Here is a 279,266-nt window from a genome sequence, read left to right on the forward strand (position 1 = left end):
ATATCTCTCTAATAAGGACAGGAATATGTGTGTGTGTGTGTGTGTGTGTGTGTGTGTGTGTGTGTGTGTGTGTGTGTGTGTGCAAATTAGAATGGGTTTAGTTTCCCACGATCATAGAAAGAACGGCCACTCTGCAAAGTTCATATGTTGCAGATGTCTTAATCCGACGGAGTAGGCTACAGTAGTGAAATCGGTTGTAAAAGCGAATTCGCTTCTAATTAACGAAACAGAATTTTCCTTACTAACCTACGCTTAGTTTCATTTAATTGCGAATGATTTGTTAATCGCATTAGTTCAATCGCGGTAGGCTAGGCAGTTTTGGTATCAGGAAACATTCATTTATGTACAACAATTTACTGATCTATATGGCCTACTGGAAGTATATCCACTATCCACACATTTTCGTTCTGTTAATGCTCTTTTGAAAGGGCATTACATTTAGTCATTACTAGCTCAACCATTGTGCATGTAATGACTTCTGTTATGAACTAGCCTACATTTTTAGATGTGGTTGTAAGACAATTTAACAGAAAACCAAAGTACATTTTGATCAACATAACATAAGCCATTTATAACGTAGGAAACAGCAGACAAATGAAGGCTACCACAGCATTGGCAATTTGACTAGAATAGATGTGGAGGTTGAACAAGTACTTCAGAGATAACAGAGAATTTCTATTGTGATCTGAGAAATAGGTACCAAAACCACTGAGAAGAACTGTCATTACCAGTTGCATCACGGGCACTGCACTAGGCGATCTATAATTCCAGAAATCTGTGTCTCCAACATCATCTCAGGCACTGTACCCTATCCATTGTTCAAGGAATCTGTATTTGTGTCACTGACATCACCGACTGCATCACGGGCACTGTGCCCCAGTAGAACAAAAAGAACGTCTGGTATCAAACAAACACATTTGCATGGATTCTTGTTGGTATGCAGTTTTTGCAGTTATCTTTATCTTTATAGATCACTGCCAAACATTTCAACTGTAGTCTGCACAGACAATTGTTCTACACACAGAACCAGGAAGAAAATTGAATTCCTGGCAGTCATCATCAGAGCTCTCTTTGAAGTTTTACTGTTTGCTTACTTCGGAGGTGTTGAACCAGGCCAGGGTCACAAGACAAATGTGAAGTTTTCTGATTATACATTTGTTAAGGCACTCCTTTGTTCAACAGGTAAACAGAAATATTATATCATCACTGTCAAGTTAAACTACATGTGCACCCTGAAATACATGTTTAGCATGTTTATATTTTTGCACTTCTGCTAATATACACCTACTGATTTAGTGAAGATTGCTATATATTATGAGCAAGTTTGTCTTTGGTCTCTAATATCACACACACACATACACTCGCAAACACATGCACACAGACAGACACAAATATTTTATTTTCTATCCCTCAAACTTCAATGTCTGTGATGGTAGAGACAGTTATTTGTTGTTCAGCTCATGTATCACCGTTGCTGTTTGAGGTGATCTTTCTCTCTCTCTCAAGCTGCCTGACAGAGGGAAGCTCTCTCTCAGATCACTCTCTGGGCCTGACAGGATGAGCAGACATTTGCATAGCTCATTGATGGCTGTTCTCTTTGATCTTAGTAGCAGTGCCTAATTATCACTGTTCCTCTATGCATGTCTCTTTTTAAGCTTCCTCTCTGCTCTCTTCTCCATCTCTTCTCTCCAGCTCGTACCTCCCTCATAGCTGGCTGTTTCAATGAATGACAAACATATGGGAAATGAAACCAACGTACTGAACAGCACAATCAACAACTGTTTGAAAAATAATGAATGAAAACAGAAGTAGCTTTAGCGTGGCAGTTGTCTCCACACCTCATCTCTCAGGTTTCTCTTAGGGGAGACACTGAGAATTATTATCAAAGCCTGTCACATGGATGAAAGGGAGTGAGGATGAAACAGCTGTTCTGACACTGTTAACGTTGGTTTATGCATTGCTGTGAAAGATTCTCACAGAGGATGGCATCATTATTGGGGTTGTTTCAAATTGTTAGCTAGTGCCCTCTGAACTCAGGTAGTCCATTAGTGAAACATGATACATAGGAATATAGGTCCAGTGGCTTCAAAGGAAATAACTATGTCATACAAAAACGACACCCCTGTCAAATGGACAGATAATTAAAAACACCGCAGGCGGCAATGATAGAGATAGAAAATGATTACTGTGCTATTAGGCATGTAAACAACGTAGCTTTGGGAATATCGGCCCCCCAAAAACAAAAACTATATGACAAACAAATGTGCCACTTAATGTATAGCTGGAGTGTGACAAAAGGGGTTGCTCACTTAATGGAACTGACGACCACTTTTTCTTAAACATGTTGTGTATGTTAAGTCTATCCCCTCCCTTTGTAATCATAATTGGCACCTGCCCCCTGATCTTCCATAGATTTCAACCATGTTGGGTAGAGAACAGTGGTTGTGAGGATAAACATCAGTCTATTTGTTTTGTCAGGAGTTTTCTGGCAGTTTCTAAAGACTAAGAGCAACAAAAAAGCCTTGCAACAATAAGCCCTTTGACTTTTTTTCTTGAGTCTTGATTGCATTTAGACAGCTTTCTAGATGTTTTGGACAAGTAGTAGTCAAGAGAACAGAGCCTCCAGACAAAGCAATTATGGTTTTGTTTATCATGCCTGATTCTGCCCGAACTTCTTCTCTCTGCCTCCAACAACTTTTTAATCGTTAGTCAAATGACAGGAAAGGAGAAGTGGCACACCAGTGGTTATCAGGTTTTATTTGCAACTAAATTATAAATCTGACATCAAGGAATGCGGTGACAAATGAGGCCAATGAATTATAATTATCCGAGCTTTGGAGTTAAACAAAACAAGCAAGCATAAGACAGGTGCAAGAAGAAAAACTGTCAAAGCGAATGACGACCTTTTGCCAAACACCGTCTTAGTCATCATGAGCTGGTGAAACGGCAAAATATGATATTCTCAGAGCAGTGTGCTGTCACCTGCGGTTGGTGCCTCAAGGTATATCATTGTAATAATTTGACATCTGAAAGAAAGCAAAACAGATGAGAGGCTTTTACAAAAGCAAGTTACCTGTAACCACTTACACTGTTCCAGAATCCATCTTTAAAGTAAGTTTGACTGTTGGCCAATAACAAACAAAGCCCTCATTGTTACAGCTCTGCAGCTGTAACATGCAAAACAGCATTCGCAGAATGCAAAACATGCAGAGGAAATGGGACTAAACATGGACCTGACTCTTAAAATGTGACTGTCTAGACTGTATTTGGTAGTTTGTCCCCAATATATAAGATATTGTTTATATCAACTAGGTTGTTGATGTCAAAGTAAATGTTTCAATGTAAATCATCGAGACATTGATCAACAGCAGGCTGATTGCCAATTCAGTTGGAGCTTCTATATATAATCTAGGCTACTGATTGAAAATGCACTTATACTTCTAATACTGTCACTGATATACATCAGTTGAAATGTTTGTGATAGTATTTAATCTATATACTGTACCTGAACACAGAACAAAAGGACTTTTGCTTGCATCAATGCACCACCATGTGGTCATACACCAAAGGGCACCTTTTAACAGGTGCTCTCAAAGCACTCAGAGTCCAAGGGAGTTTAATCAAGTACATTTATAAACATGTATAAAACCGTAATGAAGATGAATCATGAACATGAGTGCCAAGATCATATGATGGGCTTTATTCTACAGATAATGGCACATTATTGAGAATATAAAAACAAAACAAGTTCACTTAAATCAGAACATATCTCTATGCCATTTAGAACATAGCGATAATTCAAAATCCTAGAAGCATTTACCCCTTGTTATCAACCAAACACAAAGAAAACAGCATACTCAAGTTTAATTAACAGAAACTTACTCTCTCATCAATAGATCCATGAGATCCTAAAAAATCTTGACACAGGTTCTGATGGACATTAAATAACAGATATTATAAGACACCACTACACAAAGACAAAAGTAAACTGATATATGACTGTGTGGGTTGTAAACATATAATTATGATTATTTAACAATACAGCACACAGCATGTAAAAATACTGCAATCTTATGTATATTTTATTAAACTTTGAAGTTAGAGAAATAAAAGCGTTCCTAGAGGTACAAACATATTGTAGCTTTATTATATTTTCACATAGTCTTTAAGCACCACATCCATTCAACCAATGAGCAGTGGAAGACCTGAGTAGCTCATTCCAAATCACACACAATTCACCATATCTTTCTTCTCCTCCATCTGTTTATCTACTGCTTGGTCCATGGCCTCCAGGAAACTCTCCAGAGTCACTATAGGGGTCTACAGGCAGAGAGGACAGTTAGGTAAGAGACTGGTACCTCAAGGAGAAAGACAGTTTATTTTGATTATCTTTGTATTCTGTGTGTAGAACTATTTACCTTTACAAAAAGTGCATGGGCCAAAAACGGCAGTTTCCGCAGAACTCGTCCACTCAAGCCTTTGCTCTTCCTGTGAGTCATCAGAACAACAAAGCACCATGAGCAGACGTTCTACTCTGCGTTATCTTTCCACTATTTGGTGTTGGCTCTCCATGGGTGTGGCATAAGCCAAGTAGGAGTATTGAAGTATATACTGCTTATTTTATATTCAATTAGTATTCAGTATTTTATTGCTTCCTATGCTACTGTTGTATAGGAACAAGGTAATAATTTCCAATTTCACCCATGAGAAAAATACAATTCTAGTGTCTACTACTAGACTACAAGTAAAGAGAGCAGGGTACTCACAGTGCAAGTCTCCAAAGAACCAGACTGTGCACAGACACCTCACTCTCTGCGAAACCCATGGTCTCCAGCTCAAATACGGTGAACAGTTGTTGCCGGGGGTACACAATCTGACACTGCACACAAGAATCAGGGTCAAACAAAACAACTGCTATTAACAAGCAGACTCCTCAAAAATCTCAATAGGAAATTGCAAGATAATGCTTTGTAATGTACAATGTGGATCCAGCTATCCCTGATCCTATTCACCAACTGCATCTATTAACTACAGTGCACAGTACAGGTTTGCTCCAAGTTAGCGATGCAAAACATCCAAACTCAACCCACGAGTACACCATGCAGGTCCAAACCATCTCAGGTTCAGTCTGACCTTCATGAGCTCCTCCAGGCAGGAGAGATAGATGTTGTAGATGCCCTGCTCAGACGGGGGGCCGATGTACTGCTTGATGTCTGCTCGGTCCACAAACGCCAGGTCTATCTTCTCAGTCACATTAGAGGTGGTTAGGATCACAACATTTGGATGTCTGAAAGATAAAAGTAAAATATACAAGTGAAAAATAAATGTAGGAAAAATATAGTACGGCCCAAAAAACAGAATCAAATAACTTGAGTACAGATTAAGATTCGTTACTACACCTTTTGTAATTGATGGGGTTTAAAGTAGTAGTATAAATGACATAGAAACAGTGTAAGCCTTGGGTTACTGTTAAGTGTTCCAGATGTGAGCATCTCTGACCGTTTTATCTGGTCCAGTTGTGTGAGGACAGAGTTGACCACTCGGATGGCATCTGAGGGTTCAGTTCCTGCTTGGGAGGCTGTCCTTGCTGCCGTCAAACTTTCCACCTGGAGACACCAAACACCAGCCTATCAAAACAGCTATGCTACCAAACTCCATTTGAACTACCAAATCACAGGAAAGATAGGTGAAGGACATTGGGGCACACTTGTTCACCTCATCAATCAGGACAAACACAAGAGCTTCTTTGTCATCAATCAGCTGCTGAATCTTCTGGAACATCTTAGTCACCAGTTTCCCACTCTGCAATGACAAGACCTTCCTGTTAAGAGCCAACTAATCAAAAACACAGCCAGATCATACAAGAATCTACAGCCTCTACAAAGGTAGTGTTAAAACCAGCCATCTGTACCTCTGAGAACCACTTGGAGAACAAACTGTGACTGTTTATCTCCACAAACTGCCCATAGGAATACCTGGCGGGGGATAGGAGATGGTGAGATACTACAGAATGTGAACGGTAGGGTGTGAAGGGTAAGGTTACTGCCAAAGTTTCAGACTGCCAATTTCCTTTGTGAAGGTTGCCTTACCTGTTTGATAGTCTGATTGACAGTTTCTGGGAAAGGGCTTTACATAGAGATGTCTTTCCTGTGCCTGGGGGTCCTAGATGTGGGCATAAATACAGCAAGATATTCATCTCTGTCAAGTGTCAAAATACATAAGACTTCCAGAGGTGTCATTCATCATATAGAACATACGTGCACTGAGGTGCGAATATTAAATTTACAATCAAATTAATTGGATTTGTATAGCCCTTTTTACAAGCAAAGTCACAGAGGGCTTTACATACGCCCATAGAACTGCACTTAAACCCTGTAGGAAGACAAGGAAAAACTGCTAGAAAAACTAGGATGGAACAATGTGAGTTCTCAAGATTCTTGGATTATTTACCATGAAGCAGCACGACACGGTTCCATGCTATTAAGTTGCTGTCTACATTTTTGTCTGAGAAGAAGAGTGTTGTTGAGACATAGTCCAAGAGCTGGGGAGAGGTAGCAAAACAGCAATGTTTGAGTATTAGTTCTGTAAAAAGATGCTTGACTTCTCACTTCTATAAATGGAGTCAGAGCAGTGTTTTCTACCTGTTTTTTTACACCATTTTCATAGACCAGACTCTCCCAAATTCCATGAAATTCAGCTGCAAAACACAAACAGGTCAAGTGAACATTTGCCCATGCATTGGCCCAAACTCCTGAAAGTTCTGGATAGAGTTCCAGTTCTGGTGGATTCAACTCACCTGCTGGAAGGAGCCAGTGATTGGCTGCGGATAGTTCCTCCTCCTCCTCCAAGCTGAGCATGCTTGGTCCGTCATCATTAAGAGTGAAGATGTAGATGGACAGACTGCAGTTCTTTAGGTCCATAGGCTGAATGTGGGTTCCAAATAATGCAAGACGAGTTCAGAATCAGTAAAATAATGATTAGAAGACTATGCTAGACTATCTACTGTTACAGAAGCATCTAAAACTTTACCTGTCTCTCTGAATCCACTATGGCCACCGATGCCACATGTTTGCTGAGGAAGTCTTCATCAAACTCTGACCATTTGTAATTACCAAAAACCATGGAATGGCGGTTCAGCAAAGCCATAACGTGTGTCCTAACGTCAGATTGCTTTGCAGTGCTGAAATCAGTGAGTAAGGAAAACTATTCAGTCAAGGCAATCAGTGAAAAGCTCAACATTAAGTTAAGGTAGAAAAAAGGATGGTCACCCCAGTTATAGATTGGTGGACTGATAGTATGATAAAGCTGTAGTAAAACGTGCAAATATTTGCTCTCAGACACCTGTGAGGGTCTTTGTTTGTCACTTGTTAAATAGGTGCTTCATGCTTACAATCAAACTGTAAGTTACAGTATAACAGTACCCTACATCTGTTTGTGACCACCAGCGATAGTTCTTAATTTTTGTTGTGAGTTGAAGTTCAATATAGCAACAGTAAACGACGGTAAAATACCTTTGAGATTTGACATGAACTTCTACATGGACGTTGACAAGGTTGTTGGGGTTTTGCTTGAGGTTGCCAACCTCCATCCTGTCACCCTCCATTTCTTTCAAAACATTGAAACGCATGAATTTTATGAATATTCAAGTTAGTAACATATTACATACATATTATGTACATATTACATGTAACATTCAAATAACTTAGTTAGACTCGCTAGCTAATTTACTAGTTATCCAAACTACATAATTTCACTTTCTCGCTTTACTTACGACGCTATTGCTAGCTAGCACACTAAAATGAAACTGCAATATTCAAATCAGAAGAAATCTTACGTCCTTACAGTACCAATGACAGAAATGGTTTGCTAGTTATGCGTCGGTTGACTTGCTATTTGCTTATTAATATTTCCTTTTGTGAAGTTGTAACAATCTAACAAGCTGTCTCATTGAATACCTTGCATGAATGCGGTTTAGGTAGCTCTAGCTGTCAACAAAATCCAAATCTAGCGGGCAGTGTGGCTCACGCGGATGTGATTGAATGTTCTGACGACGCGGCTGATATAGTACTTCCGGTGCTTGCTAGCTTTTGAAATGATTATTGTTTGCTAGCTAGCTTCAACATCTTGGATTGTATAACTGCATTATCTATCAATTAATCAAATTTCAATTCAAACGCTAGAAAATGGGGAAGAAACACAAAAAACACAAGCCGGAATGGAGAACAGTTGACGGTAAGATTGCATAAAAATGAACGGGTAGTCTTTGATTAATTGTTCGCACAGATAAGATTAAGAAGGTATATAGCTTATAGCTATCTTAGCTAACCGCTAATCAGCTCTCACAGCTGATGATGGTGGGTTGGATCAACCAGCAGCATCATCAAAACCATTACTACAGCAGCCTACACGACACATATAACAAATGGTGTAAGTACAGTAACTTAATGAAGTTCTAAACTAGAATATTGACATAGGTTCATACAGCCCATGATCAGACATGGCACAACGCCTCAACGACAAATTACGGCATTCCAGTGATGCTCATCCTTGTATTCATCATCCGTTATTACTTTCAACACACAACACTGTCCTGTACAATATAGATTTTTTTATTTATTATCGAAGGCACATCATCTTTACTAAGCATACTAATACATAGGCTACATATGGACGTGCTACTACTGTTGGCTATGTTACTGAATGTTGGTGGTTTTAAGTGTGGTTTCTGGTTTCAGACTACGAAGACAAACCTCTGGAGAAACCTCTGAAGCTTGTACTGAAAGTTGGTGGAAGTGAAGTCACAGAACTGTCAGGCTCCGGCCATGACTCCAGTTTCTACGATGACAGGTCAGACCACGAGCGAGAACGCCACAAAGACAAAAAGAAGAAGAAGAAGAAAAAGTCTGAAAAGGACAAAGACAAGCATGTGGATGATGAGGAGAGAAGACGCCGGAAGGTGAGTATGAGGAAAGTGAGGGTTGCAAAAAAAAGTGTGTGTGCCGGACGCAATATAATTCTAACATCTCTGTTCATTCTGGTTCAGGAGGAGAAGAGGAAGAAGCGAGAGAGGGAGCAGAATGAATTAGACGCAGCTGCCACCGCTGCTGTCTCCACTGCCCCTGCCTCTGGCACTGGTGTGGCGGTCGAGCCCTTCATGCTGCCAATTGTGCCAAAGAGCATCAGTATCAGTATTGGTATGGAGGTAAGACATTGAATTAATCTGAACAGATCAAACAGATCATGTGTGCGTAACAGTTACACTATGACCATTTCAACAGGACCGCTTCCAAGTCATTCTGCGTATGTGTTTTTTTACAGCTGGAGGAAAAGAAGAGGAAGAGAGAGAGGTTTGAGATGGACCCTGAGATGGATGAGTTTCACCCCAGCATAAAGGTGGAGGTGGAGCAGCAAGGAGACAGACCTGTGCGGTCGTGCAGAACACAGCAGGGTAGGAGAACACCTCAACTCTGCCACAATCGGGTTTATAAATCTCGAGTCGGCTGTGTGAACTTGGGGGGGGGGGGGGGGGGGAAACGCAGTTTATCACACCATAATGTGTTAGTTTAAGATGGTAAAATGTACCATGTCCTCCTGGTTGTGTGTTTACAGAGCTATTCTGTCTCTCTTTGTCTCTTTCCTCAGAGAGCGAGTGCACTCCTCGTCAGCAGTTGCTCGAACACTTCCTACGACAGCTTCAGAGGTGCAGACTAAGGAGAACCGAAACACTCTGAATAGTTCTTGTTATGGTAGACGCTAGCCAAAATCCATATCTGTTGAGAATCCTGTCCTTAATGTTGATGTTGTGCTTGTCCTCGCAGGAAAGACCCCCACGGGTTCTTCTCCTTCCCCGTGACAGATGCCATTGCTCCTGGGTACTCCATGATCATCAAACACCCCATGGACTTCAGCACCATGAAGGACAAGATCACAACCAACGAGTACAAAACCATCACAGAATTTAAGGTGAGGGGGCGATGTTGAGTAGGTTGTTCTTGACCGAGAACACCCAGATTTCTGTGAGTTGATTACGTAATGGGAATATGTATTTACTTTTATACCTGATTGTGAGGGTTGAATCAATTCACAGATTTTAAAGCTTATTTTCTATTTTGGGTTTTCAGGCTGATTTCAAACTGATGTGTGATAACGCCATGATCTATAACCGCCCGGAGACTGTGTACTACAAAGCTGCCAAGAAACTTCTCCACACGGGCTTCAAGATGATGAGCAAAGTAATGTGTGCCTCATGGAGGGACTGGTTTCACGTGTAGCCTGCATGCTGACTTTAATCTGTCCTGTTTAATTTGACCATTTTTACAGATGCTTCTGCTCTTGCAGTACCAGCTTGGCTTCCTATTTAATATTTTGCTGTACCTATCTTTATCAGCAATGGTGTAATTCCATCTGCTCACTGGTTTAGTGCATCGATTTGGCAATTTAGATTTTCTATTTAAGTCACGGACATGGGTAAAGTGGGTAGGAGAAATGTAGATTTGGTATTCAGGGTGGATCTGTGCTTCAGGAAAAGTTTGCCTTGTACTAACCCCCTTTCCCCTCCAAAATTCGCCTCATTATCATCATCGTCGTCACCGACTCACCACCATCCCATCCCATCTATCTTACCACTCTTTCGCGAGTTCTGCAGATGTAGTAAAGCCCTGCCCCCTGGCTCTCTTATCTGTGCTCTGTTTGCAGGAGCGGCTCTTAGCTCTGAAGCGCAGCATGTCTTTCATGCAGGACATGGATTTCTCTCAGCAGGCAGCCATTTTGGGGGACGAGGACATAACAACAGAGATACCGGTCCCTGAGGTCGTTCCTCTTCCTTTGGAGTCGGCCAAGAAGTCCAAAAAGCAGCCTGTCAAAGACATGAAGGAAGTGATCAGGTAAAACAGATGCAGCATATCCCAAATCTGTCTTACCTCCGAGTGTCCCTGGCTGTGATCACTGCGCTCAAGTGAGATCCAGCGGAGATCTGATCACCTCAGTGGGGGTCTCTCACAGGACACCTGTGTGTAAGTGTGGAGTAACCGTGTAACTGTGTGGCCCCAGCTACCTGTTTGAGCCGGAGGGGAACGCCTGTAGCCTGACGGACAGCACGGCCGAGGAGCATGTCCTGGCCTTGGTGGAGCACGCCGCGGACGAGGCCCGGGACCGCATCAACCGCTACATGCCCAGCTCCAAGGTTCCACAGCTCATTCCAGTCACTACAATAACATGATTTTGTTTCAAACATATAACAAAAATCAATATATAAGGAAACAAAACAAGAATAACAGCAAAGGTATACATAAAAAAGAACATAAAATAGATGAAAGACATGTAGCCACTAGATGCATAAGGGTGCATCCAACAGCATTGATTGTAATTGTAAGTACAGTGTGAAGGGTGGGTTGTCTTTACCACTCTCTTTGTGTCTGGGATTCCAGATGGGCTACCTGAGGAAAGAGACTGATGGCTCTCTGGTCTACAATGTTGTCAATCAGCTGGACCCAGATGTGGAAGGTGTGTTTTCACAAGCACAAGCTCACATCTACATACAGCGCTCCTGAAAATTGATTGTTTACAGCACATCTTTTGTATTTTTTACAGAGGAGGAGACCCATCCTGTTGATTTGAGTTCCCTCTCAAATAAACTCTTACCTGGATTAACAACGTTAGGGTTCAAAGACGACAGGAGACACAAAGGTGTGTAAAGAGTATATTCTACATTTGTATACATTTTGCAGATGCTTTTATTCAAAGCGACACAGAAAGAGGGTATGAACCCTATTGAGTCACGTATCATAGCAGGTATGAATGACAATATGGTATCGCTTGGTTGTTAACAACCAGGCAAATAGGAAAACAGTTGCACTAGTTATGGATCTCTGCTTGCTCCTTGTCTAGTGACGTTTCTTAGCAGTGCCTACAACACCCAGAGCCTCCAAAACAACTCCATCTACCCAGATCTGCTTTCCGATGAGATGGACCTGCTGTACTCTGCCTATGGAGATGACACAGGGGTGCAGTGTGCTCTCAGGTACTGCCTCACACTCTAGTCTTCACAGGACATGCTGGTAGAGCAGTTCAACCTACATGTAAAGCCCTGTCCACCTGTCTGCATCAGGATCTCAGACCACTGCATCTGTCTTTGCTCAGGAACTTTGCTCCTGTCACGTGTTTAAAATGTAGTTGCGTTCTCCATCTCTCAGCATACAGGAGTTTGTGAAAGGGTGTGGAAGCTCCACAAAGAGGTTGGTGGATGGGCTGCTGGATAAGATGACTGCTGGGGACCACTCTAAAGCGGTCTTCCAGATACGACAGGTACCTGCTTCCACACACGAGGTGCTGTGTTTACAAGAAGATCTTCTAGTTCCGACAATTCTGATCTCATAGTGTTTTTGATGTTCCGTTCCAGAAACGAAACATGGCGCTGAAACCAGATGAGACCAAGAACAGCATCTGTGACATGCAGGTACAGTACAGCACACCATGCTTATTCTGTGGTTTACTATAACTGGTTTACATAACTGAAGTCTGATAAGGTTTGTCAGAATTGCAACTCTAGCCTCAGCCTCCCGCTGACACCTGACCCATTGTGCTCTACTGATCAGGTTGCAGACGGAACAGGTCTGGGAGAGAGTGGCTCAGTGCTGGACTTCATGTCCATGAAGGGCTACTCCGACATGTCTCTGGATATTTCCATGCTCAACACGTTAGGTATGAGTCTTAAATCAGCACTAGCAAGAGATGTCTCATTGTCATTTAAAAACACCAATACCTTTTAATAGCCTGATGATCTTCATCATTTGTATGTTTAGTTTGGTCATTGGTGCTGGTCAATGGGCCTCTGTAAAGCCCCTTGTAAAAAAAATAAAAAAAGGGCTATACACATAAAAATGTGCATTTATTTAAATTTGAAGTGTGGTTTCTTGGCTCGGCAGGTAAAGTGGTTAAGAAGGAGCCGGAGCAGGAGGAAGGCCAACAGCACTTTGACGAGGCAGCCAAGCTGCTGCAGGAGTTTCAGGATGCCCAGGTGGACCGAGTCGGGTCCAGACCCTCCTCCAACCTGTCCTCCCTTTCCAACACCTCTGAGAGGGACCAGCACCACCTGGGTAAAGGACCACTCAGAGCTTTGAAAGCTATTGTTTCGTTTGGAAGATTGATAGTATTACCAGAAACAGATCTACTGAGAGTACTCTTTTTTTCCTTCCCTCCACAGGGAGTCCATCCCATTTGGGTGTGGGTGACCAGTCAGAGATGGTTCATGACCCCTATGAGTTCCTGCAGTCTCCAGAACCAGGCTCTACAGCCAACAGCTGATCCCTACACACTGCGTCGAGACCTTTCGACGTCTTGGTGTTAACCACACCGATCATCTTTGACATGAAGAGAATCTCAGACATGTAGAATAAGAAACTTATCATGATTGTACAGATTTTGTTTTTAAATGAACCTGTTGACAATATTTTATTTTAAGTATTGTATTATATGCCCTCTTGAATGTTTATTTTGTGCTTATTTTTGTGCTTTCTTTTGCTTTTTATCATACGTTTTAATATCTATATGAATGGAATTGTGGAGAGGCACTCTGTGTCAGAACTTGGTGTAACACCAGAACTCTGATTGTGCCTGCTTTCTCCCTTCTAAATCACCACTACTATCATACTGGCTGTGTTTTTACTGTCAAAACAATGGTTGCGTGGCCTTATTGTTTATTGGTCATTTTTATTAGAAAAGGAGCAAGCATGTTTGAGCATTCTCAATACTAGCCAATTTAAGGATGTTTCTTATTTGTCTAGTTATTTGTGTGCAGTTCCTAAATCTATGTACAGTACTAAACATTACAATGAAACATGCCTGTATCTGCTGTTTTGTTTTTCAACATCATAGGCAAGGGAAGTAGTTTATCTGCTATGTTTCTGAAATGGTATCTTTAAATTCGAAGATGCATATCAAAATGCAAAATTAATTTTATGTTGGCAAACAGGTTGCTGATACTAAAGAACTTAATCTTGAAGGGTTACATTGTGTCATGGTTTATGTTTGTGATGGTTAACAAGTTAATCGCGAACACAAGCTAACAGTGGAACCAATCTTTGGAAAGAAGGAAGTTTCATATCATATATGTTTCTCGTCTGATTTTAGTTCCCCAATTTTTATGCGGTGTGACGAGGATAAACTTTCATAAGCAGCTCAGCTGTGAAAATGCCTCAATTATAGCAATAATAATACAAATCCAATGCTACAGATGTAGATATTGGCCAAAAGACTGCCGAGGCATCTGAGCGGACGCGCTTGGAGACTATCGAGCATGCGCATTTTTTCCCCCAAGGACGTTTCCATAGGACTGGATCTGTACTACAGTTGAACTTCTGCGACAACCGTGGAGCGTACTGGTACGTAAAACATACAAAATTACCTAGATAGGGTAAGTAGTTGGCTTTTTTTTTTTTTTTTTTTACCAATTTCCACCCGACCCATGGACAACTAGTCTGCTTTTTCATACGTTATGATCAGAAACTAATTAGAGCTAACTGGGTGTGACAGGGCAATCAAGACATCGCCGGATCCACATGCTACAGTATAGTCTAACTGACAGCTTTGGAAGCCAAGAATGGTAGCTAGCTAAATGTAAGTAAACTTTTCTGGGAAACTTGACATGATGGTTTATGTTTTGATTGATGTTACCAAATTTACTTGAGAATCGAGTGCGATTGTGGTAGAGCTTGACGTCTCAAAAAAATAATTAACTGACGAATCAATTTAGCTGGGTCTCTTTTCCGTCACATTTCACGCTCAGGTTGTTGCATGGTCAGTTTTAGTGACAACGGAAATATGGTCACGTTATGCAAAACCTCGGACAGAACGAAACCTGTGACTGCAATGAGCGCAAACAGGAGCCTGGGGTTTTACTGCTCTTGCTAGGCAACCACATTTCACCCGTCATTATGCTCAGGAGCCAACGATTGTGTGGGTGTGTGTGTGTACACCAAAATTAACTCGTACTCTTCTAAACATGCAGGACAAATGGACTCTTGTGATGTTACAACTTTCTCCAAGTGGCTGCTTGGGAAACATCCTGCTTGTGTAACTTCTGTTTAAAGTTGAAGGAACAAACAGGAACAAAATAAGAGAGCGTGAAAAAAGGTGTGTGGGGTGTAAGCCTTTGCTTTTAATATTGGAAAGAGTTCCTGACGCCATTATTGCCTGTGAGGGATGGTAAATATGACAGTAATTTCCCTAGCAAATCAGCTACCCTAGAAGTACATTGTGGTGTCCGTTTGCTGTATGAGGAATGTTGACGATTTGTTCACAAAAGATTCCATTCTTTTCGTATGGTCTAGATGAACTGCTGTAGACGAAGGCTGAGACGCACAGCTCCTGCAGGCAGCAGGAGCAGGAATGAACTGGTGCCCGCCAGCGTCCCCAAGGTCAATGGCTGGTCATGCCCCCCACACATTTTCCAGCTGATTGGCTGGATGGTATACATCTACATGGTCATCGTGGGCTTCGGTATCTACATACCCCTCCTGCCATCTCTGTGGAAGCTGGCTGCGTACTCTGTATCCTTTCACAACCACAACAGTCCTATGGTTCCAAGTCTATGAATGTCTTTAAGGTCTCATGAGACTGTAGGCTATGAAACTATTGCAGACTTGGTTCTTTGTCTCAATTGCTAGTTGCCCATGTTGCCCATCACAAGCATCACCACTGCTCTTTTGTGTTGAATGCTGTATGAGGTCACCCCCTCCTTAACTTGACTATAGACATAGAAACAGTTGGTTTATTCAGACTTGACACTACGTCCTACATAAAGATGCTTTTGTGTTGTACAATGGTGTCTTCTGAGATAGGAGAACCAAAGTAGTTAAAACAAATTATGATATAAATGAATGTACAGTTACCACTTAATTTAAACATTGGTGTCATGGTTTGGTACTATTTGCTTCTCAGTGTGCATTTTGCTTTGACATTCTCTCTCTGACATTGTTTCTCATGCATTTTGCCTTGACATTCTCTCTGCAGGTGATTGCGATAGCTTTCACTGTTCACCTGATTGCTCACCTTGCTGCTGTGAGCATAGACCCAGCGCACACCAATGTGCGGACCAAAATAGACTACACCAAATCATTGCCTTTCTTTGACAGGAAAAAACAACCTCATGTTATCCATAACCTACACTGCTACCTGTGTGATGTCCAGGTGTACGTATCTGACCTAAATTTGTGACCTACACAACATTTTGATTGAAAATATTGACTTAATATAATACTTTAGGTCAGGGTCGGACTGGGACCGAAAAACAGCCGGGGACTTTGAAACGCAGACCGGCCCGCGACCAAATAGGCTATATAATAATAAAGTATCATGCAGTGCTATCGAAGACTGTTAACAAAATTAGATCTAATACAGTATCTAAAAATGAATATGTCAATTCTCCCTTAGTTTCTTTTTCCTTGCTTCTCTCTGTTTCTGCATCTGCTTTTAAATGTTGTAAAAGAACAATAATCAGTTAACTATAGTCAATAATGAAAATCATTCAGCAAACTAATTTCCATATAATAACCCTGTTAACATATAGTCTACTGTGTACAGTTGCATTGCTGCACCTGTCAAATTCTCTCTACTGGACCCTGTCACCACAGCCTCCATCTCTTGCCCCGTGTCACCTGTCGCTGCACAGAACAGAACAAATAAGACAATTGCATTTGACAAGCACATTTAATTTTTAAAGCCAAAAAAACATGTTGTGCATATTTAAAAGACTGCCTTTTTCTCTTGGCCATTTCTTTTCCTTAATTTAAAATATATAGCCTATATATTGGCTAACAGTAATACCAAATGTATATGTTTTTAGAAAAATGAAAACAATATGGTTTGGATATTTGAATTTTGTAAATGTCGACAATGCAGCTGCTTGCACCTGACGCCTCTGGTAGGCTACTGCCGCATCTTTGGGCTGCAGACTCTGTCTCTCACTTAGCTTGGCTTTTGCCAGTCTAAACATTTGTTCAATGTTTTTACATTTTGCAGCATTTTGCAGGAGTGCCCGTTGTTTTTTGTTTTCTTGCTTTTTCCGCGCCATGTTTTTAGCAATAGCTAAATGTTTTTAGCTATTGCTAAATATGTCTCGGATGCAAACGACTTTTAAAACACTGCACGCGATCTCATTGCTTCCACCCACTCCAACTAACTGGCCGTACTCGGAAAACGATTGATTTTTGACCAATCGCGATCTGTAAACCGGACGGACAAGTGCACCGTTCAAGTTTACACGGGGGGAATCCCCACCCCCACCCTTCGGATTTTGGATCGCTCTAGTTAAACATTTTCTTGATATTCAGGCCGTCCTCAAAAAGTTTTTGCATAGTGCCGTGGCCATAGCGGCTGTTAGTTGGACCGGCCGTTCGGGAAATCTCCCGATTCTCCCGATGGCCAGTCCGACACTGCTTTAGGTATATTATATGTCATGACGTACTACTCATTCAGGGCATAAAAAAGAGATACGTTACATAGTTTGAACTAAGGAATTTCTGTTCATTTAAAAGGGGCCCTGAAGTAAAACACTGTGGCGTTTGTCATAAGTGTGTTGAGAACTTTGACCACCACTGCAAATGGCTGAACACCTGTGTGGGTGGAAGAAACTACTGGTAGGAGACACAGTTAATTCTATGTGAGGAAGTAATATTTCTAAATTAATATTTCCTTCAGAATGTCTTAACGGCTGGGATATCCTTCTCTTTCCCACAGGTACTTCTTTGTGACTTTGCTATCTGCCACACTGGGTGTGTCTCTGCTTCTTATGGTCATCTTGTTCATATTCATCCAGCACTACATGGACCCTGCCAGCCTCCGGACGGCACCACAGTTCGACAGTGAGTCTTTGCTTAGTAATTGGCCTGTTGTTTATGGTTTCAGACATGAAAGAAATCCTATCAGGCCTTGATCTTGCTAATAGTTGCATTGCTCATGACTAGAATCATAGCAACACATTCTAAGTTCTGAGAATGCTGTGTTGTCATGTGTGCAGCTTTAGTGAATAACGGAACATGGCTAGTGTTCTTGCCGCTGGTCGCAATGGAGACAAGCTCCGTTGCTATCCTGGTTGTGGCCTTTGTCACCATCCTGATCCTTCTCATCTGTCTGCTGCTTCTTGGCCACCTGCTGGGGTTCCACTTCTACATCTGTGAGTTCAATAGCATGTGCCCTCACATACTGAGGAAGTATCTTCAAACAAATGATAGTATTTTTAGTACGTCTCCATAGGCACACTATTTGAATGTTTTCATACCGTGTATTTTTTGGGGTAATTGTCTGTGCAGTGGCCAACAATATGAGCACGTATGACTACATAATGAAACAGCGCCAGAAGGAAGCCAGCAAGCGTGACACTGAGGCAGGGATCTCCAAGCATTCTAATAACAATGGCAAGGGGGACCAGGTCAGACATCTTATCTTATCAGCCTTCTAAGGATGACCACAGATGGTAGAATCATTGATAGTTGAAAAGTTCAGTGACTGCGCCACAAAAAGTTTTGGTTTGGATTTTTGATTTTAGAATCCAGAGACTTCTGTTGACTGTCAAGCATCTTTGTCACGCAGCGTGGGGTATGGTCAAGTTACAATGGAAACACTGTACCCAATTATACCGTTAACACTACTCATTACATAATGTTGCTTAGCACCAGTTCGTTCTCTGTGTGCTGAACTGCACAAGGGCAAAAAGTCAGCTACCTTCTACATTTTGTCATCTGTTTATTTGGTCCCACAGTACCTGCAAGTATGAGGAAAAAAGAGAAATTGCAAGTCGACTCTCTGAGTCCATCTGCACTGAGGTTAGCTCTACTTTGTTGTTTGTTTTTAGTTTTTGTGTACAGCTGAATATCTTGTTTGTTTACATGTTAACTATCTCCTATGGTGCTTAACATTTAGTTGAAGAATGTTCAGAAATTGTCGAATAAGGAGAACAGTATCTTCTATGGGACAGAACTACCCATGAACGACCCACCAGGTGAGATTGACTGTAAGAGTTGAGCATTGTCACTTACACAATGGTGAAACTAATTATCAGTGTGCTGACCAGTGTAACTGAATAGATTTTCACCCCTAATTTCCTCTTTCCCAAAGTTTTAATAGTGATGGGTGACGTCTCAAGTTTTAAGCTGGCGGGTGGCCAAGGGGGCCAGTGTGTGGAGCAGCCTTGAGGGAAGTCTGTGGAGGGGGTTCCCATCGTCCAGAACTCCCTGGGGAGCTCCGTAATGGAGCCCAAGGGAGCTCATCTGTAGCTGGTCTCAGATGCACAGCACAGGGACATGGTTTCTATGATACACACCTCTTGGGAATTATTCCTGGAAATCACAGCTCTATTGAATTACCACGCACTGGACCACTGTTGACTATAATGATTATGATTTAAGACTTTTGGGACTAAAGATTTGATACGTATCGGACACAGAATTGTTTGGACCTTCCTTGAACTTTGCTGGAATGAGACAATGGGAGTTCAGCTCTCAGAATTTGCACAGGCTTTTTAGGAACATTTTAGGAACACTTTTTACCAGAATAAAATTATTTTAACATTTTAGTTGTTCAAGTATGTAATGGTACAAATTAATTGCTTTTTAAAGGTTTGTGGGAGCTCAAAAAAAGCTACTACTTTTGTTTGAATTTAATAGTAATAGAATTATGTAATTACTTTCTAAAGGGGTAGTTCAAAGAGGCTACTGCTTTTTCTGAATTTAATAATAAATATGCACATTAAATTTCTCAAGGAAGTGTCATCTTTGTTTATTTTTGTACATGTCTTTTTTGCAAGGTGACCACACAGTGGAGCTCTTGAGACTTTGAATCACAAGCAATGACTGTCATTCATGTATGCCTTCAGTAAATTTAATTGACTACCAACGTAACGTGACCTGCCTATGACAAGCACCGATTTTGCATAAAGCTATAACTGAGCGCTGTCTCATCTCTGAGTGCATACTGTATCAGGCAGGACTGGTTATATAATCGTTATGTTCATGATCATTATTACTGGTTGTGTAATACGTTAAAAAGTTACGTACCGTGGAATAAAATTGTGTAATTGAAAATGAAGGACCTTCAAGTAGCTCCACATAAGTGATATGTCCTGAGGTTAGAAAGGCAAAACGGTATGTGAAAATTACGCATGAACGTTTTGGCTACTTTAGACCAGTTTGAATCTCTTATCTGTGATTTAAATTTGCCTTGCCATGAGAGAGAATCCCACTGTTTGTTTGGTCACCAACCCTCATGACTGGAGACATCCTGTACTCAAGTTCCTGCCAAAGTGCATTTACTGCTGATAATTAATGTTATTCTTAAAAAATTGTTTTTACTAGCCTCTGACCCTGAGCTGTGCTACTGGATTTTTGCATGTAGCGGCTGTTCTAAGCGTCTACTTAAACGTAAATATATATCTTATATAGCAATTAAAAACATAAATAAATGTTTAACTAATTAATAAATAATATAAACACCAAACAAAATCATTTATGATGCAAATTAAGTGACTGAGAGAAAATGATAGTTTTTATGTTTAACCAATACCAATGTTTTATGTCAGTTTTACCAATACATATTGGTTGAGAATTTCTGCTAAATATTGTTCCATTTAATTGCATGTTGAGATTAGGGCATAACCTTTATTTCCTAAATCATAATAATCGCGAAAGCGAATGGTTGATAGAGCTCTTCCCAGCCAATCAGAGGGCTAGATTTGATATCGCATCTCTCAGGAATTCAACCATCAAGAAGATTCGAGCACGGGTAGCGGGAGAAGAGTGTTATTACCAAAGCACGCTCAACCGCCTACGGTCCGACGCCCATCGACGCGCAATTATGTTATTGAGGAATTAACATCTGATAGCAAGAAGAAGGTAAATATTAAATAGGCTGCATATATTTTGTGACACTATTATTGATTATGTAATGCATTTTAAAAGGTAATCAGCTGTGTATATTGACAGTTATTTGTTTCACTGTGTGCATTGTCTCATCGATCCATTTACTTTTCATTTAAACAATCGTCTTTTATAGAAATTGTCTCAAGGACACGTCGTTTTTATTGGTTTCGGTTGTGAAATCACGGTCTTTATGACACCGTTGTTTGTCAGTAACAATCATTAACCTTTCCGTGGTTGTTGTCAATGTAGGCTGAAATCAGTAGTTTTTCTGTAAACACGCTCCATCATTTAGGTTTCCTGACAAAACAGGAGCTGCTGCAGACTATGCTGGACAATAACAATGATCACGTGGACATGTATTCCCCAGCTTGAGCATGATTCTGGCATTTCAAGTTTATGTAACGTGTCTCGCTCAAACATGCCTTAGGTTGGTTTATCAAATCGTTCTTCTATGTAAGCTAGTAGACTACCACGACCGTGCGTATAGAATAATTTAATGCAGCCTTTATAATCATGTGCACCAGTGGCCTGCACGTTTATCACTGGCACACAGTCTGGCTATTGCAAAGCTCTGCCCTGGAGCTGCTTCCTTGTTCAAGATGCTATTCTTACATAATGGATGGAGGTTTACATTTAGTAGGTCTACAGTTAGACTAGTATAAAAAGGTGTAATATAGTAGGCTGTAGGCCTACCAAGCAGGCCAATGCAACCACGGTGCTCCATAAAGTTATAAAACGAATGGAATGTTGTCTTCAGTTTATTTGTTATATACATTACCAGTCAGTGAACCAGTGACCAAGTGCTATTTGAGCAAAACCTTTGTGCCTCAATGAGTGTATCAGATACATTATGAATACGCCTAGTGCCTGTTCATTTTCATTGCAAGGAGGTATAAATGGGTTAAAAAGCAGTTTTTCTAAAGCATGTTTGTGCATATTTGTTTTCCCCATATGTTGGATTAGGTGCGCATGAGGAGAGGATGCAGTCATTGCTTGAGTTTGCCCCAGATTTCATAGGCTGCAGTGCACTGGTTTGAGAGCCACTGGCTCTTGTCAGAAACAATTAGCTTTATTGTGTAAATTAGTCTATTTTGTTTTTCATTAGTTAATATTCAGGTCAGGGTTCAGAAATGAAAGGTTATGTTTCTGGACAAAATGGGATGGCCGTGCCTGACTCCGCAATCTCTATTGACCCTGTTAGCCTATTGATAGGAATACCATGTTGAGCCTTCAAACCTGGACATAAGGTATAATTTGCTCATTTTGTCAATATGTGTTTATTTCTTTTACATTTCTTTGCACGTGAACTTCATCATCAGAGTGACTGTGACATCAGTAGAATTTGAAAATGTAATTACTGTTTCCATAATATAATTTCAAGAATGCCAAAGTGAATCAACGTAAGCTTCATTCCTCATTGAGTTGAGGGGATATACAGCAGGACCAGTCCTGGTCCCAGTTCAAATAGGGCTGTGTCACAACACTCTCTACTCAATACTGTTAGATGAACCAAACTCTCTAAATTTGAGGCATAACAGCAACAGAACTGTCATTGGAATCATTCATCTGCTATATGGTAGTGAACGAGGATCCTCACACATCCGTAATATTGTTTTAAATATAAATATTTAATATTTAATTTAAATATTAAATATGTTTTACATTTATATGGCGTATGGTGACTATCAACAGTAACCCCATGGAAGACGCTGGTGTAACATATTGTTTCTTATCACAATGCCTTATTACAGCATTAGTGTTTGGCTGGGATAGAGGGGGATGGAGTGGAGGGCACCGAGACACTGGGATGACTTCAGCACCACGGGAAAGCATGGTGATGTCATCCTCTCTGGAGTGAATGGGAAGGAGGGTGAGACTGGCACAGTGGCAGACTGGGCATGGTTAGGGGGTTGGATCAATGGTCAGTGGTACAATGGCAGTTCAGTGGGGGGCTAGCAGGGTTTTGAGGGCTAGTATTTCACTCCTACTGTCCCCTGAGGACACGACTTTCCAGTGGAACGGCAGTCAATGGCAGACTTGGCATTGTGGCCACGGAGCCGGCAGACTGGGTGAACTGGTTAGATGTGGGGCTGTGGTGGGCCACTGGTCAGACTGAGGGTTGTGGTACAGTGGCGCCATCTCCTCAGTGGTGACTTGCTGACAAGGCTGGGTTCCAGAGCAGCTGGCTGACTGGGATAGGGATCTAGATAGAGAACAGATGGGACCATGGCAAGCTCAGTCACAGTGATGGCATGATGTACACACGCCTCCCACACCTCACAGACGCCTCTATCTGTGGGCAATATTGTCATCATTCTCACAGCATTTTTGCTTACAGCCCCAATCACCAGCCACGTTTGTCAATATGTCGGCCAATGCTCTGCTGACTGTTTGCTTTTCTTGAGAAGGGATGGAATATTCCTCACATGGCGAGGCGTTTGCTAGCTATAAATAGATTGAGTTCAAAATGGGCCAATTTATAGTTAAAGCACTCATCTGTGCAATGCATGGCCAGAAGGCGAGTAGGCCTGTATGTAAGCATGCTGTCATCCAGTCACAGATTTGTCTCTTGAGATCTGGACTCAACCAAATGGCTTTTCCTTTGTAGTTCACAGATATATGGGGCATATCAGAGGCCAAAGATTGACCTCCACAGTCTGGCAAACCCATGGTAGTTAACCTTGTACTGTAGACATCATAAAGATGATCTAATCAAATCCCCACCATGCCACCATTTTATTATTATTAGTTCTACCATAATTATTCTATACTCTGTATAATCATTACAAATATATATTAAACAGCCATGGAAAAGCACTTCTCTGTCTGCATCTACAGTATATATTCCACATCATTCAGACTTAACTGTCCACACTAGGATTGGAGACTGAATTAACTGTTTCTCACTAGTCTCTTTATGAGTTCTTGACCATGCTGTGTTTTTGAAGAGGCTGGGTGGATGAAGGACTGTGTCACTTGAGACAACTCACTAGAAAATGCAAAAGAGCGAGTGAAAGTAATTCTTTGTTCCACATTGATTTGGTTTCTCCCAACTGGGTACAAAGAGTGGCACAGAGAGCTCGGACGTTGAAATGGGTTTTCCTCCGAAAATTAAACACCCTTCCAAAACCTTAGAACCGGTAACACCGGGCAAGGCAGCTATATGTGTCTGTACATGTTGACAGTTCTAGAAAAAGTGGTGAATTTGCATTAGGTTTCGTATACCAGGTGACAGAGAACGCAAGCTGGAAAAAGATTGGGACATTTATCTGGTTGGTAAGCTATCAAAATTTATTTGGTATCAAAGTAGCATTTGTTAGACAGAAAGTCTGACAAATATTTGGGATATAATTATTAAAATGTTCTTTTACTTGGAACGAAGCTTGCAAAGTCTGCCTCAGGTAGTCTAGGGTTGTGTTACATCCCTTTGACTAGTACCATTTATCATGTTGGAAGTTGCTCTTCCATTCTGATTCTCTCTCCATGTTGGCTGAAGTGTCCTACATGACGTACGCCTCTTCAACCACCAGTATCAATAGTGTTACTCTGAGATATCACCATGCGTGTGCCTGTGTGTGTGTGTGTGTGTAGACACCATGGTTCAGGGCCAGACAGTGCAGACACTTGCGGAGGACAATGGCCTACCAGTGTCCACTGCTCTGAATGCCATGATTGATAGAGTTTAATCATCTCTTGTTTTTAAATAAGAATTGACAAGCAATACATAATAACCAAGTCAACCCTAAAGCCTTTTGTGGCCTTTTGCTTTTTCAATTGAAGCCATAGATTTCACAATTGTGGTGGGTGCTCGCTCTGGCTTGTGTACAGAAACCTATGGTGCCACCCATGTTGTGGGTATTGAAGGAGTTTGTGAGCCATGTGAACGTGAGAGTCACAGTAGAAACAACACCAGTTGGTGTAGATGTAACTCGCCTCTCCTAGTTTTGGACCTTGTGCTGCTCGCTGGCAATCTAGGTTTGAGAATCTGTTGGTTTGTACTTTGCCATGGAAACACAGGTCATTTGAGGATGCCGAGGTGGCTATGGGAGCAACTGGAAGGTGAGCATAGAGTCATTGCTTAGTGTTCAGCTTATCAACTGCTTACCAGAAGGTAATGCCCTTCTTTGAACAAAACGTTGTTTATTTCTTGATCTTCTTGAAATGTGTGGTCAAATAGTCTTGGCGGATGTAAGACCACCTGATAACATTTCTGGTATTCGAATACAAAACAAGTGATGCATATTTGATCCAAGTGTCAAACCAGTTTTTAAAAAGATAGATGCTTCTGGTCTTTCTGTATGAATGTACACAAAGACAATGATGTCTTTAAAGAAGAATCCTTGTAGTCATACTTGACTGAAAACATCTGGAGGGTGAGAGAGAATTATTGTTTAAAACAAACCCTCAACAGAACGAGGACTAAAAAAGGCAGTCCTACTTGAATGACAGAAATGACAAATGTAAGGCAGCACATATGCTTGGTTCGGAATGAATAATAGTGAACAGTCAGCTGTAGATTTGTTTTACAAAGCGATAAAGAATCTAATCTTAAGAGTACTTCTTACAGGTCACCAGATACTATCTGCACTGCCATGCCATTACAAGTTAAATACTTGATTTGATCCAGGCAGGTAATAAGCCATGGTATAATTGAATGTGTCATAAATATTGTGAGGGTTTAAGTTTGATTTATTGGGCCACACAAAGTAAAGTGTGAGTGCTGATACAGTACTTTGAAGAACAATAAACTGATGAGGTTTACTTTTCCACTTTCATTTTTGTATGCATGCACACAAACACGTACACAATCACACACTCACACGTACACAATCACACACAGACACAAACCACAATCTTTCACCAACTTTCTCACTCACTGTTTGTGTCTTATGTTCCACAGCACAAAGAGACAACGTAAATCACGTATTCCAAGCAGTGTAGAGGGGGAAACCAACTCCTACACAGGCATGGCAGCCAACCCAAAGTAAGTTGCGATCAAACATTTTTACTTTCTGTTTTATGTAAACTGGTTTGGAACTCACAATTGAAGTCAATTGTAAATGTGTGTGTGTGTGTGTGTGAGAGAGAGAGAGAGAGAGAGAGAGAGAGAGAGAGAGAGAGAGAGAGAGAGAGAGAGAGAGAGAGAGAGAGAGAGAGAGAGAGAGAGAGAGAGACTGTCCGCAGGCTCCTGGCACTTCCTTCCTCTGCTCTTGAATTCTACTGAGATGTATTAATAGCCCCACCTTTATGCCAGAACACTTGCGAAATTTGCCCATTCAGTCAGCTTATGCCAAATAAATCACCTCAGAAAATGGTTCAAGCTTGCCCCCAGCAAGAAACTAACTTACAGGGAGGGAGCCATAGTCAAAACCTTGATATGGGTAGATGGGTCCTGGCTCTCTGGTCAGAGACAGTGCTTTCTTGCAGGATCAGAATATGACTCAAGCCAGTCCCTGCAGCTAATATGTGAGCAAAATCACAGCCTTGTTCCTGTCTTCCAGTGTTCCTACTGAACCAGCAGTTGTCCAAAAGCAACACTCTCAGAACTCTATCCATTTCTGTCTCTCTCTCTCTCTTTAGTTTTTGATCTCTCTTCTTTGAACTCTGCATGGTGCTCCCTTTTCCACTGTTCCCTTTCAAGAGTGTCGAGTTTCTCTTGCATCTGATGTCATTGTATGCAAACATTTCACATTTCCCATGACATCAGTCCAATTGAAATCGGACGTACTTAACTTGTATGTCGATATAAAGTTTCACATAAACAGAAAACTCCTTTCTGGCTGCCCTGCTAATGTGCTTTTCTTTTCTCAGAGAAAACATGCCAGAGTTTAAAGTCCAGACGGCCAAGCATCCCAACATGAGCTCAGCTCCCCTCAGGCCGCCCAGTGAACAGTCCAGGGACCGGGCAGCCAAAAGGCTGTCCTCGGAGTCCAACGGCACCAGCGAGGGTGGGGCGGGTGCGTCCACGCCCGTGGAGCTGACGGCGCTTGAGGAGTCGTTTAGACGCTTCGCCATCCACGGTGACACGCGCGCCACAGGGAAGGAGATGCACGGCAAGAACTGGTCCAAGCTGTGCAAGGACTGCGGAGTCATCGACGGCAAGAACGTCACCCTCACAGACGTGGACATCGTTTTCAGCAAAGTCAAGTAGGAGCGCTGCTTCTACTGTTCAGGGGTGTCTGGAAAGGGGCAGAGAGTTCTCCTTCACTCACAAACACTGGGATATTTTTTAGTTCTACATTTTAGTACCCTCTTGGATGATTCTATGTTCTAAATATTGTACACAAATGAAGAAATGCATTATCTCCATAGTGACTCCATAGAGACTGTTGGGAGCAGGAGTATTTTATCAAAATAAAATGCTAAAATATTAGTTATGAGCTTGCTTCAATTTGGCTGCCAGTGCATTAAGAACATTTCATTTCATAAGACTTCTTAAAATAACATGTCATTTGCTTAAATGTAGTAATTAGATGAGCCATTTATACTAGAAACAAGTCCAACTAGATAAAACACTAGATAACATCTAAAAATGACATGGTTCTATGTATTGATGTAAGGTTTTTGCCATACAATGCCAGGCTAGATTCCTCCTGCTCACCTGTGGGGGTTGCTGTCCCTCCGTAACAAGAGCACACAGCCAGGGGTCAGGATGGCTCATCTTGTTACTCCCCCAGGCCTGGGTAGTCATACCACCACAGCTTTACACAGCAGCATAGGTGAAGCTTAAAAATATGCTGTGGCCTCAATAGCCTCTCACCAATAGTGTGTCTTTTATGGCGCTGCTCTGGGTCTGTTTTGTTCTGATTGCCAAGCCGTCTAGGAAATACTGCTCTATTCGTGAGAAGGGAGCCTTTCTCTAGAGCCATCACTGTAAGGGAATGCTTACAGTAATAAATGTAAATCTTGAAGCCAACAGATTAAATCAATATTTGGAGGAAGGCTGGGTCATTGTATGACAGTCAGTTTTGTCTATTTGTTGCACACATTCCTTTTCAGTTGCTCTTTGGTCATGCAAAAAGCCACCATGAAGTGATTTGTTTCATCCTGGCTGAGCCTTGAGAATAAAGATTATTCTGCTTGGCGGCGTAGGAACAGTGGAGAGAGAGAGCGCAGGCCACTCAGGACACTGCTACAGGAGAGGATCTGAGGGCTCTCACATGGGGAAGCTCTCTCTGATTTAGAGGATTTTCCATCTTTCTCTGTACATACTTGCCTGCCTTTCTGTTGCCATGTGCAGTGCCAGGCCCAGTCAAAGTGAGTATACAGACCGCGAGTCATTAAGATCACACCAGTGTCCTGCCTAGTCATTCAGAGGGCATTTTCAGTTTCCTCACAGGCGACTGCCGTTTTCAGTGGTGTGTTCTGCCGAGTCGTTCAGCGAGACCCTAACACCTAACAGAGAGTGTGCTGTGTATACAGTATACAGTATTTCAGAGCCTGGCAGAAGAGGGGGAGGAGGAGAAGAGTAGAGGAGATGAGCGGGGGAGGGGATGTGTTGTAAGCTGTTTCTGACTTGAGGCGTGAGCTGGGGAGCGCTGCGTGCCGTGACAGAGATTCAAATCTGGCCTTTTCTTTTAATCAGAGCTGGAGCTTCTAGCGAACACATGAAGAATTAAACAGCTTTATGAGCCCTGTCTGATGGCAATAAATAAAATCTGACTCAATAAATCCTCCTTCACTCAGGGTGGAAATGTCTACTGTAACAGTAGAGTGTCTACAGTGTGTTGTTTGGTCTAAACAAAACATTATAACAACAGCCTGGATTAACTACAGTCCGTGGAATAATCATCGGCATCTTCTATTTTCATGGCATTTCTTGCCAGTGATGCCTCATTTACTCTCCTCATACTCATCCTTTGTCCACTTAAAGATGTATTGCAAACATCGACCCTAACGAGCACATATGTGTGTCTTTTGGAAAAGAGACACTCAGAGTAAACTACATCTGCACAGCAGTCTTGAACTAAACACATTAGACACAACATTTGAAACGAGCACCACCCCTACTTCTGATGTGTTTATTTGATGTGGCTCATCCCCTCGCACGCTACTGAAAGGGTGATTTACTGAGTTGCTTTTCCAAGAAAGACAGGGCCATCCTCTTCAGACAGAACACGCCAGCTGGAAGTCCGATTTCCCATCTGACATTAGACAGCATGGAACAGACTCAGAGGAATCTGGCTCAAGTGTTCACCACTGACGGATAGCCCAAACAGAACTGGTCACCAAAGGAGTCAAATTAATAATAAACCCAAACAGCGTTGTTTACTGTAGCTTGTTGCCATGGCAGCAGGTTACCCGGGAGACTGCTGTTGTTTAGGTGATTTATCACCACAGCAATAGGCCTGTTTGTGTTTGTGTTACTATGCAGTCTTCACGTGAGAGTCAGTGTGGGACACACTCTGATTAAACAAATGTCTGAGGGGGAATGTGATTTGTGAAATGAGCACCTGACTGAAAGAAAGTTTACAGTGAGCAGAGCAAGGACGAAAGTCCAAGACCTAAAAAGAAGTTGAGCTCCCACTAAGCACACTTTACAGTTAGTAAGCTCATTGGGACGTGATTCTACCTCAGTGGTAGAACTTTTGACTGCAGGTCAAAAGCTCACAGGTTCGAATCCCGCCCTGTATGTTGCTTTGGCGGAAAGCGTCTGCTAAATGAACACTTTATTATGTTATTGGGTTCCGACCTTCGAATTTCACCTTAATAGTGCTTGATACATTGGTTTATGACCCCCTAAAAAACAAAGTCACCGTTGACATCATGTAAACAAATCAAGTGACTCAGTAACAGAGAATTCTCTGTTCCTGTGCAGAGCACACATAATAGCCAGCCAGGGCCTTGACTGATCTGGACACATTCCTTTATAAGTCTCAGACTAAGATGATGAGTCATAAATTAGTCATTACTCATTAGAAAAACATTGCAATGTTTCGAAGGATGTTATTTGATGTTGCGTGCCATATACAAACTCATAGGTTGTTGCCTGTCCTCCCTCACTTCTTAGGAAGAAATCCTGCCGTACCATCACATTTGACGAGTTCAAGGCAGCACTTGGTGAGCTGGCCAGGAAGAAGTACAAAGAGAAAACAGGGGAGGAGGCAGAGGGAGAGGTCTTCAAGGTGATTGAGGGTAAATCACCGAAAATTGCAGGAGTGACGGTAAGACCCAGTGAAAATGACATAATAATCAAATGACAGTACAAGTATTGTCATTGAAGGCAAAAAAAGTACAAGTGAAAATGATCTGTCTTTCTTGTCCTCAACAGAGAGCTGTGGCCTCCCCGACAGTGTCTCGTCTCACAGACCCCACCAAATTCACAGGGTCGCACAAGGAGCGCTTTGACGAGACCGGCCGAGGGAAGGGTAAGGCCGGGCGTGTGGAAGTGGTGGACACATCCGGATATGTCTCGGGATACAAACACGCAGGGTCATATGAGAAGAAAATCACCAAACCCCCCCTAGGTAAACCCATGTGAAGACGGAAATGGTGGACAAAGCGTTAGTCCAAAAACTAGGATAATTTTCTAAGAAACTCCATGAAAGCACAAAAAGATATGATTTCCCACCCATCTGTTTTTATGTGTGCTTGAGATGTTTTAAGTTCCTCTCTTTGTAAAGTCTGAGAACTGGAAAACTGTTTACATCAACTTTTACTAAGACATCACCAGCTGGTACATTCCAAACAGAAAGATTATAACTGCCAAACACTGAATTTAACTAATAAGAGCAACAGCTAGTCGATGAAGAATGAAGATAGGGCCTTCCAATATTTTGTAAGCGCTATAACATGATGCCACTAAAACGTGAAAAAAAGGAAAGGTGAAATCAACAACTTGATAAATTGTCAACAACACTGCACTTTGCCATTGCAATAGCTCAAGGTATAATATTTGACAATGTTTAGTGAATGGGATTAAAGCGTTTCGCTCAGTTTATTGTTTATTGGGTAGTTTATTTACAAAGACCAAGACTGATGAATATACCATCCTGTTTTTCGACTCTGCCTTCCCCCTGGTCATTGAAGTCTACTGTTTGAGTCTTAATCTGTCATGTTGTTTGTTGTCTTGAGTCTATAATAGTTTACACAATAAATACATAGTTTGCCTTCAATTGTTATTAAAACCATGAATAGGATATCTTGAAGTTCTGCATCTACCTGTTTTTAGATAAAATAGATAATATAAATGATAACATTGTTTTAGTTAATCCTGTAGAACGTGTTACCTCTGTCTAAACTTCCTATCCCTATTCTTGTGAATTCTTACTTTTATAAATGTCATGTAACATTATACCTTATTAGTGCACTCACAGTATCTTTTCAATTTAACAAAGGATACCAGAATCTTTTGTCCAAATTTCAAATGCATTACTCTGACATTCAGTAATTTTATATTGGTTGTTCGAACAATGACCCTGAAATCCACTTTAATTGTTCTAATGTATACATCTACCATTTTGATAACTTTCAACTGTTCAACAACTATGTTGGTCACCCCTGAATGGGTTGTTGAAGATTGTATTTTTAATATTTTACTGATATTGTTATGCTGTCAGATTGATATAGTTATAATATATTGTTGGTGATATTGTGATATTTCTAAATCTATAGCCGCATGGCTTAATACAAGACACTGGCTGCCGTTCTGTTGTATGTATATTGCTGTATCTTGTGCATGAAGTAGTGCATTATGCATATGATTGGAAAGCAACTATCTACTGTATACATTAGTGAACATAAAAAACATACATCAGATGTCTCTTTTCAACTGTTAGGTGTTTGGGTAAAGACTGGCTCTGTTGCTGTTTTTATGTGGACAAGACTTACTTTTAGAAAAGGATGGTTTGAATAATTGTGTATGTGTGAAAACATTTCAAGTTTATCAAAGGGATGTTGGTGGCCAATGAGATGGGTTATTTATTGAACAAACAATATTAAACTTTCAGTATTACAGTAACCGCACATGAAGAAAAATACATAATATTTTGGGAAACTGAGGCATAATCCAACAAAAAATTCAGGGATGAAAAATACTGTCATGCAATATCAAGTAAGATGCTGCACAAAGTAAGATTTGTGTCTAACACAGTATTCTTTGTCAGCTACCCTGTCAACACAATTGTCGGGTAACTTTTAGTCGTAAGCACAAAACTGTCTCTTGCACTAACTTATACACGCACGGAAATTTGCTACACAAAAAATATTTCTACGGATATAATGTATGAAGAAAAGGGAAGCGCTAAAGAATACTTTTGTAAGACGTCTATTTTTCAAACATAGTGACATACTGTTCCTCTCATACATCACACTACCTGTAGCCTCAGCTGATGGAGACTCAACCCAACCAGCAGCATTGGTGTACTAGTCGCTTTAGCACCCTTCAATGGATTGTCTTGTGTAATTTAAGGCCAAATACTGTGCACCTTTTGTGTGGAGGAACAAAACTGTCTTATTTTTCAAAATAACTTTTTAATGTACTGTTGTGCCCTGGTGCATGCATTGTGTTTCTGTTGCTGTTCTTTAGATCTTGCGTGTTCCTGATTTATAGCATTATTGAAAATAAACTCCAATCCTGCCAAACAGTCTCCAAGTTTCCAATATTATAACACTTTTGAGGGAATCAAATCCATGTGAATGCATGTAATTTCTTACTGTATTCATTTATTACTCATTTTAACAAAACAATTAATTTGTTTTAATAACTTTATGTACAGTGCTATTTCCTAAATGCAAAAATCCTTGAAGCTGTGTGACTCCATTCGGTTTAGCTTAAGTGAAATTGTGTGTGAGCACAGACATGTCTATGTGTGCACACATCTCTTGACCCTGAGGCAGACATACATCCAATAAGGGCAGAGTGCAGCTGGAACGTAGACGCATACATTCCAGAACAGCCTATGGGAGTGAAGTTGACCTCAAAACAAGTGTACCAAGCCACGAGGAAAAAATGCAGTCTCAACACACTCCCCTCTCCTTGTACTCATTAACATCGACTTATCCAAATATCCTCTCCACACCGCCATTGCACAGCACTCCCAAAACAAACCACTCCCGACCCTCCTCTTTAAACAAAAACAACACTTCAACGTGAGGCAAAAGCAGCTTTAATGCAATAAATACTTAATTCATCAACATGCTTACAACTCAATAAATAGGAAGCAGGAAACCTGGAGTGCAGTCACTTTTCAAAATACAATCTAATGTGCTGACATGATACAGTAGCCATTGTCCAGCTCACATGTCATTTGAAAGGGGAACACGGCTGTTTCAAATCACCAGGTCACCTTTCTGACACCACACCAACTTCCTCCTAATGACAGCACGCCATTGCTGGCAGCAGTATAGAAGCCTAATCTGCTGTAGGTAGATGCTGGTCTGCTGTTGGTGGTGCTGGTCCTGCTGTAGGTAGCTGCTGCTGGTCTGCTGTTAGTGGTGCTGGTCCTCAGGGACGCCTGCCCGGGGACTCCAGCTCACCCAGCAGACGCTCATTAGTAGCTACTAGCGACCTGGAGTACACACACACACAGCACTTAAGTCCCATGCACAAGCAACTCTCATCATCACCCACTAGCTGTTATTCCAGAGCAAATTGTTTATTGACTGAATCTGCAGGACTGACCAAAACATATTAGCCAGTTGAGCGACCGAGATGTGGGTTTCTGACTTTATGTGACTAATTGCTGTACCTGTGGCTCTCCTGCAGCATGCCCGCCAACTCCCTGACCTTCTCCCCATCCTCAACCTTCTCCCTCAGCACCGCCACCTCCCTCTTCAGTTCCTCCACCTCCGCCAGCTTCTCTAAGAGAAAAACGAGAGAACCACATACTCACAACCTCAATCATTTAACACAATGAAAACATAGTCGTTTAATGTATTAATGTAAATATCAATGGTTTGTGCTAGTGGTTTTGTGTCTCATGTGTAGATCCTTACTCACCCTTTAAGTCTGTGTTGCGGGAGCTCTTCATCATCGAGTTCAGATACTGCTGCTCTAACTTGATCAGCTGCTTCTGCAAGGACACATTCTCCTCCAGGACCAACTTCAGGTGCTCATTTAGGTTGTCCTGAAATCAAGAGAAAGCAATGAGAAATGTTCTCTGGTCAGTTATAACTCCTGTAGTCTTATATTTCATTTCCACCCACGGTGTTGCCCTGGGCCTCCTCATGCTGAGTGGTGAGACGTTGAATCTCTGCTCTGTGATCCTGGTCTCGACTTTCTGCATTCTGCTTCAGCTCCTCAACCTCCTCCTTCAAGGTCCTGACTTCAACCTCCCGACTGGAGACGTCCTGCTCCATCATAGAGAGGATGTGAACTGCCTGAGCTGGATGAACACAACATCACACTTTTGTCACTGAACAGTAAGGCAATATGACACAATATGGACCTTCTGAACACCAACTGCTCAGGAAAAGACAAAAAATGAATTTAAAAATATGCTGTGCGTGGTTCACACTTACAGAGGAAGTTGTTGTCCTGGTGAAGTGATTTCTGTCCTGTCCAGTGCTTGTCCACCAGACCAAGGAGCATCTCCAAGGGTTTTCTGTAGCTCCCCTGTCATACAGATACAGTACTTCCATGACACAACACAGTGAATGACGGAAGATGAATTGTCAACCATGTGACAATAAAAATACAGGATTCCATCGTATACACAGGATGTGAGAGATGGGATGAATAAATGGCAGGGTAAGGTAAGCAGATATGATGTCTCTAAAGGGCGACCCTCACCCTCTGCTGTTGAGCATGTTGTTCTGGTTGAGTGGTGCCCCCTGCTGTTTCCTGCAGGCTGTGGTAGGAGAGCCTGGGAGGGTGCAGGATGGGGTTGGAGGAATCAGAGGGTTTCACACCAGGACTTATGGGACTGGGAGGACGGATCTTCATCAGGGAAGAGGCAGGCTTGTCTCCGTGATCTTTTAAATATATATCATTACAAATATACATTGTGTATGCATTTACGCTACTTCATATGAACTAACATAAACTTGAGTCATAGATAGAGTCTGAAATCCAGCTTTGTTCCAATTAACTCTCTGCAGCAGCTTGAGCAGTCTCAGCTCCAAAAATGTGTGGAAATAATAAAGTGTACTCTTTATCTTAGCCTCACCAGGATGAGGGGTGAAGTAGCCTTTGGCAGGGACTCTCATTTGTTTGGGGGGTTTCAGGTGCTTCTCCCTTCGAGAGCCAGGTCTGTGCTTCTCGACATGAGGGTCGAAGGTCACTCTAGGTCCCTTAGTCACTTTCAACGAGGAAAAACTTTTTCCATTAGATGTGCCTTTCATTCGTGGATCTTTAGATTGAATATGTCGAGCTGCTGGACAATTAAAGAGAATAACATCACCCACAACAGGAGCATATACAATTTTGGCTAGCCTACTGTAAGTAAGGCATCCAATTTGTCAATTATTATAAGAGACGATTATATTTTGAAATGCGGATTGTGTGACACAAGTTTATGTGCCTGGACAAATGTCTTCCTCTGGTGGACAGTTCCTGCAATGTCAGCAAACATCGATGAAGCAATTTATGCAGAGCAGACTAGCAGGATTGTGCTAAAGCATGCACACTCACAATCTTTGGTTAGGGAAGACCTGAGGATGGATTTGGCTGCTTCCTAAATAAAATCAAAATTAGAATCACTCACATTATGATGATGTATTTCCATACATGATGATCTAATCCTTTGTCTGAGTTATGTTTAAAATAGAAGAGCATCACCTGACTTTGAGATGATGCACTCTCCAAATTCTCCAAATCTCCTTCTACATTATGTATAAGATAAAACTTTAATATAACTGCTATTTGAAATGATTCAATAAAGCAAAAACACAGTATGGCAATCCAATGCAAGTGAATCCACCTTGCAGGTGATAAAGCTGGGACTCCAGCTCCTTCTGAAACGATCCAGAGAATGGCTGAGGTTCACTCTGGCTCCAGTTGCTCCTGGCAACAAGGTTCAGTACAACATCATCCTTGTCATCCAAGAAAGAAAAATTCTTGGTCATCCGATTCACTGAGGCCAGCCTCAGCTCACTGCTCCTGCGAGACACAACAGTGCATAAGACAAAACAGCCAGAAGATCTAGTGGAATGTGGAAGTAGAATTTGGGTTATACTATATATTTATCAACCAAGTTAGATTTTCTTTTCCATAAGCACATCTATAAATCCCCCTTGTTTATCATTAGCCTGTCACATCAGTTCACAATTATACCTCTGGTTACTGAGCTCTGTTACGTCAGTCAGCGAGGGTTTTGTCTGCAGAGGTACATCACCAGATTCAGCAGAGAAATGCATGATGGCGAGTTTTCTGTCACTGTCCCGGACTGGACAGTCATCTGGAACAAATGAGAGAGAGAGATAATGGATTCAACATTTTGGGTTGACGACAAATACAAAGATGTAAGACCACAACATGTGATGGTAGCTCCTACCGAGCTTGCGCAGGTTGGACAGTGCATGGATCAAGTACAGACGGTAGTGTGGATCTCTCTTGGTCAGAGGGTTGAGTCTCAAGTCCAAGTCTTTCAAAGTTGTCAGCTTGCAAAGAACTCTGACTTCCTCTATGGAAGGTATACGGTTGTAGTACAGGTTTAGTCTCTCCAGCATCTTCAAGTGTTGAACGCCCTTAGAAGGAGAACAATACAGTCATTTATTGATTTTATTTATTCTACAAACATTTGGCCTGCCAGTGATATAGACCTACATCGACAGAGATGAGAGCGTTACAAGAGAGATCCAGGGTCTTCAAACGGACGAAGTTCTTCAGTGAGATTCCAAGATGTTTGATTTTCTCCTTGTATGTCCCTGGAAGACTCAGAGACCTGACATCCGCTATAAATAAAAAAGAAGCGAGGTACATCTAGCGAGTAAGTTGGCTGCACTAGTACCTATTCATGTCACACAAATACTATGTGGCTGACAGAAAGCAACGCTGATTAGCTTGATATGAGCGAGATGAGCACTTATATGCATGAGCGAGATAAGCACTAGGATAAGATAGCTGTACTGACTGTACTAAAGCAGTTAGATAGCTTAGCTACAATATTGGTATCTGAGCACTTGCATGAAATCACAGGTAATCTGGTATTCTGGCAAGCAGGCACTATAGTATAAACCCTGGTGGTTACCTTAGTCAGTATGCGTTGTACTAAAAGGGAGATATATTAAAAATATTACCAAGACATTGGTGTTCTAGATTTAGTTTCTCCCGTATCCATTGCTCTGTAATCGTTGTCAAGCACTCCGCCGCCATACTTTTCGAAGTTCCCTGGCAAAAGTAGGATCATGCGCAGTGGGCCATATCCTGGTTCTCCTTGCTCACGTCACGTGTCAAAACAAATGCATGCAGTAAAGTCAGCTACATTCTGTAGCTAGGTGAGATATGCTAACTTATATTTTTGAATACAGGTCATTCTATAGAGTCTAAATTAAATTCAGTAAACAATTACATCATCAGGGATTAACTGTTCGATTTATGTCCGCTAAACGTGGCGATCATAAAAGAAAAGAGTAATGAATGATAAATGGAATATAAACTTAGTTTAACTGTAAATTCTTCCTTACAGGTCATTCATTTCAATGGCAGCCTCTATAACAGAGGGGATACTAGCATGTTCCAATATCATTCAGTCGGTCTCAGCCCTGTACACTGCTCATCAACTCTTTAAGGTAGTTTACACTGTCTTAATTAACACTCGAAACACACACACACGAAATTGTAGCTCGACATTATTGATAATCTCGTGCCATTCCCAAACCTGTTAATGTGCACCTGACTGTTACACAGTAACACTCTTCTTTTACACCAACTTATCTACCCTCTCCTTTCCCCTCTCTTTTCCAGGACCACAGAGCTCCATCAGTAGGTCTGTTCCTGCTTGGCCTCTCTGCAGGCCTCTGTGCTATACCTCTCTCCAGCCCAGTACTCATCTGTCTTCAGACAGATCTGGAGTGGGCAGGAGAGGTCCTTGCCCCACCCCTGGTCTCCTTTGGCTTCCTGTGGCTCAGCCAAGACCATGCCACTGCCCATGTGCTCCTGATTGGCTCCGGGCTTCTCCCACTACTCTGTGATTGGCTTTCTCCGGATGGACTCATGGTGATGACCCGCTGCTTGGCCCTGTCTTCTCTGTCCTGTTCCCTGACAGTGTGTCTATTTGCTGGGAATGCAACAGGGGCCCTGGGGAGTGTGGCCCTCAGCCTGCCCTCACTCGTAGCCCCCAGGGTTGTGCTCCACTCCTTCACTCCACTCATCTCTCAAGGTGCCTCGGAGGGACTGCTTAAGTGGCTGTTGAAAGGCTCCATGGCTGTAGGGTGTATCGCTTCTAAATGGGCCCTTGGTGTGTATCTGGAGGACCTGAAGAACTGGGACTGATGTTACTCATTAACTAATGATATTCCTTGACTGAGCCAGCGTTACACTGACAGAATTGATCTGTTTGCAAATAGCTAGTAACTGCGTGGGAACTGAAATGAATGATCTATTTATGTATCTTCATTGAAAGATCTGTAACAATGTCCTAAGAATTCGTTCAGAGGGTCCCACCTGGTATACCATGTCACTTTGGGACTGGAGGTCACATGATTCATAGGGACATGGTGTCTTTGGCCCATCAAAGGCCTGTCTGAATCCAAGGTATTGTTCTGACAACAAAGCTGCTTATCACTGATGAAGCCTCACCACAGGCCTCCTTTTATGCATCCCTCCATGTAAGTCACAAGGCACTGGTATACATGTCTACGTGACACATTAGGTGATACAGTTTATGATCATGTAGGCACTGATTCTGGTTTCATTTTATATTTCAATCTTAACGATTATTGTTGGTGTATCACTCCAAATACTCTTTAGCGTTTCACACCACTTGGAAATCCACACCTGTCAGTATTTATTTGGACGGCTTACTTGGAGAATCCTTGCCTTACAGCAGAATATATAAAAGCATAATTGAAGTGCCTTGCAGATATTCGTTTACCTTTTTTTCCTCTAGGTGAGCTTGGCAACATTGTGCAACAATGTGCTCGCTCACATTTCAGTCTGTACTCGTGGGAAGCCTATTGTAACTCAGAGCACGTCTGCTGGCCAATAGCTTCAGTGTGTGAGGACATGCTCTGGGTTCCAAAGCACCACATTCTGTTCATTCTGCAGCCTCAGCAGTTACAACCTCACCTAACCAGATATGTCTGCCAGATATGCTTGGGATCCATTTGGGTACATGTGCATGCACTTTGCTTTTCATTTAAAGGATACTAACAAATTCAGGCAGACATATTTTGATCTGCTTAAAGGTTATTCAGGAATTAGTCTGTAGCTGCTTGATTGATACGTCTTCATTGCGTCACCTCATTCCGTCTGTTAGAACATGGCCAAGCATTGTAATGTGGATAGACGCTGAGTGGGCACTGCAGAACTGTTTGGAGTCCCTGGATTCCCTGGACTCTTGAGCAGAGCAGCACTGATCTCAGCACTTTGCAGGCCAGGACCCTAACCCAGATCCAGGACTATGTCCAGCTCACACCTACACATAACGTCATAACACTAAAAACACCAAACTAGACATTTTGACCTTTTTGACTATGCAAATAATCTATATTAAAATGAATACCCTACCACTTTGAGACTTCTCCTAAATAGTGCCCCACTGCATGTGTCTGGGATTAGCAGAAAGATGATCCTAACTCTAATCCTAGCGTTAGCCAACCCTTACTTCTTCGAAAAAATAAAAACCATGTGACTATAAGGTATGAGAAAATGCTAGTGCTCCATATTTTTTTTGCTGTTTCCAGTGTTAAGACAGGAAGAACTGTTCAAAATTGGCACCAAACATGTACACCAGTGATAAAAACTAAATGGTTTCCTGGGGTATTAGAGTGCCAGCGTCCTGTCTACCATGGAATTGTCTTTAATTCAATAAAACAATGAAATAAAAGAACAGTAAAGAACAGTACTCACTGGCCCTGAATCCCTTCCACATGAGTGGCAATTAGATACAGTCCCTGCCTTGCCTGGCTCCCTCTGCCCTGACTGGCTTCTGCAAGGTTGATGTCAGCATGAGCACCCAAACCCAATCAATCTCCCTCTTTCCCTCTCTCCCCCCATTCCCTTCTACCTCTCTTCCCCTCTCCCTCTTCTCTACTGCAGAGAACGACAGAGATCCACTGAGCATGCCTGCTGCAGTTGCAGCATATGGATAGAGTGGAGAGGGGGGAGTGTGAGAGAATGAGGGAGAGGAAGGGGAGGAGAAAGAGAGTCTGAGAGGGAGCTACACAGGAGCAGCACAGTGCTGGGATGCTGCAGCTGAGAGCGGAGGGGTAACGCGGGGGGGCTTCGTCATTGACAGCTTAGACAGATGCGGAATGACAGAGGAATCCAGGATGTAGGAATATGGGGGATGACATCACAGAAGAAATGGAGACACATGCAAGGTAAGGACGAGCAGAAAATAATGGCTTCATAACGTGATGCACTAGGTCAGTTGAAAGTAGACATGAATTGGAGGTTGACCTCAGCAAAGATCAAGTGTAACCAGTCGTATCTCATTAGTCATGCTAAATCTGTTGCGAGATCACACTGGCTTGAGCGTCAATAGAACAGTCATAGAGGAGAAAATGGGATGTAAAGAGAAAACGACTTGTCATTCTCCTATTGTGCCTCCTTTCCCTGCAGCCTGAGGAAAGGAGCTGGACAGTGAGACTGCTGCGCTGTCACTGTCTCAGTGGCCCCCCCGGACTGGGTGGAGATGTATGCCTTTTACTCCCTGTTAGTCTACATCTTCTACACCGTCTTCAAGAAGGAGGAGGAGGAGGAGGGAGCTGAGGAGGGGGCGTGTGGAGCTGCCTCTAAGGTGTGTCTAGCCACAGCATGCTGAAGCCCCGCTGGGTTCCTTTGTCTCGTAATCAAGAGAACACTGCCGGCAGTTTGCACCCCCAGTTTTCACCCCCAGTCTCGTGACTGCAGGGAGACTATTGTGTGTTTGTCTCTGGAAATATGTCCAAAGTGATCTCATGCTGGGGCTTGAAAATGCATGTACCTGAACGCTTTGTCCCTTTTATTGTCATGCATATTCAGCAGGCAGATTTTGTTATCGAGGATACTGAAGTTCCTTGTCAGTCTTTGTAATATTTTTGCATGCTGGCAGTGTGAATGTTTGTGTTCTCTCTGCAGTGTAAATGTTTGTACATTTATCACTGTTTCTGCTTACCCCTGTCAATGGGATGTCTGTTGCTATGATCAGGAGCCAAGACATGTTTCCATGGAAACAGGGAGCAGGAGGAGAACTGGCCACATCCCCAGGAAGAAAAAAAGGGGATGTGCCCGGTTGAGTGACTCAAGTGAGGGTTTTTTTACAACAATGTTTATAAATAGAACAAGTGAAGTTGTCTCTCCCATGGTTAGATATTCTCATGACAGATATTATACGTTAATGTTAACAATATGTCATTAACTAATAGTTTTATAGACAGCCTGCTTAATTATCAACTGTTTAAATTTATGACTCGTATACACACTTATCGTTTATCCCCAGGCAGTAGCAGTGAAAGTGACGGCCTCTCCCCAAGTGATGATGACGATGGTGGCGGTGACATCCCAGATATCCCAGCATGCACCCCTCTCGCCGCTTTCCTGTCCTTCAAGCAGGAGGCGGAGAAGAGGAGGGCTTCCCAAGTTCAGCTTGAGACAACAGGAAAGGTACCGATGGTGCCTACTCTTGGGAAATCTGCACCTTGTGAACTTGTGTGGAAAAACAGAATAAATTATCATACTGAGCAGCCTCTTGCCTTTTCCCTAATGGAGCACTGTGTGTTTAAAGCCACATTTATCTTCCCCAGTTGTCAGAGTCTCCCCTGGTGGCAGTCATGTCCCACTTGCTGAGTTTTCTGGAGCAGTACTCCCACCTCCAGCAGCTGCAGCAGCAGGCCGACCAGTACCGAGTCCAGTTGAAGAGGCATCGGGCCCAGCACCGGCGCCAGATGAAGGCCCTGCGGGCCTCATACCGCCAGCGCCTCCGAGACAAGAACAGCGTCATCAACAGCTTGGAGGAAGTCCTCACCCAGCAACAGAGTCCGAGCCCAGCAAGCGAGGGTGAGGACAGTTTGAGAGGAGGGGGTGGGGAGGGGCGGGGGGAGAGATTGAGAGGAGGAGGGAGAGAAGTGGAGGAGGGGGGATGGTTGGGGAGGGAGGGGGAGGGAAGGAAAGATGAAGAGAGTAGAAGGTGAAGGGAACAAAAGAGGGAGGGTGAAAGTAAGGAATGAATACAGGGAGGGGGGAACAGAGGAAGAGGGGGAGGATAGAGAAGATGGTGTGAGAGAGGTGTGAGATGGGGGAAGGAGGGGCTCACATTTCAATCAAGGATGGAGGCTAAATGGAGAGGGAGGGGTGAGAGGTGGAGGGCAGAATAAAGGAAAAGAAGTACATGAAGAAGATGAAAAGGAGGTGTGAAAAGAGGAAGAGAGAAGTCATTGGCAGGAGGGTGTAACTGCAGTCAGATTTATTGATACATGTTATAAATGGGGTCAGAGGCAGGGGGGAGAGTCTGGGAGAAAGGCAGAACGCTGAGTAAACACAGCTGTTCTATGAGTACTTTGATATTATTAACAATTTATTTTAGTGCTGCCTTTTGTGTTACATGGTACCGTGTTTCTAAGGTTTTGCATCACTAGATTGACTGTGACTCAGTGACTGTGCAAGTCATTTCTGAAGGCGTTTCTGTTATATAAATTCAAGTACATTTCCACATAGTTGTTGAGAATTGGAGGGATGATTCATAGACAACCGAAAAAATGTCTGTTTTAAATTAGACTGTGGCTGCCAGTTTGGAAAATCCAGACCCAGAGACGATGAAGGTGATATGATGAAGGACCCTTTTGAACTTTAAAAGGATGAAAGCCGCAACAGTGCTTGTTGATTTGATTTCAGGATGTCCTTGGTGTGAATAAAGCTGGAATTAAGGATGACTTCAGAGGACTATTTTTGGCAGCCCAGCTGGTACTGACCTCAGAGTCATGGAGGGATCTGCTATCTGTTAAATAGAGGATTTGACCAGATGTACTATGGACAGGCCTCAACCTACCCAACTCTCCTACTACTATCTGTGTGTATGTGTGGTGACCAGCGTGGACCCTGTGATGACAGTGTGTCTTGACACCTAGGAGCCAGACTCGTCTGACTCACTGTCATATAGCCCCAGAGAAATGTGTCAGTTAACCAACCCAAACGAGGTTGTAGGCAGTATCACATGTGGCTCTCTAAGTGCTTCCCTCCACATGTACGCCTTCCCTTACCTTTCGGATTGAAGATATGTGGTGGGTGAGTCTATGGCACTTGGCCAGTGACTCTTTTTGACATCAATAAAACATCTGTGTAAGTGCTCCTTTTCTTCCCACAGCAAATGCACTTACAGTCCTTGGCACATGCCAACCTCCACGTGTCCCCGTGTGGAGCTAAAAATAGCCAGAGGGGACCACTTCCTAGTGTTGTGGAGGACAGGATGTTTGAGTGGTTTGTTTCTGTGTTGTGCTGGTCTGCATGATCGATCGCTGGCCCACTCAGCTGCTATCAAGGTGCTGCATTGTTCCAGCGCTCTAGTGTTTTTATTGTTCCGTTGTTAATGGTTTCTTCTCGGCTCAGTTGAATTGTGTTTGTTCTGTGAAAAGGAGAATTGGATTATCCACTCAATTGCCATTGGTGCCTGATGACAAGCACTGAATACCATGCTGCATTAGGAGTTAATAGAGCCTATGTTCTAACTGTTAGAGCTTTGTTCAGCCACACTGTACAATACAGACTGTACAAACTGATTTAACATATCTAGTTTTGAGAAAAAAAATCTAAGAGGGGAGTTCAGTTAAAATATTTAGAATGGAAATTTTCCTCGGGTTCTCTGATTGTGATGGGAAAAAAAGTGCTGAACTTTTTTGAGTAAATATCAGGGTTATCCCAGTTCCCCTTTCTCCTCAGCCTCGGTCCCCCCCCCCCACACACACACACACACCTCCTCTCTACCTCCTCCTCACCAGTCCCTGTCTGCTGCTCTGGAAGAGTGACCCAACAAAGCTGCCTTTGTAATTAGTGTAGTGCTCAGGCAAGAAAAACAACCCTGACAGAGCATGATAAATCATTCAGGGGAAGAAACTGATTAAAAAGCGACTGAGCACGAAGTGCAGCTATGGTCTTATTTGGGTTCTGCTGAAGTGAGGAAGGTTTTATGAGTCTTTGCTTGCTGGCATGAATCCTTTACTTCTGCCTGGTTCATTAAAACGCCATAGGTGAGAACCTGATGTTCTCCCAATTGGAAAGTGGAAATAACACAACCATAACGTGATCTTGAATCCTATACTATACTGTATGGATACTCTGCACGCACACGTGTGTAACCTATCCCATGCACAATGGATGCCTCTCATAAATATTTACCTACTCAAGCACAGCACATGATTCCATCTACGGTTATATTTAGTAAATAGGGCAGTTGATACAGTTTAAGCTGACCCACAGCTCCATTTGGAAAGTGGGGTAACCTGGTAAGAAAACAAGTTGGGATGCAAGACAAATGAAAAGACACAGTAGGGGTGCCCCAGTAGCTCAACAGATAAGTTTGCGTATCATGTAGGCCTTACTGCAGTGGCCTGGGTTCAAATGTGTCTGTCCCTTTCTTTCTCTTCCTTGCTTTTACTATCATACTTCACTCAAAATCTGTCAAATAAAGCATGAAAAATGCCTAAAATGATCATCTCAATTCCTGTGTGTTTGTCCCCAGGTGAGTGCAGCGCGTCCCCAGGGGCCCCTGCAGGCCTCCACAGGCTGGTGGAGTCTCTGTATGGCCTCCAGGGGGAGAAGAGCAAGCTGAGAGGGGAGCTACGACTGCTGCACTCCCAGCTGGAGCAGAGGGAACAGGACCGGCACTCACGCGTACTGGCCTTCCAGCAGCAGGTGCTGTGGAAAACATTTTACATTTGCATTTACATGTATTCATTTAGCCGACGCTTTTATCCAAAGCGACTTCCAAGAGATAGCTTTACAAAAAGTGCATAGGTCAATGATCATAAACAACACCTAAGCACTTACACATGCATACATACCCATAGACACCTACATACATACACATGCTTACACATGCTTACACATTCATGTACATGCACAAACATACATACACCACGTTGTGACCTCCCCTGTCTTCCACAGATTGATGAACTGAAGAGCTGCATCGAGGAACGTGAGGAGGAACTGTCCCGACTGAAAACTGACTCTGTAAGCATTGTGTGGACCATGTGACTCATTCGTCATCATCAGCACAGCTCCTACAAAGCAGTTTCACTGCAGCATTCTCTTCTAGAGATGGAGTGATATGGAGCAGAAATATCTGTGAGGTGTCAGCACACAATCTGCCTTCACCATCAACCCTGGAGGGAAATCTCTTACCTAACCAAGAACAGATACTACAGAGAAGAGGCGCTGACAAATTGATGACTTAAATGCTGATGTATTCATGCCAGAAGTAAGTGTTGTGTTTTTTCTTTCCTCCCCAGGGGGCCACAGATTCTGAGAAGCGTGTGGTCTGTCTGTCTGCGGAAAACGAGAGTCTAAAGCAGAGCCTGAGTGTCACCCAGGGCATCCTGCAGCAGCTGTCAGTCATCCCCTCCCAGTCCAGCTCCGTGCTCATCAAGGTGAGACGTACCTTAGCAGCACCGTCTCTGGATTGAAGCGTCTGCAAAATTAGTATGTGTACCGCAAATGTAAATGGTCATCTATGCTGAGGTGGAGTCAGGTACATAGTTCACAAGGTACAGCATAGACAGATGAAGGAGGTGCTGCACTGCACCTTTCCTGTTTCCTGTCGTTTGCAGCTGAACTTGGAAATACCCTATTAGAAATAGACAGAGGAGTGCTTCTCTACAAATGGAATGCAGTCTGATCACACCATAACTTTGCTATGAGACATGACTATGTATAGTTAATGTACTGGATGTGTCATGGACTGCTGGCTGTAATATAAACCACCCTCATGGTGGTTCATACAGACAATATCACTGTACTGTACTCTGTGTGTCATAATACACTTGTTCTTTATCATCTCATGCTTTCTTTTGGATTTCTGACACCTTACCTCCCCCACCCCCTTCCCTCGTAGGAAAATGAAAACCTGCGGAGCCGGGTACAGCAGCTTGAGAATTCCCTCCAACAGCGCGCCGAGCAGATGTCGCACCTGGAGCGTCAGAGCGAGCAGAGCGAGTGGAGGAAAGGAGAGGAGCTGAGGAGACGAGAGGAGAGAGTGAGGGAGCTGCAACTGGAGCTGGATAAGGAGAGGGGCAAGGAGCCGCTAGTCAAGGTAGGGAACTTCTGCAAAAGCATCATACTTGAAACGGAAATCTGAAGGAATCATTGCGCCTCAGATGTTGGGATGCAAGGTAGATTTGGGGCAAAAATTTAAGGTGATCCCCAACTATTCTCTCTCCAGTATGTCACTCAGACAGTGGAGGTGGAGTCTCCTTCCACACTGAGGCAGTTGGCCGAGGCCAGAGAGAAGAACGACCTGCTGTCAGAGAAGTTGTCCAATCAGAACGAGCGGTGCAAACAGCTGGAGGAGCATATCAGGAAATCAGATGAATACAGCTGTAATCTGCAACACAAGGTAACCGGGCAGAGCTCAGATCCACTGTACACTATTAGTAGTAGAAGAAGTAGGTATTATATTGACCCTCAAGCCAGAATTGCGGCAAGATAAAAGAAAATTGGAAATACAACAATAAAAAAACTGGTTACTCACAGAATACGCAATATTGAAATACAAAAGAAAAGAAAATATATACAAAAAATATATGTATCTATGAATATACAACTTTTTGCTGGAATTCCATCTTAAATAAGTTGTCAAATGTAAATAAGAAATGTAAGATCAAATCAATTTGTCTTTCGTCCCAGATTGCGGCCTACGAGAGAGAGATCAGTAAACTCCGTGAGGAGCTGCTGAAGGAGATTGGTCACCTGGAGGAGAAGAAGGAGGAGGCGGTGAAGGCAGCCGCCAACTGCTCAGCAGAACACTTCCAGAGCCTCCAGGAACAGTTTTTCAGTGAGTCCCATCAAATACTCATACTGTCCCATAGGACACAAAGTTGTTGAACCTAGACTGACATAAAATGGTGTGACAAGCTCACTCCATTTTCTGTATTAGATCTAATGGCTGGATGTTAATTCACACCATGGTGTGTCTGTTGTGTGTGGCCTGCAGGTCTGCAGGAGCGCCTCACAGCACTCCCTCCAACCCTGCGCACCATGAAGACAGATTACGCCAGTCTCAGGAGCCAGGTCCGCAACTTCTCTGACTTCTACGGAGCGGCCATCACCGACGCCAAGAAACAGGTGAGACACAAACCAGACCGGATTTGAATCCAAAGGCCTGTGTTTGCATGATGCCTGTACTGTATGTTTTAGGGAGTCAGTGCCAATTCTGTAATACCAACTGTGTGCTGAAGGGGGTGCTGCTAGATAAATGGGAGATTCAACCATGTTCCTGGCCTGTCTCCATCATAGATCTCAGCTGCTATGAGTGAAATGTCTGAAGCAAATAAAGACCTTCTGGAAAAGTACAGGAAGGAGGTGGCCCTTCGCAGGAAGTACCACGAGCAGCTGGTAGAGCTCAAAGGTATGATGGGATGCAGAAGAGGATCCTCTCCTCATAAGTCTAGTACTCAAAACCAATGTTATCTTTATGAACCAATTCATCATGTGTACTTCCTGTTTCCAGGCAACATTCGTGTGCTGTGTCGTGTGAAGCCAGTGTTGAAGGAGGACCAGCATGAGGAGGGCCAGTCAGTTGTGGTGACCACAGACCCCCTCAATGAGTCAGCGCTAACGGTGATGAACAAAGGAAAGGGCCGGATCTTTGAACTGGACAAAGTCTTCCACCCTCAGGCTACTCAGGAAGAGGTACTGAAAACAGAGGCACAGAGACCCTGACCTCCAGCATACATCCTAGTGCTGTCATATGTATATGCTACCAGGACACCAGAGAGGTTAAATGGGCCACAGAAATGATTTACACAGCAGTAGCTAGACTTTTCACCAACTCTTTTTCAACGTACCAACTCTTTTTATTTTTACTTTTCCCCAGGTGTTTCAGGAGATTGAGCCTCTTGTCACCTCATGCATAGATGGATATCATGTCTGCATCTTTGCCTATGGGCAAACTGGCTCTGGGAAGACCTACACCATGGAGGTATGTTTGTTTTCTTTCCAGCCGGTGTTGTACCACCTGACAAGATACCACACATCTAGTTAGAAATCAACTAAGTGATAAACAAAAAGAATTCTAACGGACAAACCTTTGTTTCCAGGGAAGTGTGGAGAACCCAGGTATCAACCAGCGGGCCCTGAAGCACCTGTTCAGTGAGATCGAGGACAGGAAGGACATGTGGACATACACTGTCAGTGTCAGCTCTGTGGAGATCTACAACGAGGTCCTCAGGTACTGGTCTCTAGACTCACCTGTTCTAGTGGTTCCTGGAAAAGTAGTGAGCATTACGATGTGACAGTGGATACTAGTACATCTGAAACCATGGTAATGTCCTAAATTAGAATAGAAATGTGAAATAAACGCCCCTCTTGTGCATGTCTGGTCCACAGAGACCTTCTCAGTAAGGATGGAGAGAAGCTAGACATCAAGATCAACCCTGATGGAACCGGGCAGTTGCATGTCCCTGGCCTCAGAGTCATTGAGGTCAAGAGCTTCCAGCACATCAAGAAGGTGAGAGATGGATTATATCTATAATCCGATCTATGATATCCATGTCTATAATCAATAGAAACCGTTGCAGCATCAACCCTGAGTCTCACATTCTCCGTCCAGGAATCTGAGGTGCGACTAGCTATAGTTCTCATAGAACCGTAGTTCAAGAAATGCAGTATTTTCGTCACAAGGGAAATTTACCTACTCAATACACATATCAGTGGTGCGGTCTGTGCCTATTATTCCACATGGGACTCGTGTTTTGCAGATCTTAGCGATGGCCCGTCGTAACCGGATCACCTTCGGCACCCAGATGAACCAGCACAGTTCCCGTTCTCACGCCCTATTGTGCATCTCAGTTCTGGGCACAGACCTGGCCACCGGGGCCAAGACCACAGGTCAGCTAGCGGACAATCACCCCTGCAGTCCCACCACATACAAATACATCTACATCCCTATATTGCTACACTGAAGATGTTTCCTAGAGCGATTGGGAATTCAGTAATATATAAAAGGTATTTGGGGCTCAAAGTCCGTTCATCCTGTGTTGTCTTCAGGCAAGCTGAACCTGGTTGACCTGGCTGGTTCTGAGCGGGTGTGGAAGTCTGGGGCGGAGGGTGAGAGGCTGAAGGAGGCCCAGAATATAAACCGCTCCTTGCTGGCTCTGGGGGATGTGATCCAGGCCCTGAGGGGGCGGCAAACACACATCCCCTTCAGGAACTCCCGCCTTACCTACTTGCTGCAGGACTCCCTGGGAAAAGGCAACAAAACAGCCATGGTAGTACAGGTATGGTGCACTCAAACTTTATCTCCAGAAATGCCATTTGAAACATTGTTTTATGAGTCTGGCTGGACAGAGGAGCAGTTACAGTGAATAACTTATATTGCTGCACTGCAGGACTGAGAAGTTCAGGAGATCCTTTGTCCCAACAGCTATTAGGGTCAAGGGCCATTAGGCTGTTGGGACTGTTGAATTGAATTGTTGTCTTCAATTCAATTAGAACTAGGCTGTGTGCAATTTAACTCTCTTGTGTATGCACTTTATTGTTCTTAATATGGAATTGTTGTGATGTGGATACTCTAATTTTCCTGTGGGGATGAATAAATTATGTTCTATTCTTTAAGATCTGACCGCTTTTTAAGATTTGGATGTAAAACTATTTGAGATTGTATCTTGAAATGTTGGTTGCTCTGTTTGTTTACAGGTGTCTGCTCTGGATAGTAACGTGGGAGAGACGCTGTGCTCCCTTAAGTTTGCCCAGAGAGTGTGTAAGGTGGAGTTGGGGCCAGCAGCGCGAAAGATTGAGGCTGGAGGCCATTGTGACTCCTAAATCACCCACTTCCTGTTCCCATGGATCCCCAGGAACTCCCACCAAAAAACTGACAGAAGCATCCCCAGAGGCACTCATCTCTATCAGTCATTGTCACAGCTATCAGCTCTTATCAAAAACAATCCTGCAAAAGGGCTAATGCTTTGAAGGTCTCCATAACATCAGGATTGCCATTTCAAAGTGGACACAGTTGGGATTAAAACCATCAAGTGGGAGAAAGCTCCATCTCTTTGACCATTGGCTGATCCGCCTGCTGCAGTGTTCATCTGTGTACTCAACACCCAGAGTACCAAGACAACTTCCGACTCACCAGTGGCTACGTTTGGTTCTTCCCACAAGAAATGCTGTTGCCAATGTCTACATCGCTGAAGCCCAGGGTTTTTTGACTGAAACTCCACTGAACATCACTATGCTTAAAGCTGCTTCATAATAGTTTTGGCATGAAATACATGCCACAGTAATCACTTTCATTGTGCAATTATAGCAGTATTAATTATCCAGCTACAACTATATGTATTGCGTGAGCTTTGATTCTAATATACTCAGCTGTATTTCAAATGGTAGTGTGTAGGAGATTTTGAGTGTTAGTAGTGGAGGAGGGGCAGACGTGCAGTTTCAGTGGGACTTTAATCACATTGTTGTTTGATCTTTGATGTGTCGTTTTTTCGTGGAAGTTGAGAACAGCAGTATTATCAAATGCTCCATTGTAGGCCTGTTAACTGGCTTTCCATGAGATGAGGGGAGTAGGCTGGGTAAATTAGATTGTTCTGTGACGGTACGGTAATGCCCACAGTATATGTGCAATATCTTCCTCAACAGGGAACGTCTAGGTCTATTGAAAGGACAAGGGAAGCACTTTATTGTGAAAGATAGTGTGTGCTTATCAGACTGAACGAGGTGCTTATCAGTAGATAGACAGTACCACTAGTCAAGCATTATGCCAAAACCTGCTTAGCTGTGATCTGTTCTCCATCCTAGATGTACCTCTATTTATTAGGCAGCTCTGGATTCAAAAGATGGCAAGTAATTCATGTTGCAGAAACGAATAAACGTGGACTGGTGTCACTTTAAGATATGGTTGAGTAAGAATGGCATTTACAGATTAGTACAAACTTGTGTATGTTTTGAAAAGTCTCTACTGATATAAACATCCTTTTTGAAGGAAATAGTTACAGGTAACATCCTAAAAAAAACAAAAAAGAATTTACTGGAAAGATTTCATAAAACATTATGACCATAAAGACATACATTTCTACACCTGCTTACGCAATGCATCATCGATTGTACATAAATAGCCCTTACGTCACATGACATTGATACAGGTCTGGCTCTCAAATAGCTGTTGCCAAGAAAAGATGACCCTCAATTGAAAATTGAATTCTGCATCAGTAGCTTTCATACTGTAGCTACTGCGCCCCAAAGTCTCTACCCATAAAACTGAAGTTGTTTCATGTTGTTTGGCCCCTTCGGGTGGAGCAAGCTGCAGGAGGTCAGCGTGGAGCTGGGCTCTTCCTCCCTTCTTCTGGGCTCAGTCCGAGTCTCCCTCCGTCACACCTATGGCTCCCACGGCTGCAGCAAGCTCCTCCTCGCTGCCTCGCAGACGGTCACCTGGACGCACAGACAATTGACAATCGCTCAATTACAATCCCTCACAACGCCCCCGCTGTCCTTTCAGGCAGAAGTGTGTAGTTACAGTATGTACATACAGCACAAAAACAAAAGGGTTTAGCAGATATGTGCAGATAAACCAGACTGAAGATTAGGCCTTAAGCTTTTTGATGGAATGTGTTGGCCAAAGCCAGATCTATTTTGGGAATGTAGATCACACATGATTAAAGGAAGCACATAGTGATATCATCGAGTGACAACATATCTCCTTGGGGTCGGGAATCCACAGAGCAATTACCAAAGCAATTACAGTATAAGCTCACACTGGCCAGACTTGTGTGATCGCAGAACACACCACAGTTAAGGATGCCACTGAAGAATGTATTGAATGTGGAAGTATTGAAATGTACTAACATCCAGGGTGGTGTCACAATGAGGTGACCTAATGGGTAGCATATCATTCTGTCAGGTTGTTTACAGCCCACATCCTCCATATGTGCTGCAAAACTCACGGATAAGTTCAGCGATGGCCTTCTGTGTCCTCTTCTCAAGCTTCTCCAGCTTCTTTGCGACGTCTCTCTTTAAATCCCTTCAATTAAAATGAGAACGTTAGATCGTTAACAAGATGACAGGAAATTGACGTTTGTTTTTAATAGATGATTGCAATAACAGTAATGGACACATCACTGTCAAAAGACCTACCAGTCAGGTTTCCTCGGTGCGAGGTTGGCCAAGTCCTGGGAACAGATAAGAATACTTTCATGTTTACTTTACGGTCATAACACAGACTCCCAAGACCAATAAAAAGAATAATATTTACCACTTCTTCAATGACAGGCTCAGGGTTGGCGGCTTCTAGCTGATCCTTGACTTTATCCTCCACTGAAAAAACAAGACAAGAAACGGTGAAATACACCCAATCACTCATTGGCACAGAGGTTTACAGTGTATTTGGGCTGTTTTGCATCATCGTGCTCTTCCTCACCTGATGCAGGCTTGGCTTTGGGCACCTGCCTCTCCTTCAACTCCTCGTCAGCAGGGGTGTAGTTCCTCAGCTTCAGCTCTCTAAAGATGGAGGGAGTAAGCTTAAGAGCTGCACACTTGTGTTGTCACATCGCCATGAATAACAGAACAAAGTGCATGGATTTCTATTTTTGTTCCGTCTACCTTTTTTAATGAGACAAACTTAACAGATACACAGTGCTACCTACACTCGCACGCAACACTGATGCACCAGAAGATGGCAGTGTGGTTACTCCAGAGACTGAGGAGACCCATGTCAAAGCCCTCACAGCTGCACATCTTGTTTCTAGGGAATGTTTGTCAGCTCCGGGGATAAGGACCCCCTTTATTCCTCAGGAAGGCATCTAATTAACATGTTCTCCACCTGCTGCATGGGCACGGCTTGAGGAAAACAGCTAGCCAGCAGCTGAGGAATTTCTCTATGGGTTGAATGATGTTATCTTTCATCAGGCCTCCTCGTGGTTAAATTCTCAGCGAGCTTGCTTGATGTCGGAGGGGTGTTGAGACAGTGCCTTGAGAGTTATATGTACCCTCAGTGTATAGTTGAGGGAGGACTTTGCTTGCTTAGAGATTCCTGTGACAGTGAGGGCTGATCAGGGTTGTGATGGGTGAGTTTAAGAGAGAAGGTTGAGAATGCATCCATCATGGCACACAAGCCAACCAGACAGGCTGCTGCCTTGTATGGATGTTGTTCTGGAATGTTCCATACGTCACACACAGCCAGTGCCCAGGGAAGTCAAAGCTCACTGTCTCCCCTTCTCTCTATTGCTCTCTATTGTTCTTTCTCTCTGACTTCTACAAGAGAAATGAATAAATGTCTCATTAACATTGCTTATGTTAGAAAATGTCTCTAACATAAGCAATCACTTCACAACTAAATAGCGGTCTTGGATGCCTCATGGGTTGGCAGATCTCAACTCACATTAACCTACTTTCCATGGACTTGTTAGTGGGTAGTAGAACACAGAACAGAGTTCAAATACTCTTCTCATCTTGATAATGCAAATAGTCACTTTAAAGGGTTGCTGTCTTCCGACTTGCAACCATCTTGTCCTTTGATACCTTTGTTTTGGCAATCTGATCTCCCATGCAACTTTAATACTGCGTGACTGGTCACAAGATAGGCTGTTGCACTACTGCTACAGTTAGGCCTAAATAAAATCCATCTTAAAAATGGCCTCTAACTAGTATCCGTATGAAACATCAAACTATATAATCCATTCACTTTAGAAATAAGATTTCTGTCTTTGATCTACAAAAGCAACAGCCGGCCAAAGCCAGTGCTCTCTAAACCCTGTGTGAGTAAGTGCCGGTGAACACAGTGAACAATAATTAAACATAAACAATGGAACAAGGGTCCTACAGGAGAGGGATGGCTGTCCCTTCCTGCCGCCTGAAATAAAGCCCACAATAAGCTGCTGGATATTTGTGTAGCTATTAGCACAGGGCCCTGATCCAAGCTTAAGTAAACACAGCAGACTTGCCACTGGGAATTCAGGTTTGTTTCCAGGAGATGGTGTTCAGATAGACAGAGAGTAGATAATCTGTGACATGATTGTGTCACTTGAACATGCAAAGAGGAGCAGATAGAATCATATTTACTGACTCTACTTACTGAAACTTTCATCATATTACTATCACATATCACTATCATATTTTGGAAGTCTACTTTGTTTGAAGGTGTCTGTTATGATGAACCGACCTGTGTCGCTCCTCTTCCTCAGCCTCCTCCTCCAGGGCTCTTTTCCTCTCTGGCTCTCCATCCTCTTGCTCTTGGTCTCTTCCCTGTCGGGTGAAAACAAATGGGTTGTTACTGACTTGCCATCAAATTAAAGGATGGCATTTTTTGCTTCCCTCAGGTAGCTTCACAGATACATCAATTCAAATACAGCAACGAGAACTAAACCATAACAAACAATAGTCCAAATCTAGTAAGGCTGTAGTTTGAATTGGCAAACAGCCACAACACAAAGAATTTTGAGGGTGACTGGTCATTTGGTATTCAAATAACAATATTTACATTCAGAACATGTTCATCTCAAGGTCTCAACAGTAGTGAACCAAATGTTGCAGTACAAAAAAAATACTAATAAAATCAACACAATTTCTTTGCATTGTATTTTTGAGATGGATGACAAATTTGAGAATGTTGGAAAACCTAGACTGTTCAAGTTATATACTACAACCAAGGACTCAGAACCCCTCCACACCCAATGTTTTCCTGAAAAGGTTTCCGGCCACCTGCTAGAACAATTCAGCGACTGACTCATTCTTCAAGTACAGTACCCCAGGAAAGCCATCCAATGGTTCTGGAATGTCAACAGCCATTTATCAAAATAGCCCCCTCCAACCCCAGCCAAGGAGCACATTCAAAAATCGAGGTTAAACTGCCAAAACGGTGACCTGCCCCTGGCTTGAACAATATTTCCTGCAAAAGGCCAGTTACACACAATCTAATGTTAATGACATTCAAAATACAGCAAGCTTTTTTGGGGGGGGGGTTTTAATTCAGAATTGCTGCCCTAAGCCCTGTTGTAGTCTACATGTAGGCTAAACTGTAAAAAAAAATAAAAAAAAAATAAAAAAAATAAACGGGATTGTTTTCTTTTCACTTATGTCGGCAGGCTGGATGCACTCACTACAGACATGGTAATATTTGGTTTCAGTCAACGTTCTAGAGACAACCATTGTATTGTCTAAGTTATGATTTGCCTGAAGCCTTCAAATCACGGGCCCCTACGACTTTTCCACTGAAAAAGTCGTGGTCAGTGGCACGGACACCAAACAAACTACCTCAGCTTAACTGTCCTCCTAGGTGTGAAACACAGACTGAGGTAAAATACACGTGAAGGAAGTGCCTGGGTATAGCTACGTCTTCCCTTATCGTTATGCATGAACTCTAAGTAAGAGTGATGCTTCGTCACTTAGTCAAGTGTCATGTATACGAACTTAAAGGAGTTCAGTGAATAGTAGGCTACAACATGAAGTGTCTGAATTAATTGTAATGTGGTTCAACTACAAAAGGATCTTTAATATTAATATTGAAAAGATCAAACTTATGAGCGGGACATTGAAGTTCTAGTATAGCCTAGCTAGCTAACAACGTTAGCTATAGCTATATGTAATGTAACCTTTTCGCTTGGGAAAGCGCAAATAGCCTAACTACATACAAGCAAAAGATGAAAATAATTTAAACGAGGTAATGCATAGCCATAACACGTATTCAGTTAATAAACAAATACAACATTTTCATCAACTCTATAATCCAACCATAGCGAGAAATTATAATAAATTGATAGCTTTACCATTCTGAGCTTTTCAGGACGTGAGGAAGCTAACATCAGCTAGCATTTGGTTATATAGCGTTACATGTATCTAGACAAAATACAATAGTTTATTCAAATGTATATTCCCTTTATATATATAAAAAAATACATAATGACTCTTAACAACCTGAAGTTGTCGACCTCTCAGCGCTTTCAGCCGCTCTTTCCTTTTGAGTGCTTGCTCCTGTAGTGATCCAACAGATCGCTCCATCTTGCTAGCTAGCACGTTGCTCTGTTTTTTTTTTACGACATCAGCCATCGATTCATAGTACTGAAGGGGTCTAAAGCAACCTTGGAAAACATCGATTCAAGGACTTAATGCAGATCATTAAATATATTAAAACGAACATGCAATGATCAGTAATAACATAATACAAAATTTGCCAATTGGAAATCCATCCAGATCTTAACAAATTACATACATATTTTGCAGTCTACATGATCTGCATATTATTCTACACAATTGATACACGATAGCTACTAGCTTTCATAAAGTAAATTGATAAAAACGCACAGCATGAAATTCACCACGCATTTATGTTTAGATTCATAAAACAGTAATAATTCTATTCATACTCTGTGAATATTAATCACGTGAGTGAATTCCCCTCAGTCATACACAGAAGCAAACACACAGTGGGCCACACACTGGGTAGGTCCTGGTGTGGAATGTAGGGCATTGCCATGGCAATACAGCTGCCTGGAGGTTCTCATTGGCCATCCTCCTATTGACCAGCCTAGCTTGGCCTGCAACAAAACAGACATGTGTTAACCATGCATCCACACAAAATTGTGTCCAATTAAGAATAAGGAACAAGAACAAACCCAGAACCTTACACCAATAGTCTCTATGTTACAGCAACTTAAATAATGTGTGTGCCATGCTATCCATTTCTTGTCATTTAAATTGGAAGTTTACCTATTAGCATAAGGACAGTGACAGAAAGAGCAAGAGGGACATATTTTCACAGCAGCGACCTAAAGACGGTATGAACTCACGGCCCTCCAATGGATATCTCTGACAACACAGCTTTTAACAGAACTTTCCAAACTTTAATCATTTGGCCAATGAACATTGTGTACAAATTTCATTTCAATTCCTGAGGTGTCACAATTTGTGTTAATTCTGCTTAGCTCTCTAATGCTATAAAAAGAAAGGTATTGAAAAACCCTGGAAAGCATAGATGGTATTTCACACAAATGAAAACAAATGGCTGTAATCTAATCGGATAGCTTTAGAAAATACCCAGATTGTTTAAACACATGTTCTGTTCAGCTTTTGGTGCACTTCACATTTCTCTGGAACACAGTTCAAGGCAGATTGACGGCATTGATGGGGGAGATTACACTGGACAAATGCAAAAAGACAACGTGAGCAGTGTATGAGCAATACATTTTCTGAGCACAAATCAATCTTCTATGTTAACTGTTTAATGGAAAAATTAACCAATTATATTATTTAAGTAACTAGGACAGATCCTTTGGGAGACTTTGGTATAAGGTGACAGTTTAATTTTGGTAATTAGATCAAGTTTCAAGTAAAACTGCATAGATGTTGAACATTTTAGAGGACCATATTTAATAGAGGCATTCTTACAGATTTAATGATGTAGCCTTACACTTTAGGGAGTGTCTGCCTTGCCCACTACTCGTTTACCAAATAATGGTGGATGTTTCTTTAAGAATATTTACCTGTAATGTACAGTGCGCTCCCTGTTGTATGGACTATATCAAGGGATTTGTTTCTGTATTCGGGGCAAGTGCATTTAAGCAGAATTTAAATGCACGATAAATACAATCGGCACACCTGTAAACATTGTAACTACGTTATCACATGGGTTAGTTTACAGTGTTGAACGGATCACCCGTTGCTATTGTGCCGTGGGAAGTCCTCCGTAACTGGAATAATATTGTCTAAATGCGGACATGGGTGTTCCTTTGGATTCGCATCTGTTTTCGCTGTGCTCATAATTTCTACGCAGATTAAGGCACGCATGCCATGCTTTCCCTTGTCTATGTGGATATGAACTTTCTTAGAGCTTCTGTTTCGACGATCACATGTTGGATTCTGTCACTGTTTAATATCAAGATGCTCCACGCGAACATGTTGCGCCCTTACTTTTGGAAACAACAACAAAAACCTCGGACAGAAATGTAAAAATTTAACATTTTATACTTAAATCAAGGACCACACTTCTAAACGCGGAGGAGAATGGCATCGAAAGAAAGATTGTATGAGCTGTGGATGTTGTATTACACCAAGGTGAGTGGGGAAAGATGTGACACCTGTTGGCGATTGTTGTCTTCTGCCTTACTGTAACACTGTAAGGCAGCCAATATTTATAACTGACTGCATTATTTGGTGTTGCAGTCAGTTATAAATATGGGTGAATATGTTGGTACGTTTTCAGACTTCCGAAAGAATCTACGCGGAAAGACGAGGAAGTAGCCTACTTGCATGAGAGGAGACTATTCAAACGTTTAATTGCACGAGCGAATTTGTAGGCCTATCTTAACTACTGTTCAATGGTGGTTCTAGTGTAGCCTATCCTACATTATACAAATTATGCCCGATTGAAGTGGAAGAGGTTGCCATGGTAAACAACACTCATTTCCAAATTATTTACCTGTGCGGGCAGGTGTCTGGCTACTTCCTGAATCTTCCTTCGACTTCTTGGCACAACTGGCGCAAACATTTGTTCCGTATTTGTGAATAAAGATCTAGGCTACTGGTCTCTTGCTCATTTTAGAATTGTTTTGTGAACAATGCCAGCGAGAGAGTTCTACACCTGCGCGTGCTAGGGATATTCAACCAATTTCAATTCCATTTTAGTTTCAAGCAATGGACCGTAAAGTATTTTTTTGTGTGAAGAATAGTGAGTGATAGTTATTTGCTTACTCTAGTGGTTTACATTACTCGCTGCTCAGAAAACCTAAACTATATGTGCATCCCAAATAGGGGTCTCACAAACTACTCGCATACATTTTAAATAAACATTGCAGCTATTTAAAGTGCAGTTTAGCCTACTTCCCGAGTGGGTTTTCTATAGCAGGGGGCCATGGAAACGGGAAGTACACTACTGGTGCAATTTATTTGATTCCTGTTTGGCTATGAACTGTCTGCTCGTTGGATAAAATATTTATTTTGAATTTTGTATAAGTGCCTGTCAGACCTCTTCGAAATACAACAGATTGTGTGGGAATTAATAATGCATTTTTCATTGATAATTTTTGCCATCTGCTTCATGCCTGAAGGACAATCCAGCCTTGGGCCAAACTTTTACATTTCGACATGATTAAAACCTGTCAGTGAATAGAACCATGGTCTGTAACCCAGTCTACTATACCTTTACATAGGCTATTCAAAGGCATCAGAATGAGCTGTGGTCAAAGCCAAATTACTTGTTCTGCTGACTGGTTTTACCAAACACTATATAGAGAAGCAGTACTCCCTTGTAGCCTTCAGTTTGGTCCACTGACTTGGTTGGTAGGATCCAGGAAAAGGTAATGTTAGTCACAAAAACATCCTTATCTAAGAGACTAGTTTTATGGCAAAGCATTGGTTTTTGTACTTCCTTTTGTTGTTTTTGTATTTGTTTTTGTACTGATACTAGAGTAAGGATTGTCTAGTTACCAGGAAACTTACTTTTCTTGTGCCCAGTCAGAACTAGGCTACTTCGAGGCAGATTAAAGTCAACAATTAACCATAGCCGAGTTGGGTGCACTGAGGTGCATTCATGTTGAATTCTTACAGTGGTAATAACAACAACAAAAATCACCTAACCCAAAGACTAAAATTTATATTTGTAAAAGCCTTATTAATTTAAAGGCCACAGTAACATCTTTAGTCCTAATTCTTCAATGCTAAGATCACTACATGGCTTGTGTGAGGGTGTGCCTGCTTAGCATCTGGTCATGACAGCTGTGTACCATGTCTGTGAGGCTGACCACTTCCTATTGATCTGGATATCTGCTTTGGAGGACATGTGTGATGTCATCAAGCCACTTCCTCTCCTTGTTAACCTTTGTTGAGTGACACAGCAGTCAGTACTAGGCCTCTGCTTGACAATATTGTGTTGTTTGCAATGATACGGTAGTAAGTAATTTAGCATGCATCGGAAGGCTTGTAAATGAACAGCCCTACCCACAATGCTGTAATAAAGATGAGACTGTAAGGGGGAGGGAACCGGAGAGCTTCATTCGAAGTGTTAAGTCTGGTCATACATAGGCCTTAGGTAAAAAGGAATGGCTTTGTGGTCTTAAAATAATGTTGCTGATGTGTTTTGTGGATGATTTCACAACAGGGTAATTACCTAATGTAATGTTCAACATAATGAGCTGCAGCCGTCTTAAAGGATGACAGTATAGTTACAACAGCCTCCTCGAACAATTACCTACCCCTCCTATTGACTCAAATGTGACATTTAAAGCTTTTGTTAACAACTGGTAAGGCCAGTTAGTTTGAACAGTATTTCTCCAAATTTGAACACGTGTCTTTCAGTCTCTTGGATAATCTGTTATTTGTTTAAAAATTGTTCATACAGTTATATTGTAATCCCCCCGCGACATCACTCACATAATACATCACCACAACGTTTTTGCATTGGTAAATCCACAGTGAATTAAACTATAATCAACCTTTTTTCATATAACAGTCACACACTGTTCTGTATTTAGACATTTGTTGTTAACTTTGTATCACTTTTATTCACTTCTATTATCAGTTTTCTTTGGTTCTCTGTTGACATAGCAATAAGAAATTTGGAATGAATGAAACAAATATATGTCAGTTGGTTTCTCTAACCTGCATCTCTGAACAGGGGCAAAAATAAACTCTTTCTCCAAGTCTTGAAGAGAAACACACCCATTAGGTATCCACCCATCATTAGACAGCTCATTACTCTCTAAAGCCTGAACCTTGCATTTTGTTGATTGAAATTCTTGCTCTTGCATCATGCAAACATTCAGTCAACGTTTGAAAATATTCTCTGTAGAGCTATGAACTGTAAAATTGTACACAGGGTGAGCCAGTGTCTGGGAGCCTTTCTCTGTATCTTGAATCAAAACACTACTTGCTCTGGCATGTCAGTGATTGAGGATCTGTGCTTCCTCTGATTGTGCAAGAAATTCAGCACACCCAGATTCAGGACTCACGTAGCATCATCTGCTGGGATCTGTGCCACGTCCAGGAATGTTTTGATAGTTATATTTTCGGAGAAGGATTTACATCTCAGGCTTTTGAGAAACAATTGAATTAAGTGCACTCGTAGTTATAACACAGTAGGCTACCTTCATGTTTATAACACCCCAAGGTTGCCGATCCTTTGCACCTGGCCTGGAGTGCTCTCAGATCACTTGTATGGTTAGGAAGATATACAACAGATTTAAATGCTGTGGGACTGCATGTCTGTCCTATCTGAAATATTTTTATAGGCGATCAGCACATTTTGACTTCTGACAGGCATAGACACAGGATCTGATGGCTGAAACAGAGACTATGGACTTGTCAGCTCCTGTCAGATGGGGAAAGTTGCATTTTTTTCCAAACAACATAAATACCAACCTCCCCCCCCCCACACACACACCACCACCCACACCCACGAGGTTGTAATTGGCACCCAACATGCCATGATTGTTCTTTCCCTCACTTAATAAAAATGCATTAAAATCCCAGATTGAAGACTCACAAATCAGTTTGCTAAAGGCTACCTGTTATTTGAGAGAAAAGATTGAAGTTTGGAGTACAGTATACCCAGGGTTTAACAACCACGGCACATGCCAAATAAATGAAAGCTTTAATACATCACTGATTCATTCCTTCAGCCTAAATATCCACAGAGTTTAATGTTGTCAATGCAGAATCCTCTATGCAGATGTCACAGTGAGTGTACGAGGGACGGACCCAAGTGCAGAGGAGACAGAAGCAGGGTGGCGATAGCACAGACTACTTTCAAAACAAGAACATGGCGGGTATACTCACATAGACAGATGGTACACAGATTAGAGCCCGACCGATAAAGGATTTTTAAGGCCGATACCGATACAAATATTTGGTGATTTAAAAATCCGATATTCCGGCCGATATAAAGAAATATTTAAAAAATCCTGAAAAGCGTAACAAAACAAACTGATTTCCCTAACTGTAGTTATTTGTAGTTTACATTTAGTCACTTTTAGCAGGAGTTCTTATCCAGAGCGACTAAGTACAGGGACATTCTCCGAGGCAAGTAGGGTTAAGTGCCTTCCCAAGGACACAACGTCATTTTACATGGCCGGGAATCGAACCAGCAACCTTCTGATTAATAGCCCGATTCCCTAACTGCTCAGCCATCTGACTCCTGTTATTATTTCCTCACTAAAATAATATGTTAATGCAGTTTCTGATAAATAAAATGTATAAAAATACAAACTTAAGATATGAAACTTAAAGTCTTTTTAACCCGTTAAGGAGTAGCGTCACACATATGTGATCGTTCGAAAGCGGGCCCCACAGAGTACCGTCACACATGTGTGATTCTGAACATTCCAACCGACTATTTTCCGATCGACAAAAACTATATGACAAACGATATAGTATGGCTTCAAAATTTACAATTAGGAGGCTAACAAGTAACACTAGCAGGTAGTAGCATTGCTACGAGTATTATGCTAGGTTGCTAAGTAATGGAAGCTAACTAAAACTAGCTAGCTTTCGTTTTGGAAAAATAACTCACTCTGGTGGAAGCGTCGGTAATATTTAGAACTCACTCCTTAAAAGGTTAACAAAGAAACTTAAAAAAAACAAACATTAATATTCATTTATCGGCCATTATAAATGCCGGTACCGATAGTTTGGAAAATGCCCAATATCGGCCGATATATCGGTCGGGCTCTAACACAGATACAACAACCGACAAAGACTTGACACAAAACAGGGACTTAAATACAAAACCAAACAAGACAGGTGACAACACTCAGAACGAATTAGCAAACTGACACAGACAAAATAGGGCATGGAAAACCAAGTAAACCAAAACATCTAACAGCACTGACGTGGCCGTGACAGCAGGCAAGGCACTGTGATCTGATTGGCTGTATAGACCATGACCCTGAGGGTAGGTGTTGGCCTTCCCGGCCTGATGTCCGTGGGGCCAGTTCAGCAGTGAGCGGTGGAAAAATGCCCGTTCTGGGCTATTAGGAGTAATTATGGAAAAGTCAGCGAGGGAACCAATGATCTCCCTGCCTAGGACAGGAAGCGGGTATTTTTAGTCTGTCGTCAATATGTGCTGGTTACTGTTAAGAGGATTGATAGTCTAACAGCTCTTGTTGTGGTGGAGCTGTACCATTTTCACGCCCCCCACCGCCTTGGCCACAGGGCACATGTTCAGTATGTGTCATTTAGTCATTGCTGGCCCATCAATGAGCAATATACTACCTCTTACTAAATACTATGGTTGTATATGTTCTGAACCTCACTCCGCTGCCACATGGCTCACTTATAGTGTATTTGCGTTCTTTGAATAGAGAAGCAGCTAAGCTCAGTCTGGCCTTCAGCCGTCCTGTAATTGGGATCCAACATGCCTGTTGACCAACAGAGAGCCCAATCAGGAAACCAAAAGTGGTCTTTGTTTCTAGTGGGCCGGGGCAGGAAGCTGGAATGGAGCTGAATGCCAAGCAGCAGAGAGCAGCACAGCTGCCCAGGCCTGTATACCTCCACACTGACCACACAGGTCTGGGAGAGCACTGAATAATGGACAGACATCATGGAGTTAGCACTTGTAATTGTACTTTTTGATCTCAGTACAATATGGATAAATGGCTTCAAAATGTTGATTGTCTCAATTAATTAGGGAGTCAGTCTTGTTTTTCTTCCAGTTCCCAGAGTGAGAAGTAGTTAAATGGAGTAGAGTAGTGAAACATTAGCCCTAGTGGTTGTCAGCATGTTTCATTTAGTCATTTTAGCAGACGCTCTTATCCAGAGCGACTTACTGTAAGTACAGGGACATTCCCCCCAAGGCAAGTAGGGTGAAGTGCCTTGCCCAAGGACACAACGCCATTTGGCACAACCGGGAATCGAACTGGCAACCTTATGATTACAGGCCCGATTCCCTCACCGCTCAGCCACCTGACTCCGTTTCAGTCATATAAACTGTCTGGAGGTAATCACTCCAGCCGTCATAAGCAGATTGTCAACAGTAAGTCAAGGAACTTGGAGTTTTAGGGACTTTTTTCCTTTTATTGCACAGTATAAAATGAAGGTTTTTTAGGGGGAAACCAGGCAGGTGCAGTGTCGAAATTAAATCAATGTACTAGTGTACTTCCCTCCATATTGCTTAATGTTAACAAAATATTTATCTTCTTTTATGATGATACTTTATACTTATGGACTTATTGTTTGTTAGTTCCAGTTCTGCTTTTGATGGACGAGAATCTCAGAATAGTAACCAGTAACAGAAATGTGTTGTAAGGATCACAGACTGGTGCAATAGTATTATGGAGGGGGCTTGAGACAGAGCTAGCCCGAGTCACAATGTTGTGCTAATGTGTTGGTATTTGCATGTCCCTGTGATAAAGTTAGGTTTTCCCTCATGAGAGGAAAAATTGGGATCTAGAAGCAAGGATCATATCACCATTTGCCACAAGCCTAGTCCTGGTTTAACAATTATGCTAAACACAAATAGAGAAATAGAGTATAGCCTTTCCTTTAAATGATCTTGATTGAAGATGTTTGAAATCTTGTGTTTGGGAATGTGGGAATACGTCTGTACAGTTGAAAGGTGGAACGATGACTGCTGGTGCTGAATGTTATCTTTGGCAACACTGACAATGAATTGCTAACAATGGCGGGAGTCAGCTGAGAGACTTATTTGTTCACTAATTCAACTGCAAACATTGCGTCACAAAACATAAGGAGTGTTGCAAAGCTGGGCCAGTTTTCCTAATATCTTCTCTCCCCCTATTGCTCAGTCTGGCCCTGGCCATTAGACCAGATAGACTGTGTAAGATATGAAGCAACTGTTTATTTTGATATTTCCTTTAAGTGGAGTGATTTTCAGACAAAAAGCAGAGATTATAAATATTTTGTATGACCATGTCGGTAAAAATAGAGATTCTGTGCACATGCCGAGCATTCCAGGTGATGAGTGTGTAATCCTTTCTAAATAAATATGGCAGGTGTTAATACATTCTATTTTGAGTTTTGGCCCCCTCACAGTGTAACTGCATCATCATATGAATGGCTCGACTGCCTTCTTGGCCCACCAAATCCTCTAGTGGTTAGTCTTAATGTACACTGAATATAGTGGTGGTTTATTTCACTGTCTGTGTTGTGTATCATCAATATAATTGTGTGTGGGTTAGTTATTTAAGGACGATGATGATGAGGATTATGAAGATGCTTTAAGCCCTTTTGATGATTGGGTATCTTGATGGCCATGTACCTGTACTGCACTGGAGATAAATGTTTATGTCTGAATCAGGGATGTTGACTCCAGTTAATGTTGACGTTTGCAGTTTCTCGTGTAGCCTACTTATCTAATTGCTTATGCGCAATCACGCAGGGCCACACTAGTCACACCATGTACCTTGTTTCCGCTTGTTCCGCCTTCACTACAGTAGTAATGATTTGAGAAAAAAAATTAAAATAAGTTTGGAAATCTCTCAGAGACCCATAATGCTGATTCTACAGTATAGTTTTCTTGAATGTGGGTGTTTACTGGTGAGACCTAAAAAACATCACAGACTGCTCACAAATAGCTACACAGCCAAAAGAGGAAGGAGGCTGAGTTAGAGCATGGAGGAAATGTGTTTTGGTTAAAGTGACTAGGCGTTTCCTGGTTGCTTGTTTGACAGATAGAGAAAGACGTAGAGAGACACAGACAGCCACTAGTGCTGCCTAGGAGGAGATGTGCTGTTACATGTTTAGTGGAAGTGTACTGTAGCTCTTGGTCTTGACTACCATCCAGGAGGGTTCATCAGAGACCACCTCCCTTGTTCAGACACTTGCAATGAGACATGGACTGGCCCACAAATCAACTGGTAATGTAGACATTCTACATAGATATGGAGTGATGGAAGGATGGAGATCATTTTTTGATGCAGCAGTATGTCACATGGATACCTGGATTTTTGTCATGTTGATCTGAATATCCAGTTTGTTTCTCTGTGGTGTCTGAAGCCTTGGGTAGCGAGCTGCCTGCGAGCCACTATGGTCGAGCTGCTGTTGACACTGGAGCCTGTTACCTCTGTGACCCTGAATATCAACCCTGTAGGGCTCATTTGTTAACGTCTTATGAGGAAACTCAAGGCAGTCGTCATGTGGTTTTGTTTGTTAGCGTTATTCGTGTGGCATCCCCCTGTGGGAACACGTCTTCTCTGCAGAAAAAAAACAGTTGTTGTACCGCTGCGGACAAGCTGACCTAATGCACTGTGGCACGTTATGGCACAACTGTGTGCGGCTGGCTGCCGGTTGAGACAGTGTATCATCTTTAGATGTTTGCTGATGTTTGCTCTTTGACCTCAATCTGTGTTGCTGATCAGTTGTTCTCGTGAGACACGCCGCCTCTGTGTGGTGGCAAAGCCTCACTCTGACTCAGATTCTGAGAGAACAGAAATGTGTTCCTGGTGCTGTCTGATGTTACTTCACAGTAGCTTCTTCAACAGCTAGTAAAAAAATATCTGTGTTTCATGTATTCAGCATAAGCATGAGAGTAATGAAAGTGTGAGTCATCTGTTGTTATGAGATGGGAGGAGTCAGATGGAGCTGGCACAGGGGCAGGATATGTAGGGCTGATTGAACTGATTAGACGGGTGATATTGTTACCACACCATAATTGTCACACATGTAAATGTGTCTGCATGATAGCACCATCCCAGGACATGGTCAACCCCAGCGGGTTTTCCCAGGTTTCCTGATTTCACACGTGGTTAATAAAATAACGTCTTGGTTTGGACAAGATATTATTAGGAAAATGATTATAGAATACTGTTTTGTCTACTGCTTAAGAAATGTTGTTGTGCTCAAGCGTTTCAAAACCTTGCATTGCCTCACATGTTCTCTCCGGTGACGTCACTATGCAGCAACATCCTGTTGGAGACTCTTCCTCAGGTTCAGTTAGTGATGCTATGTTTTCATACTGTGTATGGTATATCTACTACATTTCTCAGTGCTCATGGACATCCTGTATTGTGGTCAGAATAATGTAGAATGTAATGGAGATAGTATCAAAAACACCAATGTATATTCCTCTTCACTTTGTGTGTGTGTGTGTGTGTGTGGGAGGGAGGGGGGGTGTTTATGTGTGTTTGTGTTCGTACTAGTGCTTGTGCATGTGACTTGTCTCTCTTATCTGTAGACTCATATCTCTGTTCCTCCTACTGCAGAAAGATGTGGCTTACCTGCAGCAGTGGCTGGAGGCCTTTGTGGCATCCTTTGAGCGGCTCATTGATGTGCAGTCGCTGGTGCCCCGGCGGTAAGTGGAAGTCAAAGGTCGAGAAGCACCAATGTTTATGAAGAGAAACATGAAGATCTAACTTTGCCCTCACTTGCCCTCTGGTCTTCCTCCATCCCCTCTCCTTCCATCTCTCCCATCTCCTCCCAGGGTGGAGGAGGGCTGCTCTGAGGTGCCCCTGCTGCCTCGTGAGGTCCTAGTGCTGCTCAGCACCCAGCTGTGGCACAGCGCCCTGCACCTCTCTGGGTCCGAGCAGGGCAACAGCACCCCTCACCCGCTGCTGCTCATCAAGTTCTTCATCATCGTCTGCAGGTAGGGGTGGGCACAGCTCATTGTCATCCTCATCTTCTTCTTCATCATCTAAGTCATCTTCATCATCATCATTTTTGTTGTCAATGAAATCGTCTTTATAACCTTTATCAGCATTTTCATCATCAACAACTGCACAATTTGACAGCTTTTCTTCTGTGGGCAATGGCACCAACCCCAGTTCTAACGAACCTGAAACAGATTATCATCAAGCCAATTCTTGCAGACAGGAAAGAAAGCAATTTTGGATGCTGTTAGTCATTACAATCTATAGTGAAAGACATGGATATTCATACAGTACCAGTCAAAAGTTTGGGAAAATGTGTCCAAACTTTTGACTGGTACTGTATGTATATTAACCATAAGGCTGACATCTGCTAACTAATAACTGTTCTCCTCACCAGCCTTCCTAATGACCTCAGTTCAATCCTCTGATGATGGCAAAATTATGTTCACAATAATGATGCAATGAATAATGTGGAGTCAGGTGGCTGAGCGGTTAGGGAATCGGGCTAGTAATCTGAAGGTTGCCAGTTTGATTCCCGGCCGTGCCAAATGACGTTGTGTCCTTGGGCAAGGCACTTCACCCTACTTGCCTTGGGGGAATGTCCCTGTACTTACTGTAAGTCGCTCTGGATAAGAGCGTCTGCTAAATGACTAAATGTAAATGTATTCATTTAGCAGACACTGTTATCCAAATCAACTTTCGGGGGGGGGGGGGGGGAATTAAACCTGCATCCTTTGATCTGCAGTCAGATGCTTTACCACTGAGCCATACCTCTCCCCTTCATCTACGACTGAAGATACACAATAAAGAGATGGTACAGCAGATCTGTGATGATTTATGCTTTTGTGTGCTTTCAGGAATATGGAAAATATTGACCCTGACAAGACCCCTAGCTTTGTGTTTGAGACAATAAAGCTGTTGAATTTCTGCTTGACTCAGGTAAGGTCACAAACGTTGCAACCCCACACAATGTCTACAGCACACTTGTCAGTTTCATTGAGTAATGCTATAGTGTCTCACCTGACATAGATGATTTACTACTCTTTTAATGGCTGTGGGCATAGTTATCAGATGAGAACTCACACCCCATGTCCATCCTATTTATACACACAACAGTTTACAGAGAGCAATGAAACAGAACTGGTTTAAAAAGAAAAGAGAAGTATGCTTTATACTTTATGCTCTTTCTTTTCTGGTATGTGTTTATGGTTGGCATTGAGGACACCTTGTGAATAGGAGTTTGGACACAATCTTCATGTTGCAGGCTGGCTCTGAGTGATACTGACTGTTAGCTTGTGTTTCAGCTGAAGAAGCAGCCAGAGGATCAGTCATCACTTCAATCAGTGGTCCAGTATGGGCTGCTTCTGTGTGAGAGTATCTATGACCCTTACCAGATCTGGAGGAGACGCCTGTCAGGGTAAGTGTGTGTGTGCTTGCAGTGTATGATTGTGGTTTGACATCCCCTGCTGTTTGTTGCCATTTTTTCATGTGTGGGGGTTGATTACGACTTTTGTGGAGGGTGTGTGTGTTGGTCCTCCACCAACCCAACCAAACCTCTTAAAAAAGAAAACAACACCCTCGTAAGATCTTGCTCTGATGAGGCTGTCAGGTTGGAGTCAAATGATTCCACAGCAGGTCTAACAACTGCCATATCCAGTCTTGAACCAGTCCTTATGTAAGAATCACTCCAGCTGTTGAGGAGTTGTGTGTGTTGGGCGTGTGTTAGCTCAACCTGCTTGTTTGTTCCAGGGAGGATGTAAGTCTGATGGAGAGGAGCAGGTATAAGTTCTCCCCTCTTCCTCTGCCAGAAGAGCTACCAGCTCTGTTCCATGGTGAGCTACTGCTTCTGTCTCCTTCCAACCCCCTAGCACTCACCCTTGTTATATTACTCTCCACCAAACTGACATACTGTACCAAAGGAATCTTCCACCATGTTGCCATAGAACAGCACCATTCTTTAAATAGTTATTTCTGAACTTGTCTCCAAACACACCTCACATACCACTGACCTCCTTTGACAGGATTCTGCTTTCACCTGGTACAGTCTTACTGCTCGACAGAAAAATACAATTAACAAGATACTGTTAGTGACCCACTTAAAAAATGTATTTCACCAAGCAATGCTTTTAAAAATGTTTTAATTGTATTTACAAAAGCAATGGATTACCTATTTGATGCATACAATGTCTCACAAAATGTATGCCTTGCTCTGTTTTCTATACTGTATTTGGTTAAAGTTAAGTTTGGATAATGCTTGCAAGTCCTAGTGCTTAAGGTTTGGCCTAAAATAATAAACGCTGTATTTGACTGGTTTCAAGTTTGAGATGCATTAATAAGAAGGTCAGCACTGTTACTCCTTCACCACCCTAGCGTCTTACGCAATGAGCTGATATGTTGGGTCTTGATGAATGGTAAATTATGTTATGTGTTATGTTATGTTTTCAATCAGCAGTGTTTCCTCGCAAGGGTATTATCTTATTAAACACTTCTTTTCATAGAATCCCTTAAGATTTAGATTAGATTAAATGATAATAAACTACAGAGAAGCCTCTGTCTGGGCTTGTGAAGGCTGTGGATTAGACAGTTGTGTTGAGAAACTTGAGGGTGGTTGGCTTGTCTAATACCGGTTATTACCTGGTCAATTTGAAAGGATTAGGCGATCTTATTTTGACTCCGCCCACCTCACAGATACCTTACAGGCCAGCGAGCAGATCCCAGAGCTCCTCACGCTTCGATTGGTCGATCTCCAAGGGGCTGTCATCAGTGGGAGCAAGGTAAAAACCTTCCCATTCCAAGTCAGTGTCTATCACATGGTTGCTTTATCTGCTGAGAACAAATGTGTATTTCCAAATGTGGGGGGACAGCTTTTTTGAATAACTGGATACAGAGGGATGCGGCCATCAAACAGAATTTTCTTGATAAAAAATTGGGAAGAAAGATTAACTGTTTTAAAAAAGTGGGTGAAACATGTTCCACCCATATATAATGAAACCTATGCCCCTGTCTGTCTGTAAATAAAGAAAAATACTCAAGATTTACTTGTCTATCTGTGACTTCGCTCTACAGAAGAACGGCCTGCTCTCCATCACCCCCAACTCTGTGAAAGACCTGTTCTCCGTGCTGCGGGCCTGGTGTTGCCGCGACCCCCCCAAGCCCAAGGACCCCAGCCTGCTAAGACTGACCCTGCAGTGCCTGACTGCAATGATCCACACCCTCCACGGCAGCAGCCCAGCTGAGCGGCAGGTGGAGATTAAGACTGTGCTTGACGGCTACTTCCAGGTCCTCAACTGGAACCGTCCCCTGGGCAGCGAGCCGGGGGGCGGGCGAACCTGGGAGGACAGCCTGATCACCCTACAGAGCCAGATGCTTAGTAAGGAACCTCATAGTTACTACACCACTCAGGACCCATCTTTAATCAACTTTAGCTCTTTTTCACTTTTTTCACCTCCATTCTCCAGTGAATCTACCATGAAGAAAGATATTTTGCTTGGATACTGATTCCGTCTGATATTAATGTTGCAGACATGGCTTAAAAAACTGTTGTGAGCCAGTCAGTGTGTGTGGTGCTATTTAGGAAATGTCTGTCTATCTCTCTGTGATGAGTCAGGGTTTAAACCGCTGTGTTGCTGTCCTCCACAGCTGCGATGCCAGAGATCCTACAGTGTCCTGACAGGCCTGTGCTGCAGGCCATCTTCCTCAACAACAACTGCTTCGAGCACATTCTCAGGCTCATCCAGAACAGCAAGGTCTGTCTGTGTGTGTGTCTGTCTGTCCATCTGTCTGTGTATCTATCTGTCTGTCTCTACCCACATGTCTGACACTGTCCACATTTTTGTTCACGTCAGCCTGTGTCTGTCTACATGTCTGTTTGCCTTCCTGACAGTCCGTTGGTTTGTCTGCACTACCCTTTGCTAAGGTGGTGAAGCAATTACTGTTGTCAACATATCTACTGTGATACAAACAGACACAAAGCATTTCTAAGTTTCTAACTTCTCAAGTTGACAATGTGTCCGTCTCTGTCTGTATGTGTGTCTGCTTGTGTGTGTGTGTGTGTGTGTTTGTATCCTGTAGCTCTATCAGAGCAACAAGAGTAGGATGGAGTGTGTGTGTGACCTCACCACACGTTTACTCACAGAGGTGGAAGTGGACCAGGTACTTTCACCATGATGTTGATGTAGGTCTGTCAGCAGGAAACTCAGCCTCCGACTACACCCCCCTCCCTTCTCTCCCCTCCCCCTCCCCTCCCTTCCCTCGTTCACTTCTCAGAGCTCTTTAAACAGGAAGCCTTCAACAGGAAGTGTGAGCCATTACGCTCATTTGTAAATGATAGAAGTTAGAGTTTTTATAACATGGCTGTCTGTTTCTATTACAATTGCTGAATCTCTTCAATAAATAACTCCCTCTTCCTCTGACAGCATAGTCTATGCTATTTTTTGGAGAGTTATGATGTTTTATGTTTCAGTATAAAAAATTGTTGACTCCCTAAAATTGTTCACACAAATACCTCAGCCCTTAGTGAAAATAGATACTGGAATACATTTTTGGGGACAGGATGAAGTACCTATACCTAAGGCAGACATAGGTCATGTTTAGGACTAGTGGCTGGGTTACCTGTTGACAGTAGGAGGAGAGTACTATCCTGTGTGCATGTGGTGGTTAGCTTTCCATGCATGTCCAACCCTGCTGTTTTCAAGGCTACATAATTCTACATTGCATGACTGGTGTGGTTGTATGATTTTAAGTTTTTTGATTAACTCGCATGGTGAAGCTTTAGTGGTGTTGGTGTGATTTCTTAGTGTGCTTGTGTTGCACAATGACGCTACAACAACCTTTGGGAAGGAAAACAACAGTATTTTTTTGGGTGGCGGTTATAACCAACATGTCAGGACCTGTTAGTATCTGACAAAGAGAAAGTTGTCTTTGTCATCAACCAACTTCATTCATTTTAAAGGTTTGGTCAAAGTACTCCAGCTTGGTGCGTCTTTTCCCTGGTGTTTACGTGATGTTGCTGTCTTTGGTATCAGTGGGATCTCAAACAGTGACTGAAGGTGTGTTGTGTAACAGAGTGTTTGTGGTGTACAGGTTTGGGAGAAGGGTTCAGACTGTATCACAGTGCATGCTCTGGGGGTCCTCACGGCCATCATGAGTAACTCCCCCTCTGCCAAGGTAAGAACCCTCCCACTGTACCATTCATAAACTGTATAAAGTAATTCTACTGTACGACCACTACAAATATCATTGTATATGTTACATAACAGAACACCTAACATTTTGCAGGATTTTAATCAAACTGACATAAGACTGTTATTGTGTTATTAAAACTATTTGATTTAAGTAGTACTAGTGCTATATTAATGGTTCTGTACTGTAAGTACATATGTATGTAGATCAACATTTCTACTGTAACATTTTGAAATCATTTACCACTGTAAACACGCAACACGTACCTCAATGTCATTGTGACCTACTAAATAAAATGTCTGCAAAGGCACATTATACGTCTGGTTATGTATCATGTACTGCCATTGGTTCCATCTCTTTTGTATTGCTCCATGTTTTCATTTCGGAGGAGAGGGGCGAGACAGCCTGTAAAGGACACCATGCTCAGGAAGTCTCCATGTATTCCCTCCTGAGAGGAGATAGAGGCATGTGCCAAGCTGCACCATTTTGAGTGGAGCGAGGTGTTTCAGCCCCTCTGTCTGTTCCTCTCCAGGAGGTGTTTAAGGAGAGGATCGGCTACTCCCAGCTGTTTGATGTTCTCAAGAGTCAAGGCCAGCCCACCAAGAGGCTGCTACAGGAGCTGATGAACATGGTGAGCAGAGGGGGAGGGCAGAGAGGCACTGAGGAGAGATAAGCAGAGGGGAGCAGAAAAGAGAGGAGCAGAAAAGAGAGGAGCAGAGAAGAGAGGAGCAGAGAGGAGTGTAGCTTGTCAGAGTATAGAAGAGCCAAACAAGCTTTCTCATTAAACTGATTTGGAGACAGTCAGCACAGACTGAGGTCATGCCTTTGATCAAATGTATTATACTCATCATCCCCTCCCTCTCTTCCTCTCTCCCTTGTTATCTCTCTCTTCCTCCATTTCTCTCTTCCTCCCTCTCTCTTCTTCCCTTTTTCTCTTCCTTCCTCTCTTCTTCCCTCTCTCCCTCCCTCTCTCTCCCTCTCAATTCCTCCCTATCTCTCTCTCCATCCCTGCCTCCTCCCTGCCACCTTCCCTCCAGGCAGTGGAAGGGGAGCACGCCCACGCACTCCACCTGGGCATCAGCAACGACCAGCCCCTGTTGCTGCTCCTGCAGTGGCTGCCCGAGCTGAGCACCCAGCGGGAGCTGCAGCTACTGGTGGCCCAGTGGCTGGCGGCCGTGTGCGGAGGCTCCCTATCCTGCCGCACCGTGGCAGTGGAGGCCGGCCTGGTGGGAGCACTGCTCCGGGTCCTGGAGGTGCCCCAGCACCTGGACAGGCAGTGTGCCGATGCCCTGCTGGGCCTGCTGCAGGACCTGGGCTCCCTGTGCCTCCGGCCGGGCGAGCTGAAGAGCCTGCTCCGCCTGCTGAGGGTGGACCAGGGCAGCGGGACCGGGAGGGCGTCTGGGAGGGGCTCACACCCGTACTGTGCCCGCATCATCAGGGTGCTGTCAGCCATGGCGGCCAGGGAGGGTAGAGACAGCGCCCTGCAGTACTTTGACCTCACGCCCCCCATGGCGGGCATCATGGTGCCCACAGTCCAGCGCTGGCCGGGCAGCGCCTTCGCCTTCCACGCCTGGCTCTGCCTCAACGCTGACTTCCCTCCTTATCACTCTGAGTTCTCCACTCCCAGTACCCCCTTGCCCACCGCTGGCACGGGGGCCCCGCGAGGCATGGGGAAAGGCCCTCGCAGGAAACAACTCTACAGGTAACCATGATTGCGGAAATCAAGTCAAGAGTACTTCACAGCATCGTTTGTTGCTACCTAGTGGTGTTTCAACCGTGTCCTCTCTCTCTCTCTGTCCTCCAGTTTCTTCACGGCCAGCGGGACGGGACTGGAGGCCTTCTTCACCATGGAGGGGGTGCTGGTGGTGGCTGTGTGCACTAAGAAAGACTACATGGCTGTTTGCCTACCTGACAATCCTCTCACAGACTGCTGCTGGGTGAGATTTCGAGACTAACAGCCACCCACACGCACACACACACTGCTAACCTACGCACATACACACACACCTCTAACCTGTTGTCTAACACAAGACATATACTACTGGACCTGTCCTGCTCATCCATTGTGAGGAACGTTGTTATGATAATGATCTATATTTGAAGTGCGTACGTGTTGCACTATTGTATAATTTGTGGGTGTGTTCCTAGGATGTGCTCTGAAGTGACTATTTGCAGACATGCTCTGCATGCCAGCCCTGTAAATGTGTTTTGTGAAATAAAGCCTGTGTCATCATGGCTTTGTGTGTCTCTGGTCTCTCAGCATTCTGTGGACATCGTCCACATCCCTGGCCGTCGTCCATTTGGACAGAACATGGTCACCATCTACATAGACGGAGAGCAGTGTAAGACTGCCCAGCTGCGCTTCCCCTCTTTCAATGAGGTAAGAAAGAGTAACTGCAGGGAGCTGGAAGGGCTATGCTTTGAAAAGACCATTGGTTTAGCACTGACTGAGGTCATTCAGAGCAAACTGAAAATGCATAGAGAGGGTTGGTCTATGGCAGGGTGTTCAGGGCAGTGCTGTACTGTGTTCCTGGTAGTTCTTCTGTCATCCCTTCTGTATCACATTCTCATGTTGTACTTCTTACTCTTCTGCTTCTTACTCCTCTTTCACCTCCTACTCTACCTCCTCCTCTACCTCTTCCACCCGCTCCTCTACTTTCTTTTCCACTTCCTCTTCTCTCTCCTCCTTTATCTCCTCCTCTTCCAGCCTTTCACCTCTTGCTGCATCGGCTCCGCGGGCCACCGGACCACTACTACCACCACCACCACCTCCCCTACCCTGCCTCCCCCGTTATCCCAGTCAGGGGAGTTTGCCTTTCCCGCTCACGCCTCCCCCCTCACCCGCTCCCAGTCCTTCCCGGCCACCTTTGCGGGGGGGCGCTGGGGGTCGCTGCAGGAGTCCAACGTGCACACCATCCCCGCTGGGCTGCAGGACACGGAGTGGGGGACGCCGAGCTCTCTGGACGGCCTCCTGGGAACTGCCTTCATCTGCCATGAGGCCCTGCAACCGCTACAGGCCAAGGCGCTCTATGCCGCAGGTACAATGTCGACTCACGTCTGCCGAGTTATACATGGTTGTGGTACATTGTTTTACGGTAACCTTCTCATCTTCCCCCAGGCCCCAACCACGTGTCTCTGTTCAAGGCGGATGGAGAGCTTTCGGACCTCAACAGCAAACTCCTCCTCTACTACACTCCACAGGTGGGTGAGGTTCAGATGCTCCTCAGAGCTGCCGAAAAGCCCTGGCAGCACCAAGACGGTACTGATTAAATCTGTGTTCTCAGGCTTTCAAGAACCAGATTTGTCTGGATCTGTCTCCCAACCACCAGTATGACGGCAGGCTAACTGGACACCAAGTGGTTAACTGGGACATCAAGGTGTGTGTTGTCCAGTCTGTCATCTCTGTACTGTTAATATTGTATTTATATTATATTGTAATTACGTGTGTTTGAGAACAACAGCACAATTACTATAATGGTTATCTTTCAGTAAAGTGGATACACCTGTATGTAACTGTGTCTGCATGTATGGATGGGTGTATGTACATGTGATGTGTGTGTGTATGGATGGGTGTATGCATGTGCGGTATGTGTGGCCATTTGTCTGTTCCATGTCAGGATGTTTTGAACACGGTGGGGGGCATGGGAGTGCTGCTGCCCCTGCTGGACCAAGTGTGTGAGGCCGAGCAGGTGGACGGAGTTGGGCAGGAGACCTCCGACCTCCTGGGACCAGAGCTCACCTCCTCAAGAGGGCCCGTCGGCATGCTGTTGCCACTGGGCAAGTCCTCCGGTCAGTATTCCCTGCCCTTGAGGAAAGGATAGAGCCTGTTTTGAACTTTGAAATGCAATCGCTCTGTGAATAGGCATTATAGGATTTTGGGAGCCGTACTTTTAAGTGGATTTATTTAGAGAGGTATCCAGAGAGGTATATCCAACACGTTGTTATTCTAGAATGCTAAGAATGGTCTCTGATTCCAAATCAGCATCAGCATTCTGAACACATGCTCCAAAATGCACCAAGCCATCTCAACAAACCAAACACTATGATCACTGTTGGTGAGTGACAGAGGGGAGCCTGACACAGAGTCGCTGGCCCTGGTTGTCGTGGTGAAGCCGTGGTTGCTAAGGCGGTGACACTGTGTCCCATGTTCCTTCCAGAGGGCCGTCTGGAGAGAAACAGCATAGCCGCCTTCCTGCTGATGGTGAAGAATCTGATTCGCCATCACCCCGTCAATAATGAGAGCCTGCTGAACTGCCATGGCCCTGCCATCATAGGAGCCATGTTGAGCAAGGTGAGGGGCAAAACTTTGTCTTTTAACTCTTATTCTTATTTTCTTATGCTTTTACCCAAAGTGATATGCAAATGGTGCATATAGTACAAAAGATAAGACAGACCACCTGCTCATAGAGGAGCTTTAGCTCCTCATGGAAAGGCCAGATGCCCCGAACCCTCAGGAGACTCAATAACATCGGCGCTCATCAATCATGTACAGTATAACGATTAGTCTTTAGTTACTAGCAAATTAATTGTTTTCATTGGTTTTGTTGTTGACAGATGAATTTCAGTGTGTACAGGTGAGGGGCTTGAAACTGAATGCCCAGGGCCAGGGTGCCTGTCCTGGGTTGGAAGACTTGTGTCCTGTATTGTAGTGTTTGTAGATATGTGTACAGTGGGGTGGGCTAGAGACTGTTCTACATTCCAGCGATGCTCCCTGGGAGAGCGAGGGAGGGGTCGCTGCTCTGACAGGACATGTTGGTGTCTGTTGGTGTCTGCAAAGCCAATCATCCTGGATGGAAACGCTGCTCTAACAATCACACCATTATCCACACACACGCGCGTGTGCACACACTCACTGACACACCCTCACAAACACACACACACACAGCGTCAACACTGCCGTCACACTCAGCCACACAGGCACCAACTCCCTCTATCACTCTTACATAGTTTAAACCCTTCAATTCACTTCACTGAAGCAAGACTCCCTGGCACACACACACACACACACACAGACATCAGAGTAATATCAGGACTGTAAACACTTACAGTCACTTTCACCCTATGCTCTCTCGTACCCACCCTACGCCCACTTTCCCTACCCCCATCCTTTCCCATTCTTCCATCCCTCCACCCCCACCCGTACCCTATCCCACTCCCCACCCCCATCCTATCCCACCCCCCCATGCGTAACCTAACCCTCCACCCCATTCCTTAACCCCACCCCCATCCTATCCCACATATTCACCCCTATCCTCATCTTATCCCACTTACCCACTCCCCTCCCCTCTCCCCCAGGTGCCGGGCAGCATGATGGACATGAGTGTTCTGATGGCATGTCAGTTCCTGTTGGAGCAGGTGTCCAGCGAGGGGAACAGCCCTCTGCTCCTGCAGCTCTACCAGCACCTGCTATTTGACTTCCGCATCTGGAGCAACAGTCACTTTGCTGTGTGTTTGGGTAAGGAACCGATACATTCTTTACTGTGTGTCTGGGTAAGGAACCGATACCCTCTTAACTGTGTATCTGGCTGGGTAAGGAAAGGAATACCTCGTAACTGTGTGTCTGGGTAAGGAACCGACAACACTCTACTGTGTCTGGGTACAACACTACTACAATACTACTACAGTACTACTAACAAAGCTGTCACATTGTAGTTTTTCAGTGAGCTCCATTGGCAGTGCTGTCTTCTCAGTTATATATCTTCTCTACTGTATGAAGGCCATGTCCAGTACTTGTCCACGGTGATCAAGGATGGCAAGCAGCGCATGAGGAGGAAGTACGGGGTGCAGTACATCCTGGATACCATACGGACGCACTACAGGTAAACATTACAGCACCTGCACAGTAAGGCTCAGTCACCATGGGGATGTGAATACTGTACCAAGGCACGTTTGAGTAGATGTGTTAGGTGTGTTTTCATGGTTTTGGTATTATTTTGTCTGACTGACTGACTTTCTGCCTGCCTGCCTGCCTGCCTGCCTGCCTGTTTGTCTGTCTGTCTGTCTGTTTGTCTGCTTGCCTTCCTGTCTATCTTTCTATCTGTCTGTCTAATTGCCTGACTGTCCACCTGACTGCCTGTCTGCCTGTCTGTCTGCGTCCCTGTCTGTCTGTCCCGCAGCATGGAGAAAGACGGCAGCCGCCTGTCTGATGAGAAGCAGACGGTCCAGATCTCTCTGTTCTCCCTGCTGAGGGATTTCCTGCTCAGGTCTCCCAGCCCAGAGGAGCTCCACAGTGTCCTGGCCTACACGCTCGCCGTGGGAGAGGAACAGCAGGTACGCAATCCTGGACTCACTCTCTCTTTCTCACCTGGCTCTCTGTCTTGTTCTCCCTACACTTTCACAGTGAGTTTTAGATGAGTACATGCTGCATTGATACATTGTTGTAGCCTCTTGGTCCAGACAGATCTAGTTTATGTATCAACTAGTCAATCAATCTTTGCAAGTCATTGCAACAAATGCAGTCTGAGTGCTGAACATATAAAGTTGATAAGTAAAAAAAGAACATAAGTTTAAATTAAACATTAACATGAAAAATAATACACAAATATACTGTATAAGAACACTAATAAAACAAATAAATAAGAAGTAACAGACGGACATAAGTCCAACTAGAAATTATCACATTAAATAGAAGGCAGACTAAAAAGGTCTGGGCCTGAAACACACAACAACTGTGGCTCGAGATACGGCAAAGACTGCGGCTTATGTGTTTTGGATTCCCGGCCCTAGGTGGTGAGTGCGCTGGACGTGCTGTACTGTCTGTTGCGGAGCACGCCCCCCAGAGAAACGGTCCAGACGGTGCTGGTGGAGTGGGGTGTGGAGCAGCTGTACTGCCTGCTCCTCACCCCCACCTTGGGGGACGAGGCCCGCGAACGAGTCTTCAGGGTGAGGACCAATAGCTCCGGACCAACCGCTCATTTTAGATCTTCAACTTCATCAATGATGATGTCAGTCGTGGCCGGAAAGATGACTGACAATGTTAAAGGGTTGACTTGGTTTTATAAAATGTGCTCGGATCATTTCACCAGTCAAGGCGGAGTTGTAAGATGAGCACAGCAATGGGTTACAGACAGACGTATATACAATGGAGTTCAGATATAGTTTCGAGAGAATTCTTCCTTACAGGGCACAGCATGTGGTCAGCATGTTTGTATTCTTGAAAGGTTATACTTGACCGTATCGTAACTTATTAAAGCCTTTTCCAGCATAGTTTCTACTCACTGACTCTAGCGAGTAGCTAGTTTCTAAACAAGCTAGACCCTTATCTATATACGATCTGAGTGTGTCCACAACATGACCTCTTGACCTAAGGAGAGAAGCCTCTCTCTTACACAGAAATTGAAGCATATCAATCCAGCTCTATGAAATCTTATTAGTCTATCTTTGTTATGAGACAAATGGGGACTGTTATCTAAGCATGAGGTGTTTTTGTGTTTTCTGTCTGTCTGTGTAGGTACTCTACAAAATCCTGAAGAGTGAAAGAGTGCCTGAACGGACTAAGCACCGCGTCAAGCTGAAGGATTTTGGCTACCTAGGCCTGGTCTGTTTCCTTGGAGACATCCCTGTAACCATGACCACTGTGCGGTGTCTGTACGAGCAGGTTCTTGCAACAGGTAATCCAAAATAGCCTCTGAGACACTGGGAATTTGTTTAAAAAAATTATAGGGGGGTTGTAGCTAATTCTGTATTTTCTTCTCGACTGTGACGTCTGTTGACACGCAGATGCCAGCCCTAGCTTCAGAGACCTCCTGGCTGTGGTGTATCTGTCACACAGAGCTGAGCTCACTGTCCGTCTGGACGTGTGTCGCAAGGTCAGTCAGCCTTCGGATGTTCTTCTTTCAGATTCTGTCAGGGTGGTTATTTTTGGTGCTTGAGAGTGCCATTGGTGAAGAATAGAAACCTAAGTTTGAAAAGATCCATTTTCGGTCAGCTTCAAGGACAACCCAAGTTTGTTCACTGATTTATAAAAAAGCATTTCATTAAAACATCACACCTCCATTTCCTTACGTCACCTCTCGTATTTCTTTCTCACCTCCTTCTGCTACCCCTCTCTCTTTGCTACTATCCCCTCAGCTCTTCCACCTGATCTACTCCAGCGAGGACTACGTCAGGCAGCTGGCTCGTCAGCCCGGCTGGCAGGACGTCCTCACTAAGCTCTATGTGAAGGAGTCCTACGAGTCCCGAGCAGCCAGCATGGAGGACTCCAGCACCCCCAGCTCCCTGGAGCCCCCCGCCCGCCTCCTCCTCCGCCCTCCCCTCCGCCCCCCCCTCCGCAGGGACCACAGCATAGTTATAGAGGACACCCGGCCCGACCTTTTCCTCACGTACACCTCACGGGATGAAGAGGATGAGGAAGAAGGAGGCCTGCGGGACCTCTCAGAGGGTTTCTCCAACCTCTCCCAGTCACCCCTTAGCGGCGGCGGGGGGCAGCTGAAGAGCTACGGACACTCGTTGCATTTTAAGTCCTTTGACTCAATGGAGCAGGGGAGCCACTCGTCCTCCCTGTCCAACACGGTGGACATCCCCTCAGCCCGTCCCGAGGAGGAGGGGCTCTACCACCCCCTCTCCCCCTTTGGCACCTCCCCCTTTGAACTGGAGCTGGGGGAGGCGGGCACAGGGACGGGCACCATCACACCCGCAGGCAGTCAGGGAGACACCCCGTCCCCCCTGGAGCACAGCAAGCCCTTCCCCTCTCTGAGGCCCAGGAAGAGCTCCAGTCTGTCCAATGTGCTTGACGACGCCAGCTATGGAACAGACCCTCCCACTGGAGACACCATCTCCAACACCTCCAACCCTCAGGTAGGGCTCTTAACCTTTAAGCCCTCAATTCCTCAGGTCGGGCTCCTGCCTGCTTCAACAGGCCCCAGGCTCTGCTCTTTGAATCCATCACACTTTTTGATGGATTCATAAGTTCTTCATCTTCCTAATATATTGGGTTTGTGTGTGTGTGTGTGTACGTGTGTGTTTGTATGTGTGTGTGGCAGCAGACTCCGGAGGAGGAGCTGTGTAACCTATTGACCAACATCGTGTTCTCCGTGCTGTGGAGTGGCAGCGGGGCCGAGGGTGGCGAGGACGCCGTCTGGAGGGAGAGGGGCCAGGTCTTCTCTGTCCTCACCAAGCTGGGCTCCTCCTGCCAACTGGTGCGCCCACCCGACGACATCAAACGAAGGTTAGTTTCAGACCAGGCCCCCGTCCACCATCTGTCGCTAGCACCACAGTGAGTCAGACCTCAAAGCTCTTAGACTGAGTCATAATGTATCCTAAGCCGTGTGTGTGTGTGCCAGCCTGTTGGAGATGATGCTGGAGTCGTCCCTGTCGGACCTGCGAGACGCCCAGGGTCAGTCTCTGCCCCACTGTCCCAGCCTGGTGCGCCTTCTCAGGCTGCTCCAGGACTTCCTGTTCGCTGAGGGTACCGACAACCACGCTCTGTGGAGCGAGAAGGTACCCCCTCCAGATGAATACTTCACTCCTTTGTGAAAATCAACTCTGTATGAGTTTATTCATGTATGGGTGCAGCCTTTTCAAATGAGAGTCAAGGGAGTCTGCCCAGTACTGTTGTTTGCTTACAATGTATAGAGGCTCAGGAGGGTGTGGAGGCCTGATCTTCATTAGCCAGGAATGCTGTGAAGGATATAGCTACTTCCTGTTATTGTCTGTATTATCTGTGTGTCTCCTCTCCTCCTGGTTTACGGCAGGGCAATAAATGATGTGTAGGAGTTGTTGTTCTCTGACTAAGCTGTATTTATTGTGTGTGATGAATAGTCAAAGTTAGCCATGTGTGTTGAGAGGTGTGGTAACAGGTCCTGCTTTGTGTCAGGTCCTGGCTTGCAGTGTGTGGCTGACAGGCGTTGTTGTTTTGCAGATCTTTGAGGGGGTGGTGAACCTGCTGGACAGGCTACAGGCATGGCACTGTGCCCCGGGCTCCCCAGGCTCTCTGGAGCTCAGGGAGATGGCCTATATCGGCCTGCGCATCATCACAGGATACATCCAGCAGCAGGACTCTCAGGTTAGCCTCTTGCACAGACACACACACACTGACACACTCACACACACACTCCACCCACCACAAATAATAAAGGCTCACACCATTTCCCTTTCATAGTACAGGGATTCAAACAACTAAAGGTCAGGGTGATCAACAACAGTACTAACCATTTATGCCTGATTGAAATTTGTTCAATTTGGATTTCAAGTGTGAAAGGCCCTATTGTGGTGTAACAAGGCTGACAGCAGTTGAGCTCTACCAGGCCTTCTATGGGTATCAGAGTGGAGAGCCCACATTCCTCTGGGGGAGTGTTCTGTATGACCAGGCTGCTCCCTTTGATTTATGGGATGGCTACTGCAAGATCGAGGGATCAAGTGGACAGAAGTAAGCTGTCCCAGGTTAACCCTTTTGATGGAAACACGGGGCTTTGGTTGTGTACTTTTCTTAAGGAGCCCCTGTCAAGATCCTAGCAACTCACTGTTGTAATGTTGTACATGCCTCTCCAAGTTAGTCTTGTCACTGTCTCTCCTTTGCAGTAATGGTTCTTTTCTCCGTCTGTCTTGCAAACTATCCCTCTGTCTTTTTCTCTCACTCTGTCTCTCTGTCTCTCTCTGACTCATTCTCCCTCCCTCTCTTTTTATAAATGTTTTCTTTATCTGTGTTTCTCTCTCGCTCTCTCATCTCTTCTTCCCTCCCTCTCTCTTTTTCCTGGGACCACAGGTGTGTGTGATGGCTTGTGTGAAGCTCCACAGCCTCCTCCAGACAGTGCTCTGTCTAAAGTGGGTGGAGGTGTGTTTCCTGCTGGGCCGCTTGGGCGCCCCCCTGTGGCCAAAGGGTGTCATGGTGGACGCCAACGGCGGGCACGCGGAGACCTTCTCCCGGCTGGTGCCCATCGTACGCACCCTCCTGGACCAGCACGCTGACCCCGTCACGCTGCAGTCCCTGCTGCCTAACCTTCCTGTGACCAATGGTAGCCCCACCTTCGCTCAGGACCTGCAGAACTACTGTCACACCGTGGAGTGGCAGGACTTCTACCAGCATCATGTCAGTCTTCCTGCCCTACATCACCACTACCCTGTTACAGCCAGATACCCATATAGGCCTGTCATGTTACTGGATTCATAAGCGGACAGTATCAGAGAATGTAAACAGTACCAGGCCATATTCATTTAAGGTGTATTTATTAAAAAATACGGACCTTTTGCCAATATGCTTCATATGAGCAGTGGGAGTGAACTGTGCTTGGACAGAAAAGCAGATTCCAAATGTTATGTTTCCACAGAAGTAATTTGTCTAAATCTCAGTGATGTATTTTTAGAGGGGCTGCCGTAACCTTTGTCCTTGGCTCTAGATTAACTTGGCACTGTTTGGGTTTGCCGCTGTCTGTTCTGTGTCATCAGCTGTGTCCACCCAGCTATCCCACACCCACTAAGCAACTCATAGTTTACTTTTGTGCTGGTTGACTGAGAGAATGTAATGTAAAGCTAGGCGGTTTTGTGTCTTAATGTGTGTGTTTTAATAATTCGCTATGGTACAGCACTTTGGCTATCAGCTGTTTTTTTTAAATGTGCTTTATAAATAAATATGACTGACTGACTAAAGTAGCTAGTTTGGTAAAAATTGTACCGAATCTCAGTGTGTTGGCAGAAAAGAAAGGTTTACACTAACAGTTACCTCTTAGCATTAAGTTTACAACTTTATGCTAAGAGGTTCCGTGAATTAAAGCCAAACAGATCCTCCCAAGTTCAGACAAGGATTTATTTTGAAAGTGTGTGACAGTTCACTCTCTTAAATCTTTGTTGTTTAGACTTGTTGTATATACAGATCATACAATACACTGCCTTATCAAGCATTTGGTATCAGTCCAAAGCTATGGTTAGGGTTAATGTTTGCAATGACGTGTGTTCCAAGTCCAAAAAGTCATTACTTTTTAAAATAATTGTACAGAGATTTTGTGTTGGTTAAGTGTGTGTGTTGTAATTGTGTTTTCTGAAATGTGTGTATTTGCTGACATTTGTAGGTCCAACCCACTATGGAACAGTATGAGTTGGACACGTTTGGGAAGAGCCACGACCTCATGTCCAACTTTTGGAACTCCTGTTTTGACGACCTCATGAGCACAGCCATACGGCGAGACAAAGACAAAGGAGACAGCAAAGCCAAATTCCAGGTGAGGCCTTCACCCAGAGGAGCCTGTTTAGAAATCTGCAGGTTGAAGTCAATTGAACAGACTCTAAACAACGACCTCTGTATGCGTGTTTATGTGTGTGTGTGTGTTTGTATGCCGGTGCCTGTGTGAGCAGGAGGCCATTGTGGACCCTCACCTGAAGCGAGTGCGCAGTGAGAACAACAGGTACCACAGCATACAGAAGCAGAGCTCCAGCCAGCAGGGGGTGGTGTGGCGTCACTGGAAGTCCCTCCGCTGCCTGCTGACCAGCGAAAGAGGCCCCTGGGCATACAGGTCTGGTTGTTCAGCCTCAAATATTTGACTTACTAGGAATTAAAAATTGCATATTGTATTGTGATGGATTTTGTACGGTTTTTTACAATTATTTTCAAAATCTGTTTTTCTCCACATCATTTAATGTAGACCTGTTCATTTTTATGTATTCATTTAAATGTAGTCATAATTCTACTCCTCAGAGATCCTCCAGTGGTTAAATGGAAGCTTTCCAGTGCAGAGACCTACTCCAAGATGAGGCTAAAACTGGTCCCCAACTACCAGTACGACACCCACGCAGAGGCTAGCGCTTTCAGAGACAACATGGGTACGTCTCAAGAACAAAACATGTCTTATTTTTGTTAGCGTTCACATGAGCCAGTTGGAAATAGTGTTTAATACGTATGGATGATGTATGGATTTGTTTTGAATTTGATTTATTCCAACATAAGGAGCTGAAAGTCCCCGCAGTTCTGAACCCCTCCCCCTTGCTGTTGCCAAGGAAGCAAAAGTGAGTGACATGGAGGACGACCAATTGGGAGAAGAGGACATTGTCTTTCTGGACAACCAGTGAGTCGCTGTTACACCACCTCATCAATGCAACACTAGTGCTCACTGTTGTCAGACACAGCTAATTAACTGTTGTTAGCCATAACCATGTTGATGGAGATCCGAGGTTTCTGACCCAGCATGCCTCACTCTGGTCCACAGGGTGGAGGGGGAGGATGAGAGTCAGAAGGAGAAGCTGGTGCTGTCGGAGGACTGCGAGCTCATCACCATTGTGGCAGTGGTTCCTGGTCGTCTGGAGGTCACCACTCACCACCTCTACTTCTACGACTACAGCAGTGAAAAAGAGGAGACTGAGGAGGGTAAAGGACATACTGCAATCTGACAGAAAACACATCTACCCTAATAAGCACTGACATTACTCACAAAGGGTATGTTAAGAGACAACATGTATTAGGAACGAGACAAGTTACCGATTCAGTTGCCAAACGTTACCCTTACTAGGATTTTTCATTACTCACCCAACACGTGCGTCACACAGCCCCAAAACCTGATGAACCTTAATCACATGACAATATTTAACAAAAGTAAACACATAAACCCAACACAACAATCCAGAGTAGGGATTGTCATACTCAACAGTGATCTTTCCTCAGGGATCGGGTTTGACTTCAAAAGGCCTCTGTCTCAGCTGAGAGAGGTGCACCTGAGACGCTACAACCTGCGCCGGTCAGCCCTGGAGCTCTTCTTCATAGACCAGTCTCACTACTTCATCAACTTCAGGAAGAAGGTGCTCCAATCACAGCACCACTCACTAGCCACAGGATTGGCTTACAGCATTGATACCCACTTAAGTGTCCCTTAAAGCTGCAATGGGTAACATTATAGAATATTTTGAGAAACAGCACCCCAAGTTATTTTCTGAACACTTTTCTCCAGATAGTTTTATTGACGGTGGTTTCACTAAATAAGTCAATGGAAAAAATCCAACCTATAGTACCTTTAAGACCATAGAGACTGCTTGTGAAACTTTTATTTCCCAGGGGTAGTGATTTTATGGTACATTTTGTTTGACCAAAAATTAGTGAAAGATCATAGTGTTGTTTGTTACCCTCCCCTATCCAGGTGCGGAACAAGGTGTACTCTAGGATCCTGGGGCTGCGGCCCCCCAACCTCTTCTACTTCGGCTCCCGCTCCCCACAGGAGCTGCTGACGGCCTCTGGGCTCACACAGGTGCTTGACACACCCGACTACTCTTCAACCAGCAACCACAACAACTGTTATGAGTCCAAAAGAGAGGAAATAAAGGAAATTCCTAATTTGAATAGAACTTCTTTTTGTTTTGTTTTTACTATAGAAATGGGTGTGCAGGGAAATTTCTAACTTTGAGTACCTGATGCAACTGAACACCATCGCTGGGCGCACGTATAATGACCTCTCCCAGTACCCAGTGGTAAGTAGACATAATATGTTAAGAAAACACTGAAGAATTATACAAAAAATTTCCCCTGGCTGTAACTGATTGACAAACTAACTGTCACAGAAGATGGACAGTTTGGTTTTCTGTTTTCACAGACCAGTCCTGGTTTTTCTGTTGGGTATGACTTGTGTTCTTGTATGTTTTACAGTTCCCCTGGGTTCTGTGTGACTACACCTCTTCGGTTCTGGACCTAGAGGACCCTGAAGTGTTCAGGGACCTGTCCAAACCCATCGGTGTGGTCAACTCCAAACACGCCCAGAATGTCAGAGAGAAGTGAGTGGTGTATTAATCTAAATCTCCTAACATCTGCTGAAAACCCAACTCTACAGTGTCAGCATTAAGGCCATTGGACACTGAGTCCGAAATTCGTGTCCGAAATGTTCGCACGTAAAAAAATAAATACGCCCTCACGTTATGTCAATCGCGCTTACACACTGCCTCCGAAAACTTTCGTCCGTCCAAAAAAAGTTCGGATCGGTCTATTTTATACGTTTTTCGCATCCATAGCCAACATTTTGATAGGTTTTTGGGCAATTCAGAGCCACCGAATGTTGAGGCTGATGATTGCGAAAAAACGCATACGAAAATTTCGCACTCAGTGTGCAAGGGCCTTTACAGTTGTTAGTACTGATACATTCATTCTTTTTGATCCATTTCCCCTTGTATGCCTTCAGGTATGAGAGCTTTGAGGACTCTACAGGCACCATCGACAAGTTCCACTACGGCACACACTACTCAAACGCTGCCGGGGTCATGCATTACATGATCCGCATGGAGCCCTTCACCACCCTGCACATCCAGCTGCAGAGCGGCAGGTAGGCTGGAAAGTGTGTTTGAGGAGGAGGTGAAAGCTCAAGAAGTTTTGAAGTTACTCTCAGCACATAGAAGCGGTAAAATGTGTGGTTCTTCGTGTTCAGGTTTGATGTTGCAGACCGACAATTCCACTCCGTGCCAGCGGCCTGGCAGGCTCGCATGGAGAGCCCCGCTGATGTCAAAGAGCTCATCCCCGAGTTCTTCTACTTCCCAGAGTTCCTGCAAAACATGAACGGTGAGAACCAGACTTGCATGGGTATGGAGATATGTCACATATGGAGCCTATGCACAGTCAGAGCTAAGATATTATATGATATAGGATGTGACCCCAAATCCATGTTAATGTGTAACTTTCTCCTTATCACTGAGTGTACGACCCCCTATACTTAATGTTTATGTATATGACAGTTTGTGTTTCTGTGCGGGTCTGTGTGTGTGTGTTATTTTTCTCTTCCTCCCAGGCTTTGACTTGGGCAGCTTGCAGATGTCCCAGGAGTCAGTGGCAGACGTGTTACTACCACGCTGGGCCTCGTCCAGGGACGACTTCATCAGGAAGCATAGGAAGGCCCTGGTGAGACAGAGAGCTCCCAGCATCTCATCCTTCAGTCAACCCCTCCATCCCATATGCCATGTCATCCAGATCCTACTGCACCCACAAATGAATAGGTCTGATCCCTTTGAAAGAAGGACACTGTGGATAGGAGGTAACTGTGGTGTGTGCGTGTGTGTGTCCTCAGGAATGTGAGCATGTGTCCAGTCACCTCCATGAGTGGATTGACCTGATCTTTGGTTACAAGCAGAGAGGCGAGGAGGCCGTGGAGGCCCTCAATGTGTTCTACTACTGCACTTATGAGGGTAAGACTGGGACAGAACATAGTTATCCAGCACGGTTCCACCCCTGTTCTACCACACTGTTCTACCCCACTGTTCCGTACATTTCTGCTGTTTGACTGGTGATTTTCTAGGCGCCGTGGACTTAGATGCCATAGCCAATGAGACAGAGCGCAAGGCCCTGGAGGGCATCATCAGCAACTTCGGCCAGACCCCCTGTCAGCTCCTCAAGGTCTGAGTCCCATCTCAGCAATTTACTACCGTTAAACACTCCAACGATTTACCTACCACTCTGCAGGCGCCTGTGGGAACACATGTTTATTTCAAGCAGTTCTGCTCTCTCACCCTGGCTGAGTGTGTGACTGGGTGGTACTGTTGTCTGTGAATGTCACTGTGTCTGTGCTGTTTGTAGCTGGGTGTGTGTGGTGTTCCAGCTGTGCTTAACTGACCATCTGACTGTGTTTCTGGGGGAGTAGGAGCCTCACCCCCCTCGTATGTCAGCCCAGAGTGCGTCCAGACGGCAGGCCCGCATGGACACTCTGCCCCTCAACCTGTTTGAGCATCTGGACAAGCTGCGACCTTTTGTGGAGGTAGGACTGCCTCAGTCACTCCCTGTCACCTACCTACGTTTAGCACTGTAAGGAATACCTCTTGTACGGTTTATACACACTTTAATGGATACTGCATGTGTCTATGTGTGTTTCAGGTGGTGAGTGATGGCATACCCCTGGTCCAGGCGATAGTCCCAAAGACCCAGAACCGCTCCTTCATCATCCAAGGATCCGATGTTCTGGTGAGTTTTACCCACTGAAGTTCTCTTTGCTCTTTGCGTACTACAGTATATAACCCTGTCCTGTACATGTTGAAGCATAGTCACTCACATATCCTCTCCATGTTACTCCCTCCTCCCCCCTTTTCTCCCTCTACTCTCTTTCTCCACCCTCTCTCTGCTCTCCAATTCTTCTCTCCCCCCTCTCCCCCCTCTCCCAGGTGACAGTGAGTGCCAACGGTCTGATAGGGACACACAGCTGGCTGCCGTTTGACAAGAACATTGCCAACTACTTCACCTTCACCAAGGACCCCACTGTGCTCAATCCCAAGTGAGTGACCCCAGCAATTGTGTGTTCCTACAATGTTAACCCCATGCTGTATACACTATCAATGATGGAAGATGATCCAGACCACACACAAACCTTTTTATCGTCTCATGTGGCCGAAAGCTGTACTTAGTTACCGTTATTTGTGTAAGGCTTAATGTAACTTAAAGGATTCACTTACTATCAGCAAAGATCCCTTTGGATTGCAGTATCTCACTCAGTCCTACCTTCTCTTCGTCTTTCTCTCCTTCTCTCTCTCCATTATTCTCCCTCTCTCTCCATCCCGTGATTTGTTTCCTTGCAACAATACCTCTCTCCATCCTCATTCCCCCCTCATCCCTCTGTCCATCCATTTCTCTCTCCTCCTACAGGACACAACGTTTCCTGAGCGGGCCTTTCTCCCCGGGCGTGGAGATCAGTGCCCAGGTCCTGGTGGTCTCCAACGATGGGCGCCTGCTATTCAGCGGCGGCCACTGGGACTGCAGCCTGCGTGTCACCCAGCTGGGCAAGGGCAAGCTGGTGGGCAGGATCTGCCGGCACATCGGTGAGAAGCTCATTCGGTCACCTGTGGTGACCTTTGATGACCTGTGTTGACCTGTGGTGAATGGATGAGTTGGTATATAGATGATCAGCCTTGTGTTTCCTGTTGGGTTGTGTCCTTTAGATGTGGTGACGTGCCTGTCTCTGGACCTCTGTGGAATCTACCTCATCTCTGGCTCCAGGGACACTACTTGTATGGTCTGGCAGGTCCTACAGCAGGTACCGTACACTGTCAGCTTCATAAATCATTACAGTTTATTTTCATTTATAGATTTCTTTTTTCCTTGTTATTATATATCATATTCTTATGATAAATGTATTATGGTACATTGTAGTATGAACTTGATTGTCCAGTCCTCTTGGTATGTATACATGGGTATAATGTTAAGGCCAGGAAGTTTGCTTCCTTGTTCTTCCTGTGTTGAACTTCCCCCACTCCTCCTCCTGTAGGGTGGCTTCTCCAGTGGCCTGTCTTCTCGCCCAGTGCAAGTCCTCTGTGGCCACGACCAGGAAGTCAGCTCAGTGGCCATCAGCACCGAGTTGGACATGGCTGTCTCAGGAGCAAAGGTGAGAGTTTGCGAGTAGTGGACAACTGCCACACTGCAAAGGGCATAGCACACAATGTATCTGGCAGACGTTTAGTGTTACATCTGTTGACGTGCAATCTTTTGTCGGACTACTCCTCGGTCAGGATGGGACTCTGATAGTGCACAGTATTAGGCGGGGCCAGTTCTTGCGGACATTGAGGCCCCCAGGCGAGAGCTGTCTGCCAGCCTACGTCACGGGGCTGCAGGTGGGCATGGAGGGCCACATCGTGGCTCAGACTGCTCTGGACGGCTGCTCTGTTGGGAAGGTATTCAGACCACACACAGACTCGTACTATATACACATATTCCGAGGACACACGCATGCATGAATCATCATCATCAGACATATCATGATGTAAACGTTTGGTTTCCATCATTTAATGTACTCAACCCTCTTTACTCTGACCTTCTCTCTATCTATCTGTCTGTCTGTCCCTCTATCTCTCTCTCATTCTCTATCTCTCTCTCTCTTTCTAAAGGAGAAGTACTCGCTCCATGTGTACTCGGTCAACGGCCGTCTCCTGGCGTCCGCCACCCTGGAGGAGCAGGTGACGGCTCTGTACCTGGCAGCCGACTACGTCATCCTGGGCACATCCCAGGGCAACCTCCATATCCGAGACCTGCTTAGGTGAGTATGGAACCGCAATCACATAGAAACAACCACCTGTGATACAGCACTGTTGTGCAGATAAGTCAAGTACCGTAGTAGGGGAACATCAAAGTGACACCCTCTTTCTCTTCCTGTGGACCAGTCTGGACTTGGCAGTGAAGCCCCTGGCCCTGAAGGTGCCTGTGAGGAGTTTGTCTGTGACCAAGGAGGGCAGCCATATCCTGGTGGGCCTGGAGGATGGCAAGCTCATCGTGGTGGGCGCGGGGAAACCAGAGGAGGTTAGACTGGAGGGAGCCCCCTTTGTGTGTGTGTGTGTGTGTGTGGGGGGGGGGGTTGAGGGGGGGGTAGGGGAGTGGTGTCGCTGGAGTTCTGGACCATGTGGGGGTTATGTCTGTGTTCGTTGTCCCCTATAAAGTGAGGTGACGCCCAATCCCCGCTCTCTCCTCCTCTCAGGTGCGCTCAGGACAGTTCTCTCGTCGACTGTGGGGCTCCACCCGACGGATCTCCCAGGTCTCTTCTGGTGAGACAGAGTACAACCCAACAGAGTACACTGCGAAGTGAGAGAGGCCCTGGGAAGACTGGGTCCCTTAGACCCTGGGGTCTATAGACCTCTGGCTCACACTGTGTCTCTCCTCCTGCCTTCCACATTCTTCCCATGCCCAGCTCAGCTCTGGGCTCTAGTTTTTGAACTCTCTGGGAGAGCAGCTACAGATCTTGCACTTGTTTCTACAAAAAGGGAAAAACCTTTTTAACGCATTTTTTTGAGCCTGGTGTTTTTTTGCTTTGTTTTTAGACTGCGTCATTCCAAAGAATGTCTATGTTTTAGCGGACAAAGAGGAGTGCTCTTTTTAGATGAGTATAGTCCTTGAAAACGATTACTGTGGAGGAATTCTTTGTGGTGAGCCTAGTCATATCTATAAGCCTGGTGACTCACTCTGGAACACACACACGCCTACACACATGCACACACACACACACACACACACACATACACACACACACAGACACAGTGCAGTATGAGGGGAAGAATGCTGTGAACTCTCTATGTTCCCACCTCCTTTTTTCAGCATCCCTTTTTTCCTCCTTTCTTTTGATTGTTTCAAGGCCAGTGGTTTGGCAACGGCACCTTGACTCCTCGAAACTTGAAGACTAATGTTGCTTGAGATTTAAATGCTGTAGTACCAGTGTGTACCACTAGTGGGTCTACTTTCTCTGCATTTAAGTGTGTCTGTGTGTTGTGGGTCGAGCTGCTTCTGTGTGCTATTCGTACAGTAGGTCAGTGCTGGACTATGCACATTAATTGATAAAGGTCCAAAAAAATATATTTCTGGGTCAACTCAAATATTGAACTGAGTGTACATGACATGCCTGTATGCAATGCTCAACAGATAAAGCAATAATGGTGTTGTGGTCAAAGGTATAATTTCTCGTGATTGTGAAGCTTAGAAGGTATAATTTCTCGTGATTGTGAAGCTTAGAAGCAACCAGTGTCTGTAGAGGAAAGACCAAAAGCCCACTTACCTTACAAAGAAGAGAAGACAGCCTTGTTTTATTACATGTAAATAACTACTGTATATTAGTTTGTTCTTTTCAAGCTACTGTGAGTGTATTGTTCAGACTACTTTTATTGATAACTAATTTCTGATGTTGCTGCAAAATTGGTATGTTTTTGCAAAATTGTCATTGCTCATCTTCTAAGATGATTTCTCCTTGCAAAGTAACCTTTTATGTTTAAAAAAATGTTGTTACATTAACTAAAGTGCCTTTTTTACTTTCTATTGTCTCTTTAACTGGAGCCTTAAACACACTGAATTCCAGTAAGCTGGTATAATTACTATACCAAGACTCACTCCCTTCAATTTACACTTTCTATCCTGTCACCTTTCTGTCCATCAAATTTGCTGCTGTAAATGATGTTTTAGAAATATATCCTACACAAAACAGATCCCACATCCTCCAAAGCCTCACTTTGTAGTCGCTCTATTCTTTGTGCATCTTTAGTCTGAGTACACGTCTCTCGTTTGCTGTTGAAAGTTTGTTCTGCTGTTGTTTTATTTCAAGAGGAACTGAAACAAAGAGATAGTGTCTGTGAAACACATTTGAGGAAAGACTCAGACGTGAGTGGAGGAATGCACTTCCTGTCGGCCCCTGTAGTGTGGCCAGGGATCATCTGTTGTTATGCACCATCATGATGGAGGACAATAAAGGGAACCGCTGGGCAATTGCAATACAGCACCAACAAAATGGTGCCTGTTACACATATCTGGATTACAGTGAATTATGAAAAAAATACAGACATAATTATAGCTTTGTGTGTGTGTGTGTGTGTGTGTGTGAATGGGTGGGTTGGGGGGTCTGCTCGTATTATATGTATGTGTTTCAATGTTCAGAATCACATTAACCAGTTAATGTCTTATGATTCAGTTGAGTCTAGATATTTGTTGAAAAGGTGAGTCTGAAATGGCTTGTTTCAATGTAAATGACAGTGTTTCCCCTAGGTTTACAGCTTTGGGGGGGGGGGGGGGGACGACCATGTAGAGACAGAAATGACATGCCGCCGTGTAAATAAGTAAATAACATAAGGCCATTTAGTTTGTTTAATAAATGAGCACGCTATAGACCTGTTTTATAGGAAAGGTAACCTTAAATGACTTATTTTGGGATCGGGCGCTATATATAAAATATAAAACATTTTTTATTAACTTGACCTTCCAGGGGGGGCGGGGAGGTGCCTTTGGGGGGGCGGGGGGCCCCCCTAATATAATGGTAGGTGAAACACTGAATGTCTGTATTTGCTGTATTCTTTGTACAGGAGTGTCTTTTGCATCATTATAAAAGTCAGCTGCTTTTCATGATCCTGATGAAGCATTGTGTGAGACTGGTGTATGTTGTCCTACATGAATGTATGTTTTTTTCACTTAACTATGCAGCCGTGCTGACCTGTTTCCAGTTTAATCTTCCTGGCTGACCACACACCTCAGTCCTCCACCTAGGACACTACACTGAATGCATAGTGTTTATATGTGACAGCTTTGTTTCAAAGTTCCATCATCTGTACCCCTGCACAATCCAACTCAAGCCTTAGAGCAGCACAGGGCTACCTTGGTTCTGGATCTGCTCTTTTGTAATCACTATTTTGGTGTTTGTATTTTTCTCTCAAAGTGTTCAAAATACATACTTTTTTTAACTGCCTGATTGTCTCCTGTTCCTTAATTGCAAATGTGTGACAACAATGATTACAGTTTGCAGATCCATTCTTCTGTATAAAGACTGTCTTTCAGGTAAAGCTGTGAGTGGCAGATATTTGCACAGATTAACAAAACTTGAGGGCTAAATTGTCAATAAACATTTTTTAAACCACAGGCCAGAACTAAGGTAAGGTATGGTAAGATTCCAGCTTACCATCACAGCACCCACTCTGGAGAGACATGGTACAGGAACTGCCAACCATCCCAACTCTAACGCTAGGTTACTTTTTCTCTCTAATACACTTTTGATCCTCTTCTGGCCTCCAGCCCCTTCAGCACATCTCTGTCATCTCTGTCTGTATGAACCCTATTGCAGTTGAAAAGGTCACAGCAACACTAAATTTACTTAAAGAGGAGGCTTTGATCTCCTGGTGGGCCGAACATCCTGTCAGCCTACCCATAAACACCTACAGGGGGACAATTCAAAGTGTCTTAGTGGAAGGGTGGGGGGGGGGGGGTGGCGATAAAATGGGTCTTGTTCCCCCCCCTTTTTTACCCCCCCCCAACAGTCAATACAAGTAAAGAATAAGGATGAGGGAGGGGAGGGAGATGTGGTGACTATTCTACCTCTGATGTGACTCTCTGGACAATGGAAGGAGGGGTTGACACCTTGCTCTGGGTTGTTGAAGGTAATAGTCTGTGACCTCCCCAGTCTTGAGGGGACTCTGGGAGACAAGGGGGAAGCTGCTGGAAAGGAGACCGTCGTGAGCTCCCTCAAACTTGTCGTTGTTGGAATTGATCCTGCAAAGAACCACAGCAACCCTCAAACTGTCCCTCACACTGACCCCAACCTACCCCTCCCAACACACACACCCCTTCATGACCCAATCTGCCTGACTGTGGAATGGAGAGATTATTGTTGTTTTTTATTACTTACACTACACTGCTATTTCTCACCCACGTATGACCACGGAAAATCCCAGTCATGGTGTTCAGGCTTTGTATTGTTGTAAAGAGGATGTGAACTGAAATAGAGAAATTCCTTTTTCAGTGGGGTAAATAGTTTGGACTGATTCATCTGAACAGGATGGTAGTGTTTAAGAGAGGGTGGCCAGGCCACAGAAGAGAGAGAGAGAGAGAGAGAGAGAGAGAGAGAGAGAGAGAGAGAGAGAGAGAGAGAGAGAGAGAGAGAGAGAGAGAGAGAGAGAGAGACAAGGGAGAAGGGTGAGGGATGGAGAGAGGGAGACTCTTCACAGTGAATGGGATTCACCAAATTGGAAAAAAGAAAAAAAGCAACATGGCTAGATAAATAATACTCAGATGGAATGGGAAGGAGGGGAAAGGGGGGATGTCTCTGCAGACTGTCTCCTCGGTTTCTGAAACAGGCTTTGAAGTGCCACCGCTATTGTGTCTCGGAAATCTGCCCATTTGTTTTTCTCTGAAGTTACCAGGCCCCATGTGGTGCATTCTGCAGCCTTTACAAGGTGTTGTAATTCACCGAATGTTTTTTATAATCCTGTGAATTGGTGAGATCAAATATGGGCATCGTGGACGGCTCAGTCTTTTTAATCAATTCATTTAAACAGGGATGTGTCATTCTTTAAGAAAGCTAACACATATAAACAGGCAACAGCTGATGGTGTTCCGTTATTAACAGTCTTGAGTGTACCACTAATCTGTTCATTTTTTGTCAACAAAAATATTTTTTAAATAACAATTGAACTCAACTACCTGTAAGTTGATCTGTAGCCTATTTATCTGTTACGGTAGTATTTTAATCTATTATATGAACAACAATCAAGAAACCTAAATTTGAACAAATTACTTTACATATCGATTAGTTTATGTCAATGAACCAGGTTTCAATTCAGTTGATACTTTCTAATTAAAATATCGCTCCAATATGCTTATTACCTAACTTTCCTAGCCAATCAGACAGCGAGGTACTGGGCTCCAGAGGTGGGAAGAATCAGAACGCGGAGGGGGGACTTCAAGCCCTAGAAAGACTTGGATACGAAGTTTTCTCATCTATTTTAGTGGTACTTCAGACGGAACGTACGAACACATAGGGATTTTAGAGAAACAAGTATTGTCTTCAACAGATTACAATTTATAGATGTGGAAGGCAGATCTTGTTTTGAATGTTTTCTTACGTAAGCATGTAGACTACTTTAATTCGTTGCGAGGTTTTCTTGGACAAGCTGTCATCCGTAACGTTGATCAGCGGACTAGTAGCTTTTATTAACTTTTTTTCGGTCGAGCATTTATGTTGCTGAAGTGAGGCCGTTTTGTGTAGCAACATCATTCTTTTTCTTGATACATTTTACCCATCTGGATCCATCAGTGGCCGACGCCTGGAAGGGAGAGTTCTCTGAAGAACTGAAGTATGACTGTGTTATGGGTCTGCACACTTTTTCTTCTGGCAAAGGTAAGTCTTTTCCGTGGTGGAAACCTCTGTAGTCAAATGATTCTGCTCACCGCTATATTATCATGCTGCTAAACTAGATCAATGTTAACTTAGTAGGCCAAATCAAGCGTAGTAGATAGCTATTAGACTAATTTTATATTTTCAGCACATTGTAGATGTGCTGAAAATTATCCTTATCCCACAACAAGGATTCATGTCAGAAATGTTTTCTACAGGATTTCCAAAAGGATGTATTTTGGCCACCAAGTTCAGAACGTTGTAAAATGTATCATATTAACTCCACGTGTAAATTTTTTTGTGAAGTAGGCCTAGGTGAATGCGATACAAATTGCATATAACATTGGTCTTTGTACTAGAATTCTAACCACTGAATTATTAAACATTTTTTCATAATTATACTTTTATTAAAGAAGGCAATTGAGAATGAACTCATTAACAGTCGTGCCTCCCCAAGAGGCCAAAGGAGCATACAACATAACCTATAAACTTAAAAGCAAACAAAAAAACAGTTACCAAAAAATGTAATAATTGCAATAGCCTTAAAAGTCTTAAAGATTTCAAATTGTTATAAACTATCAGTAACTGTGTTATAATTGTGGCCCCACAGTTCGAGACAGCAGTTTGACACATGACCCCAGGACTAGGGAACACATGTCTTGTCATGTTCCTCAGAGCCAAACTCTTTCTCCCACATCAAAGCACTGTGATAAAATGTCTTTATAAGATAGCCTAATCTCATTTTATAACAGAGAGATTCTGTTTACACCACACTCTTAAGGGTATTACGAGTATGTTGCCAACAATTGAATGATATCCGACCTGTTTTGTTTGTCAAGACTATTAATACAACACAGCCAGTTTAAGAAAATGAAATGGTCTCTTTTTCTTCAAACAGTGTGAGTTCTTGTGTGAGATTTATACTCCCCCAAATTCTGTTTATTGGTACCCTTTTGCCCAACTAGTACAGCTACTCATGGTGACTCAGTGCTTTAGTAATGCCCTGGGTATGTTTCAAAATAATGACTGAGACATTTTCTTTGGGAATTCTTGTATAATTTTAGCGCAGGTTTTGAGTATTGCTATGTTCAAGAAATCCGGCACAAAACAATTATAATTTTCTTCTGGTCTGTGGAGAGAAAATTGAAAGATTTTTAGAACTCAGTAATGGGAATTTCCATTCAGCTGCTAAGCAGATTTCTTGTGGAAGAGATTGGTTCCTTGTAAACACAGCTCTGAGGCAGTAGGTCAGCTCCTCTCTCCAGTCATACAGACAAGAGATGCATGCATGCTCAACATGACAGAGAAAAATAAATCTGTGGTTGTCCAGGTAGATTCAAAAATATATAATCTGTGCCTCATACTAACTCACATGGGGGGAAATGGTTTTATTTTTAATCAATGCAAAGTAAATACATAATCCCAACATGAACAAGTACACAAGTAACATCAACTGTTAATTTCTTGGAGAGGATGACCAGCCTAGAGCAAGTAATGACAATCATTGGTGCAGGAGGAAAATGCAGTTCAGTTACTGCAGTTAGTCAGACAGGCAGGTCAGCCACTGCAGTCAGTCAGACAGACAGACAGCTTCCTGGCTCTTTTCTGCATCCCCCCTCTTCCTCCTCCCTCCCCCTGCTGGAGGTGGTGGTGGTGACGCCCCTGCTGTTGCTGCTGCTGCAGCCCGGGTGTGAGGGCCAGGGGTCAGTGTCAGCCTGGAGAGAGAGCCCCTGGCTCCTGGGGCTTCAGGCCTTTTATCTGCTCATCCCTCAGGCTAGATTTACGTGGAAACTCCAGGCTGCTGCAGCCAGAGCCCATACATCACGGCTAAAGTGATCTCACTTCAAAAAGACCCAGGAGCGGCTTTGGCGGTAGTGAGGTAGAGGGCCAGGCAGTAGTATGTGTGTGTGTGTTGACAGAGTGAATATGACAGCCGTGGCGTTTACTGCCATCTTGAAAGGAGCTCTGCACGGTGGTCCTCGCTCACTTGGGAATCCCTGTAAATTACAACTTCTTACCCAAGTGGAGAGAGCAATCACAGCCCCCCCTCCCTCCCTCGCTTTCTCTCTCTCTCTCTCTCTCTCTCTCTCTCTCTCTCTCTCTCTCTCTCTCTCTCTCTCTCTCTCTCTCTCTCTCTCTCTCTCTCTCTCTCTCTCTCTCTCTCTCTCTCTCTCTCTCTCTCTCTCTCTCTCTCTCTTTCTCTCTCTCTCTCCAAACCTCTTTCCTCCCCCATTTCACTCTCTGACTCTATGACCCTCAGAGAGACAGATGAGATCTGAGTTAGTGCCGTCCACAGTAAAGGACTGTAGTTCATAAGGTGCTACAATTGTATCCATGTATTGAGCTACCAAATCACAGTGATATAACAGTCTATACACACAGTTTATATGCTGAATCCAGTCGCCCGATAGCCTGGCCTCTCAGTTCATGATTGATCTCCAAGGGGCTTATCAACAGGCACAGACCAAAATGTCTCTGGACACAACCAGATCAATTTGAAACTGTATCTTGGTTGTTTACAAAAATGCCTTCTCCATGCCGGAGGGAAATGTTTTTGAATGGGAGAGTGGCCAGACCCATCTGCTAGAGCAAATAAACCATGAGCTCGCAGATTCATCTGGTTCCCAAGCTAGTCATCAGAATCACAATTTATCATCGTAATGATAAAGTGTGACCTAAATTTGGCTGAGCAACAGTGCCTCACTCATTTTTGTTTAAGTATTTTGAAGTTGTTTGTGTGTTCTGGCTTTTTGTAGGTAGAAACTGAAACCCATCACCCATGTCACAAGTAGGTGTTTGTGTCAGGTATAGGCTGGAGCTCTTATAGGCACTCCTGACTATATTCATTAAACTCTCTGTCAAGCACGGGGCTCTCCACTCGCAGTAGAGCATGAAGGAAATATTTCACTCTATATTAGGGAACTACGGGAGGAAATACCAGTGCCTGTTCAGAGCCCTGCTCTTTCTCTAAAACGTCTGCCTGCAGAACCAGGGAAGCTGAGAGACCGCAGAGAGAACAGCAACAGGGAGACGCCACCAAAAAAACCTGCCGCCGCGCTGCCACCAAATATTTATCTGTCAGAGTCCAGAGAACTTTGAGGCTGGAGAGTGTTAGCTGAGTAGATACTTCTGTCATACAGAGGACATGGTCTGGGTACCTACACAAGACAAGGCCTTGGTTCTGATTCTGGTTGTGTCCCAGCCTGTGATCTGTTCCAGCTTATCCCCTGTCCAGATAGCCATATATTTCAGATCTGAAGTAAAGCTGATAGTTGTTTTTGGAGAGAAACGTGCTTCTGCTTCCCTTTCTAGTATCAACACGGTGGAAATATTTGTGTTCTGTGAGTGTAGGCATGATGGGGTGTGTGTGGATGTGTGCACGCATGTGTGTGCTTGAGTGCGTGTGAATGTGTGTGTGAAAGAGCGTGATTGTGTGATGGGTTTTGGTTAGAGGCTGCACAGGTTGACACACGCTGCCACTGTTTCCAAGCAGACCTCAGAGAGGGAGAAAGAGACATCACAGATCAGGGGATGTTTAGCTGTTACTTCTCTCCTGTGCAGGAGGTTGGTTGTTAGACATCTGTTTGCTCTTGTCAGCCCCCAGGGCCAGTGGGCCAATCTTTCCTAAATGTGTACATGCTTAAGATGCCGTTGTTGAGGGCCTGGGGGGTGGGTGGGGGTGTAGTATTGACCTCCATAGACACACACCTGCAGGGCTTGGGGGGTGACATCAAAGGGCCCTCTCACCCAAACAGACTCTCACATGCTGGGCAGTTCTGGTTAACTGACACCCCCCTCCCCAGAGGCTGCAACTATCTCCCCCCGCAACACACATGCACTCACTAACACACACACATGCACATACACACACCAGTGTCATTCACACTCATATGGAATTTATCAGTGTGGGAGGGAGGAAGCCCTTTTTTTACTCCTTCCTTCCTCCTCTCCTGTGCAAGTGTTTTCCCTTGCCCCTTTATGTCTTATTCTTTCCATTGGTCTAAAGCCTTCTGATTAAAGCCAGCCACTCCTGCTAGGCTCTGTCTGTGGTGCTCAAGCCCTGAGGAATGTCTACTGGATCCCTGCTGTCTGCTGCTGACTCTGGCCCCTCCAGCCTCTGCCTCACCCACAGCAGATAAGGACCCTAGAGGACTCAGAAAACAGAAAATCGAGGCAGATTAAACCGATTAAAAGGCAATTTTTCGATACACCCACACTTCCCAGGTTTTTCCAATGGCGAGGGACGTGTGTGTGTGTGTGTGTGTAACCGGTTTCCCTGCCACATGTGGAACATTGAGGTCTTGTTATTGGGCATTCAGAGGAACAGGGCTGGACTGACTGAAAGTGATACCAGAGATTGTGCTTGATGTTAGTGGGCTGGAACTTCAAACACTTACTATACTCCTTTCCCTCAGAAAGTGCAGAATCCTCTAACCTAACCTGTAACTAACAAAGTTGTAGAAAATGTTTTATACGAGAATCTTTGGTAATGTGTAAAAAAGTCAAATACTCCGCTCCTCACTCCCACTAATGGCACAGATCTTATCTCATCATCTCAAGACCATGTTGCAGCCATATGGTTTATAACGACAGCCCTGGAGGTTCTCTTTAACATGTGAACCGTGTGGCTGTTGTTGCAGGCTGGCCTGGGTGAGGCCTGTGCCAGTGGGAGGTTCACCCGGACGGGGGAGTGCTGCAGCCTGTGCCCCCCTGGTTCCGGGGTGGTGGAGGAGTGTGGAAAACAGGACACCAAGTGCCAGCCTTGCCCTGAAGGTGAGGCCTGTCATACAGGGTCCGACTCCACAATGTCACACCTCCATATCTCTATTCCTTTCTGCTCCTTTTGAAGGCTGCCTGTTCTGTGGGATGTGTGCGTGTAAAATTGTGTAAAATGTTATCAGGCATTAAGCCGAGAGACATAGACCGATGTGGGTTGAATCATCTGAGTTCCACCCCACTCACCTGGTTGTGGTCTGTCACAGGAACGTTCTCCTCGTCAGACGACCTGTCTCCATGCCAACCCTGCGTCCGCTGTCCCGCCGGCATCCACACACTGGCCGCCTGCTCCGCCAGCCAGGACACGCACTGCGAGTGCAGCGAGGGCTTCTTTCTGTGGCGTGTCGGCACCTACGAGGGCCTGTGTGCCCCCTGCTCCACGTGTGAGCGCGGCCAGGGGGTGACGAGGGAGTGCGGTGTCAAGGGGAACACAGAGTGCCAACTTTGCGGCCCCGGAACTTTCTCAGAGGAGCAGAGTACAACAAAGCCCTGCCACACATGTCTCCGATGCTCCGACAGCGAGGTGGAGATCAGAGCCTGCCAGCGCAACTCCGACACTCTCTGCATGGGTAAGTCAGAGAGAGAGAGAGGCTGGAGGAGAAGGGTGGCAGAGAGTTGGAGATGATGGAGGGTTGTGGGGTGGGGTTTTAGAAGGCTTTAGAGAGAAAGTAGCAGAGACATGCTCAGATGATAAGAGAGATGGAGAAGTAGGAGAGAAGGGGAGAGGCCTATAAAGAGTGAGGGACTGGACATATGGCCAACACCTGCAACCACCCTTCATTTGAACATTCGGCAACACTCCTAGCCTGGAAACATGAGTACCCAGAAAAAAACACTCTTAAGTGCTGCAATCAAATTGGTTATTTGGTTATAGGCTAACTACCCCTAGAGCCCTGGGGCCAGGACCAGGGTTAGGACCAGGGCTTGGGCCGGGGTTAGGGCTGGGGTTGAGGGTTTGCGCTAGGGCTGGGGCTGGGGTCAGGATGGAGGCTAAGGCTAGGGTTGAGGCTGGAGCCTGGGGAGCCTGGTGACCCTTACAGCATGCTAGACGGCTGTCTTCCAAATGGCCCTGCTCTCTCACCAGGAGTCTGGTCATCTGTACACATACAGGGAGTCCAGGGTGTGACCCCACGACCCCACAGAGGTCAGCGCAGTCCCAGAGAGTGTTTGATCCTAAAATAGGTAGGGTGTAACCAGAGGGGTCCAAAGGGCTGGAGCCTGGACCCATTTCTTAACCCCAGGAGGCCTGACAGAGGTCACATACAGACCAGGCTCACACTCTTCTCTTGAAACACATTTGCCTCTAATGACATACGTTTCGTGGACATTACAAGACATCATTAGCTTGTGATCGGTATAGACTGTTCCTAAACCAGCCTCGCTGCCTCCCTCCAGATAAGAAGCTCCACATCCGTGATAAGACCCGCTGGGCAGGCGAGGAGGGCAACGAGGAGGTGGAGGGGTCCAGCTCGGCCCCCGGGTTCACCCATCAGGATGGGGCTGGTGGCAGCAGCAACATCCTGGCCTACGTGTCAGTCCTGGCTGCTGTGGTCCTGGGCCTGCTGCTCTACGTGGCTTACAAGTGGTGAGTTTTATTGCATACCCTCAACCAGGACACCAAACCATAAAACAAGTGACAATGATGTTGGTCCTTACTGCGTCATCCTAACTTGATTTGTGGGAAGCCATACAAGAGAGTTTGTTGGCATTGTGGTCTGAATGTTAGCTTGTAGATTAGAAGACTGCATAGCATGCAAAAACCTGACTTTTTTCTGTACACATTTTTCCATAAAGGTTTTATGTGTTGTTGTTGGAGTATTGTTATTGGGGTTGTTAAAGTGTGCGCGTTTGTGCATGTTTGTGCGTGTGTGTTCTCCTCAGCTGGACATCATGTAAGCAGAAGCAGGCTCTGGGGAAGGCCCGTGCTGCGGAGCTGGGAGCAGCTCCAGAAGGAGAGAAGGTAGAGAAGCTCCACAGCGACAGCGGAGTTTTCCTGGACTCACACAGCCTGCAGGACAGCCAGCCCAGCAAAGGTGAGAAGCACACCTTCACCTCAACCCCCAAAACTACAATACTAACTCTGCTCTGTGTAGTCACGACTGGGTCCTCTGTATCCAGTGAAGTTGAGAAGTAAAGTTATGAAGTTGGTTAACATTAATAGCACATTTGCTAAAAATACATGGTGGTTAAAATGAAGCCCCAGGGTGTATGGTGATGAGGGTATACATGAACAGAGAAATGGGTAAACTCCATGTATCTCCACATACCCTCGCCCCAGCTACTGACTAGGACACTAGTGCTTGATGTTGCATAGGGTTAACTCTGATTAAAAAGAAGCCACGTTTTAATTGTTCATCTTCTCATAAGTAACTACAGCAGTTCAGACAGTGGCTAACCTCTGTCTCTGCCTCTCCATCCATCTGCCCCCCACCCCACCCCCCTTGCTGACCCCCCGCGGCTGTAGGAAGCAAGCGAGACAGCAAGCAGGACAGCCGTCTGTACATCAACCTGCCCCCCCACAGGCAGGAGGAGGTGGAGCGCCTGCTGCAGGAGGGAGGGGGTAGGGGCTGGAGGCAGCTGGGGGCCGTGCTGGGCTACGAGGCCGAGCAGCTGGACCTGTTTGGCCGCGGCGAGGCCCCTGTCCACACACTGCTGTCCAACTGGGCCCAGCAGGAGGGCTCTACCCTGGGCCTGCTGTGCTCGGCACTGGGCCGCATCGAGAGGCCCGAAGTGGCGTCCGCCCTCACCTGCCCCTCGCAGGGCGTTTCCGTGGTGTAAGAGCCCCACCCACCTGCTCTTGCTCAGCCACTCACAGGAGACTTATGGACATGAGAGGGGATTTACTTTGGTGGATGGTGCGGAGGGGGGGGGGGGCTGACAACCCGTCACCATCTGGAGGTGACCAGGAATGAGGTGCTGTGAAGGTGCAGGCCTCAGGGACTGAGAGGAAATGAGGCTGGTTCCTGTTTTTTTTCACCCGTCATTCTTCTGATTGCCTCCTTCGTCATCTGTCTGAGAGCTGCAGCTATTTATTTGCACCAGTGCCTTGAGTCTAGCAAAATAGATGTACTGATACACAAGATGGAACATTAAATAAGGCCATGCTTTGTATTCTTATGTATTGAGCTCAGGTGTATTCTATTTAGGTCTAGACATTAAATGGTGATGAGACAGTACCATAATGGGATAGGCTTATATAGAACATACAACAGGGTTGTGAAGACATCTGACTCATTTGTGCATCATCAACACTGGCAGCATCCAATACAGCATCTGGCAAATACCATGTCTGCATCCCAGCACTGTGTCTCTGTCGGGTTACAACATGAATCTGGAGGTAGAGGCCCGACTGGTGGAAACGTTCTTTCCTGTAAGAGACTGAAGCTCACAATGAAGCTCACTGCTGTGTCCAGTCGTCATCAGGCTTGAAATGGGTTGTCTTCCTCATGATGTGAGTGTCTCATCATTGAAGCCAGATAAAGAGGACTGGGCTGAAGGACAGAAAAATCATCCTCTTATTCGATATATTGTATAGCCATGCCATGATAATCTTACAATATTATTGTGTAACAATCAATCACTTATTTAGTTTTTCATCCGTATACTTCTTGTCTTTGTGTTTTTGTAAAAATTGTATTTCATGGAATAAATAGTTTCAAATACTGTGTATGAATGAGATAGTTCTTGTTGAGCTTGATGCGTGTTGTGACAAGAATACTGGAAACAGTCCTACTTGAGCAGTAAAGCAGGCGTCAGCCTGTTGTACTGGCTGATCTATGTTTATCTCTGTCTTTGTAATGACTTAAAGAGGGATCTGAGTGTGGCATGCAAAACAAGTGATCTTGTTTACAAGATGTAAAAGAAGAATGTTTTTAATAGAACATGGTCTCGATTCATTGTGTTTACTTTGTAAGCTGGTTTCCAGTACACCAATCAGGTCAAGTTCTATACTATAAAATGTTTTGATTAAATAGGCTTCTTAGTCCCAAACTACGCTACATTTCCTTGTACATTAGCCCTATCTGTACTTAGCTCTACTGTGTATTATATGATCTGTATTCTATGTACATGAAAGATACCCTTCATGTGGGAATACTGTGAGCCTGTCCAGAGGGGCTTTTGACTCTCGCAGATCAGTAGCATTCTTTTTATGGGGAAGGAGGGGATTAGATCTTGAGTAAGTGATTGATCTGGGCCTGCAGGACAACATAGCAGCTCTCTCTCCTCTTGACAGATTGCACAGTGTGGAAGTTTAGACTTTGGGGGCAGATCCTGTTTCTTATACGGGTTATGGTGTACAGAAACATTTCCGATCCAAGACAGGGAAATCAGTTAAGAGGCATTTAAGAGGTTTGGGGGTAAAAATAAGATAAGCTTCACCTAAACTATTCTGAAGATACATTTTCCATCTCCCCAGCGAGATGGGAATCTGATTCTAGCTCTCTTTCTGCTCTACTCTCTGATGAAATCTGCTAATGATTTCTCAGCCTTCCATCTTAAGTAGAAGCAGGCGTTTAGCAGGGCCCAGGGCAGCGTTGCATGCTGTCACGCACTCCAGACGGGACTGCTTAACTGCGGTCTGGAGCGCGCAGGCGCAGTGCGGCGGAATGCTCGGGCACTTGGAGGGGGGGTTGGGATGGAGGCGGGGCTCGGTCCTACAGGCTCATCAGGGGCCTCCAGCTCAAGTCAGAACGCCTCTAATGAAAGCAGTCTATCACTTTGATTCCCTTTACTGGAGCCAGACATCTGGTATGGCCCTGTGTGTATGTGTGTGTGTGTGTGCGCGCGCTCTGTAATGGCTGTCACTCCAAAGGCACTCCATATAAGGGAGAGTACTAATCTAAACTCTTGTGTACTTGAAGGCTTTTTCTCCTTGGTTCTGTGTGAGCCTATCCGAAACCCAATACAAATAATTACTTTACAAGTAGACAATGCAATGATTCAGTTTTAACAAAAGGTTTATTGTCTTTTGAAATGTTTGTACACTCAGTATGACAATATGCTTACACAATAAAGAGTGGGGGGCAGAACTTCATTATACATAAAAAAAACAGTCATAATTCAACCTTGAAAACCAACTAAATGAATATGTAACCCCACCACCATCTAACCTGATGGGTCTGTGAGAGCCAGATGAGTCCTGGGTTTAGCTGATAGTCATGGCTGCTGGTACAGAGGGATGAGCTGGTGGAACTAGGACCTCACCATGCCTCCCCGGACCCACGCCCATGTAGATGAGTCTGGTTCTATTACACATATTTACACTGTAATCAGGGACCAACAGTCCTTTTACAAAGTCTTTATTTATTTAAACATTCTCCAAAACTATTTCTCAATATATTCACATAAAAAGCAATATAATACATATGTGTTTAACATGGTTTAATGCGATTCAATGGGCTGAGACACAGTTGCTGATTACAGCACACCCCAGGTCTAGGAAACTGCAACCCTGACAATGGGGAGAACCTTGGAAATGAACATTCTGTAAAGAAAAACAGAAGAGGCTCCTTTTCAAATGCCTGTACAAGGTATTAGAATAATACAAAGCAAACCATGTAAGATGTATATATATATAAATAGAAATGGACTGTTAAAATCACAATGCTACCCTTGTCCTCTCCTGTAGGGGAGAGGGGGGGGGGGGGTTAAAGTGTTGGGGACACACTCACACTAAACATGTCCCAGAGAGCAAGTCAGAACTTGTTTGCTTCCTGGTACAAGTTGATAAAAGACATAAGACGATCAGTTACCCTTATCCATTTCTGCCTCTCCTTCTCAGAGCCCCCTGACAGCCAAGGAAACGTTTCAACCCTCCCCACCACCACATCCTCATGTAAAATATACAAGCTTGACGTAACGAGCAGCGACACTCGAGAGACAGTGACCTTGGGAACAACTTTTTGCGTCAGAGACCCCAGCCTTCATCGAGCATTCACAGAACAACAGTGGCTCCAAACTCGTGGTCTGAAGGCAGGGCTTGGGGAGCAGAGGCCTGGAATCTCACAGCCCAGTGAAAGCAGCACCAGATACGCAGGGTAGATGTGTGCATGAGAAAAGTCAGTCAAATGGGGAGAGGAAAAAAAGTTTTTTCTTTACTTTTTGACATTAATTCATATTTTAACAATAATCTTTGCTGGAGTAGTACGTCATTATCCAACAGTGGGCAGTAACGAGGAGCAATGGATATTTATTGTATGTTTTAATAATCTCTCAGATATCCTTTTCTGACAGGGGAGAGAGGGCTTAAAAGTAGAGATGAAATCAACATCATGAGGACCCATTTTAAGAGTGATAACTGGAAAACGCTTAAAACCAAACATGATAGTAGTGAAACAGTCAATGTAGCACCCCTCAGTGTTGACTTCGGTCAACACTTCGCCTGGAGTCTCGGGTCATCCTGTGATGCCTCAGTCTCATCGTCATGGCCCCCCAGCAACCAGAGGTGGCGGAGAGCCGGCTAGATGGCCCTTCACACACAGTCCAGCTCTTTAATCTGCAAACAAGGCTATGGGCCTGTTTTCAGTGTCATACAACAGACCTCTCAGGCTGCTGGAAGCCTGGGCTCCACACCTGTGGGAGTGAGAACGGAGAGTCAAGACAGATCTGCGTGTGGTTGTGAGTGAGTCTCATTCCCCGCCGGCCGTCCAGGGCAGGTGTAGCCCCAGCCCGGATCTTACGCCTTGCAGGCTAGTCCAGCTCTGTGTCCTCTTTAGGCCGGTACACGGTGCCAAACTTCTGCATGTACTTCTTGATGTACTCCTTGGTCTTGTGCTTGACGTTCTCATTGCACTCAAGGTCCTCAGGATTCTTGCAGGACTTCAGCTCCTTGTTCATCACACCGTGGGTTAGCTGAGAGGAGTGGGGGGGGGACACACCAAGGTTAGATCAAAGGACAGGAGACACAGCAGCTAGCTACACCGGATATAGGGAGGTAGTTAGGCCATACTGCTGATAAGTTTGGTTCAGTTTTCACGTAATGCAATACATTTCATAAGCTTGGTTCTTTTAGACAGAGAAAACTCAAGCTTTTAGCCAATACATGCTTTATGTTAGCGCTAAGCTCTATTTTTCAGACTTCAGTCCAGTTTAAAGTACCATCTGTACTGTTCTGCCAGTTTAGTTGCACTGTCTTTGTTTATTTTGCCCATGTGCTCAGAGTCCTGGTATGTCTAAATAACACCCCACTGAATCCAGTCCACATAGAGATGTGGTTGACAACCCAGAAAACCTCACAGAAACAGGAAAGAAAATAGCTTGTTTCCCCCTTTAAAGACATTTTGGCTGAACCTTTTTTTTCACAGAGGAATGAGTAAAACAAAAAACATGACAGTGGTTTTAAGTATACCATTGCACGTTTTCATACTGAGTCAAGTCAGTCAGTTGGCTGAGCGGTGAGGGAGTCGGGCTAGTGCCAGTTCGATTCCCGGTCATGCCAACTGACGTTGTGTCCTTGTGTCCACTTCACCCTACTTGCCTCGGGGGACTGTCCCTGTACTTACTGTAAGTCGCTCTGGATAAGAGTGTCTGCTAAATGACTAAATGTAAATGTCAAGTCAAATTGGTGAAAATAAAAAAGGTTAAAAAGAATTGTTCGAGCTTAAAAAAGAAACTGGCAGGAGAAACTCAGCTACTTTTGGTCTGGGAAATCGAGAACTCGCTCTTTTATAGTGTAGTTCTAACCACCACCTCTATCCATCCAAAGGATTGTGACCATTAAGCAGGATGATGTGGTGGATGGTTATTTAGTTGGTTAGGTTGATGTTGTTCTCAGTCTCACCTTTCTGGCCAGGTGTTTGAAGTCTTCAGTGTTGCTGATGCGGCCCAGTTTACAGTCTGGCTTCCGATATGGGTTGAGGCACTGCACTATGAACTGGGACATCTAGGCACCACACAGAGTGAACATGGCATTCATCAAATATGTAAAATAAGTAAGAAAAGCATTACCAGCTGTTGAGCATCCAATATCTGGAACTAATGAATGATGACTTGTTTATGCTTCGCTGTATGGGATGGAGGAAGTTCATCACATCCATCCATCAAAGAGCCTGAATCCCCCAGTCTCATCCTCTGTTTGAAAATAATTTGGTCTCACCTCCTTTCGGAATGACTCTTTGCTTCTCTTTGCTAGCTCACTGGAGGTGTCTGCTTCTGCCGTCTTAGTGGAGAACTGTGAACACACACACACACACACACACAGACAAAGGTCATGCACGCGAATCTGCTCGACATGGCCTCCTAAATACTGGCCCGGTCATCCGCCTGTATCTCTACTGGCTCACGATTAAGATCCGATAGACTGTCTCAGCTGTGTAACAGCAGCGGCCATTTCACGGTAACATAAATATAACTACACAAGTACAATGAACTCCCAGAGGTTGTTAGCAGACACACCCGAGGGTTCCCTGAACCACGGCAGGTGCTGCAGATTTGCCCTCAAGGCCAGTGGAGCAACAGGCAGCACCTGGCCACCAGTACCCCAGGACGAGCCACACAAAGCAGGGATATCCTGCTCGGAGGCTGCCCTCAGGGAATGGGCATTCAGCCAGCCAACCAACTGCCCGGCCAGCCAGCCAGCCAACTGCCCAGCCAGCCGGCCAACTGCCCAGCCAGCCAGCCAGCCAGCCAACTGCCCAGCCATGCCCACCAGGGTGGTGAGGATCAAAGTCGAGCACAATAGCCTCACACACCCAACTCCAGACATCCTGGTGGGCACCCTGCCTACTGAGCCAGGGGAGTGTGCCTGGCAGAAACATTCAGAAAGACAGAGGGATAGAAAAAGGGATGGAGGGAGGGGTAGAGGGCTTAATGAAAGGAGAAGAAAAGGTGTCATTCCAGGATGTGGATATGAACTGTTCTAGAATGACAGAGGAAATCATCTATGACCTCAGAGGATGTTGCCTGCCAACCAAAGCTCTAGTAAAAACAAATAAAAAAATTAAGTGTCTCTCTCCCTCTCTCAACACGGCCTAGGTTACAAACATATCTTTCAAAGATTCATCTCAGAGACAAAAGGGGCATTTGTGTAGTTAGACTCTAAACTAAGAAACCGCAAATAAACTAATTCAAGTTCCCTCAGCTGGTTTCAATCATCATCAAAAGCAGGGTAAAAATGGAGAGAAAACACACTGAACAAACTGAAAGAGAGGATAGATGGAACGAGAGAAAGAGCGAGAGCGACTGAGAAGGAGGGCAGATGGGCTGAACAACCACACCCCTGGGCGCCTGGGGGACAGACAGCAGTCTACAAGGAGAACTAGCTAGGATTTCCATGTTCTCTCCCAACCTTCCACACCACTCCCCTTCAGATGGGGCTGAGGTCATCACTCAATCACTCCAGACTCATCTCCAGTTGACTTTCAGATGTGTCACAGCATTTTACCCCACCCCTCCTTTCCCCCCCCCCACAGTTGAGGCACAGATGAAAATAATCTATTTCGCAACATCTTCAATTAGCTGAAGGAGGCCCATACTGTCTGTAATCATGCCTGGGATGCACGCTAATGCACAGACATTCTGGTGGGGGAACGAAGATGACAGAGCTGAGGGAGAGTGTGTGGAGGGTCACCTTGGAGGGGTTCTCGTCATAGGTCGGCGTCCCCAAGTCCATCTCGGCCTCGTGCTCCACGCCTGCGTTTTCACTTCCCCCCTCCCAGGTCGGAGGGTCCCACTGGGTTTGCCTGATGAGGCACGGAGAGATGGCATTAGATACGCAGATTGGAATCACAAACACAGACAAGCTCAAGTGCACCTGTAGCATAGCCACGAGAGTGCCTGTGGGGGCCTCAGCCCCCTCATTCACATTTGCGCCACCCCAGATTTCTTACACTTCTTGATTGCTTGCAATAAAAATTAAGGAATGGTTGATATTTATATATAAAAAATTGTGGCTCCCTCATTTTACGATAGGACCTCCCAAAACTAAAATTCTGGCTGTGCTACTGAAGTGCACACATATGAACATTTACGCATTCACATACAGCTACGACTATGCAGACCTGGTGATAATGTGGTAGTAGTAGATTTTGCCCTCCGGGTCCCTGGCCACCTTCCAGCCAGGAGGCAGGACGATGGTCTTGGCTTTGGGGGGAGACGGAGGGGGTAGGTCGATGACACTGTTGGGGACAATCATCTCCTGTGGAGTAGAGGGGATCAAGAGCAAATACAAATTGTGTCTCATCACATTCAGTTCCAAAGCAAAGTGGTTGTCCCAGACACGGGTAAAGCCTAGTCCTAGACAAGCTTAACAGGGATATGGGCCTGAAGTACTTGAGGACTAAATGAATGGGGATGGGTATAGCTCAGAGTGGCAGAGAGCATTTTGAACACAGATCAAGAGGTTGCAGATTCAAACCCCTCAAGGGTCACTGTGGATAAAAGCATTAGCTAGAAGGACTACATTATAGGAGAACAGCTTACAAGTGACTCATCCAGTCATCCTCGACATCTTCATGAACGCTATTCCCCCCTAGTGGCCTAAAAAAGGGCAGCATTTTGTCAATTGGAGAGCAGAACAAGTGTGTGTGTTACCTGCTGGACGGTCTGGGAGGTGACGATGGTGGTGACCGTGCCTCCCTGCTGCACCACCACCCCCTGCTGGTGGCCAGTGTAGACGGGCTGGCCGTGGAGGTATCCAGAAGCATTCTCACTGTATGCCTGTTGGCACAGGCACAACACAAAACTAATTGACAAGAGGAATAAAGTATGCTGCATTTTGATCATTTGTTTAAATAATAATTTATTATTATTATAATGATAAATATTTCAGTAAAAAAAAACTATATATATATATATATATATATACCTGAATGAGAGGAGTGTTGGCCTGTGGGTAGGGGGCGGTGGGGATGCTGTAGATGGTCTGGCAGGGCTGGCCCTGGTAGTAGATGGCAGTCTGGGGCTGGGGCTGTGAGGGAGCTGGGGGGTACTGCTGGGCTGGCTGGGTCTGCACAGTGACTGCCTGCTGGGTGGTGGGGTCCCACAGGGTGGTGTAGCTCTGCTGGCCCTGCACCTGGGTGGCTGCCTGGGCAGGCACAGACAGGACGGCTACTCCAGGGTCCTGGGGGGCCACGCCGGAGGAGGCGTACTGCTGGGGGGTGCCAGCGGTGAGCTCCATGGCGGTGGTGCCGATGTGCGGAGCAAGGCTGGTGACCGGGGTGGCCTGGGAGGTGGAGGAGGGAGAGGCCAGACCCAGCTCAGAAATGAGGGGCTGGGGAGGAGTTTGTTCGTAGGTCAGGGTGGCACACAGGGGCTCTACGGGAGGGGTAGGCAGCAGTACCTTGCCCGCATTGGGGTTGGTGGGGTCTACAAAGGTCTGGAGGGGGTAGCCAGGGGGGTAGGCCAGAAAGCCAGGGCTGGAACCGTAGCCCATGGTGTCGTAGGCCAGGGTCTGGAGTTGCTGCTGTTGGAGCTGTTGTTTCTGAGCCTCGCGCTGCGCCACCTCCTGCTCAAACAGCTTCCTGCGCTCCTCCGTTGACAACTTGTTGCGTTCCTTCACCTGAACCTTCTTGCTGCTGACGGGCGTATCAAATCTAGGGAAACGAGAGAACAGATGAATACGGCAGTGTTTGCAGATCTTGTGCATTTAAAAATAGTTCCCTGCTGAAACTGCAGCGGCCGAATGTACGAAGGCGCGTACACATGAAAATCAGGGAGTCAGGTGGCTGAGCGGTTAGAGAATCAGGCTAGTAATCAGAAGGTCACTGGTTCGATTCCCGGCCGTGTCAAATGACGTTGTGTCCTTGGGCAAGGCACTTCACCCTACTTGCCTCGGGGGGAATGTCCCTGTACTTACTGTAAGTCGCTCTGGATAAGAGCATCTGCTAAATGACTAAATGTCAAATGTAAAATAGGCGTAGAAAGTTGTACGGGTGTTTCTACACAGAGTTTCAGATTTAGGAAAAAACACGTGGCGTAAGAATCTGAATACCTTCTGCACACTTTAGAACCCATGTTTTGAGATGTGATACGGTGACACAGTGACCAAAAGGCGGAGAAAAAGTACATGCATAACAAATGACAGTTTTACTTGATCTACAATGGGAGTAAATTGTATAGGCTATCTACTTAAAATAATCTACTTTTGCCTATTTAGCCAGAAAAAAACTTTTTATTTTTACACCGAGTGTGATTATACAATCAGTGAGCAATGCTTTAGCGCTTTTGGAGGATATCACAAGTTAAGTGGAATCTACGAAGACAAACGTGTGATATCGTTAGCGTACGCAGTGTTCATAAATCAGAGAAAAAAACAGAGTTTGATAGATTTGGCTCCTGGTGTTTATGTCTGATTGGCAACGGAGGCATTTTTTCAGGTCACCGGTCCTTACCTCTCCTCGTTGCGGCGGCAGCTTCGCTCGTAGCTGGAGGGCGGGGGGGAGGTGGAGGCTCGTCTTCGCCGACGGCCAGCGCTGCGGTGGGTTTTGTCAGAGTCTCGGTCCCTGTCCCTGTCCCTATCCCAGTCTCTATCCCTGTCTCTGTCTCTCTCCCAGTCCCTCTCCCTATCCCGCTCTCTGTCACGATCTCTTTCCCTCTCACGGTCTCTGTCTCTTTCTCTGTCCCTATCTCTGTCTCTCTCCTTCTCCCTCTCTCGCTCCCTCTCACGTTCCCGGCTGGCAGAAGGGGTACGAGGAGTCAGGGCAGCATCACGATCTCGACCGCGATCTGAAAATGGACAGTCCAATAGTTTAGAGGCACGACGAGTGAAAGCATGGAAATATGAAAAACGAAGAGCAATTGAACCCACCATTAGACTCCTTCTCCACCTGGCTTTTCTTTGGTATTCTGTACACCTCCTAAAGAATGAAGGAAATAATTGGGTAAAGAAGAAGAAAGTTGAACATCACTGTTTAAAACATCTGTTACACCTCTGCACTCAACTTGCCTGCTAAACATAGCATAAGAAAAGCTAACCTAAATATATTGAGAATTTGTTTATATACCTTCAGGTCCTTCCAGCTGTCTAACAGTCTGGCAGCCATGCCACTGATGTCCAAAACGTTGATTGGAGGTTCCTGGCTCCTCTCACTTTCCACATCAGACACACCTTCCTCCTCATCCTGAGAGGGAGTTCCAACCGCTGAGGGCTCTACAGGGGCAGCGGGGGCGTCCAGGGCTGGGTCTACCACCTGGGCCTCTGGGGCTGGGTCTACCACCTGGGCCTCTGGGGCTGGGTCTACCACCTGGGCCTCTGGGGCTGGGTCTACCACCTGGGCCTCTGGGGCTGGGTCTACCACCTGGGCCTCTGGGGCTGGGTCTACCACCTGGGCCTCTGGGGCTGGGTCTACCACCTGGGCCTCTGGGGCTGGGTCTACCACCTGGGCCTCTGGGGCTGAGTCTACCACCTGGGCCTCTGGGGCTGGGTCTACCACCTGGGCCTCTGGGGCTGAGTCTACCACCTGGGCCTCTGGGGCTGAGTCTACCACCTGGGCCTCTGGGGCTGGGTCTACCACCTGGGCCTCTGGGGCTGGGTCTACCACCTGGGCCTCTGGGTTTGAGTTGACAGCCTGAACCTCTACAATTGGATCCACTTCTTGGACTTCTGGGGTTAAGTCAACTGCCTGGACCTCTGGGCTTGGGTCCATGACCTGGTTTTCTGGGGTTGGGTCCATGACCTGGTTTTCTGGAATTGAGTCCATCACCTGGTTTTCTGGGGCTGGGTCCACTACCTGATCAGCTGGGGTAAGGTCCTCTACCTGATTCTCTGGGGTAGAGTCGACTGCCTGGGGTTCTAGGGCTAGGTCCACTGCCTGGGCATCTATAGCAGGTTCCTCCATCTGGGCATCTGAGGTAGGGGGTGCTTCAGGAACCTCTGTACTGGGAGAAGTCGCAGGGATATCAGAGCCAATGGGAGCCTCCGGGTCCTCTAAGCTGTGGAGGGGAACAGCAGGCTCTGCGTTGGAGGTAGTCCCAGGGGCCTCCATGCTGCGGGACCCCTCCATGTTGGAAGGAGCCTGGGGAACCTCACAGTGGAGGGGAGCCTCTGGTACCGTCTGGTCTTCTTTTGGCTGCTCTTCACTGCCTGGAGCCTTCTCAACATCCTCCATCTCTGCTGTGGCTTCCTCCAGACCAGCTGGCTGCTCTGCTAGTGCAGTGTTAACATCTTCTGTCTGGGCATGAGCAGAATGACTTTCTGGCTCCTGGACAGCTTCGACAGGCTTTTCTACTTCTTCCAGCACCACCATCTCTTCCAGAGGCTGACTTGGCTGCTCCTGCCCACTCTCTTTCTCATCGGTCTCCAATTTCATCTCCTGCTCGTCTGCTTTCTCTTTGAGCTTGGTACTGTTGCTAGGCTCCGCCTCTTCTTTTTTCTCCTGCTGATCCTGGATAGCTGCTTCCATGGGCTTTTCCACTGGAGTCTGACCATCACCTCCTACCGCACTTTCAGTCTTCTCTGCTTTGCTCTCGGACAGACCCATCCGCAAGGCCTCCTCGTCTTCCTCCTCGTCATCATCCTCTTCCTCCTCTTTCCCGTCAGAAGCTTTGCTGGCGTCCGATAGCGCGCTGTCCAGACTGTTCTCGCTGATGATCTTGAGGCGGCGGTAGACAGCCCGTTTTGGAGTGTCGCTGTCCAGCTCCGTTCCAAGTTTGGCAGCAGACCCATCAGGAGTGTTGAGAGGCGTTTGAGCACGGGACGTATTCTCGCTGGAGTAGCCGTCGTTCTCTGCAGGCTGGGGTAGGGAGTGGGTTTGGGCCCATCGCTGGATGAACTGCAGGACTCGACTCTCCTCCAGCATATTCTTAGTAGAGATGGGCAGCACGGACAGGGTCTTCATGATCTGTACGTACGAGCGGACATCCGTTAGTCAGCGCATACTGTCAGGGTTTCCCGCAGCACTTTTCAGTTAAGGTGGCCTTAACTGAAAAGCCTGCCGCCTTAATTACGTCATACAGTGATGCCACATGCAAATAAAAGTGAATCGTTAATGTAAAGCTCAAAAGATTCTAACTGTAAACAAAAACAATGTCTGACCTCAAACTGCAATTTGACGTTATTGGCACTGTTGCCCTTGGCTTCGGACAGCTCCACCATGAAAATCCACAACAATGACAGACCATGGTGGTCCAGGAACTGCTTCAGGCATGAGGGATTCTGGGTATCCTGTGCAAAGACAAAAGTGAATATCATAAGCACCTCATGCTTGTTTAATATGTTTGGGACATCATAAGACCATAAAACTACCTGAATCAAATTACAACAGAACCATAACCCCCAAAAAAGTGGGCGTGCGTACTTGGATGAGCTTAAGGCAGGTTAGTTTTTGCTCCATGTTTTCCATGCGGACCATCAGTCTGCAGAGAGACACCACCTCCTTCTCATCGTACAGGCCTTCTCCATTCTCCAGCAGTGCCTCCAGCTCCTCATCTACCTGCACGGAACAGAAGACCACACAAAAGACAAATTCAACCAAGTTAAACCTTTAACTTTTAAACTTACCATAACCCACAAATGTGAATGTGAAGCTAGCTTGTTAACCTTTTATCTTCATTATAGTTATGTATCTATACAAACAATAGGACGGAAATTTGTGACAGTTCTTTACCAAAGACCCAGGTAGGTAGCAAAATGACTTTCCCCCGAAAACAGTCATTTGCATTGACGGGTTTGCTTAAAATAGCTGGTCTTTTGTGTTTAGTCAGGGTTATTTATAGATAGGACAAATTATGTAGCTCTCAGAGCAATTAGCCTAAGGCCAGTGCAAATCCGACCTAGTTCTGCCACTAGAACATCACTTCCTTCAGCAAGGGTCGATGAGTTGCCTAAGTTCCAGAACAAGGCATATTCTCAGACCATGGATCAAGAACAGCGTGACCAACCTATTATTTTTAGATTTGATCATTTTAATAATTTTGGGGGGAACTTATTCATTTGGGCTAGATACATAGAAAACCAAAGCAGACAGAGAGCATGTCTCTCTCGTTCTCTATTCATCCGTCCGTCTCCATCGATCTGTCTATCTATCCATCCCACTCACCGTTGTGAGCACGCTCACTGTGTCCTTCTTGCGGCTGCGCTCCTTCTTCATCTTCCCTCCTGCGGCGCGAACACTGACCCGGTTCTCCCCGCCCAGGAAGCCTCTGCACCTGGGAGCCCCACAGAAGCATTTCTGGGCCTCTTTGCTAATGGATAAAAAAAATACACAAACAGGACATGATAACCATTGTACTTTCTCAAGAATGTTTTTTTATTTGGGGCTTCTCAAGACAAGTCCATTTTGTAGTATATAACAAAAAATACACTGACCCGTATCGCTGGAACTGGTAATCGAATGTCAGTTCCGTTCCAGCCGGCACCATCTTTGTGGTGAAGAAGCCAACTCGGAGTTGACCGTTCACAGTCCACTTAAATACAAAATATATACTGGTTAAACACTGACCAAAACCTATTTAAAATAAGGAGGAAGATTCTTCATTGAGGGAACCTCACATTGAGGTGCGTAATACCCAGGTAGATGAGAACGTGAGAACAAAATAAACCCAATTTATCTGGTGGATCTTTGTCTCTACATACCTTCTGAGTCTCACAATTGGGCTCACAGCTGTGGTTCATAAAGCGAGAGCAGTTCCCCTTCAGTGTTGCATCTATGATCTGAAGAGACACCCAAAAAAATCCAGGTATTCATCCAAACACCAGTCAGCCGATTACATGCAACAATAGATTACAAATGCATGTTACTGCTAGTGACGAGGAAATGTCATACACACACTCACCTCATTATTCTTCAAGGCCATGAAGTAGTAGTGTATGTTCTTGTTGCGTGCATACTCTTTCACTCGCGTCTTGAACTCCTTGTGGTCCAACACCTCACCGCAGTACTCCAGCACAAAAGTGTTCCTGACAAGACATACACATTAGACTTAAAGGACCAGTGCGTGTGGAGATTTGATCAAACTCCTCTGGCTTCAATATACTGCTTTAAGACCAATGATTTAGATCAAATTTGTCATCGATCTAAACATGCTTTTAAGCTAAAGGCAGCTTGTAGCCTTACGGAGGCAGGTCCTTGGCTGCCCGCAGTCCCCAGCCTTTATCTTCAGTCAGAATAACCTCAAAGTCTGCATGCTGTTTCATCTGGAAGCGTCGGTTAGAGCAATACGCTCCATTCAGGCACCGCGATGAACTGTAAAGTAGGTCAAAGGTACCACAAGGATGAAAACTCACAAATCTAACCTGAAGTTGTTAAAGCCCCTTCCCTTGTTTACATCTACACTGAATACGTTTCACAGCTTTTTTTATCAACTATAGTTATCGCATACATGCAGTATCACATACATTTTATTAAATAAAGAATAGTAAGAGATTGTATAGTAGTTTAAGTGTGAGGTTGTACAAACATGCAGTGTAAACAGGCCTCACTCACCATTCTATCATCAGCAAACGGTTAAGGCAGTCCTCCCCACAAGCCAATACTCCACGTGACCTTTCTTCCCTAGTTAGGACTGAACACTCACACTGCATACGCTTGATGTCTCGATGGGATTTGCTCTTCTTTCTGTAGTAAAGAAAAACAAAGTGTTTACATTTAGGAATTTGGATAAAACAAAAGGGAATGTAATACTAAAGTAACAAGTCTATTGGCTGTCACTCAGGACTATTTTTGAAACTGACAGTTCAGTTGCTTGATCATGAACCAGTGTTTCCCCTACCATTATATTAGGGGGGCCCCCCGCCCTCCCAACGGCACCCCCCGTCCCCCCTGGAAGGTCAAGTTAATAATAAAAAATAAAGATTTTCTATATATATATATAAAGCCTGATCACAAAATATTATTTAAGGTTAGCTTTCCTATAAAACAGGTCTATAGCTTGCTCTTTTATTAAGCAAACTAAATGGCCTTATGTTATTTACACGACGGTGTGTCACATTTAGTCATTTAGCAGATGCTCTTATCCAGAGCGACTTACAGTAGGTACAAGGACATTCCCCCCGAGGCAAGTAGGGTGAAGTGCCTTGCCCAAGGACACAACGTAATTTTGCACAAATCGAACTGGCAACCTTCAGATTACTAGCCCGATTCCTGCTCAGCCACCTGACTCCCATTTCTGTCTCTACACGGTCGCCCCCCCCCCCCCCCCCCCAAGGCAGTCTATGCAATTAGGTCTAGAAGAATAGAAAGACTGCATAAAATGTGTAACTCCATTAATTGACAGAATAGTCGACGACCAAAATAGTCATTCGATACAGTCCTTATAACCTAGGAACAGCTTTCATGTAAAAGTCGCACCTCTCTGTCAAATAAAGATTCTCCTCAATCAGATCGAAGTACGGTGGCATCCTCTTGGCTCTGGCCATCTCTCTCCAGTTGCTGGCATCCTGGAACTCCCGCAGGCTAAGCAGAGGGCGCTGCACCTCAGCCTTCCCTGAGGTTTCCTTAGAGTCTTTGGAGAACTTATGGGCATTGCTGTCTATGAGGCGTACTCTTTTGCCGAACTCTGCTTCATTATCAGAATCTGACTCGATCTCAGGGCGTCTTTTCTTGGGAGGACCTCTGCCTCTGTGGGGCCTCAGGTGTTCTTCTCTAGTGGGCTCAGGAATGGGAATGCTCTCACTGACAGGGCCCCTGCAGTTGCTACTTATTTCATGGGCTTGAACAAAGGTAGAAGATCCCAGAAGGTTGGGTCCATTGCATTGCAAAGCCACTTTACCAAAACCTAATGGTTTAGGTCCACTGTCCTCCTCATGGTCATTAGTCAGTGAGTCAGGATGCACTTGACTAACAGTCTCCTTATAGTGAGGAGCTACATGGATGTAGACCGGCATGTTGGTGGGTTGTTGGGTCCAGTAGGCATGAGCTTGACTGTACTCCTGTCCAAAGGAGGAGCTTGCAAGCTGTTTGGGATTTTGTAAATTTGTCCCATAACTACTGTCAGGCTGCTGGTATGTGCTGGTGGGCTGCTCTACATGTGTGAAGTTCCAGACTGCATCGCAGCCTTCCTTGCTGTTGAGATTCTCCAAGCTAGAGAAGTTCCTGTGTTGGTAATGGGAGAGCATCCGTCCACCTTGAACACTGACACTGTGCTGTGAATGTCCTGGGTCACACTGCCTGGAAGAGTTGTCAAGGCTGTAGGCTGGACCCTGGGCTATTGGTGGCCCAATCTTTTGGGCACTGTCAGAATCCTTGTAAGGCTGGGCACTGATAAAACTGGAGCCCTCAAACTGACTGGTACTATCAATCATGTTGCTCTGAGATTGATAATACAAACTGTCACGTGCTGGGTTATTTCCATCTGTGATACTAGACTGCTTAGTGCTTTCACTCATGCTAGAACCCCCTCTATGCCTCTGCTGTGGGTTGAAGTGCAGGTCGCCCTCTAGGTCACTGGCCCTTTTGACATGCTGACAGTCTGAGATGCTGGCTGGACTGCAGAGAGATGGGTCTTGTGGGTCCTGCGTCAGGGTGGAATTCTTTGGCACAACCACCACAGAGTGCAACCGTTTTATGGCTGCACCACAATCAGAATCATACTCTGAATCTTCACTATCACTGCACTCACTGTGACTTTTCAGCAGTTTGCTCTTGTGGGTTCCAAGTGTATGTTTATCTTCGTTGTCATCACCATTCCAGGTTGGCTCCACAGTAGCTTTGTCTCCCTGTGAGATATGATTTAAAACTAAAGGGGGTTTGACATGATGGTCAACAGGGTGTTTGATGTCAAAATTGTCGTTACTGACTCTACATGTGTCTAGTTGGTCACTTTTTCTAGGGTTGATATTTACAGAGCTGAGTTCATCCTTGGGTATTCTTTCCTGCTTTATTAGTTTGGAATGTATCACAGACTCCTGTTGCCCTTCACCCTTCAACACAGACTGGTCACCTTGAATAATTTCTTTAGTAAATTCTATACTTTTAACTGAGATTACCTTTCTAACGGTAGGCTTGCTTTCTTGGCCAAGCAATTTCTGAGGATTATCACTGTCTGAGGTGTCCTGACCAACAATATCCCAACGGGACTTCTTTGCATTAGCTCGCTTTTTCTTCATCACATCAATGTCTGTCTGTTCACTCTGGTTTTTCAGAATCCGCTGTTCAGGTTCGGAGCACGATGATTCAGATTTGATAGGGAAGCTTGTGCAAGACTGGATGTTTACAGTCACATTTCTACATGTTTCAAGGATCTTTTCCAGACTAGTGTTCTGTTGCATGTTTTCTCTAACAAATACATCTGCAGTAGACATTGTCGGTTTGGACTCCACCAATGGCTCGTTGGATAGCACTCTACCATTACTACTGAAAAAAGTAGTATTGGCTACATGAAGTTCTACTTGCGATTCATCTTTCTTCACAGCTGGGGAATTTTGTTTAACCAACAGTTCTAATCCAGACGGGTTTGGTAAACTTGCAGGAAGGTCACTGCCTTTTGATTCTATTTCTGTTTTGCTGTCAACATGTAAACAATTTAAAGATGATGAAAGAGGTGCTTCTTGCACAACTTTATCATGGGATGGGAGGGTAGCCTTGTCACAGTATTCCTGCTTTTGACATGCATCAACTGGTTGAGAATAAAATTCTAAGTTGTCTTCTTTGCTCTGTGGATGGGATTCCACAGACTCTAAATGTGTTTGCATTTCAATGGGACTGTGAAATGTGTCTGTTGATTGTCTTCTGTTTTCACTAATGTTCACTGGGGACTTACAGGTCATAATAGGCTTAGAGTCTGGTGCACTGGAATTTTTATGGCAAGTTGCTGAGTTTTCTTTAGAGCTGGAGTACTTGTCAGAGCTCTGTGACTTTGATTTCCCTTTAAGATCCCCCTCCGAGTCGCTGGAGCTACTCTTCTGGAGGTTTTTTGAAGATGTTTGAGACCGTGTTTGAGGGCTTGAATAATTGGTTTTAATACGAGTCTCTGATTTGCAATTACTGTTGGATTTCCTGCAATAAGATTCAACATCAGGAGAACCCTTTTGTTGGGAATCTGTGTCTGATGTTCTTTTTGCCCTTTCAGACGAAGATTGTGTTCTTTTATCCAACTCAGAAGAGTTGGGAGAATCTACAGATTTCTCCGATTTTGAATGAGAATATGACTTGGCATCTCTCTGTGAGCCAGAGTGGGTGGATGATCTGCTGGACTCACTAGTTCTAGTTCGGTTCCTCCGGACATCGTCTTCAGAGTCAGAACTGTCACGGATCCTGCTGTCAGTCCGGGAACGAGAGCCTCTCCTTTCTCTGTGTGGAGGGCTCCTGTGAGACTTTCGCTCTGACTCATTGTAATGTGATCTTTCAGACCGAAACCCTCGGTCACTTCTGGATCTTTCAGATCGAGAGTGGGATGAATTAGTCCGGAGGCTTCTAGATCTGGACCGCGAACGACTTCTTGCTCTCCTGCGATCTTTGTCCAAATGAGAGGACCGCAAGGATGTGCGTCTTGGTTCACGGTCTACCCTTGAGTAGCTGGAGGTCCTTTCATGCTTATCCAACCGCACGTGAGAATTATTTTCCTTTTCCTCTAGTTTGGACCTTGGGGAAATGTTCATTGCCTCGTGTCTACTTTCTGACTTCTCTGTGCTCTTAGGTTCCCCTGACTTGTGGCTGGAAGACGTCCGCACTGAATCGCCATCAGATTCTGAACCAGGTAGTGTGCTGTCAGATTGGGACCGGGTTTTCCTATTTTCTATGGTGTCCTCCTGTTCTGTGGTACTGGAACCATCAACATCTTCTTTTCTTGTCTGGGAGGAATCTGTTGGCTTTTTGAGGACAGGGATCAGCTTCTCTTCAGAGGCTGCCATGGGGGCATTCTCTGAGGGGCAGTCATTAACAACGTTCTGAAAGCTGAGCTGAGACTGAGGAGAAGGGAATTCTGTTTCATTTTTCACTGGCGATTGCATGATAGATTGCTGCTCAGGGGAGGGTGGTTCCTGTGATGTGACGCTAGGTGTCAAATTATCTTCATTAACAGAAACACTGAGGATCTGCTTCTTGAAATGCATTTTTCCCAAGTCCACTTTAGGTCTGGGGGCAGAGGATTCTGAAGTCTGAGGTACATGGGTCTCTGCTACAGATGTGGACACTAAAGGTGGTTGCATTTGCTCCAGTTGACTTTCTGCAAGCCCTGCCGTATCCTGAGGGAGTGACGTTCCAGGTGGAACAGCGGAAGGAAGTTCACTGAGAGATTTTTCAGGGCTGGGAGGGGCCAGGAAAACACTTGGTAGTGGTTTTTTTGTCTGGCAGAAGCTGAAGGACACTTTCTGGCGACCCTGCTCCTCCAGGTTCACCTTCATCTTGGTTCCCTTAGGCAAGAGACGGCTTGATAACATAACTCTTGGGGAAAGGCCTTTGAGTATAGCTGCCTTGGATAGGCCCTCAACCTTGACCTAAAGGTAAAAAAGTAGGTGTTTATACAAAGTAACAATGTGGGGAAAAATATGACCATAAACAAGAATATGATAACCATATTTGCACAAGGATGGAAAAGGTAGCTTTTTGTTTGTTCAATTGTTATAATTCTACATTTATGACGGAATGTAATAAAACAGCCCACTGATTAACCTAAAATTGCAGATAATATTTAGAACATATGACCTACACTTACCGAGGTATTACCCCCCTCTTCTCTGTAGTCACACGGGAAGAACATGTAAAGACAGAACACACAAAAGATTTATTTTACTCAACTATATCTTAAAATTGTGTCATGGGTGTATTTTATCGGTCATACACACTCATAGAACATGCATATTATAGCTGCTACTAAGTCACAAGAAAAAAAAATTGCCTGGGAAAGAATATGATAAACTGGTTTGTGGTGAAGGTGTGTATAATAAGGGCACCTGATCTCTGTGTTCACCAGAGCATCCATTGAGCAGCAGGACTGAGGTTTGTGACCCTATAGAAGCTGCTAGCCAATAATAGTCCAGTTCAGAGAAATGAACTCGCCAAAAGGATGTCACACCTGAAAAAGACAGATTTGCAATTAGAAGGCCATCTGGGAAATATTTTTGCATCATAACAAAAATGTGCTTAACTGAGAACGGGTTAAAATGACCAACTGACTGACTGAGAGTTAATGTCGACTGTCAGTAATAATATTATCATTCCCAGGTAAGGTTGAACACAAGGATAAGTAACTTGATATGCAATCTGCAATCATTTATTGTGCATGGGGCATGGCAAAGGAGAGCTTACAAAGATGAACATAAGCCACTGTGTGGCACATCTCAAATGTCTAGTCTCTACTACAAGTATATGTATAGATAAAGGCTGGGATAGGTCACACAAATGAGGGAAGTGGAAGGACTTTTAAATTATTATTATTAATTTATTTTTGATCTGGGCATCAAAATCAATCTAATGAGGCAAAGCCACTGGTTTGTAGCATTTGGGGAAGGCTTCTAACCTTTCCTACATAGACACTGCATGTATTAAACACAGCTTATGTGCCTTGAGACAGATGTAAAGCCTTCACGAATTGTATGTAGCTGCGTTATCTATTGTTTCAGTGTAGCAAAGGAAGCCATTTCTCGCACTGATACATGGAAACGATTCTAGCCTGCAAGGAAGCTCGCTTACCGTTTACACATAACACATTACTGTGGCTACATAACCCACTGGCTAGCTCCTTGTTCAAGGTAGCAAGCTAATCGACTAGCACATTGCAATGACAGTATAATCCCAAAATTAGCATTTCTATTTGGACATTGGGCAGTGCGTAATATAGCAGATATGTATTATATGTTGCAAATATGTGTGGTACAAGTAGCGGATCTAAAAAAGAAAAGCAATATACTTATTTGGGGCCTATTTGCTGTGCTAACCGATAGGCCTTTAATTGGGTGAAACTAGCTAGCTAGCTAGCTTGCTTGTTGGGTCTTTACTTTTGCTAGGGAGGTTAGCTAGCATAGCCTGATTTTGAAGTTAGGCTACTGGAGGTGGTTGGCAGTTGTGTATACAAAATATTAAGAAGTTAACCTGCGGTTACTACTGTCATAATATTGTTGAAGGAATACATTAGGCAATGTTGTGGGCTAGCTAACTTGATAGGCTCAGAATACCTCCTGGAAAAAAAGGAAATCCACTGTCCCTGCTAATTGCTTGCATGGTCTCGCAGACGGCTGTGAAAGTACTCGTGCAACCTTGTTCCATTGAGAAATTAAGGCCGCTGGAATCAGTATATTCAAATTTATGAATTTAAGCAATGTCAAAACATCGACAATAGGAATCGTTTTTAAAGTGTATTTAAGTATAATCACAAAGCAAAATGTATGCAGGTGGTTAGTTAGTTACCAGTACTAATCTTAGTGGTACCTTAATGATTTTATACAATGATAACACAATAAAACACAAGATGACAATTTAAGGTCGCAATCTCTCTCATGGATACTTATTTATTGTATTGTACACCATAAAATCCCAGTTAGGGACTATCCTGTTTGCCTAGGTCCAGAATATTGACTGAGCCCTCGTGAGCCAGACTTGGTTAGCAGCACAATGAAACCGTAACAAGTAAGCTAAGCTAAATGAAGGAGCTAGCGGGTAAGTGTGAGTAGTAGGCTGATTCCCCGGCGTTGGAATGTACATAGCTAACTTGCTAGTCGTGTTTTCACACGACTTAATTAGTTATAAAAAAGTACACAGGAAGCAAGGGGCACCGATACTCACTCTGTCGGGTTGTTTGGGTCATAAGGCTCCCCCATATTCCATTCCAATAACAAACAGCTTTTTATCTTGACTGGAACATCAAGCGATGTAGGCTAGCTATGCCGACGTCAAATCCATACGGGGTGTACTCGAATTTGTATCCTCTCCTTTCTCCCTCACTTCACTTTAACTCAGTCAATGTACATTAAGCCGACTATTAAAAATGCCCAGCAGTGTGTTGGACCAAACTCTTAAAGGAAAGCACGCTGCACTGATATAATCGTTGTTTAAATTGTTGTTCAACTAGAAGTTTGTCTTGGAAATCTAGATAGCTTGTTAGCTAACGTTAGCAAGCTGGCTGTGGAGACGACTGCAAACACCCGGCGACTCCTCCCCTCTTCCTTTTGCCTGAGCGCTGTTACCATGATGACATGTTGGTGGTATAGCCTACTCAGCGTCGGTCCCGGAGAACTCGCGCTAAAAACAAATTGCTCTGATCTAGAACTTATTGGGAAAAATATAAGTAGCCTAACCAACCCATCAGTAAAGTTAAGTCAGTAAGATTTGGAAGACTTAAGGACTTTATATTCATGTCAGAAATTGAGAGCAAGCTAAGCGCCACATCTTACACCTGGTTGAACTACACTATGTCAAGTCTTTGATGTTTGCCTGCTTCACCATGTCATGCCATAATAGATGAGCTACCTTTTTTGGCCGATGTTCAGAGATGTTATAGCTCTTGTCCATAGTTATGTAAAATATGTCGTCAGTCGTACTTCAGGTTGGCCATTGTGGAAACCAGCTGGGCTTGGACTTCTGGAATCTCATAACCAAATGTCCCGGTGGCCAGAACAGGTCATCATAATCAATCCTGTCAGTTTGATGCTTCAATCGATGCCCCCAATCATGGAGACTGAATAACTATTTTTGCAATACTCTCTATAGATCTCCTTTCAGCACCAAAGATGGAAAGTTGGCACCAGTGTTTGTTGATAGTAAGACCAAAGTGATGGCAGGTGCTACGCAGCTGGTCAAGAACAAGTAAGTATGCCATTCATGACAAGTGAAAAATCAACTCACTGTCTCCAGAATCAAAGTTGATCTATATGGTTAATTTCTATCCATCAGAAAACTTCTGGACTGGGCACTGGGGGAGTAACTGGGCTTACGGTGAGTAGGCCTACAGGCACATTTTAGGCCGCATTTTCAATTTCTTTGCGTAATGTGTGGTTAAAATGTACAACAATAACATGCACTGTGATCCTAATAACTTCAACAATATATCACTCTTGCTAGGCTGTAATGGACACTGGGGGAGGAGACTAATTTGTTACTGCAGCAAGGCATGGAAGCTGTCCAAAGGGAGTTTGAGAAGTTAGACTACTATGGCGGAGTTGTGTTGCTAAGTGGGAGCACAGGATCAGGTGTGTTAGACATGGTCTAAGACTACATTTAATACGTGCGTCTGCTAAAATATGTGCCAGAATGCCAATAGATAAGACATTTCTAACTTATTTATTGTCATTTATAATATTATATATTGTTTCAGGGCTTGACTCAAGGCATTGTGAGAAAGTCTGAGAGACATTTCCGGCTGGACACATTCTGACAGTGTCAGAGTGTCAGAGTCAAAACTACAACTCACTGCTGAGTCTAGCTTTCCTGCACAAGTCCTAACAGTATCTTCAATGTAAAAAGGTAATTTAATTAATCTTGTATGCCCCTTGCATGTCTTGCAGGTCTGCTGATGGTGTGCTACTATTTCAAAATGACCAGGCCTTGAACTGTGCTCAGGCCATGAGAGGCACCCCAAGGAGCATGCCTTTTTTTCTGTAGTACCTTCAGCAGGTTCTCTTGCAGACATGAACACAGAAATTGCCTCATGCATGGCTGGACTCTTGCTGCTTGTCCATAGTCTCACCACTGCCAGATAGGTTTTGAGCAAACAGGGGAGTGACCTTGCTGTAAATAAAATGAATGAGTCAGTTTAACATGTTTATTGATTGATTCATGAACATTGACATTTTTTGTTAAAATGTAAACGTTTTCATTTTACATTGTTTTCACACACCAGTAGTGGCTTGACTTTGGGGATTGAGCCCAGGGAACTTCTAGGATTATTGTCCCCCTTACCTGCAGCCAAACTCCTATATACCGCCCAAGCTTGTTCTAGGTTTGTGACATATGTCAGTATTTGTCTGGTAGTTGGGATTTACTTTAAATCGTGCTGTTGAACATTTTCTGACAGACAATCCTTTTGTTTTACTTAACTTGATACGTTCCTGTTACAGCGAGAAGATAAAGTGTGACTATTTGGCCCACAGGCACAATCCATGAAGTTCAACAGCTTTCACTAATAGGAACATCTGTATCCTTTGATAAACTAAAACTACCACTCATTTGATAAACCAGAGACTCTGACACACATATGTTGGTTTCCAGTATATCTGGTACATTAGATCTAATAAACAATCATTATGTTTGACTATCTTACATTGTTTTGTAGATGATTTATCTTTGACTTTTTTGCACCAAGTACGGTAGCCGGGCAGTGTTGGCTGTGGCCGGAGGAAACAAGGATAAATCTTTCCTCATGTCCAAAGCAATTAAAAAGTTGATAAAAGTGCACCAATGTGTCTCTTGGAATCCTTTTCCCAGAGACTATTGGTCAGTCTGGGAAAAGGATTCCAAGAGACACAATCAATGTGCTTCTCGAATGATTAATTTAGGAATTGACAATTAGGCAAAGGGGTGCTTTTACACCTATAATGGCATACCCTTATTTCAAATGTGAGTGATACCTGAATTATTGTCCAGGAATTAGTTACTCCTAAATGTTATGTTTTAGTTTTTTATAGATCCTCAAAACTATTTTGGAACAGTTTTGTTACAGCTCCTGTGTGATTCAAACTGTGTGTTCGAATCACAACAGTGTTCCCTGTCTGCTGGGTCATGTGGTGCAGCGAGCTAGAGATATACTAGAAGCCAGAGCCTTTCTGCTCTGGTACCAGCACTATGGAGTTGAGCAATCAGACTTCCAGCAAGCTCTTGACACATGCTGCACCCAATGACAAATAAGGCAAATAATGTGTTGTGGATGATAGTGTTGGTTATTTTTTTAATAACCCATTAAGGTGCTTTTGTAAAGTTAATTTGTAGTGTTGCTATTAGAGCTGACCGATCGGCGGGCCGATATATCGGCAGGCCGATATTATTGGACGATATTAGGCATTTTCCTAACTATCGGTATCGGCATTTATGAACCTCCACAGAAGAGAGCAGCTCTCTTCGCTACTTCTGATTCTGAATCTGATGGAGGAGGACTGTATTGAAAAATCTATAGAGCCGAGCCTGTCATCAGCACGGAGGATTGTCCCTTGGAGTGGTGGTCCAAACATGTTAGGGCACACAACAAGTCTGCCTGCCTTGCACACAAGTACTTGGCAACACCTGCCACATCAGTACCATGTGAGGCACGGAGGTTGACGCGTGCATTGATTTTTGTCTAACATTGTCGAGTGTTGTCTGCCGTAGGCCTATACTACCGGAGCCAACGCTGCTGCTGATATTGCTGTTGCTGCTAGCTGTGTGCTTTGCTTGCATATCATATTTAAGGCTGGAAGTACTCCAGTGATAACTTAACTGACAATCAATACAAACAACCTTGGTTTTGTCAACCGAGCCGTCTGGCAACTTTTTAAAATGAAACTTCCCATTTAAAATCCCTCTCCATCATTCACTATTCAGCTACCGTCGGCAGTCCGTCGAAGTCATATTACAACAGGTGATTCCCAGGGTAAAACAGAAACCTGCTTTAACGGCACTATTTTTTTAAATCGCGTTAAAGTGAGATTGTGTTAACGCGTTATTATCGCGTTAACTTCGACAGCCCTAATTTTTATACATTTTATTTATCAGAACTTTAATATGTTCCTCTGTTCTATTGTGATAATAAAACAAACAAGTTTATTTTTAAACTGCATTATCATATTATAGTGAAGACTCATAATAATAATAACAGGAGTTAGATGGCTGAGCGGTTAGGGAATTGGGCTATTAATCAGAAGGTTGCCGGTTCGATTCCCGACCGTGCAAAATGACGTTGTGTCCTTGGCCAAGGCACTTCACCCTACTTGCCTCGGGGGAATGTCCCTGTACCTACTGTAAGTCGCTCTGGATAAGAGTGTCTGCTTAAAATTACTAAATGTAAACTACAAATAACTAATGTTATGGAAATCAGTTGATGTTTTGTTACACGTTTCTGGATTTTAAAATATTTATATATTGGCCATTATATCGGAATATCTAATTTTTAAATCACCAAATATTTGTATCGGTATCCGCCTTAAAAATCCTTATCGGTCGGGCTCTAGTTGCTATGGACAAGGTGGTTTGGATAATGTACAGATGTGTGAAATGTTATTTGTTCACCCAAAACACTAGAAATGTCAACCACACTATCCTCTGAATGTCTCAATGGGAATATTTGGAAATGGTTTGGATATATAGATATTTAGGGAATAGGAATATAGGCCTGGTGGTGTGTTCGGTATGGAAGCAAATCGTTACCAAAATTCAAATGCAAATGCATTTCCAGAAATGCATTTGCATTTTAAGAATGTGGCTGCGTTATTTGACTCATAAATGAAATTAGTAATCAATCATCCTATTTGCATTTTAATGTTCTTCTTCAAGAGTGCTCAATCTTTCACTTAATTAAAATGAAAAAGAAATAGACATTTGAGATTTAATTTTCAAAACATGCCCCAGCAAATAGATACCAAAATTCAATTTGAAATGTAAAATTTGAAAATCAAAATGCATTTCCAGAAATGCATTTTCATTTTAAGAACGTGGCTGCAAAATCGTGACCACAATTCAAATTCAAATGCATTTCCAGAAATGCATTTTCATTTTCAAGAACGTGGCTGCAAAATCGTGACCACAATTCAAATTCAAATGCATTTCCAGAAATGCATTTCCAGAAATGCATTTTCATTTTAAGAACGTGGCTGTAAAATCGTGACCACAATTCAAATTCAAATGCATTTGCAGAAATGCAAAATGAACGAAAAAGCATTCTGAGCGGCGCAGCAGAGTGACGTCAGTAGCCGCTCTTCTTCAGCTCCCTGCTGACCGAGCTATCCATCTTGTTCGGTAGGGGGCGGTGTGCACATCTGCATTGCATTACATTGCAAATGTGCCGGGAAATTGATTGAATTGCCGGGTCTTTAGAGCAGCGTTCCCCAACCGGTGCCCACCGGTCCGCGGACCGGTACCGGTCCGTGAGTCATTTCGTACCGGGCCGCACAAAAAAGAATTAATAACATTATTTCCTTTTAATTGATTATCAGAGTCTGAAAGACGTTTTATTCTGAAAAATGACCTGATTCTCTCCTTCTCCGCGGGCCTTTTCCCCTGAGCAAAAAAGCTCTGCAAAGACGTGTGTTTACTCATTTTTTAGCAAGTTTGTGGGCTTTATTGAACGGTATCATGCGCGTCTCTTACTCTTGACACATGACAAGTGATAGTTACCACTCAATGAAGCCTGTTTGAGACAACAACTCTATCGGTGTTTTGGATGAAGGCTATCCTGAGATCGCCACTAAAGCACTGAAAACCCTGCTTCCATTTCCAACATCAAGCGGGATTTTCTGCCGTGACAGCAATCAAACAACATTTTGGAATAGGCCTGAACTGGATATAAGGAACGCACTTCGGGTGTCACTGTCGTAGCTTATAGTCACACACAACAGTGGGACTGACACATCGAAAGCTAGCTAGTAACAATATAACGATGGAAAACCAGGCTAAGAAACTTAAAGATGGGTCAATTGAAAAAACGGCTGTTTATTTTACATAAAACTCCCAAAACTATTTTTCGCTTAAATCAGCTAAACTAGGTGTGGAAGTCACTAACTAGGATCACATCAAACCCAGAATGTACATGCATTAGCAGCGCAGCTGTCCAGGGCCTATCTTTCCTCCCAGTCCGTTCTGCCGGTCCGTGAAAATATGTCTTACATGAAAGCGGTCCGTGACGCAAAAAAGGTTGGGGACCGCTGCTTTAGAGGACGCATCACAGACCATGGCGCTCCCTCAAATTGTGCAAACACTGTTAGAATTAGCTGAACAGGTAGAATCTAATAATATATCTGAGTCTGATGCCCGTGACCGAGTAGAACAAGTCATAGAGAGCTTGGCTGCATACTCTGCCGTCACAGATTTACACATTAATAGTAGCTCTGCCACTGTTTTATTAATTGTTTGACATCAAGTTGCTCAGTCTGTGATGCGTCCTCTAAAGACCCGGCAATTCAATCAATTTCCCGGCACATTTGCAATGTAATGCAATGCAGATGTGCACACCGCTCCCTACCGAACAAGATGGGTAGCTCGGTCAGCAGGGAGCTGAAGAAGAGCGGCTACTGACGTCACTCTGCTGCGCCGCTCAGAATGCTTTTTCGTTCATTTTGCATTTCTGCAAATGCATTTGAATTTGAATTGTGGTCACGATTTTACAGCCACGTTCTTAAAATGAAAATGCATTTCTGGAAATGCATTTGAATTTGAATTGTGGTCACGATTTTGCAGCCACGTTCTTAAAATGAAAATGCATTTCTGGAAATGCATTTGAATTTGAATTGTGGTCACGATTTTGCAGCCACGTTCTTGAAAATGCATTTCTGGAAATGCATTTGAATTGTGGTCACGATTTTGCAGCCACGTTCTTAAAATGCATTTTCATTTTCAAATTTTACATTTCAAATAGAATTTTGGTATCTATTTGCTGGGGCAGGTTTTGAAAATTAAATCTCAAATGTCTATTTCTTTTTTCATTTTAATTAAGTGAAAGATTGAGCACTCTTGAAGAAGAAAATTTAAATGCAAATAGGATGATTGATTACTAATTTCATTTATGAGTCAAATAATGCAGCCACATTCTTAAAATGCAAATGAATTTCTGGAAATGCATTTTCATTTGAATTTTGGTAACAATTTGCTTCCATAGTTCGGCTGCTGTCCTCAATATTATAAAGACTGGTAGGTCAGACGGGAGATATGCTGGTTGATTTAATGGATTTGGAGTAGGTGGGGTGATGTGAGCCTACTATCAAAATCAAGGAAGAAAACCAATCTGCAAGCGATTAGGCAGTTGCATGTGAGCAGCATGAAATGCAAAACGCGGAAATAAAATTAGTGGTGTGGAGGGATTGGGAAGGGGGAAGGTTAGGACTGGTGGGGAAGGAAGTGTTTTTTTGAAGGACAATGTAATGTAGGTGGGCCGTGACTGCAGCACAGTAGGTGGCGGTATATGCACCTTACAGTTGGATGCGATTTTCAAACCAGAACTCAACAAGAAGAAGAAACGCGGAAATAATATGTTCTCGCTACCCCAACTATAGTAAAAAGGCCTTCCTCCTTACGAATCAACAATATCACTATCCGGGTTTATTCTTTTAGTGACACGAGGACAATTTCATAGATTTTTACTTGATCTGAAAATTGTTTTTTCACTTCCTACTTGTGTAAGTGTGGAATCCTAATTTGCAGAGTAGCATCTCTGCAAACCCGCATCAAGGCCTAGCCTACCTGTAGCTTTGGAGCTAATGAGTTTGTGTAAAGCAAAATGTTGCCTAGCGTGATTGTGGGAGTGGGAAGTGGACGGTAGCAATACCGTGTATTTCCAAAAGAGTTTAGCTATAAGGTATTTATGTTTAAAACCAAGAAAGGTACATACGTACAAGGAGGTTTGCAGCTAACTGCTTGTTAGATTGCTGCTCGCCTATCCTGACATCTTAATGAATGCTCGGTTAGGCTAGCTAGCATGCTACTGTGTAGCTAGCTCTCGTCTCGTGTGTTTCTGAACTAACGTCGAGCCATCGAAAGTAGCCCATAACTTATAATCTAGCGTTACGTGACTACGCCTGGGTGTCAAATGGGCTAACCTTGTTGAACTAGCCAACAGAGTTTTTTGTGTGATGTCCGTGAGTTGATGATGGTTCATTGAACTACTCAAGTAATTGCTATATTTGTGTGGTACAGCATCAACCTATGTTGTACGTGTGTGGTCATGAGCTTTCTTGGATGTAGCCTGGCTGGCAGTATAATTCATATTGCATTGTCAGAATTATCAAATATAAAAGTAGGTGTATGGATGCACGCTAAGTTTAAGGGGGGCATGGCGTTCGCTAATATTTGGAAATAATAGTTGAAATAAATTTGAGCTGTTCTAGTTACTGGTTTTACTGTTTAGCATACTTTGGCAAGTATGCTTTTACTGTAGTTTCAGAAGGACTTAGTTGATCTTCACAACTACAGTGTTTGCCAATGTTCCGAAATTGTTGTGCCTGACTTGGTTAAATATGTTCTGGTCTATTTTGTGCATGTTTGATCTGTCATCTGTTTGATTTGTATACAGAGCCCATACCATAGAGTAGTGTTGAAAAAAATAGCATGGAAACGGTGAACTTAACTTTTAATACTGGATGAAATTATTGAAGTAATGCGAGTGGGAGACTTGCATCCGAGTCCAACTGTGAATGTACCTTCTTTTGATTGGATGTTGAACCACAGAACTTTGAATAAAGATCTGTGTCTTTGCTTTGAGTCAATTGGAATGTTGGACAAAGGGCAACAATTTCCAAGCTACAGTGGTGACGATTGTTTCATCGTTCAGTATTTGAGTTATGGCCAGATACCTTTAGTGCCACAGTAGACAAGGCTCAGAGGTGTTATGGTGGAATGTTGTGGAATTTCTGGTGAGCCAGACACTGGTTGTGTCTGTAATAATGCTATTCTGTACCTCTCTGTCTGCAGGTGCTGTTGTTTGTGCTTCAGCATGGCGGTGGTCATCCGTTTACTGGGACTCAGAATCACTGCGGGTTCTGAGGATATACGCAAATTCTTCAGTGGCCTCAAAATCCCTGATGGTGGGGTGCATATTATTGGTGGGGAGCGTGATGAGGCTTTCATTATATTTGCTTCTGACGAAGATGCAAGGAGAGCAATGACTCGTTCAGGCGGTTGTATAAAAGGCACTCCGGTTAACTTACTATTGAGCAGCAAGTCAGAAATGCAGAGCATTCTAGAGGCAAGTACAAAAAAACCTGACCTTAACCAACAACGACCACACAAGGAGGAATTTAGAAGACGTGAAAGTGAGGCTACTGACCCCTCCTTCAGTGAGAAACTATCCATGGAGAAGCGAAGAGCTATTCCTGAGATGGGGAATCGATTTGTCCAGGATCCTCATGGTGAGGCACACATTCAGAACCGCAAGTCAGAATCTAACAGTGTGGGTGACTTGTTCTTGTTTTTGAAAGGAATGCCCTTTTCTGTCACTGAAGACGAAGTGAGACACTTTTTCCAGGGGTTGATCATTGATGCCATGATCCTGATGAAGAACCACCGTGGGCAAAATAATGGTAAAGGAATTGTGAAGTTTACAACGAGACAAGATGCAAGAGAAGGTATGAAGAGGGACAGGGAATATATTGGCTCAAGGTTTGTTGAACTTTATCCAGCTACAGAGGAAGAATGGATCAATGCAAATGGTGCAATGGCGGCAAATGCAGATGAATTTACCCACAAATATCGAAAAGGGTCCCCCCCCCCATATCGGCAGAGATATCCTCAAGAACGTGCAAGGTCACGCTCTCCTGTGGGCCACTCATTGAAGTCTGCTCCTCCTGCCGATGAGGAGTTCTGTGTCTTGTTAGAAAACCTCTCCTATTCAGTCCAGAAGAGGGATGTCAAGGAACTCTTCAGGAATGCAGGCCTTCAGGATGATCAGATTTTATATCTGCTTGACAGCGAAGCAAAACGGACAAGGTCACTGTTTGTGTTGTTCAGAAGTCTGAAAGACTATTGTGATGCCCTTACCCATCATAAGAAGGAGTTCCTTAATCGATGTCTTTATATCTCCCCAATCTCAAAAGAAAAAATGGTTTCCATTCTGGAAACCAATAAACACACGGCAGATGAGCTTCCTGAAAGGCATAGTAGGTCTCAGGAAAGGCTGTCTCTGTCTCACATTGACCCATACAATTCTGATAAGGTTTGCCTCTATGTGCGAAATCTGCCTTTTGATGTCCGCAAAGTTGAGATTATGGACTTCTTCCTTGGCTTTAGTATCTCTGAGGACTCTGTGATCTTGTTGCGTGATAACAGGGGTGCTGGTATTGGAGAGGCTTTGGTGATCTTTCAGACCGAGGTAGAGGCTATGACTGCGCAGTCTTTAAATGGGCAAAGATTTCTTGGTTCAGAGTTGATGCTGAAATGCATCTCAAGGTCTCAGATGCGTGAGTTTGGTGTTGCTGACCCTGCAATGGACGTTCACACAGTAAGGGAAAGAAGCTCTGAGAGGTACTCTGCCAGGAACAGAGACTCACTTCTTCATTCTCATGACAAGGAGTACTCTGATTTCATGACACCCGATGGCCACATTCCACTGACAGACCTGCAGGTTCACATCCGTGGGGACAGTAGTCTTGACTCCAACTGTGCAAGTCCTTACGGTCAACAGGATGGTGGCAATGGATCTTTCCATGGTGGTTTTGGACCCCCCCCCCAACATTATGATGGCCCCACCTGTTTGAAGCTGGTTAATCTACCGTTGCAAATCACCATCAATGAAATCTATGACTTTTGTTATGGATATCGTGTAATTCCAGGGTCTATTTCTTTGCAGTATAACAGAAATGGTATTCCTAAAGGCTCTGCAACAGTTGTCTTTGAGTCACGCCAGGAGGCATTGACTGCGGTTGAGGAATTGAGTGGAAGACCTATAGGCATGCGGAAAATACAACTCGTTTTTGTTTAAACACCTTGATCAGACCCTTGGTGGTCAAGATTTGGTGGAGACATTCTAAAGAGGTAAAAATAGTCCTATATTTTTTATTAGTGGTGTGGATGGACAAAGTGGTTTGTGAGACCACTTAAAATGAATTTGTGAGATTCATTGACTTTTGTTAGTATTATCCTTCAGTGAATAATGGATATGTTGTGATGAATTTTTATTGATTTTTTACTCCAAATTTAGCTAATGCATTAAAGTACCATCGTCTGTGCAGTCTTTGTTCAGAATTATTTTGTGAAATTTGAATAGCATATGGTACAAAAAACAAAAGTGCTATTTTTTATTTTACATTATTTAATAACCTTACTGTGCATTACTCATTTGATTAAAATGCTCATCATTCAATTGTCTTCTGTTGTCACCTAATAGCACACTTCAACCACTCATGGAATACAAACTAAACTTCATTTAATGTAGTGTCATTTACTATATAGTGTGACTGTAATACAATTGTGATGTACTGCAAGTGGATCTTGAACTGCACCTCTGTGAAACCATTTCTAACCTGTACATCAGGTAAAGTGGTGTCCTTAATTAAGCATGTACATGGAATTTCTTGATCAACTGTTTATCATTACTACTGATAAAAAAAAAGCTGCATGAGGTATTAAAATATTTTGCTCTACACCTCTTGTCAAAGGATGGCCTTAGACCTCTTAATGGGGTGAAATTATTGCTCAGTGGTTGGAGCACTTAACTGCAGATCAAGCTCGCTGGTTAAAATTCCCCCTGTACTTCACGTGAATTTGGAAAATAATCTTCTGTTAAATGAATACGTTATTATTTCACTTGTACTACATGGTGCTTTGAAACAAATGGTCAATTTGTTGTCTCTGGTTTCTTTTTCCAAGTGTGTCACCTTCCTACAGCTGATGCTAATATCGGTATTTCCAGGGGGAATTGAATTGAATTTGAACCTTTAGATTGGCATCAACTCTGTTAAGGTAACAGCTGCCATTCAATGTCAATATGTCTAGACAGTGAGAGTTAAGTTACATCACAAAGTTCACAAACAAATGGTCTAACTAGGCAGTTGGCAAGAGCATGTTTCTACCAGACGCATGATGCACTCAGATACATATTTTTACATGATGAAGGTATTAGGACAGTTGGTGACAAAGTCATTGTTAAAAACATTTTATGTAACATGAAATGCCAAAGAGAACGGGACGCTATTGGTTATAACTCCTGTCACAAGTTCTGGGTGGGACTCGAGGACAAGGGAGAAAACTGAGAGACGGACAAAACGGACTGAACATATTCCTGTATTCTTGGAATAAGCAGCAAACCTGAGCAGGTGAATGATCATGTGCATATGGCTCTTTAAATATATTTGATTGAATTAAACAATTACACTTATTCTCAGTATCGCAACTGTCGGTTTGGCTAACCTACTGCTAGCTACGCACATTATAGGCTCCACAAAGCAGCGAGCTGAATGATGCTGTGTTTTGTCGTGGTGTGCGGTGTTACAAAAGTTTTAATCTGTTTTGTAAAACCGAGTCAGAAAGGTCAATTGCTTTATTTTGAGTAAGTCATCTAGCAAAAATGTGGATATTGTTTGTATATTGCGTGTGAAATTTTAATTATTGCAGTTAGCCAAGCTAGTCTAGCTAGAGCTAGCCTTGCTATGAAAGTTGCCTGCTGATTCTGTCAACGTAACGGTTAGCATCACGGTCGGTGATGAGTAGGCTAGTTGAACATGACTGAAAAAGTTTGTCAAACCATTTAACGTTTTAGCTGGCTAGTCGTATCAATGACCGCATTTATCAAACCAACACCCGGCTTACCACAAACGCAACGTAGGGATTCATATTTTTCTTGGATTCTGTGTGTTAAACTAGGATGGAGGTATCAAGAAGAAGGAGTTTGCAGAAACACCTGGAGCCAGCGAGGCCACTACGCCGGTTCAATAATGTTGACCAGGGTAGCAAATATCATATTCCATCCATGGCTGATATGTATCTACACATGCTAAATGTAGTCTTTTCTCATTGCAAAAATAGCCTACATGTTTGACATACTTTTGTTTCACACAGAGCCTTTTAGAAATATGGATACATTTGCATATCCACAGGTGGAAGACAAATCAGTGAGTGTCCTTTTAAATTATTTCTCAGATTATTGTTGTCCACTCAGCATTTTTGTAATGATCATCTATTGACCTATTTGTAAGATCAACAACATTGGAGTGGAACAATTCTACAAAATACTACAGCTCCACACACAAAATGAGGAGAAAAGTCATAAAGGTAAAGCAGTATTTGGAAAGCAGTATTCTACTGCATCGTCTTCAAATTAAGCATCGGGAAAAGGTTTATCTTTTCCAAAGGACACACTTCAATCTGAGGTTAAAAATGGTCCACGGTTTTGTGATTTGACATTTTAAAATGTTCTTTTTAGTCCGAATATGTTACAGTAGGGAGTTTCTGATTGAGTTGGCAAGCTCCCCAGTTGCCAAAAGGAAGCCTGATTTCTTACCTGAGCACCCTGTCGTTCTGGAAAAGGCGGTGAGTGTATAGGGTTGTACAGCATTTTGTTTTGTTTGGGTAATAAAATGAAGGGTCTAATAAAGTGTCTACAGAACTTGGTGTCTGTCCCTCACTCTAGATCCTGTCATGTATGTGTAGCTCTTAAGTAACCCAGGTTAATTTATTCTATAGAGAGATCCTGGTCTACCAAGGCTGGTGGAGAAGTGTGACAAGAGGTGGAATGAAGGAAATGTTATGTGAGTATAATTACTCATCTAGATTGTCAGAATTGACACCTGTGCTGAAAGTTGAAATGTAGGCGTTACATGTGCCCATCACCTCTCTTACTTCCTTTTACTTGTTCAAGTTCTGTCTTGTTTCCCTAAAACATCATTTCTAATGCACTGTCTGTCTAATGTACCTGACAAGATGAATCATTTGTTTATTAACGCCTATTTCTATTTTTAAGGTTGCCTAGCATGGATGAATTTTGACCCGTGGTGCTTTAGTACAGAAAAGCCTCTTGCGATGCATGTTTATATACATTTAGTTTTCTTTGAAGAGGGATCATAAATGGCACTTAGTCTGAGACTTAAAAGGATGATGACTATTATCAAAATGTTGCATTTGTATTAGAACTTGAAAAACTTATTGGAACTGCCAGTGCTTTTGTGGAGTGGAGACACTAATATGACATAACAGACAAGCTTGCAAATGTTGCCTTGAAATAAATCTAACGTCATATTTGTATTCCCCCTGTACTGTGAAAAATATAAAATCATACCTGTCATTGCAGGATCAAATTACTAAGATTTGTAACTAACACAAGAGAAAGCAAGAAACTCAGGTACAGACAAAACATTGGGGCAGGGACACAAGGGAACAGATTACTCACACTTAAGGCAACCCAAAAGACAATCTGACGAAGGGGGAACAGACAAAATAATACATTGTGTAGGGTGACTACAATGGACAACAGCTTTGTGATTACAAACGAGACAGATTTGTGGAGAGCTAGGAACCAGGGGAGAGAGGGAGGGGGACAAGACATGCCAACACCACAAACACAGAGAATTACAAAGAAACACAACAGGGAGGAAGGAATCTCACTAGAAACTAGGGGAAACACTGGGGACAATTCCATGTTTCCAGTCCTGTCCAGTATAGCTTTTATCTACCATAACTAGACCTCTCCAGAAAATAAGGCGTCACAAACTTGCATTGATAAGGCAACTGTGGAACCATTTGAAACCTGCCAAATTAGCTGACCCACGCATATGAGTGTTCTATGTTTATTGACTTTTTTGGGCTTGTGGAATGGAAAATGTTTTCATATTTAGAGTATTTGTTTGAATTTAATTGCATGTATTTTTTGTCATAAGCTAAGTTGTTATAAGGCATTTGCCTCTTTTGGTTCAGTCTGGTGGTAAGGCTTTTTTGGCCATTGGGTTCTGAAAAAGAGAGTGCTAATAGTCACAGTGCCATAAAAAATGCAAAAAATAAGTTTTGACTTTGTGGCAGAACTTTCATATTCTACTGAAGGAAATTGTTTGATTTGACTTTTTTTGCCTTGTGTTGTATCCTGCGCTCAAGACATCAAAGAGTGGATTTTTATCTTGATCAAAATTGTTAATCTCTTTATAGGCCTACCAGCCTGTGTAAGCATTCATTTTGAGGTGTTGCTTTAAAAATATTGGTTAATAAAATATGAATGTTTATGCATTGTCCTCCTATACTAAATTATTGTAAGTTTGTGAGTCTATAAATTTCGCTGCTTTGCCATCTTTTTTATTTTCTGTTCTTTGTTCATTTCTGTCATTGAGAAAAGCGCTCAGGCAGTAACGCAAGTTGACGCAAAGCCGATCGTACATGCTCAGTCAGTGGTCATTTGGGAGTGTGTAAACTGGGCTATAGCTGCTGCTCAGATCGCATAACCGAAGCTTTGCTGCTTGTGAACCGGTGTCACGTCCTATAGTGAAAACTACTTGGATATCTCCGGTTAGTGAACGTTGAGCATTTCCTGGAAAACGAGCATCAAATTGATAACCAACATTAGTGGAAAGGAAGTAACATTTGTTTCAGGTAACACTTTCTAGGTCACAGCCTACCTATGTAGGCTATTCAACAAAATAATCTAGAATGATTTACGTTGTTATTCCGTCTTGTTTAGGTAGCCCATTTGTATAGTAAAACCTCTGGTTTACCTTCGCACGAAAATGTCTATTAGTGCTATTACCATTGAATATTTTTTGTTGTGCCAAATGATCGGATGTTTATTCGTATTTGATCGCATAGCAGTCATGCTTATTAACAAAGAAACATTTATACATAGGCTACACCTGTCAAAGATGGTGCTCAACCGTAGGCTTATCTTCACTGCTAGACATCTCTCACGGATGTCATTATGTTGCCAACCTTTTATTGGTTGACCGATATAGTCTAAAATAGCGATGTGAAGTTAGTTTCATATTCGACATTCAATATTCGTCTCACATTCGGGAAACGCAGCGTTTGCAGCGTCGGGTTAGGGACCGGGTTTAAACTACCCGTACAATTTTGAAAAATTATGACATAATATTTCTATGAATATAAAAGCTCAAACGGACACCAGATTATTCAAATAATTTCTGTTCTACTTCCACACCCACTCTTATCATTTTTTTTTTATAATCGAAAATCGCTAATCTCTGAAAATAGCATGAAATCCACACTAATCTTAATTTATAATTTATAACTTCAAACTTGTTAAAAAAAATTAAATTGACACCAGATTATTCTAATAATGTCTGGCCTTCTTCCACACCCATTACTTTTTCAATCTCACATTTTTTTTTAAGAAAGAAATTGCTAATCTCTGAAAATAGCATTAAAGCCGTGCTAAACTAAATTCTGACCAATGGCCACACAGCTGCAGGTCAACCAGCAGCTAGTCTGTGGTTTGATTGTGACAGGATAACCAACGTGTATTTGCTTTTTACATCAATATGCTTTCCACCAAATGCATCACAGGACAGCCAGGGAGATGGACAGGAAGGGACCAGTACCTCTGTGTTGTCGTCATAGGAGATTAAAGTCAATTTGGGGACTTGGTCCCACATTGTCACACCAGCGACCAGTCCGATGTTCACAGCTCAATCCCCCCACACCACAGGGGAGGTGAGGTGGGCAACAGAGAGAAGAAAGTATAATTAGAGAATGCAAAGGGACAAATAACAGTTACAATTACAGTAAGGGTTAGGTCCCCACCAGTCAAGTGTGAATTAATGCAGCAGTTAAGCAAACTAAAGAGTTTTTGATGTAGACCTAAATGCCAAGACAGCACCAGCCCCCTGAGAAGATATGGAGAAGGACTTTCGGTCCGCACCTAGGTGCTTCTGGAAAGCTGTCCGCCACCTCAGGAGGGGGAAGCGGGGGACCATCCAAGCTATGTACAGCAAAGATGGGACGCTGTTGACTTCAACTGAGGAGGTTGTTGGGCGGTGGAAGGAACACTTTGAAGACTCCTAAATCCCTCCATGTCCTCTAGGATGGAGGCAGAGCTGGATGGGGGATGTCTGGACAGGGAGTCAGGTGGCTGAGCGGTTAGGGAATCGGGCTAGTAATCTGAAGGTTGCCAGTTCGATTACCGGCCATGCCAAATGATGTTGTGTCCTTGGGCAAGGCACTTCACCCTACTTGCTTTGGGGGAATGTCCCTGTACTTACTGTAAGTCGCTCTGGATAAGAGTGTCTGCTAAATGACTAAATGTAAATGTCTGATGGGGGATCAGATTCAGTGTTGCGAGAACTTTACCTAATACAAAAATAAAGTGAAGCATTTTCTTTTAACCGTTGCGCTGTCTCAGACCCCCCACAGCGCAATGGTTAAAAGAAAATGCTTCACTTTATTTTTGTATTAGTTGTATTACTCTCTGTACTTTGATGGCTACGTCACAGTGACCTAGCCTCGGCGCCGTCTCAAGTCGGACAAAAAGTCTAACCAGAATTCACTGTTTCAAGGCAGCCGGCTGCAGCGCTGCATGAAATCAGTCCATGTCGAATGCACCTATATATTTAGCAGACGCTCTTATCCAGAGCGACTTACAGTAAGTACAGGGACATTCCCCCCGAGGCAAGTAGGGTGAAGTGCCTTGCCCAAGGACACAACGTCATTTCGCACAGCTGGGAATCGAACTGGCACCCTTCAGATTACTAGCCCGACTCCCTCACCACTCACCACTCAGCCATCTGACTCACTGATATGTCTATGTCTAGGCCTAGACATATGTATATATGTCTATGGCCGAGCGCATTTTCTCAAGAGCAACTGCAAGGGGTCTAATGACGACACAGCTATTTCATGATTGGCCAGACTCACACACGACAAGTTTGACGCGTGTTTTGTAATTATTCTGACATCTTCAGTTTTGCCAACGCTCAAATCCGTTAAAAATGTGTTGAAGAAAGGGTTTTAGTCCGCCTCTTCACTAACGGAAAGACTAAGTTTAATTATAAATAAAGTAAAGTAAGCAAACAGCGCTTGATCGGCCATGACTGACGTCAACGCATCAAACCACGAGAATCTGGAATGTCCGACTTTACAGAGCCGTTTTCTACTCCTCCCCGACTGCAAGCGGCTACTCTCGCCGGTCGTTTCATGCAGCCGCAGTCCATGTCGAACGCACCTATTGTTAGAATACTCTGGTGTCCGTTTGAGGTTTTATATTCCTAGAAATATTATGAGTCCTAATTTCTCAAAATTGTACGGGTAGTTTAAACACGGTCCCTAACGCTAGCGTTTCCCGAATGTGAGACGAATGCTTAATGTCGAATATGAAACTAACTTCACCTCGCTGTTGAAGCTTCTGTCTAACTTGAAAATCCTTTCAGGAGAATGGCAACAGGCGATGATAAGAAAGACATGTGCAGGTGAGTTGTCGCTCACTATTTAGGCCTCCAGTAGACCACGTTAAGATAAAAGTTTCTGTAATTCATAAAAATAATAAAAATATCGAGTTCGTACATTTAAAATATATCAACAGTTGAATAGAGCTTCCTCTTAATTTCGTTTTAGCTCCCATGTAAATTGTTTAAAAATAATTGAAACTTCCTGTATAATGACTCGTGTATACACGAGTCATTATACAGGAAGTCATTATACAGGAAGTTTCAATTATTTTTATTATTAGCCTACAGTAAGGTCTGTCAAGTTGGAGGCTGCACCATTTCCCTTTTATTGTGAACACGTAGCTGGCGCCAAAGAAAAAGTTTACACATGGAATAGAAATGCTGTTCCTACAATTTCTGTTGAATGTTTCATTTTCAATTAACTGCTTATTTCTTATTTGAAGTACTGTCCATGTGCACAATCCGCATCTGGATGCAATGAAAGATGACATACTCTACCATTTCAATCTGGGAACCTCAACTCACGACCTACAAGCTATGTTTGGCGATGTTAAAGTAACAATTTCATTTCATCACATTATCGTGTGGGCAAACTTTAAAGATCGATTACAGTGTATTGCATGGCTTTCACATTGTCCCTTTAGGTGAGATCATGTTGCCCTTTTGTGTTTTTCTCATCCAAGTCAACCTGATCTTCTTTTGTGTTTGTGTCTCAGTTTGTGTGTGTTGGAGGCAGTCCCCGGAGGATGAAATTGTTCATTGAATACATTGCTGGCGAGCTGAGTTTTGAGGATCAGAAATCTGAGTTCCCAAACATTTGTGCTGGGACTGACCGCTATGCCATGTATAAAGTTGGCCCTGTGCTGTCTGTCAGTGTATGTAAAGACCTATGACTAACCATCTAAATTACTGTTGTGTCATAAGATTTTGAATTGAGACACATATGAGGCACTATTATTATAGGATTTTCACACTGCATATTCTTAGCCCAGGGCTGTCCTTAGCCCTAGGCTAAGAGTTGACCCTGGGATAACTTATCCCTGTTTCACACTGGCACCTCTTAGGCCTTTGTTTAGTTGATTTTCAGGGGATAACCCCACAAACTTGGGGCTAACCTTGGTCCAGAGCAGGGCCTGCAAGTCCTAGGCTAAAGTCGGGGTTAGCCCACTTTGGAATGTGCCAATGTGAACATTTTCTTAGTCTGGGACTCAGAACCTTCTAAGAATGCTTTTAGCCTTGGGTTAAGTGCAGTGTGAAAAGCCTTGTGTTCAGAAGTACAATTGTAATTTGTATGTTGTTTGTTACATGCTTTATGTTTGCAGCATGGTATGGGGATCCCATCTATATCCATCATGTTACATGAACTCATCAAGCTCCTGCACCATGCACAGTGCACAGATGTTACCATCATGCGCATTGGGACCTCGGGTGGATTAGGTAAGTATAGCTGGGTTAGGGTTAGGGTTAGGGTTAGGGTTAGTAAATATTTTAAATATATAATATTTAAAATGGAGCACTAGTAGTCAGTTTCCTCATAAAAAGCTTTAGACCTTGTCTTTTCTTTGAGTAACAATAACAATAATTGACTACATTGTTGGACCCTGGTTACAGTAAAACACAATTCAGTGCTGTGATCAGTTTTGTTCTCCCGTTGTTCTTTGTAGGCCTTGAACCAGGCACTGTGGTTGTCACCAAGGAGTCAGTGGATGCCTCATTCCTGCCCAAGTTCGAGCAGGTCATCCTGGGGAGGACAGTGGTTCGCAGCACCGACTTGGACCAGTGCCTGGCTGACGAGTTGTTGCAGTGCAGCAAGGACCTGGGCCTGTTTGACACGGTTGTTGGCAAAACCATGTGCACCATGGATTTCTATGAGGGTAGGAGGTCCATTGTACGCCCATGTTTTCCCCACAGTGTGTATTTATGAAGTTGTTGCATTTATTTTAATCTTTGTTGACAGTAATTGTTTGTGCATCCAGGACAAGCTCGTTTAGATGGAGCCTTCTGTTCCTACTCTGAGAAGGACAAGCAGGAGTACTTGGCCAAGGCGTATCAGTCTGGAGTCCGCAATATTGAGATGGAGTCCTCAGTGTTTGCTGCAATGTGCAAACTCAGTGGTTTACGAGGTAGGAATATACGAGCCCTTCACACTTTGAAATGTCATGTTTGTCACCCTCACTTTTATAATCCCTGTCACAGACTGTGGCAGACCAATCAATCAATCAAACTTTATTTATATAGCGCATTTAATACCAGAAGGCAACACAATGCGCTTCACAGAAGGGAGGGAGGGGGGGGGGATACAAACACTTATGTTTGACACTAATTTCAGAACAAACAGCCCCCCTACCTTTCAAGCCAAGCCAAACCTATGCACTTGTTAGGACCCACTTAGTCGAATACAAAATGGCACATCAGCAATTAGGCTTTGTGTTGCTTTGTATTATAAGCTTTATTGAAGTGACATTTTGAAGAGGAAAAGGCACAATAGTAATGGAGCTTTTGTTCTCTTGCTTTCGGAAGCTGCTGTCGTGTGTGTGACCCTGCTGGATAGACACAAAGGAGATCAGCTGACCAGCTCCCATGAAGTTCTTCACAACTACCAACAACGTCCACAAATACTGGTCGCCCACTTCATCAAGAAGATGTTGAATGCTTCTGGCCAAAGCTAGTATGTTGCTTGTTGGTAGGCTGCTGTAACTAGGTATTTGCTGAAATTTGAAGCCTAGTGTTAGAGCATCCCAGGGAAATTATTAGTGTAGCCTGAATTTGATTTTATTATTCAATCACAATCATAAACACATTCCTAGATATTTATTGCTGCTCACTATATCTGTGATTATTATTATGAATGATTATTTCTTAGTGATTGGTAAAGAATGCAATTTATAGATTGGCAGAAATGGAACTTAAGTTCCTCTTAAGTGTAACTGTGTTGGCCCATGACTATGTGCAATTTTTTTTGAAAGAGGGTCTTTCAAAAAAAAGAAATTAGAAATTAGAGAGCTAAAAGTGACGTAGTAATTTTACAACCAGGGGTCTTACAGGGTTCTTCGGCTTTGTTGCTATTTACAATTAGGCTAATTATTGATTGAGTTATTGACAATCTCTTTTAAAGACTTCATGACAGGCTCCCATGGTGTAGATTGTTTTAGAGTGTTGTACTTCTTAATCCTACCCTTCTGTTTATCCAAGCAAATTGTCAGGTGAAATTAAGAATTCAGCTCCTGAAGTCCAATTCTACTAGATGGTGTTGTAGACTTATTATAAAAGGATTATTACAGGTGCCTCATTTTCAAATCTACCTCTGTTTGCCCAAGTTCACCAAAAGCTTTAAATGTAAAGTAAGTTATTCTATAGATTGTTGCATTCTGTGACATACTGTTAACACAAACCGCTATTGAACAAAATAACGTGTCCTGCCCGAGTATTTTATTAATCATAAAGCAATGTAATCTTCATGTTCTTCCTGCAAAAAGATGTCTATAATGATCTCAAATAAATACATATATACATACAGTATATTTATAGATATATTCATAGATATATATTTATATATATTATATATAGATATATTGTCCTTGGGCAAGGCACTTCACCCTACTTGCCTCGGGGAGAATGTCCCTGTACTTACTGTAAGTCACTCTGGATAAGAGCGTCTGCTAAATGACTAAATATATATATATATATATATAATGTCTAATAAAAAAAATATTTCCTGCAAAACTTGTGTGTAGTTGTGATCACTACAGAGGTTGTCATTAATCATATCTGCCTTCCACATCCTGTGTAGTCGCTTATATCTTGCTCATGCTCTATACTACTGTGGATCTATGCTTTAGGGCAGGGGTCGGCAACCCGCGGCTCTAGAGCCGCATGCGGCTCTTTAGCGCCGCCCTAGTGGCTCCCTGGAGCTTTTTCAAAAATATGAAAATGGAAAAAGATGGTGTGAACATATTTTTTGTTTTAATTATTAAAACAGAAATGTTGAAAAAATAATGATACACCACAAAATGTGTATGTGTATAATAAATATTTTATTTCAACATTTCTGTCAACGAAGATTTACGTCATAGCCTGCGACACACGTTTCTTTCAGCTCGGCGTAATGCCAGACAGGTGGCTGTTGCAAACAAACCGGCGGGTGTGTCATGGGCCATGGATCCCAAAGGGAAAAAGAGAAAGATAGCTGAGGAGAACAGAGGATTCAACAGTTTTTGGACCGAATCATTTGCTTTCATTGCCAATGCGGAAGGATTGCCTGCATGTTTGCTTTGTAATGAGAAGTTGTCAAATAACAAAAAGAGTAACGTGGAAAGACATTTCCAGGGAAGGCATGCTACATTTGCAGCCGAGTACCCAGTTGGGAGTGAGAGAAAAAGTGCGATTGCATGAATGCTCATTATGTATTTGTAGCCTACTTATCATGTTGATAGTAATATAGCTAATATAGACCAATTATCACCCTACGTCACACCACTGTCAAGCATGCTCAACTGCGCATGTCGGCTGCAAAGGACGGACTTCTCCCAGGTATACACTTGGATCAGGTCATCATATATCTCTGGCCACTGGATTTCAGAGCTTGACATTAACTTTTTGAGGCACTTGTCCTTTGAACAAATACATTTACGTTTCATTTGTCCATGCACAAAAGTCACTTGACCCCCGATACCTTAAATATCCCGACCGAGTGATAGGGCAAAACTAGCCTGGCTAACGGAGATAACTTTCTCAGGCAAATGACGAATGAAACAGGCTCGGTTAAAGAAATCCGAGATGTTGGCTATCTTCAGCAGGCTCGTATCTACTAAAGGTAGTCCTCCCTGACGTTTTTACTGTAGAATGGAGTGAACGGGCAAAACTAGGCTGGCTCGGGCAAAACTAGCCTGGCTAACGAAGGTCGCTTTCTCAGGCAAATGATGAATGAAACAGGCTTGGTTAAAGAAATCCGAGATGCTGGCTATCTTCAGCAGGCTTGTATCTACAAAAGGCAGTCCTCCCTGACGTTTATAGTGGAGAATGGAGTGAAATACAACATTGTGCACACTGCCAGTGAGCGACCCGAGTCTGACTGAGGCTAACAACGTCAAAACAGTGTAACGGGGACGCAGTCTCACTCAGATTGCCAGTTTTACACAAATCACAAAAATAATCGGACCAGCTGGCTAAAAGAAGAATTCCCATCTCTTTAAAGCTGCCCTGCTTGACTTTTGTGCTGCCTTCGGGTCACATGACCCAAAGGTTCATAACGAACCATCGTTGTGTTTACCCAATTTTACCCAATACAAAAACAACTAAAAATAATTTTCTTTTAACCTTTGCAATGTGGGGGGTCTGAGACAGCCCAACGGTTAAAAGAAAATGCTTCACTTTGTTTTTGTAGGCGGTAAAGTTGTCGCAATACGACGGTGGGTCACAATGACTGATGGGTCAGAATGACCCGAAGATAACACAAGGGTTAAAGGTGTATAATTGACTGTAAAACTGTAAAATTATGAACTTTGTGACGTGAAGACATAGCTGCCGCATAAGATGCGGTCTACCGGGCGACATTCTCACTCAAATTTCAAGACGTTCGTAACCCAAATCAAAATTCTGATGTGACAGATCAATGGGGAATCCACTTTTCTCTTAAAGGCTGTCCTTCTCGACCTTTTTGGTCTTTTTAAATCCTACTATTTGTATAATCCGTGTACTTCTCTAACCATTATAAAGGCTATCCTTTCCCGGTTTTCTGCAGCCACATTGCGCGCGCATCCCGAATGTTTACAAACAAATAATTGGTCTATAGACACTTACAGCATGTGTTGCCTTCATTATAAGCCATATATAAGGCTTTTAATTTTTTGCGGCTCCAGACAGATTTGTTTTTTGTTTTTTTGGTCCAATATGGCTCTTTCAACATTTTGGGTTGCCGACCCCTGCTTTAGGGGAATCTGACCTATGCCATACATTGCATTGTGCTGTCAAGTCAATCCGCAGCTCCCACCAACAAGGATGCTCAATAATCCTTTTCATGGCCCCTCATTTACAAAGTTACGGTAGGTTTGGTGAACCCGATACGCGCTCTAAAGCACGCAATGTGCGATATTTCAAATAAAGAATTAAAGTGGGTCTAGTTTTGTGATTACTTTCCGCTATTAAACCGTATAAACTATGTAAACAAAATTCACTGCCATTGGTTGTAGGACGTATGCTTTTCTTGATTCGCGTCAAGATACAGAGGGTTTCCAATCTGCTCGTGCGGAGTCATAATCATAGGCGATTCTAGGTTATAAACGGGGTGCAAAGGGTAGTGACATTTACTTTGTTTACAAAAATATGCTCAAAATTAATAGTAGATTTTGAAAATTAAAATGAATCATTAGAATACAACGAATCATGAGTATACAACTCTGACATCACTTTAAAATGTTCCAAAATCATTTAATCGTTTTTTTATTATTATTGGAAAATAATTTGTTTTCATCCCAACAGTAGGGGGTGCAAATTCACCCCCTGCACCCGAGGTAAAATCGCCTATGGTCATAATTCAACCCTCCCATCTTCAGCTCGGACTCTCATCCAAGCCGGTCTTATTCGCTGACTCAGTGCCTTAAAACAGCATTATCTCCCAACTTGACCAGTCCTGCAACGTCCGCTGCTAAAGAGAAAAAGCCATGGCCAAAACAGCAATTGGTAAGATGATTGAATTTAAATAACAGTACCTACAATGTACGATCGTCTCAGACACCTGCATCTATCCATGGAAACCTTTTTCTTTGACTACACTGTTGAGGCCTGGGATCTGTACAGGACATGTAAATAATTATTGACATGCAAATCTTTTATAAACGATGCCGTAGACATTATTGTCGGCTGTTTTGAAAAGAGAATTTGCCCTACAATTTGAGGTTTTGACGGGGGTATTAGAGCAAGAGGGTATTACAGTCTCTCAGAATCGGAGTAGGCGTTGTCCGTAGGCTTGCTTATTTCTGCAAGACGATTAAGAAATATTTGATCAAATCAGATATATTTTGTTTACATGATCGTGATCCCGTATAAAACCTTTCCGATGTTTTATGCACGATGCTGCACCTGCCACTTTGATTCAGCGGCTGATCTAGCAGCATAATGCAGAAAGACCCCACCCAAGACGCCGGTTGCCTAAAGCCTAACCGACCATTCAAAGAAAACTTACAAAGACTCAGATCATTTATTTTCATTTAACGTCAACGCGACGTTCTGGGTCAGAATGTAGATCAATTTCGTTGTATTATATTGAACGAAACTAGGCTTAATGTAAGCTATAGGATAAATGTACTGTTTTCACACGTTTATTTTTCTGGATTGAAATCACCCATAGATACCCTACAACTTGAACTCGGACAAAATAGTTATGACAGACCCTTATTTGGGATTATTATAGACCTAATTTTGAAAACTCTGATTAAGACATTTATCATATTAAATTCCTAAATATTTATATATGTCTCAAGTAATAATCTGGATGCTCTGTAGTGGAATAAGACAACATTGTCTTGTCTTTGTTTCCCATTGATAGACCTATCTCAGTAAACCTGTGACAGATATTGATGACTCACTGCATTATACCAGATGTTGACTCACTTTAGGTTCTCTCACGGAAAACATCCTCTTGAAACAATGTCATTTTATGATGCTATGCATGTGTTGCTAACACATCTCTTTTGTCACAAAGCTACTGACGTTTTGGAGCACGGTGCATCCGTGTGATTGGTCAAAGTGGCCTATCTGTAGGGAGGCAGGCTGGGTTGAGTTGTGGCATGCAGGTGTAGCAGGCCAGCAGGCAGCTGGGTGGGAGGTGGTCCAGCCCTGCAGTAAGCTAGCTGTCCACACTGGCCTTTGCAGTTGTGTCTAATCAGTATTGACTGTCTGCAGTCCCCTCTGGATAGAGATATGTTGCTGGTGAAGTGAATGGGCTGGGTAATACCTAGTGGGGATACTGTCCATGGTGGTTAGAGGTTTACTGTGGTGGTGTAATGGAGGAGGAGATTAAGGTTAATGTTTAGGACTAAGGTCTTTAGTATGAGATGTAAAAACAAGAAGTGGCCACCAAACCTGAGGACCACCAGAATGTATAAAACTATGTAGCCTTCAATAAATGTTGCCTTTAATGTCCTTCTTTACAGTAATTATTTTTAGTGTAGATGTACATGTATTCATGCAGAAATATATTATTCATAATGAGGTGCCATAATGTGGACTGGAATCAAACTGACAAGTCTTATGTGTTTGTATTCCCACAGCATACAAAGAGAAGATGAAGGAGTTGTCTGTCCTCTCCCTCATCTGCTCCTGCTTCTATCCAGAGTCCCAGAAGCTTGTCTGTGAATTTGAAGGTAAGACTCAGGTCAAGCTCCTTTCTCAACACAGATGCAAAGACTGCGTGTTGTCTGTTCTTTCCCATACCAGATGACTGTAATCTCTACCTGCTGTCATCCCAAAACTGCTTACTAATGCTGGCTTGTTTTGCAGACATGGAGGTGAAGCCTATCAACAAGCGAGCATCAGGCCAGGCCTTCGAGGTTATCCTGAAGCCCCCCTCCCCAGTGTCAGAAATGGCCCACAGCATCACCATGCCTCCCAAGAAGGATATCTCTCTGGATGACATCCAGAAGAAGCTGGAGGCTGCTGAGGACCGCCGAAGGGTAACCACACTTTGCTGACCTCCAGGGGAGGATTATCCCAGACTTGATCCTGTTTCTATAAAGTATTTGTTTAAGTGCATCTACAAATACTGTGTGTGTCATGTGGTTTTGGCTCTAGAGTATGGAGGTGGTGAGGGTTAAATAGATGGTTCCTTTCATATGGTGCCCCTGTCCCATGTGTCAGTCCCAGGAGGCCCAGGTGCTGAAAGCCTTGGCGGAGAAGAGGGAGCACGAGAGGGAGGTGCTGCTGAAGGCCATGGAGGAGAACAGCAACTTCAGCAAGATGGCAGAGGAGAAGCTCACCCAGAAGATGCTGCAGATCAAGGAGAACCGCAAGGCCCAGCTGGCAGCCATGCTGGAGCGTCTGCAGGAGAAGGTGAGATTTTGAGATCATGGACCTGTCACCAGCCACTGAGCGTCCTCAGGGTTGAGGTGTACAGCAATAGTCATAATCAGAAGTGGACGAGTGAAAAAACAACAAAAACATGTCAAGAGTTCTTCTGGTAAACTGTAGAAGGATAGCAGTGATTCATCAGTTTGTAACCTTGCAATAGCATTCAGTCACACCACTATTATGGTCACATGGAAATCCATCATGTGCTGTCCATCTTCTGCTGTGCTGTTCTGTTGTGACCTTCTCACCTGCTCTGCCTGTGTCTGCAGGAGAGACATGCAGAGGTGGTGCGCAGGAACAAGGAGCTGAGGGAAGAGCTGACAGCGTGAGCCTCACCTCACCCTGACCTCAATCAACAGCCCACGCCCTTCCATCCCTCCCAAACCCTAGCCTCTCCAGAAAAGACCCAGAGCCCTATAGGGAGGAGAATTTCGCCACCACACTCTACCCCCTCAATATTTACACACACCCCTCTCTCAGTATTATCAGTGGAAATGAATGAATTTCTTGAATTTAAAGGGAACAAACATTGCCGTTACTATGTAAATACTTGATTTATCTATCTATCTATCTATTGATCAATCGATCTATCTATATCTATCGATCTATCAATCTGATTTCTCTCTCTTTTCTCTCTCTCTCTCTCTCTCTCTCTCTCTCTCTCTCTCTCTCTCTCTCTCTCTCTCTCTCTCTCTCTCTCTCTCTCCCTCTCGCTCTCTCTATCTATCTATCTATCATGTGTGAATGGTAGGTAGTGCAAACAAATAGTTTAGTTGTACAGCCCTGTGCTATTTCAAATGTTTTGTTTGTTATGCTCAAGCACTTGGTCTTTAAATTTCAATCTGCAGCAGTTTCTTGTGAAAGGCTTTGGTGTTGTGAATTGGTCATTAGCTGACGTTTACAGTGTTCCCTGATGATGTCAGTTTCTGTGTCTTTGTGAAGACTACAAATGGGTGGAGTGCTCAGACTTTAGACTACTACAGACATCACCGTATCCCATTTTAGCTCTGCACACACACCAAACACATGCTATCAACGCACATATCTGTGCTTATCAAACTTGCAGAGTGAAATATCAACCCATCCTGACATGGGCTTGATAAACAATAGGTGCTTTATTGTCTGGAAGAATGTGTACCCCGGTCTACAGTATTTGGAGATGAAATTTCCTGAATGTTATGTCATCATACTGGCATGATAAATGACCTTTTAACCCATGAAATATGCTGTTGCCCTTACCTTGATATTACGTAATAGTGTGAACAGTGTGTCTGTGTGTGTGCGTGTGATGGTATTCTTCAGGTGGACTATCAGTTGCATATTTTCCCTGTATTAGTAAGATAGAGAATGACTGAAATTATTATCCATATTCGGCACACTTAGTCATTTAGATTTTTTTATATGCCACAATGATCTGCCTGCTTCCCCTGCTGCCTGTATTGGTCTCATTCATATTTCCCTGCGAAAACTTTGCTGAATAAGGGTTAGGGGTTCTGGTACATGGCATGCTCCATCACATACTTTTCTGTGCTGAAAGACAAGAAAAAGATTTAACTGCCAAATAAAAGAACCAATTACCTACCCAGATTGAATATTGTGGTGTTAGTTGATTAATTAATTCTCAGACACCTTGATTTTTTAATCATTCTCAACATTTGCAACAGTTAGTGCATTTCTCGGCAACACACAATGGATTACTTGCAAAAGCCCGTAACTTGCTCAAAATCCTTTGTTCTTCTTTCAAAAGTAAATATTTATGTGTCCTTGTGTCATTCTTCACAAACAAGAGGGTCGAAATGCTTAGGCATGTCAATGACAGTGTATTCTGTAAGTAGTTTCTAATGTAAACTATGGCTAAGATGTTGATAACAAAAATGTAAATTAAAATATATCAATTGCAACAGAACAAAGTTACACATTATTTATTGTATGTGGGAGATTGATTGCAAGAGATTGGATGGATTCACATTTATGCTTTTGCTGTTTGTCCTGTTGACAGACCATGCCATTGGAATACAGAAAAAATATTTTACAGCACTACATAGCACAAAGGGAAAAAATTAAAAAATTAGTAGAAATGTAAACATGGAAGTGCTGTAAGGGGAATTACAATCACGGATGACAACTGTTTCAACCATTTTGCAAGTATTACTGTAACTTAGGGCTGGGCGATATGGGTAAAAAATAGTGCTGTCAGTTAAACGCGTTATTAACGGCGTTAACGCAAACCCATTTTAACGGCGTCAATTATTTTATCGCGAGATTAACGTTATTTTTGGCCTAGCAAACTTTGTAGTTTTTATCACATACTGTTGCAACAACTACTGACGTTAGAATAACTACAACACAACACCGGATCTAGCTAGACCGGAAACAAAATAACAGGCATGCCGCACACACTTGTTTGGGTTTGCGAGCCGACTAAAGAGTATAGGCTAACGTTGAGTGGATGGCGAGTGCGAGACGCCGAAATGGATGCCAATAAGATTCTGAATGGAAAGTTTACTTTAAAAAAGTTGACAAATGTTCCAGGTTCCATTGACAAGACCAAAGTGATCGGTGTGTTTTGTCGTTGTGAACTGGGCTATCATCGCAGCACGTCCATTCTGAAATACCACTTGATGGCCAAGCACACAGCTGATGCGAATTCTCCGCCCCCTCGTCAAAGCCAGGCGATTGCAATATTGTTTTCAATTTAAAAAAAACATTTGCACCAAGCAATCCGATCCACTTTTCCATGTTCCAATAAGAGCATTAAAATTGGAAAAAATAATGGGACCAAAAGAAATCAAGGGACATTTAGAATAGATAAAAATGTGCGATTAATTGCAATAAATCGCAAGTTAACTATGACATTAATTCGATTAATCGCGATTAAATATTGTAATCGTTTGACAGCACTAGTAAAAAATTATCGATATTTATATTTCCATTCAATAACGATAATTAAGACGATAGACCACAGATCCGCAGTAGCAAAATAAGTCTCTTCCTCAACTTTTTCCCTACACTCGGCATAAAGTTTAGTCAGCGCGGTGTGAGAGAAATGTTTGCGGCCAGGGAGCACCTGGGGTCAAGTAACTTAAGCTTTTTAAAACCTTGCTTTTTATCAATACCTTGGCGCAAACTCACACTTTCTGCATGTTCCAACGAGTGATTTTGCTTCAGGTGGTAAAAAAGGTTTTTAATATACTAGTATTATAATTGCACCAATACGCTGTTCTTATTGGTCCAGAGACGTTCTAAGAAGTCCGAAAAACCATTGCAGACATCTCCAGAGGTCCGCAAACGATTTACAGACCTAGCAAGCGGTTGCCTTGGAGATGTTGACAACATGGCGCTCCAGACTTGTTTGATTTGGGATTGTTGTAGTATATAAGAAACCAAATATGGACTTTTCGACAGGTATGCAAACGCTTTGTATGGAGGATTATAGGGGCCAAAACTAAATAACTAAATAAATAATGTAATGGTTAAATACTTGGATAAATAAATAATTAGCTTAAATAAATGACTAATTATTATAATTTAATGCCGAATTGAGATACAAAATACAGTATATAAATTACAAATTAAATGAGACACTAAATATATAAATGTTACATGTATTTGTGTGTAGATTTACGTTTTCATGTGTTCACATTTATTTATTTATACTTTTATTTATCCACGGTGTAACTTGTTGCAGCAAAATAAATCTTTCGTCCCCCCTCAAAAGTAGGGGGGTGGGTTAAAGCCTCTGATTGGTGAATGAACAGTATTACACACCAGGCAGGCTCAACCAGTCGATCAAGCTCTCTTCGATCCAGAGGGATCCTCTATCGTCTCACTCTGTAGCCTAGGGGTGTGCAATACTGCAAAATGTGGTATCGATCCGATACCAAGGAGTAAATACAGGGCCAGTATTGCCAATACCAATACCGATACGTTTTACTTAGAAAAGCAGTATAGCCTATCTACTTTCGTGTCGGGGAAAGCATGCCTCATAATTTATGAACTGAATGCATCATCCATATGAATATATTATATATTTGAATTAATAAAATAAAACACAGGACAAATAGTTCTGTCAAAAATACTGTTAGTAAAGTGTGCTGCTGAGTCATGTTCCTGCACGCCGGTGTTCTCAAGTGCAGCTCAACGTCACGTCTATTTTCATGAAACAATCATTCTGATTTACATGTAGCACGTAATACAAATCGTATAGGCTCTCAAGTGCTGCGCAACATCACTTATATTTCAATAAAACATGAATAAAATATCCTACTGACAGTTTTCTCAAAGCCTAAGACGAGGGAACCAAGGTTTAACAGTTTACTTGTAAAAATCGCCTTGGTTCGCCAATCTACACATAGCAATAGCCTACGCTAGGAAGGCAGTGCACGCATTCACCCATAGGGGAGTGGAATTCTGGCAGGGAGTGAGATTTCGGCACAACACCATCGTCGCCTGCAGCCGCCTGCAGCCGGCTTACTTGAAGCAGCCAATGGCATTCTCAGCTTCAAGGCAGCCGGCTGTCGGCCCCGCCGGCCCTGCATGAAGTTGAATGCACCTATTGCTATAATTTTAGCGAAGCTCTCAATATGATGTAAAAAAAGTGAATTGGCAGTTGCCTCCATCTCTTCAGCTACCGTCAACATTTCGACCACTGTAGCATGCAATATTTTATACATTGAATCCGCACTAGGTAGCCTACTGCCATCTTGAATTAGTCAAAAGCAGTCGATTTAAGTTGAACCACCAATCAGAGGCTTTAACCCGCCCCCTGACTTGGTGACAGGTGACAAAAGATTTATTTTGCTGCAGCAAACACCTAGCCCGGCTCTGCCCTCTTAGTGCTTCCGCTCAATTTTCGTTGTGCTTCTGTACTGCGTCTGGACTTGAGGTATATTGGTCAGATGTCTCCGGTAAACTTTTTACCGGTCTAATCAGCGAACAGAGGGAGTGGCTGAGAACGAAGTTGATGTTGTGCGCTAGTTTGAGTAGTAGTTACGTAATGGCGGCGGAGAAAGATGCAATAGCGAAGCCTTTCGGTCCGTTGTGGCAACGTTGCCGAATATCCAGAAGTTAAAGCCGGAGCAATAACAATCTTTGATCCCCATAGGATTTGTTTGATTTTCCAGCTAGCTCCGTTAGTGGTGAAGGAGTTGGCTAAGGCGAACGCTAGCGATTGGTTATGCAAGATCCAGAGTGGCTCTGGGCAGATCCAATAGTTTTAAACTTCAACAGAGTACCCGCCTTCAAGGAAGTTAACGCGTCAATGGATCGAGCCCAGACTCTATGTACAAATGCAATGTACGAGAGTCTGGTTAGGACCAGGCTAGCAAATAGTGTGGATACACCGTGGATAAATGTAAGTATAAATAAATAAATGTGAACACATGAAAAAATCTATATATATACACACAAATACATTTGTGTGTATTTATATATTTTGTATGTCAATTAGGCATTACATTATATAATTAGTCATTTATTTAAGCTTTGTTTTATATCATTATTTACGTATCCAAGTATTTAACCATTCATTTATTTATTTAATTAATTATTTAGTTTTTGCCCCTATAATCCTCCATAGCTTTGTAGCAGAGATTTGTTAAAACGTTTGTTAACCGAGACCTGTCGAGAAGTCCACATTTGCAATTTGTCGTATTACCAGACTTGGTAGCCACCTAATTTGCACCGAACATTGCTCTCGGATTCTCGGATTTCAAAAAGCCAAACCACTGCACTGAGGTGCTCAGTATATTCAAATAACTTATATTGCTTCTATACTTTAGTAGCCTATATTTTAGTGAGCGTAGGCTACCATTTCTCCGCAACTTCCTGCTGCATCACAGAAATTAAATGGACTAATTATTCTCTATCGAAATTATCGATATTATTGAAAATGAATTAATGTTACGATATCTTTATTGAGGGAAGTCATTACTTCGATATTTTATCGCCCAGCCCTACTGTAATTTATACAATGAACTAGGCTGGGTGCCAGCCAAACTTAGCCAGCCCACAAAATAATTTGGTCGGGAAGTTGGGTCTGGGGTCGATCGGTTGGGGAAAAACTATGTCCGAACAAGAGCTGTTCGGACCAATCAAATTGCCAGAGCGGGCTTTATACGATGGTGGACAGATGATCAACAGTAACGTAATCAACCACATCACCAAAGAGCGCTTGGGTTGAATTTGTTTTCAACAAACAACATACCATATTAGGTTGCTGCCCCCGCGACCCGACCCCCGGAAAAGCGGCAGATGATGGATGGATGGACAAACAACATACTACGTTGCTCTGATTGGTTGTAGGTCTATCCAATTGAGTGAAAAGGCATTTTTTTCCGGGTTCGGTTGAAACACGCCCCATACTCACAGCCCAACGGAGCGGTATCAGACTCATTTACATTTAGCAGACGCTCTTATCCAGAGCGACTTACAGTAAGTACAGGGACATTCCCCCGAGGCAAGTAGGGTGAAGTGCCTTGCCCAAGGACACAACGTCAGTTGGCATGACCGGGAATCGAACTGGCAACCTTCGGATTACTAGCCCGATTCCCTCACCGCTCAGCCACCTGACTCCACCTGACTCATATTCTGACTAGAATTATGAGTATGACAACGTCAGGCTAACAATGAACTAAAATCTAGATGTATTAGGGGAAAATACTTTTCCAGAGAGTATGATACATTTTGAACAACATGACATAATAAGTGACAATGTAGGAAATAGCAGACAATTGTAGCCTACATAATCCTTTGCATGAATGTACCAAATAACTGACCATTTGTTCAAAGAATGAGAAATTGTTTTTATGATGTGCACAAGTGACAAGATGATGTGAGGCTTGAATGAATAATTTACAGAATTTCAGTTGTGATCTGAGAAATGTAGCCTACCAAAGCAACCGTGAAAAACTGTAATATATCCACCATCTTCTTAGTTTGCCTTGATGTTATGTTAGTTATGTTTAGCTGCCTCCTTTTGGGGCGGGTGGTTGGACCAAGTGTAGTACTGCATTCTGTCCAACAGAGGACAGCAAGAGATCCCTCTTTTGTCCCCATAGAGAGAGAGGTGGTTTACAAAGTCTATCTGAGAGATCAACAGCTGGACGTTTGGGTCTAGGCTAAGGAAGGACTTTAATCAAACGATTAATCCTTCTTAGTCCTCAACCTCAACATGAACTATAGCCTTTTGAATGACCCGAAAGGTATGTGTTAGATAAGTACTACTATTGAAATCTAGAATAGATCATTTTGATAGAATGCAGTAACCTTTAAAAAACATTGCCATTATACAGTGATGTACTGGCACAGCTGCCTCTCAATGTAATGTGTCCAGTTACCTCATTTCCTTTCATCTGTGTATCCTGTTCTCACTATTGTCTAGACCTGCACATATTAGAGAGGTCAAGGGGGAATTGTAGAGGATTTCCCCTGGTCACAAATGACTTCCTGGGTATTCATGGGGGCAACAATACTTCAAGATTTGGTTTCTTACCTGGCATATAGTTAAGATGTTTCCACCCATTCCCGTCCGAAAAATACCCAAGACGGGAAAAAACTAACTGTACACATGATAATATATTGATTTACTCTTGTTTACTGTAAAACTCAATTTTATTGGTACAAAAACATGACAGCTGATGGTTATTCAAATGCAAAGTGATAGTTAGTCAAATGTAGTTTTATACAGTGATGATGCAGGTTTAATAATGATATGTTCTTCTGATACAACTAAATCAATACCAGATCTCGTTAATGAGTAACACTACATTATGTTAAAATGCAGAGGTCTTTATTCAGCACAACAGTAGAACAGAGAAAACTTCTCTTACCAACAAATAAACAATACCTGCCACTTCCTGTGCACTTTGACAGCAAATCCATTCGTGATCATATAACATATAAAATAATCTTGGAGGTAAAACATTAGAATTGATGTTACACATTATCATAAAAGAGAAGAAAACAAACCTGTCTCCCTTCCTTCATACAGAAGTGCTGAAAGTAGGATGATTTAGAAAGTCCCCAGAAAGCAATGATTCAGAGTCCTCATCCCCTTCCCACCCCAAATAAAATAAAATCAGTCTGTGTTATTTCCAAAAGATTTCCTTTATTACCAGAGGACCGGATAAGACAGGTAGTTCTACCTGTTGTATGGTGGGCAGCACAGCTCAGCTGTTGCTTTCAGTCCTGTTAAGGGAGTTCAGAAGGCCCCTATCTCTGTCCCCCACGGTCTGTAAGGCTTACTGAGGCTGGGGGAGGGGCCCACGGGGCTGTGGGCTGTTGCGGAGACCAAAGGAAAGGCGCTGAAGGAGAGAGGGAACGCAGACAGAGAGGTGAGGGAAGAGAGGAGGGGTGGGGAGAGCTTGGTGGCAGACACAGACAGCCCCAGGGGCAAAGTACCATTGGGGGGCACCCTGAGGGGATCTGTGGGGGACATGACAGCAAGTCTGGGGGGCACAGATGCGTCAGTGGAAGAGGAGGATGACGAGGAGGAGGGAGGGCTGCTGGCGCTCCGGGGTGTGGCTGTCCGGCCCTGGGGGTGATGCAGGAGTAGGGGGTGTGCCAGGTGGGTTGGGGGTGTCCCGAAAGCTGAGCCCCAGGCTAAGTGTCCCGTGAGCCCAGAGTGAACCTCTCTCTGAGAAGCGTAGTTGTTGAGGTGGGATACCAGGCGAACACGCAGAGGGTCAGCACTGTCCCGCCCCTCAATGATGCTCAGGTAACGAGCCGTCTCCGCCAGACACTCCCTGAAGCCTAGACTGCGGTAGTCCTTGGCCAAAGCATGAGCCTCAAAGTAACCTGTTGAGAGACCATCTCAGAGTCAGAGAAACATCTAGAACTCACAGCTCATTTTTCACATGTTTTACATACATACAATACAACATTGCATATGTTGATCTTTATGAAATAAAAGTGCAATAAAAAAAATATTATTCATGTTACCATAACTACAATCTGAGAAAGGACAGGTTAGTATAGCTATAGACAGCCTCACCTTTACCACCAGCTGCATGCAACATCTTCAGATGATCTACTGTCATCTGCAAAACCTCTGCCTTTTCGAGTTTAGCAGAACCCTGTAACAGGAATTATCAAGTCACTTTGACCATTACCACAAAATGTACACACACAGAGAAAAATACGTTTCTTTCTACAATAATCACAAGGCAATGACTTGAAGAAAAATTCCACCATGTAGCTGCATACCTGCTTTTCAAAGGCACTTGGAACGAGTCTTCTCAGTTCGGACAAACTGTTGTTGATTCGATCACGACGTCTTTTCTCAATAATCTACACATAAAAGAAAGCATAACATCACGCAGTGGCCGGCAGTGATGTAAGAGAACAGCCGCTTCATGACATCCATGCGTAATTACGCACGGCACGATAAATGGATGACTCACTCCTCTGCGCCGTTTTCTGGCTTGAACTTGAGTTGTTGTAGGAGGCGACATGGAGTTGAGGGGAGAGTCCAGGTGTCTGGAATAAATATAAGATAATAAATTAATTGTAAGTTTACATACAATTAAATAATAATATTACGATCATTGGTAATGAAAGATCCATAATAAAGTGACACATTGTGGTGTGTGGGGTGTATTCTTTTCAAAATATTGTTAAACACATGTTAAACGTATTCTACTACGAATTTCATAGTTCATTATTTTAGAAAGGGCATCGCCTTTCTCGTATTCTATCAAGACTGTATCCTTTAACATAATAATTCTGTTTCTCCAATGCGATCATGGAATTACAACAAACTGCAAGAAAGTAATTACTGAATTTACCCATTTTCGTCAGCACTGTCTTTCTCCACTTCAATATTGTCATCCAGTTCGCTGTCGGACGAACTGTAATTATGATTTCTTTTCATTTTGCTTCCAGGCAATGTTGAGAAAAGTCCTTTAATGTGAGCTCAGTGTGCACTGTCAGCGGTGGGTCTGCGCAACAGTTTAAACGTCAAACCTTGTTCCCATTGTATTATTTTCACACGGAGTAGAAGAGGGGCGGGAAATGGGCGGGCATCTAAATCACTGAGCCTATTAAAATCAAGCTGACACTTGAGTGACATGTTTGGACGTTTTTAGACGATGGATGTCCCAAAGTGGTGTATGGGCCTCTATTCCTCCATGACCCATTGAAATGTAATTGCTCAATTTAAAACTTTAAGGTAAAATCCTTTTTGTAAGTAAGATTACACTTACATAACAGGCAGAAAGAATGGGAAAAGATGCATAATGCTAGAGAATAAAGGTAACCTCTGTACTGTGTGTGTGTGTGTCCATGCCTTGGGCCTGAGGGCAGCAGGTTGCTGACATCAGAGGCTGAACACAAGACCCCTACTAGCCTGAGGTCCTTCTCACCAGGCAGCCTCTCAGATCAGCAGACAACAACAGCACATGGAGCCCTCTCATTCAGCTTTGTGAAGTTGGGGGGGGGGGTCACACATGGCCTTTCACCAGTGTGTGAGTCTTTGTCAGCTGTGTGGTTCAACAACAGCATTGATCAGCCTGGGGCCCCAGTTTACATTAGTGTTGCCAGGCAGCGCTAGGAAACCCCCTCCATGGGCGACATTCGGGTTAACTGACAGGCTCAGGGACACCTTCCCAGAGAGGCCCTCATCCACTGGAGAGGGGTAATAGCACACATTCCTCCTTGACAATCTAAATGTTTCGGAATCAGATGTTTGGGTGAGAAGTCCAGGCTGGAGGAATGAAATGTCCATTGACATTTGAGGTTGGTTTATTGTGATAATCCAAACACATAGCGAGGGGTGGTCTGCTAAGGCTGTGATCATTATGACCTCGGTGTGCAAGGGTCATTGGTCAGACTAGTATATAAAACATGGGAACGCTCACTGTTTGTGTTCTACTGTGTAACTAATCCCTTCTGGGTGGAAGCAGGCACAGAGGAGCAACCTGAGGCCTAGAAGAGAGAGAGGGAGGTAGAGAGGGAGAGATAGGGATGAGGAGAGAGAGAAAAGAGAGAGAGACTTCTACTACGACCTACCCTAATGAGTATCCATTCCTACAATAATATAGTTCTGATAATCTTCTGACTTTCGTCTTTAATACAAACGTCAAGTCTGGGACCTGTCTATCTCTCTGTCTGATCATTCCTGTCATAGCATGAAGGAAAGGAGACGTCTGGTAATGCAATCAGTGATAGTATGCCCCTCTCCAGCCTTTCTTCCCAGCTCCTGTGGAGAGCAGCTGTTGCTCTGTGCTGTCCATCAGTTGTTAACTTATTGCGCTCCAAGACAGACAAGTGAGGATGAGAGCTCGACTCTCATCTCATTCTCATCTCAGAAAAATACAGGCCTCATTCGGTTGGCCTATGCAGAGTCAGCATGCAAAAGCCTTACACCCCCACCCCCTCCCCCCCACACACACACACAAACACACACTCATTGACATAAACACACACACAAGAACAAACTAAGACCTGAACGCATCCACTACCTGCATTTCCACACTCAGTCTCCATTTGGTCGATTTATAGACCCTGACGTGTGTAATCCTGTGCTGAAACACACCCAAAGCCCTGCATGCTCCTTGGACAGTAGCCCTAATGCAGGAATGCTTTCGGACTCCGTTTCCCAGAAATCCTGGGTCAGGACAGAATCCAGAGACAGATACTCAGTTACATCAATGAGAGCCCTTTTCTCGACCTTTACCCCCCTCTTAGACATGGTCTCAGACTGACTTGCTGATGGGTGTCAGCATCAGTGAACTTTGGATGGAGTCACTATTGTTCATGGTAGTACTAAGCTGACCAGACTCTAAAGTGGCAATGCCTCCTGAGGATACTTCAGCTCATGGGGTCCCCGTCAACTCCCCCACCTCCCCTGTCACCCGTCAACACAAAACAATACATCTCACCTGTTGCACAAGCGCCTACTCCTTCAATCTTTTTATGCTCATTCATCATGATCATGATCAAATAAAAATTATGTTTGAGATATTTGCTTACACTACAGATTTGGACTGTTTTTGCTTGATAAAGTATGCTTAATGAAGTAATAGGGATTATTTATTCCCTAGGGAACTACAACTGATGTAATTCCAAAGGAACCTAACTAGCTTGTTGACCATCGGGCCAACACACTCTCTGTCCCCCAGAACCAGGACACTGCCAGGAAGCTAAGAGGTATAAGCAAGCATTTGTTGGAAACTGGCGTGTGCCCAGCTGCCTTCCTCAATCTTCCCTCAGGTTTCCCTTGGTGACTGTATGTGTGTTTGTGGTGTTAATGTGTTTGTACGTGTGTGTGTGTTGGTGTGTATGAGTGTGTGTGTGTAGGGGCTGTTGAGCGAGCGTAGGCGTGCGTTTGCATGTGTTTATGTGCGTGTGAGGGAGAGTGTGTGTTTATGAGTGAGAGAGTGTGTGTGTGTTTAGGAGGTGCTGTTTCCCACAGCCCTGATCTAATTCCGTGGTAACTCAATCTCCGTGTGAGCGGTTCTCGGCGAGTGTTCTCCCACCCGTCGACAGCCTCTCTCTGGCTGGCTGAGTGTGTCCGACAGAGGCCGGCTCAGTCTCGCAAGACCCCCCCACCTCCCCTCACCCCCCTCTCAGCAGGATTGATTTACTATGTCAACCGTTGGAGCTGTCGGCAGCAGCGACGCTCACAGGCCTCTATGCATCCTGTGTGCACACCACCCCGACATCTTATACCTGTCATTCAACAACTGCACCATGATGGAGGGAGTGGGTGTGCATGTGTGCATGAATGTGAGGTTGCGTGTGTGTGTTTGTGGTGTGTGTAGATTATGTGCTGTGGAGACACGTGTGTGAGATCTCATGTCTGACCTGGAGACATATGGAGATTTCATTGGGGGCTCTGTATTTTACAACTGAGTGTCTGGTTTTTGGACGTGTGGAGATTTGTATTTCCAACACCAACTGCCCAAGGTGTGATATCATCATGGCCCCAGCCCTGGTTAACACTACAGGAATCATAGAGGAGATCCTTCTCTCCGCTCCCCCCCCCCCACCCCCCATGACAAATTCTATGAACGGTGCCATCCATAGAGCTGCTGAATGACCGGCGACGGGTTACCGAGGGAAACGTCTCCCACACCGCCTCCATTCAACAATGTTATCCTGAGGGCTCCAGCTTCCTGCCTGTCCCCCCACAAGTTCCAGTCAGCACCCAGGCTCTCAGTGTGGCAGGAGGCAGGGACCAGGCCAGGCCTAAGGCCCCATTCCCACCATTCAGCCCCAGCACACCCTCTTTCTCATTCCTCACCTTCCTGCCTTTGTTGGCACCCATTCACGAGGTGATATTTGGATAGGTGAAGCAAGGGGAGGATGTGCCTACTTCCTTGTTGCTTTGTTTAGTTTTTAGGTTTGTTTTTTATTTATTTATTTGAGGATGAATTCCTACCGATACGAGGATCTCAGAAGTTTCTGGGGTGTTTTTGAGTCCTGAGGGAATGAAGGGGGCTCAGAGACTGAAATGACTGGGTGAGAGGCAACCAGAAAGTACTCATTCTTTGAGCAGCAGAATATAAGGCTTCGCTTTGACAAAGAAACTTTCTCTTAATTGTTGAACCTTGAAAGGAAGTCTGTGTGATCTAGTTGAGTTTTTAACACCTGGATAAGTAAAATCCTAACACCCTTTCCACCTTCACACACATTCTGGAGCAATACATGTCTAGTTGTATTCTTCAAAGTGTCTGCTAATATGCTACTTCTTCTTCCCATCCAACTTATATAATGTCACAATGGTAGGTGAAAGGGTGGAGGGATAGGTGAGAGGAGGGGTGGGTGAGAGGAGGGGTTTGGGGCACAAAAAAGCCCACGGGGAGGCGGCACGTGAAGACCGTGGCAGGGAAGTGAGGACCAAAGAGCAAACAGCTTTAGAGGCCACACAGAGCTGACCTGACCCAGATACAGGAAGAAGAAAAACATGTTTGCATAACAATAGGAAAGTAGAGAAAACAAGAGTGTTAGTGAAACTCTGTGGTTAAGATCAGACAAGAGGCTGAAGGGCGACAGGGGGAGACTGTATGACGGGTGGAGTTTCTGACCCTCAGAAGGAATTAGATACGTTTAGACAAAAGATTGATGCATTGTCTGCTCTCTGATATCCTCTGGGCTGGCTTAGAGACTGCAGGGCCCCGTTCGTCGTAAGGGTTGAAGCTAAGTTAATCAATTGTCCCTTTAGCCCGTTAACATTAGCGAGATGAGTGAGAATAGCAAATATCGGTTCGTCAACGGCTGATCCGCATCCAAATCATGTGGTTAATTTCAATCAGGATAAATTTATCAGGGAAATTGCACGTGCACGTCCTACTTCAAAAGGCAGGAAAGGTCGATCACCAAAACCGTGATTCTAACGGTATGATGGCGGAAAATACGAAAGAGAGAGCGGTGATAGGCTATTCTCGCCATCCGAGCAAACTATTATAATGAGTCTCTATAAGACAATAAGCATATATTATCATGGCTAAGTCAAACACCGCCACCGCTGCCAGAGCAAGACAAGCAGCTTGGCAAAAAAATTGCCAATAAGCTAAATGCGAAAGTTTTGGGGAAATGTATAAGTGACTCATTACCCCAATCAATCAGATCACATTTCTTTAAATGTGCCTGCTGGTATAGGCTTAATGGAAATTAATAATCGAATGAGATCTTGCTAGCGAAAATAATGATCTCAACTCTTTCAGAATAAGTAGGCTAGATAAAAACAAGGCCAAAGAGTATCTATTTGATACGAATTCATAGACACTTATGAGGATATATGTAGGCTACTGAGCTTATATCATGTACTATATATGTGTATATGCATGTAGGCCTATGTGTAAATCCCTCTTTGATTTCATTGACTGGGACATGGCCAGGGAATATGATGAATTGATTCATCAGCTGGTTAAGCGCCAAGTACACTTTTCTTACAGCAACGCATGCTGCGGCTTTGCCAATGTTTTCTGCATCGCCATATACTGTATAAAAATGTAGCCTATAAATCAAATCAAATGTATTTGTATAGCCCTTTTTACACGCAAGCATGTCACAGAGGGCTTCACATATGCCCATAGAACTGCCCCTCAACCAACCTAAACCCTGAAGGAGGGTATAGCCTACCTGACGCAAAAAAACTCAAGGCTATGCAGTCGGAAGCACAGTTAAAGTTTCAAGTAGCTTTATTGTCAATTTCTTCACATGTCAAGACATAAAAAGGAATCGATATGACGTTTCCCACTCTCCCACAGTGAAACATAAAAAGCACAGGCACAACAGATAAGACAAGACATTTCGTAAAACATAGCGTTACATATTCACATACAGCAGCATAAGCTCATAATAAAGCATAAAGCTTGCTGCGGCGTGTGATATTTGCAATGTACGGCCCGAGAAGGTCTTGCAAATAAATGAGTCCTTGTCGGCTGAATCGATATCGCTCAAACAAGAACTCATCCGTGTGAAATAAAGGATCTTGGCAATCGCGAAGAACTCTATTGGTATGGAAAGCTAATCGAACTAAAATATAGCTCCTTGGTCAACTGGGTCTCTCAAAAAGGGAGCTGCCATGTTATTTTCCGGGGGTGTGGCAAGCTTATCCAGCTACACTTACGTTAGCCTGCTCTGGAGCAGGTTAGTGCTAATTGATATGTTACTATGGTGATTTATCGAAAGTTGCTTCCACGAACCAAAAAGAGGGGCGTTTTTTATCTTAGCCTGAAAATTATCTCGCTAAACCGCTTAGCGAGCTACGACGAATACCCCCCAGATAGATGATAGTTCTGATTTATTTTGCTCTCCACATCAATAAGCAAGTTTTAAGGGAGAGAAAACAGGGACCTAGGTTTTTTTTTTACTGTTGCCAAATGATGCTTCTTGGCTAACAATCTGAGGATTTAACTGGCAACAAATTCCAACATTTTAAATGACAAAAAAAGTTGAAAAGGGGCAATTTATGGAGTGTCGCAAGTTTATCACAAAAATGTCTTCTTTTTCTGTGAGCCTTTCCCAGCGGACGCTCAGTGCCAGCTGTCTTTGCTGCTGTAAAGTCCTGCTTTCCCAAGCTCCGACCTGTGGGAAAATCTGTTGTGGCCAGTAATTGATTCCGCCCTGCCAGCCCCATTACTCTCCACTGCAGTCAAACTGCCAGTGATCTGCAGAGAGCCTGTTAGCTCAGTCTCTTACTTTCTCTCTCTTTTTCTCCCCCCTCTCTCTCAGACACACTCACAAACTATTTGTTCTCTCTTCTGCTCTTCAGCACCCGCACCCCTATTTATCCCTCTGCTGATAGATCCCTGTTTACAAACGTCGACACAATCCAGACCCACAGCATTCACATACACACACACACACAAGTACTGATGGCACACACACGTGAACTAACCACTGGCGCACACACACACACACACATCGGTGCTATTAACAATACCATAGTTCAGACATGGGACAAGATTCTATTAAAACACTAACAATCCAACAATTTTTGGGGGGTATGTTAGACACCTCTGACCGGTTTTGTCCATTAACTGCTGATGGGCCAATTGAGTATGATTTCATCTGACATGAAGGGTAAAGGTGGAGTGGCCTGTTTGCCCGAGACTTGTCATGGCCATTCATCCATTCTGTCATCGCCTTCAATTGGATAATCACACACGATCCCCCTACTCTGCCCCCGAAAATGAAATATTAACTGCAGTCATCTGCTGAGAGGGCATGCTTGCTTGTCACAGCCTAACTCTTACCACATGTCTAAATAAAGGTAAGTGCCCCCTCCCTCCAATTAAGCCACAATTAGGGGTTCCATTCTGTGCCTTTGCATCTGTGTTGCACACTCAGCCTGAGTCTGTCTACACGGCAAGTGGCTGGCGTGGGGGGCTGAGGGTTTAGCTGGCTTTGGAAGGGGGGTTGGGTGAGGGTGAGTGTGTGTGTGGGGGGGAGGGGGCAGGGCAGTGTTGCACTGGGTAAGCCAGCTTCCAACCACACGTTTACATGACCACCTACTCTGCATCCCAGAGGGGTACAGTACCCCCTCACCACCACCACTGGGGTACCCAGTTTCCACCACGTTTACATGTGGCAGCGGAGAATCCCTTGAAATTTACCCTCACCATGCTTCATGTATGCAACCTTCAGCTGTCTCAGGTCACCCCCACTCCCTTTAAAACAGAAGTATCAAATCTACGTGGGGTTGAAAGCGAAAGTGTTCATCTATAACAGGAGCCCGGGACGTACAGGAACAGGAGAGACCTCCAGCAGAGTGATTTATCAAGGACTCTCCTGACCACTGCATGCTTTATATAACCACCGGCTGAGGGCTGCACTTTCCCATGTAGTCAGGGGTCAGAGGGCCAGGCTCTAAGTAGCAAGGTGGTTGTTTTCCACACCGGGAACTGTGGCCCACTGCAGCACATCTGAGTGAGCATGAAAGAGGGCCCGGCAGGTTCACACATGCTGCTTCAACTCAAAGCAAAACCTCCGCCCACCCCGCTCCCTGACGGTCGCCTGCAGGCCCAATGTGCATCTCAGCCAGCACCTATTCCAGCATTCAAAGAACAAGCAGGGCCTCTGTGAGGGTTACCCTCCCACCCCCCACCTCGGAAGCCCCCCTACTGCCTCCGCTCCCTCCAACCCGATCCCCATCAGTGTGCTACAGAACGGAGTGCAGGGAGCGCGTGGGATGAAAGGATAAGAGTGGAGATCAAAGCAGGGAATCATGAAAAGGCTCCCATCACACAAGTTGATCTTGATCCTTGCTCCGAGGCAGACTACACTTCACGTGTCCCAACTTGGGAGACGTCTACCACTCCTCTCACACCTCTCTCTTGCACCCTCCCCTTTCCTGTCTTTCCCATCTTCTCTCCTCTCCCATCTCCCTATCTTCCTCCTCGCACCCCTCCTTCTACCCACTCCTTCTGTCCTCTCTCCTCCTTCTACCCTCTCCCTTACCTCTACTGTCTACCCTTCCTCTTCCCTCACACCTCTCTTTCCTTCTCTCCTCCCTCTCTCCACCCCTTACTTCCTCCTCCAGTAGTCATCTGCAGGACCAGGGAGGAGAGGGTAGGTCCCACAGGCCGTGTGAGCCTCCCTCTCAACAGATGGATGCGATGGGGAGCCAGACCTGAATGGCTGCCCCCTGCTGGAGCTTGGAGCTGGCAGCCAGTCAACTGGAACTCCGATACTTTTTTAGAGCCTGTAGGAACTTGCTAGCCTGGTGCTAACCAGACTCTCGTACATTGCATTTGTACAGAGAGTCTGGCCTCGCTCCATTGACAAGAGTTGACTTCCTTGTAGGCGGGTACTCTGTTAAAGTTTAAAACTATTGGATCTGCCCAGAGCCACTCTGATCTGCCATAACCAATCGCTAGCGTTCACCTTAGCCAATTCCTTCACCACTACTGTAACAGAGGTAGCTGCCGTAGCTGGAAAATCAAACTGTTCCTGAACCCCGTGGGGAGGAGGGCCACAACATCATGGCCACCAACAAAACTCAGCAAAACTTGTTCTTGCTCCGGCTTTAGCTGTTGGATATTCGGCAGCGTTGCCACAGCGGACCGAATGGCTTTGCTCGCATCTTTCTCCGCCGCCATTACGGAACTACAACACAAACTAGCGCACGTCATCGTTCTCAGCCACTCCCTCTGTTCGCTGATTCGCCGGTAGAAAATCAACCTGAAAATCTGACTTACGTACCTCATGGCCAGACCTATGTACAGAAGCAAAAATAAAATTGAGCGGAAGTACGTAGGAGGGCAGAGCCAGGCTAGGAACTTGCATGGGTTCTTCAAAAACCTTCAGAAAAAATGTTCTTTAACCCTTGTGCTGCCTTCGGGTCACATGACCCAAAGGTTCATAACGAACCATCGTTGTGTTTACCCAATTTTACCCAATACAAAAACAAATAAAAATAATTGTATTTTAACCTTCGCAATGTGGGGGGTCTAAGACAGCCCAACGGTTAAAAGAAAATGCTTCACTTTGTTTTTGTATGCGGTAAAGTTGTCGCAATACGATGGTGGGTCACAATGACTGATGGGTCAGAATGACCCGAAGATAACACAAGGGTTAAACTTTAAAGGACTGACATATATTACCCTTCCCAAATCCTCTCTATGCCTAACAGCCAAGACATGTCAGGTATTAAATATGGACATGTCAATCCATACACGCACACACAGAACACACACCCACAAACACCTACATCACACACACACACACAGCAATTTCAGTGAAGCTCAACCCATGGGACACACAGCAGACACAGAAGACTGCAGCAGGGTGATCAACATGAGCAGCTGTAACCCCCCTTCCTCCACCCTCCCCATTACCTGTTTACTTAAACACCTAATGACAGCTTAAATTTGCAACATAGCAAAGTCAAACTTGCCACCCTCGCGTTGCCCCTGAAGATCCTCTCTCAATTATTCATGAGTGCTCTCAGGTTGGACCCTGGGAACAAGCTGAGAGAGGCCCTGTATCAATAAGAAACACTGGCCACCACAATGGGCTCAGCCTCCAACTACAGTGTTGACAGACACCCGCACAAAGGAGCAGAAAGGGCCCCCCCTTCGCTCTCATACACACTGAAGAATGTGTCAGTGTGCAGCAGCTCTGAGCTGTGTTTGTACAGTATATACGGCTTTTGTCCTGGGCCACTGTTTCCCCATTCAATGGGCACTGGAGTGTTGATCAGGAAGAAAGCCTGCTATGTGTCTGCCAGGCAGAGTTCATATTCATTAGAGGGGCTCCAGGCCTGCTAAATGCCACCTGAATCCGCCGCTAGCAGCCCTGGGTGAGAGAACAACCAGTAAACCCTTTATTACATTGGTAAACATCCAGCCATCGGGTGATGGTAAGTTGACATACTGTCTCACTCCTTTCTAATACAATTCAACAGCTTACTGACTGGGAGAAGACGAGGTGTATGTGCAAAAAAAAGGACAAACAAATCAAGAGTTGTGGGAACTTGCGGCCCTGTATCTTACAGGAATTCAGATAATGTTATGGTGTCACAAATGTATCAGTAAAGTGGACTGAGCTGTCTAGAATGGTGGGAACAAGCAGGGTAATGTTATAGAGCAGCTGGGCAGGACACAACACTGTCTAAGGCTGACCCCAAGGCTCTCACACCTGCTCAGATACCAACATGCCAGTAGATTAAACTCATACAAACTGTGCTTCTGTGCAGGCCAACACCCATCCCCAAATCAAAACCTATATTCAACTATAGGTGGCAGCAATTTGTCTGTGGGTCATGAACGTCTTTTGTATCGCATTTCTCTGGCCACAACACTGGGTGGTGGTAGACACCACAAGTTTAGAGAGCCCTTGCTATACTGTTTGGTGACAGAGACAATGAAAAATATAGCACGATTTGACTGTCACAAAGGTACAACTATAATCAATGTCCATTTTAAATTTAAGAAAATCATGTTTCACTGGGTAAATCCTGTGTATAATTTTAAAAGATACCTCCTTAACTTTGTTCGTAATCAAATCCTGATTAGGTATAAACCAAACCTTTTTCCAAATAATATTGTCTGTTAAACGATTCCAATACGAAATATAGCTGCAAGCAGCAATGAGGTGGCCAAGCAGTCGAATGACCCATAAAACATGTTAGACATCCTAGAGGGTTACGAGTACACGCAACAAGTTTGGTGTGAATCCATCAAAGATTTGCTGAGATACGACCCAACTTCCTGTTTGCTGGCTTAACGGCACATTTTGATTGGCCGTACCGGGCAAACGGTTTTGAAAATCCAAAAAACATATGATGGCTTTTGTGAGGCTTGGTCTGAAGATGATCTCTGCCAAATTTGGTGAAGATTGGAAAACATTTGTAGGAGGATTTTTTTTTTCAGTAATTCAAAATGGCGGCCGCATCAATTCGGCTGTTATCGAGAGTTATCATGTGTCACACACGGGATGTCCCAAGATATCATGAGCAGGGTTCTAAATTAACACCCGCCAACCCGCCAAATGCGGGTTAAAATTAATTTTGGCGGGTGTTATTAAAAACTCACTAGCCAGTTTGGCCGATGATACATGAGGCATTGATGAATGATACATAAGGCTCTGTTCTCTGCATGGTTCTCGGTCATTTATAGCCTGGCTGCCAGCCCAACTTCGTCCTGCCCACCAAAAAATTTGGTCGGGAAGTTGGGTCTGGAGGGTCTCGTATTGGGGACAACTACAGAAAACCAGAATCTGGGCGGACCAATGAAATTGCCAGGGCGGGCTTTATACGATGATGGACAGATGATCAACAGTAACGTAATCACCCACGTCACAAAAGAGCGCTTAAGTTGAATTCGTTTTCAACAAACATGGCTACTGCTGGAGATCTGGGATGTTATGATTCTCAGATGAACACGCTTCTTCAGCCTGGTCTCCTTCGTCGTCTGTCCATTTTTTAAACACAGGCATGTCGTGTTCCAACCGTGTTACTACGTTCTGACAGGACCGACAAATGCGATACGATTTGTCTGATCTTTTGTGGAGTTGTAATCCTAAACGGAGAACTTGTTCGTATATGCATTGCCCTTTATTGTTTCTCTCAAAAAGGCTGACCGTGTGAACAAGTACTCCCCGTACCCTTAAATTATTTTTACAACACCGGCAAAAATCGTTTGTATTCATTCTTCAAGCATACTTCTTCAAGTCTGCTTGCAGTTTAGTTCTGTTGACAACAACTATGCGGCGCTTAACATACGTCACATACTACGTTGCTCTGATTGGTTGTAGATCTATCCAATTGAGCGAAGAGGCATTTGTTTTCCAGGTTCGTTTGAAACACGCCCCATAGTCACAGCCCAACGGAGAGTTCTCAGACTCATATTCTGACTAGAATTATGAGTATGACAACGTCAGGCTAGGTCATTTATCCCCCTGGCAGTACTTCCTAAATTTCCCATGAACACTGTGCCGTAATGCTACGTGATAACGTTTTATACGCCCATTGGCTACGCGCAGTTGAAGTGAAACCGGCGCGAGAAACCGTGGAAACGAACGGAGCGTCCACCAGAAAACACAAGGAAGAAGTAAAACGAAGCATAGCGGATCATAGGAGGTAATAAGAGCTAGAGTAGTAAAGTAAAGTAAAAAGTTAACTTAATGCGGCGGTGGTTAGGACAAATTTCTGGGGGCGAGAAGAGGAACGAGGCAGGGGATGAGGAATTGATAGCACTAGAGAAACGAAGAAAAGAAAATGTAATGCCAAATGGCCGACGGGTCGGTAATGGCTTGTGTTTGACAATAAAAATGTTGTCATGTTTTATAAGGATTGCCGCATGTAGTCTACGCATAAGAAAAATTATGTTGCTTACTGACACAGTCTAGTTTAATGTAAATACACTGTTCTTAATAAAGAGTATATTAGGTCAGTTTAATTAATGCCTGCTAAGGACAAAACGTTTCTGCAAATGCATGGGCAGGAGTCAATCTCATGACGCGAATGGACGTTTTAGCCATTTACAATAAATCGTGTCCTTACTTGTTGGTGATTTCACATACCCTTGCATCATACTTCTGTGCTTCATTTTACTTCATTTTCTGTGTTTTTCATGCCAACAATGTTAATAAAATGATCAAATGCATTCAGGGAAACTCATAATTGTTCTTATTTTCACCGGAAATAATTTGGCTAGTGGAAATTCAGATTGGCTGGTGATCAAAAAAGTTAATTTAGAACCCTGATCATGAGACAAAGGAATCACTTAATAAAGGCAAACAAATCAAGAGTTATTGGCCAAAACAAATTTTTGCATCCTGCGGCCACGCCCAGTGATCACATGACACCAAATTGTTTGGACATCCTCAGATGAGGGTTCCGAGTCATTATACCAAGTTTGGTGTTGATTTCTCAAGGATTGGCTGAGATATGACCCAACTTCCTGTTTGGTGTCTTTGCTGCCGATTTTGATTGGCTGTACCGGACAAACAGTTTTGAAAATCAAAAATCCTTTCGATTTTTTTAGTGGGGGTTGCTGTGACGATGATGTGTGCCAATTCTGGGCAAGATTTGACAAAAATTGAAGGAGGAGAAGCGAAAAAACGTTTTTCCTTAATATTCAAAATGGCGGAAAATCTATATAAGCGGAAATTGACGTCATATGGTGTGTTGAACTCGTCTTGATCCATGGAATCCAACGGTACCTCATTTTTGAAAATCGGTCATACGGTTAAAAAGTTACGTGTGTAAACACAAGTCCAACTTTGACCCGTTGGTGGCGCTAGAGTGCTCGAATGGGAGACATGAAACTTGGTGAGAATAAAGAGGGGCCTGTCCTTAATGAGTGTGCCAAATTTCACAAAAAGTGACCATACGGTTCTAGGGGCTGCCATAGACTCCAATGGGAGAGGAAGATGATTAATAATAACTAGAGAGGATACAATTTCTGGAGAAATTGTAGGGTGTGCTTGCTTGGGTCGGTTGCACAGGGGTCCGTTTTTTAATGACATTTTTACAACTGATATTTCTGTATATTTTATATAAAAATGCATACTTATTATTTATAAAGATTACATAGATGTAAAAGCATCTTTTTTTTTGCTGCTCATTTACAACTCAAAATACGAGTGAAGTGTAGAATGAAATATGATGTCTTCTTATTTCCCCTGCAAGAGGCAGCCTCATAGCTGAATCAAAACGAATACATTTGGCAGACCGGTGTAAAAATTGACCTAATCTCTATGACTTAAACGTCCCTTTAAGTTTTCCCTTCTCGTGATATTTTCAGGCATTTAGCCTACTCATATTGCATTCATTCATTAATAAAGAACCCCCTTTGAAGATTATTCTACGACGTTACCGGCAGTAGAAGATGGAATCGCGATTCAAACAGTACCATCTGCTAACTGAAAATATGCCCCCAAAAACGTAAATAAGCTTGACATTTATGTAGTGGAAAATCGCTAATTCATAAAAAGCTCACTGGTAGCGATCATTGTCAGTAACAACGCAAAATGCGATATAGCCCTGTGTGTAGAAGCTGCCCCGTAAATTGTACTACTACAGTACAGTAGACTACTGCTGTGTTCGTCTTGGTAGCGATTGCGTTGGTTGAATTCGATTCAACGTTCCGTTGTTTAGGCTGAAATTAATTATTTTCATGAACAGATTGACAAAGTTTAGGCTGTGGCAATGAAGTTCAGGTTAGTAGTCAGATAGTTTCACCTATTGAAAGACTTTTGATTTAAGTAAGGGGAGTGCCGAACATGTTCTGTCGCCGTTTGACTTCCTAAACAGCTGTGTAACTAGATGTTTTTGTAGTGTGTCTCGCGTAAGCTACAGCGTTGCAGTGAGCAACACTGGTTTGAAACCACAGGTAATGATAATTTCACCAACAAATAGTTTACTTGTAATGTAATGTCATAATAAATCCTATTAAATCCATAATAAATGTTTATTTTAACGATTGAAAACAGATGCATCATAGACCACTGTAGTATGTGTTGCCCGGGCAACAGAGGCTAATGTCATGATGCTAATGCTTCAGTGAAATAGTAGACTACCGTTTCCGAAAGTAGATGTGGGCCTACTTCCTTAATAATATCAGCTAATATTGTACGTTACATTTCACAATTGTGTTTCACATCACAAAGTAAAATGAGTAAATAGTTATCACCCTGGCCTCTTTGCTTGTGGCGTTTCTGCAGCTGCCTTGCAGTAAAGCTATAGTTAGCCTAGCTATCCCCCAAGTTAACAGATGCGAAACGAATGTTCTGCTACAGGTAGTCACGCGTGTTTTCGTGACGTTAGTGACGTAGTGACGTAAGTAACGTCAGTGACTGTGGCTAGCAAATTAGCTACCGTTAGCTTCACTTTTCGCCACAAAAACTTAACTTGAGCCTAAACCATGCAACGGAACGTAAATAAAAATACAAGCAACTCAATCGCTACCAAGACGAAACTTTTGACACCTAGGTTGTCTATGTAGGCCAAATATTGACAAAGATTTAGGGGGGCAAAAATAAATCATAAATATATATGTGAGAGAACAAAGGTTGTGCCCTTGCCGAAGGCAAAGCACACCCAATAAGAAGAAAAGGTAGAAACACTTAAGTGGCTTCGCTGCTTCGCGGCTTGGCCACCAATAAATATAAGACAAAGATACAGTCCCTTTTAAGTAACTCTCTTATGGATTTATTACGTGAGTTAAAAGAGAAACAAATATTACCTACATAAGAGTGTACTGTAGTAGGTTGGGACCAGTGTTGAATGTCTTTTCTTTTCCCATGTCTAAACAGCATACACACTTTTGAAGATATTGCACCAAAAACTCTAGCATATGCTAGAGTTTTTGGTGCAATATCTTTATATATAACATTATAAGATTCCTGTAACACCAGGGGACTATAATGTGCCAGAAACTCTTCATAAGTGTAAAGTAAACCATCTTCATTAAATAACTGATCTACCAATACAATGCCATTATCAAACCAACGTTTCAGAAAAAAGGATTTGCATTTATATATGATGTCCTTATTGTTCCAAATATAATACTTATGAAGTGAAAAGTTATGTTTGTAAATCATAGACCATGACAAAAAGGCTTGGCACATGCAGTCTAATTACAAGCGCACCAACGAACCACACGGTGTGAAACTAATTCTGATTTTTACCGCGCCCCTTATCCTTTGTTTCCATGGGAGCACCAGCAACAGCGCTTGATTGGTGTGTCTGAGTTAAGCGCGTGTCATTAGGGCTTTATAAATGAACTTCCTCGTACACGTTTTACGCCTTGGACAAAGGGTGGTGTGGTTGTAGAGACTTCCCGGCTTGACACAGCAACTAAATTGTAAACATGGTTGACCAATTTGTCGGAACTTGGAAGATGGCCTCTAGTGAGAATTTTGATGAATATATGAAGGCAGTAGGTAGGTATTGTGAATTGGTGGTATGTGGCTGGACCATGTGGCTGGTTTCAACAGCCCACACATTAGCAACATCACTTTTCTGCATTTGACAGCCAGTGAACTTTGGCAATCAAACACTTACCTGTCGACTACATTACAGGTGTCGGGTTTGCCACCAGGCAGCTGGGTAACATGGCAAAGCCAAATTTGCTGTTCAGCGTGGATGATGGTGTTATAACTATGAAGTCTCAAAGCACGTTCAAAACGACAGAGATGAAGTTCAAATTAAACGAGGAGTTCGATGAGACCACAGCAGATGACCGAAAAACGAAGGTGGGTGTATAACAAGCAATTAACGATATTTGCTCATTTTAAGCATGACTAAATATGCGGACGTATCTATCGACCCATTTTCAGACCTCGATGACTCTAGAGAACGGTAAACTTGTGCAGAAGCAGTCCTGGGATGGCAAGACCACAATACTGGAGCGGGAGATTAAAGACGGAAAACTCATAGCGGTGAGTTGGTCTTTTGCGACAAGCCTGGACAGTTTAGCGACGTTAAAATGCCCAGAAACTGTTCCGTTTGGTATGTGTTTTTATATATGCATTGCATGTTTTGATTTCGAAGTGTGCTTGCATGTTAACAAATCTCTTTCCAGAAATGCACAATGGATGATGTTGTGGCGGTGAGGATCTATGAGAAGGAGGCATGATGGCCAGGTTGCCCCCAGACAAACGGCATCAGATGACATGCATTTTGTATTCTGTTCCAATACCATTAGGCCAAATGCCATTACTTGTTAAACTCGCATGCTAGGATGTTTAAATAAAAGTCCTGTTGTGCTTTACATGTCTTGCTGTGACTTTTATTCCTACAAAATGGGCTACTATTGGAGATTCAAACGTTTTGGATTTATTTAATGTTTTCCAGATGAGTTGGTGGAATGAGTGCCAGTAATTCGTTTTTAAAAGCATTCCAGAATTAAATCAAGTGTCATTGTTCATTGACAGATCATGACAGGTGGAACAGCTTTGCAGAATGATTTCAGGTTTCATTCTAAAAGTACATTAATTCTACTGCTGGGAAGTTACATGTCACTTTTGCACATGGCCACATGTAATATATTTGGGGGGGTTAAGCTTGATATATTTACAAATCAACTGATGGGGCTTGGAGCAGAAATTGGAGGACTTGGTGCAATTCCAATGTACCAATACTTGTTGCAACTTTTATATGCACCATTGTATGTTGCTTTGGATTAAATGTTATTTGAACTTTATATGGGCCAAAACGTTTGAGTTAAATGGTAGCAAGATGTTACAACAGCCAATAAAAATGCAGGGTGGAGCCCTGACCCTCTGCCCATAAGCTTTCAACATTCATTAGACATGTGATCCCCAGATCCCGACTTGGATTGAAGACTTAATACCTCCGGATTAGTTTGACTTGACATGCCTTTTGTAAATTTAGCTGTGTTGCTAAGGTACCTTTTCAGTGAATTTATGAAAGCCAGCTTGCCTCAAGACCAGCACCTTAAATTGGCATAAGTGACAGATTTCCTTGAAGACCTTGACGTTATCAACAGGTACACAAGCAACATTGAATTCATTGTCATAGTAAAAGGGGAAAGTTGAGGAGGCCCACTCAAGGTTGAAAATTGACCTCACGAGCTGTAGGCCAAGCCAGCTGAGATGCACAGACTTCCCTGTTCAAGCAAGTGCACATAATTCCTTTAATTAGTGTTCTCTGGGTCAGCAGTTTAGGGCCCAAATTCTCCAAAAGATTTCCAGCTTTTTGTGAATGATTATGTCTGAGGGTGGTGTCCGATTATGACCAAGGGTGGTGCCACTGCAACAATCTGATTAATGAAAAAAGAATGAGGGTTTGCAGAGCCACAGAAATTAAACAAATTCTCAAAGAGAGGAAGAAACAGAAAGAGTACTGCTTTGGAGGGCGGTGTTTAAGGAACATCAGAGTGCAGAATTACAGGTATGAGCAGGAAGTCCAGTTCAACTGGGTTTATTACTCTAATTCAGTGGTTCTCAAACCTGTCCTCAAGTACCACCTGTCCTGCATGTTTTATATGTTAATGTGATTCAAATAAATGGGTCATTATCTAGCTCTGGCGAAGCCTGGTAACGACCATTCATTTGAATCAGGTGTGTTGGAGCAGGGAAACAACTAAAACATGCAGGACAAGAGGTACTTTGGGACAGGTTTGAGAACCACTGCAGTCTAATTCAATGTAACACAAAGGGCACATGTTCGGTAAAATGCACTACACAAAAATGTACAAAACTTAACATTCAAGACAGGGGCCATATCAGCAATGCTATCGACAACTACACATTTAACAAAAAGTATATCAAACAAAGGTAATTGCTAACTATTCAACTTCACCCCAGAACAGAAATCAAAGACATGTACAAATTCAGCAATTACTACAGCAGTACCGCCCCATACATACATCTTTTTTACAGGTGGAGTGTTCTGATGCTGTGAGAGGTAGAGGGACTGGAATTGGTGACAGATGCTTTGGCTTGCAGTTGAAGCATTTATAGCAAGGACGTAGCCATGGAGTCAACATTGGGAGGCCCAAATCTGTCTGGGGTAATTTTGTCTGGGGTAGATTTTATCTTGTATAACACAACACAAAAGCAACAGACTCATATAAAATGTATGACTTTATAATGGGTGGTGGTTTTGCCAGATTTTGACACGGCCAAAGTTTTGCACTTTGCAAATATTATTGACCCTAATTTGACTCCATATTTCTCCTTGTGCTCATTCAGCTCAGGTCAATCAGCAATCGGCTAATAATATTCCCTTTTGTGCTCGTGGCCTCGTGCCCTGTTCGAGCACATTTGCAGGCAACTTTTCTTGACGTAAGCAAATAAATGGGGTGCTAGTTTACCCATTTCAGATTGGTTTCAAACTTAGCAAAAATCAGGGTTGCTTTGTACGCGGCAACATTTTGGTTGTCCCCACCAAATTTCACTCCAAGGTTTTTTGAAAAGTTGGCAGCCCTGCATATTCATCAAAACGGACAACCATTCATAGGCTTTAGCATTAATTAATAGCAGAACAGTTTATGATGTAGAATAGGCCTTCATCTGGTGAGTAACTCGCTGCTAGTGAACGTTTTTACACAGCAAGCCTATTTTTCCTTCGCAAACAAAAATGGCTTCAAGGACGGACATCCTTCCGTCTTTCAGCTAGAAATTGCCACTCTTCTTAATTATCTCCGTTTGGTCAAAAATAACCCCCCAAAAATTTACTTTTATGCCTCCTTCACAGTTGTTAAAGGATAACGAATTACTTCCTCTTTGTTCCGTGTTTATTATTTATTTATATTTGTTTTGTTATTGTTGATTCTCTGTATACTACACTTTAATGTACTGCTGTACAAGTATAATGTATGCTGTTATTTGTATTTCTGTATTGTCACTAAGCATTAATCCTTATTTTATTTATTTTTAAGTAGCTTGCTGCTAGACAAATGAAATATTAGCCTACCAAGATGATTTAAAGAAGTTTTTGGCAGAACCTTACGTATGTCTTAATTCTGCTGTTATGACTGAATACCCCATTGTTTTTAGGATTAAGCTTTGGATAGTTCTTGGAGAATGGCAGTGTGCCACAGATCTTTTTCCCCCGAGATGCAGGCAGCCATGCTAAGTAGCGGGAATCCTTTGAACCCATTTCTATGTAATTAGCAAGTTCTTGGAAGTTTGATTGATTTGTCTGCTCTGCCAACAAATTAAACATTCACACGTTTACGAAGTTTGTCACTTTGTCCCATGTGGGACAAAGTGAATGCACGATTGAACAGTCAATTTAATGACATACATCAAAGAGGATAGCCTGCTACTTCGACGCAGCATTAAGTGTGACCACCAAACGTCTACTTTTCGCCAGAGCCATAGCAGAGCCATAGGTTTTTCTATGGCTCTGCGTTTAGCGAGGCTTTCACTACACTCTTGTGGTGATTTGTTAGAAGTGCGGCTTAAAATATTTGGACTGTACCAAATGTGACAGTGACGAAATGAATAAAGTTGAAATATGTTTCGACATGACAGCGTAAATATTTGATTTAAGTATATATTTACATGCAAATTACGTACAATTATCAGACGCGTGTGAAACTGTTTGCAACAAAATGTGTGTAATACAAGCATTTTTTGGTACAAGAAACCCTAAATGCGTATGACGTAATTTTTCAACATGGCCGATTCAGGAAACACAAACAGAGAAGTATATAAGGAACATATTCCTTATAATAGTAAAGCCAGGCCAGTGTCATATGAAAACATGCGGGCATCGAGTCATCAAGACTCGCCGGAAAGCAGAAAAGATAATTTTCGAAAGCTGAGTACGTCGGAATATTGTGAAAAGCTGCAAGGATGGATGTGGCAGTACTACACAGGATATGTTAACTGGCAAAGCTGGCTATCTGTCTCTGCTATGTCGTCTCCTCCTTATTTACCACAGTCAACGAACGAGACATCGACTTCACCACTTTGGCCAGCCGATTTGTCCAACTTCGATGCGCAAAACTGGTTCAATAATCCTTTCGGGTTACCTTTATCGCCATATCCACCTGCCTTCGTTACACCTGGTAGCCACACAGGCGATACTATTGGCAATGGACCTGTGCCAGCTTCAGTGCCCACACAACCGCAGCAGCAACATCAACAAAACGGCAATGCACAACGACCAGGTCAGAATGTTGTCTGTACGTTCAAAAATATTCGTTTTCAACTAATTGGTATGCTTGTCCAAGTGAAGTAGCTTACACAACTCTAGTTTTAATAAACGTTGCTTAGCCAAGTGTAGACTATGCTAACTTTTGCCTTATGTCCTCCAAGGTCGAGAATATAGTATTCCTTCCCCTCTGCAGAGGTTCCTTGCGGAAATGGTGGATTTTTTCATCCTGTTCTTCATCAAGGCCACCATAATCATCAGTATTATGCACCTGAGCGGAATGAAGTATGTACAGGAGTTGGACAGGAGACAAAATAAACACACAGCAAGAAAGGGAGAAAAGGCAACTTACTAAGTTGCTAAGTAATTTTTGATCATTGTGTTTATAGGGATATCTCCAAGTTTGCAATGCATTTCATTGTGGAGGAAATAGATGAGGACACATCCATGGAAGAGCTACAAAAAATGATGCTTGTTGCACTTATTTATCGGATATTGGTGTGTTTCTATGAGGTATGTTAACTTATATTACAATTGGTATCAAATGAAAATCTTGCACCATAACATGACATATCCTACCCACATCGAAATAATTGTTCTTCAGGAGCCAATGTCCAGGGCAGTCAGTGTTTTAACTTTCTGAGGTCTTCTAATGACACTCATGTTCCTTGTGCTCCAACAGATTGTCTGCATATGGGGGGCAGGGGGTGCCACACCAGGGAAATTTATCATTGGCCTCAGGGTGGTCACATGTGACTCATCAGTCTTGCTTCAACCCAATCGGGTCCTCGTCGTACCAGCGACAAATGTCTCCCTGACCGCGTAAGTAGTGACTCACAAGAAACCAACCTGTTTTCATTTGAAATAGTGGAACGCATAGGCTTGCTGTTGTAAACGCCTCAGTGCAATTGTAACAGGCCATAGTCGCACTGCTCATCAGTCCTCCCAATCTTTCCACTATCTGGTACTCGATCCCGGGATCTCTGACTCGCAAGCATGACTACTAGACAACTAGCCAACAAAAAAGCTAGCTAGTTTTTTTTTTTAAAGCTAGCTAGCAGGTGGACTGTATTTATACCTGAGGAATGCGTTTAACCAATTCACATTGGTTAGACATTTTCATTCTGATTATGTGTGTTGTTTTTCATGTCTTTCCTCAGTTCAACTGTAAGAGCCCTGAACAAGAACTTCTCCATCGCCTTCTTCTTCCCAGCCTTCATCACACTGCTTTTCTTCCAGCACAATAGGACTGTGTATGACATGGTGGCCGGCACCATAGTCGTCAAGCGCATGGGGGCGAGATGACCTCATGGTTAGAGTTATTAAGGTTAATGTCTAGTGCTAGTTCATGGCTTCCTCCAAAGCTTGAGTCTAGCACAGCGAGATGTGAGGAATGAAGGCCGCAAGGGGAATTGCTCTGCAACATCACTGAAGAAGCAAGCTAGTCTCTTAGACTCGTATGCTCTTGTAAATCGGACTATTTTTCTTCCATTAATGGTATTTAGAATAATTTCTTTCTGAAATTGCTGCTTGATTTGTTTTAGTGGCAAACTGCTATGGCAACCTGAAGTGGTCATGATACAATTTTTGTAATGCAAACGGTATTATCAGTGAGAACTGATAACATGTATTAACAAATCAATTTGATAATTTTGTTTAATTTTCCACCTGAAGCTGTGAACCCTGTGCATGATTTTGCAACTCTAAATGGTTTTAGCTCTAATAGTGCTGTATTTTATTACTAAATATGTATTTTATTGACATTTTGAAAGGAAGACTCATGTTAATTCTGAAATGTGTTACCAAGGTTACAGTTTAGACCATTGCTACCAAATATTATGGCCAGATTTATCAATCTTTTTTCATACATTTATCTCAAGCGCTTCATACAGTATAAATGTGCCATCATAGTGTTTGATATGCCTGTTAAGTCTAAGAGTGAAAGCATGCTGTTCTCTATTGCTTTAAAGCTGTTTTGAAATTTGAAAACCAATTTTAGTACCACTCTATGCTGGGTTAATTTTAAAGTATTTTATTTATTTAACAAGTGTGTCCCTAATGACAACTATAGCCAGTACACCTTAACAGCCTCACGTTAACAGGTGATGAAAAGATACAAGCAGATTCAAGCATAAAATGTCAAATTTGCCTTACAGTGTTATGATTTTGTAAATTGTATTTGTCTATTTGTTCCATCGGTACCAATAAATTGTTCTTTAGGGACAATTTGTAGATTTAATCGAATTGACGTGATATTTTGATGTGAAAGTGAATCGGTGTTTGTAGTAATGTAAGCACCTTCCCTTCCCATCATTCCATGCAAGATGAAGATGCTACAGGATATGGAATTTGTTTTTATAAATTCTGATTTTCCAGTTGGACAATGGTACATATAAACAATTTCCTACATCCAGGATTAAGTTTTTACTTAAATTGCTATGTGAAAGGACATGGATTATTGCTTACACATTTCAAGGTCTTTGTCAGAAACACATGGTAGACAAGGCACACAGTGTAATGAAATGCACCCTCAATGTCATAGGTATGAAAAAGAAAAGCACAAAGTTTTTGCTAGCAATGTACATTGGATACTTCCACTATGTTAGGATTACTCCATTGCAGTGAGCCATGGAAACAAGGTTCTGAACAAATGTGCAGTCTGGTCTACATACTGCCTGAATACGAGGAGAAGGGCACATCCCAGTGTTTGAGCAGTGTAAGTACATGTCTGTTAACTGTCTGTAGTAACAACAGAATCCTTTTGATGCTGAATATAATTTTTTGGAGCAGCATCTACTCATTTAACCTGTCATATTACCAATGACTGCCACCCTGTGCATTATAAAACCTCCAGGACGCTTAGACTACTCAAAACCAATACCCTGACATTTGTCCCAGTGTGTGCTGCCGTGTGTTCTGCCATTCTTTCTCAAGTGAGTATTGGAGCTTAGTATCCATTGCCCAGATTTGTGGCATGTGTTGCAGTGGTGATTGTGTTAGTTTTGACTAAGTGGCAGCCTCTGCTGACAGACACAGATGGTGTCTTCGGATTACAGCCCCTCAGAACAGCTCTGCCTCCTCTGATGCTGCCGCCATGTCGCCATGGTGACAGTGTTGCTGCGCGAGGAGCCCTTTGCACACCCCACCATCTCCCCTCGCCACAACTGAAACCCTGTGAAAGGACTAATTCATGAGCATCTCTATCAGTGTCCGGTGAAGCTGACTGTATATGCTCGCCTCAGTCTTTGATCCCCTCAGGGCCTGCAATCAATCCTCCATGTAGGGGAATGATCTCCTTGGGACTGGTTATAACATAAACCCAACTTTGCGAACCCCACTTTAGAACAAAGACTGTCAAGTAGAATTTGTGCATGCACTGTAGCGTGGCAATTCATATAGCATTTTATAGAAAACATGATGAATATTAAGCTTGCTGTTGAGGAAGAATACTTTACCAGTCACACACACAAGCAGACACACATCCTAATTGATCTGAGGAAACTAGTGTGTGTGACTGATCTTCAGACATGCCAGGGAACATCTACACATATAGAAATATTAGAATTTATTAGCCGGTTAAAGTTGTGTACTGGGTGTCCTTACCTCTCTTATACTTGCAGTACTGCATGACCTCAAAAAGATTGTCAATTATGGATCTGAGGCAAATATATGTTGACATTTTAACTTGTACCTGTAGATTTATATTGATGGAATATTCATAATTTTGTTTTTTGATCTTTTTGTCATTAAACACCTAGTGCAGTGGTTCTTAACCCTGTCCTCAGGGAACCCCTGTCCTGCATGTTTTAGATTTTTCTTGGCTCCAACACACCTGGTTCAAATGCATGTTCATTACCAGGCTTCTACGGAGCTAGATAACGACCCATTTATTTGAATCAGGTGTGTTGGAGCAGGGAAACTTCTAAAACATGCAGGACAGGGGTTCCCTGAGGGCAGGGTTAAGAACCATTGACCTAGAGTTTTGTCTATTGGAGCTTTGTTTTGTTTACTATGGTCTGGACTATATACTATTATGACACTCCAGAGCCTGTAATACCGTGAAGCCTGAAGACATGTACCGCTAGAGCTTAATGACCGAACCTTACAGCCACCAATATGCAGTAATGGAGGCCCTTCTCTCATTCACATCACTTAAACCTAATCCAGTCTCTCCTCTTCTTTTTTGAGGGACAAGAAGGGTCTGGTGCAGAGGCTGATAAGCGCAGAAAGACAGACATTGTGAACAGATACTGAAGACAAAGGCACAGATAGACAACCTGAGTATATGTCTACTAAAGATAATGGTCTTGAGAGGTGCTTGGCATTGTTTGACTTGGTGTTGACCAGCTTGGCCCATCTGCAGCTCAATGATACAACTGACTGGTAAAAAGACGCCACTGTTTACCTAACAGCACGCAACCACAACATTTTCCAAACTTTTCCAGACAGAGAGAGAGAGAGAGTACTGAAAAATTGAGCCATGAAATGTTGGGGAATTGTTCACATCAAAGACAGAGTACTGAGACGTGGCCAAAGTCTTCCAGTTTGTGTTGTGGTCTCTTCTAGTTTGCTACCGTACCCAACTAATGTACACGGACATTCCTTGAAACAAGTTGCCCTGCAAACACAATAGGAAGGATGAGGATTCAACGATACATTGCATGATGTGTAGTTTGATTTCAAATACGTTTTTGCACCTTTTTCTGTGTTTGTATACTCTATTGTGTAACATTTACCATTCATTTACCATTACTTTGCAATTCCATTTTACAGGGGAAAGAGAGAGGGAAAGAGAGAGAATGGGGGGTCTCTAAAATGTAGGTTCCCCTTTTGTCATTTCATGGATTACATCACAAACCAGTTTTGCACTGAAGTGTGCTGCCCTCTGCTGGTTGTGTATAGAAGAGAGAGAGAGACTTCACAGAATGGGACCAAAAGTAGTAAAAAATATTTCTAATAATTTCAAACGTTTTGAAAGAAAATAATATTGTTGATTCTTTAGTCTCTACAATTATGGCTGCTAATGTCACCTATAAGGTTGTACTGACAATGACTGGGACACACATTAGTCACTTTACTTATTGTAAGGAGTCTTACATAAAACCATCAGCTCAAGCATTCAAAACAAATTGTAGTCTGTTCTAAGTTGTAGGTTACTGGAAACTGCCTCACTCCTCCAGTTCTGAACGACAACCTCCTCTTTCTGCGGCTCAAACAGCATACTGAAGACAATGTGCGTAAGCAGGGGCCGGCTATTTTCAGCTGAATGGAGAGTCTTGGCTCTCAAACATGGGAAAAATGCCTCCACCCTGGAGAAATGTGGACCCAGACTCTTTCAAGGACATTAAAGCACATGCAAATTGTTCCACCCATTGACAAATACGAAAGGGGCGAATCACTTGGACCTTGGTAAAAATATGAAACGTTCTGATAAGTGTTATTAAACACAGTTCACTAGCTGTTGTCACAGTCCCTGACTAGCCTACTATTTGTGAATCCCACAAAGCCCTGCAGGCCTTGTTGAAGACAAAAACGAAATTGAATTCCTGAGGGCAGAAACTATAGGCAAACATCAACAGAACATCTATCAGTCTATTTTTAGAAAACAAAAGATTTTAAGAAAAGATTTGGGTGATGCCTATCAAGTAATAAGAATGTTTATCCGGTAACGGTCCCACAGTCTGAACATGCATAAAAGTAACTATTTTTAAACGACTATCCCACTGCCAGACCAACTCGAGTGTGTTAAACAGGTCAAACGTAACCTGTTTGACCTGTTTGACCGGTCAAGGTCGTTCAAAGACAGCTGCAGCCGAATCCTTTCCACCTCGGAGAGTCAACTTACACGTAAACTCGGTCACCCAGAAGTAAAGCAACAGAGCCATTTTTTTTGGTTTGTGACCGTTCTGCGGTGTTGACGTGAACTCTGAGTGGATAGGTGAGATTGGTGGCACTTGCCTGCCGACCTGCTTGTCACCTTGATCACTTTCCCTCTGCTGTTGAATTCCCCAGCACTCAATGGGATCTTTCAGCCTGTCATGCTACACCGCCATTGAGAAGTAGCCACACAAGCACCCATCTACCCATCTTTCTTAATGGGGACTGGAGACTGTGGAGCCACCCCTTGTTGCCATGGCAGCATCGAGTTTTCGCATTCCCAACACGCGCGCAGAGCGCGCCATTCGTTCTGAGACCGACCGCGCCACAACAGAGCGAGTGGCCGCTGCTCTCCCGGGGAGTCGGGCCAGGTTTATTTACCCGTTCCTCTGATGGGCGAGACAACGCTTAATCCCAGCTCCGACCCCGGTGCTGAACCCCCATGCTGAAAATGAATGGAATGTGACCCAGCATGGTAGCTCTCCTATGCTTTCATTCACATCTCCACCCGAGGACGCGTTTAACTGTGTTTATGTGTAGATATTTTTTATTACAAGCTACATGATACCAGTTACAAGTCGTATAGGCAACTACCCAAATATATAATAAAACAAAATGAAAGCAGTGGTATTCCACTTCCCTTTCACCCTGCTATGGGAAATTCTAGGAAAACCGAATGTACTGGATTATTCAAAATGGGATTTTGACAAGCACCGGGTGCCAGTCTCCTTGTCAAACAGAGGGTTAATTATTCACAAAGAACAAGCACAATTTCTCTCAATCCAAATGTGTGTTGTGTGTATGTCTTTGTATGTGTGTCTGTATACATGTGTGTTTACTGCATGTATGCAGTGTTTTGGGATGTGTGCCGCATGCCTGGACATGTCTGCTGTTCAGTAGGAGCAGAGGTGGCACACACAGTCCTGCTAAGAGCAGAGAGAAGGACGACAGGAGACTGGAGACGGAGGGCCTACCCAGGTGGACATGGGATACAGGCAGTCTGGACCGTGAGTAACAGGGGTTGACTAGTGTTGTGGGGCTAATCTTTAGCAGACAAGGTGCCCGGATTGCTGTGGAGCTAGTGTCTCATTAGCTGTCCTGATGCCATGTGTGGCATTAATAGAGAGTTTCCACTTACCTTTGTGGATAGGACAGTGTGATTTCTGTGCTCCTAAGTGGTTTAATCTGGCACTGGGCTTCACAGCGTAAATGTTGCTTTATGTAACCCGCAGCAACAAAACACCCTTGGCTTTTCAAGGTGAAGGTAAAGTGTGAGCGTGAAACAGAGGGTGCTTGACTGTGTAGAGAGCTACAGTGGAGCTTAAAATAGAAGAGCAGACACACATTTAAGGACAGTGTGTGCCATTTGTTTTTCACAGTGTGTAAAGGTACACATAAGAGGATAAGAGCATGATTCATGCTGGGATGAATAACACACATGCAAAGGTACTCTTACACATACACACACACACAGATTACTACTAAATTAAATATTTCACAGATAGCTTTGGATAGACACAGTATTAGAGGTTTGGACAAAGTTGCAGCAGTATTTGTAACTTTAACAATGTGTTTTGGAAAGCCTTCCTTTTCATTTAGGGTTCAGCACTTGTGGAATGTTATGCATGCTACAGTTGTGTCTGCACTTTGAATATGAAACACATGAGGAACTAGGTCACCAACAAGCCTCCTGGCAGTTGTACACACACCCATCACAACAGTACAGTCATTTACACAGAGGCGTACAGCACTGTATACAGCACCACTGGCTGCCTGAGCTTGACCCAACGTTGACCCCCATTAAGGAAGCCCCCCACCTACCCACTCAGGGACCAGACAGGGAGGCAAATTGAGTGGTTCCAAATGTGCCTTTGGACCCAAATGTACTGCTGTGTTCTCTTATTCTTACTGGTCCACTGTCAGTGTAGTGCTGTCTTGTATGGTATTCACTTGAATATTAGCGATAATATCGCGATGTGACGACGACATGACGGCGATGTAAAATTAGAAAATATCGTGAATATCGAATATAAAATAAATAAATAATCTTTTTAGTTTTTTTTTTGCTGGTCCTTGTGTTGCTTGTGTTTTAAGATCACCGTCTGGCTCCTCTGTGTTCACATACACACACAGACAAACAAACACACACAAACTGAAAATTGCACTCGCACATGCACTCTCTTTTGCTCTGATTTTGTCCTGTCACATAAGGACCTTTGCATGAATTGTTCCATGTGAGGTCCATTTTGTCTAGTTGAAAGTACCATGTTATGGCAACTTCTTAAATTTGCCCTACACATTTTTTACTTTGTAACAATAGCTGTTCTATCTAAATTGTTTTTGTTGTTTTCTAATGGAGGCAAAAGAAAATCTTTTTTTTATTTTTTTTTATTCAAATGCAAACATATCGGGGTATGTATTGAATATTGTAAATTCTTTGACAATATCGAGATATATTTTTGGTTATGTATCGCCCAGCCCTACTGTATAGTAGTGTACAAAAAATGAAGTGAGGATACTATGGTTGTGTAGTAAAATAATGTAGTGAGGATAATGTATTGAGAACTATATAGTGAGGATCCTGTATTGAGGATAGTGTTGTGAGAATAGTCTAGTTAGCGGTGCATAACCACAACAGCACGTCACAGGAGGAATGACTCACAGGGACAGGATGGAACTGCACTCATGTGACAGGTTTCTCACAGTTAATAGCTTCATCATGTTTCAAGATTTCAACGAATATTTGTGTGTCCCTTATATGACCTGCTTGTATCTTGCAAGTGCTGTCCCTATATGTGCTATAGAAGTACTTTATACTCCACTGTGCGTCTCTCTGTGTGTGTGTTTTCTTTGAGAAACATTGGTGTTTGTAAGTGTCCATTAAATTACCTGACTGTCTTTCTGATGTGCTATAGAAGAACATTATGTTCTAGAAAATATTTGCATGTGTGTGAGTGTATGTTTGTGAATGTGTTTGTGTGTGTACATGTGTGAGTGTCTTCCTCTATATGAATCAATGTGGGAAGGAAGTATATAGATATATGTGCACATGACCTACCTTTATTTTGGGCTACAAAAGTACACTGTGTCTGTGTGTGTGCCTGTGTGTGTGCTCATGTTTGCGTGTGTGTGTTTGAGTAATGCACAAAAAAGGAATCTTGGACTAGCTCTTCAGTCTGTTCTCTTTGTTTCCTTCAACCTGCCACTCCCAGACCTCTCCTTCCCACACTTGGTGTCCGGGTCTGGGGTACCTCAGCTCAGTGAGGGCCTTGCCCTGTAGAAGCCAGATGCTATTTGTATATTGCTTTGGATAAAAGTGTCCGTTAAATGAACAAAATGTTCAACGAGAGCTGGTGCTGCTGGTGTTGGTGGTCTGGGTGGCTGCTGTGGATAAGGAGGCCAGGCTAGAGGAGGGTCCCAGTACCAGGGTGCTGGGTGGGGGGTGTTTATCAAGCCAGCTCTGCCTGCTATGGGTGATAGATCTGAGGAGCAGAGAGGACGGAGGCCTGGGGTCCACAGAGGGGCAGGTTACTTCAGGTCAAGATCAGCTGGGTCATCTGCCTCTAAGGCTAGATTTCAACCAGCAGATTTGTCTCTGCAGATAAAATGTATATAGCAGTGAAATATTGAACAGCTTTAAAATGCTTGTCTGTTTAACCCTCTGTGAGACTGTGTGTGTTTGTGTGGATGTGGATGTGTGTGAGCATGTGTGTGAATGTGTGTGTGTATTTGCGATGTGTGCATATGTGCCAGCCAGTGTGAACGTGTGGTGCGTAGCACACACAGCCGTACTCACATCCATATGTCTGTATGAGTAAACCTTCGCTGAATCCCCAGCTCTTTCCACCTCCTCCTCCCCCCTCTCCCTCCCTCTGTCTTCCCTCCCTACTCCCACACCCCTCCCTTCTTCTTCCGCCCTCCCTGTGTGAGCGTAGTCTGGGCGCGCTGCCAAGTAGTGTTTTTTTTGAATGAATACCCGATGCGGCTGATGAAGCTGGCTGGGGGAGGAGCTGTGTCAGTGGAGTACTGAGAGAGGGAGGGTGAGAAAGTGAGGGAGAGGGAGGGGGTAGAAAGAGTGGAGAGAGAGGGAGGGGGGAGAAAGAGTAGAGGAGAGAGGGAGAGAGAGAGGGAGGGAGGGAGAGGGGAGGGAGAGGGAAGAGAGAAAGGGGGAGAGCAAGTAAGAGAGGCAGCGATGGAGAGAGAGAGGAAGAGAGAGAGAGAGAACTGGCAGTCTGGTGGCCTTGCATAACACACGTTGGAGCTGCCTTGCACGCAGGACTTCATGTGAGCTTCACCAGAGAGGGGGGACTTCCTTTATCGTCAAGCCGTCCTCAGCAGAGTAGTAGGCAGAGGGTGCTCAGCTGGGAGCCTACAGGGGGATGTACCACTGAGCTGGACTGCCGTAGAACCCACACCTCTGGCACCGACCTGCACAAAGGAAGCAGTGAGGAGGACGAAAGCACGTCCACAGCTCCCAGGCAGCAGAAAGCTCAGGCTATGCTTAGCAAGCAGAGGACTATGGACTGACTGGTAAGCTTATTCCTCTCAGGCGGTAGGGGGGGGGGGCTTGTCATTTCTCGTTTGTCGCCTATCTTTTACAGCGTAGTATTTTCCTCCCTGTATTCACCACTCCGGCACTGCTGTTCTGATGCCCCTAGAGGCCAGCCAGCATCTGTTAATCTCAGAGGCTGAGGGCTGGAGAGGCAGAAACAATGCTCCTGGTTCACAGGTTTAATGGAGTTTCCCCCTCTCTCTCTCTCTCTCTCTCTCTCTCTCTCTCTCTCTCTCTCTCTCTCTCTCTCTCTCTCTCTCTCTCTCTCTCTCTCTCTCTCTCTCTCTCTCTCTCTCTCTCTCTCTCTCTCTCACTCGCTGTCTCGCTCTCACTCTCTCTCTGTCTGTCTAAGGATCTGTACATTGTGTGAGTTGTTGGCTGCTGCAGCGGCTCTCTGGAGTCATTGTGGAGACAAACAGGCAGAGCTGGAGCTGGGCTCTCTGTCTGCCTCAGACGGAGAGAGTTAATAGGGCTTGGGTCCGCCTCTTAAAGGGACAGGCACCCCTCTTTGGATGCACACAGGCAAGGGGGAAATGGCTCATTGGAGCTTCAGAGAACTGGTGACACACTAACGAGCCTTGTAATAAGGAAGGAGCTTGTTTGTGAGGGAAAAAGAGTAATACTATTTGATCGAGACAGAGAGTGAGTCTAGCGTGTTGACTCTCTGACCAGTTGTGTGCATTCTGTGCAGTCTGTAGTTCACCGAATGACGATGATATGTGTTTCTAAGTATGCAAAATTGGATTTCTGATACTAACTGCTTCGGTGCAACCCGCCACAAGAGGACGCAGGATCTGATTACTGGCTTGTTTACCCTCTACGTTCCCAGAGTTTGGTCTGTGAGTTAATAAGTGAACCCTGCTTCTCACCTCAGTCTCCACACAGTCTCCACAGTCTGCAGAGATAGATCAATGCTGGGCCGCAGCAGTGTGGAACAGAGGAGAGGAGATGGGATCAGAATCAAATCGTCATGGTGTCTTCACAAGACACACTCACACAAAGGGCTCGACTGATGTTAACACCCGAGTCATCCAAGGCTTAAAGCCTTGGATGAGACGGTAGGGTGTGTGAGGTCCCAGCAGGATTTGTGTATGTGGAGGCAGACAGCTGCGGATGGTGACTGGGAGGTTATGGAGGGTTGTTAGGGGTTTGGGGCTTGGGAGCTTGTACCCCCACCCCTTCCCACCAGCAGACACCCTACTTATCACCTGGGAATGTGTGAGAGAGGAGTTTACATTGATGGTCGGTCAGGACACAGTCTACCATATACTATATATTTTTTATTTTTCCATTCAGGTGTATTTCTGTCTCTCACACACGATTTCTCTCAATTCAATTCAATGCTTACTCAATCATCTCTCTCTCTCTCTCTCTCTCTCTCTCTCTCTCTCTCTCTCTCTCTCTCTCTCACTCACTCACTCACTCACTCACTCACTCACACACACAGAAGCTCTTACTGCACACACACACACACACACACATACACACTCTGACGTACCTCTGTGGTTTGTGCAGTTTTGTGTGTGTGTGGGAGTATGAATGAGGATGATTGGATGAGGTCACTCTACCATTCTATTTGACTAAAGTGGCAGAGGTAGGAAGCTTCAGTGTGTCATGATCTTCACTGAGACCCGCCTGTCTGTCCCTTTCCACACAGGAGGTGTCATGGGTGACAATCTGGAGGCTTCCCCTTTTACATCCTACATGTGACGACTGTGTGTGTGGCTGTGTGGGTGTGACTGTTTGTTTAAGACTGTGTGTCTGAAAGTGTGTGTATGACTGTGTGTCTGATAGTGAGTGTCTGACTATATGTGTATGGCTGTGTGTATGACTGTGTGTCGAACTGTGTGTGTCTAAATGCAGTCCGTTGTTCTCTGTGGTGTCATTAAGGGTGTGTGTTTGTTGGTTTCACTGTTCTAATTATAACTGTCTGTGGAAAATATAGCAGGCTGCCTGCTCTGTGTATGTGCTTTCTATGCTCCTGCTGCTTAACCCTTGTGTTATCTTCGGGTCATTCTGACCCATCAGTCATTGTGACCCACCGTCGTATTGCGACAAATTTACCTCATACAAAAACAAAGTGAAGCATTTTCTTTTAACTGTCGGGCTGTCTCAGACCCCCCACATTGGAATGGTTAAAAGAAAATTATTTGTATTTGTTTTTGTATTGGGTAAAATTGGGTAAACACAACGATGGTTCGTTATGAACCTTTGGGTCATGTGACCCGAAGGCAGCACGAGGGTTAATACTTTTCCCAATTGTGGATGTGGGTGGACGTGTGTGTGCACGTGTGTGTGTGTGTGCGAGTGTGTGTACTACACTGCCTCCAGAGCATGTTGAGAGAACCTTCTATAGTTTAGGACATACTGTACTATAGATAGCAGACTGAGACTCCATTCCTTGTACAGTGTGTGTTGTCATGTTGTGGTGTGTAACAGGTTTGTGTGTGTAGTGCCCTGCAAACAGTGTTGTTCTGCCAGTGAAAAGTGAAGCATGGGGTTGTGAAGGTGCCGTAGCCATGGCAGGCTTAGAGACTCAGTTACCGTGTTCCCTGGGCGTCGTTAGGGCTCTGGGATTATCACACTGTTGTCATGGTGTTGCCGTGGCGGGGTTGTCACGGCGTTGCCGTGGTGATATGTCTGTCGTGTGGTTGTGTTGCTGATGAGGGATCTCTCAGGGAGGAGGTGTGTGTGTGTGTGTGTGTGAGAGGGGGGGGGGGGGGTGACTACACCACTGTGATGCTGCAGGCTCTGCTCAATGTGGGTCAGGAGAAGCAGCTTTCTCTTTTTGCTTTACATCTCTGTGTCTGTCTCTCCCTCTTCTTCTTCTTCTTCACATCTCCCTTTCCCTCCTCCTGTCCATCTCCAATTCCTCTCCATTGTCTGTCCCCCCTCCCCTCTTTCTACTTCTCTCTCTTTTCTCCTACTTGCCACCTTTTTCCCTCTGTCTCTCTCCTCCCCATCCGCTCTCTCTCACTCTCTCTCTATGACTCTTTCCTCTCCTCTCTCTCTTCGTCTTCTCTTCCCCTCTTTCTCTCTCTCAATGTCTCTCTCCCCTCCCCTCCTCTCTCTTCATGTATCACATACTCTCTTTCCTCAACATCTTTCTCACTGCCATCTTGCTTTCCTTCTGTCTACCTTCCTCCCTCTCTTACCCTACCCCCTCCCACCCATCCACACACACAAGCACCCACAAATACACACATCCTCCATCAAGAGGATTATTAGACACCATGAAATCCATCCGTTCAGTCATCCAGTGTTGTTTGATGTATGGACGAGCCTTTATTCTGCAGACATGCCCCTTGAACATGATGTATAAATAGAACGGTAAACCACAGCGGCGACCTCAGAGGATCTCAATTTGTGCCCATCAACCTCAGGCTCCATGACTTTGACAAGGTCACGGCATCCATAGGAGAAGCAGCCACAGTCTTTATCTCAGGGCACAGCCAGCTAGATTAACCAAACGTAACAAAGAGGAGGTGCAATAGAGGAGGGGGGGGGGGGCTGGTAAAAGAGGATGGTATGTGTGTTTGTGCGTGTGCGTGTGCGTGTGTGTGTGGTGTTTGTGCATGCTTGTGTGTGGTGTGTGTTTGTGCTTGCCTGTGTGTGTGGACTTGAGTTTGTGTGTGTCCTGCCCTCCATGTAGGTGTCCCTGGCTAATGAACGACAGAGAGTCCTGTGCACTGAACCTCAGATAAACCTGCAGGAGACACACACTCAGAGGAAGGGAGAGAATGAGAGAGCCGAAAAATAGAGGAAAAAAACTGACAGAGATCAAGAAGAAGGTTATGTTTGTGGGCACACATTATTAATATCTCTGCGTTTGTCTGGGTGTGTGAGGGCTAGTAATTGCATGTGTGTGTTTTAGTGACTATACCCATTTGTCGATGCCCGTTGTGTGCTCCAGTGGGTTTTTATGCCAGTCAAACACGGTTAACATTGACAGGGCCTCCTGTGGCTGAAGCCTGTGGCTTGTTGGCACAGTGGTGCTTGCTAACCCACTTTCTACAGCTCTACTGGGCCATTCCCTGACACAACATAGGCCCGAACCACTAGTGGGTGCAGATAAAGAACTAATTTCAGTGTTCACTGAACCCAGCCTCCAGGATACGACATACACTACAACCAATCTGTTATAGAACCTACTCATCTGATACAAAGTTGTATCCCTTCGTCATTTGTACACTGCTTTTACTGTACAACACCATCATCTTTTTCATATTGAATAGAAAGAATACATCAAAGTGTATTTGTTTACATTGATACTATGCGCTCCGAGTACTATTGTTTTGCCTGCGACATACACAAAGAGAAGCTTCTGTCAAGAAGTAGGAATCGATATCTGCAGTTTGAGCTCAGATGAGATAACAGCTGCCTCAGTGTTTCAGTCAGAGACAAAAACAACAGGCCTCCAGTCTCTGGGTCTTTCCTCAGGAGCTTTGGAGCTGTATGGTGCTCTCTTTACCCGGGCCCTCCTTCCCTTTTCTCCTCTGTATTCTCTGCTGTAGAGTGGAACTGGGAGTCTGATAACAGCCCACAGCTACAACTACACACTGCTACAGTGGAACACTCTCTCTTCTTCCACTCTACGAGTAACTCGAAAATTCCTAGCTCGGTTTCTAAATGAAACAATATAACCGGTGCCTTGTGAAAACACAGATGATCCAGGAAATGTGTGTCAGCATTTGCATGCTGTGTCTCACAGAAGCAGCTATGAGAGAAAGCATGATGAGGTGGATGACTGAGGAGAATCTGTCCCTGGGGAAAAGGCACCCATTGGTTTATCTCGTAGTTCATTGGCTACTTGAGGTAAACACATTCCAGATGAATCTGGCGCCACCTAGTGGTGGACATTAGAACAGCATCTTTAAGTGTAATTTGTGAATGGGGGATTAAAGAGCAATGATTCAATAGCTGACTCAATGACATGTTGACTGACTTCCAAAGCAATACTATCTCATCTCTCATTTTCTCCTTTAAGCTGCATCCTGTTTCAGTTGCATGTTCTCCTCTGCTCCCCAGATTTGCACTGAGCCTGTGGAGGGAGCCGGCCAGACAGACATGATTCCTCATGAAGTCCATGGATCTCCTCCGTCGCCAGGTGTGACTCCCTGCTCCTGAGGCTGAGGTCTGGAACCAGCCAGCCGGGCAGACGGTCCTCCCTCCTCCCTCCAGCACCACACAGAGAGAGGGGCACAGACAGATAGTAGTACTGGACAACAACAAAAACACGACGAAGCGCACAATGAAGTCCGCTCAGGAGCGGAGTAATGGCTGCCTGCCTCCTAAGAAACGAGAGATCCTCGCGCTGGAGCAGCGCCCGGTGGTCGTGGCCGCCGCTGCGACAGCTGCCCCAGACAACCAGCACACAGAGAACCTGGCGTGGCTGGCCAGCGTAGCCAGCGAGCGCTGCCGGTCCACCGAGACCAGCAGTCCCCGGTTTCCCGTCTCCTCCCCCTCCTCTTCTTCCTCTGTTGCCCCCTCCCTGTCGGCGGTGCCCCTGACCTCCCTCCCCACCATCTACCCCACGACCCTCACCCAGCAGGGTGGCACCATACAGTATGCCCAACTCGCACCCAACGTCCAGTTTATAAGCTCCGCCCTCACCGGGCCCTACGCTGGCTACATCTCTTCCCAGATCCTCCCCACTAATGCCATCTCCAACCCTGCCTCTGGCCCACAGCGCCCCCAGCTTGATGGCTACACCACCCTGGTCTCCCAGGGGAGCAAGGGCGAGCAGCAGCAGTTCCAAATCAGCCTCTCCCCAGACCTGGCTGTCTCCTCCACCCACGTCTCCAGCCAGTACATCCACCTGGACAGCACTCCTCTGACCGTCTCCGCCCCCTCCGGACACCTCCAGCTCCACCCTCACTCAGGGGTCCTCCCCCATACCCTCACCCTCGGCCCCTCCCAGCTGCTGGTGCAGTACGCCGACGGCCCCCCAGCCAAGAAAGTGGAGGGGCCCAACAAGGGTCTGGTAAACGGAGACCTGGAGTTGGGACTGGGTAAGCCAACGGCTGTGGTGAAGGCAGCAGGAGCTGGACATCCACTTAACAACCAGCAGCAGGTTCATGGCTATGAGGCCAGGCATATCCTGCTGCCGGCAGACTATGGCCAGGAGGGCTCCGGCCTGCAGACCTCCCTGGTCCTGGTGGCCAGCCCCCAGCCCAGCACCGGACCTGAGCTGGACACTGGCCCCAACAAGATCATCTCCTCCCTTGTCCACACTGACAAGGGGGGCATCTGCCTGGGGAGGCCAGTCTCCAGGACCTCCTCCTTCTCCTCCCTGTCCTCCTCCGACACCCTGAAGCCCTCCACCCCCCACACGGTCATCCAGACCTCTCACCCTGCCGAGGATCTGCCAGCGAGCCTCTACTCCTCCGGCCAGACCCCTATTATCGGCTACATAGCCAGTACGGGCCACCAGCACGCCGTGAGCTACCACGCCACGCTGCCCCAGCACCTGGTCATCCCTGGGGGCCAGTCCCTGCTCATACCTGTCAGCAGCGCCGGTGGCACCCGAACCTCAGACCTGGAGGTTCCTCGCTCCATGACAGCCACGGCCACCACCCCTCAGCTGACTACCGCCATGCCCCATGCCTACCTCGCCACTGCCCTGGCCAAGTGTGAGTTGCTGGGCTCCGATGGACACCAAACTCCTCCTGTGGTCCAGGCCCAGGTTTTGCCCATTGTCCCTGTAAACTCCACCCCTACTGTGGTAGCCTCGTCCTCAGTCGCGGCCCCAGCCCCGTCCCCTGCTGCCCCTGTCTCCATCCAGGCTTCCTCCACCTCTCCGGCTGCCCTGCCTCCTTTCTTCATGCGCGGCTCCATCATCCAGCTGGCGGACGGGGAGCTGAAGAGGGTGGAGGACTTGCGGACCGAGGACTTCATTCAGAGCGCTGAGATCAGCAGCGAGCTCAAGATCGACTCATCTACCGTGGAGAGGATCGACTGCAGCCTGACGCCCAACGCTGTGGTCATTCAGTTCGCTGTGGGGGAGCTCAAGGCTCAGGTAAGCTACTGCCGGTGGAAGGGGAAGCTGTTGAACATAAATCATGCAGGGAACCATTGTGTTTATGTATGTGAAATCAGTATAATGCGATTCAGGGGCATAGGTTTTATTATACAAGGGTTGAACAAAAAAAGATCTGTCCCGCCCACTGTTTATAAAGAAAATCGTATTTAACAGCCACATCCTCAGTTATAAAAAAAGCTGTCCCACCCACATTTGAAAACAAACCTACACTCCTGATATGATAACACATTGCAACAAGGAGCATACCTTTATGGTTCACATCAGTGATAACAAATATACAGGTGCAATGATGAAAATTCTGTCAATAATCCTGTGAGTGTGTGTTCCTGTGCAGGTGTGTGTGGAGGTGCTAGTGGAGTACCCCTTCTTCGTATTTGGCCAGGGCTGGTCATCTTGCTGCCCTGACCGGACCACCCAGCTTTTCGAGCTGTCGTGCGCCAAGCTGTGTGTTGGCGACGTGTGTGTGTCCTTGACCCTGCGGAGCCTGAGGAATGGCTCCCTGATTGCCGGCCAGGGGTCAGAGATCAAGCTGAGGAGCAGCCAGGGCCCGGAGCCCTTCCAGGGGCCTGGCCAGTGCTCGGACTCCCCTGTCAGGACCAGTCCCAATCATACTGCACATAAAGCAGCCAATGCAGACTGTCTGGAGAAGGATAGAGGCCCAGGCCCAAGCACGGGAACCACAGGGAGCGCTGAGCTGAGACAGATCGAACAGAGGAGAACACAGTCGGCCGATGCGGACAAACCGCTGGGCCGTAAGCGGCGCTGGTCAGCCCCGGAAAGGGACCAGACAGAGAAGGCGGAGGAGGAGCCGCCCATGACGCTGCCCAAACCCTCCTTCCTCCCTCACGAGGTGAAGGTCAGCATCGAGGGCAGATCCACCACTGGCAGCTGAGGACTGGGAAAGTGTCACTTCTGGGGAAAAGAGGATAACAAAAATTGAATGTTTGTGATATATCGTTTGTGCTTTTCTTTTATCTCTACCCTTATTCAGATAACTGTAATATAGAGTGAGTTTACACAGTATTTACATTTGTATTGTTACATACAGGCGAAGTTAGGACGTTATGGAGGTTAGTGCAATTAACCCTGAGAAAGGCCAAGAGCAATGAGCTGGCTGGGGACTGAGCGTAGAAGCCACACATCCAAGATAAGCTCACCGCTTGACACCAATGATAAGATGAGTCTTGTGATACAACTTTTTTTAACAGACAGACCAATCAAGCAATGTCACATGTAGTTCCATGTGTTTTTCTTGATGATAGTATGGTGCTGTCTGTCTGCGGTGTGTGGTGAGGGGAAGGGGGGACAGGAAGGGGGAGGGGGGATGACTGCTCCAGTAGCACTTTACCTTGCACAGGTCAGACTGACGGAGACACCCCTCTGGTTATCCCCATGGAAACACATTAGCAACTAACTGGATTGGCGGTGATGTCATCCCTCCTCTTTTTGGTATTTAGGCTGCCCCCAATACCAGTTGTGTGTGTTGTGGTGCTGTTTCACAGACAGGGAAGGAACAGGTGTATGTTTGTGTGTATTTGTTTTGTGAGTGAATGTTCAAATGTGTGTGTACACAATGTGTTTATACATGTGTGTGTTTGTGCTTGCATGTGTGTGTGTAAGTGTGTGTAGCTCTCTGGCTAGAGTGTGTCCCAGTCTCCTCTTGAGCATACTGGCTTTGAGATTGCAGGCCAGGATAGGTCTGAATGTACCTCTTAACCATCACACTGTATCTCTGTAATACTGAGCTACAAACATGCCCGTCTCAGCTCGATGAGCAGATTGATGGGTTTCTAACCCCTTTGCAGAGATGCGCGCACAACTAGGGGGCAAAAAAGCAGCAATGTTCACAGCATTTCTAGCAGAGAAAAGCTCCAAAGCAGAGATGACAAGGAGTTGTTGTGAAGTAAGCTGCACTAATTGCCAAAAAGATGGATGGATATAGTTATGGAGGTAATTCAATGCATCTAATGATTTGTATGCACGCAGATTCTCCTTTGTATAAACACTGGGCCTCTTTATGAGATAGGTGTATGTATAGGTAGGGCCATATGACCATTGCCCACTTGAACATCTAAAACACATTTATCGTCTTGAATAGTGTAGGGATTACAAACAACGTTGTTTGTCTACGTTGTTTTCAATGGCTGTTTACAATATTCTGACTTGCTAGCAAAGCAGTTTTGCTCCCTTGATGTGAGCGCACCCAGTTATGCGTGTGTACAAGAAAACCTCCTATAATAAAATGCTAATTACTGAACCCAGATATTTTGCTATATTATGACATTTCAGTCGAAAAACACAAATAAAAAATTGTGGTGATTTGATTTCATGAAGGCATAATCCTGTGTGGATGTAGCACGAGATTGCAATATTGTGATCAGGTAAAGTGATCAAACCCCTGGAGTCTGAACAATGTTGTGTGAAGATTAAAAATCCAATCCACTATTAGACCCTCCCTGCTCAGGCCCTGTTCCTGTGTGCAATATTGATAATATCTTTATTTACGTAGGTCTAGTTATCATAAGTTATCCCCAGATCATGGCTCTGCATTGTTTTGACAATGCAAATGCCCAGTGACCTGTGTACTCCAGTTTAATCTTGGAAGGAGAAACGCCATTCAGCCTTTAGTTATATTTTGATAGCTTTAATTCTGACACACAAGATGTCTCTGTCTTTCTATCTGTAGATGACCCTGTCTCATCAAAACCTGTACTCTCTAAACTGACACAGCCAGAAGGGTATACTTGTACACTTGATTCCTGACCCCTGTAATCTCTGTTAGATGGATATGGTGTTACCTGTCACCGTTATTACAGAACAGCCAAAAATAAATCACACATTAAACAGTAATTACTCAGGAATGGCATGTGTGTGTGTTTGTGTGTGTGAGCGTGCATGTGTGTGTGTATACTAACCAGCAGCACTTTTATGTAACTAAGGGTGAGAAGTGGAGTCTCCGTGCCCCTCAGTAATGTTATCATGCCAACTCCCTCCTGTCCAACAGCTAGCCAGCTCCAGGAATCAGAAGTGTGTACATATCAGATCATGGGTGAGGTGGTGATGGTCATCGCAGTGTAGTGGTACATAGGAAAGCACATCTATCAATCATTGGTCAACATGATCCTGGACTGACCACCCTCTCTGAACTTGAATTTGGCCTGATACATTTGTGTTTCAGAGAGAAGGGAAAGAGAGAGCGAGAGAGAGGCAGGCAGGCAGGCAGGCAGGCAGGCCGTGTGCGTGTAATGATCAGGTCTGCATGGGCTCTTCAAATCATTCCATTTTAGGCCATTGGTTTTGCTGTGGTCCCCCGCTGTGTTTGTAACCATTTCAATAGAACATGTTGAACTAAATGTATGAATGTGTGATAGGTTTCCAGGAGGAACAGCTTCTGATCGAAGCATTTCTACATACATCTCTGTTGTAATCAACTTGCACATTTTGAAATGAATGTTAAGATGAACTGCAGTCTAAAAGCAACCCCGGTGACAACATGTCCGTTTATTTGTTGTTTGATCTGACACCTCTCTCTTATTGTTATAGTGGCTAATCAGACTCCTGGACTGTTGTTTGTGTCTTGTCGGTGTTACAGGCAAACTGCCAGACAGACCTCTCAGGACTAGACTCTGCCCTCTGACTGTTCTCCGTAAATATATATATATATATATATATATATATATATTTATATATTAATGTATATGACTCATTGCTATCATCGTACTGTCTGTGTCTTAGTGGCTATCATTCTGAGTTATGTGTAACAGTGTGCTGTAATGCTGTCACAGGAGCATCCCTTATTTGCTTCTTTAATGACACAAAGTTTTGCAAAATCCTGATATCACCCCAGAATTCAGAACACACCTCATCCAATATGCACCAATGACAACATTCTTAATTTAAGCTTTTCATTGTGAGTGACGAGATTTGCGTTGAGTGGTGATAATTTGAGTTGTCATGGATATTTGATGTTATCGTCCTCAGAGGCCTCAGTGTTTCAAATGGAAATGATTTATCGAGTGTGGGTTCCCCCTAGTGGTAGGCCAGCAGAATAGCACATTGGCAACTGGTTCCAAGAAGGTAGGTGGTGGTGGTGGCAGTGGTAGGAGGGGGTGGTGGGGGTTTCTGGTACTAAATATCTGTAACCTTTGACGCTTCTGATTATTGTACAGTACTTTTTCATTTCCCTCCTCATGTTCACAGAGAGAAAGAGAGAGAGAGAGAGAGAGAGGGAGAGAGAGAGAGAGAGAGAGAGAGAGAGAGAGAGAGAGAGAGAGAGAGAGAGAGAGAGAGAGAGAGAGAGAGAGAGAGAGAGAGAGAGAGAGAGAGAGAGAGATTGTATGGAAAAATGGAGCAATGAAATTTTGGGGAATTGTTAATCACATCAAAGACAAAGTTTAATGGTGGCCAAAGTCTTCCAGCTTGTGTTGTGGTCTCTTCTAGTTTGCTACAGTACACAACTAATGTACACGGACATTCCATGAAACAGGTTGCCCTACAGACACAATAGGAAGGATGAGGACTCAACAATACATTGCATGATGTGTAGTTTGATTTCAAATACGTTTTTGCACCTTTTTCTGTTTGTATACTCTATCGTGTAACATTTACCATTCATTTACCATTACTTTGCAATTCCATTTGACATGAACTCAAACCAACAGAAAACCAGAGGAATGAAGACTTTTCTCAGATCAGATTTGTCCTGTTTTAAGTCATCGTCCCCGATTTGATGCCATTTGCAGGTTTTCTTGTTTGAGATAATGAGATCATTATTTTAAATGTTTGATTTTAGATTGATCAAATTTGTTCAAAGAAATCAAACATATAAACAAGTGTATTGTCTCTGTATACTCCTGGTAATAAAATAACAGAGCCCACTGGTATACTTCTATGTTCGTGCTTTTATCTTGTCTGCCCAGAAACACCACTATACGATTTATTTATCGAACACCCAGTTCAAACACATGAATCACAACCAATAAAAAAGCGTGTGCATTTGTTTGTTTTTGTGTGGGGTGCATACGTTTGTATCTGTGTGCGTGTTTGCGTGTGTGTGCATTCTTGTGTATTTGTGTGGATCTGTTTGTGTGTGCATGTGTGTCTCCCTCCCTCAGAGCAGTGCAGCGGCAGCTGCAGTGTAGTAGCAACAGCAGCAGCACTGTCACTGGTCACCTGACACAAGCTGATGTCAGATGGACCTATTGGAGCGCAGAAGCTCAGCACATCTACTGACCGGTCCAGAAACAGGAGAAGAGAATGTAAACTACACCCCAGTATCTCACAAGATGGAAGATTAGAAAAGACCACTAGTTAACCACAAACTGCACGGTTTCTCTCCTGTAATGAATAATAATGAATTCATCCACTTCATTAGAACTATTTATGAGCTGATGTTTAGTATCCATTCACAGTCTAAAACCATAAACTATCCATAACCAGCAACTGCAATTAAGTAATCCTCAAAAAACAGTGCGCTACCAAAATAACCCACTGGATGGAGTAAGAGTTATATGATCTACTTGTGGTTTGCAACAAGGTCTTTCTACAGCTGATTGCATGAGTCAGAAACAGGACAACATGAACAATTAACACTTAATTAAGGACACTTTATTTGAACAATCCATCATCCAATGGTATGCTAACCAAAACAACAATCCAATATGTGATGAGAGTCTGCTAATTAGTGATATTTACATACATATTTACATACTGTACTGTATCCATGATTCTAAACCACTGTATCTATGCATGTAATAGCATGTTCTAATAACATGATCTGGAGGAGTTTATTCATAATATTTATTTTTACAATGTTTTTATTTTCCCTTTTTTTCCCTTTTCTCCTATTGACTTCTACAACATAAATAGTTACATGTGACACAATATCTTGAGTTGATTTGACAGGTCATCTAAAGATTTGGGGGTTCTTTTGTTTTGAGTAAATTACTTCAATTAACATTTAACAATACAATCTTTAAAAGTTGTTAAAACATTTCCCTCTATATCCAGATCAGTCTGAATCTGTTTAGGGTCCTGATCCCTCCAGGGTTTGGAATATGCTAGGAGAGCACTTATTTACAACAATCGGAAAAATCAAGCTCAAATAAAATAATGCCAGTGTAAACACGCTTCAGTATCATGTCCAAATATTGCACATACACCATTCATTCATAGATATACATATCTCCCGTGTGTGTTACGTATATAAAACTATACTTCTGTCAGAACTACTGTCAACATAAACAGAGAGGAATGCATTCAACATTGAGAGGAGAGGAGGCAGTGTTTCTGGCAAGCACAGAACGATAGAGTAAAAGATAAACGCACAGACAGACAGACAGACAGACAGAGTGATGACAGACGAACAAACAGACAGACAGACAGAGTGACAGACAGCCATGGTGTCTACTATATAAGAAAGAATGTATCCAACCCCCCCACCCCCACCCCACCCCCCCTCCTCACTGCCTGTTCAGCTGAGCCCAGGGAACACACACAGGTACACAGAAACATGGTCACACAGTGACTCTGTAGGGCTGGTTTCTCTGTGTTGCTGGCTGGATCTGGACCAGTCTGTTAAGGCTCTGGATCTGGGAGTCTGTGGCCAACCAGCAGATCTCAGATCTGTTCCATTGATTTGAGTCACCTCCAAGAAGCCTGGCTCCCCCCAAACCGCTTCCTCCAATCAGAAGTGTGCAGTGTATCAGGCGTCTGCTGCTTGGTCGGAGGTCAGTTGCTCCCGGTCAGAGATGTCATCCCCCGCTGGTGGACGCGCCCGATCAAAGAACCCACACTAGAGGGTGTAGCTACAGTTAAACTGCTGTCATGGGGAGGCTGTATGTGTGTGTGTGTAAGTTTATGAATATGTGTGTGTGTAATGTCATCCTGTCAATGACACGCACTGAAGAGAAGTGTATGAGTATGTCAGTGTGTCTAAGCATGTGTAGATGTGTGTGTGTATGTGAATGTGTGTTTGTGTGGCATACCTTCCACATAGCCAGTGTTAGTATGGCCAGAACCAGCAGTCCCAGTAGTATAGCCAGTATGATTACCCACAGTGGAACAGCAAACGCCACATCAGGGGTACCCCACAGGACCAGCGTACCCATCTTCAGCACACAAACACACACGCACACACATACATGCACACACACACACACAGTAACAAATGGATATAGGGTTTCAATTATTAACAGAATTAAAAACACAGAAACAGTATCTAGATTTCCCTCCCCCCCCCCCCCCCCCCCGCTCACTCCCTCTCTCTGTTACCGAGGTGTTGCGTCGGGGAAGGGAAGGGGGCTGGATGCGGTAGGGCAGGGATGTCACTCTGAACGACATGGTGGAGTTGAGAAAGTACGGGTCGTTACGCCTCTGCAACAGAGACAGCATGGGGACGTTAGGCAAGTTTTAAATATCTGTGTGTGCTTGCGTGTGTTTGGGTGTGTGTGTGTATGTATATGAATGTGATTACTGGATGTATACGTGTGTTTACCTGGAGGAAGGTGTGAGCCCAGAGGCGAGAGCGTATCTTGACCACAGCACTCTGACCGCGATCCAACCGACCAACCACACACAGAATGTTCAGACAGATGATGTTGCTACAGTTCTGTACAGAGGAGGAGAGGTTGAGACAGTGATTAAGTACAGTGTGTGTGTCAGTTTATATGTATGTGTGTGAGTGTGTGTACATCTATATCTATGTATGTGTGTGTGTTTTATGTATGTATGTATGTATGTATGTATGTATGTGTATATGTATGTATGTATGTATGTATGTATGTATGTATGTGTATGTGTATGTGTATGTGTGTATACTGTTCATGTGTGATATGTATGTGTGTATGTGTATGTGTGTGTGAGTATATATATGTGTGTATACTGTTCGTGTGTGTGATATGTATACGTGTGTATGTGTGTGTGTGTGTACAGTATGTGTGTGTGAGTGTGTGTACCAGGGTCTTGCTACTGTAGCTCTCAGCAGCAGTGACAGCTCTCCTGCGACGGTGAGGACCACTAGTGCTGTTCTTCAGGAAGCCAAGCAACTCTGGAGTGTCCTGGAGAGAAGACGTCTGACAGGGAGGGAGGGAAAGAGGGTAGGAGAGACAGGAAGAGAGAGAGAGAGAGAGAGATAGAGAGAGAGAGACAGGGGGAAGGAGGGACAGAGAATGACAGAGAGAGGAAGAGAGAGAGAGTTCATCAGGTTCTCTATATTATATCAGGTATAATTATTAATGTGTTTTATTATTATTAAGACAATATAAAATAGAATGAAGTGGCATTATACAATATATACCATATGTATCTCACAAACTCTTTGTTGTTGGAGGTCCACATACCTGCAGACCCAGGGGGTTCAGACTGCTGTTGGTTTCACAGCTGATTGGTCCATCTGTTTTTATCTCCATGGCATAAAGCAAGTTTTCGTCACGGAAACGGGAAGGCCAGCCTACCTGGAGCTCCGCCTCCCCAATACTACTGGGACCAGAATTGTGGAGCTGGGAGGGAGGGAGAGGGAGAGAGAGAGGTGGGGAGGAAGAGAGAGACAGAGGGAGAGAGGGAGGGAGAGAGAGGGAGAGGAGGGATAGGAGGAGAGAGACAGCGAGAAACAGAGGGAGAAAGAAATAGGAATAGAGAGGGAGACAGAGAGAGAGGGAGGGTGGATGGAGAAAGAAAGAGAGGAGAGAAACAGAGCAAGAGAAAGAGTGAGAGAGAGAGCAAGAGAAAGAGTGACAGAAAGAGAGAGGGTTACATGATTGTTATCAGTGCCTACCCCATAACAATCTCCTCATTAAAAGACCATGGTCACTAAATCATTAAAACATCTTCTCTGTTTCCTGGAAGCTCCACGTGTTGTAAGAAAACTACCTCCATACAAGCTCCACACACACATGAGCACACACACACAAACACTCACAAACACACGCATGCACACACACACTCACAAACACGCATACACAAACACACACACACAGACTCATTCATTAGCACATAGAGTGGACCATACAGGACACGAGCCTCATGCTCCCAGGCAGGAATTCTCCCTGAGAGAAACTCCGGCCTCTAACCTGAACCAGCTGCTGATGGGAAAATTACAGCTAATGAAAATCATTATCATCTGCTGGAACACGGAAGACCGGCTAGTACACTGGATGTCCATACACACACAGGCACACACACATATACACACACACATCAAAACTCTCTCACACTGTCGCCAGTCAGACTGTCTCTGATATATATGCCAGTTAACCTCTAACCTTTATCTCTCTATCTGAGATCATTCTATCTCTGACCTTCACCTCTCCCTGTCATCCTCTCCCACTCTCTTTCTATCTCTCTGTCGCTCTCTCTCTCTCCCTCCCCTTACAGGTATGATGTAATGTGTGTCTCTCTCTCTCTCTCTCTCCCTCTCTCTCTGTCTCTTTACAACAGTAATTTCCAGAATTACCACAGTGCAAGAGCTCTTTGATCTGCCAACATTTTGTGCTTTACAGGGCTACTACTTTTACTGTGTGTGTATGTGTGTGTGTCAGTGCAGACTAATTTACAACAACCATACCCCTCCATCCTCTTCCCTTCTCTTCCTCTCTTCTCCCTCAACCTCACCCCTGTTCTCCTCCACTTCCCCCATCCTTCTCTCATCTACTTCCTACGTCAGACCAAACCAATGTTCCCCATTCTTCTCCTTGACTGTGTGTGTATAGGTGTGTGTACCTCATAGATGTGTGTGACCTGAGGTCCCACGTCATCCTCCTTCACAGGCTTCTCTTTGGGCTCCCAGCGTGGGAACGGAAGGACTACCTGAGAGGGATGAGACACCCTGGAGGAGGAGAAAAGGAGGGAGGGAGGGGTGTGGGAGGGGTCCGAGAAGAGGGGGAGGGAGGGAGTAAGAGGTATAAATGGGGCGAGGGAGAGAGAGAGAGATAGAGGAACGGAAAAAGGGAGGAAGGGAGAATGAAGGAGTTAAGGAGGGAAAGAGGAAGAGAAGTTAAGGCAGGTAGGTAGGGGATATTGAGAGGTTGAGGGAGAGGGAGGACAAGAGGGGAGGCAGAGAGAGAGAAAGAGGGAGGGAGAGAGGGAAGGTCAAGAAAGCAGGAAGAGAGAGAGAGTTGAAGAGGTATTATAACAGGAAGTCATTCTGTTGGCAAGCACAACAGTACTAGGTTTAGAACCGTGCACCCAGCCTTCCCACTCTGTTTGTGTGTACAACTGCCTAGACTAAGTCTAGCCTGATGTGTGTGTCTGTATGTATCTGAGTGTGTGTGCATGCATTTATTAGTGTGTGTAAGACAGGGTCAGAACTAGCCCATGTGTGCATGATTAGCTCAACTCTATTCATAGAAACACATGATCTATGCACTGATCTAATCCACACACATCCTCAGGAGAACAACGGGAGACATAGACGTGTATGTTCTCCATGACAGAGAACTGCTCCACCTGCATGACGCTAGAAAAGAACCCCATCATCTCAGCGAGATGTTTCACAGTCTGGGAGTAGAACCAAGCTGCTCCAAATACGAGATGACTCACTTACCCTCGCAGGTCAAGCTGTGCACGGGCAGAGATGGTCAGAGTCAGGTTGACAGGGTTACTGTGGGAGTTGTCTTTGTTTGAGCTGGAAAAGACATACACATACACACACACACACACACACACACACACACACACACATACACACACACAAGACACAGCATCAGCGGACAATCCTGTATTTTCTGTGACAGCCTCAGGGTTGTCCCAATCATTTGTCCCTTGTTGGCTGTGTTCTTGGTTCCAGTAAGTTTATGGGTGGAGATACCTTGGTGATACTAATGCCAAACGCCTGGCCGACATCTTTCTTTTAAGTTTCACACTCCGACAACCACGCACACCATTTCACCACTCACACAGACACTGCAAACAGTGTTGTTGTGGTAAAAATAGAGGTGGGTAAACTATGAATTTTATTATTTATGTATAGGGTCGTCAAGTCATTTTTGGGTTGGGTCGGTAGACTGTTTTAAGGCTGCTACATGCTAGTTTAGTATAGCATTTTGGTTGTGTTGAGATCGGTGTCTGTGTATGTATAGGCTGGTTGCTTTGTCGGTTGGCATGTTTTAGTACTGTCTTGGGTTGGGCTTGAGGCAATTTGGGGTATTTTGGGTGACAGTGTTAATTATTTGGTGTAGAGGTGTTTGGATTGGAGCTTTCCCTGGTAGGTTTCTCCTTTGAGCTAGAACAGATCATGACCCATACATCCCAGTGTCTGAATGAAGCATGTTGCAGAGTCATGGTGAGTGTTGGTGAGTGTGTGCAGTGTGTCGCTGTTTGGGATCTGAACAGAGATGTTTTGTCAAGCTGCTCTCCTCTCGTCAGGTCCTGCGGCCCTCTGTCTCTCCTCTCTTTGTTCGAGAAAAACCTTAGAGTCACCACTGTGACAGAGACGGCTCTTGGCCAGTACTTTCTGTCAAGTAGACCTTTGGCGTGTGTGTATGAAAGTGTGTATGCGTGTGTGAGCATGTGTTTGACAGTGTGTGTGTATGTGTGTGTGTGTGTGTGTGTGTGTGAGAAGAGAGAGACAGAGAGTGACAGCGAGCGTTACATTAATGCTCCTCTGTCACTACTCCATACAGCCCTACTGCACTCTTTTACTTTATATTTTATATTGTAGTTTTGTAAGTATTTAGTATTTTATTTTTTACATTCTTACATTTTTATATTCTATATTTAAGGACTGAGAGAGAGAGAGAGAGAAAGATAGAGAGAGAGATAGAGAGAGAGAGAGAGAGAGAGAGAGAGAGAGAGAGAGAGAGAGAGAGAGAGAGAGAGAGAGAGAGAGAGAGAGAGAGAGAGAGAGAGAGAGAGAGAATGTTTGTGTGTATCTGTGAATCTGAGTCACCTGTGGATCTGGAGCTCAAAGTTAATGTGAGGGCCGGCATCCTGGAGTCTCTGGACAGAGAACCGCAGACCCACAGACAGCTGGAGAGAGAGAGAGAGAGAGATAGAGAGGGTGATGAGAGGGAGGTAGAGAGCAGAAACACAACAAAAAACATGTGACATCTGTAAGTGTTCAGTTATATAGCACAGCCAAACTCTCCTGAGATATCCTGGTCACTATCCCCTCTCTTAATACCCTACAGGGCCTGTGTGTGCGTGTGTGTGTGTGTGGAGGATAAGTCCAGGTCTGTAGGCTGAGACAGACCAGATCCCCTTCACACACACACACACACACACACTCACACACTCACTTCATACAGTGCAGCTACAGTAAGTACTCTCGTCTTGCCCCCAGAGTAAACCCTGTCTGCCTGGCTAACTCACAACATGTGGAAGTTTTATTTTATTATCATGTCAATGACAATGGACCCTGTGTGTGTGATTATGCTTGTATGTGTGAGCGTCTGTCCAAGTGTATGCTTGAGCATGTGTGTGTGTAAGTTTGTGTGTGAGTGTGTGTGCAAGCATGTTTGTGTTAATGAACAGCAGGTCAGTGCCTGGATCAGAGTGGGGAACACTGCCTCTCCAAAACCAGTACAACTTTACAGGACTAGCACCAGAACCAGGACCAGAATGAAGACCATGACTAGGACCCAGCCTGCTTCAGGAGACCTGCTCCCTGATGCATCTCTACAGTTTGTCTTCAGAGGCTTACCTCTGATTAGATAGCGACAGAGCGATGACAACTGTCTAATTGGGACCCAAAGCACTGTGTAACTCACAACGATTCCTGTATTCATTACTCTGTCTGTGTGTGTGAGAGAGAAAGTGTATGTAGGTATGTGTGTGTGTGTATGAGAGAGACGTAAAGATAGAGAAAGAGAGAGAACAAATGTGTGTGTGTGTGTGTGTGTGTATGTTAGAGAGAGTGTTCTGTATAAGCTCATGAATTCCTGAAGGTCCGAAAGAGCTAGGGCCGGTAAATATGGGAAACATCTGGCCAAGAGGAGAGCTGAAGTGAACTCTCTCTCTTTTTCTCTCACACACACGCACGCACGCACACACTCACCACACACACAGACCTTCAATTTAGAACACTCTAAAGCTCCCCCATCCCCCTATAGTGAAATCTGACCACATAATTGATTTATCAGAATGCTGCATGTCACCTCCAGAGTTAAAACACACTTAGCTCAACACCCTGCATAGGAAATATACCTACACACACCTACACACACAAAAAAAACATAAAAACACACACACATACAAACTAACATACAAAAAACATACTACATAAACACAGGGTAGAGTTTCATGTCGGAAGGGACCACTCTTTACTTAACAAAGCCTTGGCTTCCTGCATGTGTCATGCAGGGGGCGAATGGCTTAACACACACACACACAAACACACAGTGTTCTGAAGTTGGGAATATGAAGAGTATCTGTCATATTGCCGGGTTGATGGGTCACTATAGTAATGATGAACCAGTGTAACAGCTGACTGACAGTGTGTATGTGTGTGGACATCTGTTGAGCTCACCTCTGTCCCGGCTACCATCGGGTTTCCCAGGTCACACACCACCAGTCTGGACTCATTCACCATCCTGTACTCACAGTTTAACCTGGACAGAGACTGGAGGAGTGGAGGTGAGGGGGAGAGGAGAGAAAGAGAGGGGGAGGGGGAGAGGAGTAGAGGAGGAGAGGGGGAGGAGAGGAAGGGAAGGAGAGGAAATCAGGAGAGGGGTGTAGGAAAGGAGAGGAAGGGGAGATGAGGGGGAAAGTGGAGGAGAGGGGAAGGAGAGGAGGAGAGGGGGTGAGAGAAGTGGAGATGAGTGAACAGAGACATTGTGGATAGTGGCAGTGAGGGGGGAGGGGGAAGAGGGAGAGAGGGGGTGGGGAGAAGTGGGGGAAGGCAGGACAGGAAGAGAGTGATGAATGCTCTGACAGTAACAACCTCATCAATCTTCAGAATGCCATTACACACTCATTAGCGTACACCCACACACCCACAAACACAGTCAGCGTCTGACCCCATGTATTTCCGTGGTCACTAATGTAGCATGTAAATAATAATAGGCTCTTATTCCTGGTGAGGCAGATAAACTTTACTTACTCCAAACAAACACACAACAGGATGTGATGTCATTGACATTCAGTTAAGTGCAGGTGGGTGACTTGTAGATTCATGACATCAGAGCCAGTGTCTCTCCTTTCATATGTTCTCCTATGTTAACATAATATGATATTTTACTCTATACTGTATTTTACTTTTTTTTATCAGAATCAGAATCAGAATGGGATTTATTCGCCATGAAAGTTTGCACAGACAAGGAATTTGCTTTGGCAGGAAGGTGCATACAATAAACATATACCTAAAATTTAAATATGTGGACTATCTATACTAAGGGTACATAAACTAGCAGTACTAAGTGGGATTAGAATAGAATTAAATATACAATAAAATAAAATATAAGTTGCCGTAAATTACAATATAAAAATACAAAAATACAAATATTACAAAAAATACAAATGTACAAGATACCATTTTGTAATGCAGTGCAAAAAGCAGTGTGTTTTAAGCAAAAAGTCATTTGAGTCAGTGTGGTCCCTTGGCCTTGTTGAAGAGGCCAACAGCGGAAGGGAAGAAACTGTTTTTGTGGCGTGAGGTATTGGTCCTGATGGACCGCAGCCTTCTGCCGGAGGGGAGTGACTGAAACAGGGAGTGTCCAGGGTGGGAGGAGTCGGCCACAATCTTCCTCGCTCGCCTCAGGGTCCTCGAGGTGTGCAGGTCCTCGAGGGTAGGCAGATTGCAGCCAATCACCTTCTCAGCAGTGCGGATGATACGCTGCAGTCTGCTCTTGTCCTTGGCAGTGGCAGCAGCGTACCAGACGGTGATGGAGGAGGTGAGGATGGACTCAATGATGGCTGAGTAGAAGTGCACCATCTTTGTCTTTGGCAGGTTGAACTTCTTCAGCTGCCGAAGGAAGTACATCCTCTGTTGTGCTTTCTTGATGAGGGAGCTGATGTTCAGTTCCCACTTGAGGTCCTGGGAGAGGATAGTGCCCAGGAAGCGGAAGGACTCCACAGTGTTGACTGGGGAGTCACACAGGGTGATGGGGGTGAGTGGGGCTGTGTTCCTCCTGAAGTCCACAACCATCTCCACTGTCTTAAGAGCATTGAGCTCTAAGTTGTTCTGGCTGCACCAGGTCACCAGGTTGGCCGCTTCCCACCTATAATCAGACTCGTCTCCACCAGAGATGAGCCCAATAAGGGTGGTGTCGTCCGCAAACTTCAGGAGTTTGACGGACGGGTGACTGGAGGTGCAACTGTTGGTGTACAGGGAGAAGAGCAGAGGAGAAAGGACGCAGCCCTGAGGTGATCCGGTGCTGATGGACCGGGAGTCAGAGACTTGTGTTCCCAGCTTAACGCACTGCTTCCTGTCAGACAGGAAGTCTGTGATCCACCTGCAGGTGGAATCAGGCACGTTCAGCTGGGAGAGCTTGTCCTGAAGCTGGGCGGGGATGATGGTATTGAAGGCAGAGCTGAAGTCCACAAACAGGATCCTGGCATAGGATGCTGGGGAGTCCAGGTGCTGTAGGGTGAAGTGGAGGGCCATGTTAACTGCATCGTCCACAGACCTGTTGGCTCTGTAGGCAAACTGCAGGGGGTCCAGTAGAGGGTCAGTGATGGATTTAAGGTGTGCCAGCACCAGGCACTCGAAAGACTTCATTACCACAGAGGTCAGGGCGACGGGTCTGTAGTCATTATGTCCTGTTGGCCTTGGCTTTTTGGGCACAGGGATGATGGTGGAGGACTTGAGACAGGCTGGCACATGGCATGTCTCAAGGGAGGTGTTAAAGATGTAGGTAAACACCGGAGACAGCTGGTCAGCGCAGTGCTTGAGGGTGGCTGGAGAGACAGAGTCCGGCCCAGCTGCTTTGCGGGGATTCTGCCTCTTGAAAAGTCTGTTAACTTCACCCTCCTGAATGGAGAGAGTCGTCACTGTAGAGGGGGGGAGGTGGGAGGCCTCCTGGGTGGGAAGGGGTAGTTCAGGACTGTCCAATTGTTTTTCAAATCTGCAGTAGAACTCATTCAGGTCGTTGGCCAGGCGGGAGTCGTTAGTGGAGTGGGGGGCTCTGGGCTTGTAGTTGGTAATCTGCCTAAGCCCTCTCCAGACAGAAGCAGAGTCGTTTGCAGAGAATTGGTGTTTTAGTCTCTCTACAGAGTACAGTCGTTTAGCCTCCCTCACCGCCTTGCTAAACCTGTTCTTCGACTCCTTGAAACTTTCTTTGTCCCCACTCCTAAACGCAGCCTCTTTCTCTGACCTCAACCTTCTGAGTTTAGCTGTAAACCAGGGTTTGTCGTTGTTGTAGCTTACCCTGGTGCGTGTTGGTATACAGCAGTCCTCACAGAAGCTGATGTATGATGTCACAGCCTCTGTGAGCTCATCCAGACTATTGGTAGCAGTCGTGAACATGTCCCAGTCAGTGCAGTCCAAGCACGCCCGCAGATCCTCCATAGCTTCACTGGTCCACTGTTTTGATGTCCTCACAGCAGGCTTACAGCGCTTTAGCTTCTGCCTGTATGCAGGAATCAGGTGGACCATGGCGTGGTCAGAGTGACCCAGTGCTGCTCGGGGGACCGCATGGTATGCTTTGCTGATTGTAGAGTAGCAGTGATCCAAGGTGTTTCCTTCTCTGGTAGGGCATTTGATGAATTGTCTATATTTTGGGAGTTCTTGAGTGAGATATGATGATGTGTGTTATTATGATGTGTGTGCGTGTGTAATCAGTGTATATGTGTGTGTGTCTAGTGTCTCTAGTATGTATGTATTATATGTGTGTTCTCACCTCAACCTTGCGTTCCACTCCTATGTAGTCCGCCTCAGGAGGCAGTAATGTTTGCAGTTCTGTCTCGTACGCTCCCTCTCCACGGTTAACTGCATTTATGGTCAACATGACCAAGTTGTCGTCCCCGATGACCAGCTCTGAGCGGTCCCTGTGTCACAGACAGACAGACACACACACACACACACACACATATATATACACACAACCACAGACACACACAGATACATACATAAAGACACACACACACTTGTAGTTATTCACACAGAACCAGATGAGGCAACTGTCCCCTGTCAAAACCTGTCTGTTTGCATGCTTGTGTGTGTGTCAGAATGCATGGACAAGGTATTTGTATTGGACTGCCACAGACATCATACAGCTGTAAACTACTACAGACACACACACACAGTCACACATACACACACTCTACACACTTGGTAAAGTAAACAAGCTGAGTGTAAACTCTCATCCTGTGAGTAAAAACAGACCCAATGGACCTTGTCTTGATGTTGGTGTGTGTGTGTGTAGTTGTGTTAAATGTCCACAGGTTGACAAGAGAGTGTTTGGCACTGTCTGTCTTACATGGTGGCAGAGAGATGCAGGTCAGGAACACACTCGTTGTCTTCTCCACAGTCCAGTAGGATGTAGGCCTGGGAGACGCACAAGGCAATAAGAAAGTCACAGCTAGTTCACTGCATAATGCAAGCAAACCCAAACACACATATACACACACACACTCATGCCTGCACATATACATGCGTGTGCACACACACACCTGCTCCTGCAGGAAGGAGCTACTGTAGTGGTTGAGGACCGGTGGGAGGTCCATTTCTGAGGGGGGAGGAGCCAGACTGTAGTTGAGAGCCAATGAGATGGGAGTTAACTTATCCCTAAACTCCTCCTCATCCTGTAGAGAGAAAGAGACAGAGAGAGATACAGAGCAGAGAGGAGCAGAGAGGTACATGTTAGTCTATGTTGGTCATTTCAACAAATCTAGAGACTTGGTCTAGCCAAGGTTAGCTAGCAAGATCTGACCCAGCAAGTCTTGATATATAGATAAGTCTTCCATTCTTCAGGTTGCTTAGAATCTTTGCCAACTGTGTGTGTGTGTATGTCTGACTCACCCGCAGGTATACATGATAATTAAGGCAATTGTGAGGACTGTCCTGCCCAACTGTCAGGACCCCAGTTCGCTGGGGCTGGTGTGTATCCAGGAAGAGAATCCTCTTAATTCCACCCCTGTGTCCTTTCAACCAATCAAGATGGAGCTCTGCTTTTAGGACTGAGGAGAGATAAAGAGAGACAGAGTTGGTGAAGGGAGATGAAAGACAAGAGAATTGGTGGAGGGAATAGAGGGTTGGGAAGAGAAATGAGGCAAGACACTCCTACGATACTTCCTGGTCTTCAAGGCTCCATCAGCAGAATTACAGAGTGTGTGTTCTGGAACTCTCTGAGTATTGTCAGCTCACAAAAAAACTGATGGAAACTTTGCACTCCCCCCCCACCATCACTCCATCTCTTTCAATCTTTTTTCTTTTTCACTCGTTTACCCATTGTTTTTGAGCTGAGGAGTGATTGAACATGGGGAATTGTGATGAGACATTTGGCAGTCTTGCACCTAACTCCATTCCAACCCACTCCTCCTTTTCCTTCTCTGTCCGTCTCTATCCCCCCTCCCTCCATTCTTTCCTCCCTCCCCCCACTGTCCCCACTCCCCCCAGTGAGAGCAGCTTCTTACCAACATAGTCAGGGATCCCCACACCGCTCACCTCCACACACACATCTACTCTGATGCTGAGAGAGAAAGAGAGAGACAGAAATAATGTGATGTTATTATTACATATAACATGAAGCCAAATCTTAATCGTTGCATGACTCGCCCAGCAATAACAAAAAGGTGCCTGTTCATTCGACCAATAGAAAGGGAAGTCAAAGGCATGATAATGTGATTCTGAAATAAACACATTAACACCCTCCCCCACGCGCACGCAGACACACACACATCCCAGAGATATGGGAGACTGGAAAACATCAATGTCTGGATTTGAGTGTGTGTGAGTGTGGGTGCGTGAGTGTGTGCCTGCCTGCGTGTGTGTCTGAGAGAGAGTGTGTGTGTGTGTGTGTCTGAGACAGAGAAAAAGAGAGAGAGAGAGACATAGAGTGTGTGTGTGTGTGTGTGTCTGCATGTGTAAGTTATCAGTCAGTTTATCAGGAACAGGAAAGTGACTCCCACAGAGGGAGAGCTGCACCATTAATACTCTGGAATCTAGTGATGGCAGAATGAGAGAATCACACACCCTTCTGCTCAACTGGACAGACACCCCCATTAGGTTTTAGTTGAAGCTGTTTGTGTGTGTGCGTGTGTGTGTGTGTGTTTGTGCGTGTGTCAGCTTTGATGCAAACCAGGAGTTTGTCTGCAGTGCTCTGCTTAACCATGTTAACCTATTCAGGCAGTGTCATGTTTGTTTAATGTGTGTGTGTATGCATGTGTGCTTATATGTTTCTGCGTGCATGTGTGTGCAGAGCGGAAATGACCCCCAACCTCCTGACAAAAATCTCTGTTCCTTGGTCAGTCATTACTGTATGTAATTATCCTCAAACACACACACACACACACACACACAAACATAAAGCTTCCTGAAACAATACCTTCCTCCCTCTCTCAACCCTGTCCCTTAAGTCTCTCACAGCACTCAGATCAACCCTGGTCTTTTGACCATGTCCCACCACCCACACCCCCCTCAATACAACCCTCCTTCCTTCAATCTTTCTCTCCCTCTCTCCTAGCCCTTCATAAAGCCACTACAGGAAAAACAACCTAACTGCTCAAAAGCCCCCCCCCCCCACTCCACCCCCGTCAAAACACAAAGACTCAGACAACCCCTAACCAGTAGACTGCTGTTTGACTGGGCCTGTGTGTGTGTGTGTGTGTTGTGGTGTCGTATCTGATTGCGTACCTCCGACCACAGTTCAGTGGTTTATTTGAATAAGCTGCGTTCTGTTTTGACAGAATTCCACAGTTTAGTACTGTGGAATTGTCAGTCTGCCCAAACCCCATTCTGTCTGTGCCCATGCCAACACACACACACACACACACAAACATACACACACAGGCGTCCAGACGACCACACTTCTCTTGTCCAAATAGCCCCACAGTGTGCAGAGAGCCTCTGTGAAACAACAATAGGATACAGAACAATGAAGGCAGATGGAGACGTCCTTCTTTAGGACCTCACTGGTACCACAGAGTTCTTCAGAACATTACCAGTTCTCATGCAGGCAGAAACCACTATCTGGAAAATTACATTTCAAAGACATCCACAGAAGACAGAAAGAGGCAATTTCTGTCTCCAACTCTGCAATGTGTCTCAACACCTGTCCAATAAACAACCATGTGTATACGTATGTACTCACCAGGTAACTTTGATATCAGAGTCTGGCAGTGTGCACTGGCGATCATCAGGGTTGAGGATTCTGGGACTTAGCAGAAGTTGAGCCTCCACTGATACAACAGGACGAGCCCTAAGCACACACACACAAACATTTTTGTATTATTTGTTTGTTATAAGATTATTAAAACATTGGTTAATAGAATATTAGACTTTGCCCACCGTGTCTGAAGTGGCAGTGTTGAAAAAGTTAATGAGAGAAAACAGGTTTGATCTCCTACCTGTACACAGACACTTCCCCTGCTCCAAACGCCCCCACTATCAAATCTACAGTGACAGAGAGACAGAGAACAAGAGATAGAGAAAGAAAGAGAGAGATGGATAGAGAAATAGAGAAAGAGAGAGAGAGACTAGTTGAGCTTCAAAGAACACCACACATGGGACTGATTTCAAGGTTTCCAGCACTCTTCATCTAACACAGGCCTCTTACACACACACACACACACACACACAAATGCATTCTTATATATTACTTATATGCAGAGCTGTAGGAGCTTTGAGCTCTGAATATAACTATGCTCTTGCACATGACCTGATTCAGGCTGAAACCCAAACAGAATGTGTGTTTGTTTGTGAGATAGCGAGAGAGAGAGATGGTGTGTGTGTTTGAGACGCGACAGAGGGACCCCACGGCACATTCCTGCGCCATTACAACGTTCACATTGGTCCAATCAAGGCTCTCTAAACAACAACAGTATACCCCACTTCCTTCTCCTAGCAACCAGTTTGTTTCTAACGGTGACCAGGCTCCGCTGTATGGAAGTTTATTTGTTTTTACGTGTTTGTGATGGAGTCTTAATTGGCTCTCTGTGTTTAAAATAGAGCTCTACTTTAATGAATGTGGTTTAGGGACACATACCACAGCACCACACACACACACATACCATCCCTGATTAAAACCTGGTGAAGTGACTTAATGAATACAAGCCTACACGGCCAGACACAAAAGAAGCTAGCTCAGCGTAGAACTGGCACAAGGGTCCGGTCAGCACAGGCTAGGCTACTGACCTGGGTGTTGAGGGTGGACTAGCTGGCTGAGAGAGAGAGGGTGGGGGGGGGGGAAGAGGGAGAGAGTGAGAAAGAAAAAGAAGGAGAAAGAGAGTGCGAGAGAGTGTGAAAGAAATATAGAAAGAAAGAGAGGGAGGGACAATGAGTGAGAAAGAAAGAGAGAAAGAAAGCGAGGGAGAGGAGAAGGGACTATAATTTAATCTAAGGTGGCACATCTGTTTCTGCCGTCACTCAGTCCCTCTGAAACCACATTAAACATTTAGACCCTTGGGTGTGTGTGTGTGTGTGTGTACTGTAACAAGGGGCCTGAAGTGTAGGGGGATGTCTAGATGTCCAGTGGGGTGGGGGTAGTTGGAAAGGTAAGGGGAAGGAGGCAAAGGGGAGTAGGGAAAGAGGGGAGAGGAAGAAAGAAGACCAGAAGCTCAAGTACTTGGTCTTTATACTGCAGTCTGTAAAAGTCATCAGGGAAAAGGTGGACTTCAGAGAAAGAAAGGGAGGGAGGGACAGAGGGAGGGAGAGTGAGAAAAAGAGAGAAAGAGAGAGAGAAAGAGGAGAGAGAGAACAAGAAACTCAGTTAGCTCAGGGACTCAACTGAAGAATTCTACTTTCATTCCGAATTCCTCTGTCCATCCCACTTTCCAACTCCAGAGAAACCTAACTCCTCTCTACCAATAGGTGTATGTGTGTAGGTGTGTGTGTGTCCCAGTTTGTGCCGCTTCTCCTTATCCTGACTTTTTGTTTGCTTTGAAAACCACCAGTGACACAGAGCCTGATTTGGGGAAAGTGCACCTTTGGGGTTAAGTGCACGTAAGTGTGTGTGAGTGAATGTGTTTTTTAAGCCTGTCTGTGAGTGTGTGTGTGTGCCATGTGTGTGTCTGTATGTGTGTGTCTACACCTTTGGGGTATATCAAATAAGGTCCCTCTTTCCCTGCCCAGTCAATCCTATTTCCCCACACACTCGAAAGCATGTCTGCCACTGTTCATTTGAGGGTAGTGTGTGTACCCCCTGTGCAAACACACACACACAAACAACACGCACACAAACAACACACACACAAACACACTACCCCCCCATCCCCGTACACACTGAGAGGTTGAAGGTAAGTGCACCTTAGGGCTGCTGGGTAACTGAGCCCATGAGGGCCAGCCTTGTCAGTGATACGCTGGGAAAACATGGCCTCCGTCCAGCGTTTACACAAGCTGTCAGCCTGTCAGAAACCTGCTACAAACTGGCCTTCAGGCTAGTGGAGGTGGGATACACACTGGCAACGAGGCTAACTAGCGATGGGATACACACTGGCCTCCAGGCTAGCTAGCGGTGGGCTAAACACTGGCCTCCAGGATGGCTATGGGCAGAGCTATACACTGTAAGTAATCAATCTCCTATGGATTAGGTCAGGACAGAGATGGTTTTCCAGGAAGCTCCAGACCCTCCAGTGTTGAGAGATAGTGTTACGGATGTGAGCTGAACCATCATTGGTCTGATGATGGTGTTGGTCTAATGAAGCCAAGCGAGACTGTATAGAGGTTTTTCTGCTCTGCATTCCTGTTTATGTTGTTCTCCCTCCCTCCTTCTCTATAAGGTTGGCAAGTTAAATGTCTGCAGCCTTTGACCTCTGACCTCCTGCCCCACTTCCCAAACCCTGTCCTTCTCACACGTCTAACCCTAACTCAGTCTCTCTCTCTCTCTCTCTCTCTCTCTCTCTCTCTCTCTCTCTCTCTCTCTCTCTCTCTCTCTCTCTCTCTCTCTCTCTCTCTCTCTCTCTCTCTCTAAGTCTAAACCAAAGTCTAAACCAAAACCTGTCTCTCTCACACTTCTAAGCCAAGTCTAGACCAAGTGTCAGTACTCTCTGGGATGGTGTGTGCAGTATACTACCTCTTCCTCAATGTTGTTCTCCCTGGCTGGGATGATGTGTGTGGGGGACAGATGGCTGTGGCCCACAGTCTATGGAGCAGGGCTCTTATAACACGGATCAAACATCTTAGGCTGCTTTGAACAGTGTGACTTTACTACCCTGCTAACGACACACCATGTGTGTGTGTCTCACTTCCGTCTGCTCTCTAATGACACATGGACTATTTGTGGCGTGTGTGTGTGCGTGCGCATGTGTGTGTGCAAGCGTGTGTGTCTCTGTGTGATGGCTCTGCCACCCGTGAGCTTTAACTTTACTTCCTCCTCCAAAGCTTTCCCAGAGGGTCAAATCCAGCCTAAGTTTCAACATGAAGGCTTTGTGTGTATGAGTGGTGTGTGTGTGTGTTTGTGTGTATGTGTGTGTGTGTGTGTATGTACAGTTTATGTGATTCTCTAGTTGGTCTGCACATGGTCTGGCCTGTAGTCTGGCAAACACTCAGCACACACTCTCCAGATGCCAGTGCACAAGCTGGATGCACATGTGTGCTGTGTGTGTGTGTCTGAGTTCATGTGTGTGTGCATGCGTGAGCATGTGTGCGTGTGTGTGTCTGTGTGTGGGCATGTATTTGATTCTGAATTTCCTGTTTGTGAAAATGTTGTTATGATAACTGAACAGAAGAAAAGGGGCAGAAAGGGAAAAAGAAAAAGTAAATATTTCTCATTTTCAGCTTCAACTGTGGCCGCAAGCAGGCATACTGTAACTATGCTGACGTTTAACAGGCTGCTAATTGGGGAGAAAATAAGTGTGTTGAAAAACTGGTTCGTATGCCAAGATTAGTCTTAAATCAGCTTTTAAGAGCACATGATTGGAACTAAATGAGTGTGTACACACACACACACACATATGAACATGCACACACACACGTACACACAATATTTAGGCCAATTCCCATTCAGTCTGCAGTGTTTAGTTTTGTTCATTTTTTGCAGTTGAGAGAATTTAATGTTAAGGGTAGATACATGCAATGTACTTCAGAAGTATTGGTATCCAGTCTCATGTTTAATGTCTGGTAAGTGGATATCATCGCAAAAATACCCTTCTTACTAGTATATGCCTGACCAGTCTGTTGCTAGATCTTTTCTCTCTCTCTCTCTCTCTCTCTCTCTCTCTCTCTCTCTCTCTCTCTCTCTCTCTCTCTCTCTCTCTCTCTCTCTCTCTCTCTCTCTCTCTCTCTCACACACACACACACTCCTGTCTCTTTTTCCCTCACTTCCTCTCTTTTTTTCACTCCACGCCACTCCACTCCCTCTCTCTTTCTCTCTCCCTCACTTTCTGTCCCTCCATCTTTCTCTTTCTCCCTCTTTCGCTATGCCCCCCCCCCTCTCTTCCTCTGGGGAGCGGTTAGTTACTGGATAATGGCAGTGGCAACAGCTCAGTCGCCCTCATCCCTCTCTCTTAAAGTAACGACTTTACCAGAGGAAGAGGGAAAACAGGGGGAGGTAGTAAGGGAGTGTAAGTGATTGAGCTATGAGAGGAGAGGAAAGGAGACGAATGGACAAGAGAGAAGAGGAGAAGAGAGGAGAGGACAGGAATGTAAAGGAAAAAAATAGGAAAGGACAGGAATTGAATGGACAGGAATGAACATGACAGGTGTAGCTGATACCTACCAGGGTACTGGTTGTTGTCCAGGTCTCTGTCCCCCCTCAGGGTAAACCCAAAGCCGGGCAGGCCACTACTGGAGGCCCAGGCTGCTTTCAGCTCCTGGCTCAGGGTCAGGCCTCGGCTTAGGACATCTCTCCGGCCATTATAGATGAGCACCCTCCCTCCACGCTCCTCACCAGCGAAGGGACAGCCCACAGCCACGTCTGACACACAATCACACGTGCACACACACACAGGAGGAAAACAGAAAGATGGTTAACACATCAGCAGGTTAGGGCTCCTGAGAGAGAGAGAGAGAGAGAGAGAGAGAGAGAGAGAGAGAGAGAGAGAGAGAGAGAGAGAGAGAGAGAGAGAGAGAGAGAGAGAGGGGAAGAAAGAGAAAAGAGACTGATCTTCCTTTACCTGCTCTGGGGAACTACCTCTGAACGGTCACCTCTTTCTCTTTCACTCTCTCTTTCTCTCACAAACACTCTCTTTCCCTCTGGTCCCACCAAGATCTCCGAGGAGAACTTGGTTCTACATCTGACCTCTGGACAGGAAGTCGGAGGTCAAAAGGCTGGAAAGGGCACGCGGTTGGCATGGAAACTGTCCCTGTCTTCCAGGCAGATCATCATAATACACACACAGAGACATACACAAACAAACAAACAAACAAACACACACATATACCATTTCAACAGCTAACAGTTTTTTGTCACATTTTAAACTCTCTATCTACCATTCCAAGAGAGACAGTATTCCTTGTGGGTTCAGTGTGTCAGCAGATCTCTCCAGTGTTTCTGATCTCACAGACACACAGGACACATGAAGCTGATTGTGGGGTGGAATGCAAGCACAACCATGTGTGTACGTGCATGGCATGTGTATGTGTGTGTGCTCAGTGTTTGGTGTGTGTGTGCTTGACAGCAGCTGTGTGTGTGTGTGTGTGTGTGTGTGTGTGTGTGTGTGTGTGTGTGTGTGAGTGTATAATGTCCTAGTAATGTGCAAGTCCGTCAGAAATCACGGCCAATGCTCAGCATATACACAGAGCCACAACAACCTTGATGCAGAACACCCACAGAGATCCCTCAACTCTCTCACACACACACACACACACACACACACACACACACACACACAAACACACGCCTTAGAGCATGTTCTCTCAACACCTAATACCTTGACTGAGTCAAGCCTTTTAAAAGTCAAAAGTCTTGATGCTTTAACTGTGATACTGAGCAGCCAATGTAGTCCCTCCAATAATCCCTCGCCCTTATCTGAAACATTAGCCAGCCAGTGATACACATACATACACACACAATAGCAAACACACCTGCATTCTGTCCACTGACTGGAGAAAGCAATGAAAAAAAGAATTGTTGACACAGTCGACTACCTTTGTAAGGATTAGGTATGAAACCTAACCCCACACACTCCATCTCAATATGGGGGTCCCTGGAGGCCCCAGCATTCAGCTTTCAGCTCCAGCCTTCAACCCAAGCCCCAGTTTCAGCCTTCAGTCCCAGGTCCAGCCCCTGCTCCAGTCCCAACAGTGTTCAGTGCTCCCACCTGGAGGCCTGATCAGATTAAGATCCCTTCCTGAAAGCTATTGATCCCCTTGTTATTGATCCACACCTTAAATAAGGACTTAACAGAGGTGTCCAGAGGGAGGGATCATGACACACACACACACAGTCATATAAATAAACCAATGTGTGTGATGGCTCCCATCTGAAGACAAGACTGCTATTCTAAGCAATAGGGAACAAGCCTCAACTTCAGGACAATATTTGGCCTCCAGTCCTAAACAAGGATGTGTGTTAGCATGTCCATGTGTGTGAGAGAGAGAGAGTGTGTCGAAGTCAACATGAAGATAAAACAATCACAGAGAAGAGGAATGAACTCTGGGCTCGAAGACAGAAACCTCCACATGATCGTATCTTGCACATCTGGAGAGTAAAAATAACTCTCACACACCTACACACCACTCACACCCTCACCCCTGCTCATCATTACAGGAACAGGGGAACCAGTTTACACGGACACACTTTCAACACCGTACTTCCTGATTGGCTGAAGAGATCCAGGTTTTCATCATCGGAGTATTTGATAGGATATCCGCTCTCAGAGACCAAACAACCAGACACGGAAACAGGAAATACATAAACAGATGTGTCTGTCATCTGATAAACTTTACAACCAGTCACAACACTGGGAGAGGCCCCTTCAGAGAAGGAAAATGAGAGACAGAGAGAGAGAGAGAGAGAGAGAGAGAGAGAGAGAGAGAGAGAGAGAGAGAGAGAGAGAGAGAGAGAGAAGAACAAAAGCGCACCCACACCCGAGCAAAGTACATACATACACACACCCATACACACAGCCATGCACACACACATGCACACCCACACATGCACACACACACCCACACATTGATTCACACCCATACATACACAAACCCAAATCAGCTCTAATGTTGGGGAGGGCAATTGAAGGGCATGGGGTAGAAACCTGCTAGTCTGACGTTGTCATACTCAGAATTCTAGTCAGAATATGAGTCTGATACTGCTTGGGCTGTGATTATGGGGCGTGTTTCAACCGAACCTGGAAAAAAAATGCCTTTTCGCTCAATTGGATACAACCAATCAGAGCAACGTAGTATGTTAACTTTTACCGAATCCCGTAGGAAGGACGGCAAAAACATATTTTTGATCGCGTTTCTCTGTTCCTCTTTCAAAATTAATGCGCTGTCGATGTCTTCTAAAACAGACTCGATGGCAGAATCTACACATCTCAGCTCTCCAGCGGCAGCCATGTTTGTTGAAAACAAATTCAACCCAAGCGCTCTTTGGTGACGTGGTTGATTACGTTACTGTTGATCATCTATCCATCATCGTATAAAGCCCAACCTGACAATTTGATTGGTACGAACAGCTCTTGTTCGGGCATCGTTTTTTCCCCAACCGAGCAACCTCAGGCTGAACTTCCCGACCAAAAATGTTGTGGGCGGGGCTAAGTTCGGCTGGCACCCAGGCTAGAAACCTGCCTCACCTGGAAGCAGAGGTGTAGTCCAGGGTATACGCTGGTATACGGCGTATACCTACTTATTTTTCAGTCAGCATTGCGTATACCCACTTCTAAATCCCCCCTGATGCGCATCATTCAGTAATATCTGTGAGTCAGATTGCCTATTTTCTTCCTCGGGGATAGTGAAGCCATGACCCACCCTCCTCTGCCTCTAATTGGCTGGTACTCGCTGCTTTCACTGATTAGATTGGTTAACTTTAGGCATGAGGACTGATGAGCCAATCAGAGGCAGAGTAGGGCGGGTCATGCCGAGGAAAATATCGCTAATACCTCAGGTGCCAGTGAAAAAAAAAAAAAAAAAAACTCAGGTGCCGGTGCCACTTGACTACGATAACGGCAGCAGACCAAACAACAGATGAAGAAATGACACAAGCGGCGGTGTGCCACCCCAGTTGATGGAAGACATCATTCTGAGGTAAGTTTTAAGGTGGTTTCCAAATGAATCATTATTTTAAACTACTGGCAAATTGCCAGTGACTGCACATTTAGAGGAGAAGAGATGTTGCCGCCAATAGTTAGTGCGAGTCGGCTAACGTTATGAAGCTAGCTACGTAGATTGGGATAATGTGGGGAAACCGGGGCATTGTTGGTTTTCAGTAAGTGTTTAATCAACCCAGTTCATAAGAATTTCATACCAGACTGATGAAACTGATTATCTCAATGTTTATGAAGCTTGTTTATTATTGTAAAGGTCTAAATTATAACGTTAGCCAAGTTACTAAGCCCTAAATTATAACATTAGCCAAGTTACTTAGCCCTAACTAACCTATATGATCTAGTTTAATTGCATAGTAGCTAAGCTGGTAGTTGATTTTTAAGTAAGTTAAAACACAAGAATGGGGACAAATAGTTTAAGATTCAGCCTAAAACAATATTGAGGTCTAATCAGGCTGTCTTATTTTGTATAGGGACAGGTAACCATGAAAAGGAAGGGAGATATTGCTGACTTTTTTGTAAAGAGGCACAAATCAGGCCCAGATCAGGCCCAGGCAGACCCCACCCCTAAAACCAGCAGCCCTGGCAGCTCTCAACCGGGAGCTAGCCAGGCAAGTCAGTGTGAGCATAGACAAGGATCCAGTCTACCACCACCAGGTCAGAACACACAGGCAGTAAATTGCATCTCCAGTTTATTGAAAAGTGAAGCCTCACACTGTAACAAAAGGTGATTTTGACAGATTAAGCCTCATTTTGAATTTCTGTGTGATGTTATTTATTTTATTGCCCTTCTATTTATTTTGTCTGTATCCATGTTTGTTTTTTTACAATGCTACTGTTATATAACATTTTGTACATTTTGTGTTAAATTTGTTGTTTTTTTGTTAAATAAACTCTCCCAAGTATTTCACTCACTAATCTCCTGTATGCTTCAGCTTCACTTGCTGAAAATATTTCCACTTGGTTATGCAGATTGTTAATGTAAAGAGGGGGACCCATGTCTTGCTGATGACTATTGTGATCACAGTAGTGTGTGTGTGTGTGTGTGTGTGTGTGTGTGTGTGTGTGTAAGTGTGTGAGAGAGAGAGAGACAGGGAGATGCATAATTAGTTTTGTTGTTGTCTGTAGACATCAATAATGACTGGCCAGACCTGTGGAGTGCTAAACAAACAGAAGACTTCAAATCCAAGAACCCCTGGTAAATACATTTTACATTCATCCAGGCTGCTCTTGTGACCAGTAGTAACTACAAACTGCTCCTAATCAAGTCATGATCATTTTATAATAGTGTGCAAGTAGAAATTACATATTTTTGGGTAAACTAAATCATAGTCTTACATGTCACTGTTTCTAAAACAGGGCTTTTTTCTGGACTACTTAAAAAAAAAAAAAGGTGAATACTGAGAGTATACCCACTTCTCCAGGGACCACTACACCACTGCCTGGAAGGGTATGGGGGCAGGCGAGAGAGAGAGAGAGAGAGAGAGAGAGAGAGAGAGAGAGAGAGAGAGAGAGAGAGAGAGAGAGAGAGAGAGAGAGAGAGAGAGACAGGTAGACAGAGTAAATAATCGAATGATCTTTGAAATATTACAGTATGTGTGTGTGTTGTCACTGCTGTGCACTGCCAGTATTAAAGAGCTAAAAGAGCAGTCTCCAACAATAACCTTCAAACATTCTGCAAAGCCATAGAGAGAGAAAGGGACAGAGAGATAGAGAAAGAGGGAGAGACAGGTAGAACGAGAAAGAGGAGAGAGGAAAAAACCCCATCTGCAAAGTCAAGTTGTGGTCCTCTCTGTGAGTTTCTGTCCCAGAAAAAGAGTTTGCCTCAGTCATCCGTCTCTTTCAATTGCTTAAGCTGACTTGTATCCTTTTGTACAGTCCTTTACACACACACACACACACAGACACACACACCGCCTCTCTCTCAGCCTACCATTGAATCCATCCTGGTTGAGGTCTCCCAGGGGGGCGATGGCGGAGCCAAAGCGTCCGAAGGTGTGTGTGCCAGTGAGGAGGACGGGAGGAGAGAAGGAGAGAGGGGACAGCTGGAGGTAGAGGTACACCCTCCCCACCTCCCTGGGCTTGCTCTCCATCTCTCTCTGCATGTAGAGGGGCGCACCCACCAGCACGTCGTCATACCTGGACACACACGCATTTACTGAAAGTCATTTCTTAGTTTGTGTGTGTGCATGACAGAGGGAGAGAGGCGTAACTCACCCGTCTCCGTTCAGGTCAGTCACCGCTAGAGAATACCCAAAGTAGGAAGCCATCTGCAAGACAGAAACACTAACGTTACACACACTCACACAGTCACACACACACACACACAGTACTGTACACACCTGTTCTCCGGAGAAGTTCTGAATAAAGGTCAGATTTGTGGAGTTGATGATAGCCACCTAAAACAAAGTACACACACAGACACACAAAGTCACACATATTCTTCCGCAAAAACCCTTGATTTAACTGTAAAATATTACTAAAACACAATGCGTGCACACACACACACACAAGGGCTACTTCATGCTTCAAAAGTAATAGAGAGGCTGAACCACATACAGATTCCCAATTCTCTTTTCCCCTCTTCCCCCTTCTCCTCCATCCTCACGACTCTACCACCCCAACCCCACCCCCACCCCCCAACACACACCTCCCTCTGGTAGGGGGGGTTGAGAATTCCTTCATGAGACCTAAAATAACAACCACATGGAGACAGCCAGAGGCTAAAAACACACACAGACACATACACACACAGGCAAACAAACACACACACATGCATACAGACACACACACAAACTGACAGAGGCCGGGTGTGAGAAACACATAGGCACATATGGACTGCTTATTACTGCTTCAGCCTGACAAAGATGTAGAATCACAAAGACTGAGTCTATGCTTAACTTCCCTCTGACCTACAACCCCCTCCCCCAGCCCTGGCGGAGGTGTCAGCACGCTTGTCTGCCCAGCTCACAGAGACCTGATGTGGGCTGACAGCTACTTTAGTCCCAGGCTTCTCTCCCGGCCTAACTCTAACCCCAATAACCCCACCCCCACTGTGAGCTACCGCCCTCCAACTCCTCAACACACACTGAGTTAATGTGTATGCTCTGTATTGTGTGGAGAGTGTCGTCGGGGTCAGGCCCAGAGTCATGTGTGTATGCAGTGGGGTAGGCAGGGTTAGGTGGGGTCACCTCTCCCCACATGCAGCGGAAACCATGCGTCATTAAGGAGGACGAGAAGCTCTGCCTAGGGGACACACTCTCACAACACACACACAGGGTTACACACACACATATATTCACAGGCATACATACTCATTTTTACATTATTACACAATAACTCAATGAACATTGACATGCATACACTCACATAAACTGATAAGCACTGACTTGATTTGAGTTATGTATGTGTTCTGGTCAGTGAGGCGAGAGGGAGGGTTTTACAGCATATAGGCACTGAATTACATTAACACATCCTCTTTCTGTGTGTGTGTGTGTGTGTGTGTGTACAAGCATAACATCAATTCCATACTCACATATCCAAAATTTTGAGCCCCTCTTGGAACCCCAGCTATCAACTCTGTAGGAAAAAGAAGGGATACACATTATAGAGAAAGACAAAGAGAAAGAAAAAGGAAGGGAGAGAGAGAGAGAGAAACCCTTAAGGGCCCACCCTGATTCAGCAGATGTGTACTGAGAACAGACTGACGGATTGGGAAAGGGTCTAGCCTTCTACTATCTCTGTCTAAACGTGTGTGTGTGTGTGTATGTGAGTGATCGCCCTTGCGGACTGATGGATGAGTGTGGCGTGGACATGTGGGGATGATCTGATAGTCCCACCCACAGAGACAAGAGACAAATCCCCTCAACCCCCCCCCCACCCACTACAGACAAGATCACGAGCTAGACCTTTAAACAAGGCCCCCCAAATGCCCAAGCCCCAACCCAGCTTGAAGGGGCTGGGAAAACTAGACCGCGACGACCACAACACAACACAACACAGCCTGTCAACAAGCATGTGCAAACCATTACGGAAGTGCATTCTGATGAAGAACATGTTGGTGCAGCAGAACTTCTAGGTCTGTATTTCTCCCCAGACAAAGATACATAGAGTCATGCCCCCCCTCTCCGAAAGTCCGCCTTGCCCAGTGACCAGGGTGAAGTCGATGGCAGGGTGTCTCTCTCTCCGTTGGTCTCACCTTGCTCTGAGTCTCCAGTGAACTCTCCCACCGCCACAGAGTAACCTGCAACCAAGACACAGAGTGTTGCTTGCACTGTGTGTATGTGTGTATGAGACAGACTTTGTGTGTGTGTGTGACAGTGTGAAGTCTTTGTGCTTGCCTGTCTGTATACCTGTGCATCTCTGTAAATAAGTGTGTTTGTGTGAGTGTGTGTATATGAGTGTGTGTTACCTAGGTAGCTGTCATCATGTGTGTCTGCAGCAGCGATGGTGTGCTTCTCTCCAGGAACCCTTCTCAGGACGGCCTTCAGTGAGTACCCGTTCAGTATCTCTGCTATGCCTGCCGTCATCACCTGACCTGCACACAAACACATACACAAGTTGTCAGAACGTCTGTGTAGACTTTCCCAGGGCAGGGAGAGAGCGGTGTCGTTTGTGAGGAAGCCGCTGTGAACACACTCCCGGCCCCACATGAAAGAACCGCTGTGCAGCCGGCATGCAGAGCTCCGCCCCCTGGGACAGCTAAAATATGCCGTTAACAGGAAGAGCAGGAAACACTCTCAGATGTTCCTGAAAACGAACAAACTTTAAATCCACGCGCTCACAGGCACATTATGAAATATCCACACACGTTTGCAAAGGAGAAGACACAGACAGCCAACTGACCACACACATACTCTGGTACCTGCACACACACACACACACATACATACATACACACACAGAGACAAGTGATTTTATCTTCTGCTGCCCTCAACCTCACATCAATCCTCTTTAATGTGTAAGTGTGTGTGTGGTGACAATGATAAATGTCCCTCATTCCTACTTTTCTCTCTCAGTTATCTCCTTTGGCGTGTCTGTGTGATCCCAGATGCTGTTGTTTCTATCTGCTACCAGTCACTGTGTGAGTGTGAGATGTTAGCAAGAGTAAGATGTTCTCGAGTGTGAGTAATAATAATGTATTAATTTAACAGTTTTATCCAAAGTGACTTATTGGGGGGGGGGGGGGGGGGGGGATTGTTGATCTGCAGTCAAATACTCTAACCTCTGAGCTAAACCTACCCACCTAGTGAGTGTGAGATGTCCACGTGAAGACCAGTGAGAGACATTATGGAACTCAGTCCACATACCCACAACCCACACTCTCCTGGGTGGGAAGAAAATTCCAGGTTCCAGTCCCCCCCCCCCCCACCCACCACCCTCCCCTTCCCCCTCACTTTGAATAAAAGCGGCTGCTAAATTAATACATTATTATTATTATTACATCATAAAATCTCCTGTAGGTCCAGGGCTAAGAACATTGTATATAAAAGCCTTCCTCAGATCGCCTTGTGTAAAGGCTGTAGATAACTGCTGTATTAGAGGCAATAAACCCCCGGCTCTGAGAGCTTTTATAAACATTCGCAGGAAGTGTTTAAACGCCTCGAAGCTGAGCCAAGCACAGGGCAGTGCCAGTCTGGGCCAGGGGAGACCAGTCTCATGCATTATTAGGCCATGTTGTACTATTCTGTAAGATATACAGTACACTACACATCTGTCACTGTATATGTCTTATGTCATACACTAGTTATCAGTGATGAGTCATCGTGTCTTGCACACCTTCACCTTCTCCTTCTCTCTCTCTCTCTCCCCCCACATCTTCTCTACTCTTTTAGTAACTGTCCTTTTTCCCACCATCTCTTCTTTCTGTCTGCTTTGCCTTATTAAAGGGGAGGGTCCTTCTTAAGTACCTTCTCATCCTTCGTTCTTTAAACATATTAAGTGTGAGGGAGTGAAAGAGCATGGAGGTTAAGGTGGGGGGAGGGAAAAAAGGAGTGTGAGCCTGTATTCCCATATCTGTTACTGTCTGACTTTCTCTCTGTCTCTTTCACACACACAATCTGAATCACAGTGGTAATGAAGATGAGTTAGGATGGACAAAATATGGAGGACAGAGACAGACCCTGACGGACCCCTGACCCTAACAGACTCTCCCCCCATCCCTCCCTCCCCGCCCCCATCTCCCAGCTTCCTCGTCCCCACTCACAAACACCTGGAGCTGGATAAGCACACCCTGCAGCAACTGAACTTTGACCCCTACTGACTCTTCCTACATGCGCTTATTCACCTTACCGACGCCCCCCCCTCCAACCCCCCCCCCCCCCCCAACACAACTACCCAGACTGAAGCCCCACTCAACCAACACTGACCCTAACCTAATAACTCATTCATCTCAACAGCTGTCCAGTAAAAATCGAGTGTTTTCTCTCTCTCTCTGTCTCTCTCTCGTACATTTCCGTCAAGCATCCCCCTCTCGTTCCCTCCCTCAATCCCTATCCCTCAATCTTTTTATCATGCTCCAATGAGGGGGAGTCCCTCCACCCTCCATTACCCTCCCATCAGCTCAATACAACTCAGACGCCAAAACACACACTTCCTGTTCCTGAGAGAAAGAGCAAGGGAGGAAGGGAGGAAGGGAGGGAGGAATGAAGAGAGGGAGAAAAGGAGGTCTCTTTCCATCGTTCTCCCGGTAAAAAACTACAGATGAGGAATGAGAGGAATTAACTAACAGTTTTGTACGCACGTGTGAGTGTGTGTAAGCGTCCAAATGTGTATGCGTGTTTGTGTGTGTGAGGTCCATACTCTTTAACATCTCTGTCTTTTCATCTACTATTTATTTGGGTCTCTATCACACACATCACAGCAGCATGACTTTACCTTGCCAGTAGTAGCTCCCTGGTCCTCCCACCACCAACGTTCCTTCCTGTAGGAGAGAAGATCTGGATCAGGACAGGAAGATCTACACTTTGGGTCTGGAACTTGGATGCATGTTATTGCACACACACACACACACACACACACCCACACACACACACACACACACACACTGTCTCCAGCAACCATAGGAGCAGAAGATTAAAGAAGGCAGGAAAAGAGACAGGAACTGGACTCGGCCTGGTGTAGGGTGAAAGGGCACACAGATTAGAGCTTGGTTGGCAAGTTGGGGTTATAAGACAGTGTGTGTAGTGTGTGTGTGTGACCAATGAGTAAAGAGGAGGCTTGTGTGAGTGCCTTTCCTGTCATCACTTAAATAAACAAATGTACAAATTTCTGTACAGTAGGGTTGAGTTGGATGGAGAGACGGGCGTGTGTGTGTGTGCGTGTGTGTGCGTGTGTGTGATTGTGTGTCTGTGTGTGTGTGTGTTTAGCCTCTATTGTCATCAGAGGTGAGGGGTCACACTCAAAGGATAAAAACTCTAAATCCTCACACACACAAACACACACACAAAGCTCCACTGTCATCTTCCGTCTACACATTCAACTTCAACATTCTGCCTGTGAGGGGAATGGCTCTGTGCTTTTGGGTTCATGGATACAGAGGGGCGTTGATTATGTCATATATGTTTTTGCAGTGACAGTCGTTACCTTGGTGAAGTCCACACTGAATCCAGCCTGGCAGAACCCCTGTCCTTCTGGGTCTGGATCATCTGATGAGCACACATGCACAAACTTCTGTATTATTTTACATTCTCCTTCCACCCTCCAAAAACAAACTCAACCTAGTTGAGCACATAAGGTATTGCTCCCAGGAGACATACATACATGTGTGTGTGTGTGTGTGAGTGTGTGCACACGCGCACGTGTGCATAAAAAATACTGAATCCGGAGGCATAATGAATGGCCTCTCCGTTTCAGAAGCACCCCGGGGTGAATCTAAATGACTTGTGACAACACACAGATGTGCACGTGCACACACACACACTCCCATTACATTTAGTAATTTAGCAGACGCTCTTATACAGAGCAACGTACACTAAGTACAGGGACATTCCCCCCGAGGCAAGTAGGGTGAAGTGCCTTGTCCAAGGACACAACATCATTTTGCACAGCCAGGAATCGAACCGGCAACTCTCTGATTAATAGCCCAATTCCCTAACCCCTCAGCCATCTGACCCCCACACATGTACATGGTGGTACACACACACATGCAGGCTGTGCGGAGAGGCTCAGCTACAGTGTTTTGAGACCCTCTGGTCATAAATCCACGTTAACATCTGAAGCTGGGAGAAACACTGGCTTAGAAACATTAGAAAGCTGCACAGCCCTGCTCCCACTGTGCGTGTGTGTGTTTGCACTTTTATATAGCTGCAATATAGCTGTGTGTATTTAAGACTATTTTCCTCTTGGGAACAATAACGTTTTCAGTGTGATTACTTTAACTGCTTGATTATTAGACTGTTAACATACATAACATAAAACAACCCCTAAGGAACCTTACGACAATCATTAATTAGTTTGCGTGTGTCTGTCTGTGTGTGTGTTTCTATGTGTGTGTTTGTGTGTGCTTGTGTGTTTGTGTGTGTGTGCAACAGCAGAGGGTGTGTCTGTAGGGCAGATGATAGAGCTTTGTTTGATCCTGTGCTTATGATTTGCCACTTGATAGCAGCCATAACTACTGAGAGAGAGAAAGGAAGAGAGAGAGAGAGAGAGAGAGAGAGAGAGAGAGAGAGAGAGAGAGAGAGAGAGAGAGAGAGAGATGAGAGAGAGAGAGAGAGAGAGAGAGAGAGAGAGAGAGAGAGAGAGAGAGAGAGAGAGAGAGAGAAAGAAAGAAAGAAAGAAAGGATACAAGCAGAAAGAAACTCACTGGTCCGGCAAGGGGAATACTCAGCGTAGGCGCTGAAGTTTTGGACGGCCACGTAGCACGTCCCCACTGGGTCCTTCTCCCCGCTCACCTTCACCGTCCTCCAGTGGTAAAGAGGAGCACAGGCCTGCAGGGACACAGCCAGCAAGCAGCTCTGCTCCGTCAACATGATCTGATACACCCCCGGAATACACCAGCAGATCCAGATAACAGAACGGAATACAGATGGATCACGTTTCAAGTATTATTTTTGTTTTGTTTCCGCAAGTCCAGTGGTTGTTCGGTGGAATGCTCACCACCACTTTGCCCTTGTGTGTCCTGACTGAAGCACCGAACCACTGGTTAGACTTGAACTCCAGGGGCTCTCTGGTCCCGTTCACCTTGATCATCCTGTTATCTGCAGAGAGAGAAGGAGGGAGAAGAAGAGGTGAGAGAGAGAGAGAGAGAGAGAGAGAGAGAGAGAGAGAGAGAGAGAGAGAGAGAGAGAGAGAGAGAGAGAGAGAGAGAGAGAGAGAGATGGAAAGACAGGGAGAGAGAGCAAAGGGGAGAAAGGGGAGAAAGAGGGAGGGGGGAAATGTGAGAAAGGTAAGATAGAGAAAGATGAGAAAGGGGGAAAGAAAAAGAGAGAGAGAGTTGCTCAGCAGGGGTGCAGTTGACTCTGGTGCAGATTCTTCTCGAGTTATTGAAGACCAGCTGCGTCTGTTTAGAGGGTGCAGTCCACACCTCATAAAACACCTTCCTCTGACACACACACACACACAAAAACCCATCCTACACAAAACCAACTGGGCCTGTAAGGTATTTGGTCCATTCATCGTCTCCTCTGTAAACAGAAGGTAGTCTAGAAGTGACATGCTGCTGGAGACAGCCCTGTTAGCTGTGTGGGTTATGTAGCTATAGCTTAGTATGTTGTGAAGGCACATATCTATAACAAGGTCAACTGGCAGAAAAGACAGATAGACCATAATCAGTCAGTCAATTCAGCCGTCATATGATCAGCTTGTACTGAAACCAAAAAGCCCCCAGACACACACACACACACACATAAATGCACACTCACATGCACACTGGCATGACCTCACACATGTGCACACTGTCACTGAGCGCAGAACACACATGCACACGCACGTCCGCATGTTGCAGAGCAGGAGACAGAAACCAGCACATAGGTTTAACACTGACACCTTATACAGTATTCTGACGGCTTTGTGAGAGTGTGTGTGAGTGTGTGTGTGTGTGTGCCAGTCTCTGATTTGTACTTATTTTAATGGCCCTACAGTAACTCTAGACATATCCACCGTATCCTCAGTAATCAATCAAACACATACACACACACACGCACACAAACGCACACATCCACAGAGACCTCCTGTGCCATGCCCATCACTCACAAAATCATTCTAATGGCATTCTCCACCCTTTCAGGACAACAGCATATGTGACAGTGAGAGAGAGAGAGAGAGAGAGAGAGAGAGAGAGAGAGAGAGAGAGAGAGAGAGAGAGAGAGAGAGAGAGAGAGAGAGAGAGAGAGAGAGAGAGAGAGAGAGAGAGAGAGAGAGAGGGGAGAGACTTGGATGATGTGAAGATCTACTATAATACAAAGCAGACCTCACCCAACTTCTCCTCAGTCTCTGAGGGGAGCTGAATTCCCACGTGCACACAGTTTACCTCTCCTCTCTCTTGCTCTCGCTCTCTTGATGAGTACAGCCTCCGTCACTCTCTACCATCTCTCTTCCTCTCTCTCTTTCCTCTATCTTGTTCTCTCATTCTCGAATGTAATTTACGCAACTATCTTCGAAGTGAGGACATTTTTGAAAGAAGGAAGATTTTGAGCGAAAGAGTGCATTAAGAGTCCATCAACCAAACAAATGCGGAGGCCAGGAAACCCAATATCAGTAACCAATCTACATGTGTTCCGATAACTATGATGTTATGTAAATGGTTTATGACTGATAATGCAAACAGAAAAATACAGTATACTCTGAACACTATTCATCTTGCCTCTGATACACATTTCAGCTGATCAGCCCAATATGGTTTATCACACAACACACACACATATAGGCTATACACGCACACTTTCTCATTCTCAAACGATACACACGTTCTTGCTCCTGAAACCCGAGGCAAACTACACTTTAACTCTTCGTTGGGATCAAATGTAACACAAACATACGGGCGCACGCGCGCGCACATACACACACACATTGAAGGTAGAGTTTCTTACTGGCGCTGTCGAAAGGTATCTGTCTGCATCCGTCTCCCTGCTGGGGCCAGGAGCAGTAGTAGACGGCTCCAGCTTCTATGATGCCTGGCTGAGACGTGTTCGCCTTGGGAGCCCCGACCAGCACACTCAACCTGACAGCCACAGAGGACACCCACAAACATGCGTAATAAGCTTTGGGCATTCTACATTTGATCATGTTGATCAATTCAAGTCAAAGAAGGACTAAAAAGTTAAGACGAAGAAAAAAGCGGGATTATTATGTTGCAATTATGTTTTTAACTGTCTAGATAAAGTGGCACCATCAGATCTCTGATATCTATATTGTATTCACCCATTAACTCTTTTATCCACTCTTCAACGGATGGCTATAAGTGCCAGACATCTAAGAATAATCTAAAATGCCGTTACTCACGTATTGCTGTCGGGGGTAGCTTGATAGAAGTCTACCGAGTAACCGAAGTAGCTCCCCTCCGGTCCGCGGTACACGGCGGGATTCTCCGTGTGCAGGTTAAAGCCCCATACTCCTAGGACCGACCACAGTAGCGACAGTCCCCAAAGTAACATCCCTGCGGAAGACACCGTTCTACTCAAAGCGCGTACCATCCCGCAAGCACACACAGTTTTTACTGACAAGTGCTGTGCCACTGTAATCCGACAATTAGAATAGGAGAGAGAGAGATGTTTCCGATTCTTCGTCCGTCCAGGTGAGGGAAATAATCCAGGGTCAATGCCGTTGCTGCGCCCAGTTCTCGCGCCGTTGTCAGTCACTATAGATTCTAGACTACTCACACACTCACACTCCTTTGGTCGGCTCCTCTTGACTTTACCCTCACAGTCCTCCAGCTACGCGCCACTCGGCGCGCCCCCGTCCGCGGAACAAAACTTTGAGCCCCCCACCACATACACTTCTTCGAGCACAGTCTCCAGACCACATGAGAGCGCGCTCCATGCAGGCGCGTCATCAGGCCCGTTCCTTTTAAGGGGGGAAAAAGCAATATCTGTGTTGCGCGAGTTTTGATCCTAAAACAATAAATATCTAAAGAGCGAATTAAATACCGACATGTGACATCAGTGTGTCGAAATTAAGCACACATCACATGTTACACCACACAACCACACAGGCTATATGCACGGAATATTAAAAACCAAACGTTGGGTTCATTTCTCTTTATTGGACCGTTTACTCTGACCGCAAGGTTTTAGAAGGCGCGTTTACTTCCGTATTGAGAATAATCACATGCAATTATGTCGGTAATTATTATCTTGATAACTGAGTGAGAAGTCTAAAGTTAGACTAAACACGAACGGCCCGCAGTTGGTCTGCAGGCACTCTAGGATGACTTCGCCTGTCGGCTTATTTTATTTCACCTTTATTAATGTACGGAGGCCCACTGAAACCAGACCCTCGTTTTTAGTGGTGCCCTGCAATACAATACAAACAACACCTAATAAAACACGTCAAAACATTTTAAGGTCCGAGACCCGGCAGCTGCACAGCACGCGCCCACCTAAAAGCAGATAGAATAGTAGGTGTAGGCTCAAGACAATTATAAGTATATTATATTCGAGTTCGACACTTAAGGGTCTCTCCGCGGGAGAGCGCGCGTGTGTGGAGATTTTTTATGCTATCGAAGTGTGGCACATTCCACAAGATCCAAGTAGTCTATGTGTGCACTCGAGAGTTCCGGTGCCAACTATCTCTTCATAATCAGCACCAGACGATTTCTGCAATTAAAGCGTTCTATAATACACTTTATAATTGTCACAGTTTCAGAGTTGTTTAGCCACACGGTAGAGTATGACACTGGAGATGTGAAGGGGAACAGGTGTGTTGGTGTGTGTGTGTTTGACTCTAGATCCAGAGTACTGGTGACGAGGAGTGGGAGGTTCCTGGTGAGTAACCTTGACCTGCCAGATGGAGAATTCAAGTTTCCCAAACTCACCCCACCCCCTCCCTCTCTCCTTCAGCCCCTGAGCCCCAACCCTTTGTTTCTTTCCATCTCGCTTCATCTCCTCTCGTTCCCTCTGCCTTTCTGAAGCTAGGGACAGGCTGGTTCTACATCAATGAACAGCACATGATTTTGGTGTAACCCCTACCAAGCGTGAGTGCACACACACACTCACACACACTGACTAACGCACACTTAGAATGCAGGAGGTGTGTGTGGGCATGTACACATGCAGGATCATGTATGAAGATGTTAACGGTTGAACTCAAACAGCCCGTGTGTGTCACACATGTTGAGCAGGTGTGTTAATTTTGGTTCATACTGTCCAGGAACTGTGAGGTGAAGGACAGTTTACCTCAAGCCTGGTTTATGCTTCAATGTCAAACACGTCTGTGTAGGGTCCACGGGCGTCGCAGAGAGCGGCACAGGGCTGCACAGCTAAAACAAGGTATCCCCTGTGGGACTTGAGAGTGATGGGGAGTGGGGCTATGGACTTACTTAACTCCTCTCTTACAACAACTCCAATATGAACAAAGCAAGACCTCTCTCCCTCAACACACACACGTGAATTTGAGGATTGAGGAAGAGCAGAGGTCTAATTTATTTATCTTCTGTTATGACGCCTGTTCTGAGCTTTGAGTTGATATGTGTGTGAATCTAAAGACTCATGCTGCCCTGAACGTTTCAACCATCTGTTATTGTTTTCTCCTCTCTCTGTGTCTAGCATCCAATAAAAACACGCAGACAGATATCCCCTTTCCTGCAACACACCCACACACACACAACCACAGTGATCTAATGACACTGTCCAGAGAAAATCTGCCCACCCTCCCCTGCTTTCCAGTTACGCTTTGATTTAAATACCTCAGTTTGTGCATCTCATAATGTTGAAGAGGCCCAACTCCACCTTCACCAAGCTCCACATGTTGATAGACTGACTTCTGCTGTTAGTTCAAAACCCGTCTTTGTGATCCACTACGCACCGACCACTGTCGGCCAGACTGTATTAGACAATCACTGATCATATCCTGTCTCCATTAGGCATTTCCATTAGACACAGCCCTGCATTATGACTACGGTCTCCATACACAAATACACACAATCCAGGTAACGCACAGTCAGACTCAGTATGTGTGCGTCTGGATGAGACGACTGATGGATGCAGCCAACTAGCTAGTGTTAATTTCAACACTGAAGGTGAACTGTGATGTTTATAGTTTCTCTCTTCCTCACTTACGCACGCGCACGCACGCACGCACGCACGCACGCACGCGCGCTGCGCGCACACACACACACACACACACACACACACACACACACACACACACACACACACACACACACACACACACACACACACACACACACACACACACACACACACACACACACTAATGACTAAAACAGATACATTCCTTGATCCAGTCCCTTCTTGTTAAGCCTCATATCCAGCTCTACGATGCCGGCATGATTGGAGTGACTTATATAAACTCCAAGAAAAAAACTGAAGCGTGTGAAGAAAAAAACATGTTTTATTTCTTAACGTCATAACTGTGGAAATAAATACAGGAGTATTCCGTCGAAATGTGTAAAAGATAACACACCACCTTGACCAAACCTGGCCCGGGGTCTACTTCCGGGTCAAACACCAAAAAGACGGTGAGACACTTCCTGCTAGCTGCTCCGCCTCCAAAGACTGAGGAGTGGTCCCTTGAAGCTGTAAACAGCAGGTAGATTTTGTAGAAGTGTGGTAGTGTGTTAACAGGCTGTATGTGTATGTGTTTCATGCAAAAAGGCTTTGGTCATTATTCTCTAGAACAGTCACAGCTGGAGTGACAAAAATGTACAGTGTTGGTTTTCAAGTCACTGGGGATGACGTTGGGTGGAAGGCAGGACAGTTCCAGAGACGCTGGCCAGGCCAGATGTCGTACCAGTGGGCCATCAGAACCCAGAGTCCCAGCAGAACACGCCCCTAGCCGAGACATCCATTCTGCTGAGTCATCCAGTTCTTACATCACACCACTTAACATCTTGTGTGTCGATTTACAAGCTGTGTACAACAGACCATAGAACAAACAGTAAACGTGTGTGGATCCAAAGTGTGTTTGTGTGTGTGTGGGGGGACTGTCTCATGTGTGTGTCTCAGTCTCTGGGACCTTCTGACCTCTAGTGTCAGACTGAAGGTTGGTTGGTTGGGGGGGGGGGGAGGCTGTCCTTACATTCATACTCATACACACACACACACACGGCCGGGCTAGTTGAGTGATGGGGAGCGCTCGGTGGTCCACAGCAGCTCCACGTAGGGCCACTTGGTCTGCAGGCAGCGCTTGACTGGGGTGTCGTCTGTACGAACCATCTGGTCCTCAAAACCTAGAACCAGGGCTGTCCCCTCCACGTACTCCACCTGAGGAAACACACACAATCAGAACAGAGGTATCACATAGACCAGTCAAGTGCAGAAAGTATACCCGTGAGCATGTCGCCATGGTAACCGAGACCCAATCGGAACCAGGCCCGGCTCCGTTAAATAAACAGTACTTCCAGCTTCAGTTGTGTGTGAGAGGGAGAAGGTTGGCAGGCGTCACCTCTATCAATCACACACTTCCTCTGGGGGGCAGAGTTGAGACGCACACATAGGCAAACACAGGTACACACACACACACTCACACAGACAGACAGTACATACACAAATACAGAGGTAAAGCACAAAAAAACAGAGGTATAGTACACAAACACAGGTATTCACACCAGGGATGGAAATTAGCACCCGCCACCAGCCAAATGCGGGTGATTTTGTGTTGTGGCGGGTAAACTCGCTTCACCTACCGGCCACCGTGGCGGGTAAATACAATTATTACAAGGCTGTTATTAATGCTGTAGAATGCCCCATTCACTTGAATGGGGCTTCCCAATGTTCTGCGGTCAATTATTTTTCAATAACAGACCGTTGCTATGTATAACTGACCGCTGTCAAGAGAAGTGGTCTTTTTGCCTCGGATTCACGTCTTTCGTAGCACTCCGCAAGTAGTCCGGTAACTTTTCAACTCCAGCGTACTCCGTTGCTTAGCGACGTCAGCTGATTTGAAGCCTAAAGAATGTTCAACGTCTATGAAGTTCAATGTCTTTGGTGAACTATTTCTCTGCTGATCAACACTACGAATGGTAACATATCAATTGTAATAAGACACACTATGTCAATTTTTTTTTTTTGGCAAGTAGCCGTGTAAGAAGCGGGATAATGTATAGAACGCCGTTGTCATTATCGGGAAAATAAAGCCCCTTCAGAGCGAAGCTACACCCCTCCGCTTCAGGGTGCTGTTCGCCCTGTCGTGGAAGAAGAACGCTCAGGAAAGCACCTCTGAAACTTCAGAATCTGATTCTGATGAGCAGGAGTAAACTGTACTGGGAGTGGGGAGGATGGGTGGAGGAATTTTAGTTTGTTGTTTAATCTGCCCTACTCATTTAATGAAATGTATATCAGTTCGTGGTTTGTGTATGTATAAAAGAGAAAGTGTCAGTGTTTCATTGAGACTGAGATTAAATAAGTAAAATAAGTAAAAAATAATTAAATAATACTGCTTAAGTATTGTAGATCTTGTAGTATTAATTTTCACATGCAGTTACACATTGTCGGTTAAAAACAATAAAGTGGCTGGTAAAAACATTGAGTGGCTGGTAGATTTTGAAATCCACCAGCCACAGTGGCCGGTGGACAAAAAATTTAATTTCCATCCCTGATTCACACACAAAGGTGCAGTACACATGCGCGCGCACACCAACACAGATACACACACACAAATTACGGTACAGAACACAAACACACACACTCAGGTCTTGAGGAAAAGGGTCAGTGCAGAGCGCTGTCAGCAGGTCTGATATTCCCATCAGGAATATGAGACTGGGAATGCCATCACAAACCTACAGGCGCCATATAGACTGTGTGTGTGTGTCCTGTACCTGTGTGTGTGAGATGTCATTCATCCATTTAAAGGGAGTCCTTTGGAGAAAGGTAAGGTTTTACAGACTACACAGTCTGGACAGACTGATATTGATGATGATATTACTTAGTACCAGTCTGCCAAACACACCTTCGGGTATGACCCCAGGCTCTCGCGCATGCACGCACAAAGGGTTGGGGCACGCAGTAGCTGTGTTAGCTACAGCTACTGCTTATTCTGGAAAGATGTCTGTATCTATGTAGTGTACCTCTCTGTGTGTGTGTGTGTGTGTGTATATGTGTGTGTCTCTGTATACATGTGTATGTGTCTCTGTATCTGTGTGTACCTCTGTATCTATGTGCGTGTCTCACCCTCTCATTGTGGTTGGACTGCTTCAGTCCATTGTAGTGGTAGACAGGAAACGAGTCTGGGATTCCTGAGTCCTGAAACACACACAGGGCAGCGTTAGAACAAGAAACAAGCAGTGTGTGTGCGTATGTGCAAACTTGCTTTGGCAACCCACGGACTGAGATGAAGGCAGAGAGAAATGGAGGAGAGAAACCGACAGAGCAGAGGGGGGGAGCAGAGAACATTCTCCAGCCGACAGATAAACCAGCATGTTGTACCACTGCCTAAAACCCTCGCTCCAATCCAGTGTGTGTGTGTGTGTGTGTGTGTGTGTGTGTGTGTGAGAGAGAAAGAGGCTCCATGTACATGTTTGAGAGCTTAACCCCAATCTCACAGAACAGCCATGATGCTGAGCCAAAACACTTCCCCTTTTCCTCAGCTGGAAGATACAGAGGCTAATAGTGTGTGTGGCGGCGTGTGTGTGCATGCATACATAATGTATGTGTATGCCTGCATGTATGAAACCTTAACCCCAACACAATCCCACATGTGTGTGTGCGGGTGAGTGTGGTATGTTTGTGTACAGTACATGAGTGTGTGAGAGAGGGAGAGTGTGTCCAGTTGGCTAATGGCAGTATAATTTCTCTGTGGCCAAGGACCATTCCTCTGGGAGTCTCTAAAGCCCTGATCACTTTAACACACTTTCCTCTCTACCCCCCTCTCTCTCTCCCCATGGTCACTCAGGAGCCACTCTGCCCCTGTCTGTGCTCCCCCCCCCCCCACCACACACACACACGCACACACACACACACAGCTGTGTCACTGCAATTTGTATCTTTCATGAAAAACAACGGTCTCTCAGCATGTGTGTGTGCGCCAAGTGTGTCGACATGTATGTGTGTGGAATGGATGAACATCGGTATGTGCTGACTGGTTGCAGCCTCAGTGATGGAATACATCTGTGATGACCTCACGCACCAAACAACGGTCGCCATGATGAGCCGCGCACAGTTACCTGATCAGGGAAGAACTCGAGGAGGAACGGGCCCAGGAGGATGACTCCCAACCCCTCAGGGTCCAGCTTACTCTTCATCAGGCTCACGCTGGCGAGAGACAGAAGTGGAAAGTGTAGAAAGAAAAGAGAGAAATTTACAGAGAAAGGGTCAGAATTCGGTCTCGTAAATTTTAATGTGAGAGGTTGTGTATGAAAACCAAACCGTGGAGTCATTTACGAGACCAAACTGTGACGCGAGGGTATGGCGTGCGCCAGTGTGTGTTTGTGTGTTCAGAAATAGTTGTGCGATACTAAATATACCTCTCAAGACAGACATTCCTGTGTGTTAGCTCTGTAATATTATTATTATTCCTACAAGATAAAAGCAGACACAGATTTGCCTTTTAAGGCAGAAAAGAGAGGAACGACTTATTTTCAGACACTGGGACTGATAACCCTGTAGCTCTGTCTGTGTTTCTGTGTTAGTGAGAGGGAGTGTGATTTAGTAGTAGTGTTAGTGTGAAGTTAAGCTATTAGCTGGTTGTAACAGTGTTTAGCTTGGTTTGGCTGATGATGTTAGCTTGGCTGCTTCCAACTTCCTCTGAGCTAACCAAGATAATATAGAAATCCAAAAAATTTGAACAATTGGGCGGATAAGACTAGAATGGCATGGGCTGGACAAAGGTGGACTAGACTAGGGAGACCTGGGCAGGACTACAGTGGACTAGACTAGAATGGGCTGGACTAGGGTGGTCTGGACAATACTAGGGTGGACTAGACTAGAGTGGTCTGGGCTGGGAATGTCTAAAATAGACAGGGCTTGTCTAAGCTAGACTGGGCTTTGCTGGGCTGGTCTAGGCTAGACTGGTCTAGGCTAGACTGGGCTGGTCTAAGATACAATTTGCTGGTCTAGGCTAGTGGGCTGGGATAATTTAGACTGGGCTGTGCAGGACCCTTGCCACGTGTGCCTGGCTGGGTTGAGATCAACCAGCCATCTGGACCTGGGGTCTGGAGAGCAGCTTTACATCCCCGCCAGGCCTGGTTTCTGGGCCACGCTAACGCTAGCTGTGCTAGTGGCACAGCGGCGGCGAGATAAAACAGGCTTCTATTTGAAGCTTTAGGGTGTTTCCTCCCTCTCTCCTTCCTGCTCTCTCTCCCTCTCCTTCCTGCTCTCTCTACCGCTCGCTCTTCCTGCTCCTCCAGGAGGTTCTATCATTCTTTATGAGCCGGCAGTGAAACATGAGCTGTGTCCACTGACCTGGGCCTACACACTGCCACTTACAGGTGCTAAGCACACACACGTACACAAACGTACAAGTATACACACAACATGCAAGTTTACACACACACACACTAAATTGTACACAGAACGTACACACAAATGAAGTTCAAACACAAACACACTTACTAGTCGGGCTCAGAGACAAGGTCAAGGGCCTTCATGACATCTTCCAGCATAGAGTCAGGTACGAAGCCATTATCTGGAGACAGAGAGGACAGATAAGAGGAGAAAGAAGGAAGAGGAATACAGAGAAAAGAGAGGAGGAGACAGGAGGAAAGGAGAGGGGGGAGAAGGAGAGAGAGAGGGGGAAACAGAAGGGAGAGAAAAGGAGTAATGTAGAGTGGAGAAAGACATGAGACATAAGAAGGAGAGGAGAGAGAAAAGGGAAGAATTCAGAGGGAGTAGAAGAGGATAAAAGGGAGGCAGAGAGGACAGAAGAAGAGAGGAACATGAAAGGAGGTCCCAATGACACGGAGGTGAAGCCTTCACCTACACACATGCAGGAGGCACCCTGTTTAACCTACGCTGCTCCGGACACACACACAGACCTTGTCCCCTCTTCTCTCTCTGACCTACATTCCACAGCCATGATGAGCACTCTACCTGCGCACACCACATTTAAGCACTACCACGTGTGTGTGTACACACTCATGTCTTACCTGTCATGTTTAAATGCTAACACATGAGTGTGTCGATGCCTTCAGTACAGTTATGTGCAGCTCCCACAACAACATACCCTGAGTCACAGTGTCACCCCGTTCAGGTTACACACATACAAGGACAGCAAGAGAATGGGGAACATGTTCAAGGAGTGTGTGTGTTTATGCATGTGTGTGTTTGTTTGCTCTGGCGCCACTCTTCTATCACACAGTGAGCTATGCTGACTCTACATGCGACAAAGACAGATTTATAGGCCTTTTACTCGGCACTCACTTGTGTGTGTGTGTGTGTGTGAAAAGCATCCATATGGCTTGCAGAATGTCCGGCACCAGCAGAAGTGTATCAAAGCCAGAGAGAGGAAGAGAGACAGATGGGGAGAGAAAGAGAGAGGGGCGGGGGGAGACAGTGGGAAAGGGATAGAGGGAGAGATATGGGTGAGAGAGAGACAGAGGAAGATAGGGAGAAAGAGACAAAGGGAGATTCAGGGGGGAGAGTCCACCCTTGTTCTCTGGTCTAAATGGCCTAGAATGTTTTGTTTACATAATATTGATGCAGAGGCAACTGGTTCTGACAAGACTGCTCTCAGCTGGTAAGCTTTGCCTCACAGGACCACGCATAGCTGGACACACTCTTATTGTCACACACACACACACACTATGAAACAGATTGTTCTTATGAAGAGGAATGTTGTTTACTTCAGAAACACAAAACACTTCCAAGTCCTCTTTGAAGACACTAACACACACACAGTTATGACTACAGTGATCGTATCTGTGATTGCTGACTGCACACATGCATTCAAGCGCACACACGCGCATACACACAAATACTTCATACTCATAATCTGCAGAATAGCGATCAACCATACCATGACTCGTGTGTGACCCCAATCTCTCCATCTCTCCCCACCTCACCCATCTCTCCATCTTGAAGCTCCCATTTCTCCATCTCTAACCCCCCCATCTCTCACCCTTTCTATACCTCTCTCTACTTCCATTATTTTTCTGTCTCTCTCTCTATAGCAATGGAAAGTGATTAGAGCACAGATGTTCTTAAAAGCTTCAGACCCACACCCCCCCTTCCAATGTCTTACTCTCTCTCTACCCATTTTGTTCTCTCACTCCTCCCTTCCTCTCTCCTCTTCCCTCTTTCACACCCCCCCAACCCTGTCTCCCTCTTTAGTGTTAACAGAGGCCTAAGAGAGGCCAATCTCTTCTTACCATAACTCACTCTTTGTGAAATGCTTCTCTTCTGTCTATCATTCCATTTTTGCACCTCTCTTAGCCTTTCCCCCAGTCACCCCATCCAAAAGAGGAGGAGGAGGAAGAGGAGGTTGACTCAGCTGTGTGTGTGTGTATATGGGAGGAGGGGGGTTCAACAACAACAACCACAGTGGCGGCGGCAGAGATGAGAAGTGAGAGGACCCCCAGTCCTACAAGCACAGAGCTGGAGAGGAGGATGGGGGTTTAGAGGGAGAGTAGAGAGGAGAAGAAGAGGACAGGGGAGGAGAGATAGGAAAGGAGGATGTGGGAAGGAATCAGAGGAGAGAGTAGGAGAGTGGAGATGAGAATGAAAGGAGAGGGTATGAGAGGAGGATGGGGGGGGGGGTAAGAATGAGAGGAGACAGTAGTAGAGGATGATGGGTGGTGAGACTAAGAAAAGGAGGATAGGATGGGGGGTATTGGAAGCACCTGCTCTTCCAGGACGGAGAGAAGGGAAGAGACGACTAGACCAGGATATTTTTCTGAGAGAGCATGTGTGTCTGGGTGTGTGTGTGTCATCATCGGTTAGGATTGAGTTGCATAGATCAAATATTTGGGTTGGGGGATGAGGCCCATCTAAACATGACTAATGTCATTATGGTCTTTAACAGTATGGTTACCTTCAGGGTCAAAGGTCTGGAACACTCTCCTGGCTTGCTCTGAGGCTGACTCTGGGTCCACCAGGGATATCTCCTGGAGAGGGGTATAGAGAGAGAGATAGAGGATAAATGTATATAGATAACAAATATAAAGGATTCAGAAATGGTTTACTTATTTGGGAACAAAAGTAACTGTTTTGCAGCAAATTATGTTGCAACCTGCATATTTTTTTAATGGGATTTTAGGGCAGCGAGTTTCAATTATGACAACTGGCTCAACCATTTTCCATGTAATGAATTCTCTTATGAACTAAATGTCTAGATGTTTGTGGTGGTAAGACAATTTAACAGAGAACAAATATAATACATTTTTATCAACATAAAATAAGCAATTGATTTACTTAGGAAACGGCAGACAATTGAAGGCTACATAATCATTTGCATGAATGTACCACAGCATTGGCAATTTGTTTAAAATAATGAATAATAGCTTTTTTGATGTGCATAAGTGACTAGAATAGATGATGTGTGAGGTTGAACAAGTACAGTAGCCTATTTCAGAGATGGCAGAGAATTTCAATTGTGATCTCAGAAATATAGGTACCAAAGCCACTGAGAAGAACTGGCATCAGCAGCCGGATCACGGGCACTGCACTATCCATCTATAATTCCAGAAACATGTGTGTGTCACCGACATTATCGCTGTGTGTTGTGTTGATAATATGCATGTGTTGTCCCTTCACTGTGGACTGCTTTGCAACATTGCTTAACCTGAACACTTGGCAGTAAAGCATATTGAATTGAATGAGATGAGGGGGGGGGAGAGAGAGAGAGAGAGTAATGGGGGAATGAGAGAGAGCGGGGGGGCAAGAAAGAAAGAGAACGGAAGGGTGGATGAAGGGGAAAGCGAACTTTCATTAGAAGACAGAAAGAGCTTCTGCACTGAAACTCAAACTCTCCTCCTTTAACTACAAAGATTGAGCAACACTGACTTGGAACATGAAACACACACATGCAGCATGTCTGCTGAAACACACTGTGTGTGTGTGTTAGTGTAATGATTGGGCTCCACAGCCTTATTAACTGATCTGAAGATAAGACGGCATGTTTTCACTCCAAACACACCATCAACCAATCGGATGTCTCTCTCTCTCTCTCTCTCCCTCTCATCACACACACATTCATGTTATAGAATGTTTGTTTGCTGCCTCAGTTTGGTGCAATCTGACTCATAGAAATCAGAAATTGTGATAGTGATTTTCTGTGTCTCCTCTGATTTTCCCTTATTAACGAACCCCCTGAACCCTAACCCCGCAAACTCCTCAGTGGAACAGGACACTTCTAATAGGCTGGGAACATCTCCTTCTCTCCCTCTCTCACATAAAGACACACACTCCCTCAAACACACATGCACACACATACCGCCACACATGCTTGCAGACACACACTTTCACTCAAGCACACACACACACACTGACCACTAAGTGCACAAGGGAAGAGCGGACCCTTCTTCGCTGGACGGAGGCGCGGGGTGTGTTTACGACGGTGGCGTCTTACACAAACACACTCTTATACAAACACACACACCGGGCTGTAGAGCAAATAAAGCCCTGCTCGTCTCCTTCAGCCAGCGTTTATTAAAGAGAGAGCCTGAGATGAGCGGGAAGGGGGGTGGTAAGGTTTCACCAGACATATGACATCCTCAGGGGCCATGAGGGGGGGCATGAAGAGCTGAAGACAACCAGCTGCAAGGTCTTTAGGCTGGCGGGAAGCACACACACTGAATTACACACACATAAACACTAGTTCGCAGACAAGCAAGGACTAAGAAGTGTCGTATCTGTTGAAATCTTAATTTATCATCCACAGATATAGCACTGTATATACAGACACATTTTGCAAGGTTGTGTGTGTGAAGACAGTCTGTCTGGGACAGGGAGGAGAGGTCTGGTTAGTGTGTGACAAAGACATGCTCCTCTAAACGAGAGGGCACGTGGTCATCCAGTCCAGACTCCCCCCAGCAGGACCATCTCTAACCTAGAGACGTGGTTCATCTGTCAGCTCTGGAACGCCAGCCTGACCGCTGTGACCGGAGCTCCCAACTATCACCACCTCCAGCTCTCCGTCCACACACACACCTTCTCTCTCACTCTCACACACACCTCCTTACTTTGTCTCCCCTTTCCTTGTCCTTACTAGTGTTCTTGTCTAATGGAGACTAGGGAGCGTTCCAGCAGAGTCCGACACAGGATATAAGATGATGAGGGTTTATTAGAGCCTTGGGAAAAAGGAACTCTTGGTAAACATCACCGTCACAAGGGGCAACAGGAGGACATGTTAACAATAGGGGCCCATCATATTCTTCAGAAGCATGTCTGAAAACAGGCAGCCCAAACCTGTCATTTTTTAGAACTACCTAACATGACCTAACCTCCACAAACACCATCATCCCACAGCTAATAAGACGACACACACGATGACTCACACACACAACCAAACAGACATATTAGGCATGACGTGTGCGTGTGTATGTGTGTGAAAGACAGGCCATATGAAATGACAGGCCTAGCCAGCTCTCTTTGATCGTTGTTTTATAAGAGGCCTGGGGAAGATGCTGCTGTACCATCCAACTCATACACTCTGTGGGGTGGCGGGGTCTGTGTCAGACTAGTGTTTATTAGCTCTTCTCCCCTGCCAACCTGGGTTTGCTTGTACTGGAACACAGGCCTGCATTCTCTAAATAGACACACACACATGGAAAGGATGCCAAGTCTGTCTGTGCTTGTGTATTATCAAATCAAGAGCAACACATTCCTATCCAACTAAAAAAGCTGTTCTGAAAACATGTTATGCTTTTTTCCTGAGAACAGACAGTTTCCCTGAACAGAAGACTACACACACACACCATAAGAGACCAACATCAGACAGTAAACAACAACATTGTTTCTGAGAAAGAGAGCTCTACACACACACATACACCACCTGGGAGTTCTAACAAGTTTGGGATTAGTCATCACACTTCCCAGATGACACTTCCAGCTGTACGTGTGTATGTACAGTACACCTGGGTTTTGGCAGACTCAAACACAGCTCAGAAGCGTCCATGTGACCTTGAGTGAGATACCAGAGATTTTCCTCTCCTGCTGTTCTAAGACTAGAACATAGCTGGACACACTAGTGTGGCCTTTGGGAACGTCTGCGTGTGTGTGAGAGTATAACGTCCCCAAAGCCCCAGCCTATCTTAGATCCTTAGTCTTATAAACAAATCCAAGCAATTTTCATATAAAATCTCTGTGCGTCTGTGTATGTGTAAGATTGGGGGGGGATTCTCCTCTTTTTTTTTTTATTACCGAAGCCGATGCCCCAGTTTTCTAAGATATTGGTTACTGGCGTCTCTCATACAGAGACAAAGAATATCCCTCCATCACCTGCCTTCTCTCTCTACCGGGTCAACCATGTTTGTTCTTTCCCCTTATATCATCCCTCTCTCCTTTTGTCTTTCTCTTTTCTTCCTCCCTTCATGTCTTGCTCTCTCCTTACCCCTTTTCTCTCCCTCTTTTCTGAGTAGAAGCTTCAGGTGCAGTGTTCTCTTACCCTCCTCTCTTTCTGTTTCTCTCCCTCTCTACTTCCCACTTTCCCCTGGAGCACTGACACAGGTAGGCACTTCAGTCTGGACAGGTGTAGGGTTTCCCTCTGTCTCTCTCTCACCCTCTCTGTCCATTAGGCCACCTCAGGTTCTTTGTCCAGGATGAGTGGGGCTGAGTGGATGATTGTGTGTGTGCATGCAAGTCCGTTTGTGTGTCTCTAGTTAGTGTAGTGTTCACCTTGTTAACCTGTCAGGAAACAGAACACTGTTGTACCTGAGCAGTCTCCCATGGAGAGTGGGTTGTGTGTGTGTATGCATCAAAGCCAGCTACATATGAGACTCTAGCTCTAGAGAAACAATGAAGGCTCTCCTGTTTCTGTGTGTGTATGTGTGTAGGAAAGCAGTGATGGACAGACACACAGGTGATTAATGAGCATGTCATGGATCAGAAGAGCTGAGTCTGAACAGAGAAGCCAGACACCACATATATTCTATAGAGCACTGTGAAAGGGCAGACACACACACAAACACAGCATAAGCATTTCATCCAGGTTGAAAAGCGCTAGACTGATGTGTCAGTGATTATTAATGACTTGCTACTGTATACCTCTTTCACTGCTCTGTGTGTGTGTATGCATGTATGTGGGTGTGTGTGTGTGTGGCTATGGATGGGGACAAACTGTCTCACTAACGGTTAGACACACCCATGAACAAAAGCCACTCTCCAAAGCATATCAGACATGAATCTGTTCTGACATACAGTTTTAGCAACACGAGTATCTGTGTGTGTGTGTGTGTCAGACAGAAGACTGACTCCAGAGGATATTGGGGCTAGAGGTCTTGCTCTTCCTCCCAGTAAATCACTGACCCAGAACTGCTACTGTATACACACACACACACCTCCATAGAGACTGAGCAAGACAGAGGCCTGTGAATCTCATCACTTAAAGAAAGGACAGAGAAACGGGGGGGGTGAGTGGAGGAGAGATGGGACATTTGACCCCAGAGTGGCCTTGTTCCTTCTCATCTCTTTTTAAAAAGCTTCCTCCCTTCCTCCCTCCCTCGAGGAACCTACCGATCTGAGATTACCTGACTGCTGAAGAAATGAGGAGTTCGATCTTTCCTTACTAGCTTTCATCTCTCTCTGGCTTTTGTCACAGGGGCGGACAGCTGCTTTTGAAAAGCCTTTTAACATGGTATCTACTACGAGATAGGATGCCATCTAGTAGCACCTCGCCTCCTCTCCTTACTCAGGGCTTGAAATCAACTTCAAGTTCGGCGCACCAGCAAATATTTCGGAGCACCCACCGAAGATTTCCGTATTATTTCACATTTTGAGTGCGTTAGCTCCCTGTCACGTGACAACGGAGCGCAGTGACAAGAGTAATTGATGGTTAATTTTAACCAATCTAAAATCTGCATTAAAGTTAAGAACATGAAAATGATGTTGAACTGCTTTTGAACGTTGGATAAAACGGTATATCGGTGTATCAGCTCACAACAGGCACATACTGTGCAGCTAATAAGCAAGTTTTTTGTAAAGAAATTTAAACCTGTCGCACCATAACGATTATTTGCAATTTCGGGAGCATATGCGACCAAAATGGTCACAATTTCAAGCCCTGTTACTTCCTCCTATCGCTCTCCTTGTCCCTTTAAGGGTTTTTCTAAGGGACAGGAGGAAGCAGGGTTGTCTAAGCACAAACACACTAGACTATTTTTAAGTAATGGTGAAGACAGGAAGGGGTGGGGAGAGGGCTGTCTGAAGCCTGAGTGTAGGTAGATTAGATAAGACACTAATGCTATTAGAATCTGAAGCTCTAAAAGCCCTTGTCACACACTGATGGTCACACACACACACACACACACACACACACACACACTCCCACACCAATGGTCACTCACACACAATTGGTCACACACACATAATGAAAGGGACTTTGGGGAGAATCCCAGTCAGGCTGGGGTGGGTGCAAGAGAAGGAGACCAGGGCAGGAGGGGATCAGGTTTACTGCTATTGTCCAAGGTGGATTTATACAGACTCCCATCACTGTTGCTTCTAAACAGGGATGTTCTGCTCTCTGAGCCCTGACATGGATGCTGAGAGACCCTCAACCCCCCCCCCCCCCTCCAGAGGGGTAACACACACACCCCTACTCCACTACAAGAGGCCAGAGGGGCTATGGGGGTGTGTGACATGTCACATAGCTCTTTTCCATAATCAGGGTAGCGTCAGCTGCATTAACCCTGTGTGTGTGGGTTTGTGAGTTCCTGAACTCCAGCAGAACAAACGGATCCAGATGGGAACTCTGGGATCACATTCCCCACAGGAAACCATCCACCTGAGGGCACACAGACATGCACACATTCCTGGGAGTAAGGAACCTGATCCTGATTAGCGTTAATGGGTGTGAGAGAGACAGAGCGAGATAGAAAGAGTGTTCATGTCACTAGTGCTCTGAGGGCTAGGGTAATTGACGAGGTCATCAGTGGAAACAATGACGACTACCACACATCACTGGGGTCTGCGTGGTGCACCTTGCGTGCGTGCGGTCAGACAGACCGTCACACTGCCTCTCGTCAGGGTGTCAATGAGGGCGTGGTGCAATGACGGTGCAGGGTAACTGTAGCTCTCGGCTTCTCTGATGACTCATTCTGTGCCGAGGAGAATTGATTATCTCCACCTGAATCTGATGTCTGGCTTTGATACACAAGCTAAAACAACAGATAGGGTTACACACACACAGACACACACACTTGGGGATTCCTATCTCTAGGGGTCAAGGGGTCTCTCTGGTTGAATCAACACCTCCAAAGTAGTGACGTGTGTGTGTGTGTGTGTACACCTTACATGTGGGGGTGTGTGTGTTACATTTCGTCCACCACCTCTCTAGCTGGGCTCTACAGCTTAACTAGCCTGCTATTTCAGCATCCAAATCTCATGTTGTAAGCAAGGAATCTTTTCAGCCTTACATCAAGTGCTCTTAACACAATCACCTCTTCCTCTCTGCTCCAGACTGTGTGTATATGTGTGTGTGTGTGTTCCAATCCCAGGGGAAAACACAGGATCTGTGAAGAACGGAGCAAGGCCAGGCAAACAAATTCTAAAGATAAAAGATGAGAAAAAGAAAAGGCACCAGAGAAAAAAGAAAATGAGAGAGGGAGGGAGCGAGAGCGAGAGAGAGCGAGAGCGAGAGAGAGAGAGAGAGAGAGGGGTTGCATGGACAGATTGTAGTATTGGATTTCAAACTTCAGTTGGCCCCGAGATTGTGCTGATTTTGGGCCCATTGTCCACCAGAACACGGTGTTTCGTGCTGGCTTGCTCCAGCTTCACATGGAACTGCCAAGACACCAGTACTGGCCATATATGACCATTCCTCTGCTCTCTCCTCTAACCCCCCCCCCCCTCTCTGTTACCTGACCTGGGATGTATTAAATCTGTTAAAGCACACATTCCTGCTCCTGCTTTTTCTAACCTACTGCTGGAGAGACTGGCTTATATTACTCACACACACAGGGATGATGGTGTGCACGGATGGGTATTTGTGTGCGTGTGTGTGCATGATGGTCTGAATGTGTGTGTCTGTGTGTATACAAGTCTGTGTGTGTGTGTGTGTGTGTGTGTGTGTGTGTGTGTGTGTGTGTGTGTGTGTGAGCGTGCATGTTCGGGTGTATCTAACTTACCTTGGCGAAGAACACAGAGAGATGAGTCTCACTGCCAAGTATCCAAATAGGGAACTTTGGAGACTTCAGGAACGCACCAACCTGGAATACACACACACAAGTCAGAGTTCACAACCACAAGGATTACTGTTTCCAACAGAGGCCTATTCAAATCTTACTATGAGTACTATCCAACTGTGTGCTAGACTCTTAGCTAACTGGCCCCAGCAGAGTGGGTCAGGTGAAGCTGCCTCTAACCACAGCCCAACAACACTGTCAGTCTTCTGGTCAGGCCTCCATCTCCATCACGTCAAGTGCCGGAGTCTAGAACACAGCACAGTTCCACGGTTGACAGTTGCTAACCGTTGTCTTAGCCACGTTTTTCAACTTTCTGTACAGATCTAATCTGTCCTGCACACACAGAGACACAGAGAGACAGCGAGACTGGCATGAAGTTGTCTGGGAGGTTGGGGTGTTTTCACATGGGGGCTCCCATAGTGGTTTGTGCTATTCATATCGTAAAATCCACTGGGCCTACAAGCCCCAGAAAATGTGAGTATGTCATTGTGTGTATGAGTTTGTGTGTGTATTTGTGGAGGTGATTCTCTCACAGCCAATTAATTGGTCTGTCTTACATGCTGTCACTCATGACCTGTAAACAAGAATTCACTAAAAACCACAAATTGACGAGAAACAGACCAGCCTCTTGGGGGTCAGTGAGTGAGAGAGAGGGTGAATGAATGTGTGTGTGTGTGTGTGAGAAGGTGAAGGAGTGTGTGTGCTCCTACCTTACAGTAGCGTAGTGACTCCATAAGCGTGAGGAAGCCTACTGACGCCTGGTTGTGGATACCATGCAACTCTGAGAAAAAACAGTCAGCCAAACAGTTACGGTCGTCCAAACAACGCTGAAGACTACTTGGAAACCGAACTGCACTTGAGACTGGGAATCAAAGTGGACCAACACTGCCCTCTGGGGGTGATATGTAGAACGCATGTTTTTTGTGCCCTTGCCTGAATGAGTGAGTGTGTGTGTGTGTGTGGGTTGTGTGTGTGCAACAGCAGAGGATGTGTCTGTAGGGCAGGTGACAAGAGCTTTGTTTGATCCCGTTCTTATGATGTGCCACCAGATAGCAGCCATAACTACTGTTAGGCTTGGTGTGTGAGAGATGATAAAGCTGAGGACTTACTCATCCCAGAACACTCTCTGTCTCCATCCCATACATTAGACACAGCATGGCCCGTTATGAGGAGGTTGACTAGACTCTGACTGCAGGCGGGGAGACAGAGAAAAAGAGCTATAGAATAAGACTTTTATCACTGTGGATGGACCAAACTTCTTAACTCTCAAATCTCTCTCTCAATTGTAGGTGAGATGATAATAACAATAACACTATGGCGGAGGTATTGTTATTTTTCACTGTTCCCGGTAGCTGAGATGTGGTTATTTTGTTGTGCCTATTAAATACAGACAATTGCTTGACTCTGACCCCTAACTATGCTCTTCTGACAAGATTTCAGCTTCACCGCCCTGGGAGCTAAGACTGGATTGCTGTGGAACAGAGTACCTGCCGTGGCCGTACACTGGGTCTATCAGAGGCTCTGCCGTGTCCTGAATCTCATTCTTTATGTTCTCTATGCCCTGGAGGGACAGACAGAGGGAGTGGAAGGGGAAGAGAAAGAAAGAGGAAAATTGAGAAAGGAAACAGAAATAAATATGGAGAGAGAAGTATATACCGTCATGACTTCATTTTCATTATTTTTTCTTTTTGTTAAGAGTTATCTCCAAAGCATCCTTTGAACCCACATCTGAAGCTGGACGTGTCTTACCTTGGTGAGGATGACAGAGTAGAGAAACAACAGGACTCCACAGCGCCCCCTCCAGGTTTGTGAGAGGGACAGTATCTCCTCTCTCAGCTCTGCCACAGAGCTGACCGTCCGCTTACTGCAAGAGACGCAGAGGAGAGATCAGCCACCCAGTCAGCGTATTTAGTTGGAAAAGATAGCTACTGGTGTTGAACTACATACATGTCAAATTAAGAGGCCTAGAAAACTGCCGTCTTTGAATAGATAGTAATCTGGTTGTGTTGATGTAATCCTTGGCAGCTTTAGTAAACAATGAGTCAGCAGGGGACCGCGTTTTCTGCAGCCACAGTCTATATGCTTGACTGCTTGATAAAACTCCAATATGCCTCTGGCACCGGAAGCTCAGCTGTGGTTCATTAGGTGTGTGTGTGTGTTTCAGGTTTCAGTTTATAGCTGGTAGTGAGAAATGTGTCCTTCCTCAAGTCAATGTCCTGAGTCAGGGGTTTGTGAGGGCCGGAGAAGGAGCCAAATCACTTTCACCTTCTCCATTCTTATTCGTGTCTCCCTTTCTCTCTCTTACACACACACACACAAACCAATCCCATTTCTACATACACTACAGCTCCAGACTTCAAGCAGAAATCTAGGCACTGAGGTGAAAAAGATGGACAAACTACCCTCAAGCCTTAATCAGTGTGGGAGTGGGAGGAGAAGTTAAGATAAACCAGACACTTACTGGAGGATGCTGTGAAATCGCTCAAAGCCAAGATCCTCTGCAGCCAAAGCAGCTAAGCACAGGAGGACACACACGCACACACACACGTCAGTAACACAACACTGATTATGTATGCATGCCACTCTAGAGTAAGAGCTTGGGCACCACCTCACACTGCCATACAAGTTAGGGTCAGCTACTCCATCCCAACACGACAACACAGTTAATATCCACATCAAATTTAGTGAGTATGTCTGAGCTTGATAGACTGGTAAAACGTGATGTGTGAGTGTAGATAATTTGTGATCATGTGTGAGTCTGTTTCTATGTTAAATTCAGTGACTCACTGGGTAGTTGATCTTGCTGTGGCTGGCTGCTCTCAGGCTTTGATGTCTCCTGAGAGGTGTGTGTTTCTGTGTGAGTGTGTGTGCTGGTGTGGGGGCCCTGTCCCTTGGCCCAGGACACCAGACAGTAGCTGACGGAGGGGGTGGAGCAGGCTGACTCCAGGATCTCACTCAGGGTGGAGCACAGGGTTGCTCTCTGCTCTTCTTCTGTAGTAGATGAACAGACAAAAAGACAAGCACAATAAATTAGACATGCTAAAGTCTAAAACCTACAGACTTATTGTAGCCTTACATGGCCTATAACATCCACTGACAAATGTGGTGTTTTGAAGGTGCCTCTTCAAAACACTCTGTTCTGGTTACATTATGGCGATGGATGAAGGCAGAGGCTTAGCGGTGAACACCAACCTGTGAGGCGTCTCCAGTTGGAACTATCACGATTAAACAGGATAGTCTTCAAGAGGAAGGCCTGAAAGAAGCACAAACTTAGGATGTAGCCTACAACTCTGTCCCACCACTGGTCATGGACCCGTATGAGTCTGACACAATATGAGCCTTTCTGAGCACTAAGCTCATCTGTTGCACCCACTTGGAGAATGCATTGTTTTCTCTCCACTAAACTTTGTATGAGTGTGTGTCTGTGGCCTACCTGAACAGGGGCAAGGACAGCACATGGTCCTCCTTCAAACTGCTCCAGGGCTGAGGGCTCATTCTCACTGAAGGCAAACCCTGGAACACATTGACAAAAATCAAGGCAACGAGTCAAAATGGTGAATAATTCGGGGGCCACGACTCAGTATGGCAGCCTCAAAGCAGTTTCCTTACAGATGAGAACAGTCACGGGGGGAAGGCTGCTAACCTTGAGTCCATCTCCGAAATAGAGAACCAGACACTCCGCCACTGGAAGGTCTCCCCCAGACTAAATCCACCACTTCTTTGTTGAACTCCGACATGTCAACTTGAATGAATTGCACTCAGGTCCAACGATCAGTATTCCCAAAACGGGACTACAAGCAAGTTATACTGTTGTAGCAAGCTAGCTGTGTTTATTCTTCGTTCTTCTCGGGATTGAAATTCCAGTTCTCTCGGCAGGCAGAGCCGGTGGCATTGGCCACAGTAGAACACCGGGGCGAGGCAGTCTTGCCTTATTAGCCAGCAACAGACAGATACAGGAGAGGTGCATCAACGTTGGTATTGGCACTGGACTGGATAGATGAGCAAAACAGTCTTGGTAATTTAACAAGTAGACAAATAACGTTCCCAGAGTCCAGATCGGGCCCACTTGGGTCCACCGTTAGCTGACTCAGCTCTATATATAGCTAGTTAGTTGGTAGCATATTGGATATCCCTAGTTAGCCGATATTTGTCGAGCTATGTTGTAAACGCAGGCAGTGAAAACAATTCAACTAAATTATATAGCTAACGTTACGTTGACGCTACTTGTTAGCCTGGGTAGCAAACATTAGCTAGCCTAGCAACGCAATAGCTGTCTAGCTCTAACTAGCTAACGCGGAAACCTCCTACCGCTTCGACGGTCAAAGACTAAGCACAATGACTCCCGTTAACTTCCACAGCAAAAATGTTGCTGGTGCAAAATCATTAATATTGTATCCACAATTATTCTTGATAACAAATTCCTAGCATCAACGTCTGTGTGTCATTCGTTTATTTACTACACAGCTGTAAAAATGTGCGTCTTTGACGTTAGCATACGTAACTGCAGATTGGTCTAATTTTGGAACATTCACTCTGCGTCAAGGGGCACAGCTTCAAGACGCTTTCCCATTGGTTTAATTGCGACATCAGTTGTGTCATTTTCCCGCCCACTGTACGATTCCTTGTCATTGATACAGTACGTTTTAAACTAAAAAGCGCATCTTATTAACAATGCAGATATAATATTCGACTACATTACTATACAAAGAAGACTTTAAAAATGTAGTGTTCCGTGCTCAAATATAGTGTTCAGTCACACAGCCATTTAGTCAATAGAATTACTTGCTTTGCGTAACTAGACAACTTTTGTCTACTTTCGGATACCGTAATACCAGCTGTAGTACCGAATGAGCATGCGCCGCCCCGACCTATTCCACGCGTGAAGTTCCATGCAATTTATACTGTGCTCCTGTACGCAACCCTAAACAACATCAACATGGGAGGCCAGGCAAAGAGTAAGAAAAAGACTAAAGGCAAGAGGAGAGACACGCGCGCAAACGGAGGTGTGTAGCTAATGTATCTAACCTTAAAGTTCTGATCAAAGTCTTAAACGATGGAGTCAGCTAGCGCTATTAGCTTGCTATGTGTCATCCGATTTTGGATGTAATCTACTTTAGCTAGCTAGCTAGTCAAACGAATACCGTGCTTTCCACTCATCTTGACCTAAAAAAAGGTAAATTACTGTTTATGTGTATATATGTGTGCAAATCTGTCTGTGTGTGTGTCTGTGGTGATGTGCCTGTGCATATGTCTGTGTGTGTGTTCGTGCACGCTCGTCTATGCTGCAGACTCCGGGCTTGCTTTTCTGTCTCCGCAAGAAAGAATGAAATTGAAGATGCAGGAGAAGACCAAAAAGAAAACGGCAGAAAAATACTCTGTTGAACAACTACTAGAGAAGGTCTGTTTACGGTCCAACTCTTAGTGTCACTCTCTCTACTCCCAACTTTATCATTAATTCATTGTGCCATACTTACTATAACAGAAGCTGTTCCCTTTGTTTGCGTTCAGCGGGACATGCTGGTTATCTCTGTCTCCCTTTGCTCCAGACGGAGGAGTGTATGGACAGTTTTGACTTTGAGATGGCGGGCCGTTTCTGCCAGCGGGCTCTGGAGTTGGAGCCCAACAACAAGCAGACCCTGGACATGCTGGGCCACATCCACTCTGAGCTAGGAGACCCGCAGAGGGCCAAGGGAATATCCTTCACAGAGGAACACTGTGTGTGAGTGTGTGAGAGCTGGGAGACACTCAGCAAGTCAATGGTAAATACATCTCAGAGAAACAGAGTGTGTGTACCCGTGGACCTGTATATGTTCACAGCTTTTCCTTGACTGTGTGTAAGTGTTCCTGCGTGCCGTGGAACTGAGCCCTGATGAGGGCCACAGTAAATACATGTATCTCGGACAGTTACACACTGGTCAGGAGGCAATCAGCTACTACACCAGAGGCATACAGATTATCCTCGCTGCTTTGGAGAGACAAACGCTAAGCATGGTAATTTCACAGACACTGCACTCTCATGCTCACTGTTCATGCTCTCATGGCCAGTGAATAAGCTACATATTAGTTAGGATCAATTCGAATGAATTAAACCCTGGTTCTTGCACCTATGCTCTAAATGAAGGTTTTTTTTCTGACAGGAGAGGGTGCTGTTTGTCAATTCTTAAGTTATAGCCAAATGTATTATTTATAAATGTATGTTATAGCCAGGCTCTCTTGTACTGTAACAAACCCCCCCCCCACCCCCCCAGACAGAGGCTGGGGCCGCGGCCCCACCAGACCAGGAGCCCCTCTGTAGGAAGGATGTGTGTGTGGCCTACTGCTCTGTAGCAGAGATATACCTCACTGACCTCTGGTAAATTACACACACACACAAGCACACACATGCCCTAACATTTAAAATAGAGACATCAACTGACCTCTCTTGCTCTGTGTGGGTGTGCGTGTGTGTGTATGTGTATGTAGTATGGAAGACGGTGCAGGAGACAAGTGTAGAGAAGCTATAGAGAGTGCGTTGCAGCATCAGCATGACAACCCAGAGGCTCTACAACTAATGGCCAGCTACCTATTTAGTACTGAGAAGAATCAGGTCAGTACACACACACACACACACATTGGATGAGTTATTACCACATTAAATCAGGAATCGGATGCTAATTAATGTTACAAAATTGAATCATATGCCATTAATCAGATGATTTACTCAATCTCATAATCTACACACACACACACACCTACACACATTCATCTTCTTATGGCAGATGATAATCTTGAATAATTATATGCCAGAGCGTTTGGAGCACACAGTCTTTTAATAGAGAAAGGGGAGAAGGCAGGACATGCAGGCAAGAATAAGGGCACTGGAATGAAGCTCATTGAGGACTTGTTGCTACTCTGCAAACCTCTTAGAACAGAGTTGGGAGATGTTTACATCCACAGGCTTACTGAAGCCTGTTCATTAAAGCTTGTCTGAAGTGCATCTGAGACAAAGGAAAGCATAGAGGAATTAGTGTAAAGAGGTTTCGCAATGCAAACAGCACAGCTCATTAAGAAGTGTGGAGTGGAGGCCTTCTGCCTGCAATACCACCCCTGGGCTGTGGGTGGCAGTGTGGCTCCAACAAGCTGTTTCTCTTGGCTGGACCTCATCAAGTGAGTGTTTTGTATGCGTGTTTCCTTGTTCGTCTGTGTGAGAAGGAGGGGAGAGATTACCTGATGAGGAGTGTGGGGGCGTGGCTACCTGTCCTCAAACAAAGCGAGGCCCTGCCCCCTAGAGGAGACATGGTGGAGGAGCCAACACAGGTGAGATGTAGCCTTTCCCTATATTAAAGTGTTTTGCTTTTTTTTACCAACCATACTGCAGGGTTTCCCGCAGCATTTTTCAGTTAAGGCGGCCGCCTAAGCAACACACGCCTGCCGCCTTAACTACGTCGTAAACTGCCCCTCCCCCCCCTTTTTGACAACAAAATAATATCTAACCAAGAACAGAGGTTTTAAATAAGATAAAGAAACAGATAAACAAACCACTCAGGGTTGGAGAAGGAATCTCTGGTGACAGATCTGGAAGAGAGGTCATGATGGAGCTTGCAGCGTGCTGTCATGTCTCTCCACTCTCCAAGCCTGACACATCCAGAGCAGGGTCCAGAGAGAGGAGGCCGGGAGCTATTTCTGTTTCAGGGCCACGGCCTGGGGCCTCTGGCCTGGTCGCTGCTGCTGTCTGGCCTCAGGAGGGCGACACCTGGGCTTTGCTGGATGCTACCCGCTCTTACTGAGCAGGCTCATCCTGTGTTTTTAATCTTCGTGTTTTGGTTTTGTTTCTCAGAGTGAGATCCCTCCATACGAGACTCGCATCACCACGGCCAAACTGCTCATGGAATCAGAAGAATATGAGGTAGGGATGCCTGGGTTTGTGCGTGTCTGTTTTTATGTGCTTGTGTGTGTGCTTTTATGGGTGTGGGTGTGTGCCATCTCATGGCTGAATAGCACCTTTGAGAGTGAAAGGCCAGGCTTGTCTTTATCACGGCTAGAGTTCAGGCTTGCGTCAATAATAGAGGAGTGGTATTTACTGAGAGGTGGGGGGGGGGGGTATAGGAGTGAAGGGTGATGGAAAGAATAGGGAAGCAGACAGAGAGAGGAGGGAGATGGAGAATGGATGAAAGTGGAGGGAGTATGGAGGAAATGGGAGAGGGGGGGAAAGGGAAAGAAGATTTGAGGTAGAAAGGAGAGGAAGAGATGGCGAGGGGACGGAGATGGAGAGGAGGGGATTGAGAGGGGATAGAAGGAGGGGCAGGAGATGGTGTGTGTGGGGGGGGGCTGAGGTGATGAGAGGAGAGATGAAAAGGGCACTGAGAGCTAGATGGAGGATGATAGGGAGATGTGTCTAACAGGACAGTAATGTTACCGGGAGCCCGGCTGAAAGCAACGCAGCTCTCTTCTTAACATCCATCCACATGCTTTCTAGAGAGGGGGGGGGGGCAAGAGAGGGACAGGGGGAGTTGGGATGGAGAGAGTGTGCTTGTGTGTAAAGAAGATGAGGCTGTCAGGTAGATCAGTTAAATGACAATCTGGTGGGTAGTTTCTGACGCATCATTTGTCTTCATCCCACACATATCAGCAAGCTCAGCACACACGCTCATCAAATACACACACACACATATACCCTGGGCATAGTTTTATGGTATGTATGTTTGAACAACTCAGAGTGTTTGGCTGTTTCCAAGACAAAGCTGAAATTTGCTGAAAGCAAAATGAAATTCAAGGAAATGAACAAAGCGGAGACTCTCTCCCTCTTCCTCCGGGCTCTTCTGGGGGTTTGGTTCTTACAACTCTCACTGGAATTTCTCTCGTCAAAGTTTCGCTTAAGTTGACTTTACTCGGCGCTGCGGATGTGAAAGAAGTCCTTGGTCTGACAGATGAGTGGAGGCTCTTCGATGGTTCCGTTGTAACTCCGAGCCCTCGATCTGCCACAGAACCTCTGAAAGCTTCCTGGACAGCCGTCATCCACTCCACTCTGGAGACAAGTTCAGCTGTAAGAGTGTAGGGTCGCAGACAGACAGGGAGAAGAATAGACAGGAAGGCAGACAGACAGGCAGATTGATAGTAAGACAAGCAGATGGGTAGACAGACAGACGATTAGACAGACATTCATACAGGCTGATGGGTAGAGACAGACAGATGAATAGACAGACATTCTAACACGCAAATGGGAAGATGGACATTGAGACAGGCAGACAGACAGGCAGATGAATAGACAGACTTTGAGACAGACAGATGGACAGACAGACTCAGGTCCCTTGACGATGGACAATACCTTAGGTCTAAGGAAGCGGTTGTAATAGCAGGTGATAGATATCACATCCCTGTGTTTAGGCTTTGTGTTTATTTGTTTTTATGGTTAGCCTAGATGAGGCACAGTCTCTCTCTCCGCTCAATTGAGGCAAGCAGTGCCTTGGGATATGCTTAGCGCTGCCGTGTGTGTGTGTGCGTGTGTGTGTGTGAGGAAGAGAGAGTCAGCCCAACCGACCCCACATGCTAGTAATTTCTTTCCCCTGTCTGCAGCATCCCCTATTAAAACAATTTCGTTATTTTCTATTTATTTTTACAACTGCATTACAGTGGCAAAACTACACGATAGGAAACAACACACACACACTCTGACACACAGTAATTATAAATGTGGGCCGTTGGTCACAGCTCCTGAAGTCAAAAGAGGAGCTCAGAGACTGTGGCTGTGTTGACGGCTGTCTGGATGCAGTTCTTTCTGTCTGTCTTTCTGTCCTGTCTGCCTGTCTGACATACTGCCTGGATGTGTACCCCGCCAAACACACACACCTTCTCTCTCACCATCTCCCCCTCCTTCCATCCATGTCCAGGGGAATATTAATCTTGTTGTTTAGATTCTGAGGCCGCTTTCAAAAATGAAATGTTTAATCAGTAGCCTCTGGTCTGGCTATTCTATATGAGAGAGACAGAGAGGATTGAGCGAGAGAGAGAAAGAGGGACAGAGAAAAAGAGGATAAGGAGAGAAAGGGCGAGAGGAAGAGAGATCAATCAGAAGGGGAGATCATCACCTATGATTGCTTCCAGTTCTGTTCTATTCTATTTCTACTGTTAAAATCTTCCAAAGGTCTTATCAGTGGTAAAAAAAAGGAGGTCTCAGGCTTCATATCTATATCTAGATGTCCAATTGGTACCCTGTGTGTGTGCTTGCATGTGTACGTTAACTCAAACAAGAGGATGCTGAATCAGGCCACAGTCATCAACCGGGATCAGATGTTTGTTTGTGCAGATCAGACAGTCGTTAATTAATCATAGCCGATAAGCATTCAGCATATAATTGGCCCGACAATTAATCAAACTGTGCGCTGACGCACACACATTTTCACACCGTCCCTCACTCCCTCTCTTCTCTCTCGTCTTCTCTGTTTTCTTTTTCCTTAACAAGCTGGTCTCAATTAACCTGTTTTCATCCTGGTCTCCCCCGGCAACAGACCTATTTATTGCCACGGGAACCACTGTACCTGAATGAAAAGATCAGAAGAAGAACAGAAAAGAACGTCTGGAGAGAAAAGGGTGAAGAATCCAACTCTAATGAGAGTTAGAAAACAGGCTTGCAGCTGACACGTCGCTCTCTTTTTCTTTAGTTTTACTGTGTGTCTGGTTATGCCGGTAAATAAGTGTGTGTGTGTTGGGGTGTCTTGCCCCTGCCATTCTCTTTGGGTGATTACCTAACACTGTTCAGCAAACTCAGGTTCACAAAAAAAATCTATATTCCATCACCTGAGGCCATACACACACACTGACACGCTTCCCTTTCTCTCCCTCTTTCTCTCTCTCTCACAATCTCTGCCCCCTCTCCCTCTTTTCCTCAACCCCTTTCCTCTTCCTTCAAATAGTAACCAAAGTATCTGCCTCTTCCAATGCTTTTCACTGCCCACACAAGGTCACAAAAATCTGAGCTGAAGTCCAGTATGGAGTCCAGGCTTGTTACACCAGGGTTAGGAGACAGCAGAGAGGCCAGAGAAAATTAATGTTTTCAGAAGAGAAGATAGGGAAGGAGATGTAAAAGGTGAAGGAAAGATTAGAGAGTATAAATTGAGTAGATACAGCATGGTTAAGGAAACGCTGGGAAGACTTGTATAGGAGGATGAGAGAAGGAAAGGCTCCGGTCTGTGAGAGAACGTTAAACCAGTGTTGAAAAGGTTCATTGATAACAGGGACTTAACAGGGTATTGATTGACGCCCCCCCCCCCCCCCCCCCCCGTATCCGTCAATGAAGGTGATGGCTTGGTATTGATCGAGGCTGATCGGGTAGCCCGGAGATGAGATGGGGTGTAGATCAGGGTTAATAGATAAAGATGGCTATCGATCAATGAGAGGACAGTGGCTATCGACCGGGAGATAAGGCCCGGGGCCCATCGACCTTCGTGTCAGCTGTCTTGTTGGCCATTGACCACCTTGTCGACGGAACAGCAGCCTTGTATGCGCTTCTCGAACTAACTGATCTCATTGGTCGATTGACGAAGTAGGAAATATACTAGGTTGTTTTTATTTTTTAAGGGTCTCTGACCTCTCCTACCCTCTCTCTCCCACTCTGTTCTCTCTCCCTCACACTTGTTCCCTTGTTCTCTCCCTACCTCCCCCTGTTTTCTCCCTCTCTCCCTCTCAGATGGCAGTGGACGTGCTGGAGGGTCTTCTGGAGGAGGATGACGAGGTAGTCCAGGTGAGTGCTGGGGATGGAGCTACTGTAGGTGGCGGGGGGCGTGCAAGTTCGGACACGTGATCCCAGGCCATTCCTCATAGAGCATCCTGTTGTAGCCTTCAGCTACCCAGGGTATTCCTCATACAGAATCCTGCTGTAGCCATCAGCTGCTTAGACTTATTAATCATGACAGACTGTAAAACCCTGCACACACTTTATCAGGAAGATCAATGAGTAAGACGCAGATGCGTGTGTGTGTGTGAAGAGAGCTTTAATTCCATATTTGTATGTTTTAACAGTATATGGAGCATTTTTGGGTTTGACATTAGGCCTTTTATACTTTGGCAGTATCTGAAGTCTGCTCTCCTGACACATACACATAAGTGTACGTGCACATGCATCTGAGATGACAGATTGAGAGCAGTCAAAGGGGTGCTGAACTTTTAAATGACTTCAGAAGACGGCACTGTGACACCTGCTTTGTGCGGGCTTGTGCGTTCACACACAACGGTTATTTTAAGTGTGTTAGAACTGTGCTGAGGCAGAAGAAATACGTTCTTACACACACCTCTCTCTGGAGGTCACCCACTGTCAGCTCATGATTAACTTACAGTGGAGCTTGAAAGTTTGAACAAAAGTTTGTGTTCTGCACATAAAACTGGGGAGTTATCACAACTCTGAAAAATAAAAGCTTTTTCAAATGTGTTCTTGTCAGAGCTTAACCAGATGGTTGGCCACAAGGATATTTCTTCAACTAAACGAGTCATTTAAATTGATTGATTGACAGTGTGTGTGTGTGTGTATGTGTGTGTGTGTCCTCAGTGGCGCGTCTGATGTTTTTAATTAGCTGACTGGTTAATTTGCAGAAGCTCGTGGAGTGTGTTTGCAGCACATGCATAAATAAATGAAAAGAACCCATCTTGTAAACAGTTTCAAAGAGACTTATTCTAATGAAACTGCTTTGAGGACGCGCTCCCTGTACTGATGGAAGTGACAAAGAAACCTCCAGATATTTCTCCCTCTTTCTTTCTCTCTTTCTCCCTTCCTCCTGTCTTACACACACACATGCACACCTTTGGCAGAGACAGTCCATCTAGGTCACAAATAAACATGAAAGCTATGATTATTAAGCTAGATAATTCAGTTATTCAGTTAGTCAGACCAACTGTGTGTGTCCTATCAGTCTCAGGGGTATCTGTTAGAGGTGTAAATCTTTTTTTTGCCTCTGATGAATAATGGATGAAGAAGATATTCATGTGTGGCTGCTCCAGGAACTGTAGGTGAATGGTCTTTGGCCTCAACTGCTGAGCTCAAACAAACCTAAGTGATTGGAAGAGAGGCTTTTAAGGAGAGAATATCAGGACCTGGAGGGACTGGCCAGGGACTGGCTGTGTCGGGGGGGTGGGGGGTTGATTATGTGGAAAAACAAGTTATTGTATTAACCAGGCTTCTTGAGATGGAGGACTGTGTGTGTGTTTGCATAAATGCGATTACATGTTTAAATGTATGTGTGCATTGGTGTGTATCCCTGACTCGTCCGTCTGTGTGTTTGTGCAAAAACTTATTTGTCATTGCTAGAGACGAGATTTCATGCAGACATGCTTTCTGACACTTACAAATGTGTTTGTCCCGTCTACAGCTCTGTTAATGTAACAAATAACAGTTTTTCTCTTTCCCTGTTTGCCTTTCTTCGTCCTTCGCTCCCACTCTTTCCATTTCTGTCTCGCTTCATTTTTCTCTCCCTTCCTCTCAGGTGTGGTATCTGTCCGGCTGGGTGTGCTGTCTGCAGAAGGAACGAGCAGGGGAGCAGAGAGTGAGGGAAGGGAGAGAGGCGGGGGAGGAGGAGAGGGAGGAAGCTGAGGCGCTGAGGGAGGCTGCCAGATGCTACCTGACCAAAGCCAAGAAGGTATGACCGCATCCACTCACCTATGACCTCACATCCTGTAGAAGGCCTTCCTCCACACACACACACACACACATTCTGGCCTGGCCTCCTGCACATCTGATTGGACCATGCACAGCGTTCAGGTTTGGCTACTCCAACACGCCCAGTAAACAGAAGGCTGGAGCTGGTGTGGAAGTAGGGGGTGGAGTGGGGGTCTAGAGGTGAACATGAGGAGTCAACAGAACAAGGGCGAGGCCAAATAGTTGGAGCAGGAGTGTATTGGCTGAAGGATGAGGGGCATAGATAACTGCCGGTGAGGAGAAGCCAGATCTGTTTCGAGGACGGGGAGGGGGTGGGTGGTTCTGTGTATGGATATTTCTCTTTACATCTTTCTCTCTTTGCGCGCCCCCCCCCCCCCCCCCAACACACACACACACCCCGTCCTGTCTTTCCCTGGCTGTTGTCCTAATGACAGGACAGGCTGTCTAACGAGTCAACACCACCATCTGTCTTCTGACACCGACCTAACAAGCCTGGGATATAGGAGATGGAGTGGGACAGACAGAGAGAATATTAAGGTTACTAAAGGTTGCCTTGAGAGGATGTAAGCCTGTCAAAGCTATGGCAGGACTGTGAGGGTTTGTGTGTGTGTAACCCACTTCTTGTTTATATCTGAGCATTGTTTTGGAGTATGTGTGTAGTTAATTATTTACGAGGAGTCCGTTGGAAAGACTAAATGAGCTCCAACATGGAAATGAGGCGCAAACCTACTGGTTGGTTTAGGCACCCGTCCACATCTCTGCATACTTTATGACTTTGTTTGCTGTGTGTGTGTCTGAGCATATGTTCATATTTAATTGTGTGTTTCGCTTGCATTTCCAATTTGTTACAAATATCTTAATTCATCAGACCTACTGTGTTTTTCAGAAGACAAGCTGTGTGTATGTGTGTGCAACAGTCCAGCGTGCAGACGCACACACACACACTGAAACTGATGCCGTGTGTCCATTTCCATCATCCTTTTTCCATAGAGGCGTGGCTCCAGCTACAGTCCCACATTCCTCCCTTCTTCTCCACCAGAGGGGGGAGATAATGAATGTTTAATGTGTGACGCACACACACACACATACATACACACAAGGCAGGGTGTGACAGTAGATTAGATTAGACCTTCTTGAGTGTGAACAGGACGTGTCCTTAGTCTCTCCCAGGGGGACGGCCTCTTGAGTCTCTCTTTTTCTCACACACACTGTCTCTCTCTTTCACACTCTCACACACACACACTCTCAAGCACACACACCACATAGTGTGTTTCTTAACACCTCTCCTGCAGCCCGACCTTTCAGCCAGAGCCGAAGGCATTAAAATGACATTAGAGGCTGGTGGTCCTAGCTCTCAGCTCTGCCTGAATCTGGCCCTTTGGGGACCCTCTCGGCCCTATCAAACAGGAACACTTTTGACCTCCAATTTCCCCAAGCACACTCGAGCACTATGCCACCAGCTCTGTCACACATGCGCACACACACACACAGATATGCACATAAACATTTTTGACACACACTAACACACAAAAACACAATGCAAACCCTCCACCCCGTCTTTCGGCCTTTGTCACACTCTTATCTTGTTTCAGCTCAGGTTCTATCTCACATCCAGTCTGCTATTGATTTTAAACCAACCCACTCATACACCCCCACCCACACTCACCCCCACCCACACACACATACTCACACACACCTCACCGTTATTCACCATTAACCTAAATACCAGTATTGTCCTCCTCTTTTATCTCTCTCCTCTCCTCGGACCACCTGACTACTCTCCTCCCATACTGCCTACCCCACCTTGATCTCCAACTCACTCCACACTAACTTCATAACTGTGTGTGTGTGTGTGTGTGTGCGTGTGCGTGTGCGTGTGTGTGTGACAGATTCTATTAGGTACCAGTATAAACTGTGAGGCCTATCTATCACACCGACAGTAAGGTCACCTGTGGTGGAGAGGGAGAAGGTGTGAGAGAGAAGGAGAGGGAGCGAGACATAGAGGGATTGAAGTATAGGGATCGGAAGGGGGGTGGGGTGGGTTGAGCACTGTGAGAAGGTGTAAATGTAGGTAAAAACTTCCTGGTTAACTTAGACTTCCCAGTAAGGGAGAGATAGAGGGAGGTTATCTAAGATAAGACAGATGGAGGTTAACTTTGACTACCCACTGAGAGAGAGATAGAGGGAGGTTAACTAGGAGTAAAGAGAGTGATGGAGCGAGATAGAAAGCTTAACTAAGACTACCCAGTGAGAGAGGGATGGAGATGAACATAACTATGTTCCATGACCTCCCTTTTCTCTGTGTTAAGGATAACATTCCTGCTGTTGTCTACAACTATTCCACACAGCCACAAAACTGCATAGTCAGAAGTATGGCTTTGTGTGGGTGTGTGTGTGTACTGGAGACTGATCAGGCTTACTGTATGTTCTGGCTCTGTTTTTAATAAAAGAACTAGACAACCATCAAATAAATTCACACACACACACCCCTACCATCTTTCACACACACACACACACACACACACACACACACACACACACACACACACACACACACACACAGAAACACACCCTACCATCCCACACAGACACACACACCTGCCATCCCACACAGACACGCACGCACCCCTACCATCCCACACAGACGCCCACACATTTCTCTAAATGAGAAATGACCTGGTCAGAGTGTGTGTCTGTGCTGAGCTCAGCAGCAGAGTGTCTATGTTGTGGATGGTTGTTTATACAGCCAGCTCATGCTGTCTGAATGAGAAATGATCCAGCGCTGGGACGCCAGGTAATTTGGACTGTTGTGCCACGCTAAATACCAGCTAGCTCATTTAAAACAGTCACACACAGTCTTTCAGACCCACACACACATACAAGTTTTCCTGAATAAATGAGGCCGCTTCCAACATAAAACCGAACTTTAGTCAAAGTGGAGTTTAGCTCCTAACATCACGAAGCGTGTTTCTTCACGATGGGAGGAAGATGAGAGAGAAGACAGCCGTGATCCTCCAGGGGCCTGGAGTGTGTGTGCTCCCCCAGGAATCGGCTCTTCAGCCTGGGTCACCGACTCTCTGCCTCACCCTGCTCCCCACAGATCTCTGGAGCCTCACAAGCACAGACCTCATTCACACACTCCCTCTTTTTCTCTCTGTCTGTCTCCAAATGAATTCCCAGAAGACTTGTCTGCTGTCAAGGCCTACAGTTGTTTAGTGACTGTTCCTGGGGCGACACACTCACTCACTCTTTTGGCCTGGTTACACTTGCAATGGGATGAATCTTTTTCTGTGAGTTTATGTGTGTGCGCATTCTCATATCCTGACTAGATTAAACAGACAAGGTACCTCATCTTCTAATCCCATGTCTGCTTATCTCCTCCACCCCTGGACCAGAGAACGTCTCTTCCTGGGAAGAAAGGAGAAGAGGCATTGTTTGTGTTTGTGAACACGAAACACACACATGCATACATGGCTAGACCTGCTATTCTTTTTGCCAGAACTACTTTTATCACTGAGCAGTCCTATCATGTGGATAATTAGACTCAGGCAGAGTATTGTGCTGAGATAAATCTAGTGGTCCGTTTTAGAAAATGATTTTTTTTATCTTGCTGCTCCAGCTTATTTTCCTGAGATAACAACAATGATTGCCTGTGTGTGTACGTGCGTGCTTCTGAGTGAATGCACCTCTGTGTGTGTGCGTGTGTGTTTGTATGCATCTGTGTGTGTAATCGAGGGAGATAAATAGCCTCTGTATCTCTTCTCAGCTACTAAACAGTATCAAATGTGCTGATTTTCCAAATAAAAGACAATCCCTGTTTACCAGTGCTCCTGTTGCTCAGGCTGGCTGACAAAAAGCTGCAGCCACTGCAGGAACATTTCAGACTTGCCCATTATAACAGAATATAATATGATGGGAGTGCACACAGAATGTATGCTAATGAGAATAATATGTGATTTTATGTGTGTTTCTAACCTGTGTGTGTGTATTTGTGTTTCAGCTGTATTGCAAGCTGCACTGTGATGACCCCCCAATGTTGGAACATGTGGAGCAGCTGTTGGGCGAGCTTGGCGGGGAGGTGGAGGAGGGAGAGGAGGAGGGGGCAGGTGCAACCCTGGACCAGGAGTTTGAACCCTGCAGTGATGAAGAGGAGGAAGAACAAGAGGAGGAGGCTTCTGCCATGGAACACTGAGCTCTCTAAACCATCTCCCTGAAATATACACGCACACACATATTCTACAGCGTGTGACCAGTGTTTTAGGATCTGATATGGTGTGTGATCTAGGTTGTAGATCAGTGTGACTCAAACTTCCGTGTCGCAGATGTGGTTCCTAAGGGATGGATGCTGAGAAACACCGCTCCACATTTCAGTTTTTAATGTGATTTCCCTAATTATCTCGCTGTCTATCTGCATCTCTCTCTGTGTTTCACTTAGCCTCTCTGTCTCTCCTCCTCTCTTTCAGTGCTGTACTTTCTGAAGTGCCTTCAGCATCTTATCCCTGTCAGTCAAACTCAGTTTACAATAGATTGGAAATACACACCTCAATGCTGACAGACAATAAAAACTGCTATTTTAAATTCACACTTTTTCTAAACCTCTGGTGCTTAATAGACTTCTAAATGAACCTTCTTTGAAACGACTTTTGTAAATGAAAGACGTCTCTAGGTTGATGGACTGATGGGATTTCTATATAGCTCTTCACTGCCTCTCAAGGCCTCATCAACACATCCACAGACTAAAATCTATGTGCACGCACACTCAAACACAAAGTATTGTTTCCAGTTCTTGTTACGGTTCCCGCTCTCTTGGTTAATCAAAAAAAGATTGTTCACTAGGGACTTTAAAAGGCAGAATGTGGGATGCTAACAAGTACATGTACGCACACAAACACATTGCTCAGACTTCTACTTTGTCTTTTAATGAGGCAGTGGCGACTTCTTTGAGACTGCAAGGGAAGTTCGGCTTCCCCTAATGTCCAAAAATTTATGGTCAAATATTTACTATAGTGTTAACATTTTAAATGCGTTAGAAAACATTCATCTCGAAGACGAGTTCGTTCAGAATCAGCTATAGTAGCAGGCAGGGCGTTGTTAGACATAAAGCTCTAATGGGGCATAGGCCCCTATTCATATCCCTTTTTTTACTTCCAAGCTTGCTGCGCACAATGCACTACTCGGCTATAGAAACTCCCCTTGCTTAACCCACTATACAACAGTTCAGGGTAGGGATGGGTATCGAGAAACCGGTTCTTGTTTAGAACCGGTTCCCAGTGAATCGATTCCTTGGAATCGTTAGCAAAATTCCTTAACGATTCTGTTAACGATTCTCTGTGCCGTTAAACAATTAAAATGCTAAGTTTAATAATGGATTGAAAATCGATATGGTCAGTTTAATAATGGGACACGCGAACGTCTGTCTGAATAAACTATAAAAGTTCGCGCATAGACAGACTGCAGAACGCTTTTTCCTAGTTGCCATGTGGTTGTATATCACACGACAAAATGACAACAACTGCCGCGAAATCACTCAATATACTTAGTGGTTTTCATTCGAAATGAAAGCTGGCAGTAAATAATACACTAGAGTGAAAGATCCATAACATACCATACATAACATAAACGCCTAAACAACATACCCAAAGTACATTGGAAGCTGTTGTTGAACCATTTGGAGTACATGCATGTAAATGGTCTCTTTTGAAAGGTGACACTGAAGTTATTTCACCTGTTGTTAGGACCCCTGTAAGTCCTACTGGTGTTGAGTAATAGAAGCTTGAACACAAGGAAACTGAAAGTTTCTATCTCCGACTAGATTTAGTTTTGAAAACAGAGGCCTGAAGAGGCCTAGAGGTGGTAGGTATTAGCTCATTTCAGAGCCAGTCAAAGCCAGTTCGAGAAATTCGTTTAGAACGAGTGTGTGTGTGTGTGGGGGGGGGGGGGTTGCAGGACGCACAGACCTATGGCTGTAGAGGGGAACATCGATAAGAGAATCGATAAGGAATCGAATCGATAAGCAGGAATTGATAAGGAGTCGGAATCGTTAAAATCTTAT

General features: G+C 44.6%; 21 protein-coding genes and 1 long non-coding RNA gene across 45 annotated transcripts; 15 read left to right on the forward strand and 7 right to left on the reverse strand.

Annotated features, from left to right (window-relative positions):
* Positions 1-3,994: 3,994 nt before the first annotated feature.
* On the reverse strand, positions 3,995-17,019 carry trip13 (thyroid hormone receptor interactor 13). 2 transcript variants are annotated; one of them, XM_062466821.1, is made up of 14 exons: positions 7,848-8,060; positions 7,512-7,605; positions 7,030-7,180; positions 6,797-6,923; positions 6,642-6,697; positions 6,451-6,541; positions 6,090-6,162; positions 5,912-5,975; positions 5,716-5,802; positions 5,500-5,606; positions 5,134-5,287; positions 4,767-4,879; positions 4,419-4,488; positions 3,995-4,320 (listed from the first exon to the last, which is right to left on the reverse strand). In XM_062466821.1, the coding sequence occupies exons 2-14, from the start codon at positions 7,601-7,603 to the stop codon at positions 4,225-4,227; spliced, it is 1,281 nt and encodes a 426-aa protein (XP_062322805.1). In that variant the 5' UTR covers positions 7,604-7,605; positions 7,848-8,060; the 3' UTR covers positions 3,995-4,224. The 2 variants fall into 2 exon arrangements, with proteins under 2 accessions (XP_062322805.1, XP_062322806.1); XM_062466822.1 differs by lacking the exons at positions 7,512-7,605; positions 7,848-8,060 and adding exons at positions 8,377-8,392; positions 16,968-17,019 and having other exon boundaries at positions 4,070-4,320.
* brd9 (bromodomain containing 9) lies at positions 8,074-14,103 on the forward strand. Of its 3 annotated transcripts, none has more exons than XM_062466818.1 (17): positions 8,074-8,232; positions 8,736-8,956; positions 9,044-9,202; positions 9,319-9,448; positions 9,643-9,700; positions 9,819-9,963; positions 10,122-10,232; positions 10,696-10,883; positions 11,050-11,182; positions 11,427-11,502; positions 11,590-11,685; positions 11,887-12,019; positions 12,192-12,303; positions 12,398-12,454; positions 12,594-12,699; positions 12,924-13,094; positions 13,202-14,103. In XM_062466818.1, the coding sequence occupies exons 1-17, from the start codon at positions 8,184-8,186 to the stop codon at positions 13,300-13,302; spliced, it is 2,046 nt and encodes a 681-aa protein (XP_062322802.1). In that variant the 5' UTR covers positions 8,074-8,183; the 3' UTR covers positions 13,303-14,103. The 3 variants fall into 3 exon arrangements, with proteins under 3 accessions (XP_062322802.1, XP_062322803.1, XP_062322804.1); XM_062466819.1 differs by having other exon boundaries at positions 8,076-8,232; positions 10,756-10,883; XM_062466820.1 differs by having other exon boundaries at positions 8,076-8,232; positions 10,759-10,883.
* zdhhc11 (zinc finger DHHC-type containing 11) lies at positions 14,592-19,564 on the forward strand. The gene is made up of 12 exons (XM_062466823.1): positions 14,592-14,613; positions 15,005-15,129; positions 15,327-15,545; positions 16,009-16,187; positions 17,532-17,633; positions 17,734-17,858; positions 18,014-18,169; positions 18,306-18,424; positions 18,542-18,591; positions 18,755-18,818; positions 18,916-18,994; positions 19,111-19,564. The coding sequence occupies exons 3-12, from the start codon at positions 15,327-15,329 to the stop codon at positions 19,185-19,187; spliced, it is 1,170 nt and encodes a 389-aa protein (XP_062322807.1). The 5' UTR covers positions 14,592-14,613; positions 15,005-15,129; the 3' UTR covers positions 19,188-19,564.
* A 1,171-nt stretch (positions 19,565-20,735) lies between these two features.
* On the forward strand, positions 20,736-31,635 carry LOC134024239 (tubulin polymerization-promoting protein). Of its 4 annotated transcripts, none has more exons than XM_062466799.1 (5): positions 20,736-20,882; positions 25,810-25,893; positions 26,721-27,056; positions 29,920-30,073; positions 30,181-31,635. In XM_062466799.1, exons 2-5 carry the CDS (start codon positions 25,877-25,879, stop codon positions 30,388-30,390), a joined length of 717 nt encoding a protein of 238 aa, XP_062322783.1. In that variant the 5' UTR covers positions 20,736-20,882; positions 25,810-25,876; the 3' UTR covers positions 30,391-31,635. The 4 variants fall into 4 exon arrangements, with proteins under 4 accessions (XP_062322783.1, XP_062322784.1, XP_062322785.1 ...); XM_062466800.1 differs by lacking the exon at positions 20,736-20,882 and adding an exon at positions 24,032-24,185; XM_062466801.1 differs by lacking the exon at positions 20,736-20,882 and adding an exon at positions 24,033-24,181.
* Positions 31,636-33,000: 1,365 nt separating this feature from the next.
* On the reverse strand, positions 33,001-39,987 carry cep72 (centrosomal protein 72). 5 transcript variants are annotated; one of them, XM_062466803.1, is made up of 15 exons: positions 39,862-39,987; positions 37,089-37,224; positions 36,616-36,743; positions 36,344-36,536; positions 36,124-36,247; positions 35,771-35,949; positions 35,629-35,672; positions 35,482-35,524; positions 35,018-35,224; positions 34,642-34,823; positions 34,371-34,464; positions 34,056-34,234; positions 33,850-33,976; positions 33,599-33,710; positions 33,001-33,418 (listed from the first exon to the last, which is right to left on the reverse strand). In XM_062466803.1, exons 2-15 carry the CDS (start codon positions 37,162-37,164, stop codon positions 33,355-33,357), a joined length of 1,752 nt encoding a protein of 583 aa, XP_062322787.1. In that variant the 5' UTR covers positions 37,165-37,224; positions 39,862-39,987; the 3' UTR covers positions 33,001-33,354. The 5 variants fall into 5 exon arrangements, with proteins under 5 accessions (XP_062322787.1, XP_062322788.1, XP_062322786.1 ...); XM_062466804.1 differs by lacking the exon at positions 39,862-39,987 and having other exon boundaries at positions 35,018-35,221; positions 37,089-37,586; XM_062466802.1 differs by lacking the exon at positions 39,862-39,987 and having other exon boundaries at positions 37,089-37,586.
* LOC134024241 (uncharacterized) lies at positions 37,214-39,812 on the forward strand. Of its 2 annotated transcripts, XR_009930864.1 has the most exons (3): positions 37,214-37,286; positions 37,478-37,580; positions 37,756-39,812. XR_009930864.1 is itself a non-coding variant. In XM_062466808.1 (2 exons), the coding sequence occupies exons 1-2, from the start codon at positions 37,491-37,493 to the stop codon at positions 38,281-38,283; spliced, it is 618 nt and encodes a 205-aa protein (XP_062322792.1). In that variant the 5' UTR covers positions 37,296-37,490; the 3' UTR covers positions 38,284-39,811. The 2 variants fall into 2 exon arrangements, 1 of the variants encoding a protein (XP_062322792.1); XM_062466808.1 differs by lacking the exon at positions 37,214-37,286 and having other exon boundaries at positions 37,296-37,580; positions 37,756-39,811.
* Positions 39,988-40,579: 592 nt separating the features above from the next.
* si:ch211-257p13.3 (kinesin-like protein KIFC3) lies at positions 40,580-51,319 on the forward strand. Its single transcript, XM_062466817.1, has 19 exons — positions 40,580-40,753; positions 41,144-41,240; positions 41,435-41,598; positions 41,739-41,991; positions 44,666-44,838; positions 45,091-45,156; positions 45,435-45,572; positions 46,037-46,234; positions 46,364-46,537; positions 46,828-46,975; positions 47,135-47,265; positions 47,437-47,548; positions 47,651-47,832; positions 48,017-48,121; positions 48,240-48,370; positions 48,529-48,649; positions 48,900-49,029; positions 49,189-49,418; positions 49,837-51,319. The coding sequence occupies exons 1-19, from the start codon at positions 40,649-40,651 to the stop codon at positions 49,960-49,962; spliced, it is 2,784 nt and encodes a 927-aa protein (XP_062322801.1). The 5' UTR covers positions 40,580-40,648; the 3' UTR covers positions 49,963-51,319.
* Positions 51,009-56,206, reverse strand: ccdc12 (coiled-coil domain containing 12). The gene is made up of 7 exons (XM_062466825.1): positions 56,047-56,206; positions 54,296-54,378; positions 52,556-52,635; positions 52,391-52,452; positions 52,273-52,307; positions 52,083-52,159; positions 51,009-51,570 (listed from the first exon to the last, which is right to left on the reverse strand). The coding sequence occupies exons 1-7, from the start codon at positions 56,176-56,178 to the stop codon at positions 51,491-51,493; spliced, it is 549 nt and encodes a 182-aa protein (XP_062322809.1). The 5' UTR covers positions 56,179-56,206; the 3' UTR covers positions 51,009-51,490.
* A 1,425-nt stretch (positions 56,207-57,631) lies between these two features.
* Positions 57,632-94,924, forward strand: nbeal2 (neurobeachin-like 2). 7 transcript variants are annotated; one of them, XM_062466809.1, is made up of 55 exons: positions 57,632-58,182; positions 67,281-67,369; positions 67,499-67,660; positions 68,522-68,603; positions 68,969-69,081; positions 69,414-69,496; positions 70,353-70,438; positions 70,731-71,034; positions 71,304-71,410; positions 71,736-71,816; positions 72,729-72,830; positions 73,378-73,476; positions 73,883-74,547; positions 74,650-74,782; positions 75,106-75,225; positions 75,553-75,883; positions 75,964-76,046; positions 76,130-76,222; positions 76,463-76,634; positions 77,003-77,136; positions 78,141-78,300; positions 78,562-78,664; positions 78,962-79,115; positions 79,572-79,727; positions 80,296-80,455; positions 80,565-80,653; positions 80,916-81,641; positions 81,827-82,011; positions 82,127-82,283; positions 82,705-82,848; positions 83,548-83,871; positions 84,848-84,997; positions 85,131-85,288; positions 85,471-85,595; positions 85,720-85,837; positions 85,979-86,136; positions 86,431-86,564; positions 86,900-87,007; positions 87,132-87,227; positions 87,403-87,527; positions 87,929-88,069; positions 88,172-88,302; positions 88,529-88,638; positions 88,805-88,922; positions 89,033-89,130; positions 89,375-89,488; positions 89,605-89,691; positions 89,889-89,998; positions 90,367-90,539; positions 90,660-90,754; positions 90,986-91,102; positions 91,227-91,388; positions 91,602-91,750; positions 91,875-92,010; positions 92,186-94,924. In XM_062466809.1, exons 1-55 carry the CDS (start codon positions 58,132-58,134, stop codon positions 92,291-92,293), a joined length of 8,469 nt encoding a protein of 2,822 aa, XP_062322793.1. In that variant the 5' UTR covers positions 57,632-58,131; the 3' UTR covers positions 92,294-94,924. The 7 variants fall into 7 exon arrangements, with proteins under 7 accessions (XP_062322793.1, XP_062322794.1, XP_062322795.1 ...); XM_062466810.1 differs by having other exon boundaries at positions 81,830-82,011; XM_062466811.1 differs by having other exon boundaries at positions 73,381-73,476.
* A 1,985-nt stretch (positions 94,925-96,909) lies between these two features.
* nradd (neurotrophin receptor associated death domain) lies at positions 96,910-105,788 on the forward strand. Its single transcript, XM_062466829.1, has 6 exons — positions 96,910-97,348; positions 101,986-102,118; positions 102,328-102,690; positions 103,517-103,706; positions 104,003-104,154; positions 104,586-105,788. Exons 1-6 carry the CDS (start codon positions 97,307-97,309, stop codon positions 104,897-104,899), a joined length of 1,194 nt encoding a protein of 397 aa, XP_062322813.1. The 5' UTR covers positions 96,910-97,306; the 3' UTR covers positions 104,900-105,788.
* Positions 105,789-107,061: 1,273 nt separating this feature from the next.
* On the reverse strand, positions 107,062-127,081 carry setd2 (SET domain containing 2, histone lysine methyltransferase). 3 transcript variants are annotated; one of them, XM_062466828.1, is made up of 23 exons: positions 126,715-127,081; positions 124,887-125,008; positions 124,649-124,670; positions 120,346-124,430; positions 119,482-119,613; positions 119,113-119,241; positions 118,832-118,955; positions 118,632-118,709; positions 118,365-118,462; positions 118,092-118,240; positions 117,355-117,485; positions 117,093-117,221; positions 115,063-116,898; positions 114,867-114,915; positions 114,451-114,784; positions 113,400-113,652; positions 112,926-113,282; positions 112,652-112,777; positions 112,120-112,256; positions 111,690-111,801; positions 110,217-110,291; positions 109,902-110,003; positions 107,062-108,973 (listed from the first exon to the last, which is right to left on the reverse strand). In XM_062466828.1, exons 2-23 carry the CDS (start codon positions 124,913-124,915, stop codon positions 108,812-108,814), a joined length of 8,649 nt encoding a protein of 2,882 aa, XP_062322812.1. In that variant the 5' UTR covers positions 124,916-125,008; positions 126,715-127,081; the 3' UTR covers positions 107,062-108,811. The 3 variants fall into 3 exon arrangements, with proteins under 3 accessions (XP_062322812.1, XP_062322811.1, XP_062322810.1); XM_062466827.1 differs by having other exon boundaries at positions 112,926-113,652; positions 115,063-115,707; positions 115,762-116,898; positions 126,715-127,080; XM_062466826.1 differs by having other exon boundaries at positions 112,926-113,652; positions 126,715-127,080.
* A 1,682-nt stretch (positions 127,082-128,763) lies between these two features.
* On the forward strand, positions 128,764-129,947 carry LOC134023951 (uncharacterized). Its single transcript, XR_009930823.1, has 3 exons — positions 128,764-128,866; positions 128,985-129,061; positions 129,230-129,947. It is a non-coding gene; the product is annotated as an uncharacterized LOC134023951 (long non-coding RNA).
* A 4,080-nt stretch (positions 129,948-134,027) lies between these two features.
* gra (granulito) lies at positions 134,028-140,875 on the forward strand. Of its 2 annotated transcripts, XR_009930865.1 has the most exons (8): positions 134,028-134,222; positions 135,514-138,851; positions 139,399-139,481; positions 139,594-139,646; positions 139,731-139,806; positions 139,958-140,064; positions 140,218-140,282; positions 140,495-140,875. XR_009930865.1 is itself a non-coding variant. In XM_062466830.1 (7 exons), the coding sequence occupies exons 1-7, from the start codon at positions 138,993-138,995 to the stop codon at positions 140,517-140,519; spliced, it is 501 nt and encodes a 166-aa protein (XP_062322814.1). In that variant the 5' UTR covers positions 138,890-138,992; the 3' UTR covers positions 140,520-140,875. The 2 variants fall into 2 exon arrangements, 1 of the variants encoding a protein (XP_062322814.1); XM_062466830.1 differs by lacking the exons at positions 134,028-134,222; positions 135,514-138,851 and adding an exon at positions 138,890-139,084.
* A 1,044-nt stretch (positions 140,876-141,919) lies between these two features.
* Positions 141,920-148,625, forward strand: upp1 (uridine phosphorylase 1). Of its 2 annotated transcripts, none has more exons than XM_062466833.1 (8): positions 141,920-142,023; positions 144,894-144,932; positions 145,355-145,466; positions 145,628-145,786; positions 146,234-146,348; positions 146,576-146,785; positions 146,888-147,034; positions 147,432-148,625. In XM_062466833.1, the coding sequence occupies exons 2-8, from the start codon at positions 144,898-144,900 to the stop codon at positions 147,578-147,580; spliced, it is 927 nt and encodes a 308-aa protein (XP_062322817.1). In that variant the 5' UTR covers positions 141,920-142,023; positions 144,894-144,897; the 3' UTR covers positions 147,581-148,625. The 2 variants fall into 2 exon arrangements, with proteins under 2 accessions (XP_062322817.1, XP_062322815.1); XM_062466831.1 differs by having other exon boundaries at positions 141,971-142,107.
* Positions 148,626-151,425: 2,800 nt separating this feature from the next.
* Positions 151,426-155,561, forward strand: stmn2a (stathmin 2a). The gene is made up of 5 exons (XM_062466834.1): positions 151,426-151,589; positions 153,179-153,271; positions 153,408-153,580; positions 153,765-153,956; positions 154,244-155,561. The coding sequence occupies exons 1-5, from the start codon at positions 151,571-151,573 to the stop codon at positions 154,301-154,303; spliced, it is 537 nt and encodes a 178-aa protein (XP_062322818.1). The 5' UTR covers positions 151,426-151,570; the 3' UTR covers positions 154,304-155,561.
* Positions 155,562-161,569: 6,008 nt separating this feature from the next.
* LOC134023897 (hairy/enhancer-of-split related with YRPW motif protein 1-like) lies at positions 161,570-163,935 on the reverse strand. Its single transcript, XM_062466258.1, has 5 exons — positions 163,760-163,935; positions 163,376-163,451; positions 163,179-163,262; positions 162,967-163,048; positions 161,570-162,770 (listed from the first exon to the last, which is right to left on the reverse strand). Exons 1-5 carry the CDS (start codon positions 163,843-163,845, stop codon positions 162,175-162,177), a joined length of 924 nt encoding a protein of 307 aa, XP_062322242.1. The 5' UTR covers positions 163,846-163,935; the 3' UTR covers positions 161,570-162,174.
* Positions 163,936-179,650: 15,715 nt separating this feature from the next.
* On the forward strand, positions 179,651-180,643 carry fabp4b (fatty acid binding protein 4b). The gene is made up of 4 exons (XM_062466835.1): positions 179,651-179,813; positions 179,953-180,125; positions 180,210-180,311; positions 180,455-180,643. The coding sequence occupies exons 1-4, from the start codon at positions 179,741-179,743 to the stop codon at positions 180,506-180,508; spliced, it is 402 nt and encodes a 133-aa protein (XP_062322819.1). The 5' UTR covers positions 179,651-179,740; the 3' UTR covers positions 180,509-180,643.
* A 3,127-nt stretch (positions 180,644-183,770) lies between these two features.
* Positions 183,771-186,753, forward strand: LOC134024255 (protein FAM8A1-like). The gene is made up of 5 exons (XM_062466836.1): positions 183,771-184,516; positions 184,665-184,785; positions 184,890-185,013; positions 185,183-185,322; positions 185,661-186,753. Exons 1-5 carry the CDS (start codon positions 184,021-184,023, stop codon positions 185,803-185,805), a joined length of 1,026 nt encoding a protein of 341 aa, XP_062322820.1. The 5' UTR covers positions 183,771-184,020; the 3' UTR covers positions 185,806-186,753.
* Positions 186,754-191,321: 4,568 nt separating this feature from the next.
* Positions 191,322-203,217, forward strand: LOC134024256 (ataxin-1-like). Of its 2 annotated transcripts, none has more exons than XM_062466838.1 (3): positions 191,322-191,384; positions 199,958-201,947; positions 202,306-203,217. In XM_062466838.1, exons 2-3 carry the CDS (start codon positions 200,181-200,183, stop codon positions 202,861-202,863), a joined length of 2,325 nt encoding a protein of 774 aa, XP_062322822.1. In that variant the 5' UTR covers positions 191,322-191,384; positions 199,958-200,180; the 3' UTR covers positions 202,864-203,217. The 2 variants fall into 2 exon arrangements, with proteins under 2 accessions (XP_062322822.1, XP_062322821.1); XM_062466837.1 differs by lacking the exon at positions 191,322-191,384 and adding an exon at positions 194,545-194,907.
* Positions 203,218-207,562: 4,345 nt separating this feature from the next.
* Positions 207,563-242,155, reverse strand: itga8 (integrin, alpha 8). Its single transcript, XM_062464700.1, has 30 exons — positions 241,647-242,155; positions 241,235-241,365; positions 239,304-239,404; positions 239,011-239,134; positions 237,792-237,853; positions 237,084-237,129; positions 234,619-234,744; positions 234,406-234,450; positions 233,743-233,786; positions 232,550-232,606; positions 232,425-232,477; positions 232,141-232,346; positions 226,718-226,915; positions 222,411-222,456; positions 222,155-222,262; positions 220,479-220,534; positions 219,865-220,022; positions 219,516-219,647; positions 219,323-219,390; positions 218,744-218,891; positions 215,434-215,526; positions 213,856-213,935; positions 212,512-212,592; positions 211,689-211,794; positions 210,311-210,469; positions 209,927-210,043; positions 209,467-209,580; positions 209,244-209,345; positions 208,958-209,080; positions 207,563-208,764 (listed from the first exon to the last, which is right to left on the reverse strand). The coding sequence occupies exons 1-30, from the start codon at positions 241,835-241,837 to the stop codon at positions 208,675-208,677; spliced, it is 3,165 nt and encodes a 1,054-aa protein (XP_062320684.1). The 5' UTR covers positions 241,838-242,155; the 3' UTR covers positions 207,563-208,674.
* Positions 242,156-244,694: 2,539 nt separating this feature from the next.
* Positions 244,695-264,081, reverse strand: mindy3 (MINDY lysine 48 deubiquitinase 3). Its single transcript, XM_062466839.1, has 15 exons — positions 263,237-264,081; positions 263,027-263,106; positions 262,786-262,846; positions 262,381-262,584; positions 262,055-262,106; positions 261,343-261,457; positions 261,081-261,154; positions 260,703-260,782; positions 260,304-260,374; positions 259,537-259,617; positions 252,288-252,360; positions 249,872-249,944; positions 248,485-248,572; positions 247,493-247,564; positions 244,695-245,587 (listed from the first exon to the last, which is right to left on the reverse strand). The coding sequence occupies exons 1-15, from the start codon at positions 263,328-263,330 to the stop codon at positions 245,438-245,440; spliced, it is 1,368 nt and encodes a 455-aa protein (XP_062322823.1). The 5' UTR covers positions 263,331-264,081; the 3' UTR covers positions 244,695-245,437.
* A 206-nt stretch (positions 264,082-264,287) lies between these two features.
* On the forward strand, positions 264,288-277,796 carry si:dkey-12j5.1 (uncharacterized). Of its 2 annotated transcripts, none has more exons than XM_062466842.1 (11): positions 264,288-264,596; positions 264,882-264,991; positions 265,140-265,285; positions 265,431-265,584; positions 265,842-265,945; positions 266,056-266,179; positions 266,785-266,889; positions 267,410-267,478; positions 271,256-271,309; positions 273,042-273,194; positions 276,610-277,033. In XM_062466842.1, the coding sequence occupies exons 1-11, from the start codon at positions 264,530-264,532 to the stop codon at positions 276,754-276,756; spliced, it is 1,233 nt and encodes a 410-aa protein (XP_062322826.1). In that variant the 5' UTR covers positions 264,288-264,529; the 3' UTR covers positions 276,757-277,033. The 2 variants fall into 2 exon arrangements, with proteins under 2 accessions (XP_062322826.1, XP_062322825.1); XM_062466841.1 differs by lacking the exon at positions 276,610-277,033 and adding an exon at positions 277,215-277,796 and having other exon boundaries at positions 264,301-264,596.
* The last annotated feature ends 1,470 nt before the right edge of the window (positions 277,797-279,266 follow it).

The sequence above is a fragment of the Osmerus eperlanus genome, chromosome 7, assembly GCF_963692335.1.
Source record: "Osmerus eperlanus chromosome 7, fOsmEpe2.1, whole genome shotgun sequence".
In the NCBI taxonomy this organism is placed as follows: Eukaryota; Metazoa; Chordata; class Actinopteri; order Osmeriformes; family Osmeridae; genus Osmerus; species Osmerus eperlanus.

Coding starts and splice junctions, on each gene's coding strand:
- fabp4b (XM_062466835.1), top strand. CDS start 179,741: ATGGTTGACCAATTTGTCGGAACTTGGAAGATGGCCTCTAGTGAGAAT. Junction 179,814..179,952: donor TGAATATATGAAGGCAGTAG/GTAGGTATTGTG, acceptor ACTACATTACAG/GTGTCGGGTTTGCCACCAGG. Junction 180,312..180,454: donor AAGACGGAAAACTCATAGCG/GTGAGTTGGTCT, acceptor ATCTCTTTCCAG/AAATGCACAATGGATGATGT.
- upp1 (XM_062466833.1), top strand. CDS start 144,898: ATGGCAACAGGCGATGATAAGAAAGACATGTGCAG. Junction 145,787..146,233: donor GCCCTGTGCTGTCTGTCAGT/GTATGTAAAGAC, acceptor TTATGTTTGCAG/CATGGTATGGGGATCCCATC. Junction 146,786..146,887: donor CACCATGGATTTCTATGAGG/GTAGGAGGTCCA, acceptor TTGTGCATCCAG/GACAAGCTCGTTTAGATGGA.
- LOC134024239 (XM_062466798.1), top strand. Junction 25,894..26,720: donor GGCATGGCAGCCAACCCAAA/GTAAGTTGCGAT, acceptor TTCTTTTCTCAG/AGAAAACATGCCAGAGTTTA. Junction 27,057..29,919: donor ATCGTTTTCAGCAAAGTCAA/GTAGGAGCGCTG, acceptor CTCACTTCTTAG/GAAGAAATCCTGCCGTACCA.
- brd9 (XM_062466818.1), top strand. CDS start 8,184: ATGGGGAAGAAACACAAAAAACACAAGCCGGAATGGAGAACAGTTGAC. Junction 11,503..11,589: donor GCTGGACCCAGATGTGGAAG/GTGTGTTTTCAC, acceptor TATTTTTTACAG/AGGAGGAGACCCATCCTGTT. Junction 12,455..12,593: donor ACAGCATCTGTGACATGCAG/GTACAGTACAGC, acceptor TCTACTGATCAG/GTTGCAGACGGAACAGGTCT.
- si:dkey-12j5.1 (XM_062466841.1), top strand. CDS start 264,530: ATGGGAGGCCAGGCAAAGAGTAAGAAAAAGACTAAAGGCAAGAGGAGA. Junction 265,286..265,430: donor GACCCGCAGAGGGCCAAGGG/AATATCCTTCAC, acceptor TGACTGTGTGTA/AGTGTTCCTGCGTGCCGTGG. Junction 266,890..267,409: donor TGGTGGAGGAGCCAACACAG/GTGAGATGTAGC, acceptor TTTGTTTCTCAG/AGTGAGATCCCTCCATACGA.
- LOC134024241 (XM_062466808.1), top strand. CDS start 37,491: ATGGCAGCCTCTATAACAGAGGGGATACTAGCATGTTCCAATATCATT. Junction 37,581..37,755: donor CTGCTCATCAACTCTTTAAG/GTAGTTTACACT, acceptor TCTCTTTTCCAG/GACCACAGAGCTCCATCAGT.
- si:ch211-257p13.3 (XM_062466817.1), top strand. CDS start 40,649: ATGTATGCCTTTTACTCCCTGTTAGTCTACATCTTCTACACCGTCTTC. Junction 47,833..48,016: donor CTCAGGCTACTCAGGAAGAG/GTACTGAAAACA, acceptor ACTTTTCCCCAG/GTGTTTCAGGAGATTGAGCC. Junction 48,650..48,899: donor GCTTCCAGCACATCAAGAAG/GTGAGAGATGGA, acceptor CGTGTTTTGCAG/ATCTTAGCGATGGCCCGTCG.
- setd2 (XM_062466826.1), bottom strand. CDS start 124,915: ATGGATGCTCTGGTGAACACAGAGATCAG. Junction 118,463..118,631: donor CCAATTGTGAGACTCAGAAG/GTATGTAGAGAC, acceptor TTTGTATTTAAG/TGGACTGTGAACGGTCAACT. Junction 112,257..112,651: donor CCTCCCAGACCGTCCAGCAG/GTAACACACACA, acceptor TCTACTCCACAG/GAGATGATTGTCCCCAACAG.
- LOC134024255 (XM_062466836.1), top strand. CDS start 184,021: ATGGCCGATTCAGGAAACACAAACAGAGAAGTATATAAGGAACATATT. Junction 184,786..184,889: donor ATGCACCTGAGCGGAATGAA/GTATGTACAGGA, acceptor TTGTGTTTATAG/GGATATCTCCAAGTTTGCAA. Junction 185,323..185,660: donor ACAAATGTCTCCCTGACCGC/GTAAGTAGTGAC, acceptor GTCTTTCCTCAG/TTCAACTGTAAGAGCCCTGA.
- zdhhc11 (XM_062466823.1), top strand. CDS start 15,327: ATGAACTGCTGTAGACGAAGGCTGAGACGCACAGCTCCTGCAGGCAGC. Junction 15,546..16,008: donor GGAAGCTGGCTGCGTACTCT/GTATCCTTTCAC, acceptor TTCTCTCTGCAG/GTGATTGCGATAGCTTTCAC. Junction 17,634..17,733: donor GTGGGTGGAAGAAACTACTG/GTAGGAGACACA, acceptor TCTTTCCCACAG/GTACTTCTTTGTGACTTTGC.
- gra (XM_062466830.1), top strand. CDS start 138,993: ATGATGCTGTGTTTTGTCGTGGTGTGCGGTGTTACAAAAGTTTTAATC. Junction 139,085..139,398: donor GGTCAATTGCTTTATTTTGA/GTAAGTCATCTA, acceptor GTGTTAAACTAG/GATGGAGGTATCAAGAAGAA. Junction 139,647..139,730: donor CACAGGTGGAAGACAAATCA/GTGAGTGTCCTT, acceptor CCTATTTGTAAG/ATCAACAACATTGGAGTGGA.
- LOC134023897 (XM_062466258.1), bottom strand. CDS start 163,845: ATGAAAAGAAATCATAATTACAGTTCGTCCGACAGCGAACTGGATGAC. Junction 163,263..163,375: donor CCAGAAAACGGCGCAGAGGA/GTGAGTCATCCA, acceptor TTTTATGTGTAG/ATTATTGAGAAAAGACGTCG. Junction 163,049..163,178: donor CAAGTGCCTTTGAAAAGCAG/GTATGCAGCTAC, acceptor TTCCTGTTACAG/GGTTCTGCTAAACTCGAAAA.
- ccdc12 (XM_062466825.1), bottom strand. CDS start 56,178: ATGGCTGATGTCGTAAAAAAAAAACAGAGCAACGTGCTAGCTAGCAAG. Junction 54,379..56,046: donor TGAGAGGTCGACAACTTCAG/GTTGTTAAGAGT, acceptor TTCACCCGACAG/GGAAGAGACCAAGAGCAAGA. Junction 52,453..52,555: donor CAAAGCCAAGCCTGCATCAG/GTGAGGAAGAGC, acceptor TTGTTTTTTCAG/TGGAGGATAAAGTCAAGGAT.
- itga8 (XM_062464700.1), bottom strand. CDS start 241,837: ATGGTACGCGCTTTGAGTAGAACGGTGTCTTCCGCAGGGATGTTACTT. Junction 210,470..211,688: donor AGGTCACACACATCTATGAG/GTACACACACCT, acceptor CCTCCCTCCCAG/CTCCACAATTCTGGTCCCAG. Junction 209,081..209,243: donor TTCCCCGACGCAACACCTCG/GTAACAGAGAGA, acceptor TGTGTGCTGAAG/ATGGGTACGCTGGTCCTGTG.
- trip13 (XM_062466821.1), bottom strand. CDS start 7,603: ATGGAGGGTGACAGGATGGAGGTTGGCAACCTCAAGCAAAACCCCAAC. Junction 5,803..5,911: donor TCTCCAAGTGGTTCTCAGAG/GTACAGATGGCT, acceptor TTGTCATTGCAG/AGTGGGAAACTGGTGACTAA. Junction 5,288..5,499: donor CAACTGGACCAGATAAAACG/GTCAGAGATGCT, acceptor TTTATCTTTCAG/ACATCCAAATGTTGTGATCC.
- cep72 (XM_062466803.1), bottom strand. CDS start 37,164: ATGGCGGCGGAGTGCTTGACAACGATTACAGAGCAATGGATACGGGAG. Junction 36,248..36,343: donor GTCCAACCTGCGCAAGCTCG/GTAGGAGCTACC, acceptor CATTTGTTCCAG/ATGACTGTCCAGTCCGGGAC. Junction 34,235..34,370: donor CCAGGACAACAACTTCCTCT/GTAAGTGTGAAC, acceptor GTGTTCATCCAG/CTCAGGCAGTTCACATCCTC.
- mindy3 (XM_062466839.1), bottom strand. CDS start 263,330: ATGTCGGAGTTCAACAAAGAAGTGGTGGATTTAGTCTGGGGGAGACCT. Junction 259,618..260,303: donor AGTCACTACGCTACTGTAAG/GTAGGAGCACAC, acceptor TGTGTATTCCAG/GTTGGTGCGTTCCTGAAGTC. Junction 249,945..252,287: donor CCAGACCTTTGACCCTGAAG/GTAACCATACTG, acceptor CTCTGTCTCCAG/ATAATGGCTTCGTACCTGAC.
- stmn2a (XM_062466834.1), top strand. Junction 153,272..153,407: donor GCTTGTCTGTGAATTTGAAG/GTAAGACTCAGG, acceptor CTTGTTTTGCAG/ACATGGAGGTGAAGCCTATC. Junction 153,957..154,243: donor TGGAGCGTCTGCAGGAGAAG/GTGAGATTTTGA, acceptor CTGTGTCTGCAG/GAGAGACATGCAGAGGTGGT.
- LOC134024256 (XM_062466838.1), top strand. CDS start 200,181: ATGAAGTCCGCTCAGGAGCGGAGTAATGGCTGCCTGCCTCCTAAGAAA. Junction 201,948..202,305: donor TGGGGGAGCTCAAGGCTCAG/GTAAGCTACTGC, acceptor GTTCCTGTGCAG/GTGTGTGTGGAGGTGCTAGT.
- nradd (XM_062466829.1), top strand. CDS start 97,307: ATGACTGTGTTATGGGTCTGCACACTTTTTCTTCTGGCAAAG. Junction 97,349..101,985: donor CACTTTTTCTTCTGGCAAAG/GTAAGTCTTTTC, acceptor CTGTTGTTGCAG/GCTGGCCTGGGTGAGGCCTG. Junction 103,707..104,002: donor CTCTACGTGGCTTACAAGTG/GTGAGTTTTATT, acceptor TGTTCTCCTCAG/CTGGACATCATGTAAGCAGA.
- nbeal2 (XM_062466809.1), top strand. CDS start 58,132: ATGGCATCGAAAGAAAGATTGTATGAGCTGTGGATGTTGTATTACACC. Junction 75,884..75,963: donor CAAGGCGCTCTATGCCGCAG/GTACAATGTCGA, acceptor ATCTTCCCCCAG/GCCCCAACCACGTGTCTCTG. Junction 91,103..91,226: donor TGGCTGTCTCAGGAGCAAAG/GTGAGAGTTTGC, acceptor CTCCTCGGTCAG/GATGGGACTCTGATAGTGCA.